At 39.5% G+C, this 288,358-nt stretch overlaps 2 protein-coding genes, 1 long non-coding RNA gene and 1 other non-coding gene across 4 annotated transcripts in view; 2 read left to right on the top strand and 2 right to left on the bottom strand.

Annotated features, from left to right (window-relative positions):
- The first annotated feature begins 53,849 nt into the window (after positions 1-53,849).
- Trnas-uga (transfer RNA serine (anticodon UGA)) lies at positions 53,850-53,923 on the top strand. The gene has a single exon. It is a non-coding gene; the product is annotated as a tRNA-Ser (tRNA).
- A 10,940-nt stretch (positions 53,924-64,863) lies between these two features.
- LOC126188523 (uncharacterized) lies at positions 64,864-71,538 on the top strand. Its single transcript, XM_049930125.1, has 3 exons — positions 64,864-66,546; positions 70,570-70,875; positions 71,464-71,538. Exons 1-3 carry the CDS (start codon positions 64,864-64,866, stop codon positions 71,536-71,538), a joined length of 2,064 nt encoding a protein of 687 aa, XP_049786082.1.
- A 13,677-nt stretch (positions 71,539-85,215) lies between these two features.
- On the bottom strand, positions 85,216-230,448 carry LOC126188522 (uncharacterized). The gene is made up of 8 exons (XM_049930124.1): positions 230,408-230,448; positions 229,985-230,086; positions 229,840-229,875; positions 229,600-229,774; positions 156,937-157,027; positions 135,909-136,057; positions 108,835-109,026; positions 85,216-85,706 (listed from the first exon to the last, which is right to left on the bottom strand). Exons 1-8 carry the CDS (start codon positions 230,446-230,448, stop codon positions 85,512-85,514), a joined length of 981 nt encoding a protein of 326 aa, XP_049786081.1. The 3' UTR covers positions 85,216-85,511.
- Positions 230,449-280,928: 50,480 nt separating this feature from the next.
- LOC126187546 (uncharacterized) overlaps positions 280,929-288,358 on the bottom strand; it is a 26,117-nt gene continuing 18,687 nt past the window's right edge. Inside the window, exons 3-4 of the long non-coding RNA XR_007537754.1 lie at positions 286,224-286,395; positions 280,929-281,041 (exon numbers count right to left, since the gene is read on the bottom strand). This is a non-coding gene — a long non-coding RNA (uncharacterized LOC126187546). The remainder of the gene's footprint in view (positions 281,042-286,223; positions 286,396-288,358) is intronic.

The raw sequence follows: 288,358 nt of genomic DNA, 5'->3' as shown, positions 1-288,358 counted from the left end.
AACTGATGCTGACGCCTAGTCAACAGCGCCTCAAGCGAACAAATGTACAACTAAATGAAACTTTATAGCTCCCTTAATTCGCCAACAGATAGTGCTTAGCTCTGCCTTTTGTCGTTGCAGAGTTTTAAATTCCTAAAGTTGTGGTATTCTTTTTGAATCACCCTGTATAAGTCATTGTGAACTGATTTATTAATTGCAACTCATACTACATTTACGTGATTTAACAGAGTGAATGTGTGAGGCAAACAGCAAAATACACAACTGAGGTGTCAAACAGCATTCAATTAAATCACAAACCTTGTTAAAAAGATTTAGTTATTTAGCAAACAATGCAGATCTAGGAAAAATATATCATTTATTATTGGTATTATCTTATTTACCTTCAGTTCCAATTCTGTAATATTTTTCATTAATATCGTTAGGAGACTGGCAAAGAATGACTCTCATAGAGGGAAAAGTAACTTTGGAAACAATAATGCAAACTAATTTCATAGCAGTCAAGACAAATTAACAAAATGGATAATAAATTAAGTAGGAGATTTTGAATCATTCGACAGAAACAAATGAAAAATTTCCTCAAATAGGTGAAAAATTTCCCTAAATACATACCAGATTCTCTCAAATAAATGAATAAAACTTTGTTTGAGATAGGTTCTCAGTTAAATGAAAGAATGGTAAATTAGAGCAAAATATATATTTAGGATAAAACAGGTAGTAGATTTCACTGAAGATTTTGATGTAGGGGAAGAAAAGACTGAAAACAATGTTAAACATACAGAGTTCGGTAGAGGCTGTCCTAGCAGATGAAGAACAAATGTTAGAAACAGAATTACTGGAAAAAGTACATAATTTAAAACAAGTTACAATTAAGAATGCAGATACCGGCAGAAGTGAAATGAAGCCACAATTGGAGAAAGTATATTTAGTGTGGAACCCTCAAGTAGGTCATATGCCACTTTCTTCAGTTAATACTGATAACTTAGTAGCTTTAGTTACCACTGAAAGATTACTAACTTCAGTTGATACTGAGGACTTAGCTTAGAATTGATAATTTAGCAGCTCCTGCTAGTACAGAATTTTACTATCATTTGATACACTGAATATTTATTACTATTATTATTATGAGATTACTACTAAAAATTTACTATCTGCTACTATAATTGATATCTTATGTTACTGAGGCACATATTAATATAGGAACCTCATTACATAGCACTGAGGACAACTGATCTACTTCACATGATCTGTAATAAGTAATTACTTTAACTTTGGAGATTTAAGACATGAGTTGAGTATACAATTAAATGATTTACATTTTGGTCCAAAGAAGTGTGTACTACAGAAGAGGAAACATTATTACTTTAGGATTCAGTATAATATTGTAAAGAAAACAGCGGTAATGTATAGCAGATGTAGGAAAGGGAGAGTATAGATAATATCTGTACTTTATATTTATTTATAACAGAAGCTCTTAGGGATTTTGTGGCTCTGGACGATGGCAGGGAGAATGGTAGGCATTTCCACTGGCATATATTTGTGTAATATACACACATATAGTGGTTTGAATTACTATACAATGTGATTCACTCATACTGACAGATCTTAATCAATATGAAATAGAAATACTTACAAACATATTAAAAAGTGTGACAGTTTATTGAGTAACCACACTAAATGAACAAACCATGTTGAAACATATGGTTCCATTGATTAACTACAAGTTTCTTAAATAGTATGTCACAGTTTCAGGCCTATTTCTCTAAACTCCAATTCATTTATTAACTGTTTTGCCTTAATCATCTTTCCATATTTGTATTATCTCGTCTAACAAAGGGCACTCAGCCCGACTGTGTCAATTCATCATTTTGCTCCTAGCATCGCTATACTTACAAAAGAAAAAAAATTAGCTTTTTATGATGGTTTTTATATTTATGTATTTTATATATTTCACTATACATCACTTGAGCCCATAATGTATCTTACATATGAATCACTTGGTCACCATTACTTTTTATCATGGCTTTTACTGTCTAATTTTCTGTTTACTCATTTGGTCTATGAACCATTGTATTGTTAGGAATTGCAGCACATATTTTTACAATCTGTGAGGTCCAGGATTATTTTTCTCCCACTCATTTAGTTGTTTCAGCTCTTAGCCATCTGTCCATATCATTATTACTTTGTATAATGTAGGGCTCTCAGAATGATCATTTTTGTTTGTTATATTGCTTCTTACATTACTACACTCACACTTTAAATTTGTGATGGTTTTCATACAATTTATTTTACATCACTCAAACCCATAATGTATCATAAATGTGACTATTTAGCATGGTCTACATTGCCATTGATCTTTATCACTATTGTTATGTTTTTATCCTTTGTTCATTCATTTTGCCTATGTCAGTGTACTTGTTGGTACACTATTAGTGCCTTCACCGCGCCATGCCTCCAGATATCTGGTGTGGCCCTCCCCTTAGTCATGGATGGTGTTCATACTGTGCGGTTGTCCAACAGCAGACAGTGAGTACAGTGTTTGTTCTCGGTTTCTGTTTCCTTCATCCCACCCACCCAGATGTTACATTTTTAAGTCAGTTAGATATTTACGCTCTCTCTTTTTTATATGTCATGATTTGGAGCTCTTAAAATGACTGGACTGTTTGTATGTTACGCTTTACCAGACACAATAACTAAGTTGACTTGTTTTAGTAGTCTGGTCGTCTTGATGCATTGTATTTTTTACCTCCTCCCTTTTGTATGTTACAGATTCACGCACCTGAAGATGGGATTTTAAAATCTGGAAACCACCTGTGATTTGAATAAATCTGAACAACTGAAGACGATCTCTCTAAATTAATTAAACAAACAGAACTCATTTGATATTTCTGATTCTATGCAGCAATACCCAGCAAAATCTTTCAGCAAGTTGGCATAAGAAAAAGATATCAAGCTTGCAACCACACAAAAAGCAGTTAGGCAAACACTGAAATTGTACCTGTGACAGCAGTGATGGAACTGAAAAATGTGGGTCTTGAAAAGCAAATCTGTTTCTGCAAATGTTTTAAATCTTTTTTTGACAGGAATACCACTGATATTTTTGATGTCATCTTCTGTACAGACAAGGCCTGGTTCCAACTCTCCAGTCATGTTAATACAAAAAACACACAATTATGGTGCTGTGCTTGAAACACCATCCTAGAATGAGAAAGCTGGAGTAGGGGTAGCAATATCCAGATGTCACATTATTTTGGAAAGAATGTACAAGATTCACAATTTCACTCAGTAGGTAATGGAAGACAAAATAAACTACCCATGGTTTCAATAAGACAGTGCTACAGTGCTCACATCAGCTGACAAAACTATGCATTTTTTTGATGAGTTTTTAGGGAATGTGTCATTCAAAAGACCTTTACCTCCTCACCAGCCCCTACTTATCCTGGTGTCACCTGCATTACTTTATTTGTCAAACACAACAGATTACATTTTCTCCAATGACTTCTTCTCTCCATATGTGCAGTTTTTAAAATTTTACCTTTCTCATGACTTTCACAATAGCTGCTTTTTCTTTTCCAATCATAATTTTTTCGTATCACAAGAGACCACTTTTCTGGTAATAAATTCTTGCCCACTCATTACCTCGTGTTAACCATTGTCTGTTCTCATGATTTCTGTTCACACTTTACCAATTTCTCTGATCTCTTTCCTTACATCATTCTAGGACCCAATCAGTGGTACACACATAACTTTGTTTGCTGATGACACAAATATTGTTGTAACAGACATAAATAGGGTATTGCCAACATCTGCAACCAGAGTTTTGGAATACATACAAAACTGGTTTGAACAGAACAGGCTAAATTTAAATATTTCAAAAACTAATTATATACATTACAGGAAAGCAAAGTCTCATTATGATGTGAACATCAAAATTCAAAATAAACAGATTGAAAGGGTAGCTGCCACAAAATTCTTAGGTGTGCAAATTGATGAAAATCTAAGCTGGAAAGCCCACATTCTCTACCTCACTAACAAGTTAAGTCTGCTTGCTTTGCATTACACATAATTAGTACTGTGTGTAGTACAGAGTGTAGCAGAACTGTCTACTTTGCTTACATCCATTCTGCTATCACCTATGGCCTAACCCTCTGGTGTCATAATAAGGCAAACATTAAAATCATCTTCACCTTACATAAACGAGCTGTTAGAATAATTTCGAACAGTAAAAGGCTGCCACCTTCCAAACAGTTATTTCAACATCTAAATATTCTACCCTTACCATGCCTCTATATAAAAAAAGTGTTGTTAATGTAAAAATGTACACTGATAACTATAAAATCAACTCAGATCTTCATTCGTACAATACAAGAATGTGAAATGACATCTGCACAAAAAGAGTAAACAAGGCTTTAACACAAAAACAAACCAACATTCAGGGTACTATTTTGTACAATTTCCAACCAGCTAAAAGAAATAAAAGCACTGTTTACATTCAAGGAAGCAATATTTAAATTCTTAATGACCAACTGCTATTACAGTATAAATGAATATCTGGAGTAACCTTGTAGCAAGTAACTACATTCATTTACTATATGTTAATAGTACCATAAATCAAATGCTTCACGCAGCCTCAGTGTTAGTTTTTCTGAACAAAAGTGTTAAATCAATTATTTACTTGTAATGTATTTCATGTAAAAGGCCCCAAACAAAAGTGATAAATCAATTATTTACTTGTAATGTATTTTATGTAAAAGATCCTTTTCATACTTCTATATTATTACAGTAATCAAAGCTCTATTGCCCAAAAATATTGTAATGGGTACAATGAACCATTTATTATGTAGGAAATTGTACACCCTTATCTTATTTTGTTATACTATGTTCTTTGACAAAATCCATAGAATGTACATTGTCACTGGATGAATAAACTACTGCTCCTACTCCTACTACTACTGCTTTTCTTCCATTTTTTTTTTCTTTTTACACCCTCTGCTTCTATTTCCTGTAATTTCACCATCTCTAACACTCCAAACCCTTCTCTCTTGCCATGATGAATCTCATCATATATTACATCCCTTCCTTTTGAAAACATGCTTTTGCACTATCAAAGCTTGGGTCCCACAGTCTGTTTCTTGAAACCTGCTTTTTCCTGGGAGTTACTCTGAATGTCCTAACATTGAGAGTCCCTGATTCTGTATGTAATCCTAAACTAGCCTCTTTTACTGTTTCTAATACAGCAACTCTGGCATTTATCTGGCTAATCTGTGACCTACAGGGTGATTATCATTAAAGTTAAACTTTCAAAATGCTGTAGAAATAACACCACTGGTCAGAATGACATCAAATTGCAATGGAATATTATCAGAGATGGGGCAAAATGTATGGCAGAAGAAAAAAAATAGGGTGAAAATTGATCAATATTGTCATAATACATAAATGAAAACACCTGTCATGCACATGACCCATTGATGTTGGTATAAACACACTGGGTACATGGCTTTTCCTCCTTTCGTATCTGCAACGTTCGTCCTGACTGTCACGATGCAGGATCGTGCTCTGCTTCTAAATCTGTATTACAAGAATGATGACTGAGCACACATCACTCTGCAGAAGTTCTGGATACTGAAGGGTTTGAAAAAAGGCGCTCATCTGATGACTGCCGTCATTCTGGAGAAAATGATCCAGAAATACGAAAACACAGGTTCTTTTGGTGTGCAACCTGGTAGAGGGAGGAAACAATTTGCTTCAACATCAGTGGAAGCAATGGCCACCCCAATGCAGGAGGAGATGAGTGGTTGTGTGCAAACATGTAGTGCATGGAGAATTGCCCGAAGATTGGACATACCCGTGAGCAAAGGGCCTAAAATCCTACAAAACATCCTTCTTTGCTATCTATTCAAAATTGCTTCCTGTTGACCTGCCAGCAAGAGAGACCTTTGCTTTAGAATTTCTTGCTGGACAACGATTGGCTGTGGAAGATTTTGTGAACAGACAAAGCCCACTTGCACCCGACAGGATTGTCAATACAAATAATTGTCCAATATGGGCAATGGAAAATCCACACACAAATTGGCCAGTACCATTCATCCTGAAAAGGTCACTGTGTGTTGTGGGTTTACAGCATCATTTATCATAGAACCATATTTTTTTGAAGAGACAGGTGCTTCCAGTCCTGTGACCTGTACCGTCACTGGTTAAGCACTGTGATTGTCTTTTGCACAATCACATCACTGCAGCTCTCCAGCAGTGTGGATCGGATCATTTTTATGCAAGATGGCGCACCTCTGCACATTGCAAATCCAGTTAAACAGCTGCTGAAATGCCATTTCAGAAATGCTAGAATTACCAGCTGCAATTTCCCTACAGCCTGGGCATACTGATCACCTGATCTGAATCTGTGTAACTTCCGGTTGTGTGGCGATCTGAAAGATGTTGTGTTCAATGTTTCAATTGCAAACTAAGCTGCACTGATTGCACGCATTGCGCTACACATTCTGCATGTGACCCCGGAAACACTTCGATCAGTTGTGGAACATGCTGTTTCTCGATTTCAACTTGTTGCAGAAAATGGAGGACAGCATATTGAACATGTTTTGCACCAGACGCACGGAAATTAATAATCCAATTTGATTTTGATTTATGCTTTTTTATGTGGTTTTTGGCCTCAGGACAATTAAAAACCAATGTGACGGATGCTTTTTATGCAGCTTTTGGCCTCAGGACAATTAAAAACCGATTTTTTCCATCTGATGTGGTATGACCTTGGCATGTTGGATGGGCTTACGTAACTAACAGTATCACACCTGTACACCCATGCACACTGAGTAGTATAGGTTGTTTAACCTCAAATGTACACCTTAGGCATTGTTGTATGATTCATTTCTCATTTGTAGTCGACCACTATCAAATTATGATGCTTCAATCGCCATCTATTACTATATTTCGTAACTATTTATTTTTCTTCTGCCGTAAGTTTTCCCCCATCTCAGATAATATTCCATTGCAATTTGACATCATTCTGACCAGTGGTGTTATTTCTACAGTGGTTTGAAAGTTTAACTTTAATTATTATCACCCTGTATATGCCTCATCTGCCAATTTCCACTCCACCAGATATCTCTCCTTCTACAGAATCCTGCAGTTACCTATATGCCTCATCCACCAGTTTCCACTCCATCATACATCTCTCCTCCTACAGAATCCTGCAGTTACCTGTCCCCCATTTTTTCTTGGAAGGTATCATTTGCCAAGGCAACTTAAAACTGCCAAAATGTGACAGACTTTACCTCAAAAACCCATCCCACCTTCTCCTAAACTACCTCCACATTGGTGTTTCCCTTCCTGTTCCACTACAGCTCTCTAAATATCCACACCATCAACCACCACTCTTCCTCAACAAACGAAGCTTGGCCAACCTCCATAACATCCTCCAGCCATCACCACTGCCCCCTGACCAATGATGGGTCAAGATCACAAGAACCAGTCACAACAGTGCAATGTTCTCAACTTCTCATCTAAGGCACTCTCCCTCCTGAATTATCTGCATTATGCTAGCATCTAACTTTCAGACCTAAACCTGCATTTCATCATGCTTTTTTGGTGCAGGACCAGCTTTCATTCACACATAATGCCAATTGGGAATATCAAACAATGGAAAATCCAGATGGAATAATGACAATTTTATAAAAAACATAGTTGCTAATCACCACATAGAAAATCTGCTGATTTGCAGATAGGCACAACAAATGACTGTCAAACAAGTAAGCATTCGGTCATAAAGGCCTTCATTGGAATTAGACAAAACACACACACAAGCACACATACATGCACAAATGCAACTCACACACACATACACATATTACCACTGCTGCTGAGACCAGACTCCACGCAGCAGGGCATGATAGGAGAACCAATCTGGGGGCCGGGCATAAGGAGGAGGCTGGGATGTGGAGGGGGAGGACTAATAGGGTAGGGGTGGGGTGGAAGACAGTAAAGTGCTGCTTGTGGGAGCATGTAGGGATGAATGGATTTTTACATGCAGGGCAAGGAGCGGGGAGGGGAGGGGGGGGGGGGGGCAGTGGTGAAGGAGAGAAGTAAAAAGACCCTGACTGCGTTGATGGAACAGAAGGCTGTGTAGTGCCAGAATGGGAACAGGGAGGGGATATAAGGGTAAAGGACAATGACTAACAAAAGTTGAGGCCAGGAGGGTTACAGAAATGTAGGATATATTGGAGGCAGAGTTCCCATCTGCACAGTTCAGAAAAGCTGGCACTGTTGGAAAGGATCCATATGGCACAGGCTATGAAGCAGTCATTGAAATGAAGAACTTTGTGTCAGACAGCATGCTCAAAAACTGGGTGGAACACCACCGTCTTGGCCACAGTTTGTCAGTGGCCATTCATGTGGACAGACAACTTATTGGTTGTCGTGCCCACGTAGAATGCACAGTGATTCCAGCTTAACTTGTAGATTACATGACTGGTTCCACAGGTAGTCCTGCCTTTGATGGGACTGGAGTAGGTGGTGGTGGTGGGATGATGTATGGGACAGGTCTTGCATGTGGGTCTATTACAGGGATGTGAGCCATGAGGCAAGGAGTTGGAAGCAGTGGGTTGTATAGTGATGGACAAGGGTATTGTATACATTCAGTGGGCAGCAGAATACCACTGTGACAGGGGTGGAAATGATAGTAAGTAGGATGTTCCTCATTTCAGGGCATGACAAGAGGTAGTCAAAATCCTGGCACAGAATATGATTCAGTTGCTCCAGTTCTGGGTGGTACTGAGTCCTGTGGGGAATGCTCCTTTGTGGTTGAATGATGGGACTTTGGGAGGTGGCGGATGACTGGAGAGAATAGGCACAGAAGATCTGTTTCTGTTCAAGGTTGGGAGGGTAATTACGATCTGTGGAGGCCTCAGTGACAAGTTAGTACATTCCAAGAGGGACTGCTCATCACTACCAATGCAACTGCCATGGGTGGTTAGGCTGCATGGAACAGACATCTCAGCACAGAATGGGTTGGAGCTGTCGAAGTGGAGATATTGCTGGTGCTTGATAGGTTTGATATGGATGGAGGTACTGATGTAGCCATGTCTGAGGTGGAGGTCAACGTCAAGGAAGGTAGCTCATTATTTGAGAAGCACCAGCTGAAATGAATAGGGGAGAAGGTGTTGAGATTCTGGAAGAATGTAGATAGTGTGTCCTAACCCTCAATACAGATCACGATGAGGCCATTAATGAAACCAGGTGAGGGGTTTGGGATTTTGGGTGGTTAGAAAGGATTCCTCTACATGGCTCATGAATAGGTTGCCATAGGATGGTGCCATGTGGGTGCCCATAGCCATACCTTGGATTGTTTGTAGGTGATGCGTTCAAACGAGAAGTAATTGTGGGTGAGGACAGAGTTGGTCATTGTGATTAGGAAGGAGGTTGTAGGTTTGTAATCATCAAGCATTGGGAAAGTAGTGTTCAATACTTGTAAGGCCGTTGGTATTAGGGATATTAGTGTAAAGGGAGGTGTTGTCAACAGTGATGAGGAGGCACCATGTGTTAAAGGAACAGGAACTGTGCAGTGTCAATGGAGGAAATGATAGATATCTTTTATATAGGAGCATAGGTTACAGGCAATAGGCTGAACACATTTGTCTATGAGTGCAGATATTCTCTCGGTGGAGTACAGTAACGAGCCACAATGGGCTGTCATGGGAGGTTTGGTTGATGGACGTTAGGAAGCAACTAGAATGCAGGAGTGTGTGGATTGGTCAGAGTTTGGGGACCAATGGACTCCGGGGAGAGGTTTTGGAATGGGCATAAGTATTTGTGGAGCGACTGGTGATCATGTCTGATTTATGGAATGAGGCCACTGTGACAGGGTTTGTAGGTGGATGAATCTGGCAGCTGGCGGTGTCCTTCTTCCAGATAATCTTTGCACTTCTAAACAATAGTTGTGGAGAATTCATCAGCAGTTGGGACTATAAGGTCAGTTTTTAAGTGGTAGATATTGGTTCTTTTTGTGGGTGCAAGGTTAGCTTGCACGCTGAGGAATTTGGGGAATGGTGGTGAGGCAAGGTTCGAGGTTAAGAAATTCTGGGAAGTTAACAAGCGGTGACTTGGGGGCAGTAAGGGTGGATCACTGTTGAATGCAGGAGTAAGGCAAGGTTCAACATTGGCCTTTGGTTGAATCTGATCAGCAGTTTTGGTGGAAAAAAAGTCTTCCCACTGTAGGGCTCAGGAGAAGGAGAGGTCTTTAAAAATTTCTGCATGACTTAAATTGGGAGTGGGGCAAAAGTTGAAACCTTTGGAAAGGAATGACATTTCTGTGAGGCAAGGCTTTCATGACTGTGTTTCATGTCTGTTTAAGTTCTGGGTTCCGTATGGTGGTGAGAGGGAGTTTTCGAGGATGGAGAAAATGTAGTAGGTTGCAAGGCAGGGTTTCTCAGGAGGTTTGGAGGTTGTTGTAGAGCTGGTGGACAGTGGTAGTCTAAGGCAGGAGTGTGAAGCATAGAGGATGGACAGTTTTTTGAGGTGACATTGTTCACCCTACTCTAGGTCCTGAAGGGCAAGAGCTTCTGAGTTTTATGGATGGAGAGGAGGTACTGCAGAAAGGTTTGGGCGTCAGTGGCATGCTTTTGCGGGACTATGTTGCTAAGGGTTAATGACTGGCAGAATCTGAACAGACAGAGGTCAATGTGGAAGCAGGGGCTGCAGCCAGAGATGGATAATTTGACAGTAAGACCATTTAGGGGTAGGGGGTCAGAATTCCATGAGCCAAGCAACAACATAGAAACAGTAAGTGAGACTCAGTTCTGGTTATGGATAAGGAAATTTTTCTCTGTTGACACAGACAGAAAGATCAAGGATACATGGTGGAGGATAAAATGCATCAAACTATGCTGCAATACTGTGCTGCATTCTATGTGGGCATGACAATTAACAAGCTGTCAGTCTGTACGAATGGCCACCAAGAAACTGTGGCCAAGAAACATCTGACCCATCCAGTTGCTGGGCATGCTATCAAACATGACATCATTTCAATGACTGTGCAATCTGGATCCTCCTCACCAACACCAGATTTTCTGAATTGTACTAAATGGAACTCTCCCTGCAATATATCCTACATTCCTGTAATCCTCCTGGCATCAACCTTCCTCCTTTAATCATGGTGCTTAACACATCTATACCCTTCCCTGTTCTCATTCCTGCACTAAACTGCCCTCTATTCCACCAACGCACCCACAGTCTTATTAATTCTCTCCTTTCCCACTGCTCTCCCCCCCCCCCCTCCCCCACCGTCTATCTATCTTCTCAACTGCACCTAGCTGTTCTATCCTCTCCCCATCTCGTCTCTGTGTGCTACACGAACAGCACTTTATTATATCCCACCTCTATCCCTACTGTCCCTCCCCCTCCCAGCCTCCTTCTTACCTCCACCATCGAGATTGTTTTTCAGCCATGTGCTGCTGGTCGCAGTCTGGCCTTGGCAGTCAGAGACAGTAGTCATGTGTGTGTGAGTTGCATCTGCGTGTGTGTGTGTGTGTGTGTGTGTGTGTGTGTGTGTGTGTGTGTGTGTGTGTGTGTTTTGCCTCATTCCAATAACAGCCTTTTTGGCTGAAAGCTTACTTATCTAACAGTCTTTTGCTGTACCTATCTGTGACTCAGCATATGCGCTGTAAGGAGAGTAGCAACTATCCTTTTCATAATACGTCAACTGTAAAACCCATTCAAACAGCAAACCAGATATTGAACTCTGCCTTGAACAGTTCTGACCATGATTCCAACTTGATCCATTTTCTGACCATGATTCCAACTTGATCCACCATCTCTATCTCAAAACCACCCCATACAAGCCCTCCAAGATTTCATCACATCCAGCACTGCTTCATAACCCTTCCTCAGGTCCCTAAAACATGACCTAACCTGTCCTCTGTAGATCTCCAGGTTCTTCCATTTCCTAAGAGCTTATGACTCCATCTTTATCCTCCCAGTGGACAAGGGATCAACCATTTTGGTACTTGAGTGATGTGTGTATGTAAGTGAAGGTCTATGCCAGTTGTCTGACACCTCTACATACTGCTGTTGAAATCAAGATCCCACCCCTGTGATTCAAAATGACCTGCAGTTCCTCCTTAAAACTTAGCCCCCTCAAAAAACTAACATCTCAGTCCATAGAACTTCTTACCCTATCTAAACCCCCCCCCCCCCCAACCTTTTCCTTTCTTCCTAAGATGCACAAACCTAATCATGCTGGCCTTCCCATATTTGCTGGCATCAAAGCAACCACCAAACATACATCTGCCTTAGTTGATCTACATCTGCAACTCACAGTAGAGAGTCTTCCCTCGTACATGAAAGACACCAACCATTTCCTAAATTGTCTGAAATCTGTGCCTGTCCCACTCCCACCACACACCTTGCTTGTCATCATTGATGTCACTGCCTCTATACGATCATCCCCTGTGTACGTAGTATGCCTGATGCTGAACATTGTCAGTGCCCACCTGATTCCAAACCTATGACATCCTTCCTGCTCACCTTAATCATATCTATACTTATCAACAACTACCTTACCTTTGAGGAGCAGAGATACAAACGTATCAGGAACGCAGCAATGGGAACCAAGTTTGCTCCTTCCTGTGCCAACCTTTTCATGGGTTGCTTGGAAAGGGCTTTCCTGGGATCCACAAACCTTCAGTCCCTGATTAGGTTTAGATATATTGATGACATCTTTGTCACATGAACATGTTGAATCGGGCATGTTAAAATTCTTGGTTTCTCGAAATACATTCTCCAAATTAAATGTCAAATAGTCCTAATGCGAATCCCAGGCCATCTTCCTTGACATTGATCACATGCTCACTGAAGGTCAGTTACACACTCCTGTTCCCATTGAATCTACCAATAAACAACAGTACTTGCATTTTGACAACTGCACTCCTTTACATATCTAATGTTCCTTCGCATAAAGCCTTGGCATTTGAGGCATTCAGATGCAGACTCTTTATAGCAATTCACCACCATTCTCACCTACACCTTTACTGTACATAATCACACCATCAGTCAGGGGCAACAGGCAGATTCTGCATTTCTAGATTTCAGGAAAGTGTTTGACACGGTGCCCCACTGCAGACTATTAAAGAAGGGACAAACAAATGTAACAGGTTTACACACATGTGAATGGCTCAAATACTGCTTAAGTTATACAACCCAGTATGTTGTCCTAAATTGCAAGTGTTCATCAGAGACAAGGATATCATCAAGAGTGCCCCACAGAAGTGTGATAGGATCGCTGTTACTTTCTGTATACGTAAATGATTTGGTGGATAGGTTGGATAGCAACCTGCAGTTATTTTCTGATGATGCTGTGGTGTATGGTAAGGTGTCAATGTTGAGTGACTGTAGTAAGATACAAGATGACTTTGACAAAATTTCTAGTTGGTATGATGAAAGGCAGCTAGCTCTAAATGTAGAAAAATGTAGGTTAATGCCAATGAATAGGAAAAACAATCCCATAATGTTTGGATACAGTGTTAGTAGTGTCCTGTTTGACACAATCACATTATTCAAATATCTTGGCATTATGTTGCAAAACTATATGAAATGGATGAGCAGGTGAGGATTATGGTAGGAAAGACAAATGAGCAACTTTTGTTTATTGGGATAATTGTAGGAAAGTGTGGTTCATCTGTAAAGGAGACCACTTATAGGACACTTGTCTGGCCTGTTCTTGAGTACTGCTCGAGCGTTTGGGGTCCGTACCTGATTGGAGTAAAAGAAGACATCAAAGCAATTCAGAGGCAGGCTGCTGGATTTGTTACTAGTAGATTCAAACCCGCACGTGTTACAGGGATGCTTTGGGAACTCAAATGGGAACCCCCAGAGGGAAGGCAACGAATAAAAGAAGACATTAAAGCAATTCAGAGACAGGCTGCTGGATTTGTTACTAGTAGAATTCAAACCCGCAAGTGTTACAAGGATGCTTTGGAAACTCAAATGGGAATGCCCAGAGGGAAGGCAACAATCTTTTCAAGGAACACCTTTAAGAAAATTTAGAGAGCCAGCATTTGATGCTGACTGCCAAACAATTCTGTGGCCTCCAACATACACTGCATGTAAGGATCACAAAGATACAAGAAATTAGGACTCATATGGAGGCATATAGATACTTGTTTTTGCCTTGTTCTATTTGTTTGTGGAACAGGGAAGGAAATGACAAGTAGTGGTATGGAGCACCCTCTGCCACACACCATGAGGAGAGTTGTGGAGTATCAATGTAGATGTACATGAAGATGAGCACCGAGCGAGGTGGCGCAGTGGTTAGCACACTGGACTCGCATTCGGGAGGACGACGGTTCAATCCCGCGTCCGGCCATCCTGATTTAGGTTTTCCGTGATTTCCCTAAATCGCTCCAGACAAATGCCGGGATGGTTCCTTTCAAAGGGCACGGCCGACTTCCTTCCCCGTCCTTCCCTAATCCGATGAGACCGATGACCTCGCTGTCTGGTCTCCTTCCCCGAAACAACCAACCAACCAACATGAAGATGTAGATGTCATTTTAAAAGCAGATTTCCCAGGCCATTTCATCCAGTTCTTGTACTGCTGATCCCTCCAAAAACAATAACATGACTTGTCGCTCAGTATCATCCTGGCCATGAATGTATTAACCAGCTACTTTGAGAAGGCTATGATTTCCTAAAATCATGCACTAAAATGAGGTCCATTCTATCTTACATTTTGCCCTCAACATTTAGAATAGCTTTTTGTCACCCTCCCAATCTTTGTAATATCCTTGTCAGGCTCTATGCTCCTTCTGCACCCATCTTCCTACCTACAGCTCCTACCCCTGCAACTGTTCCCACTGTAAGACTTATCCTATGCACCCTCCTGTCACTCCATGTACTAGCCCTGTAACTGACAAAATATATACTGCCAAGGGAGAGCCACTGTGAAATGGCACATGTCGTATACCCGTTGGTATGTAAACACTGTTCAGCCTTTTACACTGGAATGACTACTACTTAGTTGTCAGTTAGAATGAATGGGCATAGGCAGATGGTGTATACTGGCAACACACAATACCCTGTTGGACAGCACACTCTACAACATCACAGTCATTGCATGTCCTTAGTTTACATTAATTTCTATGGTCTCAGTATTTCTTCCAGTAACTATTCCTTTCAACACTCCCTTCTAATTTTCTACGCCTTTCATCTTCTGATCTGTCCATTTTACACCACCATCCTCCCAACTCTATAACATATGTTTCACTTAGCTTTTCACTCTTATTAACTCATGGATGACATTTTGGCAGTAATCTCTGTCTTGCGCATTACCCTATCTTCGACTTTTAAGATCTCAGGTTTTCAAATACTGTCGAGTGCAGTCCCCAACAATCAGTTTTTCCTTCCCATCCCATCCAGTAACTGACTGGATTTTGACAACTTTTCTGAATTCTACCACTTTTCATAAGCCTCACCAGCCCTTTTCCTTCACTCCTCTTCCTTCCACTTCAACCATTCTGCCAGACGAAGGAACCACTGACTCTGAAAGTGTGGAAACTGTAATATGTTTTACATGTGTGTTCTCCTGTCACCACTTGGTGAGTAGATATTTTATCTATCCAATTACATTAAATTTTCATTACTGATATTTTCATCACTATAGATTAAGTTGTTTACTGTTAGTAAAATCTCACCTCCAATTCTCTGATTTATTTGTTTGCCTGTATTATCACTTCCATTTCAGTTACATATGTGTTTACTTCGTCATGTGATGGGGGATCTTCACTCTGTGTACTAATCCTAACAATGAATTTTGTAGGGCAGTTTGTTGGTGATTCAATAAGGTGAAACACTGTTACCAAAGTACTTGAGAGGATGGATGTTTGATGGAGTTACAACAAAGGAGAAGGTAATAGAATAAACAGTAATGACCATGGCTGTGACTTCATAGGCTTTCACTGTATAATAAGTCTTGAAATGACCATGGCTATCTGTAAAGCAGTAGTCAGAAGAACCAAATGTGAGTCATAAAAAGAACAAAAGGATACACTTGCTGTCAATAGTTACAAATCTGATGTCTGAAAGATATTTCTTTGTTTTAAGCTTTTGTGGTACTTAAGAAAATTCATTAACCTGGCCATGCTGGTAGAATCCTGCTCACAAATTTATTGTGTGAAATTCTAGGGAGTTATTGTCATGCAATAAATACTAGTACATAATATGAAATCTGATACCCATGAACACAAACATTTCATGTGTAAATTAAATAGAAAGTTTGTAAAAAAATGATTTTTATACCTTGTAAACAACCATTTTGCTGAATACACATAAAAGATTTGTGTAGTTAAATTAATACAGAAATAAATATGCTAATTTTTATAAATTCATTTGCATGAGAGATTTACACAAACTTTTGTGGTATGTAAGTATCAGTTTATGTAAGAATAATTTAATAACTTTTGTTGAATGTCTATGTCAGTGACATTACATGTGTATTATCGTCTTTGTTCTTGATGTTTGCATTTGGTAGGAAGGGCTGTGAAAGAGAATATGGCATAGGCAGTGGAAGTTGTCAGACTTGTTTGGAATTCATAACTCTTGTGAGCAGTTACAAATAATACTGAAGCGGAAATTGTATTATTATTACTGTGATCAGTCATCACAGAAATTACAGATGCACTAAATATAATGAAGAAAATTTTTATCTGGTAGTTAGTGAACCATCAACTCGATAATCCTGGAAATAGCACCATTTACTTGAACAAGGAAATCCTGCAAACTTTTCAAACTGCTAAGGAGAGACCATGGTGCCAACTTCACATGAATCTGGTGAGTGCAAATTAAATAATTAGTATCATGTGCATGTCTTTTCAGTGTTAATAAAAAAGTGACAAACATTTGTGTAGTGGATAAGTCATTGTATAAACATTACTGAAAGAATCATGTGACAAGTCATCAACAGGCACCATAGAAAGAATTAAAACTTTGCTAGCTTTCACAATATATCCTTTAAATCCTTTGATAAAGTAGAGTACACACACACACACACACACACACACACACACACACACACACACACACACACACACACACAGCACAGACACCACTTCTGCTATGTGGAAGGCAGTCTCCTTCATATCTAAATTATTTAAATTATGAACTTGTAAGCTGAAGCCACACAGAAGGAGTGCAAAAGACACTTTGAAGCAATGTCAAAAAGCAACTATATTTTTAGTAAGACTGCAGATGGAATAATATATTTCAGTATGGCATTCAAAATTGAAAAAAATGTTTATGTATTTCAAAAACCAAAAAAATGTTATATTTTCATTTGCTTATTGAAGGAGACTGAAAATGGAGTAATATGCTTCTTCAGTATGGAACCTAAAACACAAACACATATTGGATTTCTGTTTGGCAATTGAAATAGTTGAGAAAGTAAGGACTGGATAAAATCACAGAAAGCTTGTATAAAAGAAGCAGAAATGGAGAGATGCTTTGGTGTGACAAGTATGCTGAAAATCTATGATGTAAAACTGCACTACTGATTGGAATACATGAAAGTACAAACCAGCTAAACTCTAAACAAAAAATTATGAAAACTGAAAAATATTAATGAGTAGGAAGAGTTATAGAAAAGAAAAATAATATGCTCATTGTTTGCAGTAAATGTTAGTATTTGGTAGTGATAAAATAATTGTAATTGGTATTTACTTTCCACATGTAACATGGATGCAATTAAATAAATTTCAGAACTCAGTTTTTCACTTCCAACAACAGAACATCACAGTGGGCTAAGGTTTTTCTCACTTACTACAGATTAAATATACAATAAATTAAAACCAAACAATGGAAAATCCAGGATGGAATGTAACAGTATTAGAGAAGGAAAGTTGCCACTCACCATATAGCAGGGATGCTGAATCATGATAGGCACAACAAAAAGATTCACACAATTAAAGCTTTTGGCCATTAAGGCCTTTCTCAGCAATAGACACACATACACACGCATACACACACTCACGCAAACACAACTTTCACACACGTCTGTAGCCTCAGACAACTGAAACCACACTGTGAGCAGCAGTATCAGTACATGATGGGAGTGGCGACTGGGTGGGGGTAATGAGGAGGCTGGGGCGGGGAGGGGGGGAGATAGTATGGTGGGGGGTGGCAGACAGTGAAGTGCTGCAGTTTAGACAATGGGCAGAAGAGAAGGTGGGGAGGGGATGGGGGGTAAGTAGTGCAAAGAAGAGAAATAAAAAGAAATTTAAGGACTGGGTGTGGCAGTGAAATGAAAGCTGTGTAGTGCTGGAATGGGAAAGGTAGGGGTCTGAATGGGTGAGGACAGTAACTAACGAAGATTGAGACCAGGAGGGTTACGGGAATGTAGGATATATTGCAGGGAAAGTCCCTACCTGTGCAGTTCAGAAAAGCTGGATTTGGTGGGGAGGACCCATACGGTAAAAGCTGTGAAGCAGTCATTGAAATGAAGGATGTCATGTTTCTCAGTGTGCTCAGAAACAGGGTTGTCCACTTGTTTCTCGGCCACAGTTTGTTGGTGGCGATTAATTTGGACAGACAGTTTGATGGTTGTCATGCCCACATAGAATGCAGCACAGTGGTTGCAGCTTAGCTTGTAGATCACGTGACTGGTTTCACATGTAGCACTGCCTTTGATGGGATAGGTGATGTTTGTGACCAGACTGGAGTAGGTGGTGGTGGAAGGGTGTATGGGACTGGTCTTGCATTGAGGTCTATTACAGGCAGCCATGAGGTAAGGGATTGGGGGCATGGGTTGTGTAAGGATGGATGAGTATATTGCATAGGTTCGGTGGGCAGCGGAATACCACTATGGGAGGAGTGGGAAGTATAAAGGACAGGATATTTCTCATTTCACGGCACGAAGAGAAGTAATTGAAACCCTGGCAGAGAATGTAAAAAATGGCTCTGAGAAATATGGGACTTAACAGCTGAGGTCATCAGTTCCAGCGGAGAATGTAATTCAGGTGCTCCAGTCCTGGGTGGTACTGAGTTATGTGGGGAAGGCTCCTTTATGGCTGGATGGTGCGGCTTTGGGAGGTGGTGGGAGACTGGAAAGATAAGGCACAGGAGATTTGTTTTTGTACAAGGTTGAGAGGATAATTACGGTCAGTGAAGGCTTCAGTGAGACCCTCGGTATATTTTGAGAGGGACTGTTTGTCACTGCAGATCCGACGACCGTGGGTGGCTAGGCTGTATGAAAGGGACTTCTTGGTATGGAAAGGACGACAGCTGTCGAAGTGGAGGTATTGCCGGTGGTTAGTAGGTTTGATATGGACAGAGATACTGATGTAATTATCTCTGAGGTGGAGATCAACATCTAGGAATGTGGCTTGTTGTGTTGAGTAGGACCAGGTGAAGCAAATGGGGGTGAATTTGCGGTTCTGGAGGAATATGAGTAGGGTGTCCTCACCTTCAGTCCAGATAGCAAAGATGTCATCAATGAATTTGAACCAAGTGAGAGGTTTAGGATTCTGGGTTTTTAGGAAGGATTCCTCTAGATGGCCCACAAATAGGTTGGAATGGGATGGTGCCATGCAGGTGCCCGTAACCATACCTTGTATTTGTTTGTAGGTAATGCCTTCAAAGGAGAAGTAATTGTGGGTGAGGATATAGTTGGTCATGGCAACTCGGAAGGAGGTTGCTGGAAAGGTAGTGTTCGAAAGCAGTAAGGCCATGGGCATTAGGAATGGTAGTGTACAGGGAAGTGCATCCATTTCAGTCATGTGCAACAGACAGCCTTAAGACCACGCTGATTGTTGGTGCAGCATCTTATGTCCCACATTACTCCCACAGATATAATTAATCCTATACTTTCAAACTGATCACTTTCCCTGCGTCAGTTGCCATATTTTTGCGTGTTATCTCTCGCACCTTTTTGGTGCCACATGACCTTGTATCTCTACCTATGAACCCCTCCCCACCCCCCTCACTTTCTCCATTCTATCCCTGTTTGCACCCACTAATTCCACCTGATGCAGTCACATATGCCATCCCCCTCCTTCATGCTTCTCTGCCCAAACCTATTACCCACAGTAATATGCATATATTTATTAATTATTAGTAATTCTCTACTTTGATCCTTGTGAATTCTCGCCAATTTGAGTGAGTTTTCGCCTTCCGCTATCATTGTCTTCCTCAGATTTCATCTCGTTTTTTCCCCTTGCGCATCCATTTATTTCTTCCTTTTCGTATTTTTCACACGCATTTGCATAATTTTGCCGATGCAATTTTACTTTTTACGTAATTTTTCTCATTTTTTGCACCACCATGGATCTTAGCTTCTTCCATCTGCATCAATACAGAAAAGTTCCCTTATCCCTAGCCAGACCCCATTCCCATATACTGTTCCTGCGTTATTGCTTGGCTCATGAAATCCCCACTAATGGCCTTACCATCAAATTACCCATCTCTGGCTGCCACCTCTCCTTCCACAGTGACCTCCAGCTATTCAGTTTCTGCCAATCTTTAGCCCTCACCAACATAGTCCTGCAAAACAATATCAATCAAGCCCAATCCTCCTTGCAGTATCTTCTCTCAATTCGCAAAACTCTCATGCTATGTAATCCCAAATTTCTGGAGCCCATAACACACATAGGAACTCTTGCCCTGCAGCAACTTGAGTAACATGCACAACACCACCTCAAAAAGCTCTCTATCCTGCTCACTTCCTATTCCTGCCTTGGAGTATCTCTGTCCACCACTTCTACAACCTCCAAACCTCCCCCATGTCCCCTCATAGCTGATAAACCCTGTCTCGCAGACCGACTACACTTACCCCACCCTCTAAAACTCCCTCCTGCCACCACACAGAACCCAGAACCTAAATGGACCTGCAACACAGTCATGAACTTTTCCTCCAGAAGCCTTTGCCCTGCAGAAATATCAGTCCTTTCCAAAGACCTCACTTTTGCCCCGCTCCCAAATTCAATCATGCAGGACTAGTTAAAGACCTTCCCTCCTCCCGGTCTCCACAGTGGAAACACTTTGTCGCCACCAACCCGACCAATCAGACTCAACCAAAGACCAATATTGGACCTTGCCTAACTCAGTTCACTCTTCTAGCCACCGTGATCCACCCCTACTGCCTCCAAATCAGCCCCTGTTACCTTTCCAGCATTTCTTAACCTCAAACCTTGCCTCACCATCATTCCCCAAATCCCTCAACATGCAAACTAAACTTATGTCTGCAGAAAGAACCACAGTCCACCATCTAAAAACTGAACCCAACCTTATAATCCTACCTGCAGATAAAGGTTCCACCACTGTTGTTTTGAACCGTAAGGATTACATGGCGGAAGGTCTCCATCAGCTGTCAGATACTTCCACCTAAAAATCTTGCCACAGTAACCCCATTCCAGTAATCCAGCAGCATCTCCAGTCACTACTCAAATCCTTAGGCCCATCCCAGAACCACTCTCCAGAGTCCATCTTACCATTTAACCCTACCACTCATGGCACTCCCACCATCTACACACTTCCTAAAGTCCATAAACTGATTGAATCTCTGCTCTCATAGACCAGCACCTTCAACCTATAACCCAGAACCTATCCTCCTACATAAAAGATACCAACCATTTCAACCACTGACTCTCCATAGTTCCTGTCCCTTTACCACATGGTGCCCTGCTCATCATTATTGATGCCACCTCCCTGTACACTAACATTCCTGATGCTCGTGACCAGTACTGCTCATGACCTTACTACCTTTCCAGATGTCCTATGGATTCCAAACCAACAACCTCCTTCCAACCCGCCATGACCAACTATATCCTCACCCACAATTATTTCTCCTTTGAAGGCATTACCTACAAAAAATACAAGGTATGGTTATGGGCACCCACGTGGCACCATTCTATTCCAACCTATTCATGGGCCATCTAGAGGAATCCTTCCTAAAAACACAGAATCCTAAACCCCTCACCTGGTTCAGGTTCATTGATGACATCTTTGCTATCTGGATTGAAGGCGAGGACACCCTATTCACATTTCTCCAGAACCTCAACTTCTCCCCCATTTATTTCACCTGGTCCTACTCAACACAACAAGCCACCTTCCTAGATGTTGACCTCCACCTCAGAGATAATTACATCAGTATCTCTGTCCATATCAAACCTACTAACCACCGGCAATACCTCCACTTCGACAGCTGTCGCCCTTTCCATACCAAGAAGTCCCTTCCATACAGCCTAGCCACCCACGGTCGTCGGATCTGCAGTGACACACAGTCCCTCTCAAAATATACCGAGGGTCTCACTGAAGCCTTCACTGACCGTAATTATCCTCTCAACCTTGTACAAAAACAAATCTCCCGTGCCTTATCTTTCCAGTCTCCCACCACCTCCCAAAGCCACACCATCCAGCCATAGAGGAGTATTCCCCTTGTAACTCAGTACCATCCAGGGCTGTAGCAACTGAATTACATTCTCCAGCAGGTTTTTGATTCCTTCTCTTCATGCCCTGAAATGAGAAATGTGCTGCCCACTATCCTTCCCACCCCTCCCACAGTGGTATTCTGCTGCCCACCGAACCTACGCAATATACTCATCCATCCTTACACAACCCATGCTCCCAATCCCTTACCTCATGGCTTATACCCTTGTAATAGACCTCAATGCAAGACCGTTCCTATACATCCTTTCACCACCACCTACTCCAGTTTGGTCACAAACATCACCTATCCCATCAAAGGGAGGGCTACCTGTGTAACCAGCCACGCGATCTACAAGCTAAGCTGCAACCACTGTGCTGCATCCTATGTTGGCATGACAACTAACAAGCTGTCTGTCCATATTAATGGCCACAAACAAACTGTGACCAAGAAATAAGTGGACCACACTGTTTCTGGGTGCACTGACAAACATGACATCCTTCATTTCAATGACTGCTTTACAGCTTTTACCATATGGGTCCTACCCACCAAATCCAGCTTTTCTGAACTGCGCAGGTGGGAACTTTCCCTGCAATACATCCTACATTCCCATAACCCTCCTGGCCTCAATCTTTGTTAGTCACTGTCCTCACCGATCCAGCCCCCTCCCAGTTCCCATTCCAGCACTATCAAGCTTTCATTTCACCGCCACACCCAGTCTTTTAATTTCTTTTTATTTCTCTCCTTTGCACTACTTATCCCCCACCCCCTCCCCACCTTCTCTCCTGCCCTTCATCTAAACTGCAGCACTTCACTGCCTGCCAATCCCACCATACTATCCCTCCCCCTCTCTACCCCAGCCTCTTCCTTACCCCCACCCAGTTGCCACTTCCATCATGCACTGGTGCTGCTGCTCGCAGTGTGGTTTCAGATGTCTGAGACTGCAGACATGTGTGCAAGTTGCATTTGCGGAAGTGTGTGTGTGCGTGTGTCTATTGCTGACAAAGGCCTTAATGGCTGAAAGCTTTGTGTGAATCTTTTTGTTGTGCCTATCATGACTCAGCATCTCCACTATATGATGAGTGGCAACTTCCCTTCTCTAATACTGTTACAATAAATTAAAACATATAGCTTCATAATAACACTAAATTAATCGACCTACAATGCAACATACTTTCTAAAAAGGAAAGTCATAATAAATCATATTTCAAGTGCAACTTATACACAACATTAATATCTTTATTTCTGACCTTTAACCAGATTTACTTAGGTACATACATATTATTTTATAATGTTTTCACTGAGGCTTTTCAGCAAAAGTCTACATAAATAACACAGATTCTTTCAATTGTGAAATGATATTTAATTTTGATAATGTTTACCTACTGTATTTCTTGTTGCCAAAATTGCCTTGTCTGCTAGAAGAGATAACAGCTTTGCAATATTAGGTACCAGTTCATGTAGAACATCAGTGTTGGAATCATTCAATAGGAACACCATATCTTTCAAGACCAGACACTGAACATCACGATGCAGAGATGACATTACCTGCAAAGTTTAGAAATCACTAGCAAAAACTTTTGAAATTTATTATTCTTCACTTATTTACTGCATGTATCACTTGGAAATTTAAGCTTTGCAATGTAATTTAATTGCATATGGAAGTAAACTGAACAAAAAGTATCTATATGTAACGGATGGAATCTTCATCGAACACACTCTTTTATAAATACAGACAGCCTTTTAAAAATGCATTTTATATCTTTGTCTGTTGGTCAGTGCTGAACAATGCATCAGGGTCAGGCTGTGGAGCTGGTCAGTACCAACCAGCAAACACTCGATTCTTTACAGAATTGAACTCCCATGTATAAAGCAGCTTCAAATTAATTTTAATTGTGCTTGTTTGCATCTTATTAATCATCTTTACCGTAAGTAGTAATCTGTCTTTTCCTACATTGTTGACATTCCTACCTTGAGTTTGCATTGTTTGACTACTTTACAAATGAATTACTGTGTTAAACATTTAATGTTAAGCATACAAAGAAGAAAAAGTTTGGCATCTGCTTGAAATTATGTTTGAAGTTTGTTGTAAGTCACTAAGTGCTCTCACTATCAAACACTGCATAAATATAACCTGGTAATTTGTGCTTCATTTTAAGCAGAAGTAAGTTTTTCACTCATCTCACCTCTGGCAACATGCTGCATCAGCTGCACCATTCTCACTGTCATCAGCACACACCCAGAGGAGAGTTGGAGGGGGGCTGGGATGCCATTGCAGTTTGTCACTAAGTATGTTATAGTTTGTTCTCCAATAAAATGTATGACTAATAATGATATTTCCTTGAGCAACTGTCAGTCATCATCCTGACAACAACAAGCAGCCTCAACTCACTGCGGCTACTGCAGGTGTCATCGTTCCTGGGTCTCTACATTCCCATTCAAAGATATGAAAACTTACTCCAGGGTTGCTGAAAATAATTTAAACAATGTGAAATCTCCTTCCTTGACTCCTCTTTCATTTCTAAATTTCACCATATCCTGATGAAGTCTGACGGAGGCCTACAGCATTGACATATAATGCACCGGTTGCAAATCTCACAGCAAGGTTAAAATGAAGGACTGAAATGCAAAAGTAGGGCAAAAACTAAAGATTGGTTTGTCAGTGGGGAACTTCAGACATTATATTGGAAATGATGTAGTCATAAAGTAGTAGTATTTGCCAAGAAAAACGAAATATTTGTGCTTAACACATTATACTGAGAAAAATAAATAGAAAATGGAGATGGTGAAAACCAAATGGAACTAAAACAAAAATAAATTTTATTATAAAATAAGGAAATTGTACAGCATGTGACAATTCTAAAACATTCAATTTTCATGAGTTACGGACTTGCAATATGTACAGGAAAAACATACTCAAACCTTGAAAGAAATACTTATCTGGCATTAACTCAGAAATGTCAATTATGCATCTTTGTTTAAAAACAAATGAACATTAAAACAAGCTACAAATTAAGCATCTTAAACAATCAGGATAACCTAGACATAAATGAAAGTGTAATTGTTTAACACAGCTTTTTATACTAACAGTAAAAATTTTACAGATTTCAATAAACCAAAAGAAAAGGAAGTATCACATGAAATGAGATGTCTATTAATGAGAAGGGAAGAAGAACTTAATAGAATATACTCAATGAAACAAAATCAAACAATGGAAACTCCAGGTAGGAATATCAACAATATACATAAAGATGACACCTTAAGTCACAGACAGGCACAATCAAATGACACTTACACATTTGCTTTCAGCCACAGCCTTCATGAGAAAAAGATAGACACACATCATTCACCCACACAAGAAAGCGCACCTCACGAACACATGACCACCGACTTCGGCAGCATAGAGAACCTGCCTATTCCCATTTTATTTAGGTATAGACCATGTCTAGTACATCCCCATTTTCCAATTGCTGCAATAGTAACTGTATGCATATGAGATTTCATTTCAGTCAGCAGCAGTCTTCTCAACTCTGTGTCAATATGACTCAGTTAACAAGTGGAAATTTTAAAATTAAGAGTACAAACTATTTTTAATTTATTGTGTCAGAGAAACTATGAACCGGCAAGAGAAATACACAAAGGAGTTTTGTGGCAGTTTACAGCTAATTGGAATAACTTTGGTGGTCAAACAATATTTGATGTCAAATTTATTGGAATGTTTGTTTTTGGCCTTAAATTATGTAACCAAAAGTTAATATAAGCATTAACAGGAAGAATTACTGTTGGAAGAAGGAGAATGAAGTGCAGTTGTTCGTTTAAGTTTAAACTGTAAGTTACAAAAAAAAGATAAATTTAAATATTTTACTCTGGCTTTCCTTCAAGACGAATACACCTTTTGCCTTTAAATAGTTATGGAGACAGGAAGAAGAAATTAAAAATGAGACTTGAAGTAGAAGATAAAAAGTCTCAAGTCTATATTAAGTAAAAGTAGGTAGGTGGGTCAATAGGTGCATCCTGAGATGCGCTTGAGATACAAATTTCAGTATCCGGCAAGGTGTGATTAGAAAGACGTGAAAAAAGGCTAGTCACATAAAGACTTGGAACAACCTCTGAAATATCTATAAGATGATCAGTAAAACACTATAACACAATGTGACAGGTTATAAAATTTAGAAATAACACTGAGAAAATGAGTATTATACTGAACAGACTAATTATATCAGAAGGGAATTATTTCCGTGGATTTAGTAATTAGTTACATGTATATGTTTTTGTGTATAGTGACTCTACAATACTTCTTTAAGAATATTTCATTGAAACTTATGTGTGTGAATTGTGATTTCTCTGGAAGGAATGTCTCTAACAAGATCAAGTCATAACTGTTCCAGATCTTTTTAATATTGTAGTTGAGAAGATGATGACGGATTAGTCATTATCAATAAGCACTGTGTTCTCTGTAAATAAATGTTTATGGAAAATATACATCTTAGTACTTCCAAAAATATTCTTTTTAGGTTAAAGTGGTGTAGCTGGTAATGACAAATTACTCCTCTTTTGTGTATGTTGTTTTAAACTTGTTTCAAAATGTTAACATCATCATGTTTATGGGGGAATAAAAGACAAGGTAGCTGACAGTGAACATAAGTTATGATGTGCTAACATAAACCTCAACATACCAACTACAAAAGACTTTCATAAGTAATAAAATGATCTAATAACAATGATTGCTGACTACAATAACATAAATGAGTACTTAGAAGACAGAGAAAAGATAAAAACAGGCAACAAGATGGTTTAATTATTATTTTGCATGACAGGAGTAACAGTGTGTCAACTTTAAAAAGAAAACAATGTGTATAGGTGCTAGTTTCAAATAGAATGGTGCACTCATATATGTGTAGTGTGGTAGGAGGTAGGTCAGGTTAAACAAGTAAGGAGGAGCTACATTTCTGTTTTAGGAGAAAGGCTAATTTGAACTACAAAAGAAAATGTGTCTGAAGAAGGAGGTGTGAAATTTAATTTGAATAAAGGTGTATTATTTAATATCATCAATGTTGTGAAAAATATAACTACCATGAGTTGCAGATCCTTGAGAAAAATATGTAATTACGAAAATATTAAAGATATGAGGAAGTCTGAGTCTGTACAGCAGAAAGGACAGAGACTAAAAAGAGAAAGTAACTATGACACAAAATCCATACAAAAGTTTATGATTCCTAAGTCCTCAGAATTTAATTTCACCTACATTGTCATTAATGTGAAAGTACAAACTAGTATGGAATGAAAGGTATCCAGGATCTATTGGTTTTTTCATAAAAGATGCATGTTTTAAAGATGTATGTTGTAAATATAGCATGAAAGCACATTATTACAATTGTATTTTAGTTATCATTAAGATTCAAATATTGTAATGAAAAAGCAGTGTTAAGTGCAAATGTAAATCACATTCTTGCAACTATAGCCTACTGTAGTTGGAACTGAGATTCAAATATTTGACATAATAATAAAATACTATGTGCAAATGTAGAAACACCCTCTTTTAATTATAAGAGAGCTATCATTACTTTTGTAATGATGGACATGAGAAAAAATGAGATGAGCAAAAGGAAAGACATAGATTTTTGCAATAACATGATTGTTATTAGCTTCATAAAGTTGTTATTAGTATAGTACTTCAAAATGATACAAACTAACATATGAAATGGGGAAAATAGCTATATTTACAATGAGGTCATTTGTCTAAGTTGGGGATATGTAGTGACAACTACCACTCCAGAGGAGCTATGTGTATCCCTGCAACTTTCTACCACTGCATTATACTTGCAAACTGAAACTATAAAACACAGTATCTTAGGTAAGAGCTCAGATAATGTGTGTGATTGTTATTTTGTTTGCCTGTGGCAATTCATAGTAATGGATGATGTGCACCTTCAAAATAAGACAGCAATTGTAGAACATATCTGCTTGGATGTAAATACAGGGCTATTACAAATGATTGAAGCGATTTCATAAATTCACTGTAGCTCCATTCATTGACCTATGGTCACGACACGCTACAGATACGTAGAAAAACTCATAAAGTTTTGTTCGGCTGAAGCCGTACTTCAGGTTTCTGCCGTCAGAGCGCTTGAGAGCGCAGTGAGACAAAATGGCGACAGGAGCCGAGAAAGCGTATGTCGTGCTTGAAATGCACTCACATCAGTCAGTCATAACAGTGCAACGACACTTCAGGACGAAGTTCAACAAAGATCCACCAACTACTAACTCCATTCGGCGATGGTATGCGCAGTTTAAAGCTTCTGGATGCGTCTGTAAGGGGAAATCAACGGTTCGGCCTGCAGTGAGCGGAGAAACGGTTGAATGCGTGCGGGCAAGTTTCACGCGTAGCCCGCGGAAAATTGGCTCATGCCACAACTGGAGACCGACAGCGCCGACTTCATCTTTCAGCAGGATGGTGCTCCACCCCACTTCCATCATGATGTTTGGCATTTCTTAAACAGGAGATTGGAAAACCGATCGGTCGTGGTGGAGATCACGATCAGCAATTCATGTCATGGCCTCCACGCTCTCCCGACTTAACCCCATGCGATTTCTTTCTGTGGGCTTATGTGAAAGATTCAGTGTTTAAACCTCCTCTACCAAGAAACGTGCCAGAACTGCGAGCTCGCATCAACGATGCTTTCAAACTCATTGATGGGGGCATGCTGCGCCGAGTGTGGGAGGAACTTGATTATCGGCTTGGTGTCTGCCAAATCACTAAAGGGGCACTTATCGAACATTTGTGAATGCCTAAAAAAACTTTTTGAGTTTTTGTATGTGTGTGCAAAGCATTGTGAAAATATCTCAAATAATAAAGTTATTGTAGAGCTGTGAAATCGCTTCAATCATTTTTAATAACCCTGTACATAGTTTCCAGGGATTTCCAACCTCCTTTAAAGAAGCACTGAAGTCCTATATGTAAAGAATTTTGACAATGAATATTATGTGTTGCAAAGAGGCAAATGAAATTTGCTTTTAATATTCATTCCATGTTGAGAATCTGTGATGGGACATTATAAGTAACAGAACCTGTTATTATGGTAAGTTGATAATGTACATGTTTTAATGTCAGTATATGGTTTATTACTACAAATTGACTTCCAATGTTCTTTAAAACAAGTTACAATTGTGGTACCGGTATTTATTTTCTTGGCAGTAATAACAGCACAGTTGGAGAAGAAGTCAAGTCTGTCACAGAGGTCTAAATCTACATCTATATCCTCCTCCATGTCAGCACTCTGCAAGCCACCTGACACTGCAAGACAGAGGGGACTTCTAGTATGACTAATTAATTCTCCATTCCCTATTTCATTCACGAATAGTGTATGGAAAGAAAGACTGTCGATAAGCCTCTGTATTAGCTCTAATTTATCAAATTTTCTCATTTTGCAAGATATGTTGGAGGAAGTAATATATTTTCAGACTGTTCCCAGAAAGTACTCTCTTGAAATTACAACAGTAAACCTCAAATGCTGCAAAATGTCTCTCTGCCCCTGGACCTTGATGTATACTTCTGTAATGCTCTTGCGCCAACCACATGATTCTGTGATGAAACTGCTCTCTTCGTTGGATATTCTCCATCTCTTCTATCAGTCCCACTTGGTAAGGAGCCCATATTGACGAACAATACTAAAGAATGGATCAAACAAGCATCTCGTAAGCCTCTTCTTTTGTGGATGAGTTACATTTCCTTAAGACACTTCCTATGAATCGCAGTCTCGCATCTGCTTTTCCTGCTGTTTGTTTTACTTGGTAGTTCCATTAAGATCACTCTGAGCAGTTACTTCTAGATATTTTATGGTCAAGAATATAACAAGGTAACAAAGAACTGTATTCAATCATATGATGTCCATAACAAAACCTCAAGGCAGCCAAGAAGCCACTCTGCCACGCTGCGGCCTTCAACTGGACTGGTCCTGTAAGTTGTGAGGAGGTTACAGAGGATATTCAGGCCATGTTGACATTAGTCTGAGGGTGGCTGGGTGAAAAGGATCAATGAGAATGTGTTGGATACCATTACAGGTGCAAAACTGTGTGAAGTCATAAGAATTAAATTTCATCCCATTGTCAGAAATCAAGATGCATGGGGTGCCTTCAAAGCAAAAACTTTTTATGAGACAATGAAGGTATCGGCAGGACTGACCTGCGACATGCAGAAGATGAAAGGGAATTTAGAAAAGGTATCACTCATGACCAAACATATAGAGCACAACATCAAATCAGCAAAATCCAAGCGGACACCGCTCCCATGTTCGGCAGCATCAGGCTAGGGAGAGAACTCCTGGAGAGGTGCAGCTTGAAGGACCTGAGAGACAGAACACCGGTGGACCATGTCCACAATGTTGGAGTCAGTATTTGGCCAGAACGCATGTTGTTACACCAAGCTTTTCAAGAAGGACCGCTGCAGATGGGCAGTGTGCAGAAGGCGTGACACTCTTGGCTGAATAGGATATGACATTAGGATGCAACAGTGGTCTTTGCCTAAGAATCACAACAGTACTCTGTGATTTAGGTGTAACTGATGCCAGCATAGCCAGAAGAGATGAAATTTGGGTCCATGGTATGTCCATGGCCCTCCATGTTTTACAAATGAAAACAAAATGACTTAACGTTGTGTTCTTGTGGGTGGTGGATGTAACATCAAGCAATGTTATGGTAAATGTGGAAATGGCCACATTCAAGTCTGAATCAAGCTAGAAACACATCAATTCATTCTTCAAAATATATTCTCTGAGTGTGAATTCCTGGTATGAGCTGTGTTAGATATAGATATGCTACCCCTTAGCAATATATGAAGATTTGTACCAGACTGGGACTAGTACCCAGATTTCCTGCTTATCCGAGCAGTGACCTTAACCACTTCAGCTATCCATGCACACTCCCAAGACCAAACCAAACCTCCACATGTCACACTGTCTATGCCCTTATGTCATTTTCTTATCTTTATTTTTATATGAGTTATCATCAGTCTTCTGACTGGTTTGATGCAGCTCTAGTACCATGGAAGTAATTCCCTGATTTCTTAATAGATTTTGTATCACCCTTCCCTTCTCCTTGTCAATGTTTTCCACATATTAATTTCCTCTCCGATTTTGCACAGAATATCCTCATTTCTTACTTTATCAGTCCACCTAATTTATAACACTTGTCTGTAGCACCACACCGCAAATGCGTCAATTTTCATCTGTTCCAGTTTTGTCACAGTCTATGTTTCACTACCATAAAATGATGTGCTCCAAATGTACATTCTCAGAAATTTCTTCCTCAAATTAAACCCACTGTGTGATACTGGTAGACCTCTCTTGGCCAGGAATGCCCTTTTGGCCAGTGCCAGGCTGCTTTTGAATTCCTCCCTGCTCCATCCATCATTGGTTATTTTGCTGGCTAGGTAGTAGAATTCCTTAACTTCATCTGCTTCACGACAATCAGTCCTGATATTAAGTTTCTTGCATTTCTCATTTCTACTACTTTAGTCTTTCTTCAATTCCCTCTCAATACATATTCTTTACTCATTAGATTGTTCATTCTATTCAGTAGATTATGTAGTTCTTCTTCACTTTGACTCAGGATGGCAATGAGATTAGCAAATTTTATCGTTGATATCTCCCACAAGTCCAACACATCATCCAAGTCATGGGAGATGGGCAATGGCATGAAGTAGGGTATTTCCTGTAGGAGCAAGGTAACTGTACAGTGGTGACTGTGTGTGCCCAGGGACTGCTACAGTAGCTGTGAAGGTCCTGCAGGAACCCTGAAAAGTAATGGCTAAAGGGGCTCTGATGAAGCTACAATAGGCCCAGCAAGCCAGTAGTGGATTCTGACTTCTGCTTTCAAAAATAGAATGGGCCTTGAAAAGGACAGATTTAATCAATGATGAACTGGCTATAGAGAAATCAAGGCTGAGGTGGTATAGACTCGTTAAGAGAATGGAGGAGAAGAGGATACCCAGGAGGATACACGAGATGAAACTGGAAGGAAAGAGACCAAGAGGAAGACCGAGAGACAGATGGCTGAAAGGAGTAGAGGAATGTACCCAGAAGAAAGGAGAATACTGGACCAAGGTGAAGACGGAGAAATGGTGGTAAGACTGAAGACAATGAAGAGGCCTATGTTCCATACAGACCTGGCCAGAGTCTGGAAACTGTTCAAGATGATGGTGAATGAACATCCTTTCATGTTGAATTATAATTCCACTCCTCCTAAAACTTTCTTTTATTTCCATCATTGCTTCTTAGATGTACAGATTGAAAAGTAGGGGTGAAAGATTACTTCCTTGTCTTCCACCCTTTTTAATCTGAGCACTTCATTCTTGGTCATCCACTCTTATTATTCCCTCTTGGCTCTTGTACACATTGTATATTACCCATCTCCCCTATAGCTTATCCCCATTTTTCTCAGAATTTTCGAACATCTTGCACCATTTTATATTGTCAAACATTTTTTCCAGGTCAAAAAATCCTATAAAGTGTCTTGAGTTTACTTTAGTTTTGCTTCCATTATCAACCGTAGTGTCAGAACTGCCTTTCTAGTGCCTTTACATTTCCTAAAGCCAAACTGATCATCATCCAACACATCCTCAAATTTCTTTTCCATTCTTCTGTACATTAATAAAAATAAATAAAAAAATAAAAACCTTCACAGCAACTTGGGCGCTTGAGCTGTTAAGCTGATTGTGCAATAATTCTCTCACTTGTCAGCTCTTGCAGTCTTCAGAATTGTGTTGATGATCCAAAAAATCAAATGGTACATCACCAGAGTCATACATTCTACACACCAACATGAATAGTCATTCTTTTGACAATTCCCCCAACAATTTTACAAATTCTCGTGGAATGTTATCTATCCCTTCTGCCTCATTTGATCGTAAGTCCCCCAAAGCTCTCTTAAAATCTGATTCCAATTCTGGATCCGCTATTTTTTTTTTAAACCGATTCCTGTTTCTTATTCTATCACATCAGACATATCTTCTCCCTCACAGAGGCTTTCAATGTACTCTTTCCACCCATCTGCTCTCTCCTCTCCATTTAACAGTCGCACTCCCATTGCACTCTTAATCTTATCAGTCTTAATTTTAATTTTACTGAAGGTTATTTTGACTTTCATATATGCTGAATCAGTCCTTCTGACAATCATCTTTTTTTTTATTTATTCACATTTTTCATGCAGACATTTCACCTTAGCTTCCCTGCACTTCCTATTTCTTTCATTTCTCAGTGATTTGTATTTTCATATTCCTGAACTTTCCTGAACATTTTTGTACTTCCTTCTTTCATTGTTCAACTCAAGTATTTCTTCCATTAACAATGGTTTCTTTCCAGTTATCTTCTTTGTACCTATGCTTTTCTTCCCAACTTCTGTGATTATTGCCCTCTTCAGAGATGTCCATTCCTCTTCAAGTGAACTGCCTACTGAGCTACTCCTTATTGCTGTAACTACAGAATTAAAGAACTTCAAGTGTATCTCACCATTCCTCAGTATTTCCGTATGTCACTTCTTTTCAAATTGATTCTCCCTGACTAATCTCTTAAACGTCAACCAACTCTTCATCACTATTACAATGTGATCTGAGTCTATATCTGCTCCTTGATATGCCTAACAATCCAGTATCTGATTTTGGAATCTATGTCCGACCATGATGTAATCTAGATGAAGTCTTTCTGTATCAACCAGCTTTTTCCAAGTATACCTCCACCTCTTGTGATTCTTGAACAGAATACCCACTATTCCTAGCTGAAATTTACTGCTGGCCAGAGTGACTGAGCGGTTCTAGGTGCTACAGTCTGGAACCGCACCACCGCTATGGTTGCGCAGGTTCGAATCCTGCCTCGGGCCTGGATGTGTGTGATGTCCTTAGGTTCGTTAGGTTTAAGTAGTTCTGAGTTCTAGGGGACTGATGATGTCAGAAGTTAAGTCCCATAGTGCTCAGAGCCATTTGAACCATTTGAAATTTACTACACAACTCAATTATTCTTTCTCCTCTCTCATTCCTTGTCCCAAACCCATATTCTCCTGTAACCACTTCTTCTACTCCTTCCCTACAAATGCATTCTGGTCCCCCATGACAATCAGATTTTTGTCTCTCCTTACATATTGTATTACCCTTTCAATATCCTCATATACTTTCTCTGTTTCTTCATCTTCAGCTTGTGATGTCAACCTGTGCACATGATCTATCGTTGTCAATGTCGTTTTGCTGTCAATTCTGATAAGAACAACCCTTTCACTGGACTGTTCACAGTAAAATGCTCCCCACCCTACCTTCCTACTCATAACAAATCCTACTCCTGTTATACCATTTTCTGCTGCTGTTGATATTACCCTATACTCATCAAATCATAAATCACTGTCTTCTTTCCATTTCACTCCACTGACCCCTACTATATCAAGACTGAGCCTTTGCATTTCTCTTTTTGGATTTTCTAGCTTCCCTACTATGTTCAAGCTTCTGACATCCCATGCCCCAACATGTAGAACATTATCCTTTTGTTGGTTATTCAATTTTTTTCTCATGGTCAACCAGCCTTTGGCAGTCCACTCCTGGAGATTTGAATGGTGGACTATTCTGGAATCTGTTGCCAATGGAGAGATTGTCATGACACTTTTTCAATTACAGGCCACTTGTCCTGTGAATATATGTTACATGTGTTTAAGGCAGTAGTTTCCATTGCCTTCTGCATCCTCATATTGTTGATCACACTAATTCTTCCACCTATAGGAGCAGTTTCTCACCCCAAGGAGAAGAGGGTGCCCTGAACTTCAGTTCACTCCTCCACCCTCTTTGGCAAGACCATTGGCAGAATGAGTGTGATTTCTTATGCCAGAAGTCTTCAGCTGCCAACGCTGATTATTAATCAAAATTTAAGTGGTGGTGTGCTTCGAACCCAAGATCAAGGATGCTTTGATTACTAATCAAAGACACTACCCCTAGACAATGGGTACTCTCTCCCCTTATGTCGTAGTTCACCATATTCTTCAACTAATGCTCACAACATTATCTGGACTTCTGCAACAGAAAGAACAAGACTACCAGGAATTGAGAGCAATGTTGTTACCATTTTATGCCCTTCTAGGCTTGTAATAGTTACATGCATGTCTGAAGGAACAAATTGCCTTATATAGCTAAAGGGTCTATCTATAGCTAATATAGCCGATACCAAGAACTTCGAGTCAGTGAATTTATTTCAAAGTATTTCATACAACTATTTATCATCAACATTGCCGGCCGCGGTGGTCTAGCGGTTCTGGCGCTGCAGTCCAGAACCGCGGGACTGCTACGGTCGCAGGGTTCGAATCCTGCCTCAGGCATGGGTGTGAGTGATGTCCTTAAGTTAGTTAGGTTTAAGTAGTTCTAAGTTTTAGGGGACTTATGACCTAAGTTGTTGAGTCCCATAGTGCTCAGAGCCATTTGAACCATTTGATTTTATTATCAACATTGACTATTCTTTCAGACATGTAAGTTAGTATTACAAGTCTATGCAGGCTTACGACACTAACATTGGTCTCCACTTCTTGTAGTCAGTCTGCTTGATGCGAGAATCCGAGTAATGTTGTGAGCATTAGATGATAAATATAGTGGAGTGTGACATAAGGACATAGACAGTGTGACATAAGGAGGTTTGTTTTGGTCCAGGAAGCATGCACCAATAGCAAATGCTGTGTAAGGTGACTACTCACAATAAGCAGGAAATCCAGTGTCGAGACCCCATCTGGCACAAATTTTCATATTCTCTAATAAGTAGTATACCTGTACCTAATGCAGCTGGTGCCAAAGAATTCACAATCAGTGAATATATTTTGAAGTATTTTGTATAGCTGTGGATCATCAACAATGTCTGTTCTCTCAGACACGCAAGTAATCAATTCATTTTGGTCAAATGCTGAGTGGGGTCCCGTGGAGAGTCAGGACATACACACGTAATGTCACCCCTCGATAGTGGATAGACTAATAAAAGTTAGCAAAATGCAGCACCCAACGCTAGAAGCAAGGGGCGGTACAGTCTGGTAAGATATGCTTGGGGCCAAAGATGGTGAGCAACAGGCAACGATCCATGACAAGATGAAATTCCTGTCCATAAAGAAATACATTAAATCTCTGAACTTAATAAACACTATCAAGGTCCTCCTGCTGCATTCGAGAACTGCACTGATGAATGGCAGATAAGCTCTTAGGAAAGAATTCTACAGGGTATTCACGGAGTAGGAATACACCAAGATTGTGGAGGGATGCATCAGATGTTACAACCAGAGGTCTACATCATTAAACATGGTGCATGCTTAAGGAGATCTTTTGCAGCCTGGATTAGATTAGATTAGATTAGATTCAGTGTTTGTTCCACAGACCTAAAAAAATGAGATAATTCTCGTGGGTGTGGAACATGTCAGAAAGTATAACATAAAAACATAAAACATTTCAGTATAATACTTACTACCTGGATCATTTGTCAGGAGATTGCCGAAATAGGTGAATACAATGCAGTAAACTGAAACAGCTAATATTTACAAAATTAACATGCTGTCAGAATGAAACATTGTTATGCACTATTAATAAATTTATCATACACAAAATACCTAATCTTAACTGTTGTGACCAAGTGCTGTCAAAACTGAAATCTAGCAGACATTTTTACTTAACCTGGCTTAACAGTCTCTGTTAAGAAATTCATCTATAGAGTAGAAGGAGTTGACTATCAAGAAGTCTTTCAAACTCTGTTTAAACCGTGCTTTATCTGAAACCAAGTTTTTAATGATTGCTGGCAATTTATTGAAAATCTGTGTTCCTGAATACTGGACCCATTTTTGGACCAAGACAAGTGATTTTAGGTCTTGATGTAGATTGTTCTTATTCCTAGTATTGATACTATGTATTCAGCTATTGGTTGGAAACAGAGACGTATTACTTGCAACACATTTCATTAAGGAATAAATATACTGAGAAGCAGAACTCTGTATATTCTTAGTATGTATTTTATTTATTTATCTTACCTCATACAGCCCTCTGCTGAACATGCACCTGACAGGAATATGAGGATCACGTGACAGATCACGAAAAACTCCCATCAGCACATCAACACAGTTCTCTGACTGAAAGAAGACTACAACTTTTGGAAAGCTGAAAGCCACTTCTGTGCGAATCTGCTGTGCCCACTTTATACTTTCCTGACTGTCACGTGTTACCTGTAAATATAACGCCTTGTTAAATTCTTACATTATCAATTAAAAATACTAAAGATTGAAGACTTAAATAAATTAAGCATCATATTTTGGTAAAAGCAAGCAAGGAACAGCTCTTACAGTTTGCTAATTTGAACTGCGAGTAAATAAAGAGTGAATACTGAAATCTGAATCTTCATATGATAATTATGTTCTGAACTAACAGCAAAAAATACAGTTAATGAGTTTACATTTAAGAAAGTGAACAGCAGAATAGTAGACAGTGGGAGAAGAGAATAAATGCAATCACAGAGATGAAATGTTTATGGAACATTCCACCAGTATTTGGAGGAACATAAATGCATACAAAACTTAAACACCGAGTATTGATGTTCCACAATAAGATTTATATTGTCACATAGAGAAAGGTGTAAGTAGATGAAAGACAAACACTAACTTCACTTAACAAAGATTTATTCAGCACTTGCACATACAAGAGTGAGGAGCAAACTGCCTCCAGTCATAATACATACAGTATATATACAGCTACAGATCATTCCAGTACAATAATTATTGCCATTTGTGGATACTTCTAGAATGTACTCTAACAGAATATAGAAATTAAAATTATACAGTGCAGGTGAGTTTTGAATTCATGACCTTCAATGCAACACTTTAGTATCATAACCACTACACCACGGTGCTACTCAGCCTCTTCTGTGACATTGCTCCCTCCTTAAGAGAACTGCGTGTCAGTGTTACATCATCCTACTCCAGGAACGAGTCATCGGTCCTGCATACACCGACTCACAATGACTGATGTTTGCCCTGGCGGTGATCTTCTTAGAACTTCCCTTGCCGCTACGTTCTTTGTTACCTTTCCACTTGTTGCCTGTCACTGGAGCTTCAATTTTGCCCTGGGTTGCAGGATCCTTATAGGGCTTCATTCGAAGGACCGTATCTCTGATCTTCTGCCGTCTTGTGTCAGGGTCAAAATCTCGAACTTCATTTGTGTCAGGGTCAAAATCTCGAACTTCATAAGTAACATCAGACAACTGTCTTACAACCTTATAAGTCAAAAGTAGCACCTGAGGAGCTTCTCAGAGAGACCAACCTTCTGAACAGAAGTGAAGATCCAGACGAGGTCACCAGGCTGGTAGACAACAGGACGGTGGCTCGCATCATACCTTCTGCAATTGTTTTCTTGAGCCTGCAGTGTGCGGAGTCGAGCTAACTGTCAAGCTTCCTCAGCTCCAGTTAACACCTGCCCGATGTAGTCATCACCCACGTCATCAGGATGTAATGGAAACACTGTTTCCATCGTCATCATCGCCTCATCCCCATGCACCAGGAAAAATGGTGTAAATCCTGTGGTGTCTTGTTTGGTGGTGTTGTAGGCGAACGTCACGAAAGGTAGCACCTCATCCCAGTTGCTCTGCTCAACAGTGACAAACATTGATAGCATGTCGGCCAAGGTCTTATTAAGGCATTCAGTAAGCCCATTAGTTTGCGGATGGTAGGCAGTCGTCAAGTGATGAGTAATGTTGCACCGACAGTTTATCTCTGTCACAAGATTTGATTGAAAAACTTTTCCTCAATCTGTAATTAAGAACCTTGGGGCACTGTGTTTTAATACAATGTCCCCACTACGAATTTGGCTACCTCAAATGCTTTAGCTGTTTTCACAGCTTTTGTAATGGCATAGCGCATCAGATAATCAGTGCAAACAACAACCCATCTATTGCCACTAGCAGACATTGGAAATCGTCCAAGGAGGTCAACCCCAACATGCTGGAAAGGCGTTTTCGGCTGCTGGAATTGGTATGAGTTGGCTGGGTGGTTTCTGAGGATCTGCCTTTCTCGTCTGGCACTCTCGACAGGAAAATCTCTTGCTGATCCTATCATATATCTTAATAAGTCCTAAATGTCTGGCCTCAGATGAGTCATGGAATTTCTGTAGAACATCTAAGTGCATGTGTTTAGGAATCACTGGTAGCCAACTCTTTCCAAACGGATCAAAGTTTTTCTTGCAAAGTAGCTACCTTAAATTGTCCTTTCACAACCTCTGACCAATTTAAGGCAAACATAATTTGAGATATCTTGGTGTCCTCCTGCTCAGCAGAGAGATCCTGGACTGCAGCGAGACAGTCACTGTCTTCATCAAAGTCTTGATGGTCTTGCACAGGGTTTCTTGAGAGACAGTCAGCATCTTGGTGTTTTCTTCCACTTTTGTACACTATGGTAATGTCATACTCTTGAAGACATAGCACCCACCTAGCGAATCATCCTGTTGGGTCCTTAAGACCTGTCAACCAACAAAGTGAATGATGGTCTGTAACAACTGTGAATGGCCTTCCATAGAGATACTGTCAAAATTTGCACATGGCCCAGATCACACCAAGACATTCTCTTTCTGTAGTTGAGTAGTTTCCCTCAGCTTTGGTAAGTGTCCTAGAAGCATAGCTATAACATTCTCTTTTCCATCTGAAATCTGCACCAGAACAGCACCTATCCCATACCCACTGGTATATGTGTGTAGTTCTGTAGGTGCTCTCTCATAATACAGACCAAGTACAGCGTCAGTTGTCAGAGCTCTTCACAGCACATCGAAAGAATCTTGTTGAGCACCACCCCAGGTAAATCTAGCATTGGCTTTTAACATCTCTTGGAGTGGCCTGGCTTTTATACAAAAGTCTTTGATAAAACAATGGTAATAAGAACACAATCCGAGGAAGCTTGTCACATCTCTAATACTTGGGAAATTCCATTATAGCTCTCACCTTTTCTGGGACTGGCCGCACACCTTTGTTTGACACAAGGTGCCCCAGTATTTTGATTTCTTTTGCTCCAAAGAGACACTTTCTTGGATTAAGTTTCAGTCCAGCTTCTCTCATCAAATGTCTCTGAGAACACTATAATGTCATCTAAATAACAAAGACACACCATCCACTTCAGGTGCCTCAGAAGATTATCCAGCATTCGTTCAAAAGTTGCTGGAGCATTACACAAACCAAATGGCATTACCTTAAACTCATACAGGCCCTCAGGGGTGATGAATGCAGTTTTCTCATGATCAGCCTCATCTACTTTGATTTTACAGCATCCCGAACACACATCCATGGTTGAGAAAAACTTAGCCCCCTTCAGACAATCTAGTGTATCGTCAATTCATGGAAGAGGGTAAACATCCTTTTTAGTTATCTTATTAAGCTTCCTGTAATCAACACAGAAGCAACAGTTGCCATCCTCCTTCCTGAGGAGAACCACTGGTGACGACCACTGGCTCTGCGAAGACTGAATGATGTCATTCTTCATTATTTTCTCTACTTCGTCACAAATTATTCGACGTTCCATTGCTGACACACGGTATGCTCTCTGGCTTATTGGTTGATGGTCTCCAGTGCTAATCCAGTGCTTCACCATCAATTTGTCTAATTAGCTCGCTCTTGAAGAATGGCAAGTAGCTTCATCGGTTGTTTGTTAATGAGATCTGGTGATAGCCGAGCTAGAAGATCTTGTCTCGTAGTGGTACTGCTAATTTGGCCCACAGACTTGGTTGGGATGTTTCGACGACGCTCAGCTGTTCTGCAATTAACGGCTCAGTGTTTGCTATGCACATGTGTCTTGGAAGGATCTGTGGTTCTAGGTGACAGTTAACCATCCACAATTCACCGAATCCACTCTTAAATGAGATGACAGAGGCTGGGATGACCAAGTTATTCTTCAGTGGTATGCTTCTCTTAGTTTCCACTATAAGATCCATGGGTTGATTCATGGCATGACACATGACAGCTACCTTTGTAGCGCTGACTGCAGGAATGATCACTACACCCAGCACAAGGTTTCCACACACTCGGATGCGCATCTTCCTTTCCACAGTATCTCATCTTGTTTAGCATAATCTACGAGCGACCACAACCTGTAATTGCTTGAGAAGCTTTCAAAAAATCCCATCCAAGAATGAAGTCATGACTACAATCCTGTTAGACGATGAATTCTAAGGGCTGTGTATGACCACTTACACCCACACGAATGACACATCTTCCTGTAGGTTTTACGTATTTCCCATTAGCCAGCTTCAGCAGAGATGTTTTGTTGTCGACGAAAACGGTTTTCTGCAACTGGCAACGGTACTTCTCTGAAATGACTGAATATGATGCTCCAGATTCCACAAGAGCTTGGATGGGTCTGCCATCCATGAGGATATTGACATAGTTTCCTATCATTTTTGTAGTGATCGACGGTGGAGGATTTTTCTCTTCGGCGGCCTCACCTCGAAGGAAGGTCACACCCTTTAGTTTTCCAGGTTGCAGCAGCTAGGTGGTCAGCTGGATCTTCTAAACAGCAATGGAGACCTTGATCAGCGTGTTAGCTTGCGGCGACGGTGACCTACGTCATCCTGCACCCACATCTTCTTGTTCATCTTTGTCATCCTGGAGTTGGCGTTGGCTAAGATCGGTCTGCTGTCTTCTGGCACGGGTGTCCTCAAATATCCACCACCTTTCTCAACAATAGCACACCAAATGTCCCGGTCGTCCGCAGTGGTAACATACTTGTTGGTTATCCTGGGTCCTCCAGATATCGGTCTTCTTTGGTGTCCAAACAGGTTCCTCATGCGGCATTGTAGGAATATAACTTCACCTGAGTCTCAACATTTTTACCATTTTAAAAGAAAATAAATGACGAGAGATTGGGTTCAATGTCTGTTCCACTTCCTCCCTTATGACCTCTTGAAGCATCTCGGTTTTTTGCTCGCCCATACAATCCAAGTGCCATCTGAACTTTCTCTCTCACTATCTGATGAAGAACACTTGTGAAATCAGTTTCTTCCTCCATCACAGATATCGATAGGACGTTTAGAAGCCGTTCAAACTTCTTGCATATCATTCTTTTTTGATACATTGTCTCGATATACTGGCACCATTTATTTAAGTCATCTGCTGTTGAAACCTCCTTCAGGAGTAGGGCTTCATACATGTCCTCAGCAACACCCTCCATGATATGTGCAACCTTATCTTCCTATTTCATTCGAGGATCCACTATTTTACACAGCTCCAAGACATCTTGAATGTAGGGATGCTGTTGTTTCTCCTGGACACTGTGTCCTGCACTTTAATTTATCTTCAGCCTTGCACTTCTGTCATTGCGTGTAGCCAAAATACTAGTGCAGTTCCGCCTGGAATACTTCCCAGCTTGTGAATTTCTCCTCATTGTTCTCATACCACTGCTTGGCAGTACCCTCCAAGTGGAAAAATATTTTAGCTAAACAAATGGTGTCATCCCATTTGTTAAATTTGGCTATACACTCATATACCTTCAGCCATTTGTTTGGATCTTGACCATCATCACCAGAGAACCCGGAAGGATACCTCATGTGGTGGCACATAGTTGCTGTCATCGTGATGTCCTCTTATTCTTCTGTCTCCGATAGATTGCGATTTGCGGAATATGGATTGAGTTCGGGTTTCTCACCATGTAAACGGCGGCTCTGTCATGGCCTGATTGGAGCCACTGTGTCGTTGATAATGTGCGGCATTACAAGTTCCAATACCCAGTGCCTCCACCAGAATAATGTCACACAGAGGAAGGTGTAAGTAGATGAATGACAAACACTAACTTCACTTAATGAAGGTATATTCAGCACTTGCACATACAAGAGTGTGGAGCGAACCGACTCCGGCCAGTACATATACAGTATATATACAGCTACAGAACATACCAGTACAATGATTCTTGACATTTGTGGATACTTCTAGAATGTACTCGAACCGAATATAGAAATTAAAACTGTACAGTCCAGGTGAGTTTTGAATTCACGACTTTCAATGCAACAGTTTAGTATCATAACCACAACACCATGGTGGTACTCAGCTTCTTCTGTGACAATATAATAATTGACATCTTGGATATTCAGGAATCCAGCCGGATGTTCGCGAACATCCAGCTGGATTCCTGAATATCCAAGATGTCAACAGATCGCCGGGAAAGCATGAAGAATTTCAATATAATAATTGACTGTGAATTGACTTTCAGCTCCCTAGGCCATCATGATAATGTAATACTAAACATAGTACACATAACATCAGTAAGAGTTCATAGTTATACAAAGATTGTTTTTCAAATATATGACATTTCATGACTATTTATTGATACAAAAGCACAAGCACAATTAAATTCACAAAGATGTTTTCTGAAGACAGACCAAAACTGCCTTCACAGCAAATTGAGATTTTTACCAATATCGAAGAATCCCATTTGGACTGAAAAATGCTCCAGCTACCTTCCAATGAATATTAGATGACGTACTTCATGGGTTAAAACTTAAAATCTTTTTTGGTATATCTTGACAATATAATCATCAAATCAAAATCTACAGGTCCTTTTTAACATCTGGAAGAAGTGTATTGTAGATTGAGGAGGATAACACCTCACACTAAATGTTGAGAAAAACCATTTGGTTCACACACAAGTGGGCAAGACAGAGTGAGGATGGATTCTCAACTTGCTTCTACTGTACACTATTTTCCAATGCCACAAACTTCCAAACAATTACAGTCATTCATTGGGTTATGCAATTATTATCGAAAGCTTGAGAAAGGGTTTACTGAAACTGCATGACCATTAGCTACATTGCTACAAAAATGTGTTAGTTTTCAGTAGGCATCACAATGCCAAGAAGTGTTTGAGAAACTCAAGGAAATATTAATATCAGATCCTGTGTTAATATTCCCTGACATTGAGTCAGAGTTCATAATTGCATGTAATGTGTCTTAAGTCAGAATGTTGATGGATAGGTACATCCAGTGGCAAATGCCTTCAAACACCTGAATAAGGCTGAAACTAATTACTCAACAACTGAAAAAGAAATTTTAGCAGTTATATAAAGAATCTCTTATTTTCATTGCTACTTGTACGGTGGTAAATTCAAAGTAATTACAGACCACACAATTATAAAATGGTTATTAGGGTTAAAAGATCCATCAAGTCACTAACGAGATGGGTATTATAATTGAGTTCAATTATGAGGTAATTCGTAAGCCTGGAGTCAAACTCACAAATACTTCTGTCCTCAGCAGAAAGGTAGCAGCTTTGAAAGTAATAGGTGGAAGCCGGACAGATTGGATAAAGGTACATGCAGCTGACAGCAAATGTCAATTGTTTTGAATGCAACCTCAGTCTGAAACACAAGAAGGCTTGCTAAGAGATCTACATAAGTGTGGACCTCACAATGTAGCTCCTCCAGCACTGAGACTGGAAGTATTACATCAAGCACACAACCATGAATTATCGGATCATGGAGGAAAAAGGACAAGGACAACTGATAGATGTGTAGCTGAAAGATTTTGGTGAAAGGATATCCTGGGACCTTTTAACAGGACACAAGCACATAATAAATACATACTTACAATGATTTCAACGAAATTTGGTTATGGTAGCCATTCCAGAGCAGAAGGCGAGTATGTAGCACAGGCAATGATAAACAACTGGTTATTAAAATTTGGTGAGCCAGAAACCATTATTATGGACCAAGACAGTAATTTTGTATCAGACCTAATGAAACAGCTATGTCACTTATTAAAAATTAAGAAGTTAAGTATCAGTACATCCCATCCTCAAATGAATGGACGGACAAAACAAGTCTACCATGTGTTACCCAAAATGTTAAGCCATTACATGAATTCACAGCATTCAGATTGGGATGTATATTTAAGTTTTGTCTTCTGAGCATATAAATCAAAAGTTCATACCACAATGGTCTCTCACCATATGAGGTAGTGTATGGGCGGGATAGCCATCACCTCTTAATGTAGTTCAAAGTGGATCCACATGGTGAACCAGTGAAGAATTTTGCAAAGAAGTTGAATGAAATTTGGCAAAGGGTAAAGCATTCCTATACAAAAGCTTTAGACAAGCAAGAATGTATTGGGCAACGGGCAATCAAACTGCCACAATACAGGATGGGACACTAAGTATTACTAGCTAAACCATATATCCCAATGGACAAAACATTTTTTTTTAACAAAGTACCGTTGGCTTACCAAGGTATCGAAATGACTTTGCCAGTCAGTGTCTTATTGCAGTTGGGACTTCTTGGTGGAACAGGTGGCAGCTGTCAAAGTGGAGGTATTGTTGGTGGTCAGTATATTTGATATGGACAAAGGTACTGAGGTAGCCATCTTTGAGGTGGACATCAACATCTAGGAATGTGGCTTGTTGGAATATTTTGAATATTTTCTAGAATTTTTTTTTTTAATTTGCCTTTCAGTATTTTTCATACAATTGGCTTCATCAAAGTTTACAATGGAATACAGTTAAGCACAGTAAACACTTACATACACAGAATTATTTAGCTTATTTAAGAACTGAAAACATTTCTTTATCACTTATTAAAAGCTTTTATTATAATGAATATTTCCTAGGAATTCTTCAATTGTATAGATTTCACTGCATTTTAACCAATTTTGCAATACGCTCTTGAATTAATTAAATGGGGCTGTACGAGCTGAGTATGGTAACTTATTAAAAAATTTTATGCCCCAATGTTTATAGTTATTATGGACAACAGCTAGCCTCGAGAAAGGAAGATCCAACAAGCAACTATTTCTGGTATTGTGTGTATGTACATCACATCTTGTGCTGAATTTGTCTAGATTTTCTTTAGCATGCATTAAACAGTTATATCTGTACATGCTAGATACTGTCATTACACTGAGATATTTAAAGTGGTTTCTGCAGGAATCTCTGGGTGCTAATCTTAGTATAGATCTGATGGCCTTCTTTTGCCAACTGAAAATGAACCAGGTGAAGCGAGAGGGGGGGGGGGGGGGGGGGGGAGTTGTTGAGGTTCTGGAGGAATGTCGTCACCCTTGATCCAGATATATTGAACCTACACAATATACTCATCCATCCCTTTACAACCCCTGCTCCCAACCCCTTACCTCTTGGCTCATACCCACGTAATAGACCTAGCTGCAAGATCTGTCCCATACATCTTCTCACCCCTAACTACTCCACAGTCACAAACATCTCTTATCCCCTCAGAGGCAGGGCTACCTGTGAAACCAGTCATGTGATCTACAAGCTAAGCTGCTACCATTGTGCTGCATTCTATGTGAGCATGACAACCAACAAGCTGTCTGTCTGCATGAATGGCCACCAACAAACTGTGGCCAAGAAACAAGTAGACCACCCTGTTTCTGGGCGCACTGACAAACATGACATCCTTCATTTCAATGACTGCTTCACAGACTTTACCATATGTGTCCTACCCATCAAATCCAGGTTTTCTGAATTGTGCAGGTGGGAACTTTCCCTGCAATACATCCTAAGTTCCCATAACCCTCCTGGCCTCAATCTTCGTTTGTCATTGTGCTCTCCCATCCAGCCCCTTCTCTGTTCCCATTCCAGCACTACACAGTCCTCATTCCACCATCACACCCAGTCTTTTTACTTCTCACCTTTTCAATTATCCCTCCCCCCCCCCCTCACACACACACACACACACACACACACACACACACACACACACACACACACACACACACACACACACCCTCTTCTATTGAAATAAATCCGTGGGCAACTAAGATAAGTTCATCACAGCTGGCATTTGGCTGAAACTGACCAATTAAATATGGTGCAAGCATGAGAATTAGGCTATGCTCCAGGTCAGTCTGCTGCCACAACCTATGTTTGGCATTCACATTTCTTGGCTTCCCCACATCACAACCAAATTATCACCGTTCAACCTAACATAGGCCTTGGGCTTTGCTACAGATCAATCTGTCACCACAACCAAATCAATCAGTTTAAACTTAATACCAATTGTATTGTATTTATTTAAGCTACTCATTATACAGTATATCCACCATATTTCCTTATCACATTTCAATATATTCTTCCAAATCCACATCGATAAATGACGATAAAGGACATTGTTTAATCCATTTTACTGTTGATTCTAACATTCATCCAGAGAACATTCATCCAGAGTGTGTCTACTGGATACTAACAACTCTGCAGCAGCCATGGTGGTAACTTATAGATGCTTGCTAAATGGCATGCATGCTGAATGAGAAGGCTGGGAGTATATTAGTGGCCAAGAATTCTGTGAACACTATGAAATTGTCCTAAGAAACACATCATTCGAAGTTCCTAACAAAAGTAGGTGTAATAAATGAAAATCACCAGGATGGAGTACTGGATACCAAATCGATTATATTCTAGCCAAATGAAGATACACAAACCAAAGGGCATCTAGTATTAATCAATCCCCAGGTTTTGACAATGACAGCTGTCACATAATAGTTATAGCCAAGTGTAATATTAGATTTAGAAAGTAACAAAATACAACTGCAACTCAGTGGTGTACATAAAGACTAAGGAATGAAGACAAAGCTGAGAAATTTAGAGTGGAGACAGAACATGACAGCAGGAAAATGTAACCTGGGGGGGGGGGGGGGCGGGGGACAAGAAGATATGACACTGAGGAAAGGAAGATTAGGCCTTAATGTCTTGTCAACATTGAGGTCATTACAGATGGAGCACAAGCTCAGAATATTTCATGTATAGGGAAAGAAATCAGTCAGCTATCCACCAGGATGAATGGCCACTGTCAAACTGTGGCCAAGAGCAAGACAGCATAACATGTTTGATTTTTGAAAAAAGAGACAGCATTGGTCGTATATTTTTTACTATCGCAAAATCGATTTTCTGTCACTGAGTGACCATCTTCAGTGCTATATTGTATAACTTAAATTAGGATGCACTGTTGTCAATAAGCTTACGGCTTAAGCTTATTGACAACAGTGCATCCTAATTTAAGTTATACAATATAGTACTGAAGATGGTCACTCAGTGACAGAAAATCGATTTTGCGATAGTAAAAAATATACGACCAATGCTGTCTCTTTTTTCAAGTATACCTGTTATCTGGTCGTAGTGCACAAGACAACATGGAGTCACCAATCAATGTTTGGTTTTAATGGCAGTTACACAACCCAGGCCATCTGGATCCTCACCTCCAGCACCAGCTTTCCTGAACTGTGCAGCTGGGAGCTATCCTTACAACATATTCTCTCCTCCTGAAACTATCCTGACCTCAATTTGTGATAATCTACTGTTTCCACACCTCCACCCAACCATTTCTGCCCCCTCTGTCCTATAACCTCCTCCCAATTCATGTCTCCTCATCCCCATTGTGCTTGCTCTCTGCCAGTGCATCAACCACCCCCTCTCTGTTCCTCTCCTTTTCAATTCCCTATCCCCCCCCCCCCCCAGCCATCTGAGGCTGCACCTGGCTGATTTTTCCAAAGGCCTTCTACCCCTGCATGCTTGGCAGCCTTGTCCTAAAGCCTTCTAATCCCTGTATGCTACACCAGACAGTGTTATTCTCTTCCCCTCACCAACACACTGATAGCCCTCCTCCTTCCCTGCCTCATTACTGACTGCTGCTTTCATTCAACACAACAGTTGCAGTCTGGCTCTAGTTGCCACACACAGTGGTCATGCACACATGAGCTGTGCCTACTTGTGTAAATGCATGTGTTATCCCGCATTTTTTCCTGAAGAAGGATATGGCTGCAAGCTTAGTGTCTGTAAGATTTTCATTGTACCCGTCTGCAACTCAATGTCATCTCTAGGGTGAGTATTAATCTATGCTTTTCATAATTCTTGGTATTCCAACCTGTACTTTCCATTGTCTGATTTTGTATTACGTCTTTGTACACAAATATCGTTTGTACTCTACCATTGTAACAATATGATGTTTGCAACACCCATCATTTGATGACTACAGGCAAAAAGAAATATGCATAAAAATAAAATAAACACTCATTTTCCAGTACATTACACTGGATATATGATCAGTTAGTAAAAGTAGCTGCTGATGAGTTGCTATTAACACAGCCATAATACAAAAAACTAAACAAAATTATGCAAATGTCGCCTACTTGTCTAAGACCGTGAGTGAGACCCAATTTTTTTTTTACTAACCAACCACAAAACATAAAACAAGAAATATAGTATCACTAAAGATTCAATAGAAAATTAAAATCCTGTTTTGTTAAGTCTTGGTTATTTAAATTTGAGAACTATAATGCTCTTTTCACAAAATAACAATTACCCTTGTTCTTACTTTTACAGCATGTAGATAACTCTTATCAATGTGATCATATAAACACCAAGGGGAAAAAATGCAGCACTTATGTACTATGATTAATAAGAACATTTTATCATGGTAGCACATTTTACTTTGTCCTTTTTTAGCCTGATAAGTACAAACATATCATAGTAATTTAGAGAAAGTAAATTGTTCATTAATGTATATTTCAATTCACTCTGCATAACAAAAGCTTCTGGGTCACAATGGGGTGAAGGGCCAGAGGGGGAAGGGGTGGGGGTTATGGCAGAAGAAGTGGAAAAGGTTGGGTAGTGGAAGGAAGAGTTCCAAGACATTGATTTCTACTTTTAAGGTTACAAATATATTGATACTTATTGTTAAGGTCATTGCTTATAAACAAATGCTATGCTGTATTCACGTGTCAACTGTTTCCATTAATTATCAGAATACGAAACACTCTACATAAATACACATACCAGATAATCACTATGCCGTAGGGTGTCTGCAGGTCGTGAAAGTCCCATTCGTGTCATGTTTTGATACAAAAAAATTAGCCATTTCCGTTCATCTGATGAAATGAAGGCTGTGAATGAGACAATATTGGTAAGAATAAAGAAAAATATTTTAAAGTAATGTATGTACTAAGTCACAAAACTAATCCAATCACAAACATGTACATGAAATTTTGCACCATAAGAATGGAAAATCCAGGATGGAATGTAACATTATTGTGAAAAGGAAAGTTATCACTCACGGTATAGTGGAGATGCTGCGTCACAGATAGGCACAACAAAAAGACAGTCACAAATATAGCTACTGGGAGCGGGTAAGGAGGAGGGTGGGGTGGGGAGGAGGAGGGACAGTAGGGTAGGGGTGTCAGACAGTGACGTGTTGTTGGGGAGAGTGCAGGGACGAGGTGGAAACAGGCTAGGGTAGCTATGTGCAATCTGCAGTCAGGAGCTTAAATGGTGGGCAGCGGAGAGGTGGGAAGGGGGGGGGGGGGGGGGGGGATAGTGGAAAAGGAGAGAAGTAAAAAGACATGGCTCGAAGGAGGAAAGAGGGCTCTGTAGTGCTGGAATGGGAACAGAGAAGGGGCTGGATGGGAGAGCACAATGACTAACGAAGATTGAGGCCAGGAGGGTTATGGGAACTTAGGATGTATTGTAGGGAAAGTTCCCACCTGGGCAATTCAGAAAAGCTGGTGTTGATGGGAAGGATTCATATGTCACAGTCTTTGAAAGGAAGGATGTCATGTTTGGCAGCGTGCTCAGCAAAAGTGTGGTCCACTTGTTTCTTCACCACAGTTTGTCAGTGGCCATTCATGCAGACAGACAGCTTGTTTTGGTTATCATCCCCACACAGAATACAGCACAGTGGTTGCAGCTTAGCTTGTAGATCACATGACTGGTTTCACAGGTAATGCCTTTGATGGGATAGGTGATGTTTGTGAGCAGACCGGAGTAGTTGGTGGTGGGAACATGTATGGGACAGATCTTGCATGTTGGTCTATTACAGGGGTATAAATCATGAGGTAAGTGTTTGGGAGCAGGGATTGTGTAGGGATGGACGAGTATATGGTGTAGGTTTGGTGGACTGCAGAATACCACTGTTTGAGGGCTGGGTGGGATAGTCGGCAGCACATTTCTCATTTCAGGGTGCGACGAGAGGTAGTCGAAACCCTGGCAGAGAATGTAATTCAGCTGCTTCAGTCCTGGGTGGTACTGAGTTCCGAGGGGAATGCTCCTCTGTGGTCAGACAGTGGGACTTTCTAAGGTGGTGGGACACTGGAAAGATAAGGCATGGGAGACCTGTTTTTGTACAAGGTTAGGAGGATAATTACGGTTTGTGAAGGCTTCAGTGAGATCCTTGGTATATTTTGAGAGGGACTGCTCTTCACTGCAGATGCGATGACCACAGGTGGCTAGGCTGTATAGAAGGTACTTCTTGATATGAAATTGGTGGTGCAGCTGTTTAAGTACAGGTACTGCCAATGGTTAGTAGGTTTGATATGGCCAGAGGTACTGATGTAGCCAACTTTGAGGAGGAGACCAACATCTACGAAGGTGGCTTGTTGGGTTGAGTAGGACCAGGTGAAGCAAATGGGGGAGAAGTTGTTAAGGTTCTTGAGAAATGTGGATAGGGTGTCCTTGCTCTTGATCCAAATCGCAAAGATGTCATCAATGAATCTACATCAGGTGAGGGGCTTAGAATTCTGGGTGTTTAGAAAGGATTCCTCTAAATGGCCCATGAGTAGGTTGGCATCTGATGGTGTCATGTGGGTGCTCATAGCCATACCCTGGATTTGTCTGTAGGTAATGCCTTCAAAGAAGAAATAACTGTGGATGAGGAAGTAGTTGGTCATGGTGACTAGGAGTGAGGTTGTTGGTATGGAATCTCTTGAACATTGGGAAAGGTAGTATTCAGTAGCAGTAAGGCCATGGGCATTAAGGATGTTAGTGTAAAGGCAGGTGGCATCAATAGTAATGAGCAGGGCACCATGTGGCAAAGGGACAGGAACTCTGAAGAGTTGGTGGAGGAAACTGCTGGTGTCTTTTATATAGGGGGATATTTTCTGGGTAATTGGTTGAAGGTGTTGGTCTATGAGAGCAGAGATTCTCTCAGTGGGGGCACAGTAGCTGGCCACAGTGGGGCATCCTGGGTGGTTGGGTTTATGGACCTTAGGAAGCATGTAGATGATAGGACTTAGGGTGTGGTAGAGGTGAGCAGAGAGACGGGTTTCAGGGAGAGGTTTTTGGATGGGCCTAAGGATTTGACAAGTGACTGGAGATCCTGCAAGACTTCTGGAATGGGATCACTACGGCAAGTTTGTAGGTGGATGTATCTGACAGATGGCAGAGTCCTTCTGCCAGATAATCCTTGCAGTTCAGAACAACATTGGTGGAGCTGTTTCCTGCAAGTAGGATTATAAGATTGGGATCAGAGTTTAGATGGTGGACTGTGGTTCTTTCTGTAGATATAAGGTCAGTTTGTATGTTGAGGGATTTGGGGAATAATGGTGAGGCAAGGTTCAAGGCTAAGAAATTCTGGAAAGTTAAGACAGGGTGATTTGGGGGCAGTGGGGATGGATCATGGTTGGTTGGTGGAGTGAACTGAGTTACACAGGGTTCAGCATTGGTCTTCACTATAGGGACTTGCAGAAGGAGAGAAGGTCTTTAACAAGTTCTGCATGATTGAATTTGGGAGTGGGGCAAAAGGGGAGGCCTCTGGAAAGGACTAATATTTCTGTGGGGCTAAGACTTCTGGTCGAAATGTTCATGACTGTCTGTGTGTGTGGGTGTGTGTGTGTGTGAGAGAGAGAGAGAGAGAGAGAGGGAGAGAGAGAGAGGGGGGTGAGAGGGGGAGGAGGAGGCCTTTGACAGGAAGTTAAGCAATTTTCCATCTTTTGTATGTGCCTGTCCACTGCTCAATACATCTTCTATTTAGTGAGTAGCCAGAATCAGAATTTTACTGTTGCATAACATACATGTCAAATCATTGATTTATTGTGTAGGAGATTCGTCAAGATTGTAAATGTAATAATAATTGTATGTGGAATACAAGATTTACTAAAACTAAACGACATCTGAAAATATATACTATTAATTTTTATCCTGGTCAAATGGTCAGATCATCATTAAAAAATTGATCAATAGAGTAATAGCATTTTTGTGACAGAGTGCTGTATAATTTTCTTTTTACTGAGTCAGTATCAATATTTTGCACTTAGCTTTAAAAAAATTATTGTGCATTTTCATCTTCATATATTGTGGGGTCTGTGCAAAAAGATTTAGTCAATGTGTACAATGTATGAAACTTTCTTTGTTTCTAGTTTCATATCCTTGTGAGAAGTTCCAGAATGAGATTTTCACTTGCCTGACAAAGGCAAGGGTCCCGAGTTCAAGTCTCGGTCCGGCACACAGTTTTCATCTGTCAGGAAGTTTCATATCAGCGCACACTCCACTGCAGAGTGAAAATCTCTTTCTGGAAACATCCCCTAGGCTGTGGCTAAGCCATGTCTCCACTTCCAGGAGTGCTAGTTCTACAAGGTTCACAGAAGAGCTTCTGTGAAATTTGGAAGGTAGGAGATGAGGTACTGGCAGAATTGAAGCTGTGAGGACGGGTCGTGAGTTGTGCTAGGTAGCTCAGTTGGTAGAGCACTTGCCCATGAGAGGCAAAGGTCCCGAGTTCGAGTCTCGGTCCGGCACACAGTTTTAATCTGTCAGGAAGCTTCTTGTGAGAAGTTATTTGGTGCAAACAAGTCTGGATTATTATTTGTGAAAAGAATTATTTCATATGAATACAGTGAGGAAACACTTAGTATGTTTAAGTCTCTTAATAGTGGACAACAAGATTCTCTTGGCTTTGCACTACAAATGTTCATTCCCTTTTTTTTTCTTTTGTAAAGTTAATATTTTTGTCAAATTGCTAGCATTTCTTCCAGAGGCAATGCTGCATCTTACTATTGTCTCAAAGTATCATTTATTTTCAGTATCACTTATTTATTTATTTAGTTCTTCAAATCCTAAATGTATAGAATATATACAAGGATAAAGGACATGGTTAGGTCTTTACAAGATAAAATACAGTTTGTATTGTAATCCTAAGGACTAGATATTGAAGTAATTTAGCAAAGAATCATACATACAACAAACATTAGAGGCAACATACAAAGTAGGGGTACACAATTTTTTTTCGTGTCTATGGCGGTAACAATGGCTAAGATTGACATAGCAAATGCCAAACTGTTCAGTTTACTTGTTAAATAGTCTATATTTGAGGACCATGACAGATTTCTGTCCAACTACATTCCTAAGAATTTAACACATTCTGCTTCATTTAGTTCCAGTCTTCCACGTACAATTTGAATATCATTTATTTTTGACTGCATTCTTTTAAATTGCATAAGCTGTGTTTTTTAAATATTTAGTTTTAGACCAGTTAGATGGAACTTCATATCTAGATTTTCTAGAGCTTTTTTGACATTGTCAGGAATTCCTTCTGCATTTTTATTTTCTATCAGTACTGGTATGTCATCATCAGTGAATAAAACTAAATGATGATGGATGTCTGCTTGTGTCTGTATATGTGTGGATGGATATGTGTGTGTGTGCAAGTGTGTACCCGTCCTTTTTTCCCCCTGAGGTAAGTCTTTCCGCTCCCGGGACTGGAATGACTCCTTACCCTCTCCCTTAAAACCCACATCCTTTCGTCTTTCCCTCTCCTTCCCTCTTTCCTGATGAGGCAACAGTTTGTTGCGAAAGCTTGAATTTTGTGTGTATGTTTGTGTTAGTTTGTGTGTCTGTCGACCTGCCAGCATTTTCATTTGGTAAGTCACATCATCTTTGTTTTTAGGTATAAATGATGATTTTTATTTATGAGCAAGTCATATAAGTAAAAAGGAAAAATTATTGAGCCTAGAACTCATTCTTGTGATTCCCCCTGTGAGATAGTTCTCCATTTTGAGGAGCATTTTCCTTTGTCTGATGTTATGACTATCCTTTGTTGTCTCTTTTATCAAATATGACTTACACCACTGTAAGGTACTGTCCATAATTCCATATTTTTCCACTTTATATAATAATAGTGAAGGTTCACACAGTCAAACACTTTGGATAAGTCACAGATGATTCCTGCAACTTTTTGTGATTTATCTAAGATGGCACTAACTTTATTTATGAATTTATTAATTGCATAAATTGTACTTATGCCTTTTTGGAAGCCAAATTGATTTTTTTGAGATTGCATGAAGTTTGCAACAAAAATTTTGAATCTGGATCTCAACAATCATTTCAAATATTTTAGAAAACACAGTAAGAAGGGAAATTGTACAATAATTTCATATCTTCTTTAGAGCCTTTTTTAAATAATGGTTTCACTTTCACATAGTTTAGAACTTCTGGAAAGTACTTTCTTCAAGTGTTTATTAATTACTTCAGACAGTGGGTGTGCTATTATATTTGAAGCTGCTTTGATGACTTTGGCAGGTATTTCATCCCATCCAACAGAATTTTTATTTTTTAGGTATAATATAATATGTTCTACATCTTTTACTGTTACTTTGTCAAATTTAATTACACTCTGATTCCTGCTCTGACTTGACCCAAATAAATGTACATTATCTTGATATGAGTCTACACCAACATCAACATCAAATTTTGCGACTGTTATAAAAAATTGATAAAATTTTCTGATATTTGAGCAGGATTTACAATTATTTTGTCTTGCATCTTTATTTTAGAAATTTTTTGGTGGCTAGGATTGAGTCCAAGTTCAGATTTGACAACTGCCTTGGATCTATTTCGCTGCTTGTTCATAAATTTAGTGTTTGCCATTTTCTTTGCTGCTTTTACAATCTTCCTAAATATCTTTTTTAATATGACTTAACATAGTTAATGAACTCAGGACTGTTACTGGATTTCAGCTCAGTGTGTAGCAGTCTGTTTCTATAACTAGGTATTATTATGTGAATAGTAATACATTTTACTTTGTTACTTGCCTGTCTGTGACAGACTATGGGTGGAAAAGTCTCATTGAAAATATGTAAAAAAGCTGTTTAAAAACTTATCAAAATTTTTTGAACATGAGCTTGTAATGAGAAATTTAGCTTGGTCAGTCTACAACAGAACAAGTGTACATTTTCTTCACTGAACCGTCTTTTCATGAAACATCTCCTTCCATTTTTTTATTTAGTTTCAGTAATTCAATAAGCAAAGCAGAGTGATCCAAGATACTTAGGTCTAAAGAAAATTTAGCAGTGTTATTAAATGTACAATTTGTTAAAATAATATCTATATGTGTTGCAGTTTGCTCATTTATTCTGTTGAAATCAGTAAAATTTAATCTAAAGCCATATTCTTGAATCAAGCCAACAAACTTAGTTGACAAGCTCATTTCCCTCACCATATCTATCTTAAAATCAGCCGTAATTGCTATTTTGTTCCTCTTTTCTTTTGTGAGTTTGTGTAGGGAGACTGGAATTTCTCTAAAAGTAATTTAGTCACATCACTACCTGGAATATTATATATTGAGAAAATAATAATATTGTGTTGTTCTAGCTCTACACAGAAACTTTCAAATATGAATTCTTCATTAAGGAAATTAAAAGTCTCTTTCTTCATATTCTAATGAGTTCTTAACCAGTATACAGAAGCCACCATGGGTTCTGTTTTTCCTACAAAAACTATTATCTACTGTAAAGTTTTCCAATTTGTTTAAAACTGTGACTGAATCTTTCTTAAGCCAGTCTTTGCTTAGGCAAATGACTCTGATATTTCTTCCTTCTGAAAGAATAATTTGAAGCTCGTCAATTTTTGTGATTTTATCCTGTGGATATGTTGCACTGAGGCTGCTTATGTTCCAGTGCATTAAGAATGAAGACTTACACTTACTAGCAGTGTTAAACATATCTTTCCTTGAACACTGTTCTTCTTTTTTTACTGTGTTTTTTTGTTTTTCACCCCTGTCACTGGCGGTGGGTGGGGAGCATGAAATTTTCTTTGTTTCTGGTATCATGTGAATGGAGAAAATGGTTTCCCTCAAATAAATCGTGCCTGGTGTACAAAAATATAATAATCTCATATACGTATAAGGATGACAGAGTTAATATTATAACTTTTCTAAATAATGGTCGACATGGTTCTTTGTGATTCGCAGTGCACATATTTCGTATGATTTTTTTTCTGTATTTTTAGTATACACATTATGTCGAGTTATCCCAAAAACCAATACCATACCTAATAATGGATTTGAAGTAGCTTGCATATGCTACTTTTCGTGTGTCCATGTCAGTTGCAGTTGATAATATTTGCCCTGCAAATGCAACGCTGCTCAGTTTGTTTGCTGGGTATTCAATGTGTGCCCAATCTGCTCACATTTTGACTGTTTGGTTTTGAACTGCATCACATGAGTCTTAGATATGTTTAGATTCAATCCATTTAGCTGAAACCAAGTTTCTAAGGTACTGAGGGTACTGATCACAGATTTGGGGATTTTTTCCGAATCCTGATGTTCAACTAAGACAGAAGTATCATTTTCAAACAGAACTGATGGGGAGCTGATATTTAATGGTAAGTCATTAACATAGGGCCTAATATGGAGCCTTGTAGAACACCCTGAGATGTATTTTTTCCAGTCAGAAAAATAATATGTGCCATTTGAAGAAATGCTAACAATTTGCTTTCTGTTGGATAAGTAGGATTTGAGCCATTGTAGGGCACTGCTGCTAATGTCATACTTTTCAAGTTTGTAAACAAGCAATGCATGGTTTACGGACTCAAATGCCTTTGTGAGGTCACAGAAAATTTCTGCCCCCTTATTTCTCTTGTCTAATGATGTACTTGTTTTCTCAATGAAACTATTTACTGCGTCTATGGTGTTTTCCCCTGCTGAAAACCAAACTGATTGTTTAGAATAACAGAATATTTTGCAATGAAGTTTATTGGTGCAACAGCAAGTTTTTCAAATATTTTAGATAGGACTGGGAGAATCGAGACAGGATGATAATTTCCCGTGATCTCTCTTGATCCCTTCTTGAAGAGTGGTTTGACTTCAGCATATCTCAGTACCTCCGGGGAACAGCCCCCTTCAAAATGTTGATTTATTATTTGAGCTACTGGGTTTACAATTCTGCTGTGTACCACTTTAATAACTTTGGTGGGTATTCCATCACAACCTGCAGATTTTTTGTTTCTTAATGTTAGAATAGTATTTTCTACGCCCTCCACAGAAACTTTTAAGAATTTTGTGTAGTTTTAGATTTTTCACCTAGGCCAAAGGGATTTACTTTGTTGTGATAATCTGTTACATCTACATTAGACTTTACTACATTTATAAAGAATTCATTAAGTACCCTGGTATTTGATTTGGATTTACAACAGTATTTCCTTCAATGTCAATTTTCGAAATTCTTTGTTTAGAGACTTTAACATCTAACTCAGATTTAATGACTGACCACACAGCCTTTATCTCATTTTTATGATTTAAAATTAGCTTGTTATTTGCCAGTTTTTTTTTTTTTTTTTTTTTTTTTTTCTTTTTTTTTTTTTTTTTTTTTTTTTTTTGCTGCCCTGACAACCCTTTTAAATATGGTTTTATAGAGTCTAACATATTTAATGAAATCAATATCTTTATTATATTTTAGTTCTCTGTGCGGTTGCCTTTTTCTTACACTGGAAATTTTTATGCCCTGGGTAATCCACTTTGCTTTATTTGTTATTTTATTGCTGCACAATCTAGGTGGAAAGGTTTCATTAAAGACACCAAGAAAACTATTTAGGAATTTCTCAAAGTTTTCAACACTTGAGTTACAGAGACCTAAAGGCCACGTTTTCTCTTCTAGCTTCTCGCTAAATGTTACCAAGTTTTCTTTGCTAAAGTTCCTGCTCATTTAGGTTCTCATATGTGAAATGTTCCTGTCTGCTTGTGGCAGCTCAATGAACAATGCACAATGATCTGAATACCTAGATCTATACAAACTTTATACACATCTTCATATACATAATTAGTTAGAACATTGTCAATATATGTTGCTGATTGCCCATTGTCTCTGGTAGATTGAAAGAAATTCAATTTGAAACCATATTTCTTTATTAAGTTAGTGAACCTTGAAGCATGGCTACTATCAAATGTGATATCAATATTAAAATCAGCAGCTATTACAATTTTTTTCTTTTTTTCTCTGCAAAGGTCTTGTAGCATAATTTGAAGCTTAGATAAGAATAGTTCTTTTGTTGATGTCCCTGGAAATCAGTATACTGAGATTATTATAATATTTGCTAGTGAGTCCACTGCAAAAGCTAATCTGAAGTTCCCTATTTTGTTTAGAATTTTAATTGTGTCCTCAAGTAAACCAGTGCTCATTTAAACAAATAGAAATACCAAAAGGAAACAATTGTATTTCTGGCAAATGATAAAGGTTTATATTCTATGCATGTGTTAATGCTGTGTTAGACAACTGTTACGCTATACGAGTGAATGAATGCCATTTAAAGAAGAGTGTAAAATATTTGTCAAACAGGAACAATATATATTCATAAAGTTGGACCTGGAATAAATGTACAGTGTGAGTCAAAAAGATGTTACAACTTCTGAAACAATATACAAATGTACTGAGATTGCTTACAGAATTGGTTGATGTTTCATTTTGTAGCAAACATGAAGTTTCACGTAAAAGTGTCAAGCTTCATTTTGATTTAATGTGACTACCATTTGTGATGTGGCAAACGTCCCACAGGTAATCAACTTCTTCCCACACGCATTGTAGCAAATTGGGTATAACTTGCGCAGTGGCACTGTGGATTTGATTTTTCAGGTCAGCTAAACTATTTGGTAGGTGAGGGACATAAACATGATCTTTAATGAAATGCCAGAGAAAGAAATCCATTGGTGTGGAGTCTGGGGATTGAGGTGGCCATGTGATTGGCCTTCACAGCCAATGCTGGGAAATGGTTATTGAGGAAACCTCAAACTTCTGTGAGGAAATGAGGTGATGCACCGTCTCGTTGGTAGTAAACCATCCCATCTCAGTCATCTTCATCAATCTATGGAATTAAGGACTTTTTAAGCATATCCAGATGTACAATACCAGTGACAGTTTTCTCCGTGAAGAAGAAAGGACCAAACACTTTCAATTTGCTACTAAGGGCACTTTGGGGCTGTCACGAACATGTTCCAGGTTTGCATGTGGATTTTTGCGGTCCTGTATTCTGCAGTAGTGGGTGTTCACCATGCCACTGACACGAAATGTTGACTCATCACTGTATATTATTGTGTTCAGGTATGTATTGTCATTCTCTTTTCGATTCAATATTTCTGCACCGAATTCCCTATTGGCAACCTTTTTGCATCACTAATGTGCTGTGCCATTGTCAATCTATATGGTTACCAATGTAAACATCTACACAGTACTTGCAAAACAGTATTTTGTAAAATGCTAGTCATACAAAAAGAATGACATATTGATTTTTGTGGGCTCCAAGCAAAGTTCCTGCTAACCTGTACAATACAATCATCAACACATGGTGATTTATCATGTTGCAGGGAACAATCCTTCTCAACAAAGTTCTTGTGCCAAGAGTAAATTGTAGGCCTGCTTGGAGGTTCTTTAGTGTATTTGGTGTGAAATTAACACTGAACAGTTGTTGCAGAGTTCATTTCATGAAACGAAAACACACAGAAAGCTCACTCCACTCCAGTGATGGTAGGCATTTTAACTTGCACTACACTGGAGATCTTAGTGGTGGAATGGGGTACTGATGCACTACGTGAGTCAAACCTGAGATTGTTTGCTACAAAATGACACATCTACTAATTCTGTAAGTTATCTCAATAAATTTCTATATCATTCCAAAGCAGTTTTTCTGTGTTTGTTGAGGCTATTGATTTTAAGGTTTCCACCAGCAGACAAAGCAGTTCATCATGGGCTATCAAAGCTATACATATGATTCTTAATATCCGGCAGTACACCAACATTTTAAATGCATTGAGCATTTTCATGGTTGAGGCCTTAAGTGACCTGATTTGGAGACGTACAACAGGAGAAAAACTATTGGCACTTCACGACTTGTCAGTGCATATTAAACAGAATATCACAATTACATCTAAAACAATAATGCAAATTCCTGGATGGACAATACATAACATAAGGGAAAGGCAACCACTCATCTATAGCAGATTGATGCATGGAGTACAGAAACACATTACATAAAACAGCATTCACACTAGCTTTCAAGCACTAGCTCTTTTTCTAGTAATAGTACACATGCACAACCACATAGACACCCATATGCACTCTCCTGATGCCAAGGTAAGACTAATTACTGATATTCAGTTATTGAAAGCAGTTTCCTCAGAGAGGGGGGCGGGAGGGGGGATGGGGGGCAGGGAGCACGGAGCAAGTAGAGAGAGAATGTCTGCTTGGAGAGGGAGGGGGGGGGGGGGGACGAGTTGAGTGGTGAGAGAATGGAAGGCAGTACATGATCTAGATGGAGAAGGAGTGGTGTGGACAGACAAGGGAAAGGAAAAGACAAAGTGAGGCAGTTGTGACGTCTGTACTCTTTTTGTCTTGTTGTGGGGCCATGAAGTCATTAAAGTCATCTGTCCAAAGACCTGCCACTTTCCTGCTACTCACTCTTTTCGTCCTTTTCTACCCCCTCCTCATATCCATCAGATTAAGCAACTACTTTTAATAATCGAATATCAATAACTGGTCTTGCCGTGGCCTTGGGAGTGTGGGTTTGGATGTCTTTGTGGTTGTGTGTGTGAATGTGTGTAATATTGCTAGAAAAATCGCTAGTGAATGAAATATAGTGCAAATGACATTTTCTGTTATGTGTTTCTCTGCTCCAGACATCTATCTGCTATAGGTGAGTGGTTGCCATTTATTTATTTTACATATAGCTATACCTCAGACATTTGAGATTTTTTTATATATTTTCTTTCTTTCTCACTATGATCTCACTGATTTGTTTACCTGCATCCCATATGTTTTATTCTGTTTAGTGTTTCTAAGTTAGTTTCCACTTAATATTAAAACCACATTCTTCATTCTCTAATTGCAGCTGAAAAAGCTTTCTTAAACTTATTGACAGACTGGAAATGTTTCTCTAAACACAATTCCAATGTCAGCACTTGCTTACTATTAGTGTATCTTGTGCTGACTTTACTACTCTGGCATGGGTTGTGACCCAAATTCATAGCTTGAATTCTATCACTACCTCTTTCCTACTTTACAAAATTCACAGAAGCTGTCCAGTATAGCTCACTTGACAAGCACTGCTGGAAGAAAGAATTTCAAAGACAAATGGCTTAGCCACAGCTTGGGATCTGTTTCCAGAGTGTATCTTCCACTCTGCAGTGCAATGTGCGTTACTATGAAACTTCTTGACAAATTAAGACATGAATCTGAACCTAGGCCAATTTCTAGGCCTTCTTTTCAGAAGGACTACTTCAGCATGACATACATGAGGTCTATAGATCTTTGAGTTGTATGTTATCACATCTACTGCATAGTTGATATTGTTTAAATTTTTACCCACTGCTGCTGATCTCTTTGCAAATATTACAGTTCCAAAAATGCCTTCAATATACACGCTCAGAAGCAATTGAGTATGGACCACGTACTCAGTAACAACTAGTTAACCTTTGGCACTAATAAAACAGGAACACATTGAGGTGTAACTTCCATAGGACACTAAAATCATCTTGAAGCCATCCTTATCCATGGCCACTTAACTGTCAACAAAAATCATGGAAAATGGTCAGAGTTTAGTCCAAACCAAGAACAACTCACTCACTGACATCAGTGTTTTCAACAGGATTGATGCCAGGTGACCTCAGCAGCCACACAAGCACTGTCAAGTCTGTTATGCATTTCATGAATCAACAAATTACTCTGACAAAATGCTGAAACAATAGGATGATGCACTGTCTTGCTAAAGTTTGAAGTCACCTAGAGAGTGGTGGAGGTGCACAAAAAATGTACATAATCAGATAGCAGGTTTCTATCTCATTCACCAGTGAAATACAATTACAAATGTATCAGGTGTCTCATTTGTTTCTATGTAAACATTTCATACATAATACCTAAAAAAGCAGTCTGAGCAGGCATGTTGGCAAGTGGTATGCACTAATACATTTTGTTTTTGACATACCAAAAGTTATCAAGACTAATCAATTCAAATAACATTTTCCTTGCATTGAGCATCTTGTTGTTATGTCAGTGGTCTAAAACACACAGTGAGCAGAGGTACAAATGTAGGGTGGTGTCTTTTGTGCACTTGGAAAGGTGTCCTTCTTAGTGGTATGGCTGCCCACAGCTGTTGCCAATGTTAACTAATAACTTTGCACCTTAATCAAATAAGCCTTTAATAATCAATAAACAAGAGGAGACATCCACTTGCAGCAGCCTTTTCAGTAGTTGCAAGGGCAACAGTCTGGATGATTGACTGATCTGGCCTTGTAACAATAACCAAAACGGCCTTGCTGTGCTGGTACTGCGAACGGCTGAAAGCAAAGGGAAACTATGGCCGTAATTTTTCCCGAAGGCATGCAGCTTTACTGTATGATTAAATGATGATGGCGTCCTCTTGGGTAAAATATTCCGGAGGTAAAATAGTCCCCTATTCGGATCTCCGGGCGGGGACTACTCAAGAGGATGTCGTTATCAGGAGAAAGAAAACTGGCGTTCTACGGATCGGAGCGTTGAATGTCAGATCCCTTAATCGGGCAGGTAGGTTAGAAAATTTAAAAAGGGAAATGGATAGGTTAAAGTTAGATATAGTGGGAATTAGTGAAGTTCGGTGGCAGGAGGAACAAGACTTCTGGTCAGGTAACTACAGGGTTATAAACACAAAGTCAAATAGGGGTAATGCAGGAGTAGGTTTAATAATGAATAGGAAAATAGGAATGCGGGTAAGCTACTACAAACAGCATAGTGAACGCATTATTGTGGCCAAGATAGATACGAAGCCCACACCTACTACAGTAGTACAAGTTTATATGCCAACTAGCTCTGCAGATGACGAAGAAATTGAAGAAATGTATGATGAAATAAAAGAAATTATTCAGATAGTGAAGGGAGACGAAAATTTAATAGTCATGGGTGACTGGAATTCGAGTGTAGGAAAAGGGAGAGAAGGAAACGTAGTAGGTGAATATGGATTGGGGCTAAGAAATGAAAGAGGAAGCCGCCTGGTAGGATTTTGCACAGAGCACAACTTAATCATAGCTAACACTTGGTTTAAGAATCATGATAGAAGGTTGTATACATGGAAGAACCCTGGAGATACTAAAAGGTATCAGATAGATTATATAATGGTAAGACAGAGATTTAGGAACCAGGTTTTAAATTGTAAGACATTTCCAGGGGAAGATGTGGACTCTGACCACAATCTATTGGTTATGACCTGTCGATTAAAACTGAAGAAACTGCAAAAAGCCCGTGTGGAGTTGCTAGTCTCCCATCGGGCGCCTCCCCAGGTGGCGGATAGGGGAATGCCCACCAGGTATGGAGGGTACCGGGGAAATAAAATACTCGGGGTGGACCAAAACTAGCAACTACTGCCTTGTAGCTTAGGTATTGGATTACCAAAGGCTAAAGGAAGAAAACCTTGAGCAAAAATTACCTGGTCCTCCAGGTTGGGGGTTAATGCGATGGGCCAACTCCCCATTCATTGGAAAAACCTCACTGGTTAAAAAGCCTATAAGATTACAACAGGACGGATATAATAGGAGACGAAAAAGGCTAAGAAAATGGACTGTCTTAATTGGTGTATGGAATATACAAGGATTACAAAATAAAGTAGGAGAAGTGATTAAAGAAATGGAGGCTAGAAATCAAGATATTATTATACTCCCAGAAACTAAGAAAAAAGGACGAGGTATTGAACGAATAGGATCATATACACATTTCTATAGTGGTGTCCCAAAAAATCAAAGAGCAAAACGGGGGATATCGATATTGATGAAAAACAAATTCAAAAGAATGGTCACAAACTGGGAACCTATTGATGAAAATCTGATTAAAATTAATATTGATATTCATGGATACAAAATTACTATTATAGGAGTATATGGAATAAGCGAAGATGAACCAGTTTGTAAAAAGGATGATTTCTATAATAATTTAAATGGAATCATAGAGGATATCAGGAAAACCAGGGAGATTATTATTGCAGGGTATTTTAACAGTAGAACTGGAAGTAAAATTGGAAATAAAATTATAGGACCATTTGGAGAAAATGTTATAAATGATAATGGTAATAGACTTATTGATATCTGTGAACAAAATTCATTGAAAATATTAAATGGCTTTTATCAACATAAAGAAATACATAAATACACATGGCATAAAGATACATTGAATCAAAAATCAATAATAGACTATATTATAATTAAACAGCAAACGAGGATAAAAATACATGACATAAGAGTATATAGAGGGGTAACTCTTAGCGATCATTATTTGGTAAATTTCAAATTTTTATTCCCCTTCAGAGGAAAAAGCACTGAAGAAAATCGAAATTGTCCTATAGAAAATATACAAACAGAAATCAAAATTCCTAAATATAATTTGAATAGTTTGGAGAATGAAAGCACAATATTTTTATATCAAAAGAGATTAGATGAAAAACTGGTAGAAACAGAGTTTGATAATACAGAAGATCAATATCATTATATTGTAAATAAACTACATGATGCCGCCAAGGAAGCTTTAGGAGAAACAGAAGAAACACGTACAAACCATCCATTATACTACTGGAATGAAGAAATTAAAAAGGAAGTGAAATTAAAGAAAGAAAAATATTTAAAATGGTTAAATATCAGAAATCTTCAAGATAAAATAGAGCTTAATGCACAACAAGCAAAAATCCGGAAAAAGGTTGCAGAAGCAAAAAACAAAGTTTGGGAACAGTCATGTCAAAAAATTGAATCCTATATTGGTGGTAAAAGAAACACAGAAGCATGGAAAACTATAAAAAATTTAAGAAGGAATTCCAAAGAAACAACACATATCAAATATATTACTCATGACTCTTGGGAAAAATATTTTAAAAGTTTATTAACAGAAAACAGGGAAGAATACTTGGGAAACCCTGAATATAATGAAATGATAGATCTACAAGCAGAGAATTACATCCGTTTGGAAATAGAGACAGTAAAAACTGCAATAAAATCTTTAAAGAATGGAAGGGCTACAGACATTGGAGGTATTCCTGCAGAATTATTAAAATTAGGAACAAAGAAATTAATGGAATTGTTAAGAAACCTTTTTGAAAGATGTTTAAATGGGGAAGATGTCCCAAATGATTTGAAAGTAGGATATATTTCAGTGATACATAAAAAAGGAGTGAAAGATGAGTGTAAAAATTATAGGGGAATAACAGTGACCAATACCTTCAGTAGATTATATGGAAGAATTATTAAATATTTGTTAGAACAAGAATACAAAGAAAAGGAGGTTGAAGAACAAGCAGGTTTTAGAGCTGGAAGATCAACACTTGATCATATCTTTTGCCTACAACAAATTATTGAAAAAAAAAAATGGTTCGGGCACAACCTATACATTTAGTATTCATAGATATAGAAAAAGCCTATGATAGTGTGCCTTTATCCAGTTTATGAAAAGCTTTAATATCAATAGGAATAAATCCAAGAATAATTAAAGCAATTCAAAATTTATATAAAAATTCTATTTCAAAAATAAAAATTGGTAAATATCTATCACATGGATTCCAAGTCACAAAAGGATTACGTCAAGGATGTAGCATCTCACCTACATTGTATAAAATATATACAGAAGTAACTTTACAGAATTGGAAGAAAAAATGTCACGCTATGGGAATACCAATAAATGATAGAACAATATACTCGTTACAATTTGCAGATGACCAACTGATTATAGCCCAAGACTATGAGGACATAGAGTATATGACCAGAAAATTGATTCAAGAATATAAAAAATCAGGTCTAAATGTAAACATGAATAAAACAAAGTACATGGTAATTGGTGGAGTGAATGGAGACTTAATATTAGAAGAAGGGATGGGAACAATAACAGCTACTGAGGAATATAAATATTTAGGTGTGAAAATTACAAATGATGGGAAACAGGACAAAGAAATTAGGTCAAGAATAAATTCTGGAAAGACGACAATCTCTTTATTGAATGGAATTCTCTGGGACAAACACATAACAACTGATAACAAAATAAGGATTTTTAAAACAATAGTTAGGAGCATTATTACATATGGTTCAGAAGTGTGGACAACAAAATGGCAACTGAAATCAAAATTATTAGCCACAGAAATGGATTTCTGGAGACGTTCAGCAAGAATATCAAGACGAGAAAGAATAAGAAATGAAGTAATCAGAGACAAGATGAAATGTAAAAATTCAATTATTGATTTCATCGGGCACAAACAACTTAAATGGTATGGACACATCAGACGAATGGAACAGGAAAGGCTACCAAAATGCATAATCGACTGGGTACCAATTGGAAGAAGAAAAAGGGGACAACCACCTGAAACATGGAAACAGGGAGTTCAGTCAGCAATGAGGAAGAACAACATTCCTGAAGATTTATGGACAAATAGAGAAGAGTGGAGAACAATAATTAGTGACTTACTGTAATCTAGAATAGGTGCTGGAAAATAGTACTCACATTGTAAATCCAGAATAATAATAATAATAACTGCAAAAAGGTGGGAATTTAAGGAGATGGGACCTGGATAAACTGAAAGAACCAGAGGTTGTACAGAGTTTCAGGGAGAGCATAAGGGAACAATTGACAGGAATGGGGGAAAGAAATACAGTAGAAGAAGAATGGGTAGCTTTGAGGGATGAAGTAGTGAAGGCAGCAGAGGATCAAGTAGGTAAAAAGACGAGGGCTTAGTAGAAATCCTTGGGTAACAGAAGAAATATTGAATTTAATTGATGAAAGGAGAAAATATAAAAATGCAGTAAATGAAGCAGGCAAAAAAGAATACAAACATCTCAAAAATGAGATAGACAGGAAGTGCAAAATGGCTAAGCAGGGATGGCTAGAGGACAAATGTAAGGATGTAGAGGCTTATCTCACTAGGGGTAAGATAGATACTGCCTACAGGAAAATTAAAGAGACCTTTGGAGATAAGAGAACCACTTGTTTGAACATCAAGAGCTCAGATGGAAACCCAGTTCTAAGCAAAGAAGGGAAAGCAGAAAGGTGGAAGGAGTATATAGAGGGTCTATACAAGGGCGATGCACTTGAGGACAATATTATGGAAATGGAAGAGGATGTAGATGAAGATGAAATGGGAGATACGATACTGCGTGAAGAGTTTGACAGAGCACTGAAAGACCTGAGTCGAAACAAGGCCCCCGGAGTAGACAACATTCCATTGGAACTACTGACGGCCTTGGGAGAGCCAGTCCTGACAAAACTCTACCATCTGGTGAGCAAGATGTATGAAACAGGCGAAATACCCTCAGACTTCAAGAAGAATATAATAATTCCAATCCCAAAGAAAGCAGGTGTTGACAGATGTGAAAATTACCGAACAATCAGCTTAATAAGCCACAGCTGCAAAGTACTAACACGAATTCTTTACAGACGAATGGAAAAACTAGTAGAAGCCGACCTCGGGGAAGATCAGTTTGGATTCCATAGAAATACTGGAACACGTGAGGCAATACTGACCTTACGACTAATCTTAGAAGAAAGATTAAGGAAAGGCAAACCTACGTTTCTAGCATTTGTAGACTTAGAGAAAGCTTTTGACAATGTTGACTGGAATACTCTATTTCAAATTCTAAAGGTGGCAGGGGTAAAATACAGGGAGCGAAAGGCTATATACAATTTGTACAGAAACCAGATGGCAGTTATAAGAGTCGAGGGACATGAAAGGGAAGCAGTGGTTGGGAAGGGAGTAAGACAGGGTTGTAGCCTCTCCCCGATGTTATTCAATCTGTATATTGAGCAAGCAGTAAAGGAAACAAAAGAAAAATTTGGAGTAGGTATTAAAATCCATGGAGAAGAAATAAAAACTTTGAGGTTCGCCGATGAAATTGTAATTCTGTCAGAGACAGCAAAGGACTTGGAAGAGCAGTTGAACGGAATGGATGGTGTCTTGAAGGGAGGATATAAGATGAGCATCAACAAAAGCAAAACGAGGATAATGGAATGTAGTCGAATCAAGTCGGGTGATGCTGAGGGAATTAGATTAGAAAATGAGACACTTAAAGTAGTAAAGGAGTTTTGCTATTTGGGGAGCAAAATAACTGATGATGTTCGAAGTAGAGAGGATATTAAATGTAGACTGGCAATGGCAAGGAAAGCATTTCTGAAGAAGAGAAATTTGTTAACATCGAGTATAGATTTAAGTGTCAGGAAGTCATTTCTGAAAGTATTTGTATGGACTGTAGCCATGTATGGAAGTGAAACATGGACGGTAAATAGTTTGGACAAGAAGAGAATAGAAGCTTTCGAAATGTGGTGCTACAGAAGAATGCTGAAGATTAGATGGGTAGATCACGTAACTAATGAGGAAGTATTGAATAGGATTGGGGAGAAGAGGAGTTTGTGGCACAACTTGACCAGAAGAAGGGATCGGTTGGTAGGACATGTTCTGAGGCATCAAGGGATCACCAATTTAGTATTGGAGGGCAGCGTGGAGGGTAAAAATCGTAGGGGGAGACCAAGAGATGAATACACTAAGCAGATTCAGAAGGATGTAGATTGCAGTAGGTACTGGGAGATGAAGAAGCTTGCACAGGATAGAGTAGCATGGAGAGCTGCATCAAACCAGTCTCAGGACTGAAGACCACAACAACAACAACAGGTGTCTCATTTATTTCTATGTAAACATTTCATACATAATACCTAAAAAAGCAGTCTGAGCAGGCATGTTGGCAAGTGGTATGCACTAATACATTTTGTTTCTGACATACCAAAAGTTATCAAGACTAATCAATTCAAATAACATTTTCCTTGCATTGAGCATCTTGTTGTTATGTCAGTGGTCTAAAACACACAGTGAGCAGAGGTACAAATGTAGGGTGGTGTCTTCTGTGCACTTGGAAAGGTGTCCTTCTTAGTGGTATGGCTGCCCACAGCTGTTGCCAATGTTAACTAATAACTTTGCACCTTAATCAAATAAGCCTTTAATAATCAATAAACAAGAGGAGACATCCACTTGCTGATCATGATCCTTTTGGGTCCATCCCGGTAGATAAAACGAACATGACCATTTATAAATCTAACATTTGATTCACTTTTATCTGCTTCTATTTTCCTAACACTTTCAGAACAGGGGTTTAATATTAGATTCCTTCAACAGTGTTATAAATGTGGAATTCGCCCTTCTGCAAGAATGTTCTCACATTTGTAAATGCAGCTGAACAACTTCACAAGGATTTCAGTAAGTCTGACCTGTACTTGAGAATCTGTGAATTTACTTCATCTAATCAAACAACTCTACCATGTTTTAGCTGGTTTGAGGCCTTCTTTAGTTCCTTTCCCAGAATTTTTAAATACTTTAGTTCCTTGTCAGCAAGACTGTATACTGTTCAATTGAAAGTAAAGATGCCCGTAAGTAACATAATTACTCCACACATTCACTTGGTCCTTTTTCTTTATCCAAATCAAGCTTGCTGTCCTTGCAGTCAGTATGCTGAGGTGAATGTCAGTGGGATAAGTTACTTCATGATTTGATTTGATTTGATTCATGCATCTTATCACGCAGACTGAAAACACTATGTTTAATTTGAAATCCTTGTCAAATATTTATTTTACATTAGATCTTGGTTGGCACTTATCATTCAGTCTTTTCACATATTTTTATGTCTAACTGACCTAGGGTTCTATATTTCTGATTTCTTCTTAAGCACTCAACTGCACTTTGAACGGATACTGTGTTTATACCTGAAACTGTATCAAAGACAATAGCTGAAATACTATATTTAAAATCAAAATTCTTCAGATTCAGAATGTAGGCTATCTTAACTATATGTAAAATCAACATTCTTCAGATTCAGAGTGTTGGTTCACAGGGCTTTCAGGATTTTGGATGGAGGTGATAGCACTTCCCATTATGTTTCACAAATTTTAGGATTGGTCACAATAAAGACACTCTTGTTCCTTAAGGATCACTGAAAACTTTCAATAGATGAGTATCAGTTGTGCAAGAGGTAGGTGTTGGATGTGGCAGAGGTAAGACCAAAGGGTGTATTGTGTTTGTAAGAATGAATCACTCATTTACAACAGTCAGGATTCCGAGACAGGCAGTTCCAAAGCAGCTGTTTGACTGAAATTGCTTTTATGTCAAAGTCCACATCATGAAGAAAGGTGGCCCAGTTTTCAGACATTCTGCACATGCACCTCCATTAACTACTGGCAGCCAATAAGATTCATTTTCCTTCCAAGCACTAGTCACAAGTTACAACTAGAAAGTGAAAATCTCTTTCCTGCATTCTGCACTGTTGCCGTACTTCGTGACAATAGAATTATTCATTCAACTGTTGGCATTTCTTTTCTTGTAGCAATGTGGCTGTAACTGTACATCTGTAAATGTTTTAATGTACTTAAGAAGTGCCAGGTATTGGCAATAAATGTGAATGGTGTGGCAATAAATGTGAATGGAGCTCTGGTTAGCACACTGGACTCACATTTGTGAGGACGACAGTTCAAACCCATGTCTGACCATCCGGATTTAGGTTTTCCGTGATTTCCCTAAAATGCTTCAGGAAAATTCTGGAATGGTTCCTTTGAAAGGACGTGGCTGACTTTCTTCCCAATCTTTCCTTAATCCGATGGGACTGATGAACTCACTGTTTGGTCCCCTCCCCAAATCAACCAACCAACCAACCAATAAACATGAAATGCTTCACGAGCACATGAGAGGGATTATCAACCACATTTATAACTTTTTCAAACATGAATTTCAAAGTGAGACTCCTACTACTGACATCTGAAGACACAAGAATGGACTGCAGAAACATGTGGTGTTGGCAAGAAAACTGTAAAGGAAATTGTAAATGAAAGTGTCAGAGTTGTAGAAACCATAGGAGAAGTTGGTTCTGTGTCACTTGGAAAGCATCAAAATCACAAGAAACCTGTAACATGAATGGATGGTTTTGAGAACAATGTTTTAAAGCAATCCATGTGACTGGTGAATATCCGGCATAACAAAAACTTGTTACGGTTATGCATGGCTTCAAAGGTCGTGCTTAATCAATGTAAATAATTTTAAAACACCGATCAGCCAAAACATTTTGACCACTGCCCTCCATGACATTGGATGGTGGTGCAGGCATGTAATGTGGTAACAAAAGTATGTAAGTGGAGCAGGCACAGACTGGGGATCACCCTATCAAAGATATGGGCTGAAAATGGGGAAATGCATTGAATTTTTTCCTACCTGTGAGAAGAGATGGTTGCTAATAGTAACCTGATGAAATGTGAATCACAAGCAGTATTCTCTTCACCATTCACCATAAGAATAATACGAATATAAACATTTTGCCATGTGTTCTTCCGTGTTTGTTGCTATCTCATTTAAATCCTGTCTGCCTAATAAACTACGAAACTAGAGTGAGACAACAGCAAACGCGGAAGAATACACTTATCGTGTCATGTTTATATTCGTATTATTCTTAGCCTAATAGTGATACAGTCAGAAATGAACCACGGCAACTGACTAGATTTTTAAATCTAAGATGACTCTAATTTCTGTGCAGAATTTGATGTACTAAAGAAGCGGCCGCAAAGATTTTCAAACGGAGAAAAATTTTCGCCTAACTCTCGTTCAAAACATGTTCTATCATACGCAGCCTATTATTTGGTTCTTGTTGATCATTCTCAAAGAAAGCAGCAGTGTAAGTAAACAACAAATAGCAGTCTCTTGGCATTGCTTCGCTAATTAGACGATTCGCCTCTTTTTAGCTGTAAGCGGCGGTGGCGCGCACAAAAGCAAGCCATGCCGCGAACGGCGACAGGCCGTAAACACGCACTATCAGAATGCGACAAACAATGCATGACACAGTACAGTGATGCATTTTCAGCTTAGAGTGACGTAAACACCTATATCAGAGAAAATGGCACTTATCAGATCAAACAAAATAAGCAATCGATTCAAACCAGACGAAGCACGTGAAAAAGGAAGGGTACCCGTATAAATACGGACGGAGCGCCTGACGCATAGCAATGGCTACCTGGTAAAGCTTACGACTCGAACCAAACTACTGTAGCTGTATCGTCATTCATTCGACCTAAATTGTGTCTCATATTACAATGGACCAACTTTGTTTCGATTTGGAGGTGCGGCCTAAAACTTTTCTCTCCCCTTGAATTTCGAGTCTCAAATTTCAGGTGCGGCTTAGATTCGGGAAATCTTTTTTTCCTTTGTTTCGAGTCTCATTTTTCAGGTGCGGCTTAGATTCGAGTGCGGCTTAGATTCGGGTAAATACGGTAGACATCTAATGCCTCTAATTCCACATACATCTACAAACCTACCAACAAATTGTCAGATCCCTGATATGCAGAATCAGTGATGTACTGGTATTTCATTCAAAAGATTGACAAACAAGCTATTAAGCAGGCGGATATAATGTTTTGGCTCGTCAGTGTATTACCCAACAAGTAGTTAAGCTTTGTCCAGCATGTTGTAAGTTCTAATAACTCTCAAGAATGCACCCAGATAAATTTGTAAAAAACTCTGTTATTCTCACAGGTAAACCCCTGTCATTTTCAACACATGAATTTGAAAATACCTTAAAATGACAGGAACAATTGTACCTGTCATGATATTGGTGGTTTTTGATGTTACCTGTCAGCATTACCTCTAGTTATCCATGGAAGATAGTTAGCTATTTGCTTGTTCAATGGATTATACGTGCAGTCTCTCACTGTAACGTCAAACGATTTTGTTTACAGTCAAAATGTCCATTGACAGCAAAAATTATGATAACAAACAGACCATTTTTACAATAGTCTTTTACATTAGTCTTTTCTACCAGTAATTCTCTTTTATGAAGACTGAATACACTTAACTACAGTCAAAGACATCCACATACACACCTTATACACATTTGTAAAAATTCTATGGTGTAGGAGCAGTTGTCAAGCAAATATAATCATTCTGGTTGGTGTTTGAAGTTAATTTAGCTCTCTTACATTTTTAGTTAAAATACAGTCCAAACCATAATAACTGACAATTACAGCAAACTGTCGGGAAAAATTGTTCTTGATATCTTCGGAAAGCTGTGTTAGTTGTTCTTGACTTTAGACGTCACGCACACTAAAGCTGTGGAGCAGTGGATGCAATGTTGTCAAGATGTGAAGTAAGATTTCTCTCACGACAACTGATCGAAACTGATTTTAAAATTTGTTGTTCCCCTGATAGATTTGAATGTATAATATGATGATGTGCTGTAGGCTAAGGTACCTGACTGTTGTCTGCAGGAACACAGTTAGGCATCGTGGACTTTGTTTGCCCGCCCTCTACTGTCACGCATATGCAAATCTCACCCCCTCCATGATTTCCTGCTGCTCTGCCTCAATGCCCAGAAGCGCCATGCTACATGATGTAGCTGTTGTGAGTGTGAAAATATTAGTGATTGCTTATGTTTGACATACTTATCCAATGTTCCTATAACTGGCTAGAGACTACTAAACCATCTAGCATTTTGTACTAAGTTCTTATTGCAAATGTTTCCCATACAAATCTATCTACATCCTGTCATTATCATTAAGCCAACTTGTCTGGTCAAGCAAGGCTGTCCTTTATGTAACTCTACCAATATTAAGCCTAAGAACTGTAATGGAATTGTCAGTAAAAGCAGTCTGACTAATTACTTCTGGCCAATTGAGAACTATTTATAATCAATTTAATAATAATGATAATAATAATAATAACAATAAATGCCTCTAACTGGCAACTGAGATCTGTTGTAACTTTGTCAGAGGTGTGCTGGAGAAAATTGAAGTTCATTTGACAGAGATGAAATGAAGAAATATTATGTTTTAATTTCCTGTTGATTATGATGTCATTAAAGATGAAACACAAGTTGGAAAAGGCAAGAACCAGTAAGGAAATCACCCATATCCTTTTTCAAAGACACCAAAGTATATCATGAAGTTACTGTACTACATAAGGTTGTTTGAGCAGGAATTTGACCTGGCTTCTCCTGTTTGTGAAACAAGTTGCTGTTCACTGTTTATAACTGAAGTAGAGATCAAATTAAGTGTTTCTCTCACTAACACAGAGTCGTAAACAAACCAATGTCAAACTTTTTCAGTATGTCATGGTAGAAAGTAGACAGATAATGTACAGATTAATGAATAAAGAACCAGCTATTACAGTCCTCATAAGACTGACAGCTTTTACAATCTGAGTCACTGTCAATTTTGAAGATAAGAAAACTACCTAAATTTGCTTATTTTCATTCAGACACATATTAAAAAATAAAATTCAGGGATAAAATCATTCATTAAACTGAAGGACTTCACTGCAAAAAACAGTGTAGTACGGATACTATTATATGTGTTGCTCCAGTTATTTTATACAAATGTTTAGGATGGAAATATGGGAAGCTCACTCAAAAACTAGTATAAACAAGAACACAAACAGCAGGAAAAATTGAGCAATAAAAAGTTACAAAGCCTTGCATCTGTCCCATATTTTCCTAACACACATTCTTCTATATTGTAATAAATAGCAAAAACTGGCACTGATGAATGTATGTGATAGTAAAAGAAAACAAAAAACTTAATGGGGACAAGTTTACTTTTCAAATACATCTCTATGGACTAGGACAATATATTACACTGAAGTCAGTGGTGGCTTGTAAACATACATTTGCAACTATGTCACAAATAAAATTTTGCTTTTATTATCATACACTTTCACCCATTTAATTTTCACTATTAATGGCAATACACCCTGTTTATCTTTACTTTTTACATTCATGATTTCTACGTACTGAACAACAGTAAAATTGTGCAGGAGGAGGATCTTTTTGTTTTGGGGGGGGGGGGGGGGGTGCTTTGCTTGGAGAATGGCAGCTAATGGTATTAACACATAGCCTGAAAAAGACCATATATATACAAAAGCTATCAACATATTTCATTTTGTGCTTTATTTATCATTTGGGACATTGTGTCTCTTCTCTAAGGTGTGTAGTGGTCTGCATTAGTAATAAATCTGCTCTGGACTCACAACTTACTGAATATGCTGCCACAAACTCTTAGCATGTTATAAAAGTATGTCTCACTTCATTTAAATTTACTTAGTACAGACAACATGTAACCAACAATAACTACTCTATCATTAAATTATTCAGTGGTTTGAGAACATTGTAAATTAACAATATGTGGTCAAATGCACAGATTTTTATGTAAATAGGCATGGTTTAGTTCTCGTATGTGGCTCTTCTCTTAGCAATAAGCCAATGGCCTAGATCTCTGTAGCATGTACTTCTGTTTATGGTATTATCTTTCTAGTGGCATAGCTTATGCACCCAACATTATGTGATATCTGTTACACTTTCAATGGATGTGTCATCTCTTTCCACCCCGCCAATTCTATGTCGTATACCTCCAGCATATTGTCATATTCCACATTTAGACATAAAATTCTGCTACTTTTTACTCTCTTCCACACAGAACAGTTTTCTCTTGCTATCAAACATACTTTTCCACCAGTGGAAAAATGTTCCTGCTGGAGTAAAAAAAAAACCAAGTATGTTCCTCTTTAAAAGACTCTGACAGAAAAGAGGGGAACCAGCTGCCTCAATCCTCATTCCTCCTTCCTCACAAAAAATTTTGTCAAGTGAACATGTTTGTACTCTTTTACCACAGAATATTCTAAATCATTTTACCCAATCTCTCTTCGAAGTTAAGCACTCATATCAGTAGCTCTCTCTCACTTCCACTGCTTATATATACATCTCTCTCCCACAACCTCCTTTTTCTCCCACTGATTTATAGTATATCCCACTGAATAAAATCTTCTTGGTTTTCAAGCTACATCAATTCAAATAAAATTCTCACGCTTGAAAACCGAGAAGATTTTATTCAATCCTGCTACTGCAAAAGGCTCACAAGGACAAGTATATCCTACTGTCACTGCCTACTCTCTGATTTACACTATCTGCTTTTGTCTTTCTTCCCTGCTGCCACTGTCTCCATCACACCTCAGTAGCTCAAAAATTGTGGGGGATCCAACTTATTTTTCTCTCTTATACCAAAGTCTTTAAAATTTTGGGCCTCTCACTTGTTCCCACTGCTTCTGTCACCATCTATCTCTCTTTCTCTTCTGCTGCTAGTGTCCATCTCTGACCATCAATATCTACTCTCTGTTTGATTTATAGTGCTATTGTATTCGTCCACATCTGTATCCCTTTCACTGCACTTCTTGTCTCCAAACATCAAATATCACTGCCCCCTTTCTCTTTCCCTCCCACTAGCACTGCCTTCTTTCTCTTCTATCATCATAGTCTCTTTCTCTCCCACTGGTACTGCCTTACTCTCTCTTCCACAATCACCATCATAGTCTCTCTGCTACTCTCTTTCAACACAAAAAAGTGTGGATACGTTTGCATGCCAAAATTTTTGGTGAGAAAGGCAGAACGAAAAATGAGGCAGCTGGTTCCCCACTTTGCTGTCAGAGTCTTTTAAAGAGGATCCTATCTGCCTGTTTTGTGCTCCAGCAGGAGCATTTTTACACTGCTTCCTTCTTTTCCCTGATATGGCAAAATGTGCTGCTCATATAAAACAATTCTATAAGTCAGTAAAGTTTGGACAATTTATTTCTGTACTCCAACACATTTATATACACTGACACATATAAACAGCAAATCATCATTTTCTTGGGGCTCTTGTCCCACTTCAACATGGGGTCGGCCTTGTCACTATGGATTTGGTGGTGTTAGGGTCAGAGGGTGGCCGGATGCCCTTCCTGTCACCACCCCAGACCCCCCGAGACAGAATTAGTGTACCCCAGCTGTCTGCATCTAGTGTAAGCCATGAAATAGTGCGAACGTGTTCAGATGTCTGTGAGTTGTGTAACTGAGGCAGATCATGGGGACCAGCCTGGTATTCACCTAGCATGAAGTGGAAAACCATCTAAAAACCACATCCAGCTGGCTGGCCGGCATACCGGCCCTTGTCGTTAAGCCGCTGGGCAGATTCGATCTGGGCCGGCGCATCTACCCAAGTTCAGGAAGCAGTGCATTAGCACTCTCACCTACTCTGGCAGGTCAACATAGAAACAGCAAATAAGTATGCATAATACAAGGTTAACACTAAACAGTTTATTTGAATAACTTACAGGTAAGGAGTTGGGTGACATCATCAACAACTACCGATATTTGAACAGATGCCCTCACTCTCATTTTCAAGGCAAAATTGCAGTAAGTAAGCACTGCACAAGTGAATTTAAAACCTTGGTTTGCTGATCAGTTTCAGAAATATAAAATGGGTGCACACACGCACACACACACACACACACACAGTAATCACTACTGTTACCGAATGAACCACCAAATTTGGTACATATGATTACAGAGAGAGAGTGTGTGTGTGTGTGTGTGTGTGTGTGTGTGTGTGTGTGTGTGTGTTTTATCTTTCCGAAATTGTTCTTCAGTTTTGCCTCAGAAATTACAGGGTGTTCACCTATAAAAATATCAGCAATAGTCGACTACATCACTCAGCTGCATTCCTGTTAGTTATTTGAACGTTGTATTTGCCAGGAGAAACTCATGCTTCATAAAATTGTTTGCTTTAAATTTTTTCTTGATACTCTGCTCATCAATCAAAATTCACTGAAAACATCTGGCTTGTGATTTGTAATCTTAGAGACCAAAAATTTTATCAGAAATATTTTACTAAATTTGAAAGCTTCCTGGTCTTACATAATTTTTGGCAGTCATTTTAAGTTCTTCTCAGGCATGTTAAGGCCCTTTTAGCCCATTTTTTGCCAATGCAGTACCATTTTCGTCATATCTGTACATGCATGAAGTGCTCATTATACAAAGACAGAGCATCATAAAGTTTATTTGTGAAAAAATTCTGACTAAAAACATAATCTGGTAACCTAAGAACCCTTGTGATGACCCTAGAATGCTTGCCATGTGTTCACAAAGTCAGTTAAAACAACATTTACACCTCTGACTGTATAGTATGTCCATATTTTACATGCATAAGTATTGTATCTTTGAACCTCTGGAGCTCAGGAGGAAGTGTATAATGTTTAAGTTTTAACCATGTACTATAGGATAGCTAATGTAAGCTGTTTCTTCCAACAGATATACTGATCACTAGCCCAAGGGCTATCCAAAATACTTGAACCCTCATCTCTGTAACCAACAGAATCTGAGACAGGACCCCCTGAAAAACAACATTTTCGCATGTGGCTTTTTGAAAAATGTTGGTACCATGCACTGTTGTGCTTGAATCAATTGATTAGCTATGTAAGGAGTACTGCCATCTCTGATGTTGTAACACATCGATATTGAACTATTTACTTATCACTGGTTGCTGTAACTTTCAAGTCCAAGTGCGCCTTTTCTCTAAGAGAGCACTGTCTTACTGTTCTATGCAACAAAGCCCCTGCACTGTTGGTCAGGCACTGTCTTGGTGAATCGTTCTTGGGCTTCAGCATGGAGTGGTCATATGCAGTCACATTGTGAATAAATAAGAGGGTCGCTTGGAAAGCAATGCACCACATTTTCTTTTTTTCAGCTAACAGCAATGGTACAAATGCGAAATTTGAGGTATGCATTATTTGAGGATTCCAGAGTGTGCTCACAAATTCTATGTTTCCTCCGATAGATAGCGTAGCTGCAGCAGTGTTTCAAAATTGTGTCTGTTAAACAATACACGTTACAAGCAGCATGTCATCATTGAATTTCTCATTGTGAAGAAAGAAATAGTTGGGAACATTCACAAACATTTGTGCACAGTTTATGGAGCATCTGAAGTTGACTGAAGTACGGAAGTCATTGTGTAGAGAGGGAGAGGCCATTACAAGAAGATGATTTGGCAGAGCTCCAAGCACTGCATCTCAGCAAGATGTAGCACACCTGACAAGACATAGCTTGCTGATGCACTCATTCATAATCCAAAGAGGCAGCACCTTTAATTCTAAAGCATATGTGAACACATTAACCAAACTCAAGAAGTGCTTCCAGTGACTTCAGGACCATTACAATGCAGGTGATTGATTCAAATAATGATGCTCAGCCTCATACAAGTTTGAGAACTTCAGAACACTTAACTAATCAGTGCTGGACAGTATTACCCCATCCACGCTACTGCTCTGACTTCCACTTGTTTGGGCCATTAAAGAATGCCATTGACATAAGACATTTTGAAGATGATGAAGAAGCAATTTGCACAATGAAGAAATGGCTTTGTGACCAGAACAAGGAGTGGTACCAACAAGGATACATGCCTTTATGTCTCACTGGAGGAAGGCCACAAAACAGGAAAGGGATTATATGGGAGAATAGGGAGTGTAGAAGAAACATCGTTCTTTCTTGTGTGTAACTTAATTGTGTTCAAAAATAATTGCTGAAGAAAAAAAAGTGGTGCTTTTCTGGGTGACCTTCAGAGTAAAAAGAATTTGGTAGAAAGACAATTAAAAGTTGAAAGTATTATATCGCATTTTAGAAGTAAAGTGTTTCAGTAATACAGTTATTTTGTGGAAAGACGCACTTTATTAGTTATGTGATTTAAGGTTGAAATAGTATCATTCTTTGAAATAGTATCATTCTTGTGACTAAGTAATTTTTGTGGAGAAACATACTGCTAGTTGAACGTAAATGAAAATGCTTTCAAGATCAGTGTTTAACTGTTTAGTTAGTGTGGAAACCGACTGCAGCAATGGCTACTTCAGTATGAATGTGAAACATGCTTAACTGTTAACACAAGACTGGATGTGTTTAGGCATTGTTATGGAAGTGTGTTACGGGGTAAAGTGACAATAAAAGAAGTAATTTTCCATTTTCAACTGTATGACTTCAATATTTGAAATGTATAAAAAGACACAAGTTCATTTTAGACACATGGTCAGGTTTATGACGTAACAAATAGTGTTCTCTATGTAAAGTTACCTTACACAAGTCACATACTCCAAAGGCCACAAAAATTTATCTAAAAATAAACCAGACAGACATTTCAGAACATTACAACTCCCTCCCCCCCCCCCCCCCCCCAAAAAAAAAATTGATGTACAAAGAATGTATCTTTGTGTCAAATTCTTCACACCATTTGTCCACAATGCAGCTGCATATGGAGACTCTGTGCAGAAGTCCAACAACCACTCTACTGCACACACCAAGAAGGCATCTGACCACTACCACTGGGGCACTGTTGTCATAGAACAGCAAGCCAATGCTCCCTCAGAAAAAACTCAAGTTTGGCCTAAGAAATTTCAGAACCCAGTGATAAGAAAGAAGTACACAGTACAATATCAATATATTACAACATCAAAGATAGCAGTACTCCTTCCAGTTACTGTACAAATCCAGGTTACCAGTCTTCCAAATTTTTATTGTTATATTCAAGAGCTTTCTTAAGGCAATTGGCAAACCTAGTTTTGTTGTTTGCAGTAGCTGTTCAGTGTGTGAAGCAGTTGACCAGATGATATTATGCAGGTAGTTCTGGAATACTCTTGCTTAATTAGTTCTGGAATACTTCTGCTTACTTCAGACACAGGCTTTGACCAACCACACCTCCGTAACTGCTCATCTCATCTCAGAACAGAATGCATCTCTTTCTGAGTTTTGGATTTTTCAATCTCCTTTTGCTGCACGCTGACAGTTACAGCCACATTGGCTACATCGATGAACTGTGTGTACTACCAGCTCACCAATTATTTCACATCTCATGGATCCTACCTAGTATCTGCTCATTATCCAAGACCTTTGAAAGACTGGGTCTTACCTGCCAACAGCCATTCCTGCATCAGCAATCTCCCCATGTGTACGCTAGTTTTTAATTCATTTCTATATGTCAAGTTCAAAGGGAAATATCAGCTCATTTACAGATCACCCACTCTAACCTCCACCCTTGAAATGTTCTGCGCATTTGAGAGCCATACAAAATTAGTATAAGAAGGGGGATTTCCATTCACCACTTTCCCTTCTCTTGCAGCTTTGCGATGCATTCATTCATGTTCAGCTGTGAGACTTGGAACATAGCACGAGTGAAGTGGAGGCATCAGGTTGCTGCTTTACCACTACTTTAATCCAGGACCATATGGAATATGCCTTATACTGACTACGTGTTTTACACCACCCTACCAAGCCATTGAGGTGTGATTCAGCCAGATCATCTGACCACCAGACTTACTACAGCATGAATATACTATGCTCACTTTAGAGCAAGCCTTAATCAGTCCCACTGGAGCTCAGCCCCCATCAGACCCATCATCTTTTCTATTGTGTCATAAGCCAAGCACTGCACTTATCTCCAGTATGCCAGGTGTCTGGGATGTCACAGCACAAGCACCTGGAGCACACTTTTTAGAACTCTGAGTGAAATACGATATACATGTTAATGTGCCTGTAGCTATCCCTACCTCAGTAGTATTTGGTTTCCAATAGATTGTTCCTGCAACACTGGTGTTTCACCCCACATTAGGAGTTCTTATTTCTTTTCTCCAGAAAGAGTGGGGAAAATGTTTATACCTTCTTCAATACAGGACGTTGGAGAAATAATTGGTTGGAATGATGCATTCCAGTTAAATATCACAAAACTGAAACTGATTGGAAAGGCTAGCCTGCATCAAGCAGTCACAAAGTTTAAAACATGGCCCTGGTTTCAACAGCAGGGGTGCATACATTATGGAAGAACATAGATATAAGAAGAGTGTAAGTTATTATCACGAAATGTTGCCTATACTTCAATAAGAACAGAGCAAGAGCTCAAGACCTTTGCTGAATGTATTTGGTCTGTTTTAATTAGAAGGGGAATGTACTGAGACTGAGTAGGGAAAAAAAGTATTGTTGACTGAAGTTGAGGAATGCACTGCCTATGTATTTCTGAGAGTGACTGACCACTGCACTGAAGGGAAGATTAAATATGATTCCCCTGAGACCCTGCAACAAGCAATCAGGGTTGCATTATTACACAATGAAGTGCAACAGTTCATGCCCTGTTATCAAGAGTTCAGAATACTAGATGTGCTTTTACATCAGAACATTGCTGCAATCGGTGTAGATGCACTGGATATAAAGCCCAGGAAAGTTTGGAGCCAAGTTGCAGTTACTGTAAGCATATAGGCCACGAGCACCTCAACTGTGTATTAAGCACTCAAAAAGCACAAGTTATTCCACAACGCACAATAAATGGAGGCGAAAAATCACAATGTCATCCAAATTTTGAATATGCAATTAAAACTGACCTATCCACCATTCCACACTTCCAGTAATAAAGTTAAGTAAAATATCGAAAGATAGATTAGCGCAGGTGAAAAATGTAATTCTAATCGGGAGAGTTAGTGGGAAGCCCTCAGCATTTCTTGGTGATACAGTTGTTCAAATAAGTGCGCTGTTTGCATCTTCAGTCAAGACGCAAAATTTGATGTTGCCATGCTATCCTCTGAGTGGATTAGGAAGAGAAGTTATTTACAGTATTGGTTCACAGAAAACTGAACTTAAAATAAATAATGGGAAATATGAACTCACTTTTGAAGCAGTATGGAATCAAGAGCAAGACTTCGATGCAATATTACAAAATGATTTCCTTCCACATTTACAAGCTGATGTCGATTTCCAAACACATGAAGTCCAGCTTGGTCAAATCATCCACCCTTGTGTAAGAAAGGTCAAGAAAACAAGCCAAAGTCAAACAATGTACTGAACTCCACACCAACACTGGCAACTTTTCATTGTTACCAATTGCAGTCTCCCCCATCCTACAATTTACGCTGAAAAGATTTAGGACACAGTTAATTACTGTGCTAGTTATTTTTATGATGGGCACTGATTATTTATTAACTGTCTCCTGACATACTTGGCCTCTCTATGTGACAACTGGTTAGTAAAAATTTTTAATCAGGTTCATTGAATACACTTCATATTATCCTGCTTGAGGAAGATGTGTCAAAAGCACAAAAGGATGTTGTCTTCCAGGGTCACATAATTACAGGGACACATTTTAAGCAACTACCAGTGTCTAGGTTGATCATAGCATTTGTTTCGTTTCACTTTCTTGTTACAGCCTCTTTTGTCATCTATTACCTTCTTTTCTTGTTCTCACATCCCACTGAACTACCTATTTGCTTTGCTTTTATCAGGCAATTAATAATATTATGTTTCCCATTTTACTTGTTTTGTCAGTGCATATTGTGGTACTTTATGTGTTACAACTGAGATATTTAAAAAATTCTAATTCTAATTGGAAAGCTATCACAAAACTGGGTACCTAAGAGCACCATTGCAAGCAATTTCACACAAACAATGAGCATAAGTCCACCCTTCTATTGCTCACTCCAGGTCGTGTTGATCAACTCCATGTGCTGGTAGGATACTGACTCTGCTAATATGTAGTGTCACATCATCCCGCCAGCACTTCTGACCAGCACGATCAAGGTTCGACTCCTCCCATTGCTAAATTGCACTTTTTTATCACCTTATATGCTGCATCATCACTGGAACTACAAAACTTCATTCATCTCTAAATGATTTAAATCTAGAGCTGAATTACCTCTGGTAAACCATTAAAAGAGATTTTGATTCAGAAATCAGGTAAAACAGCTCTCTTTTACTGCACTTTGCAGAAACAGGTAAACTTCCCTCTCTGTCCCTCTTTTTCTGTTGCACACTATACAATTCTTTTCACTGAAAACAAAGAAGGGGGAGAGAAAGGTGCATACTAACAGTGAAATGGCAACATGAAATATTTTGTGACAAATTTATTATAATTGGAAAATATGCAACTGAGATTTCCTTGAAAGGACATCATAAATATTTTTATACAGCTTCACTATAGCTATGCATATACATCCCTATGTAACAACTGATATCGTTACAGCCATAGCTAAAATAGACACTAGCTTTCACAGAAGCAGATTATGAAGCAACTTAACAGATTTACGCAGTCAACAAAATACAGTTCTCATCTGAAAAGTATTTCCATGTTTCTTTATCAAGTACTGTCTTATATATATTTTACAACACAAAAGAAAAACTTCAGAGGAAAATTTTATATTTTGGTTGGCTACGGCATATAAAAATAATGTGTGGACCTCTAGTACACATCTGAAATAATTCCATTTATATCAATTTAAATTATGTCAGTTATGTTTCTCAAAATTTATACATACAGTGAAGGGCAAAGCTCAGTTCTCCAAAGTGTCTGGCAACTGAAATTAACACAGACGAACATTCTCGGAGTGATTCCTTGGCTAGTGACATCACTAGTGGTGCCACTGACTGTATCACTATGTGGGCATGCTGGCCACTCAGAATTGATGCAGCTGCACTGATAACTGCAGCTCGTACCTGTAAATCAAATAAGTGTTTGTCCACTGCAGTAGCTCAAGGTACTCAGTCACATATTACCAATGCTAAGTTTTCATAGTGTCCAAGTTACAACTGTTAACTTTGATGGTCAATCTTTCAAGTTAAACTGTAATGTGGACTACAGAGACTATTTCTATTAACCAACACAAAAAAGTCAGAATATTAACAAAAGAAATCAAGTTTATGGTATTTATCAAGTAGTTGATGATGACTCCTTTTTTATTATTAAAGAATCTGTAAGAATTGGGCCTAAATTAATATTCAATGATTCTTATTTAAGTTTCACATTGTTACCACCAGCCACTGGCAGTATCTTGCCTGTGAAGTGTCTGAGGGATTGATGCACCAACATGCTTCTCACATTGTGCTGCAATCCAGGGGAGACAAAAATGTTTTCTGGGCTGTACCCTCTACTAAACCCCCCAATGTAGAAAGGAGCCTGGAAGAAGGCTGTCTTGAAACAAATGACCAATAAGATCTAACCATTTTTTAATTAGTGGGTTGTTTCCACTTCTAGATGGGATGGATGACCTCTACGACAGCAGAGTAATGTTGAGGCAGTAGGTTTCTGTTAGGATGATAATCAATGGTTGCTCTAGGAAACATCATTATTAGACACAAATTTTACTGGAGAACAAACCACACAATTGTAGTAAAGCAGCACAGTGATGTGTAAGTGCCCCCTGGACATGTGCTGATGGCAGCTAATGTGGCACTGCTAATGCAACAGGCAGCCAACAGCCTGTTTGATGCTAGCCGCTGGCAGGAATGCTGAGACAAGGAGGTCTGAAGCGGCATGTATACTTTGATCCCAACCATGTACATCATAGTAAGACCATAGCCTGGAGGTGTAGTAACTGGCCTGCTGAAGCCCCAGTTACCCTGTGTTTCTGCTGTATCAATGTTATTGAGTTGCTTGTGCCAGCTATGTGGAAATCAACTGATGGTGTTGCTGCATCTGACATAATTGTCTTTTGATAGGCTCTGCACTCACTGGCTTTCATGGGCATTTGCAACAGCCATGCAAGTATTCCTATTTTACTCCATAGCACTGAAAAATAGTGGTGGCACTACATATCATCCGCCTCTGGTGCATCTAGCCTCTGGATCTTAGCTCAGGGTAATTCTGCAATGACTCGACGTACATTCCCACACTGATACTTACTTGTGAACAGTACATTTTTCTTAAGACTAGTAAGTTTAAACCACAACGATCAATTGACTACGAACCTGACCTACAGTATTAACCCACAGAATTTTCTTTTTTACAGTAAATTCCTCAAATGATTACTTATAAACTAACAGGGCAAAGTTACCAAATTCTTCACTCTCATTTATTATCTTTTAAAAACTACTTACCAATAAATTGGCTAAATAAATTTCCTGCAAAATTAACAGAGTAGCATAAAACTGTTAACACTGACTCCTACCAGACTATTCTTCATCGTGCCATAAATTGTTACGTCCTTCATTAACCATGACACAAAATGTTGCTTAAAGGCATTATGTCATTAATTTCATTGGTGCATTTGAGCAAAAGAAAAGAACCTGCACTATGACTCATTAAACATATTAATCACTGGAAAACATATTCTTACCATTAATCACAACAAATTTTCACACAAAGTAATGAATTCTCTAATGCCACTGCCAACAAATACAGAAAAAACTAAAACTAATACTGGAAAATTCTTTTATCCCTCAAAAACTCTCTTCGACTAAGTCACCTTTAACACTAAATGGTCTGACTTCACTGATACATCATGTTTGACATCTCTTTTTGTGTATTTGGTGGTTTCTTATGCCACTGTTCTGGTACATAATCCAAAACTTTGTCTCTGCAACAATAGTTCCTCTTCTGTTTTTCTAGAAAAAACATATCTAAGACTATACTCCTATGACACCCATATACAGTATTAAGACAGACAATATGTTGACATGTAGTTCCATTTATTTCCCTCACTGTAATGTTAATTGCAGATTGTGTCCTCCCCACAATGCTAAGCTTTCCTGTAACCTCACTCACACAAAGAATTTCCTGGCACCTTATGACACTATGTCATGCAGATTAAGCATTAGTGGTTTCATCCACAGTTTAAATGGTTTTTCTCTCATGACAAATGAACCTTGCAACAGTAGTTCACTGGTGACAGTTTGCCCAAGCTGAGACATAGTCTTCCTGAATTCAACCATATGTTGCCGAAGGGCAGGTTTGGTATTATGAAACAGAAAATTTAATCTTAGTGCACCTATACTACAACTGGGCTCACATTCCTCAGAGGATTTTACATCCTTCCCACCTGCTACTTCTGAGGAGGCTAGGTCACCACAGGTGGCAAAGAATTTGTGTGCTTTGGAAATAAATGTGTCTGTACAACTTCATTACCCACAACATCTGCAACACAGTGAGCCGTATTGATGATAGCTTTCGTTGCATCATATGCAGTATCTCTAACAACATTACTCTACACTTCCACTCTTCATAGCACAAAAATCATCAGCACATGCACTTGTCATGTACATCTGGCTCGGGTTCCATGACCTCTAAACAACATCCATGATCACTCATTGGGATAGATACTACTGCACATAAACACCTATGTTCCTCTCCAAACACTTTTATACTTCAGCACAGCATACACCTACTCCACCTGGCATTACAAATGGTTCAAAATTGGCATTTTCACTAGAATATTGGAAATGATAATTTTACAAACTTCCCTTAACTTTGACAACCCTACTACTTTCTGCACCTGCACAAGCACAACCTCCTTTCCTTCTTTCAAGCTTCTCCAAAATTCTCATATTTCTTACTCCTGCAAACTCATTTTTAATCAACCAGTCATTAAATTCTTTCCATATCCTCCCAGCATACTCTGGAACAACTGTTCTGCACAAAGCTCTGTTCCTTGCCACAGCCTATATTATCTTAGACATATTTGGATTGTCTGCTTGAAACTGAGCTGCTTGGGCTGTGAAAATTTGCAATGTTTTGTCCAGTGTAGTTCCCTATGATATTTAAAATGACATGTTTGAACAATTGCATAAAACTCTAACATACAACAAGAACAAAACAGAATGATGACAAGAACACTTAAACATAAAACTATTCTAACACTCTAACTTAAGTTCTTCACCTGAGCAGCTACTCAAGACTACTACTGTACATGCTTAAACATAATGAGCCACCAGTTTAAATCCAAACACATTGTCTGTTCCAAATAGTGCAAATTAGCACACACTCTCAGACTTGTGGAAACTCTATTCACTACAACAAAACAGCAACAATAGAGAAAACAAAACCAAATAACCAGATCGACACTTATCTATAATGCTTTCATAACAATTCTTGGTAAAATTACTCCTGAGTCACTACACATGGTTGACACTTTAAACACTTCTACACAATGAGCCACATATACATTGCTGATGATAAGACAGACTTGCTCTAATGACCAAATGCAAGACAACACTTATATTTAGACATCAACATAACATTGCCTGAGTTTATCTTCCACATGCAGAACCTACAAATACCATTCAGTCCCTAGCAAAAGACCCACTGACAGGTCATGATACCTGCAGACAAATAAAAACACACACACACAATAAATACTGCATTCACACTACTGCATGTTCATGCTATGAGTTAAGTCTCGTGACGTTTCTGGTACAGCTGCAGACGTTGATACCATATCTGACACCAAAATATAGACGCCTGGAGTGGATGAACTCTATGGTGGCAGGAATGAGTTGAGGTGATGGATTGTTGTCAGAATGATGGCTTATGGTTGCTCAAGGTAACATCATTATTAGTCACATATTTTATTGAAGAACAGGCTAGAACACTTGTAGTGACACTGTGGTGTGTGCTGACTGCAGTAACTGTGGCAGCCTCTACACCTACATCTACATATACATCCACTGATGCAACAGGCAGCCAGGGGCCAATTTGATGCTGGTGGTGGGTAGAAATGCTGACACACAGAGTTCACAATGGTGTGAGTACTGTCTGCCACAGCTGTTCACCTCAAGGATGATGTGCTGGTAGGTGTGGTAACCCATTGTGATTCTTGCAGCAGAAGACAGCCTCCAGCAATGGTATTTGCCTTTGCAAGTGGAGGCATCAAGCATCAGTATGCTCACCCACGTGTAGATGGTTGAGAAGCTGCATCACTCCGGTCTTGAACTGCTGCCCTTGAAAGCAGAAGACTGTGTCTGTTGTGAGACTAGAGATGGCCCACCAACTGGAAGGAAGACTCAGTGCAAGTCATAGGCTTGCAGTTGGTGGATGCGGAATCTCATGGTGGCTGCTTGCAGAACAATGCCCCCCCCCCCCCCCCTCGACTGGAACAAATCACCCCTCGTAGATGGTGCTGCCAAACTAAGATCTGTTTGGCTGGAAATTATGGGTAATTATACTGGTTCGGTGCCTATTTGTTTTGCTGAAGCACCACATACACCAAAATATGAGTCCATACCTTGGAGATGTAGTAACTGACCTACCAAGGCTGCAGTCACTCTGCATTCTGCTGTATAGAAGTTACTGAGTTGCTGGCCACTGGCTTGGCCTAGTATGTATAAAGGGTGTTCAAAATGAAATGAACTGGAGGCATAAATACAGAAACCAGTACCTGTATGTTACAAGTACTGACTCTAGCTGTTGAGACACTTGTCCCACTGTGACACAAGGTGGTGAATGGCTGTCTCATAATGTTCCCAGTTCTCCACGTACAGCTGGATATTGTCGTCCGAGGTAAATCATTTGCCTGTCAGAGCCTTTTTAAGGGGACCAAAAATGGCTCCCTTCTGATTCACTTCCTGCAACATGAGACAGCAATGAATGCCCAATGTTACTCACAAACCTTGACCAACCTTTGCCAAGCGATCAAATCAAAACAACCAGGCAATCTCACCCATGGGGTCATTCTGCTCCATGACAATGCAAAGCCTCATGCGGCCAACACAGTCATGGCACTCCTTCAGAAGTTCAAGTGGGAGGTTCTCAGCCATTTTTTGTCCCCTTAAAAAGGCTCTGAGGGGCAAACACTTCACTTCAGATGATGACGTCCAGCTGTATGTGCAAAACTGGTTAACATCGCAGCCCTGGGAATTTTATAAGACAGCCGTTCACCACCTTATGTCACAGTGGGACAAGTGTCTCAACAGCTAGGGTCAATAATTCTAACATATGGGTGCTGGTTTCTGTAATTATGCCTCCGGCTCATTTCTTTTTGAATGCCCCTTATAGAAACTGACCAGAGATGATGCAGCATAAGACATAATGCTGTTTTGGTCAGCTTTGCACTCACTTGCTCCCGTGGCCTTTTGAAACAGCTACGGTAGTGTCGCTATTTTACTCAGTAATGGTATTACATACCCAATACCAAACACAGATCTAAGAAGTGATGGAATACCCAGGATGGAATAATGACAGTAGTATGAAAAGGATAATTGCTACTCACCATTAAGAGAAAATGTTGAGTGGCAGACAGGTAACACGAAAAGACTGCTATACATTTGAGCTTTTGGTCAAAGCATCTTCTTCTAAATTGTAAAATACACACCCATTCAAACAACCACCTCACACACACACATGACCTTCGTCAAGGTGCTTCTGTGAATGTGCGTGTGTGTTTTATATGTTAAAAGAGGGCCTTCTGCTTGAAAAATCAACTGTATTGCTGTCTTTTTGTTGTCCTTGTCACAACTCAACATTTCCTCTGTATGGTGAATAGCAATCATTCCTTTTTCATAATACTGATATAGATTTGAGAAGATAGAATCAAATATAAAGAAGTTCTGGTTGATGTACATGTCCTTCGACAATGCATATCATTTAGTGTTCCAACACTGCCTCATGGCCCTGTTCCATGCATTCTGTGAATGCGTGAGCCACTTGGTCACCTTTGCCTGGGGCACTTGGTCAGGGCAGAACAGTTTCATAGGCCATGGTTGGCTGCCCTACTGCCCAAATATCAGCTGTCTGCCCACTCGCCGTTGCCAATGGATGACTGGCTGCCTGTATGTTGGCAGTTGAGCTGGAACAGGCTGGTTTAGTACACGCAAAATACAGGAAAGTGCTAGGACTCAGAAATATTTTAACCAAAAATGTGTGTGGTAAGATATGGTTGATAAGAAGACCTCAGGAGGTCACATTTCATTCTCAAAAACATACTTGGCTAGTGACGGCGCCCCAAGTTGTAACCATGGTTGCTTCCAGTTTCCAATTTTTGAGCACTTCCCTATGTTTTTGCTGTAGTATACGTTTCACAACAGAATCCTTTTACCATTGGATTTATCATGGACAGGACAATTACATATTAAGAAGTTGTATAAAACAAGTATCTTAGGAATTTGGGGAATATGGATAAAAACAGAGGAAATAAATATCGAGTAATAAATAATAAAAGTATTAAAAGATACTGAATGAATTAAATGCTTGGGAGTTTATAATACAAAAATTGATGGATTCTGTAAGTCAGTATGAATACATAAAAGACATGATGTCTGTCTAGGAAATAGTAATTTGTAGTTCTTCTTTTTTGTGTGTATTTAGTATTAACTGATTTGAATACATCACTATTTATCAACTGGTGTATTCTTAGGAAAAACTTAAGATGATAATTTTTTAGTGTCACCCATAAATTTTGGAAACTTGCATGAAATTCTTAGTAACTTGATGTTTCTAGAGTGGGAAAGGGAACTAATTTTGGAACAATGTTTAGTATTTACAGATAAATAACATGATAGGAATGACTTTATCTGAAGCAAAAAACCCTCATTTGTTTACATAGTACACAAATTATATTTTTGTAAATATTTGCAGTGTTAATTAAACCTATCATAGAAACATTAAAATGATACATTCCATAAAAAATACATATAATAATAATTATCATGATAAGGGTCAAGGAGAAAGGCAAATTGTTGCATTATGGAGCTGAAGTTAATGTTAAATAGTGTTTTTGATCTCTCATCCCCTGCCCCCAAGAAAAGATGGAAGTGAGACTGGCCATCACTCAGGGACACTTGCACTGTTGTATGAGTGAAGGGCAGCAGAGCAGGGGCTATTCACACTTGGGAGTGTCAAGTGGTGAAAAGTGCAAGGAAAATCAAGGAACAGTGGCCAACTACGACATTTACGTCTTTTTTTTAAATATTTTCTGTCATTCCTCAGTTTGCTTCTATATTTTTGGACATGTGGTCCATCTGTGCAACCAAAGGGAAGACTGCCTGTTTTGTTTTGTGCCATCAAAGGGGAGACTGTTTGTTTTGTGCCATATAAAGCAATTATTATATACATAAAGCAAATGTGCAATATAAACCACTGGTGAGGCTTCATAAATAAAAAGAAGTGTTACACATATTACATAAAATCATAGAGCCTTTCATTTAGTTGCACAGAGGAACTACATCTCAAAGAAAATGATGTTTAGTTTGTCTTGTGTTTCAATGATTTGATTTATGTATTTGTTGCAAATTTATGTACAAAGAGAAAGAAAAACTTAGGTAAAGTTTAAGTTTGTGTTTTATATATTGGCCATATACTGTCTTCCAGGTTTTTTTTAAATCCCGTTTTGTGACTTATTGGTACTAAACAACTATTTTTATTGAACTTTTGCCACTTATTTATTACATATTCTCTAAATCCATGCTGTGAATAGATCACAGGCGTATGGAATAAGTCAATATTACAAGCTTGTTGTGGTTATTATGATATAAACATCCTATGGGATTAAATAAATACTACTAATGAATTAAATAATTAAACATCAGACAGATCACACACACACACACACACACACACACACACACACACACACACAATGATCTGATGATGAATTTAAATTTTATTGCAACATGGATGTTATACATCATTCTCAAGAATTTCCATATGGTGCACAATGTGTAATGAGCCCTGCAGCAGAAAATGTCTTAAGTTTTCTTTCACATTCAAAACATCATGAAGCGAGGGAATCAAAAACCCTGCAGCCACTGAGCTGAATCCCCTTATGCAGTGTACTAAAGTTTGTAAGTTCGGAATGAATGTCTCATTTCTTCTGTTGCCTTGAGTGTGATAAAACACTGTTTTCCTTATGAAAGACATTACGGAGAATATGTATTGAGCAGCAGATGTAATGATTTTAAGTTTCTGCATTTGGTTCTTGTGTGAACACCATTCAAGAATCACATGACTCGTTACTGTGCATATGGCACTTCCCCCATCAGCAACCAATTCCCCCAAAAGATAATTCCATAAATCATGATGGCATGAAAGTAACCAAAATATGTTAATTTAATAGGTTCCATATTCCTACAAGAATAACTAATGTGTAAAGCACAAGTTTCAGGATTCAGCTGTTAGTACAGATCTATGATGTGGCTTGATCAGTTCAGTTCACTGTCAGTACGTAAGCTCAGGTATTCTGTAGTGTCTACCCTTGCTATCCCCCCCCCCCCCCTCACCCCCGCCCGCCTGAACCATGGACCTTGCCATTGGTGGGGAGGCTTGGGTGCCTCAAGGATACAGATTGGGTGCCTCAAGAATACAGATAGCCGTACCGTAGGTGCAACCACAACAGAGGGGTATCTGTTGAGAGGCCAGACAAACGTATGGTTCCTGAAGAGGGGCAGCAGCCTTTTCAGTAGTTGCAGGGGCAACAGTTTGGATGATTGACTGATCTGGCATTGTAACACCAACCAAAATGGCCTTGCTGTGCTGGTACTGCGAACGGCTGAAAGCAAGGGGAAACTACGGCCGTAATTTATCCCAAGGGCATGCAGCTTTACTGTATGGTTAAATGATGATGGCACCCTATTAGGCAGAATATTCCAGAGGTATAATAGTCCCCCCATTCGGATCTCCAGGCAGGGACTACTCAGGAGGACGTTGTTATCAGAAGAAAGAAAACTGGCATCCTATGGGTCGGAGTGTGGAATGTCAGATCCCTTAATCAGGCAGGTAGGATAGAAAATTTAAAAGGGGAAATGGATAGGTTAAAGTCAGATATAGTGGGAATTATTGAGTTTGGTGGCAGGAGGAACAAGACTTCTGGTCAAGTGACAACAGGGTTATAAATACAAAATCAAATAGAGGTAACACAGGAGTAGGTTTAATAATGAATAAAAAAATAGGAATGCAGGTAAGCTACTACAAACAGTATAGTGAATGCATTATTGTGGCCAAGATAGATACAACTCCCACCCCTACCACAGTAGTAAAAGTTTATATGCCAACTAGCTCCACAGATGACGAAGAGATTGATGAAATGTATGATGAGATAAAAGAAATTATTCAGATAGTGAAGGGAGGCAAAAATTTAATAGTCATGGGTGACTGGAACTTGATAGTAGGAAAAGGAAGAGAGGGAAAAGTAGGAGGCGAATATGGACTGGGGGTACGGAATGAAAGAAGAAGCCACCTGGTAGAATTCTGCACAGAGCATAACCTATTCATAGCTAAGTTCAAGAATCATAAAAGAATGTTGTATACATGCAAGAAGCATGGAGATACTGACAGGTTTCAGATAGATTATATAATGGTAAGACAGAGATTTAGGAACCAGGATTTGAATTGTAAGACATTTCCAGGGGCATATGTGGACTCTGATCACAATCTATTGGTTATAAACTGTAGATTAAAACTAAAGAAACTGCAAAAAGGTGGGAATTTAAGGAGATGGGACCTGGATAAACTGACAGAACCAGAGATGGTAGAGAGTTTCAGGGAGAGCATTAGGAACGATTGACAAGAATGGGGGAAAGAAATACAGTAGAAGAAGAATGGGTAGCTTTGAGAGATGAAACAGTGAAGGCAGCACAGGATCAAGTAGGTAAAAAGATGAGGGCTAATAGGAATCCTCTGGTAACAGAAGAGATACTGCATTTAACTGATGAAAGGAGAAAATACAAAAATGCAGTAAATGAGGCATGCAGAAAGGAATACAAAAATCTCAAAAATGAGATCGACAGGAAGTGCAAAATAGCTAAGCAGGGATGTCTAGAGGACAAATGTAAGGACATAGAGGGGTATATCACTAGGGGGAAGATAGATACTGCCTACAGGAAAATTATAGAGACCTTTGGAGAAAAGGGACCCACTTGCATGAATATCAAGAGCTCAGATGGAAACCCAATTCTAAGCAAAGAAGGGAAAGCAGAAAGGTGGAAGGAGTGTATAGAGGGTCTATACAAGAGCGATGTTCTTGAGGACAATATTATGGAAATGGAAGAAGATGTAGATGAAGATGAAATGGGAGATATGATACTGCTTGAAGAGTTTGACAGAGCACTGAAAGACCTGAGTCAAAACAAGGCCCCAGGAGTAGACAACATACCATTAGAACTACTGATAGCCTTGGGAGAGCCAGTCCTGACAAAACTACCATCTGGTGAGCAAGGTGTACGAGTCAGGCGAAATACCCTCAGTCTTCAAGAAGAATATAATAATTCCACTCCCAAAGAAAGCAGGGGTTGACAGGTGTGAAAATTACCGAACTATCAGTTTAATAAGCCACAGCTGCAAAATACTAACAAGAATTCTTTACAGACGAATGAAGAAACTGGTAGAAGCCGACCTTGGGAATGATCAGTTTGGATTCTGTAGAAATGTTGGAACATGTGAGGCAATACTGACACTACAACTTATATTATAAAATAGATTATGGAAAGACAAACCTACATTTCTAGCATTTGTAGACTTAGAGAAAGCTTTTGACAATGTTGACTGGAATACTCTGTTTCAAATTTCACTTTGTATTCACCTTCTCCTTTTTACCGCAATCTGCTATACAATTTTATCCCGCCTATATATACTCAATAATACATCACCCACTTCCAAACCATAACCAAAAAATTTTTTTCCACTTTCAACACTACCGCTGCTATAAAAACCACCGTTTCTAGTTCACAAACAGTTCCTTTCACCTATTAAACAACCATTTCGGCTAGTTCTGATAACTTTCGCTTTATTTCCATTTCTGTTTTTCAAACAGCACTGATAATTTTTAGCCACTTCCCACAGGCTTTAACGTCATTATTTCTTCACCAGACAATTGTTAGCCTCATTTTCATAATCTGCCACCACAAAACCACTCCTTTTAATACACTTACACGCAGATTTTTCGAAATTTTCCCGAATTTCTCCATCCTTTAACGTGTTTTGGCGGCAACACAACCACCTAACCTTTGTGCACATCGTTGTCTACCAACCCAAGTTCACCACAGGATCAACACAACCAACACTTTTTCGCCTTTTTTCACAACAGATCTCCAGTTACTTTCTAGTTCACCTTTATCTCTCCCCATATATGCATATTTTTTTTCATTTTCATTTCAACCTCATGTTACACTTTCCACCTTCTAATACCATGTCACCCTCACAACATCCCCACAACGATCCCATAAAGTTTTATTTACATTCCCTCCGCAAACATGCCTTCACCCTAGCCAGATTACGCTTGCATATTTTATTTTCCCAGGCTTGTCTGACATTTGGCATTACCCCCAAAGGCCTCACACTTAAAGTTCCCATCTCTGGCTGCAACCCTTCTTTCCATCAGTCCCTATACCAGTTTCAAACTGAACAATCCATTGCCCTCACCCACCTAATCCTTCACCTACACATCAACTCAGCCAATTAACACACCCGTCAGCTCCTATTCTTAATAAAAGTCCTCAATCTTTCCTCTCCCACATCCACACCGGCTGTTCAGAGCATCCTCCTACAGGCCAACCGCAAATTAGAACAGCATGCCACCCTCCACCTCAAAAAACTATCCAATCTCCTGGTTTCCCACCTCCGGAAAGGCAACTCACTCACCCTTCACAACCTTTCCAGCAAACCTCAACCTCCTCTCTTTGCACACAAACTCAGTCTCTCCCATCTACTCAATCTCCCACTTCCAGCTCCACTCCCTCCAAAACCTCAAAATTCCAATCAACACAATCTGGAACCACAACACCCTAATTCAGTAGTTAACCTTTCCTCCAAACCTCTCTCCCAATCCGAAACTTCTGTCCTATCCAAAGGCCTCACCTTCAGCCCCACTCCCAGATTCAACCAAACAGCCCTTGTCAAAGATTTACTGTCCTACACTCGTACTCTCTGCTGGAAAAATCACTTTGCCACGAAGAAAAATGATCCTAATCCTACTCCTAATGATACAACTCCCCAAGACACTATCCAAATTGAACCTTGCCTGGAACAGTTCCGTCCTCCGTCACAGCGGGACCCACCTCCTCTTCCTCAAAATCACCCTCTCCAAACCTTCCAGGAATGTCTGACTTCCAGCCTTGCCTCTCAATCCTTCTTAAAAAACCTTAATCCTACTCCCAACATCACCACTGCTGAAGCCCAGGCTATCCGTGATCTGAAAGCTGACCGATCCATCGTCATCCTTCCGGCGGACAGGGGTTCCACGACCGTGGTACTTGATCGTTGCGAGTATGTGGCTGAGGGACTGCGTCAGCTTTCTGACAACACCACATACAAAGTTTGCCAAGGTAATCCCATTCCTGATGTCCAGGCGGAGCTTCAAGGAATCCTCAGAACCTTAGGCCCCCTACAAAACCTTTCACCTGACTCCACCAACCTCCTGACCCCACCAACACCCCGCACCCCTACCTTCTACCTTCTTCCCAAAATTCACAAACCCAATCATCCCAGCTGCCCCATTGTAGCTGGTTACCAAGCCCCCACAGAACGTATCTCTACCTACGTGGATCAACACCTTCAACCCATTACATGCAGTCTCCCATCCTTCATCAAAGACGCCAACCAGTTTCTCGAACGCCTGGAATCCTTACCCAATCTGTTACCCCCAGAAACTATCCTTGTAACCATTGATGCCACTTCCTTATACACAAATATCCCGCACGTCCAGGGCCTCACTGCGATGGAGCACTTCCTTTCATGCCGATCACCTGCCACCCTACCTAAAACCTCTTTCCTCATTACCTTAGCCAGCTTCATCCTGACCCACAACTTCTTCACTTTTGAAGGCCAGACATACCAATAATTAAAGGGAACAGCCATGGGTACCAGGATGACCCCCTCGTATGCCAACCTAATCATGGGTCGCTTAGAGGAAGCCTTGGTTACCCAGGCCTGCCAACCCAAAGTTTGGTACAGATTTATTGATGACATCTTCATGATCTGGACTCACAGTGAAGAAGAACTCCAGAATTTCCTCTCCAACCTCAACTCCTTTGGTTCCATCAGATTCACCTGGTCTCACTCCAAATCCCATGCCACTTTCCTTGATGGTGACCTCCACCTGCCCAATGGCCAGCTTCACACATCCGTCCACATCAAACCCACCAACAAGCAACAGTACCTCCATTATGACAGCTGCCACCCATTCCACATCAAACGGTCCCTTCCCTACAGCATAGGTCTTCGTGGCAAACGAATCTGCTCCAGTCCGGAATCCCTGAACCATTACACCAACAACCTGACAACAGCTTTCGCATCCCGCAACTACCCTCCCGACCTGGTACAGAAGCAAATAACCAGAGCCACTTCCTCATCCTCTCAAACCCAGAACCTCCCACAGAAGAACCACAAAAGTGCCCCACTTGTGACAGGATACTTTCCGGGACTGGATCAGACTCTGAATGGGGCTCTCCAGCAGGGATACGACTTCCTCAAATCCTGCCCTGAAATGAGATCCATCCTTCATGAAATCCTCCCCACTCCACCAAGAGTCTTTCCGCCGTCCACCTAACCTTCGTAACCTCTTAGTTCATCCCTATGAAATCCCCAAACCACCTTTCCTAACCTCTGGCTCCTACCCTTGTAACCGCCCCCGGTGTAAAACCTGTCCCATGCACCCTCCCACCACCACCTACTCCAGTCCTGTAACCCGGAAGGTGTACACAATCAAAGGCAGAGCCACATGTGAAAGCACCCACGTGATTTACCAACTGACCTGCCTACACTGTGACGCATTCTATGTGGGAATGACCAGCAACAAACTGTCCATTCACATGAATGGACATAGGCAGACAGTGTTTATTGGTAATGAGGTTCACCCTGTGGCTAAACATGTCTTGGTGCACGGCCAGCACATCTTGGCACAGTGTTACACCGTCTGGGTTATCTGGATACTTCCCACTAACACCAACCTATCCGAACTCCGGAGATGGGAACTTGCTCTTCAATATATCCTCTCTTCCCGTTATCCACCAGGCCACAATCTCCACTAATTTCAAGTTGCCGCTCTCATGTCTCACCTGTCATTCAACATCCTCTTTGCCTCTGCACTTCCGTCTCGACTGACATCTCTGCCCAAACTCTTTGCCTCTGTATATGTCTGCTTGTGTCTGTATATGTGTGGATGGATATGTGTGTGTGTGCGAGTGTATACCTGTCCTTTTTTCCCCCTAAGGTAAGTCTTTCCACTCCCGAGATTGGAATGACTCCTTACCCTCTCCCTTAAAACCCACATCCTTTCATCTTTCCCTCTCCTTCCCTCTTTCCTGATGAAGAAACCATTTGTTGCGAAAGCTTGAATTTTGTGTGTATGTTTGTGTTTGTTTGTGTGTCTATCGACCTGCCAGTGCTTTTGTTTGGTAAGTCTCATCATCTTTGTTTTTAGATATATTTTTCCCACGTGGAATGTTTCCCTATATATATATATATATAGTTATAATAGAAGGAAACATTCCACGAAGGAAAAATGAATGGACACAGGCAGACAGTGTTTGTTGGTAATGAGGATCACCCTGTGGCTAAACATGCCTTGGTGCACGGCCAGCACATCTTGGCACAGTGTTACACCGTCCGGGTTATCTGGATACTTCCCACTAACACCAACCTGTCAGAACTCCGGAGATGGGAACTTGCCCTTCAGCATATCCTCTCTTCTCGCTATCCGCCAGGCCTCAATCTCCGCTAATTTCTAATTTCAATCTGCCGCCACTCATACCTCACCTGTCTTTCAACATCATCTTTGCCTCTGTACTTCCGTCCCGACTGACATCTCTGCCCAAACTCTTTGCCTTTACAAATGTCTGCTTGTGTCTGTGTATGTGTGGATGGATATGTGTGTGTGTGTGAGTGTATACCTGTCCTTTTTTCCCCCTAAGGTAAGTCTTTCCGCTCCCGGGATTGGAATGACTCCTTACCCTCTCCCTTAAAACCCATATCCTTTCGTCTTTCCCTCTCCTTCCCTCTTTCCTGATGAGGCAACAGTTTGTTGCGAAAGCTTGAATTTTGTGTGTATGTTTGTGTTCGTTTGTGTGTCTGTCGACCTGCCAGCACTTTCATTTGGTAAGTCATATATATATATATATATATATATATATATATATATATATATATATATATATATAAGTAAAATATAACATCTGCACAATTTCAGTGCAGTAATGTGTTCATTGTAAATAAGTGTGTGTGTGTGTGTGTGTGTGTGTGTGTGTGTGTGTGTGTGTAAGCACAATCTAACTTCAGCACCAGTTCAGTGCAGCAATGTGTTCATTGTAAATAAGTATTTAGTAGATGTATTACACATTTATTACCTTACAAATAAATAAAAAACTTTTTTATTTTAAATTCAGTGCATTGGCATTTGTAAAATGATTCTTCCATATAGCATTCATTAAAAAATGACGACCATGCCACTTGGGACCTGTGGAATGGTACATTAGCTTGTTTGAGTTGTAAATATTTGTCATGTATTGTTGTTTTTCTGACATGTTCTATATACTGGAGGACCTCCTCACTATGGATCAATTGGAATGAAAGTAAATCTAATCTAATCTTGGCAACAAAAATATCCTCAGCAAATCACAGTTTGGGTTTCAGAAGGGTTGTTCTACTGAGAATGCCACTTACATGTTCACCCACCAGATATTACAAGCATTAAATAACAAAATAGCACCAGTAGGTATTTTCTGTGACCTATCCAATGCATCTGATTGTGTGACTCACAGTATACACCTAGATCAACTTAAGTTCACAGACACTTCATATTCATTTCTGCACCTCTAGAGGTACTGCACCAGTCATAAGTGTAAGCACATGGTGATGAAATAATACATAGAGTGGAAACTTCAAAATTCTTAGGTGTCTGTATTGATGAGAATTTACATAGGAGAAAAACACATTTTGGAACTCCTAAAACAACTTAGCTCAGCCACATTTTCACTTAGAATCAAACAAATTTTGGGGAGAGAGAGATCAGTTAGATGACAATTTTGCTTATTTTCATTCAAAATAATGCCATATGGAATAATGTTCTGGGGTAAATCATCTTTAAGAAAGAAGGTCTTCGTTGCCCAAAAATGTGCTGTAAGAATAATATGTGGTTTTCACCCACGCACATCTTGTAGACACCTGTTTAAGGAGTTGGGCATTCTGACTTCTGCTTGACAGTATATTTATTCCCTCATGAAGTTTGTTGTAAATAATCCACTACAGTTCAAAAGGAACAACGAGGTACATAATTACAATACTAGAAGAAAAATGACATTCATTACTCAACATTAAGGTTGTCTTTAGCACAGAAAGGGAAGCACAACACTGCAACAAAAATTTTTGACCATTTATCCAGTGATATAAAATGTCTAACAGACAGCAAGGTAAAAATTGAGAATAAATTGAAAAAGTTTCTCCTTAACAACTCCTTCTGTTTAGTAGAAGAATTTATATTTTTGTTATGTGTAAAAGGTGGTGGGTAGGAATTGCTAACTCAATCTGTATATCCTCTTTTAATTTTGAGGGGGTGGGGAAATTATATGATGATGGTTAGAGTACAAATAGATATACAAATTAATTTGCAATATGAATGTAAAATTACTCGTTTCACATCATGACAAGTTATCATGCAAAATGATCCATGCAAAATGAAAGTAACTAACCAAGTTCAGTATTTTTCTTTGGGCAGATATCATAAGTAGGTAAATTTTAGGAACTGTTGGCTGCACTATAACTCACAGATTAGTCTAACAATCAGTCAGTGGCAGCACAGTTAATAAACGAAATAATAACTGCCATAGAGAACAAGAAGTAAGTTACTGAAATGTTTCTTAATCTTGAAAATGCTTTTGATTGTGTAAACGTCATCATATTAGTTGACAAGCTGTAGAACCTGGGTATTAGAGGAAGTGACTATGAGTTAATAAAATTGTATATGAGCAACAACAATTTGTGCTGTGTAAAACAAACAGAAAATCTGCCAAATCCAAAATTACTGATATCAAATATGGAGTGCCGCAAAGTTCCATGTCAGAGGCATTCTTTCTTGGTTTGTGTTAGTGAAAAACTGTACTGTCTCCTAAAGCTATAAAAAATATTGTGTGCTGCTGATACATCAAATGCGTGTAGACACAAAGCCTATGATAGCCTGGAGGTGCTGTGCAACAGTGTTACAAATGAAACATTTAAGTGTATCAATGAAAATCATCTAAATATAAGTACTTCAAACGTAATGGTCCTCAGAGTCTTTTACAGCCGTATATCTGAATGAAATCTGCTGGGTTGGATGTCAAAAGGAAGCAACAACGAATGCTTCATGCTTAAAAGGAGGTAGGAATGGCAGTTTCAAACGTGATGCAAGTCCCTTACGCCACATGATGTCACTTGGTACCACGGCAGGCTGGTGCTGCTATGAGTCTCCCAATCACCTTCCGTGGATGTGTCATTTTGGCCCTCTCTGATTGGTGCCAGAGGCCACAATCATGGCTAAAAAAGTGCAAAACCATGCCCCAACAGCCAGTGATTTTACTCCTGACAATGATGGCGGAGATGGCCATTGAAAGTTCAAGAATTTTATTGGAACTGACGCAGCTTGAAAACCAAGAAGTTTTATTCATTTCAATAGAGGAATTTAACACCAGGAAACAAATAATGGAATTCAACACTAGGAAATAAATGGAACTTAGCATAAAATCCATAGGAAACAACACTGTAAAAAATGAAAAATAGAAAATATTCTTTGGGAATCACACTCGAGGACAACCCCAAGCAGGACATGCATATATAGATTCCTTACCCTGTACGCTGTCTAAAAATGATTAGCAAATATTGTAAGGATATGTGTGTGCCAAAAAGTACTTATCATTCATTATTCTCATCAAATTTAAAATACGCAGTAGACATATGGAGATGCCACAACACAAACCAACATAAGCATTTTATTAACACTGCAGAAAAAAGCTATCAGAATTATTTGTGCTGTCAAAAAAAAAAAATTATATATATATATATATATATATATATATATATATATATATATATATATATATATATATATATATATAGGGAAACATTCCACGTGGGAAAAATATATTTAAAAAGAAAGATGATGAGACTTACCAAACAAAAGCGCTGGCAGGTCGATAGACACACAAACATACACACATATATATATATACCTAAAAACAAAGATGATGTGACTTACCAAATGAAAGTGCTGGCAGGTCGACAGACACACAAACGAACACAAACATACACACAAAATTCAAGCTTTCGCAACAAACTGTTGCCTCATCAGGAAAGAGGGAAGGAGAGGGAAAGACGAAAGGATGTGGGTTTTAAGGGAGAGGGTAAGGAGTCATTCCAGTCCCGGGAGCGGAAAGACTTACCTTAGGGGGAAAAAAGGACGGGTATACACTCGCACACACACACATATCCATCCACACATATACAGACACAAGCAGACATATTTAAAGACAAAGAGTTTGGGCAGAGATGTCAGTCGAGGCAGAAGTGCAGAGGCAAAGATGTTGTTGAATGACAGGTGAGGTATGAGTGGCGGCAACTTGAACTTAGCGGAGATTGAGGCCTGGTGGATAACGGGAAGAGAGGATATATTGAAGAGCAAGTTCCCATCTCCGGAGTTCGGATAGGTTGGTGTTAGTAGGAAGTGTCCAGATAACCCGGACGGTGTAACACTGCGCCAAGATGTGCTGGTCGTGCACCAAGGCATGTTTGGCCACAGGGTGATCCTCATTACCAACAAACACTGTCTGCCTGTGTCCATTCATGCGAATGGACAGTTTGTTGCTGGTCATTCCCACATAGAATGCATCACAGTGTAGGCAGGTCAGTTGGTAGATCACGTGGGTGCTTTCACACGTGGCTCTGCCTTTGATTGTGTACACCTTCCGGGTTACAGGACTGGAGTAGGTGGTGGTGGGAGGATGCATGGGACAGGTTTTACACCGGGGGCGGTTACAAGGTTAGGAGCCAGAGGGTAGGGAAGGTGGTTTGGGGATTTCATAGGGATGAACTAAGAGGTTACGAAGGTTAGGTGGACGGCGGAAAGACACTCTTGGTGGAGTGGGGAGGATTTCATGAAGGATGGATCTCATTTCAGGGCAGGATTTGAGGAAGTCGTATCCCTGCTGGAGAGCCACATTCAGAATCTGATCCAGTCCCGGAAAGTATCCTGTCACAAGTGGGGCACTTTTGTGGTTCTTCTGTGGGAGGTTCTGGGTTTGAGAGGATGAGGAAGTGGCTCTGGTTATTTGCTTCTGTACCAGGTCGGGAGGGTAGTTGCAGGATGCGAAAGCTGTTGTCAGGTTGTTGGTGTAATGCTTCAGGGATTCTGGACTGGAGCAGATTCGTTTGCCACGAAGACCTAGGCTGTAGGGAAGGGACCGTTTGATGTGGAATGGGTGGCAGCTGTCGTAATGGAGGTACTGTTGCTTGTTGGTGGGTTTGATGTGGACGGACGTGTGAAGCTCGCCATTGGACAGGTGAAGGTCAACATCAAGGAAAGTGGCATGGGATTTGGAGTAGGACCAGGTGAATCTGATGGAACCAAAGGAGTTGAGGTCGGAGAGGAAATTCTGGAGTTCTTCTTCACTGTGAGTCCAGATCATGAAGATGTCATCAATAAATCTGTGCCAAACTTTGGGTTGGCAGGCCTGGGTAACCAAGAAGGCTTCCTCTAAGCGACCCATGAATAGGTTGGCGTACGAGGGGGCCATCCTGGTACCCATGGCTGTTCCCTTTAATTGTTGGTATGTCTGGTTTTCAAAAGTGAAGAAGTTGTGGGTCAGGATGAAGCTGGCTAAGGTAATGAGGAAAGAGGTTTTAGGTAGGGTGGCAGGTGATCGGCGTGAAAGGAAGTGCTCCATCGCAGCGAGGCCCTGGACGTGCGGGATATTTGTGTATAAGGAAGTGGCATCAATGGTTACAAGGATGGTTTCTGGGGGTAACGGATTGGGTAAGGATTCCAGGCGTTCGAGAAAGTGGTTGGTGTCTTTGATGAAGGATGGGAGACTGCATGTAATGGGTTGAAGGTGTTGATCTACGTAGGCAGAGATACGTTCTGTGGGGGCTTGGTAACCAGCTACAATGGGGCGGCCGGGATGACTGAGTTTGTGGATTTTAGGAAGAAGGTAGAAGGTAGGGGTGCGGGGTGTCGGTGGGGTCAGGAGGTTGATGGAGTCAGGTGAAAGGTTTTGTAGGGGGCCTAAGGTTCTGAGGATTCCTTGAAGCTCTGCCTGGACATCAGGAATGGGATTACCTTGGCAAACTTTGTATGTGGTGTTGTCTGAAAGCTGACTCAGTCCCTCAGCCACATACTCCCGACGATCAAGTACCACGGTCGTGGAACCCTTGTCCGCTGGAAGAATATATATATATATATATATAGAGAGAGAGAGAGAGAGAGAGAGGGGGGGGGGGGGGGACATTCCACATGGGAAAAATATATCTAAAAAGAAAGATGATGAGACTTACCAAACAAAAGCGCTGGCAGGTCGATAGACACACAAACAAACACAAACATACACACAAAATTCTAGCTTTCGCAACCAACGGTTGCCTCGTCAGGAAAGAGGGAAGGAGGCCTGATGAGGCAACCGTTGGTTGCGAAAGCTTGAATTTTGTGTGTATGTTTGTGTTTGTTTGTGTGTCTCACTAAAAATTATTTTACCTGAAAACTGATTTGATTCTGTAGATCAGTCTTTTATCTTCATGCAGATTTTTAATTTTTTTTTTTTTTTTTTTTTTTTTTGTTCCGTGGGACTAAATTAAGGAGAAGTCTCCATGGTCATGGAACGAGTCAATACATGAAATTATAACACGATATGAGAAACAGATAGAGTTTGGGCTACTGCTAAGATTTTTGAGTTCTTGTGGTAGCTTATTGAAAATGGATGCAGCAGAATACTGCACTCCTTTCTGCACAAGAGTCAAGGAAGTGCATTGTACATGCAGATTTGATTTCTGCCTAGTATTAACTGAGTGAAAACTGCTAACTCTTGGGAATAGGCTAATATTGCTAACAACAAATGACATTAAAGAAAATATATACTGTGAGGGCAATGTCAGAATTCCCAGATTTTTGAATAGGGGTCGACAAGAGGTTCTCGAACTTACACCACATACAGCTCGAACAGCCCGTTTTTGAGCCAAAAATACCCTTTTTGAATCAGAAGAATTACCCCAAAAAATAATACCATACGACATAAGCGTATGAAAATATGCGAAGTAGACTACTTTTCGTGTTGAAGTGTCACTTATTTTAGATACTGTTCTAATGGTAAATAAAGCAGCATTTAGCTTCTGAACAAGATGCTTTGTATGTATGTCTAGCTCATATTTTTAAGTAATTTACAAGCAATCTAATGATAATACAATTTTTTTGTAGCACTGTTGTTTGTACGAGGGTAAGTCAATTATTATCCGCAAAGTAGTTATAAAATTTTATTGCAATCAAATAGGAAACTTACAAGAAAATAATTTTTTGACATAGTCTCCTTGCATTTCAACGCACTTGGTCCATCATTGTACAAGCTTCCTGATGCCCCCGTAAAAGTAGGTTCTCTGTTGAGCTGCGAGCCAAGAATGCATCACTTCTTTCACTGCTTAGTCCAAGGCAAATCGACGGCCCCTTAATGCCTGTTTGAGTGGACCAAACAAGTGATTGTCAGAAGGGGCAAGATTGGGACTATATGGAGGATGATCCAGTACTTCAAATTTGAGTTTCTTGAGCGTTTCAGCGGTGTGGGCAACAGTATGTGGAGAGGCACTGTCGTGCAACAACACGATACCTTTTGACAGCAATTCTCAGCATTTGCTTTGAATCACAGGCTTAGCCCAGCAGCAAGTATCTCACTGTAATGTATACTGTTTTTGTGTCTCCCAAAAAACTGTAAGCATCAGTTTTCTTGCGGACAGTTGGATCTTTAACATTTTCTTGCATGGCGAATTTGGATGTTTCCATTCCATACTCTGCTGTTTGCTCTCTGGCTCGTAATGATGGATCCATGTTTCATCACCAGTAAAGACCCTGTCTAAGAAGTTGTCCCCTTTGTTACCACAGTGATCCAAACATTCCTTGCAGATGTCCAAGTGTGTTTGTTTATGCAACTGTGTGAGTTGTTTTGGGACCCATCTTGCACAAACTTTATTAAACCCATGTCTGTTGCGGATGATTTCGTAGGCAGAACCATGAATAATTTGCAGACAATGTGCCATGTGCCATAGTTAATAGTTTATCTAAGAGAATCATTTCACATGAATGCTCAATGGTTTCTTCATTTGTGGCGGTAAATGATCATCTGGTTCTTTCATCATGGGTAACACTTGTGCGACCATTTCAGAATTTTTCAATCCATTCATAGAGACTCCAGAGCGACAAAACACTGTTCCCGTACTGTACTGAAAGTCTTCCATGAATTTTGGCCCCTGATATGCCTTCTGGCCACAAAAAAGGGATCACTGAACATTGCTCTTCTTTGGTGCAAATAGACAGCAGAGCAGCCATGATTAACACCACGGCAGCGATAACGAAACTAATCTAGCAGCTTGAAAATTGCAAAGATATAACAACAAATAAACAAAGCATGTATCATCAATGTAAAACTACAGTACTACCAAAATAAACAAAAATATAACTAAATTGCGGATAATAATTGACTTACATTCATATATTGTCAAATATAAAATTTATAATTAAACACAAATCTTACTTCATAATTTGTAAACTGACATATCAGAAGAATAATCTGTATAATGACCTAAACCTCAGTCAATGTTGAATAAATATGGTTATCACTCAACAGATAATTCAGAAACACCGTTAAAAGCTGAATTTGAGAGCTTTGTAGTGATACGTCACATAAGATTGAACTCAACATTTACCTCTTCTGATTCATCACTACCAAGAGCCAAAAATTCTGAGATGAGTTTGGGTGATGAGGCAAAACAGTGAGTAGCATAGACAAACTGCTGGCAGGCTGCAGTCCGCACCCTCCACTCTGGATCATGACAGAGAACTATCAACTTAGGTATTACTGCGTCTCGGAGCTCACTTGTACCAGGTAGACTGCACATCTGAAAGCCATTAAAATTGACTGGCATACAGGAAGTAGGAAACATCAGTATTACTAATTATGTCCAATTTTATGACAGACAAAGTAATTAAATCTTTTTGTGTTTCTTACTGCATCAATTCACTGTGTGTTCACAATGTTTTGGAAGGCATATAGTTCCCTTCTGTCTTCCGGTAAAGTGTCAGTAGTTCATAACACATATGCAAAATACCAGCACTTCACTAGAAGATGGAAGGTTATTATACACCTTGCAAAAACTTGTGAGCCAACTGAATTAATATTACAAGCAATCTCAAAATATTTTATAGTGTTGACCAGCCACAAAAACCTTCATGTGCCTGGGTTTTAAGCATTCTCAAACATCACACAGTATTAAAGACAAGCCAGTCTTAATTGTTATAACCTTTAATGTACTAATAAACTGCGTGGATACACAAACGTAGAAACAATAGTGGGTTTCATGCTACCAACTCCGTAGCTGTCACTCAACTGCCGTGCCGTGACATGCGGCCGGCGCCGTTCATAGCCAGGTGGCGCTCCCGCGCTCAGCCGAGCTGCGGAGCGCCTCTATCGCCATGTTTGCGTACTGACGTAGCGGCACTTTTAAATCTCGTGGCACTGTCACAACACTTTTCCCCCCTTGAAAAAAAACCACTCACTTCCTTGGAGACACGGACAGTGCGGAGACATCCATGGCCTCTTGGGAGACCCCGAGAAGATCCTGCGGAGAAACACGAGAATATGGTCGAAAATGTCCAGGACGGAAGCTTGTGCGTGGAACGCGCCTCCTGGACGAGATGATGGGTGAAAACTCCGGAGCAGCATCCATAGGTGTCATGGACCTGGGGGTGTGCTCCAGCGAGATGGGTCCCGGAGAAGGCGGTGTCGCGACTGGGACCGGTTCCGGCGGACTCGGAAGCGGCAGCGACGGCAGCTGCAGCGACACGCACGGGAGACCGGCAGCAGCGACAGGACTGGCTTCTCGGGCTGGTGGAGGCGAAAGAAGGGGCGGTGGCACCGGCGTGGCCACCACTCGTGGGCGCATCTGGTCGTAATGACGAACAACCGTGCCGTCGTCCGTACGTATTTCACAAAGCCGGCGGCCGCGAAGAGCCTTGACCACCCCAGGAATCCATTTAGGGCAAGATCCATACCCTCGTGCCCACACGTCGGCGCCTACCGAGTATTTTCCCGCACTAGGGGACACAGGACTAGGCCTGACAGGGTGAAGCAGGTGCAGTAGAGTGCGCGGTTGGCGGCCATGCAAGAGTTCAGCGGGGCTGCGATCACCCAGAGGCGTGAAGCGATAAGAACTCAGAAATTGCAACAGAGCGTCATCGGTAGAAAAATCAGTAAGGAATTTTTTCATCTGGCTTTTGAAAGTGCGGACAAGGCACTCGACCTCCCCATTCGATTGGGGATGGAAAGGCGGTGCTGTAACATGATGAATCCCTTGTTTAGTACAAAAATCACGGAAGGCCCGCGAAGAGAACTGAGGGCCGTTGTCCGTGACGATCGTGGAGGGAAGACCTTCTAGCGCAAAAATTTTGGACAAAGCCAGCGTCGTTGCCGCAGTGGTGGGCGACGGACATCGAACCACAAACGGAAACTTCGAGAAGGCGTCAACCAACAGGAGCCAATAAGCGCCGAGGAAGGGGCCGGCAAAGTCAGCGTGCACCCGTTCCCATGGCTGCGCCGGATCAGGCCACGGAGAGGGCATTGCACGGGGTGCAGCCAGTTGTTGAGCACACTGACCACACGCAGCGACCATATGGGAGATGTCCGAATCGATACCGGGCCAATAAACATGCCGGCGGGCCAGGGACTTAGTCCGAGAGATCCCCCAATGGCCCTCATGCAATAGTTTGAGAACATCTTTGCGAAGAGAAGCTGGCACCACGACCCGTGGAGATGCGCCATCCGTGGCCAAAAGAACAACACCCTCACGAACAGACAGACGAAGGCGCAAGGCATGGTAGTTGCGAAGGGGATCCGACGCCCGGCCCTTGGTCCTGTCCGGCCAACCCTGTTGAACAAAACCGATCACCCGACGCAGGACCGGGTCCCGCGCAGTAGCCAACGCAACCTGCGAACCTGTAAGCGGAAAACCCTCAACCGCACGACGTTCTTCCTCATCAATGTGGAAACAGAGCAGCTCATCTCGATCGAAAACTGGGTCGGGGCCCATCGGCAAACGCGACAACGCGTCAGCGTTGGCGTGCTGGGCCGTGGGGCGATAGTGAATCTCATAGTGAAAACGAGACAAGTATAAGGCCCAACGTTGCAGGCGGTGAGCCGCCTTATCCGGAAGCGACGCCGAAGGGCTGAACAGAGAGACCAGCGGCTTGTGGTCGGTGATGAGGTGAAACTTAGAACCATACAAAAAAACGCTGAACTTTTTTAACGCATAAATGATAGCAAGCGCCTCCTTTTCGATTTGAGAGTAACGCCGTTGGGCATCGTTGAGGGTCTTTGAAGCATAGGCGATGGGTCGTTCTGACCCATCCTCATACCGATGGGCGAGAACAGCCCCTAGGCCATACTGTGACGCGTCAGTCGCCAGAACCAAGTGCTGACCCGGACGGAAGGTGGCAAGACAAGGCGCCGACTGCAAATGAGCCTTCAGGCGAACAAAAGCCTGCTCACACTCGTCGGACCAACAGAAAGGAACGTTTTTGCGTAACAGCTGATGCAGAGGATGAGCCACCACCGCCGCGGATGGAATGAATTTGTGATAATAAGCAATCTTGCCTAGAAACGCCTGAAGTTCTTTGACCGTAGACGGCCGGGGGAGAGCGGTGATGGCCGCAACGTGCTGACGTAGAGGACGTATACCTTCACGGGACAGGTGGAAACCAAGATACACAATGGAGGGTTGGAAGAACTGTGACTTGTCCAGATTGCACTTCAACCCAGCCGAATGCAGAACCCGAAATAATGAACGCAAATTGTGAAGGTGCTCCTCAGTGGAGGCCCCCGTGACAACAATGTCATCCAGGTAGTTGATGCAGCCAGGAACGGAAGCCGTGAGCTGTTCCACAAACCGCTGAAAAATGGTCGGCGCGCTAGCGACACCAAATGGTAACCGCTGGTACTGATACAACCCACAAGGAGTGTTGATGACGAGAAATTCCTTGGAAGACGCATCCAACGGCAACTGATGGTACGCCTCCGATAAGTCAAGTTTGGAAAAGAACTGGCCCCCAGCGAGCTTGGTAAATAACTCCTCAGGACGGGGAAGAGGATAAGTGTCAATGAGGCTCTGAGCGTTGACAGTGGCTTTAAAATCGCCACACAATCGCAGACTCCCGTTGGGTTTAGAAACCACCACGATGGGCGATGCCCATTCGCTGGAGGTAACAGGAAGGAGAATCCCTGAAGCTGTTAACCTGTCTATCTCAGCCTTGACAGGTGCACGCAGCGCCATCGGAATAGGGCGTGCCCGGAAAAACTTAGGGCGAGCTGCAGGTTTAAGAGTAATGTGGGCTTCAAAATCCTTGGCACGACCCAGACCAGCAGAGAACACGGACGAGAATTCAGAACACAATCCATCCAGCTGTTGATACGGAATATCCTCAGATATGAGGTGCACATCATCATCAATGGAGAACCCAAACAACTGGAAAGCATCATAACCGAACAGATTTTCAGTGCCCGCATGATCCACCACATAAAACGTGAGGGGCCGAACAACAGACTTGTAAGCAGTGGAAACATCAAACTGGCCAACGACAGGAATTTTCTGTTTATTATAAGTTCTCAGATTTCGCGTAACTGGAGACAAGGGAGGGGAGCCCAACTCCAAATACGTGCGAGAATTAATGAGAGTTACTGCAGAGCCAGTGTCCACTTGCATGCGAATGTCTTTATCCAGAACATGAACAGTAACAAACAACTTATTTGTTTGAGAAAGCACACAGTTAACATCCATGTCCGATGCCTCGTCATCGGCAACAGGAACGTGAGGGGACTGACACACAAAAGCAATGTGGCCTTTTTTCCTACATGAATTACACGTGGCCCAACGTTTTGGGCACGCGGCCCTGTCATGCTGTACGAAACAACGTGGACAAGAAGGAAGGGCGGAACAAACCTGTTTCTGTGGTTGCTGTTCTCGCTGCGAGCGTTGCGGCACAACGCGACGTTGTTTACGCGAGTGAACCGCCGCCACATCATCGTCCTCCTGGGAAACAGGCAAATTGTCCGTGTCGAAAGTTGACTGTACAGCGCCCACATCACACCACGCGTCTATTTGCGCGCCAGCAGCGTGAGACACTTCAAACGATTGGGCGATGCTTAGAACTTCCGACAACGACGGGTTTGGCAGTTGTAGGGCACGTTGCCGAACTTCTTTATCAGGAACAAGCCGTAGAATAGCATCCCTAACCATTGAATCAGCATAAGACTCATGATGAGTGTCCGTGACAAACTGACATTTCCTACTCAGACCGTGTAGTTCCGCCGCCCAAGCCCGGTAAGATTGATGGGGCTGTTTACGACACCGGTAGAACGCCACGCGGGCGGCAACGACGTGCGTGTTTTTTCGGTAATAGTTAGACAATAAGTCACACATTTCTTGGAAGGACAGAGAGGCAGGTTCCCGCAGAGGGGCTAACTGAGATAGCAGCTGATAGATCCGTGGGGAAATCCAAGATAGAAATAACGACTTACACATCGGGGCGTCGACAACGCCGAAAGCCAAGAAGTGTTGCCGCAAACGCTTCTCATAATCCTCCCAGTCCTCAGCGGCCTCGTCGTAAGGAGGGAACGGAGGCGGAGAAGAGGACGACAGACGATGAGTAAGCGACGTCGACAACGCCTGAATAGCAGCCGTCAGCTGTGTTTGTTGTTCAATGAGCGCTTGCATAAGCTGTTCCATGTCTGCCCAGACACGAACGCGCAATACTCCAACGCTGGAAAAAAAAAAAAAATATCCGACCTCGTCGCCAAAAAGTGTTATAACCTTTAATGTACTAATAAACTGCGTGGATACACAAACGTAGAAACAATAGTGGGTTTCATGCTACCAACTCCGTAGCTGTCACTCAACTGCCGTGCCGTGACATGCGGCCGGCGCCGTTCATAGCCAGGTGGCGCTCCCGCGCTCAGCCGAGCTGCGGAGCGCCTCTATCGCCATGTTTGCGTACTGACGTAGCGGCACTTTTAAATCTCGTGGCACTGTCACAACATTATTGTTATGAACTGAGATGAATGAACAACCGGTCACACATTCACCTCCATGAGCGAGATGTTCTATGTTCTAACATAATGACCCATCCGAAGCAAAATTAACCACTTCATGGCAACCACCATCAATTCTGAAACCATAAATATACTGAAACTGAAAGCTATCCCTATAGTAATGGGTGGATGTAAGCTAGTAAACTCGGAGTTTCTAGATTTTTAAAAATCTTGGTTTGTTATCTGGTGAAGTGAATATGATTATATCTTGATGGGTCTACAATTGAAGTCCTGAGAGAGAATAAACCACATTACTTTGGATGGAATCTCATCTAGACACACAGAAGTACTACAAGTGTACCCCATAGAAGTGTGATAAAACCAGTATGATGATTCCTTTCTAAGTACAGTAAAAAAAGTGCAAAGTTTTTAGTTTTTAAGATTGTGCAATTTTTCAGTGTATTCTTCTTCAATGACTATACATCTGATCCAGTGTGAGCCAAATTCTTCATCCTATTGTACAAGTAGGGTTTCACCAAATTACACACTCTTGTAGAGGTGATCATTACCTCATTTGAGGAAAATTTCTTCCCACCAGGATTGGGAATACATCATTCTGCGACAAACCAAAAGAGTATGGTTGGCTGAAGCCCGATTGAAATACCGATTGATCAACTTTCAAATTTGAATTGCTCAACATTTTTTTTTTTTTTTGCCAAGTTTGATCATTTTTTAATCATCTAATGGTTTGTGCAATCTGTTACTGAAACACAAGTGGGGTTCCTGGTAGTTATTCACTTGGCTGAGAACTATCATTAATACACACAGGCACTCCAGAAGAGTAGAGCTCATTACACTTTCATGACACAAAGATATATTGTCTTATTTGATGAATATGCATAAGCATTTATCCACTTATTTTACTAATGGGTACTCAAGATTATTGTTTCATATAAGCTTACAAATTCATACAAAAAGTTCTGCAAGTTCCCCCAAACATCCATATATTTTGTGCTGAAATCATTATTCTGTACCCTCTTATGGTCAAGAGTCAGCAATCACAGTCTAAAATGTACAAAGGACTTATTCATGTCTAGTTTTTTTAAAGAACAATGGAATGTGCCACATCAGTTAAAATGTTCAAAATATCAGTTACTTTGTGCATTTTCATTTTGTGATAATCTATTCCCTTCTGGAATGAACTTTCACTCTGCAGCAGCATGTGCACTGACCTCATATTTCTGGGATTCAGAAGAGGCCAAAAGAAGGCTTCAACAATTTTGCTGATGGCCCAGCCTTCTGTGTAGGTGTAAGAATGCATACAAGATCACCTGAATTCTAGCTTACATAGCATTTTTTTAGCATTACACTGTTCACAGACTTTATCCTGAGCATCTAAGATCCTTATGTATGCCAGCCAACTTGCTTCCTCATTCTGGCAGTGATATATTTGATGTAATCATCCTGAACAATATCAGTTTGAAACACAAACAAAGTATTTACTAACATTTCAGTCTGTCAACCATGGATCAGGATAAATAGCATGAAACCTGTAGTTTCTTGCTTTGTTGTGTTGAGCGCAAATGTCATGAGAGACTGGATGATAAGCCAGTTTCTCTGTTAGTGTCAGTGTACACTGAGAACATATCTACCAATGTCTTATACAAATCATCCATGAGACCATTCATCTACAGGTGATAGGCAGTTGTTACTCTGTAAACAATGTTGCACTGAGAAAGTATTTCTGACCCCTGTCTTGAGTGAAACGTTTTTCCATGATCTGAGATTACTGAATATCATACTCAATAATTAAAAATTATGTCTTCTACAAGACACTTGGGGACAGCTTCTGCAGGAGGTACAGCCTTGATGAATCCATAGTGAGTGAAGTAGACAATGCACACTGTTCACCATTTATTCTCATTTGCTGACTTGAGAAATCTCCCCAAGAGATCACTTCCAATCTTGGGAAATGGAGGAAAAATAGTACCAGATGTCCTGGCGGTAATGAGGAACAAGCTTTGGTCACTGAAATTTCACACAGTGGCTTACATAATGACCAATGGATCGTAAGAGACCTGACCAATCATGCATGCTTCTGATTCTATCACGGATCTTTGCAAATCTTATATGATCCGATGATGGAGTGTCATGAGAATACTTCATTCTGTTTGGCTGTAAATAAGTTTGGATGATAGGTGCCCATGTTTGCTCCACTGGGCTGTAATTAACTTCTTACAATGTTCCCTCTTTTAAATTCAGTTCTTTCACTGCTTCTTCTTTCACCAGGGCCTCTGTTGTCTACAGTACTATTAGATGTTTCCTTTGTTCAGCTGAAATGTTTGTTAGTATAGTGATGACCAGGGAATCACCAGCATGGTAATGTTTCTCCAATGGTTTCTGTGAAAGGCAGTAGGCATGCTCTTGCTTGCAATCATTTATGTCAGGGTGTATACGGGGACAAGGAAAAAAAATTCCCGGATTATTCCCGGATTTCTCCCGGATATCCCGTTTAAAAAATACGCTTTTTCCCGGGCAAAAATACACTTTTTCTGTGCTAAGTGACAGATTTTCCATAATTTTCCCTCAGAACTGTAAAACTTATCAATTATTTGAATGGTTAACGTTTTATACAATCGTGTAGAACTTCCCGAAAAAAAAAGAGAAAAAAGACGGGCAGAGAAGTTTTGGAGAGACTTTTAATAAAAAATAAAAATAAAAAAAATAAAAGGAGAGAAGCGTTGGAAAGACCTTTGATTTGCAGCAACATATACGTTGCATATTTTCGTATTACGAAAGTATAAATTCGAATTGCGCCAAACACAGCGCGTTAGTTTGCGGAGCGTTGAAACCGAGGTTGCGATGTCATTTTGTAAGCGAGTCATATCTCAAGCCACGAGATCTCGTCAGCCGATGACAGCAGATATTCAGAGCATAGGACACATGTTATAGTCAGCCAATAGCAAGATCACTGGTTACATGGCGCGAACACGCAAGAGTAAAAGTTAACGGTTTACATTAATGTAAACAGTACCGTATATCTACAATAAAAGCTAAGCTTTCACATATAATATTAGTCTCTAAGATTAACATGCTACAACAGAAGCTTAGCTTTCACATGTAATATTGATCTTTTTTGCGTGTGTTATACTTTAAGATACATCACACAAATGTGGCAGTAAATTTAATACTATGACATAAATGTCTCGGCTCGAAATTCTTGTAAGTGGCTGGTCCTCAAACTGTTCAGTTTCGAATGCTCTGTGATTTAGATATCCATCCCACTTTCTCACACGTAACATAATTCATCTTGCGTAAAAAGAAATTTACTTTGAAAGTAACGCTTTTCTAACCACCGTTCGCAATACTATCCGAAGACTGTTAGAAATAGGTTCGATTTACCAGTTTCCAGAGAGCGCCAGAAAACAGGCATTATTGTGCGTGTGCAACTGCAGTGGTGTAGAAAGCCCGTATGTTCGTGTGTATAAAGTACTAAAAGAGCTTACATTACACCATAAAAGAAACAGGGCATCAGAGAGTACCCCAAAGAGCATCGGAATTTCGTAAACCATACTAAAATGCACAATTCGGCTTGAAGTGCGAATTGGCTTTTTCCAGATTCACAATGAAGTATGTCCCATCTGATATTAAGCTTTTCAGTGTGGTTTTTGGGATGTAAATTTTCCTGGAGTACCAGTACTCTACGATCTCATTTTTGGTTCTTTATTATGGCATAATGCCATGTATGGCAGAAGATGATAACGTGCACTTGAAATTCAGCGAAAAGTTGGAACTAGCCAATACTGTAGAATGAAACACTTCGTTTAAAAAAAAAATGATTGCCTCAGCGGAAAGATTAATAAAGCCAAATTTCTTTAGCAAACTTGCAAAAATAACTTCACTATTCTGCAAGGCGATTAATGCTTGACTGCTACTAACTTGGAAATAAAATCAGAAAACTGAAATTAATAATATATTTTTGCCCTCCATAATTATGTGAATGTATTTTAATTCACTTGATAGGTCCCTGGCCACAGAAATCCATTTTGTTTTCATTTGACTTGGGAGCTGTACACGAAGAGAAGCAGCGGAATGACTTAACGTAAACACGCGTCATGTGGAGGTTAACCCCCTCCCCACTACAACTCAAACAACTCTGTGCAAGCGTGAATCTGGCAGCTATGGCGCGCGAGAAAAATTTTTCTCGTTTGCATCTGGCTGCTTGCTACTGCTACTGACACAGCTAACAGCCAAACTTCAAGTAGCGGGAGAAGGTGCTGCTTATACGCGAGTCAAATGCGCATGCGCAACAGACCGCTGGCAATTGGTCAAACGAACCTAATGTGAACAGTTGTGTCGTCATGCTCATAGCAAGCAGTTTATTGTTACGAAGAATTACAGTCTGCGCCCTATGGCCTTTGACATATTTTTGCTATTTGCAAACGCTTGTGCGTGCACGGTTTTTTGTTGTTGTAAATTGCACATTTCCTTTGACACTAAGTTTTATTTTTTTCCCCTCTCGTTTATATTTTATTGCTGCAGTATCATTCTCCAGTAGCAGGATACAATAACATTCTTTGCTAGAGAATCAATTCTGCAGCCAAAATTAAAAAAATTTAACTGAAAGCTAAAACAATGAAAAATTCCCGGAATTCCAAAAAATTCCCGGGTTTTTCCCGGATTTCCCGGTTGTCCCGGGTCGTATACACCCTGTATGTATACTGCTGTGATACTGTACTCTTGGAGCTTCAGTTTCTGTAACATCAACCATCCTGATGGATCCTTCACAAAAAATGGTGGTGTGAATGTTCCACCTACATGACTGTGAGGCACCCTCTCTGTTATAGGGTAACGCTTCTCAGACTGTGAGACTACTCTGAAGGTATAAATCATTATTCCAGCAAGTTATTTTTTTGGATTTGCATTAGAACTGCACCTATATCTTAACCACTAGTAATTGTATATAGTTCTGCCTCAGAATTCTCACCAAAAAGTGCCAAGGCCAGTGATGATAACAGCACCTCCTCGAGAATACACAAAGATCTTTCTTGGTGCACAATCCAAGAAAATTAGGCATCTGCAAGCATCACTTCTGGTAGTGATCATGCCTTGCAGCTGAAATCCTTTGTGAATCATCTATAGTAGAACAAACCCAGTTTCCATTAACTAGGTGCATCAAAATTTTTATTCTTTGGTGAATGAAGAGGCACTTTTTGAGGTTTCAGAAAAGACCTGCATTATTGCCATGCTACCTCGAAAGTATGAGGCAGCTTAAATGACTTTCAAATGTCTCATCTAGTTAGCAAAAAGACTTCATGAATTCTAGATGTCAAATTTGGTTGTCCATCATGCATTCTAAGGTAGCTGGAGCCTTGCATACACCAGACAGCACACTTCTGAACTTACAGGCCAATAGGTGTTGGGAAAGTAGTGATTTCTCTGTCAGCCTGGTCAATCTCAATCTGCTAATAGCCAGCCCACATTTTCATAGTGGAGAGATACTTCGTTATCAACATAAAGTCCAAGGTGTCATCAATTCTTATGAGAATCTGTCAAGCTACTGGTAACTGATATGGAAATGCCATGTCCCATCATTCATGGGGACTGCAGGAGAAGACTAAGAACTCTCTGACAGTAGAATGACATTTCCTCACAGCATCTTCTCCAGTTTCTTCTGAATTATCCATTGTTCAGCTTGACACACTTAATATGAGTGTTGACTGACTGTGGGATGATCCCCAATGGTGATATCATGTTTCACATTAGATCATCTACTGTGCCAAGTCTCCACTATAGACTTGAATGACCTCAAAAAGTGACAAAAAATGGCCAATACTTGTTGACTTCATTCCTCAGTTATGCTGGGACCTATCAACCACTGGATGGTAGAGTCATCTGGCAGACAGTGAGTTATGGTATCATGAAGTTATTCTTCACTGATGTCACTTAGCTAACACTCCCGACTGGTACAGTTGTCTCTAAGCACATAGGATTAGGGATGGCATGGTAACTGATGATTCAAGGTTCTCCTTGCCTTCATGGTTGTCACTGGCATACAGATTTCTTTAGTGAAACAATCAGTTTTTGCACTCAAATATAGCTTAACAATTTAAACAGATACGATGACCGATGATTAGAGCTGATCATCTTGATTTTTATGGTGGGATAAAGGTGTTCTCAAGAGCAATTGTTGTATGATGTTGTTCTGAGTAGCTTCATCAATCTGGAGCTTCAATCTCCCACAGTCCATAACTGATTGTGATGCCTGCAAGGAGTCTCATCCAAGAATAATATCATGGCTGCATTCTACTAAAACAACAAATCTAAAGAGCTATTTTCCATCACAGAGTTATTGTCACAACACAGGTTCCCGACGGCAGCATTATTTTCCATATGCAACCCTCTGCTTATGGCCTTTGATATACAGAACATAATATTCTTCAGCTGGTAATGATAAGAATATTGTAATTTAGAAAATGATGCACGCAAGAACAGGTTGATTATTGCTGATGAAGGTGATGTGATCCCGACATGACAACTTCAAAATTTTAGTTGTATCAGAGCCTACAGTCGAAATAATTTTTTTTGAATCACAATAAACTGCCACAAAGACTATTTTAACTTGGATTAGAATATCCTTTCATTTTTATTTTCCCATCTGATAGATCATAGTATGTGCACCAGAATGTGGTCACATGTCCAAAATTAAGCCGTATTGACAAAGACAAAATAAAATGATTTTCTAATTCAAGTTATGACAGCGAAATGTAGCAGACTATAGTCATTCGAAAAATCTCTGCAACTGCTGTTCATAGATGATTTTGATTTGAGGTAGCCTCACCTCCACATATGATAGCCTTGGTCAGTTTTCTTGACTTTGGTAGATGAGCAAGTGCTGGAACTGCTGTTTGGGGAACAACTGTAGTGTGTTGGAGAGAGACCTCAACTAGGATATAGTGATGCACTTTGTTCCATAGGTTGGCTGCAGTTATTTTCAGTTGTTTGGCACAATCAGAATGCCCTGTTTCTTGCTGTCTTGTAGCATAAATAGTCATAGGACATCCTTCTTCTTTCTTCAGATTAGTGCAGGTTATGCCTAGGATGTCTGCAATGGAAACAAAACTGTATGTTGTCCTCCATTCTCCAAACACGCATTTTTTTGCCTGGTGATTGAATTGGCAAGGGACATGATTGTATCTGCGTTGTTGAGAAATTTGGATGTTGTCCAATAGCTGCAGCATAAGTCTGGGGTTCTTATTCCATTCCTCAATGTTGGTATGTCTTAAAGATATTAGTGCAAATGATATGTGAGCCTCTTATTGGATTAATGATGATACCTCCAACTGACTGGATTCAACAGCAATGTTGCTACGTCAAGCCATCTGGATTCAACAGTCAATGTTGCTATGTCCAGCCATCTAGATTCGACACTGCAAGATATCACAAACCATTGTATTTCTTCTCTTACTATCCAATAACGGAAACACTAGATAGGAATATCAACAATGTAGGAAAAGACAGACTGCTGCTTATCGTAAAGAAGACACGTCACATTGCAGACACAATTGGAAGACACTTACAGAAGACTTTTGGCCAGAGCCTTCATCAGTAAAAGAGAGACATACACCACTCATGTACACAAGCAAACACACCTCACACACATACATACACACACACAGACACACACACACACACACACACACACACATACGACTGCTAACTCTAGCTTCTTGGGCCAGAATGCAACTATCACATGGGGTGCAAGCAGCATCTGGAGGGGACGGGGATGGGGATGGGGAAGGGATAATAGTGTACTGGTGGGGAGAGAGACGAACGCTGTCTGCTGGAGTGCACAGGGCCTAGGGTGCCAACAGGAACAGCATCACGAGGTTGTGTGGCAGGGAGGTGGGGAAAAAAGGAGCAAAAAAAAGAGAAGAGCAGGGAAAGAAAGGTGGATGTATCGGCATAGGGCTGCAAATAAATAGGGTGGGAGATGAGAATCAGGAAGAGATGATAGGACAGAGGCAGCAGAAACTGTTGTGTGGAGGTCCTGGTGGACAGCTGGTTGGTAGTCATAAAAAGCTATGAAATGATTGCAGTAGATGTGGTAAATGACATGGCTGCTTTCACATGTGGCCCGACCCCTGATGAGGTAGAATAAACCTGTGACAGGACTGGAATAGGAATTGCTGGGTGTGCGTATTGGACAGGTTTTGCACCTGGTTCTTCCACAGGGATATGATCCTTGTGGCAAGAGGTTACGATTCTAAATGGTGTAGAGATGGACTAGGATGTTGTGGAGGTTGAGTGGCCAAGAAAACACCACTTCAGAAGGGGTGGGAAGTATCTCAACTAGGATGTCCCTTATTTCAGGGCATGATGATAGATAATCAAAGCCCTGTCGAAGAGTGTGGTTCAGTTGTTCCAGTCTGAGGTGGTACTGTGTGATGAAGGGGTAACTCCTTTGTTGCTGGTTCTTGGGTTGGTGAGAGGATTGTGGGTGTCCAGGGAAATGGCTTGGGAGATCTGTTTGTGGACTAGGTCTAGGAGATAGTGCCTGTCTGTGAAGGCCTTGGTGAGATTGTCAGTATACTGAGAAAGGGAATTTATGTCACTGCAGGTATGCTGTCCCTGGTAGGCCACACTGTATGGTGGGGGGATTTTTTGGTGTGAAAGGGATGACAGCTGCCCAAATGCAGGTACTGTTGGTGGTTGGTGCATTTAACATTTAATGTGGACAGAGGTGCAGATGGAGCCATCACAGAGGAGGGAGTCAACTTCTAGAAGGTGGCTAGCTGGATTGTGGAGGACCATGTGAAGCAGATGGGAGAGAAGGAGTTGAGGTTGTGAAGGAATGAAGATAGGATGTCTTGGCCCCGTATCCAGGTCATGATGATATCACCAATAAACCTTAACCAGACGTGGGGTTCGGTGTTTAGGGAGGCTGTGGAGGTCTCCTCTAGCTGGCCCTTAAAAAGATAGGCATAAGAGGGTGCCATGGGATGTCCATGGCTGTGCCACAGAATTGTTTATATACTTTCCCTTCAAATGAGAAGGAGTTGAAGTTTAGGATAAAGTTAGTAAGGTGTATGAGGAAGGAGGTACTGAGTCTGGAGTCTGAAGGACATTGGGAAAATTAGTGTTAAATAGTGGTAAGACCATGGGCTCGAGGGATGTTGGTGTATGGGGTGGTGGCATCAACAGTGGCAAGTAGGGATCCAGGAGGTAAGGGCTGGTGGTGGAGGGTTGGTGAAGGAATGGTTGGTGTCTTTGATGTGGGAGGCTAGAGTATATAAAGGAAGTGGTTGGTGTCTCTGATGTGGGAGGTTAGATTACGTACCAAGCATTATCAACAAGAGCTAACACATCAAGCTGAAAGTAAGTTTATTGATCACACATGAAAGTACAAGGAGCTGAACTATCAGCTTCAGTGGAGAGTGCTCTTATTTATATACACATGCAATGTTATAAGAAAACAATTTGTTTTACAAAACCTTCTGTGAACCACCAATACTGAATTATAAATAATTTCTTGTGGTGGGAGTCAAACAGTTCAACTGCATGTTGCCATTTAGTGACAAACTGTTACACCCAGTGTATCTAATACAGTACACAGAAACAATAAACAGTCTACAGAAGTACAAAATAATGTACAGTATCATATTTTAAGGAGAAATTTCCTCAGTTTCTTTTTACATCATAAATTTTTTATGCAAGGAAAGCCATGCTCCAAATTATTTGTCAATAAAGGAATGAATGGAACCGTAATTGTGTATAGAATGTCTACTAGTCGATGCCAGCAGCAGTAGACAGTACCAAAGTCAGCTATCACTGGAAGTAAATCTGAAATATTCCACTGCAAAACTAAAGTCCCAATTGCCCTTCTATCGAAAAGCCATGTCCTGCTGGAAGACTAGATTGTAGCTAGTGGCATAATGTACTGCCATTATTGACATTATGTCTCATGGACTCATCTGATAAATTCTCTTTGGGCATTAACAACTAGGCACTGTATATCTTGGGCAGACACCCTCCTGATGGGCTCTCTACTGTGGATTTTGTGGGGCAGTTTATGGAATCAACAATCTTATACCATGGCCTCCTACTGATCACCTGGATGATTTAGTACCTTTTGGTCCCTACTACTTAAAATGTGAAGTTTTCAGCAGCTGGACTTCATTTGAATCTGCGAAGAGCCACACAACCATACTTGATTTTTAAATAGAAGTCCTCACTCCACAAGGAACAGAGTTTTTGCAGACAGTTTGTAGACTTTGTAACATATGTACAGCAGCTTGTCAGGTCACAGGCATAATATGACACACTAACTTCTGTCTTGATTTATGTAATTAACATTATGAAGTGTCTATTTCAATGGATTTCTTTTGGATACTTCTGGAGAATGGTCACTAGAGTACAAATTATTGGCCATTCCCCACTGAGCAGTGCAAGCGAGAGAAACAAAAGGTAACAAAAGATTTATGACAGAAAACAGTACTGTAGCAACATTAAAGGGCAATTGGAAAATTCATACAGTAGTGCTCAAAAGCATTTTGTAGAAAGCATTAGTTACAATTACATAATGGTAAGTGTGCAAAATTGCATTTAGTTTAAGCAAAATATCTTGCATCAAAACCGAAATAACAGCTCTCAGGCTCAAAAACAATCTGTAGGTCTGGGTACTGTAATCTAAACCTCCCTCCTTTGTTGTTGTCACTACTATTGTTGATGGTAAAGTCATTTCAAATAATTCGAGAGGAGTGAGATTTACAATAAACTTTTTACTTACTTCTTTTCTTGTAGTTGGCCCCAGTTCCCCAAGTCTAGAGGTCTAATTCTTGAAGCGGAAAGATTTTCATTTTAGGTTCCCATATTCCAATTCACATAAATAATGAATTCCTGTGCAGATATTTTTATATTTATTTGTTTCTCATTTAACTATATCACACTGTATTTTGAATTTTCACATTGACAAAAGCGAAATTAGATTGTTCTTCCAAAATACAAAAACATATCCAATTACTTCTGAGGCATGCCCACTACTACCTCCTCACTATGGATTAATAACAACATTCCAAAGGGTTTACAAATTTTCTGGACAAATGAATTTCTATTAATTTATAAATGAATCCAGAAATAAACCTAATAAACAGTATAAGATTGCATAATTAATAATAGAAGTTTTAAGTGTGCCAAATATTTCGTAATTTCAAATGTTTCTAAAAAAAAATAATATTCACTGTACATACAGAGTTAATACATATCGATTGTAACAACGAAAATAATATTAAGTCAGTTTCATGGTTTATAGCTTGAAATATAACATACTGTGTATAAAATTATATGAAATATTTACATAAAAAGTTGAGATAATACTAACCTGTCCAGAATTCGAAAATTAGTTCTGGTATCAACTACTGTTGAGGAAAAGTAATGCTAGAGGAGAGCTTCCCTTTACAATGCCCCCCTCACCAAATATGGAAACAAAGTGTTTACAATATTTTGTGACCTGCTGTAAGATTTGCCAAATGGTGTAAAAAATGATGCCAAAAGATAGAATACAGGTGTCTAGAAGTATCTGATACATATTACAGAAAACATAGGAAAAATATCTACTATGAAAGTCATAATTCATACTTATATCAGGGCATCGCATTCAGATTTTCAAATCTGTGGAACATTCCGTCACTAGACAAATGATACAAAGTCAAAACTACAATATTACAACACTTAACTACAGAAATAAGTGCAGAGACAATGCAAATTTTTATAATTACAAGTTGCGAGTTTACATCTATAGAGTCACACCTTCAAAATCTTCAAAAGAGAAGAAAAAAAATTCAAAGCCTAAGTGTACAACGAGTGAGCTGACTCGAAAAACTCACAATGACGGGTACAGGCCAGAACAATATACTCAATCAATCACGAGTATGAATATAACACAAGATCAATCAGCCACATAAACCATAGCATTTAAGGATATGTTGACTCATGAAAGGAGAAAATAATGAAAAAGGTTTAGGGCCCAAGCTTACGATGTGGGGGCTGACCCATGAATCCAAACCAAACCACACTATGTACAGACCAGAAAAAATGACTCGACAGAACAAAATGAATAAAGTTCACAATCATATACCAATAAGTTCAATCATATGTAAAGAGTAATTATAGGAAGCATCTAGCCTCAATCAATAGTTTCATGCTCTCCTTGAGTACACACACACAGTCGCAATGACCAAGGGTACCAAAAACAGAGTTAAGCATGAGTTTGCCCACAACTCATGTTCCAGTGAGATACAATATTGCAATACTCAGGATAAATATAGGTAATCAGAGTCATAAATAGCTTTGAATGAGATTGAGGACCAATATCAGTGGGTGAAATCAGAAAATGTATACATCTTGTTATACTGTCCATACACGTAAATGGCTTCCACACTAACAGCTAATTGTTCACACAAACTAACTAGAGATCTAGATGATTCATTTACAATTGGTGAAATAAATACATACTGATTTAAAGTAACATAATGTATTGGGAAGTTAATCTCCCTACTTGAAAAAACATAAATTTATGTGAAGTAACACTGTCCATGCCAGTGACGATTTTTCTAAACAAGTTCCATGACTTCTTCATATAGGATAATTTCTTCGCTAACAACTTACAAATCTCAGTCACAACACTGATGTAGTTGACAGATGCTTGAGTACATTACCCAGCACCTATGATCTCTTGTAATTGACTGGACCAGCAAGCGATACAGCCATACAGCATCATGGGAGTGGATCCACCCACATCTTTCAGTTTCGTCCCTAGATTTCTCATCACACGCTCCAATGGATAGGTTGCTTCCTGTCTAGCATTCACATCGAATCCTGCAACATTGTTCTGTGTGCTAAGTATGCTGTTTAATTCCTCCCTCACATCACACAGCATATGCTCTGCTTATTTATATTGAGGGGAAAAAAGAGAAGTGTTCACATACAAAACTTTAATAAACAGAGCTAACCGCAATGAAAAAATTAACTAGTAAGGTGATACACAAACATATACTAAGATACTATTCCTAATTTTTACAGTACAAGATGTGAAAATTTATTACTAGATATTTAAATGCATAGTCCCATAACAAAATTGTAAAAGGATCTACCATTTAGTATCGTGACATATATGTATCAAATTCTAAATCACAAATCTAAACATAATGACATAGTTGTATGAACCTGCAAGTATAGTGGGTTGTAGATTTAAACTCAGTCAAAATATAAGATAGATTTTTAGAAATCAAATAATCTTACATATTACATTCCTGACAAGCAAAACACAACTACAGTATATAGTCTCATGAATCTGCAAATATAGTGTGTCATAGATTTAAACTCAGTCAATATATAAGACAGAACTTTAGAAATCACATGATCTTACATACTACTTTTCTGAAAAACAAAACAGAATTATAGTCTTGTCAGTCTGCAAATATAGTGTATATTTTCTTACAGACTAGGGATCATTATGCATCCATGTTCAAAGGACTTGTTCTCTATACTAAAAGTTAACAGTACTTGAGAGTTTACAAATTTGCTTTGCTTACCAGTAGCTCCTCTTATCTTCGCACCTACAATGGACATTTCTACAAAATTCTTACTATACTTGAACTTGTCTCTGAACTGTCCATATACATCACAAATTGGGCTACCTGTATAAATCAAACAGTTACCTTCCCACTAATCAATCTTAATTTTACTGTAAGGACACACAAAATCTGAATCATCTCTGCTATCAGACCCTTCATGCAAAATGTCACTTTCAATTTCATAACATGCTACATCCACACCATCTTCACAGCTTTTCTGGTATCATAGCTTTACTTTGGTTACTCATGTTATCAGGTAAAGACTGAACACAATGAATGGATTCTATGGCACAACTAACAGCACTTGTTACAGAAGGAACACAAAACACATTACTGTCAAAATTACACTTCCTGCTCAGATCTTCTTCACTTCATTCCACCACTTTGGATACAAATTCTGACTAACCACAGTTAACTTACTCCACAATGCATTTTTATCTATGTTATCTTCAATCTGGTCCCAAACAAACTTCAAAAAGTTTTTACCTTTATTCTCTAGGCTCACAGATACCTCACCTTCACTGTTTGTATCATTACTCTGCATGTCATTAACGAAAAACTGTTTTGACTGGACTGGTATTCCCATGACTCTCACTTACAATATCACATACATCACTTGTATTGTCAACGTCATTCACAAATAACTCTGAAACTTCATTTTTTTAAAATCCACAAATACCAGGTACTCATCGTCAAAATATTCCTCCAAAATTACCTCATCAACAACATCATACAAATCTGAGCTCCATCAAAGTCACTTACCTCTTATTTCACAACTCTCATTCAGATCTGCATCAAAAATATCATCTAGTTCAGATCCAATAGAGTCATAGCCTGATTTACATAAATTAATAACACTGTTTTCTGACCAAAGAGAAGAAATCATTAGTGCATACTATCTCACAATTATCACTACCCTCACATTCTGGTTTGTGATTAGCACCTACATCACCATAATTAAGCATAGTATCCCAAAACTTTTGACCAAAACATAAATGAGACACCTGATATTCCTTCTGTTCAATTTCAGACACAAGTTTCATATCACTAAGACTCTTATTATTGTGTAACTGCAAGTGTAACTTGGTGGTCCTGTACTTGTTGTGTTTCCTTGCCCCAAAACTGTGGACCTTCATTGAGGCAAATTGCCATTTCCTGAGTAGTTGCTTCTATGATTGTTTCTTCGGTTAAAATGCTGATGGTTATCCCCATTATTCCTATTATGTTGATGTTCAAAATTTCTCTCTCTATTTATACTTTCATCCTGATAGAAGTTATCATTATCTTTGTTTCTCTAATTATTCCCATTGTGATTTCTATCACTATAATTATTATGGTACATACTTCTTTCTACTGCCCTATCCATCCTGTCAACACATTGTAAAAATTGTTCAAGACAATCATCAGGTCCGTGTACTAAATCCCACTGCAACCTTTCTGGTAATCTCCTTTTAAATGCATCAATCAAGATCATTTCATCAAATGGCTTGTCAAGGTTCTTACAAAACTCTTTCAAAGTACCATCTCTATTCTTATAATTAGTATCATTCAAAAATTCACTTTTGTTTCTCCCCTGTTCAGCTTCAAACCAAAATTTATTAGAAAAACTTTTCTTGAAACTTTGGAATGTTTCCTACTGACTTAAATTTAAATTTATCCATGATAGAACTAACTTTTTTTATTGTCATTCATGACTGACACAAAACTATCTCTACAGTGGTGCAGAAAATCCACTGCATGATAATTGTATGATGGAAAACATTTGATAGTAAATTTAGACCATGCAATACCCTTGCTTGCACACAGATTTTTGTGAATGCAATTTTCCAGAACTGCTGAAATTTATTGACCTAAAACAGTTACATTAATTTGCATATTGCTTTCAACATTTCAAATTTTTTGGTTTCAACTGGCGATATTTTGTTCCATTTTTTCCACTACAGCCTTCTGTTCACATCTGATGTCATTGTTCACATCTGATGTCATCAACATTCTTCAATTGTCTCGTTGACTCAACTATTAACTCATTTTCCAAAATAATAAATTTATTTTCTACAACATCAACTTTTTCATTCACACTTTTGAACCCCTCTGACAACCCATTTTTTAGCTCTGAAACTTGATTACTAAGTTGGTCCATTTGATCTTGTACTTTGTCTACTTTACTATTGTGATCTGTCTTCATTTCCTCTATTTTATCAAAATTAACTGCAAAATATCAGTTTTTGCTGTTTCTTTGCTGACTATGATTTCACTTGGCTCAGACATGTCCTGACTGGATCCTACAGTTTTCCCTTCTACCTCACTCCTACCCTCGACCCTATTCATTTTGTTAACAATCAAACGAGTCCACAAATAAATTAACTTCACAAACAGTAGTATTATCTTTCCTTTTTGACGTCCCTGGTTGCAGTTGTAAAGTCCTCTTTCATTCGATCTGATCTGTCATTGTCGGTAGTGCATCATCACTTCTGATATGATTTGCTTTGTTGGGCAGCCCTGTGTCTTCTTTCTTTGTGTTATCAGGAATTCATTCATATATAAATTGTAAATGCAATAAAGTGCTTGCTTTCCTGCAACAGACAAAACTTCATTGTTAGTCAACTGACCCCGGACGACGTCACCACTTGCAATCTACTCCTCTCTCCTTTATCACTACTATTGTCGATGGTAAAGTCATTTAAAATCATTTGAGAGTAGTAAGATATACAATAAACTTTTACTTATCTTCTTTTCATAGTTGGTTTCCAGTTCTTCAAGTCTAGGGGTCTGATTCTTGAAGCTGAAATTTTCACATTTTGGTTCCCATCTTCCAATTGACATAAATAATTTTGATGAATGCCAGTGCAGACTTTTTTATGTTTATTTGTTTCCCATTTTACTATATCACACTGTATTTTGGATTTTCACATTGACAAAGGCAAAATTACATTGTTCTTCCAAAATACAAAAACACATCCAATCACATCAGAAGCATGCCCACTGCTACCTCCTCACTCTGCAGTAATAACAATATCCCAAAGGGTTTACAAATTTTCTTGACAAATGAATTTCTATTAATTTATAAATGAATCCAGAAATAAACATAATGAACAGTATAAGATTGCATAATTAATAATAAAAGTTTTAAGTGTGCCAAATATTTTGTACTTTCAAATGTTTCTAAAAAAAAATCTTAACTGTACATAGAGAGGTAGTACACATTGATTGTAACAACCAAAATAAAGTAATTCAATTTCATTGTTTTTAGCTTGAAATATGACATATTGTGTATAAAATTATATGAAATGTTCACACAAAAAGTTGAGATAATACTAACCTGTCCAAAATTCGAAAATTAGTTCTGGTATCAACTACTTCTGTTGAGGAAAAGTAATGCTGGATGAGTGTGTCCCTTTACAGTATGCTGGGGGGCGGGGGGGAGTGTTTTTTGTATCATTGTCCTGCTGAAATATCTAATTACATGGCATATTCTTTCTCCCATGCAAAACAATGTCACTGTACAGGAAACGATCCATTTTGCCTTTTATTTGGACTAGAGGATCAACACCACATTTTGGAAAACATTCCCACAACCTGTTGCTTACTGGTTGACTGGTTGGTATCTAGTAGTTTTTATTGCCCTTTGGTCTTTTGGTCGACATATGTATTGAACTCCATCAGAAGAAAATACATTAAATTTACTTTCATCACTCCATAAGACCTTAGACCAATCTGTAGAATTCCAGGATGGATGTTTCTTTGCAAACACTACCCTGATCTTCCTATTTTTTGCATTTATGAGTGGTTTACATGATGGTCATCTACCATTTAAATGACCTGCTACTAGGTGACATTTTATGGTAGAGACATGCAGGTTCAGTCCATCATGCTACTCCAGAGCATACTAAATATGACAACCCAATTTTCTTGGATCAGTAGCTGACTTACATTCTGTCCTCCTTGCTTGTTTTTAATGACAACTTGACTTCATCTTATTGGCTACTGTTCCTTCCTGTTTTTGCTGTCAACTCCACACATTTATATGCCATAGACTCTAGCAACACTAGACTCCGACTTTCCCTTCTTCAAAGCATGCAAAACAGGTTGTCTCACATCAACCAAGTAATCATTTTAGGTGGTTTTAGTTGTCTCTACAAATAAACAAACACTGTCTGAATGCCTAAGTAACAGTAGTTAATGAATACTGTAACACCAAAGCAAATTACAAAATACTATTGAGCTAAAGGAATATGTACTTACATTGTTACTGCATGACCTAGCTTGTTTACTAGATATGTAACCAGTGGCATGAAGCTCTTGTTGGAATGGCACAGTTATACATGTTCCTTTGTTGTGGCTACATGCAAGTAGTAATGGTAACATAATACCACAACTACAAAGTACTTCTGAGCGGTACTGTAGGTTCTGAATAACTTGGTCCCTTAGACAAGTGGGTGTTAGGTACCGTAACACATTGAGTACATTTAAGGCCCTAAGCATTAGTTAAGATCTTGTAGTCTAAATCTACTTGCAGCTGTAATTAGATGCATACTGAAACTCACATGGGCAACTGGACTGTTAAAGCAATGCTTGTAGGTCATTACAAAGGGTTGGTGGCAGTTTTCATCTAATGATTTATTTTATGGTTCATCACTAACTTCTGCCAGTTTCAAGCATACAAAGGAAATTGATGTGAATCATGATGTGCACTTAATATGTGAAGGATATACATATAGTTTTAATAATCACCTCAAAATAAAAATAAAGCTGTGACCATGAAAATTCATGACAGTGTTAGTCCTTCTCTATGTATTTATACCCCATTGGAGTATATTTTTCTTAACAATAGATTACTTTGGGGAGGCCTTACATGTAGATGTCAGCACTTTGACCATTCAGGAAATGTTTCACATCGAAGATCATGTTGCTGTTCATCTGCCACTCTCTTCATCGAAAGAAATTTCCATTCTTAGCTGCCTTGTGTGGAAGTAATGCTTTGTTGTTCCTTTTTAATGGGATATATTGACGCTGCAGTGTTCGTCTGTGACAAGCTAGTGTAGAGGGTGTCCGCAAAGTGCAGCATCCATGCTTCTTGCACATTTATTCCTTGGTCCAGTACCAGGGCTCAAGACATGTACTTGAAAAAAATAAGTTATTTTTTTGAGGTGATGACTAAAAATTTATGACTACCCTTATACAAAGTCAACCTTTCTTAATATAGTCTCCAGTAAAGTCATCCTTACATGAAGGTCATAGCCCATTATCACTGATGTATCTGAATGTTTGACTTTGTCTCCTGCAAACAAAGGCACAGGTATTTTCCGTGTGTTATTAGCTTGTATTCTAACACAATGAATCCCTTACTGTTCTCCTGCAGGTAGGGAGCCACCTTAACTGTGAGCTTTTCTCTTCTTTTCCTCTTTTTTCTCATGGAGTTAGAGACCCTACAATCATTCAGAGGATACATGACAGACATTTTTGCTTCTCTCATGGGGAGTTAAGCTTCCATACATTATGTTGGAAGATTATAATTTTAACTAGCAATCAAATCTAGAATTGCTTGGTATGATAGTTTCACACATGTTCTCTTTGTTTTGCTCTTGCTTTTGAAATTGATTTTTGCTTTTCAAGATGGAAGTGTGAAGTACTGTGTGCTTTGGGTTTCAGGGTTTGTTGGCATGAATCAATAATGAATCAATAACTGGCACAGTATTCAGTTCACTGCCACATGATTATTTGCAATCAACTAATGATTTTGTATTTGATTTTCCCTTTGAACCTGCTGGTACTTTTGGCAATATTGGTGTCTGTGCCATTTATCATTGTGGTTTCAAGCCATTAACAATTTGTGCCAACTTACTGATCAACACTTTGAAATTATAGGACAATGTAGGTATTTTCATTGCTTTAAAAATTGTTTGTGCCTCTGTGTATGGTTTTCATCTACAACTCCCTACAAATTTTTCATTATTCTATGTACAATGAACATTGGCAACTCTATACTGAGTGTTTACCCAAACAATTAACACAACAAATATGCAAAGTAATCCCTTTATGGCTTCATATGCAGTCTTTCCTTATTTGCCACATGTGTTATAGCTTTTACATGTCAATATGGCATGTGCAAAGAGTTCCCATCTTAGCAATATATTGGTTTAGTGGTAATTAGCTGGGAAATGCACACTGACGACACTATGAAATTGTCAAAATTCCTTTTGTGCAATGAAAGAGCTTAACTCCAATGTTGCCAGGAGGTTCTGAAGGTGCTCAGTGCAGTTGTGCATAAAATATCTTGAGAAAATGATACATCTATATCTAAACTCTGTGAACCACTGTGAAGTGTGAGGTAGAGGGTTTGTCCCATTGTACCAGTTACTGAGGGTTTTTACTGTTCCATTCATGTGTGGAGTATGAGAGGAATGATCAAATGCCTCTGTGCATGCTGTAATTAATCTAATCTTGTCCTCAAGATCCCTATGGGAGTGATATGCAAGGAGTTGTAGTACATTCCTAGTCATCATTTAAACCAGTTCTGAAATTTTGTAAGTAGGTCATTTTGGAATAGTTTCTGTCTATCTTCAATAGTCTGCCAGTTCTGTTGTTTTAACATCTCTGTGGCACTCTCACATGAACCAAAAAACTTTTACCACCCCTCTCTGTATTCAGTCAATACCCCTGTTAGTCCTACTTGCTACAGGACCCACACACTAGAACAATAATATAAGATGGGTCTCATGAGTGATTTGTATGCAATCGCCTTTGTACACTGATTACATTTACCTAGAATTCTACCAATGAACTGAAATCTGCTACCTGCATTACACATGACTGAGCCAAAGTGATTGCTACATTTCATGTTCCTACTAACAGTTACACCAAGATATTTGTATGAGGTTACCGATTCCAACTGTGACTCATTGATATTATCAGTAACCTTGAAAAATATATTTTTACAGGCTAATGAAATAAAGAACAAGCTTTAGCATACTGAAAATACATATTACTGAAACTTCTGATAGCTTAAAACTTTGTGCTGTGCTGGGACTCAAACCTGGATAACTGTCCTTGGTTGACAATTGTATTACCAAGTGAGCTATCCAGCTTGTCCTAGCTGCTTCTGTTCTGAAGATGTGAGGGTGTTAGTCATGTTTCAATAACTCATTGTTGCCTCCAAAAGGTGTGGGACCAGGTTTGAGTCCCCATATGCCACATAATAATCAGACAGTAAGTTTTACAATGACAAAACACCCTCTGCAGAATGAGAGATTTCAGGGTGCTGATTATTACTCAAACATTATATCTGATGCTATGTTAACTATATATATTTTAGAAAACTTTTGTGAATTTGAAATTGCAAGTTATTTATGATCAGGCAATGGATAAGTGAAGTCCAAGAGGATATCGTTCAATAAAAAGAAAGGAGGAAATCGAAGATAATTAACCTATATTACTTCAGTCACCTAGTCTCAGGTGCAGGATGTTTACATAAGAACTCCCATGGGCAACAAAAAGTTGAATTTGTGGTTTCATACAATTACTGACCAAGCTTCAAATTTAAAAGGTATTATCTTAGGTTACAGATTTGTCAAAATAAGTCAAGTATTACAGTAAGAAATTGTAGAAATTGTGTTAATATCTTCAGGCGGTGTAACTCATTCATCCAGTTTTTCAGAATGAGAGCACTTAGTGCCTTCCAACAAAATTTCCACATAACTTTGAAATTTTCATGCTGTACCCATAAAAAATAATGAACGGAAAAGAGTTTATCAATATTGGATATTTGCTGTTCAAATATTTAACACATTAAGTGATGCTGAAAGTAATCAGATCAGATGTGTGTCACTGTTTTACATATAAGAGTTCAATTTGTTAAGGAATTGGGTGGAGGGGGGGGATTGCTGGTGTCCAACTAGAGCAAATATAAAGTAAGCTGTTATGTTTCATTTTCAACAGTAATAATCCATGATTTCCAGGATCTATATGGCTTCAAAACTTCTTCAAAAGAAACAAATTTCAAAACACGAGAGAAAAAGTACAGATCATATATCCTTAAATAGAGCAAATAATGCCAGGTTATGATCTTTACCTTTCCAAATATAACTGCAGCAAAAATTCGCTGTTGCTCATCATGCCAGGCAGCATTGGCAGCAGCTGGCAGGATCACTGACTGAACCACTTTCCTGGGCACACTCTCCATAACCGTAAGCAACATGTTTATCCAAATCTCAGCAATTGCTGCAGGAATGAACCAGACATTGAAAACATATTAAACACAGCTTTAAAACAAATATTTCAATTTAGTTTTTCTTGACTTTCTGAGGGAAATAACATATTTACTATGATTTACAATGAGTATATTCAGTGGCATACAAATTTTAAGTGTTCACAAAATACTTTTGTATGTAATTATTGTATGGGAATAAATTATAATGACTATGTAATGGCAAATGGAAATTTGTCCAGACTGGATCTCAAACCCAGATACATGGCTTATGTAATCACATTTAACCTTTAATGTATCTGAGCACGCCTCCTGATCTACGTCAAACTTTCATTTTTACTTATATTTGCTCCTATTACTTTATAAAGCTAAAACCACAAGTTCTCCATGGGGTATGTGACAACAGCACCATTGGGGTGTGAGAGAACAGATTTTGTGAAGAATGGTGCCTTATCCAACCTGCTGGCATGTCAGTTGGATTACATTCACTGAAATGAAATTAATAAAGTCAGTGGTGGTGAAATCAATGAAGATGCAATGATTATGAAATAATATCAGTGAAATGAATAATATTAGTGAAAACTATTCAGAAATTTCAAAAGTAGTGATCAGAGGCAAATGAAAATTTCTGCCGAACCTGAATTAAACTCATTAGTGCAGTTCCTGCTCCTTGAGAAAATCTCCTTGTTGTAGTATTCAAAGAAAATAGGAGAAAGTATGAGTTACAATAAAAGTTTGAGAAAAGCCCACAGATTTGCACATATAACCTGATGATTAACATAACTGCTCATGTTAAATAGAATTATCTGTGTTCAAGTCCCAGATTTGCACAAAATTTCATTTTTCAAGATATATACATTACAATGCACACACATTATTTATGAACAGTTTTCACTGACATCGTTTCATGTCACCACATCTTTACTGTCTTCATTCTCAATGACCCTATTCTTTTCATTTAAGTTAATGAAATTCAACTGAATAAATTCTGTTGCAAATTGTTAATCAAGATAACTGACAATCATCCTAAAACATAAAACCTCAATTTCAGGTAATTTCCACATTCTTTCTCTTCAGCAAACCAAATTACAGTAACTAGTATTAATGTAAAATACAAGAAGAGAAAATGAACTGAAATACAGCTCACACAAAGAGTTCAAGGAAGCTAAAAAAAGGCATTGCTACAGAAGAAACGGAAAATGAAAAATCCAAGTAAAAATTCAAAAGTAAAATATGATTGTGGTGGCAAAGTGAGGAGTAATGGAAATATAACAGAAAATAGATATTTTATGATTAAAGAAGAACAGCAGAAGTATTGAGTTGTCGACAGACACACACAAAGAAAGAAAACTTGCTAACTCTCGGAGGTATCTTTTGACAAGCTAGAGTAAAATACATCAACACACACAAACTGACAAACATGCATACACATGCCTATGCATGTGCTATATGGTGCTAGTTAGACTAACAGTGACAATGCTACACTCCTGGAAATTGAAATAAGAACACCGTGAATTCATTGTCCCAGGAAGGGGAAACTTTATTGACACATTCCTGGGGTCAGATACATCACATGATCACACTGACAGAACCACAGGCACATAGACACAGGCAACAGAGCATGCACAATGTCGGCACTAGTACAGTGTATATCCACCTTTCGCAGCAATGCAGGCTGCTATTCTCCCATGGAGACGATCGTAGAGATGCTGGATGTAGTCCTGTGGAACGGCTTGCCATGCCATTTCCACCTGGCACCTCAGTTGGACCAGCGTTCGTGCTGGACGTGCAGACCGCGTGAGACGACGCTTCATCCAGTCCCAAACATGCTCAATGGGGGACAGATCCGGAGATCTTGCTGGCCAGGGTAGTTGACTTACACCTTCTAGAGCACGTTGGGTGGCACGGGATACATGCGGACGTGCATTGTCCTGTTGGAACAGCAAGTTCCCTTGCCGGTCTAGGAATGGTAGAACGATGGGTTCGATGACGGTTTGGATGTACCGTGCACTATTCAGTGTCCCCTCGACGATCACCAGTGGTGTACGGCCAGTGTAGGAGATTGCTCCCCACACCATGATGCCGGGTGTTGGCCCTGTGTGCCTCGGTCGTATGCAGTCCTGATTGTGGCGCTCACCTGCACGGCGCCAAACACGCATACGACCATCATTGGCACCAAGGCAGAAGCGACTCTCATCGCTGAAGACGACACGTCTCCATTCGTCCCTCCATTCACGCCTGTCGCGACACCACTGGAGGCGGGCTGCACGATGTTGGGGCGTGAGCGGAAGACGGCCTAACGGTGTGCAGGACCGTAGCCCAGCTTCATGGAGACGGTTGCGAATGGTCCTCGCCGACACCCCAGGAGCAACAGTGTCCCTGATTTGCTGGGAAGTGGCGGTGCGGTCCCCTACGGCACTGCGTAGGATCCTACGGTCTTGGCGTGCATCCGTGCGTCGCTGCGGTCCGGTCCCAGGTCGACGGGCACGTGCACCTTCCGCCGACCACTGGCGACAACATCGATGTACTGTGGAGACCTCACGCCCCACGTGTTGAGCAATTCGGCGGTACGTCCACCCGACCTCCCGCATGCCCACTATACGCCCTCGCTCAAAGTCCGTCAACTGCACATACGGTTCACGTCCACGCTGTCGCGGCATGCTACCAGTGTTAAAGACTGCGATGGAGCTCCGTATGCCACGGCAAACTGGCTGACACTGACGGCGGTGGTGCACAAATGCTGCGCAGCTAGCGCCATTCGACGGCCAACACCGCGGTTCCTGGTGTGTCCGCTGTGCCGTGCGTGTGATCATTGCTTGTACAGCCCTCTCGCAGTGTCCGGAGCAAGTATGGTGGGTCTGACACACCGGTGTCAATGTGTTCTTTTTTCCATTTCCAGGAGTGTATTTTGCAGCATATCAACCGGTTGCGGTGAGGTGGTGCCAGGTGAGGTGAGTAGATAGAAAAGGGAGACAGGTGGTAAAGAGAGGGACTGAGGTTCAGTGGACAGCAGTTGGAGGGAGATGGCCAGTTTGCCTGCTAGTGTAATGGAACTGACAAATAGACGTCATATTATTTTATTATACACTAAAGTCGTGTTAAAAAAAGCTTTTGCTTAAGATAATACTAAGTTAGGTGTTGCGATCAATAATCGATATTGGAATTGTATGGTCTTTGTAGCTTATGACCGTGATCTTTGGTCTACAACGGTTTTTCGGCACTTGAGTGTTGGCCGTGATTGAGTGTATTTGTGTATCTAGTTGTGACAATAAAAGTGTGTTTTTGATACAAAGAAACCGTGAAATACTGTGTCATGATTTCGATAGCCCAGTGATAATTAAAAAACCAGCACCTTTTTTTTCTTGGAGCCAGAGCAGCAAAGGAATCATCGCCTAGACAACGAGAAGCCACATGGACAACGCAGACTCAGCAACATCAACAAAGATTTTGGCAGTAGAATCTAAAGTGGGAGAAGTAAAATCTAGTCTGAGTAACAAAATTCAGTCTGTAAAAAATGAACTGGTCACAGACAGAGAGAAAAATGCAAAGTGTTTTGTTGATGTTAATAGTCAAATAGATACAGTTTGTCTAAATGTAAAAGCTATGGCAGTAGATCTTGAAAGTAGAGTAGACTCGAAACTAAATGTTGTGAATGATAAAGTGAAAACAGTCAGTAACACAGTAAAACTCCACGAGATTGAAACTAAGACAGATGTTAGTGAATTAAAAAGTACAGTATCAGAGTTAAACCAAAAGTTTGAAATATTTAGCAATGATGTAGCTAACAAAATTTTTTCTATGAACACATGTAACTTATTATCCAATATTCCAGTTAAAAGCTTTTCTAATGAGTGTAGTTTGCATCCTGCTGACTTTCTGCAGAGTTGTAGAGACAATTTTTTGCCCAATATGAGTGAAAGATTGAAAATTAAGTTTGTTAAAAAATTTTTGGAGAGGGAATCTTTGTCATGGGCCAATCAAAATTTTTCTATGGACATGTCTTATGCAGAATTTGAAATTGAGTTCTTATAACGGTTCTGGTCTGAAACTGAACAAGCCAGGATAAAGAGCGAGTTCCTGAATGGGCCAAATTATTGAGAAACACAGGGGACTATGAAACAGTTTTGTAAGAATCAACTGAAGAAACTTGTACATTTCAGTAAACCCTTCGATGAGCTCACACAGATAGATGCTTTAAAGAGAAGGTTGCCAACAGATGTGCAATGGGACCTAGTGTATGGACCAGATGACGACATTGAACAATTTCTAAACTATGTGGACAAACTTGACAGGATTATAGACAAAGTGGGGAAACCAAAAAACTATTTCAATCACGCACAAAGAGGTGGGGATCATAGTTGGGTAAACACTAATTTTAACAAGAGGGAAAACAGTAGGCCCAACAACCATAGTTTTCATCATAGGGAACAAAATAGTCACAATATTAATAATAATTTCCATTCAAGGGAAAACTATAATTTCCATTCAAGAGGACAATCTGGGAACAATTGGAACAGAAGTAATTACAAGGATTCTGAAAACAGAAATTGGCGTGAACATAGTGACACCAGGAGTCAAAATGCTATGGGAAGTCATGAAGTAAAAAACTAGCATGCACTCCATTGTCGGTCCACAAGGTAGGGGCAAAAAGCATAGATAATAGATGGACCAATAACAGTGACTACGTTGCACCAAGAGATACGTCTCAAGTTATGAGTAGTTATCTTATGAATGTGTACTACCCTCTAAACACAGTACCTGTTAAGAATGAACAAATTGGTTGTAATAAAGAGCCAGAGAAAATATTTGACTTAGTTGAATTTTATGAATGGGCAGAAGCTTGTAGTTTGTCAGAGGACCAGCAGATTAACGATTTAAATGATTTAGGAATTGATGCACTGATGAGGGAACCAAGTGAGCAAATTGTTGACACTGATTTAACGAGCAAAGAATTAAAAACACTTGGGTGTGAAAGCAACGTTTTAAGTTTTCGGGAGAGAGAGAGGTTGATGATTGAAGTATTTGGGAAAATGAAGATTTAATGATACATGATGATGGTGAAAAATATTTTGTTTGCTTGAAAGAGGAAATGGAGGTATTAGGTGTTGTGGGAGATACTGACATGCATGTTGTAGATGCACCCAAGGATGTTATTAACATTTTAAATGGTGTTAATGCCAGTGTCACAACCAACAGGCTCTGTAATCCAACATCTTATGAAGGAACCTGGGAAGTTGAAAAAGATTCCCTGAACAGTAAAACTGACTGTGCAAGTAGGCTACCATTTGCAATGAACAAAGGTGAATTATTTGTTTATAATATGTGGCTAAATAGTGATGCAATTAAAAATGATAGCAATTTTAGAAAAATTATTCTTAATATGTCTCAAATTTTATATCCTGATTGGTGGCAAAACACTAAACATATTATTGTTGAACAACTGAAGGATAAATACCTTAGTGGTGAACAATGTTATATGGGTGAAAGTATTTGGATTAATGAAATTATCAATGCAAGTGACAGTGCTAATGATGTGTGTGTTAATGTAATGACCGTAGATAATAAAGGTGACAGTAATATAGGTACTTGTAAGTCAGAAAGTCATTGTTTCAGTGAAATTCAAAATGATTTATTGTATGAATACGTTCAGCCTGAAAAAGGTGATGACATAGGTAGTCCATTCATTAGAGCTAAAGTTGGTACCTGGGAAGGCAAGTGCCTTATAGACACAGGGAGTCAGGTGTCAGGAATATCTGAAATTCTAAGCAAAAAGCTGAAGTGCGAGAAAGATTACATTGAAATGCCAGTCATTGGGGTGAAAATAAGAGGGGCTACAGGAAAACATAGTAACACTGTGAAAAGACAAACTTTGTTATCTTTTACAATTGAGGGAGTCACATTTACACACGGATAACTAATTATACCAGGCCTCAATGAGGACTGTATTCTCGGGATGTCATGGATTCGGAGTGTAGATGCAAGATTTGACTGGGGAGGACAAAAACTTATCATAACAACACTAAATGGAGGGTGTATCTCCACCAAGTTTGTCAGATCAAATACAGTTTTGTGTAATGATAAATTTAACACTATAAATCTTGTAAAGGAGAAAAGATATGTTGACAAACACATAACAGAGCTAGATTTAAGTGAAGTAGATTTCAACACTCTGGTAATCACTAAGATTTCAGAAGCTAGCGGTCTAAATGATGAGCAAAAACAGGAACTAGAGTCTTTGTTATGGGAATACAGTGATGTCTTTAGCAACATTCCAGGGAAAGTTAGGGGTTACGAATGTACTTTGCTAGTAAGCACATGACCCCCATTTTTCATAAAACCATATGGTGTGCCCATAGCAAAATGTACAGCAGTTGAGAAAGAATTACATAAGATGGAAGTGTGTGGCATTATTGAAAGGAGTATCAGTGCTTATAATAACCCACTGGTAGTTGTGTCAAAGAGGGATGGGGGAGTGAGAATAGTTCTTGACTCCAGGCCTTTAAACAAGATCTTATACAGGGAAACAGACCACCCTGAAAACATTGACGAGCTGTTGCACAAGTTCAAGGACATAAAATTAATGTCAAGTCTAGACTTAACCTCAGGCTTTCACCAAGTACCCCTGGCACCCAAATCTAGGAAATACACTGCTTTTCTTTACAATGGCCGTTGCTATCAGAATTGTGTAGTCCCGTTTGGCTTGAACTCATCAGTAGCAGAATTCATTAGCGCTTTAGACCATTTGCTTGGGCAGGAACTTGTATCCAAATTAGTGATTTATGTAGATGACATTTTAGTAACTGGACAAGATTGGAATGAGCATGTTGGGCTTTTAAGACAGGCATGTGAGAAACTTAGAAGAGGGGGAATGACACTAAAACTAGAAAAGTGCAAATTTGCAGTACCTGAGTTAAAATTTTTGGGACATGTCATAACAGAAAAAGGAATTTTGGCTGATCCAGACAAAATTAAAGCTATTGCAGAGTTTCCTATACCCCGTAACAGAAAACAACTGAAATCATTTTATGGGCTCTGTGGCTTCTACAGAAAATTTGTAAGTAAACAAAGCTTAAACACACCCTGTCTAAGTAACTTGTTAAAGAAGGACACTGTTTGGATATGGAGTAAAGATTGTCAAGAGGCTTTCGACATAATAAAAAAGGAACTGAATAACCAGAACCTGTTACACAGACCAGATTTCAATTTACCTTTCTGTTTACATACTGACAGCAGTGATTATGGGCTAGGTGCTGAATTATTTCAAGTAAAAGAAGTCAATGGGGAGACAGTTCATGCTACAATTGCATTTGCAAGCAGAATGTTACTGAAGCATGAAAAGAACTATACAGTAACAGAAAAAGAGCTATTAGCCATACAGTGGTCATTTTCAAAATTCAGGACCTATTTACTTGGACATAAGGTAATAGTGTACTCTGATCATAAAGCCTTAAGCTATATACAGGAATGCAAGCTCTATCATGATAGGCTTACAAGATGGGCATTGTATTTACAGCAATTCAACTTTGAAATTAAGTATATTAAAGGCACTGACAACATAGTTGCGGATGCTCTATCAAGACTACCAGTAGGAGGGGAAACAGAAATTTTTGATCAGAAAGAAGAAAAACAGTTTAAAATGAGGTATATTAAAAGGGTCACAGATGAAAAAGTTGCTAGATCATTGTGTGATAAAATCAGGATGAACCAGAACCGTGATGCAAATTGGAAATTAGTAAAGCGCTGTTTAGGGAAAAAGAACTATGAAAAATTAGATAAGTACTATAAGGTGTTTAAAGGTACTCTGTTTAGGAGAACTGACGAAGACTCGGACAATTGGAAACTATGCTGGCCTGAGGAGGAAGCTGAGAGGTTAATTAGATATACTCATGAGAGCTATGGTCATTGTGGCATACAGAAGTGTATGCAGAAATTACAAGAAAACATATACAATATGGCCAAGAAAGTTAGAAAAGCATTGTCAACTTGTGATAAGTGCCAACGAGTCAAAGTAAGTAACAGAAAATTTCAAGATGAAATGCAAAACATTATTCCTGCACAACCTCTAGACTTAGTCGGTGTTGATTTCTATGGGCCACTTCCAAGGAGTAGGAGTGGCCACTGCTACATTTTTGTCATGGTGGATGTATTTTCTAAACTAATCAAGTTGTATCCTGTCAGAAAAGCCACAGGTAAAGAGATAGTTACAAAAGTTGAAAAAGACTATTTCTTAAATGTTGGGAAACCAAAAGCAATCTTGTCAGATAAAGGTTCTCAGTTTTTGTCAAAAGTTTGGAAAGCCTTTGTTGATAAATCGGGAATCAAACATGTTCAAATATCTGTATATAATCTATCGTCGACCCCAGCTGAGAGGTATATGCGCAAGATTGGTCATTTATGTCGTACATATTGCAGTCATGGTACGACCATGTACAAGACTTTGAAGATGTTATGAACAGCTTGCACCACACTTCCACAGGATTTTCACCTTATGAAATTATGTTTCATCTAAAACCAGACAACATTATCACTGAACTCGTAGAATTTCCACCATGCACAATGATGACTATGCATGATCGTGAAGCCATAGTCAAAGAAACAATGATAAAACAGGGGGAAATTAGAAAAAGACGACATGATGGCAAGATCAAAGCAACCAAGTTTAAAGTAGAAGATTATGTTTTAGTAAAATCACATGAGAAATCAAAAATTCTAACTTCTGAAATAAAGAAATTCTTTGATATACACTCCTGGAAATTGAAATAAGAACACCGTGAATTCATTGTCCCAGGAAGGGGAAACTTTATTGACACATTCCTGGGGTCAGATACATCACATGATCACACTGACAGAACCACAGGCACATAGACACAGGCAACAGAGCATGCACAATGTCGGCACTAGTACAGTGTATATCCACCTTTCACAGCAATGCAGGCTGCTGTTCTCCCATGGAGACGATCGTAGAGATGCTGGATGTAGTCCTGTGGAACGGCTTGCCATGCCACTTCCACCTGGCGCCTCAGTTGGACCAGCGTTCGTGCTGGACGTGCAGACCGCGTGAGACGACGCTTCATCCAGTCCCAAACATGCTCAATGGGGGACAGATCCGGAGATCTTGCTGGCCAGGGTAGTTGACTTACACCTTCTAGAGCACGTTGGGTGGCACGGGATACATGCGGACGTGCATTGTCCTGTTGGAACAGCAAGTTCCCTTGCCGGTCTAGGAATGGTAGAACGATGGGTTCGATGACGGTTTGGATGTACCGTGCACTATTCAGTGTCCCCTCGACGATCACCAGTGGTGTACGGCCAGTGTAGGAGATCGCTCCCCACACCATGATGCCGGGTGTTGGCCCTGTGTGCCTCGGTCGTATGCAGTCCTGATTGTGGCACTCACCTGCACGACGCCAAACATGCATACGACCATCATTGGCACCAAGGCAGAAGCGACTCTCATCGCTGAAGATGACACGTCTCCATTCGTCCCTCCATTCACGCCTGTCGCGACACCACTGGAGGCGGGCTGCACGATGTTGGGGCGTGAGCGGAAGACGGCCTAACGGTGTGCGTGACCGTAGCCCAGCTTCATGGAGACGGTTGCGAATGGTCCTCGCCGATACCCCAGGAGCAACAGTGTCCCTAATTTGCTGGGAAGTGGCGGTGCGGTCCCCTACGGCACTGCGTAGGATCCTACGGTCTTGGCGTGCATCCGTGTGCCGCTGCGGTCCGGTCCCAGGTTGACGGGCACGTGCACCTTCCGCCGACCACTGGCGACAACATCGATGTACTGTGGAGACCTCACGCCCCACGTGTTGAGCAATTCGGCGGTACGTCCACCCGGCCTCCCGCATGCCCACTATACGCCCTCGCTCAAAGTCCGTTAACTGCACATACGGTTCACGTCCACGCTGTCGCGGCATGCTACCAGTGTTAAAGACTGCAATGGAGCTCCGTATGCCACGGCAAACTGGCTGACACTGACGGCGGCGGTGCACAAATGCTGCGCAGCTAGCGCCATTCGACGGCCAACACCGCGGTTCCTGGTGTGTCCGCTGTGCTGTGCATGTGATCATTGCTTGTACAGCCCTCTCGCAGTGTCCGGAGCAAGTATGGTGGGTCTGACACACCGGTGTCAATGTGTTCTTTTTTCCATTTCCAGGAGTGTATACATGGGTCCATTCGAGATTGTAGAGCATCCACAACCAAATGCATACCGGTTGGTGTATCCTAAATCCAGGAAAGTTCTCGGACTAAGGAATATTGTTTCATTGAAATTGTATAAACAAAAGGGGTAAGACTATTCTGAGAAAGTTAAAAGGTGACTCAACAAAAGTTTTTAACTGGAAATTATGAAATTTTATCTATAAAAATTGTCTGATTTTGATACAGTTTTGTGCCCTTGAAAATGTTTATTATTTGTTTAATATGTATTCACTGTATGAAGTGTTTGCAATGAATTTTCTGTGTAATATGCTAGCCATGTTAGTTTTTGATATTTCTGTATGTTTATGCAACTTGATTGATGTCTCATAATTTGTGTAATTTTAGTTTAACTCACACCCCACACTTGGTGAGACATCATTTAAAATGCAAGCCACTAATCAGCACTAAATCTGTCTTGCAACAATTAAGTTTTTTTAAATTTTTTACTCTTAAAGGCAGAGTCCTAATTACTACACACTTAAGTGCTTGATATGTCCAACTCTACAAGGAGACAATCATTTTCAGTAAACCACATGAATTACTGTATATTTCTCTCTCAACCACTGCAAATGCATAATATTTTTTTTAATTTTGATAGATACATACCATTCCAATACTTTCATCCATGATTCTATCTTTGCACTTTTACTGTGAATATGAACCCTTGTAACAAGCTGCCTGTAACTTTACTTTTGAAAACAATTTAATTTTTTTATCATTGGTGTAATGTCTGTACGATAAGATATTTTACACCCAATATGTTAATGCATTTGTATTACATGTTTATTGAATTTATTAGTATTTAAAGAATCTTTTTTTGGACCAGTTCATATCTGTGTAGTATCACTCAGACAGATACTGTAAACTTCTCCCACTAGATAAACATTACCAGAAGGTTAACTATGTATCCTAACCATGTACTTAGATATAAACGTTATGTAACCAAAAGGTGATCTCTGTATGTGATTTTTAGATAACATGGCATTATAGTCAATGAAGCGATACAAACAGCTAAGCTTTGGAAACAGACGCACTGCAGGACAAGCAGAAATCAGACCTTTTAATGGAAGTCACCTATGTGCAGATGGACAATGTGGGACAGACTGTGAGTAGTGTGAAAAGTGGGCAACAAAAGAAATTAAAACAAGCCTGTAGTTAAAAGTTACAGTCTTTCAATGGTTTCATGTGAAGTGCTACAACATTATGGACTCTTCTAAGTGAAATTTGTGAATCTTCTTTCGTATTTCATTTACTGTAAGGTTAAAAATTGTGTTTTTTCCTTTACTGAGTATAACAATTTCAGTGTTAGCATAATTCAAAGGAAACAGTCCTATTAAAAATTTTAATTTATTTAAAATCATATTCTTGGCAGTTCCATTATTCTGGTGTCAGAATTTTGTTCGCATTTTCATACTTACAAAATTCTTGGGGGGCTATTGTAGTGGAACTGATGAATAGATGTCATTTTATTTTACTATACATTAAAGTCATGTTAAAAAAAGCTTTTGCTTAAGATAATACTAAGTTAGGTGTTGCGATCAATAATCGATATTGGAATTGTATGTTCTTTGTAGCTTATGACTGTGATCTTTGGTCTACAACGGTTTTTCGGCACTTGAGTGTTGGCCGTGGTTGAGTGTAGTTGTGTATCTAGTTGTGACAACAAAAGTGTGTTTTTTTTGACACAAAGAAACCGTGGAATACTGCGTCATGATTTCAATAGTCCAGTGATAATTAAAAAAAACACACCTTTTTTTTCTTGGAGCCAGAGCAGCAAAGGAATCATCGCCTAGACAACGAGAAGCCATATGGACAATGCAGACTCAGCAAGATCAACAAAGGAGACATCATGGCCAACTCTACTAAAGTACTATACAGCTATTAGCCACACCGTAACGGTGTCCTTATGGAGATAACTTTTCCTGCACAGTAGAGCGGGTTCGTGACACTAGGAATGCAGAAGGAAAGGGTGGCAGGTATATGAGCTGGCACAACTGTAGCAGCGCTGGGAAGCGGCACACACTGCAGGCCATGTGGGCACATGACTCGAGAAGGGGTGACAGGATGAAGGAAGTGGAAACTGTTGGGTGGTGGGTGTAAGGACAGTAGGTTACCTGAGATTGAGGCCAGAATGATTATAGGAATGAAGGACGTGTTTAAGGGTAGCTCCCACATGCGTGATTCAGAGGAACTGGCATGGAGGGAAGGATACAGATAGTTGGGTTGTGAAGCAGCTTTTGAAATTGAGCATGTTGCATTCAGATGCATGTTGTGCCACTTTGTTCTCAATGAAAATTTTCCAGTGGCCATTCATCTTGGTGAACAGCTAGTTTAGTGCAGACTTCCAACTACAGGAACACTGTCATTAGAGAAACCATCAAAATTCACACCAGGGATAATATTATCAATTGGGACAGCAGCTACAACCTCAGGAAGGCATGGAAATAAGCACTGGGACTAATTAAAAAACACTCACCAAACACAACAATCTGGCGACCAGGGCAGACAGACCAAATACTGCAAAGCTACCACAAACGCCGATGCAAGCATCCCTGCCACTGCTGACATGTACCCTCAGGCGTAGACCACGGAGGGAACAGCTTGTGGTGGGATGGGGTATTAGTTGGCCATTTGCCCTGAGGAGCTCAGTTTATCAATGTACCTGATTATGACAACATGACTGATTGCCAAAATATTGTGCCCAATGGACACTTCAGACTGGCAGCATACCAGTGGACTGTTTGATCAAAGCCAACCTCATCCCAAAATTCAACTCTGCTCTCCCCATTCATACCACCATCCAACCATGACCCTGACCCCCTCCCACCTTAACAATTCACTGGTCACCTTCCAGGAATTCCTAACTCAAAGTTGGCCTCACCGTCCTATGCCAGGTCCCTTCCTAAGATACCAACCTTTCAGCAGGAGAAAGGACAGCTACACGCAGCCTCAAAACAGATCCTGACATAGTCATCATATCTGTAGACAAAAGTTCCACCACTACCCATTGTGAGTAGTAGTGATTATCTGGCAGAAGGCCTCTGTCAATTGCCCAACTCCTCCACCTACAAACTTTACCAGAGTCATCCCATCCCCGAAGTGCAGCATAACTTCCAATGCTCACTTAAAGCCACACGCCCTTTCCAGAACCTCTCCCCTCAATCCATTTCTTTCCTCACCCCTATGACATCCTGCACACCCACCTTCTACATTCTCCCCAAAATACACAAACTCAGCAATCCTGGATGCCCAATTGTAGTTGGTTATTGTGTGTCACTGACAAACACCTCCAACGAATTGCCCAAAATCTAGCCTCCCACATCAAAGCTACCAACCACTACCTTCACTGACTCTACACCATTAGCCTCCCTTTACCTTCTGGGGCCCTACTTGTCACTGTTGATGCCACTTCTCTACACACCAACATCCTTCATGCCCATGGTCTTGCTGCTATTGAACACTATCTCTACCACTGCCCTTCAGACTCCAAACCCACTTCATTCCTCATACACTTACTAACTTTATCATAACACACAACTATTTTTCTTTCAAAGGGAATGTATACAAACAAATCTGTGGCACAGCTACAGACACCTGTATGACACACTCCTATGCCACCCTGTTTATGGGTCATCTAGCAGAAACTGTCCTAGCTTCCTAAAACCCAAAACCCCTGGTCTGGTTCAGGTTCATTGACAATATCTTCATGATCTGGGCTCAGGACCAAGACACCCTATCCTCGTTCCTCGTCAACCTCAACACCTTCTCTCTGTCTTGCTACACCTAGTCCTCCTCAATACTGCATGTCACTTTCCTGGATGTTGACCTCTTCCCCTTCATGGCTCCATCCACACCTCTGTCCACACCTCTGTCCCTCCAACAACCACCAACAGTACCTGCATTTTGACAGCTGTGATCCCTTCCACACCAAAATACCCCCCCCCCCCCCCTCTATATAGCCTGGCCACCCAGGGAAGGTATATCTGCAATGACAAGAACTCCCTTGTGCAGTATACTGAAGATCTAGAAAAGGCCTTCACGGACAATCTCTATCCCCCAGACCTCAACGACCACCCTCAAGAACCAGCTATTAGGGAACATCCATCCCCTTCATTGCCCAGTTCCACCCCAGAATGGAACAAATAAACTATATCATCCATCAGGGTTTTGATTATCTGTCATCATACCCTAAGATGAGGGACATCCAAGATCCTTCCCACCACACCTAAAAGGGTTTTCAATCATCCACCCAAATCTCTAAAATATACTTATGCCACTATGCTGCTTCATATTTGATGTTCTTATCTTGTCTTACAAGGAGAGGTCAGCAGGGGGTACAACGTACTTCATCACATACACTGAGGAATGTCAGAGATGAAAGGCTTAGGGCAAGCTTGAACAGGTACATGGAAGCCATAGTGCAGAGCTGCTCAGCTTACACAGAGCATCATGCTGCACTAGCCAATCTTCTGTCCCTGGTCCATCCCTTGCCATCACTGATACTGCATCCATGAGGACTATGCAGGCCTGTTTCTAAGCTCTATGTGGCTATTGATGGTGGATGACTACTCCAAATGCCAATATGTGGTAAGCATGGCAACCATCACTACAGAAATCCCAATAAATAAACTAGTCCACATTGTAGCTATTAAAAGGCTTTCCTGAACTAGATTGCCTATCAGTGAGCCCCATTCAAAGTTACAACATTCAAAGAATTCTGCACACCCTCCATAGCACCAACGCACCAACGCTGCAACAGAAAATCACAGAGCAGGGTGCTGAGATTTAAATGCTTGTACATGGTAAGCACAGCAACCACCACAATAGAAAACCACAATAAGCATACTAATCCAGATTCTAGCTATTGAAGGGCTTTCCCAAACTATACTGTCTGGCAATGGGCCCCATTCACAGCAAGTACTTTCAAAGAGTCCTGCACATGCACCTTTCTACCCATCCTCCAACAGCAAATTGCTGTGAATGCTGCAGATATTTAAGCAGCAATGTTGAAAGCAGCAGGAGCCACCCCACAATAGCAGAAATCACACTTCTCCTGAAATTGTAAAGTATCACATCCATTCCGGACAACAGTCTTGCTGAACTCTGTGTGAGGCAACTGTGAACACTGGACTCGCATTCCAGAGAGTGATGGTTCAAATCCACATCTGACCATCCTGATTTACATTCTCCATGATCTTGCTAAATCACTACAGGCAAATACTAGGATGGTTTCTTTGAAAGGAAATGGCTGATTTTCTTCCCCATCCTTTAATCATTTAGAGAGTGTGCTCCATCTATAATACGAGAGTACGCTCCATCTATAACAGTTTCAATATCAGCCCTTCTTCCTTGTGTGAACACTCCTCCATATCCTGGTCCGACATCTCCAGGTATACTGGAACCAGCAGTCAGGGTGCTAGCCACAAGAAACAGCAGTGTGCGCACATTCCTACAGAAGAAAAGAAAAGTGGACACTAGTGAGTTGTCGACACTAACAACAGTGGTGGACACCTACAGATGGTGCATCACCTCTGTCAGCAAACTGAAGAGTTTGGAACAGTGTCATACAAACCAACCCTATCCACATCTACCAAGTGCACCATCACCACCAGCAGTACACCCAGAACGAGAACATTCATACCACCCCCCACTGTCCATCTCACAGTCACAGAGATACAATGTGAATCCAAGATAACTGTTGAAATACCACCAGACACAGATATGGAGATGGAGATGTCCACACAGCCTCCACATTCAAGACCAACAATGCTCACTACACTGTGACCCTGCAAGTTTCACATGCCTGTCAGCAGGCTTGGCTTCAGTGCCAGAACACCAAATGCACCAGCAGTCCACCTCTTGAACACCGCCAGATGCACTTCCAGCCAAATGCACCAATTTAAGAGGGGTGGGATTTAATATCTCTGCCTGACGACACTGAAAGCTTGCCAGAAAGTGTGGAGGTAGATTTCATATGTTAGATACAGCCAAATACTAGTGTCACTTGTTGCAGTGCCACTGGTTAGCACAACAGCTGACCAGCACTCCCAGTGGTTGTATAAGTATGCCTGCTATGTAACACAAGAGACAACTGTTGGCAATGTTACTGTCTGAGTACACATCCAGTAAGAGATTAACAAGGCTGCCAGTGTTCCGAAAGATTGGTGTCTCACAACAACCAACAAACACAAATGGATCTCTGCCTGTATCATGGCATCATTTTGCATGTAATCTGGTATTGTCGACCATCATCTAGATGTAGATGCTTGATGCAGTTGCCTCTGGATTGGGTCTTGTTACTGGACCACAGCACAATGCATGATGCACTCCCAGCCTGTGCTGCAGCTGACTAAAAGTACATGGACACTAATTAGAAATAATATTTTTCTTCATTGGAATTGGTAACTTCCTTTTCCATAGCACTTAACGCACTGAGGGCGCCTTCAGGATTGTCCTTTCCATTATCAGACTTGATGATCAGCTGCGTGAGCCAAGAGATGGCAGACAGTACCTCAGGGGCTACATTGGCTGCACTAGCATTGGAGCCATGGCTATTTGCAGTGATCAGCATGGATATAAACACTGTAATCTTCCTAGCAGCCTTGAGCCCAACTTGCTTCTTTCCCCTGCATGACTGGATAAGGCTTAGTTGCCTGTATTGCTGAACAAGAAGTTCATTTTACAGAGCATCATCCAAACACTGAATTTTTCAGACATATGTTCCTCAAACCACCCAAATTCTGGATCCTCAGTCCAGCATGTGTTGAACAGACATTTTCAGTTCATCGAGAAGACGCTGAGTTAATATATGAATCAGACAGGATCACAGCTGAACAATACAGTGAGACATGACCAGGAGTTCACAAAGACAAAAAGTCACTAAAAAAATCTTGAGACCTGCAAATCTTCTTTCTTATGAGCCACTTCCACCCAACCCCCTCAGCTACATTTCTCCTTGGCTGGGTCCAAAGAAAGGCACTAAAATCTTCCTTACATGTCAGTAATTGAAAGTAATTTATGTTAACTAAGATCCCATCACAGCCTTTAGCTCAATGTTAACTACATAAACAACCACATACAAAAGTCGGGACTCGCATTTGGGAGGACAACGGTTCAATCCCACGCCCGGCCATCGTGATTTTGGTTTTCCATGGTTTCCCTAAATCGTTCCAGGCAACTGCCGGGATGATTCCTTTGAAAGGGCACGGCCGACTTCCTTCCCCATCCTTCCCTAATCTGATGAGACCGATGACCTCGCAGTTTGGTCTCTTCCTCCAAAACAACCCAACCCAACCAAAAGTTGAATCTCTGCTTGTTAGTGCTCCAATTACACTATTTTATGCCTACCACTAAAGATCTATAATCAATCTTATTCATAGACAACACAATCAGATGGATAGCTGTTGGCATGTACAACAATAGTTTTTCAGTGAATATTTGCCAAACAATTTACTGTATGCAAACCTGTTTCACTAGCATTCGAGGTTCAAAATAAATGTATTCAAATAGGCCACATATTCCCATAAAAGCAGACATCTTTGTGACTACATCATCTTGCAAACAAGACAGTACTTATATTTGAAAAGATGTAGGTACAGGACACACCAAGTAATCTTCATAGATCCTTGCTGGTCATATCATATCACAAAAAGCACAGAACCAAGGCACAACAGACGTTGGTAGCAAGGCTAGGCTGCAGTGATAGGCATGCAAGCCATTCACGTTAACTACAACAAACCTCCATGCAGCCCATCTGGACTCGGCCAGGCTTGGCTGGCTGACTGGCCGCTGCACTGGACTGAGTGAGGGGAGGAGTTGAGGTATAGTGAAACACCAACGGAGGCTGGTCATACAGCACAGCACTGTATTGAGCCAAGCACAATGCAAGTAAATGCCTCTGCGCAAAATCAAGTTAGGTACCATAGTTTTTTCAAAATTTTTAGGCAAAATACAAAAATTCTCTGTCTCTCCTGAGTTTTCTATAACAAAAACGTTCCCTGAGATTTTCCTCATTTTCCAGGATTTTGGACACCCTGTTCTTCTAAAACACAGTTTCAGCATTATTTGCCTGCCACATTCTTGTTTTTGGGTCTTAGTCCAACATTCAGTGTGTTGCCTCCAGTCGTGATGGCGACTGTCCGTGTCCCGCTGAGTTAATTTGTCCTTTTAGGACAATTATCTGGGCAAGCACCCACGCCAGCAAAAGGTTGGCGCGTGTAAAGTTGTCTTTTTGGAGTGACAGCCCGACACGTGCTGTTCAATAACGTAATGTATATAAAAGGTGGCAATGATTTATTTATTTTAGTCAGCAAAATGTCGTGGGTAAATCAGTACAGATTTTATCGTCTCAGTGATGGATAAGATGGGTTCAGGTCCAACGAATGGAGTTGTCACTCCTGTCCTGGCTGGCCTCTCAGCTTTTCATTACTATTAACTCCTGAGTCACCAGAGACTAACAGTAGGTTTCCCCTCTTGCTTTCCCCTACCCTCACAAGGGATTCACAGCATCCTGAAATCATCTCTGATTTTAATGCAAGAGCTGATAAGATGTGTGTGAATTAATTTAGAACCCATGATCCTTGTAGCACCTGAGTAGATTCTCCTCTACACACACTCTGATAGCAAATGTCTCCACCTAGAATACATGGCCAGCTTCCCTAGAGAGATTGTGCTCTCTATTATAGGCTGTGTCCTGTATGTACTAGCGCAGTTTCCTCAGTGTACTGCTTTGCCTATTCACTTTCAGCAATCCATTTCAATTTATTCTCATTGGGTTCTCGTGTCACATCCAACATTTTGTCATACCTTGGTCACAAAACCTCTCATGTTTTCTGTAATTCGGCCTTCACTGGGTTCCCTAATGTTTTGTGTACCTTAATAAACTGACCGTGAACAGCTAAAGTCATCAACAAAAACAGTTGTAGGCTGCCGAAACTTTTAAACAGTACACGTTCTGTTGCAGAGTGAAAGATTCATTCTGGAACAATCCACTATGTTGTGACACTATTCTTTCCTCCTGAAGTGCCAACCAAGTGAGGCATGGAAAGTTGGAGGAGGAACTGATAGAAGTGAAGCTGTGAGGGAAGGTCAGGTGTCATGCATGGATAGCTCAGTGAGAAGGCGATTTGAGACACAGTCCAGCAAACAGTTTTAATATGTCACAAAGTTTTTAGTTTTTTTCAGATAATGAAGTTCCTCATGCATGTTACTTCATAAATTCTGTTACATCATTTATGGTCAACAAAACAAAGCTGTCAATGAGATATGTATATTATCACATTACTCCTTTACGACACATGGAACATAAACTATAGTCACAACGCATGTAATCAGCATGCTTTACACAGTCACACACACATGTACATCCACATTCATAATTAGTGAATTTATTGTGAAGTGAGGGATTCAGAGGATCACCTAATCATCGCTCTGGCTTGCCTAAGAAATTAGATGATAGGGGCCACCAAACTCTAAAGCACAGTCTATGAGCTATTCATCAGTCATTCTTTCAATTTCTGCAGAGGACTTCTGTTGCAGCTGTAGCATAAAAGCCAGTTACAGAATGATCTGTTGAGAGGTAATACCACTAAGTTTTCATGATTACACTACCACACAAAAAACTCACTGGTGATGATAAAGAATATGTAACATGGCTTATGATTCTGCAATACACTGTCACTGATTAGTGGAGAAGAAGAATTAAATTTTTGTAGAACAAGAATCACATTGCCTTGGTGTGGACTTGGTACATGCCTGGAAAAGAGTATTCTGGGAGTGTTGAGGCAAAAGAGAAATTTGATATACAAGTGGTATGATGCCTGGTGCTTATTTTCCTGGTTTGGGATCAGAGCATTAGAGGTCATTGATAGAAAAATAAACACACCTGCCAGTATTTCAAAAACATTTTAGACAGTAGCACAGTTCCCACATAGGAGCAGTATGAGCTTTCTCCATATTACCATAATAATAATAGTGCCCACAAATCTGAAATCATTGCATTGTGTGTCTGAAGAAAATTGAATGCATTTACTGAATTGGCTTTCTCAAAGTTCCCAGTTGATAGCTATGAAACATCTTTGTGGTTAACTAGAGCATCAGTCAGGCATAAGATTAATTTTGCAAAATTCTGCCATCAATCTACCTTCAGTGAGTCATGTCTTACACGAATTCTTTCCCAATAAATAAACATTATACAAATTATTAGTTAAATGCACAGTGACTTTGGAATGAAAAGCAAATGGTGACAGATGGCATTTGGCCATACAGCATATACTGAAACTGTGTATTGAAGAGATATGTTTGGCAAGTGTGACTTTAAATTTTCCTTTCTGAGTGTGTATGTGTGAAATTAGCAAAGCTAAATGGACAGAGCACTTCAATGGAAAGCCGATACCTTGGATGACACAGTGATTAGGATATCAGCAGGTACTGTAATGTTACATTTTAAAAAGTTTTCCTGGTGCTTTGATATAATTTAAAAACCTTGGATATTATACTGACAATCTTTACCACGAGTATGCATTAGCATCATATAAAGAATGAACAATCAAAATATTATTTAACATAATTTTAGGTTTTAACAACTTTGCTATTCTCCTCATCAGCTGATTTTTACATTACTAGTTTCTTGACAAATTATGTGCCAGACTTGTTCTATAAAAGATGAAAAATAAGGTTAGCTTATAGTTACCCTGATCTGGATGAACAATATTTCCACCAGCAAAGTGCAATAATGTATTGAGGACACTGGGATGCACATTCCTGCCTTGCTGACAAATTACCTGGAAAGGAAAATATGTGAAAAAGTACTGATAAACTTTTGTTTGTTATGCTTAAGTATTATACCGAGATAGGGTGAAAATGTATGGCTTAGTAGCTAAGTGAATGTCAGTTTAAAAATTAAAAAGGTCCATCGATTCAACCCACAGTCAGATCCAGGAGTTTTCCTGTCACTTATTGGTACTTTCACCTCTGTCAAAGAGTTGTGTATATGAAAAATAAAGTTGCTATTTGGCTAGGAAGGTATGTTAAGCTGTAGGTCTGCTAGTAATTAGTTCAAAGGGTGGGAGGAAGGAACTGGTGTCATGACAACTTGTAAAATCTGGGAATTGTCTTTTTATTTAAAATAGTGCATTAAAGCACAAGGTTTCAAGAAAGACCAACTTCATTTATTTTTTAAATAGCAACCAGCTCATATTACCAATGTATACAGAAACAACACATACTGCACCAGCTGTGGCCTTACATTAACAGGTACATATCGCTTTTGTTTACCAAGATCATTTTCTTTACATCTCAACACACTCTCTTAAACAAAACAATATGTTACTGCCTCAAAAAATTTGTAACCATGTCTTGGAAAATATATCAATTACACAAAAACAAGATTTTAAATAGAATGAAATATCAACTTCTTTTTGAGTCTTTTAAAAGCAGTACACTGAAGAGGTTTAGCTGGAATATCAGCAAGTTGTCTTCAGTTTCACAGTATAGTATGCTGAACCAGCCATTATTCAATTCATCATTCATGAAATGATATTTTACTTTGCCTGAAGATGATAGGTACTAAACTCACTAAACATTGCAACTAGATGATACCACCATTTAACTTATCACCTCAGATTTTACCATTCATATTTCACATCAGTGTGCTTGCTTTTTCTTGACACTTGGACTGATTTTATCACTGGTATAGCATTTTCATTATTCACACAAAGCATCATTTTCACGCTTTTATTCAGCATTTCTTCTATGAAAGTCTTCACAACTTTATTGTAAGATGGCGGCCACTGAGTGACGCGCGTTTCTTTGGCTCGCGAGTTTTTCCGCTCATTGAAGGTGTTACAGAGAAGTGCGGCAGTCCACAACGTGTGCATACGACTAAACAAGTGTTACTTGCCGTGGTGTGTTGTTCTCCGTTGATTACCACAAGTGATAAGTGATAAGTGAGTCAAAAATGGGAAGAGCACGAGTAAGCAGCAGGCGAGGCTACAGGGGCGCAGGCAGCGCGGGCGCCCGGTCTCCGGCGGCAGGTGAGGCCTCGCTTCCCGACATCGGGGAGCTCGTCCGGTCCCAGGTGAGTGCGACGCTGCACAGTAAAGACACTCTAGACGTAATCGTGCAGTCCATCACGGACTCTGTGACGGCCGCGGTCATGGAAAAACTGCAAGAGTCTGTCGGGCGCAACAGCACCGAAATCCAGTCTCTTAAAAAGTCCCTGGCCACACAAGAGAAAAAAGCCGCCGACCTAGAAGCTAAACTGTCTGCGGCCACCGATGAAATTGAGCAGTATCAGCGAAGGAACAGCTTGCGCTTGTTCGGGGTAGCTGAGAACGATCGTGAAAACACCGACAACCTGGCCATTAGCCTCGTGCGTGAGAAACTTGGCGTGCAGATCGACGTGACCGACATTGACAGAAGCCACCATGTTGGGCGCAGGATACCAGGTGCCATGAAACCCAGGCCCATAATAATTAAATTTGTGTCGTACCGAAAAAGAGCTGAAGTGTTTGCCCAGAAAAGAAAACTCGCCAAGAGTGGGGTTACCCTGAGGGAAGATCTGACGCGCGAAAGACTAAAAGTTTTGAACACTGCGATCACACAGTTCGGCCTTCAAAATGTATGGACCCAGGATGGCAGGATCGTAGTCAAGACGGAAGGAGGGAGGAAAACGGTGACGAACATGTCCGAACTGAAAGTCTGAGCGAAATATCGCGAGACACAAAGTCTCATATTGTACTCTGTCTAATATAAGTTAATTTTTATTCTTTTTTTCATTTTTTTTACGTAAATATTGCTTTGTTATTTCTATAAGCACCATAAGTACTCTCTTTAAAATCAGTCAATTGTTTCACATAAATATTGCTTCTTTATTTGTCTATCATAAGTGCTCATGCATATTCATATTATCAGTCAAACGGGAATTAACATTGTCCATTAACAGGAATCTCCTTAAAACCGCCTTTCTATATCTGTCATTTTCATTCTCGTCACTACCACTACTACTACTATTATCTTTTTCGTAACCACTACTGCCACTTTCCATCTTTCTTTTTGCTCCTTTCTCCGATACCTCCAGCTTGTCTTTCACCTTTAGCTCACAGACGCTTGAGTCAGTCACGACCTTGGACACGCCTGTAAATATGTCTTCCCCCGCGAAATCCAGCTTTTGTCCCTCTTCCGGCCAGCAGGTAGACGGAGCGCGCTCGGTCCTACAGGCGGCCACAATGGGACGGACCGGTTCCGGCGACGGGCTCTTTGTGGCCCATGCGAACGCGCAGTCGCTAACGGCTCACTTCGACGAGTTCTGTGACCTGTTCTGCCAATCGCTGTTCCATGTTATCCTCGTCTCTGAAACTTGGTTGAAACCAAACATTTCTTCCGACGCTATCCGAATCAATGGTTACTCTCTCCTAAGAGCAGATCGTGAAACACAACGCGGAGGTGGTGTGGGTGCCTATGTTCGCTCTGATCTCAGACCTACTGTACTATGCACATCGGATGCAAAGGGCGAAGGAGAAGCAGAGTTCTTGTTTTTCGAAATAAACACATCAAATCAGAAACTGCTAATTGGAGTAATCTATAAACCTCCAAACGTCGGTGCTATGTCCTCCTTTCAGTCTGCCCTGTCCTCGCTTGTGACACTGTATGAACACATAATCATTATGGGCGACACAAACATCGACTTACAGTTAAAATCTCCCTCTGCAGAAAAACTAAGGAGACTGTTCCACTCCAATGATATGAGTTTAACACCGCTGGACCCAACTCATCACACGCCACACAGCCATACACTCATAGATATAATAGCAACAAAGCGACCAGATAAAATAATTCGCGCCAATCAGACATCCGCTCCAGGACTCTCTGCTCACGACGTGATATTCTTAAATTACTCAGTGCATACTACCAAAGAAAAATCTCACCTGGTAACCTACAGAAACCTAAAAAATGTTAACCATGACGCTCTTCAAAAGGATTGCTCAGACATCCCTTGGCATGATATAAGCAATGAACCGACTTTAGACGGAAAAATTCGGGAATTATGTCGCAAAATTATTACACTGTATGATAAACATGCTCCTCAACGCACTGTCAAGGTAAAGAGAGCTCCCGCTCCGTGGCTCACCACTGCATTACGCCAGTTAATGAATAAACGTGATGCTGCACATAGGGCCTTCAAGCGTAACCCAACTCCCGAGGCGTACGAAGCTTATAGGAAACTCCGAAATAGAACCAAGCAAAGCGTGAGGAATGCCAAAATCAGACATGCCCGCTCTGTCGTATGCGGTATAACAAAACCTGCTGCACTGTGGAAAAAGCTGCGCAGTTTCGGTATAGGGAAGCGAAGATCTGTCGCTGTTTATCAAGCGTCTGCAGAAGAATTCAATGATTTCTTCTCAACAGCTATAAACTGCCACGCAGCGACAAATTACCAGCCCCAAGATATCAATCTCTCGAGAGACAAGTTTTACCTAAAACATGTAACTACTGGCACAGTACACAAGGCAATTATGAGAATCTCTTCCGAGGCAGTAGGAAATGATGGAGTGAGCATTGGCATGATTAAGAACGTCGTAGACACTATTACTCCAGTTATCACAGACATCTTCAACCTGTCTCTTGTCAGTAGTACATATCCTACTGAGTGGAAGCAAAGTTTAATTCAACCTACACCCAAGACTGACAACCCTAAGTCGCCAGGTGATTACAGGCCGATTAGCATACTACCTGCAATATCTAAAGCCCTAGAATACATCGTCCATGAACAGCTGACGGATTACCTCAAAACTCATAACATCCACAACAAATATCAGTCAGGCTTTCGAAAGCACCATAGTACAGCAACTGCATTAATCAAAGTAACTGATGACATTAAACATGCTATGGACAGACGTGAAGCTACCATCCTAACACTGCTTGACTTTAGCAAGGCTTTTGATACAGTTGACTTTGATATATTACTAATTAAAATGAAACAGCTGAATTTCTCAAACAGCGCTATACACTGGTTCGACAGCTACCTCAAAAACAGAAGTCAACAAGTCATTTGTGGGTCGGAAAAGTCATCATGGAAAAACGTGCGCTCTGGAGTTCCCCAAGGCTCCGTCCTTGGTCCATTACTCTTCTCACTGTACATTAATGATATTTCTTCAGTGATTCACTCCTGCAACTACCATCTATATGCCGACGACATCCAACTGTACATAAGTGCAAGCCCCAAGAACATTGCTGACGCAGTAGCGAGTATGAACGCAGATCTTTGCTCTGTTTCTCGATGGGCACAGAACCTAGGTCTGAAACTAAACCCCAAGAAATCCCAGGTCATACTTATATCTCATCCAAAGTTAATCAGTCGGTACTTTCGCGAAACAGTCCCTCAAATACTCCTCAATGGTACCCAACTACCATACCAAAAAACAGTAAAAGACCTTGGAATAATCTTGGATGAACACCTAAACTGGGAAGAACAAACAGTCACAGCTTGCCGGAAATCGCTCTCCTCCCTACATGCAATTCAAAAATTTAGAAAAATATTTCCAACCCATGTTAAACAAAAATTAGTCCAAACACTAGTCTTGCCTAATCTTTACTACTGTGATGTAGTTCAACACGGCACAAATAGTGAAAATTCGAGATGCCTCGAGCTAGTGATGAATGCTTGCGTTAGATACGTATGCAATATACGGTTGTATGATCATATCAGTTCTTCATACTCCCAGCTAGGTTGGATACGCTCACATAAGGCACGCGATCTCCACACGATGTGCTTACTTCAACGATTTCTTAGCCACTGGTGCCCCCAATACTTATCTTCTCACATTAAACACCTATCATCATTCCACAACCGCAATACTAGATCGGATACATCTAGCATCTTGGCTGTACCTTTACATAACACAAAATCTTTCTCTGTGTCATTCTCCATCTCAGCCATACGACTATGGAACACGCTCCCCTGTGATCTGCGTCTTATCCAGAACCACTTAACATTCAAGAGGGAACTCAAGACTTACATATTAGGGACGGTATAGCCACCATTGTCGTGCCCCTCTCATCTTTTTCTTTCTCCTCTCCATCATAGCTTCGAATTTTACCATTCTATTTCTCCTCCTCTAACTTATCTACCTTTTCTATATCTCTTTCACCCCATTCTATCGTCTTATGTCTCTGCTTGATGCGAATAACTCACAAGCTGCAAGAATATAACGAGAAAATTCCCAACTAGCAATAGGACTGACATTCATAAAAGAAAAAAATATGTTCACTTTCCTATACATAGTCATTACTATTATTATTATTCTTGATTATTATAATTACTTTTTGATTGTTATAATTATCATTGTAGTACTTTTATAATCTCTAATTTTTTCTGTAACATTAATACTGTATAACATGTTATATGTCTTTAATGTTCTGTAGAAACTGAAATTTGTTGAATCTGAGTATGCCTGGTTAGGTGTAAGAGAGGGCCTGAAGGCCCTAATCTTGCCAGGTAAAATAAATGCATAAATAAATAAAATAAAAATAAATAAATAAAACTTTCACCTCTTGATAACACTACACAACAGACATATATTCCTCTTCTGATATGGCTATTGTGATCACACACTATCTCTTGCAGTACCAAGTGATTGGAGCATTATTGTTCAGAAATATACATGGTGAACATTATTAAAACTGACAAACTGCTGGGATGGATTTCTGACTGTAAGTGGATGAAAAAAGGTCCTATGAACGTGTGTCTGGAAATGCATCAGTGCCATGGTAGATGGCTCTGAGGAATGGAACTTCCTCTGACTATGTGCCATGTGTTCCTTGTGTGTTGCACGTTGTGTGATTGACTCAGCATACCGTTAGCAGCAAAATGGTCGGTATTCATGTATTCATGTCTGGTATTTATGAATTCATATCGGGAACAAGCTGAGATGGTGTTTGTGTACAGCCAAGTAGTTGGAAACAATTGAGAGACAGCATGCTTATGCCACAACAAGTACCCTCACAGACACCAACCACATCATACAACATTTCAAGCCCTTTTTGAGTGTTTGTATGATCATGGGTCATATCATGTTACCAGGCCACTTGCCTGGAGCTGTACTAGGTTTCCTCTCCATATCCTGTAGAGCAGAACTTGGATCTCCAAATCTGGTGTACGCACAGTCAGCCACCTCCCTGCACATTCATTGGTCTGAAAGGACCCATAATCACACAAATGTCCAAAAAGGGTTTGAGATGTTGTTTGATGTGGTTGGTGCCTGTGAGGGAACTTGTTTTGGTATAGCCATGCTGCCCCTCCACCACTTCCATCTGGTTGGCCATACACAAATAATCATCCCGGCTTGTTCCCGACATGAATATCAGACCATTCCGCTGCCTACAGTACACTGTACCAATGGCACAGCCTGCAACACACAAGGAACATGCAGCATGTGATCAGAGTAACTTTTACTCATCAGTGCTATCCACTGTGGCAATGATACATTTCTGGACACATCTTCATAGGACATTTTTTCGTCCATTTCCAATCAGGAATCCATCCCTGCAGTTTGTCTGTTTTACTAATGTTTACCCCGTATATCATGTGGTACTTTTTCTGTCTTTCTTATCACCTGTGAAATCTGCATTGCAGTAAGCTACTCTTTCTTGTTTTTATGATGAGTAGAATATTCCACTCCCTGCTGTTGAATTCAGGTACCTTAAACTTCTCTACAGATTTTGTGTGTCTGTAATTTGGACCATTCATTGATCTGCTTTCATAGTTCACTGCATATGCCAGCCGGCCGCAGTGGTCTAGCGGTTCTAGGCGCTCAGTCCGGAACCGCGGGACTGCTACGGTCGCAGGTTCGAATCCTGCTTCGGGCATGGATGTGTGTGATGTCCTTAGGTTAGTTAGGTTTAAATAGTTCTAAGTTCTAGGGGACTGATGACCACAGATGTTAAGTCCCATAGTGCTCAGAGCCATTTGAACCATTTGCATATGCCATGACCAATCTTGTTTTACATGTTACATACAATAAAGTGCCTATACTTTCACAAAATGGGTAGTCTGACTTTGCTGCAATAATTTCTTCAATTTCTCCTTGTGGTGAAATTGGAGTTGTTATAGTTTTTTTTATTTTCCATTCTGAAGCTATCCATGACATTTTTAGCATATTTTTCTTTATCAATATAGATACCTTCTTTTGTTCTTTTGATTTCAAGTTCAATATACACTGATGGTTCTTCATCAATTGCAATGTAAACGTCTTTCTTCAGTTTTTGCAGATTTTTCATTTTACGGAAATCTTTCTAAACAGTATTCCATCATCAACATGTGCAGTAAGGTACATTTTCTTCTCAGCATTTGATTTCAGTTGAATGAGTTCTTAATTCTTAAGAAATTTGTTCAATTTCTTATCCTATTGCAAAGGAGTTCTTTTTTCTATTCATACAGTGAGCAGACAAATTTCCCCAATGCTTTGTATCCTTCTGGAACTTCCATGAAAGCTTGTCCCTTTAGATAAGTATTACAAAAGGTTATGACATCAAATGTCATAATTATCGCATCTTCTTGTGCTGCAATTGCAAATAGGAGTCTCAGGAAATTGGTTTGCACACCAGAACTAAAAACATATTTAAAATCTAGTTTTGTTTGATCCTGTAGGCATCCTCTTGCAACTGCCTTAGCTTTGTTCTTTGCATTATCCTTTTTCTTGACAATCCATTTTCCTTTAATTATTTATTTCCCAAGAGAAATTTTTTTTTATCCACCAGAGTCCATGTTTCATTTGTCTTCAATGATACTTTAACTAATTTTCCTTGCCTTCGCTTTCTTCACATTCAATGATGCATTCCTTGTATGATAACATGATATAATCATCATATCTCTTTGGCAATTTTTTTATATCTTGGTTTCTGATATATCAATGAAAGTAATCAATTTTTGAAAATATAAGTAATTGGAGAGAGAAAAAATCTACTTACCAACTGATGGCAGGAGAACACAACATATAAAAAGCTTTCAGAGCCAGTGACTACTTCCTCAGGCAGAAAGGTTGAAAAGAAAGGAAGACATGTGAACATAAAGGGCCAGCAAGCTTTAGGAAAAGGGGTAGAGTTTGGAAAATTTGCCCAGAACAACGGGTCAGTGAAATTTGCCAGACGGGATGAGAAGGAAAGACTGATTATTGAGGACTGTCAAGATAGGCTAATAACCAAGACAGAGATTATTGCTAAAATGTCATTCATGAGTTAATAACAGTGGAAAGCTATGTGCATTGTATGTGATAGAGGTGGGAGGGGGGCAGAAAAACAGACAGTTCAGAAAATGAAAGATGTAGAAAACTAAAAGGGAGTGACGAAAGGAATAGTTATAGTGAAGACATGCTGAGACCAAAGAAACTAATGTAAATTAAGGCAGGGTGGGTAGTGAGAATCAAGAACATGTCATAGTGCCAGTTCCCACCCGTGGAGTTCTGAGAACCTGGTGCCTGGAAGAAGATGGCACATGTGGTAAAACAGGCACTGAGGTCATCACTGTTAAGTTGTAGAGCATGCTCTGCAACAAATCGTGTGTTTCCAGTATGTGCCCGCTGCCTATTCCCATTCATCCTAACTGATAACTTGATGGTAACCATGCCATTGGAAAAGGCCGAACAGTGTTTATATAACATTTGGTATATATGAAATGTGTCATTTCACAGGTGGCTCTCCGTTTGATAGTATATGTTTTGCCAATTACAGGGCTGGTATAGGTGGTGGTAGGAGGGTGCACAGGGTAAGACCTGCAGTGCGGACGGCCACAGGGGTAGTCCAGAACAATCATTCTTTCTTTCTCAGCCCATCTGGCAAGTCTCCCCTGACCCAGGGTTCTCGGTGACTTTTCCAAGCTCTACTCCTTTTCCTAAACCTCACCAGCCCTTTTCCTTCATCCCTGTTCTTCCTCTCCAACCCTTCTGCTAGAAGAAGGAGCCAGTGGCTCTGAAAGCCTGCAAACTGTAATACCTTTTTATATATGTGTTCTCCTGCTGCCAATTTTTTATCTGTCCAGTTGGTTTCTGATACATTTTTTGATCTTCTTCTGGTGTTTCTCTTCTTTCTTCTTCTGGTTCATCTTTTCTTTCTTCTTCTTCACAATCTGCCCTTCTTTTTCTTCTCCTTCTTCTTCAGTCTTTTCAGTGTCTGTTGGCCAAGGAGTGGAAGAAAACTTTGATGTTAAGTGCACCTTTGGCCTTTACCTGTGTAACAGGTTGGTGTATAGGTTTGGGAGTTCATCTGCTTCTTTTGAAAGATCTTTAAAACAGTTGATAGTAGATATTCCCCAATGTGCCAGCTAGCATGATGACACCCTAGTTACAGATGGTTGACCAAATTGCTGGCCACAGCACTGTTGGGCCTGTTTCCCCATACAATGCCACCTGCACAAGATTTGCCCAGGCTTCCTAAAACTGTTGTAGAAGAATGACAATTGTCAGATGGTTGTGTCTGCGACTCTGAAGTACTGAGTGTTACAGCACCTCAATCTGTCTCACTGGAAGACCTCCCATATTAAACACATTGCCCATCATTACACACACTGGCTGCAAAAAAAAAAAAAAAAAAATGGCTCTGAGCACTATGCGACTTAACTGCTGAGGTCATCAGTCCCCTAGAACTTAGAACTACTTAAACATAACTAACCTAAGGACATCACACACATCCATGCCCGAGACAGGATTCGAACCTGCAACCGTAGCGGTCGCGCGGTTCCAGACTGTAGCGCCTAGAACTGCTCGGCCACCCCAACCAGCCACTGGCTGAAAATGGATGACAACATCACATGGGAGGTGCATGATTGATTGGCCTCTCGAACACAAAAGCCAGCACCTGTGCAGTCATATTACCTTTGGCCAGAATCCATCCAGCTGTGGGACCTCCTGTATGTAGATTTTGCTGGACTTTTCTTGGGCATCACAAGGCTTATCAATGTTTTCCCTATGCCACTAGGTTGCAGCTCAAATTGTTACTCTAATGATATGCCTCATTACATCTAATACCAGGGCACTCAGTAAAATTTTATGGATAATGGGATACAATTTACAGTGGTTGCCTTCTGGTGATTCTGCGCTTATAATAGCATCAAACACATTGTAACCCCTATTTCATCCATCCCACCTCAACAGTCTGGAAGCAAATTTGGTCCAAACCTCTAAGACCCAAATGTCATAGGTTATGAAATCACTCATGGCCATATCTCTCAATGCTTTCCTAGCTTCTAACAGAATGGTGCTCTCCACAGATGCAATCTGGTGGAGTTGATGCATGGGTGTCATAGAACGATGCTCAGCCTTTCACTACTGCCACATGTTTGAGTCGAAAAAGAATGTGTTGGCATTACCATCTGAGTGTGTACACTTGGGTGGACCTTGGGGTGGATCTAGATGTCAATTTGAGCACAACAAAGCTATCAACTGGTTCTCATGGCGACTGTGTGGAGGTTACTCAGTAGACATCAGAATTAGTTTCAGTGCTGCATTCTGGCCTAATTTTTCTGCCATCTGACGACTACGGGAGTAGTGGCCACCTCCACGATAGAATTGTGATGTCCAGCATCTAACCAGGGAATACACTACCATCCCCTTCATGCCTGTCACTGGAGGTGTCTATGGACTTCAACTCCATTCCTTACCAGTGGAGTCACCAGTGCCTCCAGCAACTGAGACTAAGCAGCCAACTCTTACTACTTCACCTTCAGAGCATCAAAACCCCAGAGGTGTCAGCGGTAGCCCAATGCTGTCATGCCATCCTCTGCTTTGGCCAACTAGTTTTCAGCATTACACAATGATTCAATCAGAGAGGAATCTCTTAAACCTGCTGGATATATCAGTGGATGATGGCACACTATTGATATGGCTCATTAAACCTACATCTAGCGTGGTTGCTGCAAGCAAGGAGCAAACAGCATATCTGCTGTCAGGTCATGTGGGCTCATCATTAACCCAATTTAAAGCCAAACGGTGACAGACTCACTCATTTCTGTTCGCTAGCTACTGTTTTTCTCTCTAAAGCCAACTGAAATACTGACAATGACCATGACTCCTCTTTATGATCTTTGTTTCCCTTTTATCCACTATTATGCTGGTTTGGGAAATTTATAGCTATTTTTCCTTTCCCCCACCTTCCCATCATTCTTCTCCCAAAACGTTTTTTTCCCCAGTCCAGAGTCCTTCTTCTTAAATCAGTCTTGATCAAATAAATCCATTTTACTCTGGGTCTCCCCCTTTCCCTAAAATTTGGCCTCGTTTAGGTATTCTTCCATCTTCCATTCTCTTTACATGTCCAAACCATTTTAACCTACTGTTTTGAATTCTGTCATTCAACTTTTCTACTCCAGTTTTCTTCCTAACATCTTCATTTCTCACTCTGTCTCCCCTCATTCTCCTAATATGTTCTTAGGAATTACATTTCACTGGCTTGGATCCCACTCCCCTCTCCTCTGGTAATTGTCCAGGTTACCAACGCATCTACACCTACATCTATATGATTACTCTGCAGCTTACAATTAAGTGTCTGAAAAAGGATATATTCAACCATCTTTAAGCTACTTCTCTGCCATTCCACTATAAAATGGCTGCATGGAAAAAACAAACACTTAAATCTTTCTGTGAGAGTTCCAAATTCTCTTATTTCATAATGATGATCAGTTTTCTCTATGTAGATGAGCACAAACAAAATATTTTCACACTCTGGGGAGAATGTTGATGATTGAAACTCATGCGAAGGTCCTGCAGCAGTAAAAACCGCCTTTGACTGCCACCCCAATTTGTGTACCATTCCTCTCTCCCTTATTTCCCAATAATACAAAATGAGCTGCCCTTCTTTGAACTTTTTTAATGTCTTCTGTCAATCCTACCTGTTTGGATCCCACACCACACAGTAATACTCAGAAGAGGTCTACGGTTTGCTTTCCCCTCAACATTATTTATGTGATCATTCCAATTTAAGTTATTCATAATTGTATTGCCTGAATATTTAGTTACGTTTACAGTCTTCAGATTTTTGTGAGTCATTATGTAGCTGAAATTTAGTGATTATTTTTAGTGCCCATGTGGCTGCCTTCACACTTTTCATGAGTCAATTGCCAGTTTTTGCACCACACAGGCATCTTGTCTAAATCATTTTGCAATTTGTTTTAATCATCTGGTGACATTACATGAATGTAAATGACAGCATCATCTGCATACAGTCTAGGAGACCTGCCCAGATTGTCTCATAATCATTTATGCAGATCAGGAAAACCAGAGGGCCTTGTAGTGTAACATGGGTTATTGGCGAGAATGGCCTATGTTCCACTGAAGATGCTAATACTGGTAAAAGATGGTCATGTCTTTTATAAAGATTTTATATAGTGTGAAAAATATACTGTGCATGCCCCAATCAGTGATCTGTGCAGACAGTGTGTATGCAGTGAATCACAGCATGGTAAGTGCAGTAGCACTTGCTGAACATGGACATTTGTGACCCTAGAGCAGTGGTCATCAAACTGCGGCCTGCAAGCCACATGCTGCCAACCCAGATCATGTTTTCGTGCAGCCCGTGACCCTCTTCGGCTTCGCACCGGTAGCATTAGTTATCTGCTTGCCTGGCATAGCAGTGTTTTGTTTATGGAAACTGCATAGAATTGTGATTAAAGTCGGGGAAGTAATTAGGTAACTGAAAACCATCCACCACTTTCATTTAACGCGCCAAATGCCGGCGTTCCGCAGCACTAAAGGTGTGAGCAGCCTGCTAGCCAACAACGTGAGCCGTGCATCAAAAGGGCCACTTGTTTGTCAGCCGCAGGCTTGTCCCGCAGCCGCCTCATTGTTAGCTTTGTCGTGTCAGTGTGTCAGTCGTCAACTAAGTTTCGGTGCCCCTGAGCATTTGTCACTTATTGAGTGTATTTGTGCTCATATTTAGTGATATAATTATTAGTGGAATAAATAATGTCTGATGTACCCTCAAGAACAGTGACTAAGAGGAAAATATGTGAAGAGAAAAGAATTTTCCAAGAAATATGGGAAGCAGAGTTTTGCTTTATAAGTGGACACAAAGAAGGTAACACAACTTGCTTAATATGCTGGGATATGATTGTGGGACTGAAGAGATACAATTTATTTTGCCACTACACAAGTAAGTGCAATTCACTTACAGTAGCTTTTCCTTTTAATTCAAATGAAAGAAAGGAAAAAATTGCTCATTTACAATCTACCATTCATTGTCAACAAAATGTTATGTAAGCAGCAGTTGGGCAAAGTGAGGCGGTCACAAGAGCATCATACCAAATACGAAAAATTTTGGCAAAAAATAGGAAAGCTTTCACTGATGGTGAATTAGTGAAGCAATGTATGATGACTGTTTCTGAAACTTTGTTTCAAAATTCCTCCAACAGTAAACAAATATCAGCTGAAATAAATAAACTCGCACTTTCAGAATCTACCTGTCGACTTCGTATAGAAGATATTTCAAAATATATGTTTGAGGCAGTAATTAATAAAGTCAAACTATGCAAATACTTCAGTCTTTCATATGATTCCAGTACAGATTTAGCTTTGATGGCTCAGTTTTCATTATTTGTGAGTTACTCCACAAATGATGGGGTAATAGAGGAAGAGTTTTTAGCAATTATAACCATGAAAGGTCACACAGAAGGATGTGATTTTGTGGATGCAATTAAAGAATTTGAAAAAAAAAAATGACTTATCTATGAGCCAAAAAAGTTTGACGACCACTGCCCTAGAGAAAAGAGACATACTACAGTGTAGACACTCAAGACAAATGAAGACTGTAAATCTTAGATCATAACTTGAGTTTGGTGTAGTTAGACATATTGAATGATCTACTGAAGTTATGAGTTGGTGGTAACTGGACGTGTCTTCACAACTGGTTAATTAGTTAAAGCAATACAGCACAGTATCACTGAAGATGTGTTTATCATTCAGTAGATGGAAATAGTGAGACACTCTCTTACAGCATCACTGTACCTGGAGACAAAATCAAGAAGCACAAGTTCAAGTTCATGTACAGCCATGGTACAGAGTAGATGGACCACAACAACAAAACAGATAGGTGATAGTATTGAAGAAGAACAGCAAAAGGTAACTTAGACCACATCAAATTGACAGATGTGCCACACAATGTTCCCTACTCATGGCGTTACAGTCAAGTCACCATACACACCCACACAATGTTCCCTACTCATGGCGTTACAGTCAAGTCACCATACACACTCACGAAAGGGAAACATCGCAGTCTATATCACTTCCTTGGAGAATGTCAGATATTACTTTGTTTCACTCGATAACTTTCTACCAATTATTACAAACTATGACAGGAAATCATGGATCCAGTCACACAACTGAGATGATATTCCATGGGCACACAATTTAAGTAGAAGTCGCTTATGGGGTACAGTGTCAAAAGCTTCTGGAAGTCTAGAAGTAGGGAATAAATTTGACCTCTCCTGTCAATAGCACTCATTACCTTATGAGAATAAAGAACCAACTGTGCTTCACTAGAATGATATGTTCAGAAACTGTTTCAGCTATTGTGTCAATAAATAGTTTTCTTTGAGGTGATTCATAATGTTCAAGCATAGTACATCTTCTAAAATGCTATTTCAAATCGACGTTAATGATATGGATCTGTAATTCAGTGGATTACTCCTATTTCCTAACTTGGGTATTGATGTGACTTATGTAACTTTCCATTCTCTGGGTATGGATCTTCTTATGAGCAAGCGGTGCATGTAACTGCTAAGTATGTAGCTATTGTACCAGCATACCCTGAAAGGAACCTGACTGGTGTATAATCTTGACTGGAATCTTGCCTTTCTTAAGTATTTTAAGCTGCTTTGCTATGCCAAAGATATCTACTTCTACGTTACTCATGTTAGCAGTTATTCTCGTTTCAAATTCTAGAATATTTACTTCATCTTCTTTTGTGAAGGAATTACAGAAAACCGTGTTTAGTAACTCTGCTTTAGCGGTGCTGTCATCAATATCATCACCACTGTTATCGTGCAGTGAAGGTACTGATCACATCTTGCCACTGGTGTACTTTAAATACAATCAGAATCTCTTTGGGTCTTCTGTCAGATTTCAAGGCAGAGATTCTTGTGGAAACTATTAAAAGCATCTCGCACTGAAGTTTGCAGAAAATTTTTCAGCTTCTGTAAAACTCTGCCAATCTTTTTTTTTTTTTTTTGCACTATTTTTTTGTTGCTTCTGCAATAGTGTTCTGACCTGTTTTATGCACCATGGATTATCAGTACCATCTCTTATTAATTTATTTTGTGTACATTTCTCAATTGCCATTGATATACTATTTCTTTGAATTTAAACCACGTTTGGTCTACACTTACACAGTCAGATTGAAGGTGCCATCACATTTTTACCTGCATGTTTTAATAGTTGTATTTTGCATTTATTTTTGGAGGGTTTGGATATTATGGTACTCAGTGTAGCTACAATAACTTCATGATGACTAATCCCTCTATCTGTCATGATGTTCCTTATTTCGTCAGGATTATTTGTTGCTAAAAGGTCGAGTATGCTGTTTTGTCCACATACACTTCAAATTGACTCATGATAAATGCTTCTACAGCAATAAACACTCCATCAAAATAATTTCCTGAGAAGGCAACAGTACGATTCTGGCTGACGTTTTATGCCTACCTCTGACTTTAAACATGTATTATCACCAATGTACTGATGGTATATTGAAGCCATCACCAGCTATAATTGTATGAGTGAGGCACCTACTGGAAATGACACTCTAGTTTTCTTTGAACTGTTCAGCAACTGTGTCATCTGAGTCAGGAGGTCAGTAAACAAAACCAATTATTAATTTATTCCAGTTGTCAAGTATAATCTCTTACCATACTAACTCACAGGAACTATCCACTTCAATTTCACTATAAGATAAATGCTTCTCACAGCAATAAACACCCCATCACCAACTGTAATTAATCTATCCTTTCCAAACACGATTAGGTCCTTTGTAAAAATTTCAGCTGAACTTATTTATGGCTTTAGCCAGTTTTCCACAGCTATAATGATTTGCGAATCAGTGTTTCCTATTAGCACCTGGAGCTTTGGTTCTTTTCCAACAAAACTCTGTCAGTTTACAACTACAATATTGGCTGTTCCTACATCCATCCTCTTCCTATGTTTGTGATGTACCCTTTGAAGCTGAAGCCCTTTCTGCAAACCTAAACAACTGCACAGTCTCCTTCACACAGCTCTTGCTACCCATGTAGTTGCTTCTTGCCTGAAGTGGACTCCTGACCTATTTACTGTCAAGGTATCTGCAGCCTACGTGGTCACACAATTGTCTGAGCCTCTGATTCAGACCCTCCACTTGACTCTGTAGCAAAGGACCACAGTTGGTTCTGTCGACAGTGCTACAGATGGTGAAGTTCACCTTCATCTTGCAAGCAACACTGGCACTCTTTACTAGTTTGCCGACCACCTGAAACTAGCTACTTATCCATCCATCCAAAACAATACACATCATTAGTACCAACATGAGCCCCCACCAGCAGTTGGCTGCATACTGTGCTCTTCATGGCATCTGGAAGCACCTGTTTCGCACCTGGAATGACTCCTCCTGGTGTGCACACAGAGGGGCTTCATTGTGCGCTTAACATTGCAACTCCCAACTACCAGTAATCCCACCCTCTGTGAATGCCCAGACCTTGCAGGCCAAAAGGATTCCTCTGGAACAGGGCGAGCAAATTCACATGGCTCAGGGACTGCATCAGCCACAGATTGCACCTGAAACCTGTTTGTCAGACAAACCAGGGAGGCCCTCTCAGCAGCCCCTTGGAAAGTCTTTCACTGCTGGCCACACCTTGGAACGACCTCCCACTCAACCACAGGTAAGGGATTAACATCAGCGTAGGCAGTACCCAACACCATCAAGCTGGGTGACCAAGGCCAACACCACCTGGGGCTGAGAGTGAAGGGCCACCACCTCAGCTCACATCTGAACATAGCAATCACAGTTCCCATCCATACCCAAGATGGACTGATAAATACACAAATACATTTGGAATATAGGAGTTGAAGCTAAAAAACACTGACAAAATGTAAAGTAAGTCGCTTTTCCTGAGAAGTGGTGTCACCTAACAGTACTCTATTGAGCTGCTGCTAGGAGAGCTATCACTTGACTGGAGGATCTAACTAATACAACCAGATCTTGAAACACAAAAACTAGTAGATGGTATGATGCAAATAGTGGTTTTATGAACTACACAGTTAATAAATCACAGAACTGTGCCTGGTAAATAAACAAATACATGCAAGAAACAGGACTTGAAGCTAAAGAACACTGATTAAATTTAAGATAAGTTGCTTCTTATGAGAAGCTGTGTCAACTCACAGTGCTCATAAATATAATTCACACACAAAGGATGTAACAGTCTTTATCTGCAGCAGGAATGCAGATCCTTTCTCACTGACAGTCTAGCCAACACTGGTCTGAATACATGTGCGAATATGGGTGTAAAATGTCTTGTACAGCACTTCATTACACCTCACTGGCACTTCCCTTCCCCAGACTAAACCTTTCACACACTGGTAAAATTCACTGCTCTGTTTTACCCTTTTGTTCATTGCTGTCCCCTTCCCTACAATCTCCATTATCACACAACCTAAATATTTAAAGTTGTCCACAATTTCAATATTCTATAATTTAATATTAATTTGTCCTTTATGTTTTCTGTCTCCTCTGGTAACCACCACAGTCTTACTCTCCTCTACACTGTATTTCATGCCATATGTCTCGATTTATTCATTTAAGATGGCTAATTGTCCTTGTACATACTTACTGTCAATTCCCCACAAGATAATGACACTGGCAAATAGCACCAAGTTCCTCTCCCTTTTTCTATGAGTGTCTTGTGCCTCTTTCATGATTTCATTCGTTCCCACTATAAATAATAACTGTGACATTATACTTCCTTGTGTCAATCCCATAACATTCCTAAACCAAACACGCCTTCCAACTTGGCTTTGGACACACCTGAAGTTTTTGTCATGCATTGTTTTACAACTCCCTTTCTCTCCAAAGTTTCCCTTACCTTTTCTCAGGGGATACTGCCAGATTCCATCACAAAGCCAAGAAATGACATCACCAGATTTTTCCATCAACTGTCTCATACTAAAGATTGGGTCCACTGTTGGTCTACCATGTTGAAAGCCATACTGCTCCTCTTCTAACTGAGCTTCCACTTTTCCCCTAATTCTTCTTTCCAGTATCCTATCCATTATTTTTGATAAATGTGATATAAGTGTGATCTCTCAATGGTTATCATGTACCTTTTCATCTCCGTTCTGGAATTATTATTGCCTTTCACCATTTTTCAGGTCCACATTTCTGAGTAGATCCCTAAGCACCTTATCAATCTGTATAACCATTGTAGTACAGTAATCCACTGGACCAATCAAGGCCTTTTTGGTATGTTCTGGAGTTTGCCACTGATGGGACTACCCATTGGTAGGAGTATATAAAACAAGACCCGTCGTGGGTTCGAACATCAGTTTCTTACCAGTGACAAAGGGAGTACTGAAAAAGTTGTGCAGTCAGTGAATAAAAACAAACAGTGATGTGTGAGTAGTCAGAAGGCAAAGAGATACAGTGACTGAAAACAAATAAAAAATAACGTGTGAAAAGTGTGTTAAGTGTACTTAGTGTATTTGTTAGTAAAATGTTGATTTGATTTATATTTTAGACAATATCCACATGTAGAAGATGAGGAAATCTTGCCAGTTCTGAAGCAAAACAGCAAAAACAAAAAGAACAGCAAGAAAATGAAACATACGAAGAGTGTGAAGCACATTTAAGTTCGCAACAAACGAGAACGAGTACTGTGAGAAGCTGAGAAACAGAAGAACACTGAAATGAACAGATTGAAGACTCAAGAACTGTGACAAAGTCTTATAATAAGAGACTGCAAACTCAAGTCAGTCATGACAATAATACACTATGAAAAGTGCACACAAGGACAAGTAAACAGTACAACCTATCAAATGAAGCATTCCACTACAACCCAATGAAAGAATCTAACAAACACAAACACATCATAATTTATGCAATAGGAAAAAATTCAGTAGAGAAACACCAGGATTCAGTTACATGAATGAAAAAATTCGATTACTACCAGTGGAAGTACCTCTGCAGGAATTTTTACATTACATGACTGGGACAACTCCAGAATCAAAACTCTTCCTTCAAAATACAAAAGCATACAGTGCCTGCTTCCAAATGACTTCTTTTGGAGTCACTTCAATCAATGCTAACAGACATGAAATTGATTATGTTTTTTTCCATCAAAGGACAAACTTCTGATAACAAGAGATCAGTACTACCACTTCCCAATGAAGGACATACATTTTTGCAAGCATATTTCACCAGAAATGAAGAAATAGACATTGATCAACAATGTACAAATATCAGTGGATTGAGATGAGAAGTAGTGCAAGATGTACAGAGGACCTTACACAAATAAAATCAACTGATTCACATATTCAAAACAGCACTAGACAGGATGATTTCTGATGACTGTAAAGCTATAATTACACATTGCATTACATTCATATGATGCCCTCCAATAGCCATTAATATTTCTGCATGGAGGGGAAAAATATAATTTTAATGTGAAACATATTCAACCTGAAACAGGCATATTGCTTAATTATCAGAGACAATGATACATACATCCCTCGCCATTGATTCCAACAATTCCTGGTATATATATAAGCAAAAGTAGAAGTGGAACAGGTACTTTACATAAGACTGAATAATAAGAAACTACACATGGAAGAATACACCTACTTTCAAGACACAATCATAAATGCACAAATACACTCAAGATTCCATGACCTACATAAGAAGATGTGGATGACCTGACCTCTTCTTAACATTCCTGCGCAACTCATCGTGGCCGGAAATCAAAGAACAACTAAGATGTCGACAAGCCCCCATGCACTGACATGACATAATAACCTGAGTTTTCCAGCAAAAGCAAATGAGATTTATTGAAGTCATTACAAAATGACATATCTTTGTAACCATTAGATACTGGATGTATGCAATTGAATGACAAAAACAAGGACTGCCTCACTCACAAAATCTCATATGGGTACACGACAGAATTCATACCACAGATATCGACAAAATCATCCAAGCTGAATTTCCCAATCCACAAGAAGATCTGGAACTGTATGACACAGTGGCGAAAAACATGATTCATGGACCATGTGGGCCACTGAACTGCAATTTGTCATCTATTAGTGATGGAATACATAAAAAAAAAAAAAAAAAAAAAAATCAAGACCATACTTGGACGACAAACACAAACTGGAGTTAAAGGCTATCCAAAAATGGTGGCTTCAGAGCAAAAATATGAATTCCGGGTAAAAATAAGTTGGAAATAGATTATCAACGGGGTGGTACCATGTAACATACGACTTTCCAAAATGTTCCAAGCACACATAGACTTCTGCAATTCAGTGAAATCCATCAAATATGTATGTAAGTATGTGAATAAAGGCAGTGACATGGCAATATTTCAAACAGCCAAAGACAGTGAACAAGAAAACAGAAACAACAAGCTCCTCATGTGCCACATGGGAAGATACATACACAGTAATGAAGCAACATGGTGGATTTTTTGTTTTCTCACACATGAAAACAAACCAATTGTGCAACACCTAGCACTATATTTGGGGAATGGACAGAGAGTTTGTTTCACAAAAGACAATGCCAGAAAAATTGCAAGAAACCCCCTCAGCATATAACATTACCAGATTTTTACCAAATGTGCCAAATGGATCCAATCACGAAAACATTACTATATGTTGACATACCTACCTATTACATATGGAAAAAAAAGAAAAACCTTTCAACAATGAAAACAAGGAATTCCAGGAGAAGATCATCCAGGAATCACGAAAACTGGCACACTAGGCTGGGTACATCCAAACAACACCAAATGTTTCCATCTCTGGAAGCTGCTACATGAAATACAGAACCCACCAAGTTTACAGATCTCAAGACTCTTGACGGTTCCCTAAGCCAGATGTACAGATAAGCATGCCAATACTTACTGGAAAATTACAACCACTGTGGATTCAGTCAACAGGAAGCTGCACTCACAGGCTCTGCTGAACAAATGAAAGACTTATTTGCCATAATTCTAAAACCATGTAACCCATACAATCCAAAGCAGCTATGGGACTCTTTCAAAGAGAGTATGAGTGATGACATACTGTACCAAATCCACCATGCTCATCCTGAATTGACCATCGAATTCAGTGATGACATCTTCAATGAAACATTCGTTCGCCTAGAAGAGATGTTTACATTAGTACAACTTAGGATGCAAGCATCACGAAAAGATGCTATCAGTGTGCTAAACTTTGAAATTAAAAAGGAGAAAAGCTACAGCATCAATGAACTACTTCAATACATTGCTCACTACAAACCACTCCTCAATGGAACTCTAAAGGAAATTTACAACAATATCATGTACTAGGTCGACAACACTGGTGGAATTATTTACTTGGATGCACCAGGTGGCACCGGGCCAACGTTTCAAATAAATCTAATGCTGGCAGAAATACTTGCTAAACAACACATCACACTTACACTGGCATTGCAGCCACACTTATGGAAGGTGGACGAACTGTCCACTCTGCCCTACAACTACCATTGAATACAGCCGAAGAACAATTCCCGGTGCATAAAATCTCAAGAGAATCTGGGCAGGGTGAACTTCTTAAGCAAGCTAAAATTATCTAATGGGTGAATGCACAATGGCATATAAAAAAGTCACTGGAAGCCGTAGACAGAACATTGCAAGAATTGTGAAGAAACTCTGAAGTGATGGGAGGAGCTTTGCTCATACTCTCAGGAAATTTTCAACAAATACTTCCAGTTATCCCCATATCAACTCCAGCAGATGAAATCAGTACATGGTTTAAAAAATCACTTCCCTGGCCACACAAACAAATACATTGTCTAACAAAAAAATATAAGAGTTGAGCCATCAAAAGACAAAACAACAGCACATTTTGCTAAACAACTTTTACAAATAGGTGAAGGCACATATCCTACTGAGCAGACAACTGGCCTCATTAAACTCAACAGTGATTTCTGCAACACAGCCATTGCTGAAAACCAATTCATTGACCAAATTTTCCCAAACAATGTTCACAGCTGTACCAATCTCGACTGGCAATTTGAAAGAGCAATTTTGGCAACTAAAAATAATATTGCAAACAATATCAACTTTGATAATCAAAAGAAAATTCCTGGTGAAGAGAGAATATACAAATCAGTCGACACGGTGGTAAACGTTGAAGAAAGTGTGAACTTCGCTACAGAATTTCTAAACTCTTTGAACGTACCAGGAATGCCATTAAAGTGCCTTTAATTTCAAACTGGATCTCCAATCATACTACTACAAAATCTCAATTCACCAAAAATGTGTAATGGCACAAGGATAATCATCAAACACTGAAGCCGAACTTATGATTGGAAAAGTACAAAGAACACACACTATTTATCCCCAGAATAACACTGTTCTCTACTGAACAGTCATTCAAATTTAAAAGACTGCAGTTTCCAGTCAGATTAGCTTACAGTTTGACAATTAACAAAGCACAAGGACAAACTTTTAAAATATTCTAGCATCAACCTCTGACTCCTGCTTCTCTCACGGCCAACTATACATAGCTTGGCCTTGAGTAGGAAAAGTCGAAAAATTTTGTACCTATATACCCTGGATAACAAAATGAAAAATGTTGTTTATAAACAAGTATTGTAAATAGTTAGAACATGTTTTCAATAATTTCTTTTACCTCTTATACTTTAACAAGTATTGCCAATAGTTAGCCAGATATCCTAGCTAGTAGGAAATAAAGGGAAAAGGACTCTAATTGTTGAGAACACATTCCTTTGGAAGAATTGTGTTCTTATTAGAATTTTACTTTTCATTGCCTTCCTTTGAGAGCAGAAAACTCACGGATAATGTTATTGAAGTCAAAATTAGCAGCTGTGTAATATTCCTTTATCAAGATACCTTTATTTGACAGTCTACTTCACCTATGCTCCACTATAAGTAGTTTTTTTATCATTTTTAATTTGCTGAAACTTTGTTGAAATTATCATAAATATCCTCACATTTATTTCAATATTTGGATAAGCATCTTGCAACCCATACATCAAAAACAAAATATTCAAAATCGAAAACAAAACATTCAAAATATCTGGGAATCTGTGTTTGTGCTCTTCATCTGCTCTTTCTACCGGAATTTTCAAGCATTTATTTATTTAAATAGGTCTGCTGTATCGACATTTCCGTTATATTTGGCCTCAAAATCTGCTGAATATTTTTGAATAAGAAACCCAGTGTTCACTGAACACTTTCCTGGCAGAAAATTAAAATGAGATGAAATGTTGTGTTTTATGTCAGATATGTTTCCCATTCCACTGATTATTCTGTCAAATATTTTGAAACACTCTATTTTAAGAGTTTCATTCCAGTCCTCAGTTGGCTGAAATCGGCAAAAATAGGGAGCCTACCTTTAAACAGCATATTATTTGCTTCAACATCCAGTGGCCAACCTTCGAGACTGTACAACACCGTAGTGATGTACCAACAAAAACTCCACATTCAAATGGGATAACTGTGTAGGTAGCAGCTGTATGAACTAAGGGCACTGTTGACACATAACCGAAATGATGCATGTTCGGTCCTGCATTCCAAACCCCTCCCCCACCCTTACTGACATTCATCAACAAGAAATGTTACAAACAGCAAACGGGTCCATCTCTTAGTAGTGTTCCATATTCTGGAGCTGTGTGGTTGAAATTCTAGTATTCTTACAGTGATTTTAAAATGAATAAAGCAGATTCTTTGCTGAAAACGCCCTTTAATTTATTTAATATGGAAGAGCAGCTATAATTCAAGCATTTAGATGCACATCAACCAACTGAAATATTACACATACAAAATAAAAAAACAAAAACGAAAATTGAGTTCACTTCTGTATGCACTTTATTATTAGCTACAGTATTTCTTGAATTATGCCTGTACTTATAGCTGTATAATTGCCATATTTACTATTTTTTAGTGTTTTTAAGCAGTATAATATAAATGAAAGTTATATAACAAACAGTTTGTAACAATTCTGTCATAAAGTTTATTGAGTTTTTTCTGGGCCCCACCAATGAAAATGAGTACCAACACCACGAATGTATCACCAACTTCTCCTACTGAAAATCAGAAAATTACTCATTCTCTCAAAAACAAAGGGTCATCCAGTTTCATGGTGTTTCTAATACAGTACTAAAGATTTGTTCCCAAATCACAAACCCAATATGTAATGCATCACTAACTCAAGACATTTTTCCACAGAGACAGAAATATGCTGTTGGTAAACATCTCTTTGACAAAGATGATAAGAGAGATGTCAATAATTACTGACCTGTTACACTGCTGAGACCATTTTCTAAAATTTTTGAGAAGGTGATGTATTCTAGAACAATATCTCCCCTTAGCAACAATAATAGTCTCAGCAAATTACAGTTTGGGTTTCAGAAGGGTTGCTCCACTGACAATGCCATTTACAGATTCACTCACCAGATTTTACAATCACTAAATAATAAAACAGGGCTGGTTGGTAATTTCTGCAACCTATCTAAGGCATTTGACTACATGAATTGCCCTATTCTCCTAGATAAATTTATGTTTTATGGGACTCATGGCATAGCCAACCAATAGATAATGTCATATAAAACCAAAATAATGTAGAAATTTATACTTCGTAATTCAACCAATATAGTCTGGGGACCTTCTGTCTAACATACAAGCAGAGTTAGTTCTATTGCAGATGACACTTTTATTGTAATCAATCTGAGCAAACAAGCAGAAGAAATGACAAACAAAGTTCTTAAATAAATAAAAGTACCATTGACTGGTTTTCTGCAAATGGTCTTACTCTCAATTTTAAAAAGGCACAACATATTCAGATTTGCACATCTATGGGTACTACACCAACGATAATGGTAACACTTGGTGAAGAAGTAATAAACAGAGCAGAAACTTCAAAATTCTTAGGTGTCAATATCAATGAGAATTTAAATTCTACGCAATATAATTTGTAACTCCCAAAACAATTTAGTTCAGCCATACTTGCACTTAGCATCACTGGAAATCTTGGGGAAATACAAATCAGTAAGCTGACATATTTTGCATATTTTCATTCAATAATATCACATATAATAATGTCCAGGGATAACTTATCTTTAAGAAGGACAGTCTTCATTGCCCAAATATGTGGTGCTCACCGGTGATCAGCTAGTACACATCTGTTTAATCAGTTGAGCATGCTGACTACTGCTTTACAGTATATTTCTTCTCTCATGAAGTTTGTTGTAAATAATCCACTTAAGTTCAAAAGGAGCAATGATGAACATAACTACAATAGCAGAAGGAAAAACGACATTCATTACCCCACATTAAGGTTGTCTTTAGCACTAAAAGGGGTGCACATTTCTGCAACAAAAATTTTTGATCACTCACCCAGTGATATAAAATGCCTGACAGACACAGCAAAGTAAAATTTGAAAATAAACTGAGAAAGTTTCTGCTTGACAATTCCTTCTATTCCACACAAGATTTTCTATTATTATAATGTGTAAAAGGTGGTGGGTAGGAATTAGTAACTCACATCTGTATATCTTTTCTCTTTATGTAAAAATTAATTTGCGATGGGAATTTAAAATGACTCATTCCACATCTTTACAATCTATCATGCAAAATGATCCATGGAACAAATTACTAACTAACCAATCACACTTTCCAATAATAAGTATAGAAATCAATATCACAACAGAATGAAACAGGGATGCATAAATGGCTCCCTCTTTGATCACAATAGTTGCTGGAAACATACTTTATCTAGTAACAGATTGCAAACTAATCTGTAGAGAGATTATTATGCTCCAATATGCAGACTGATGGAATGAGTTGTTCACTCATGCAAACAGCATCTGGTAATGTGATTCTTCAGTTTCTCCCGGCGTATTTCTTGCTCAAACAGTCCACGGGTGTACTGCCAGTCCATAGTGTCCAACGGGACCAATATTTTGCTGATCAGACATGTCGCCATTGTCAGGTGCACTGACGAACTGAGCTCCTGATGGCGGACAGCCGTATTAAATCCCTTCCCCTCACGCCCACGGGTCAGTGGTCACTGAGACGCTGGCGTCAGCATCTGTGGTGACCTCGGTGTAATTGCCACATCCACCCTAGTTGCCCGTTCATTTCCTTTGCTGAGCGTCTTTTTAATTAGACTCATTGTTGGTTCCAATGCCCTGCTAAGGTTGTAGCCACAATCTCAGTTGATGAGTCCGTCCCTGGTACAAATTTTGATAGCCTCTCTGACAACGCTGTCCCAGTATTTAGATGTATGTACCAAGACCCTGGTATGTTGGTAGTCCATTTAGTGATTTTCGATGGTGCGCACTGCCTGTCCAATATAAGTCTTCCCACATTGACATGGAATCTGGTGTATGCCGGACTTCCAGTGGCTATCTCTTTCTCCGTGACTTCTTCCGTCTCCACACGCTGTACTGTAGAGGTGGGGCAGAGAGGGCATCTAATCCGCCATTCTGAATAACCATTTTTCCAGAATACAGTTTTGAGGTGTCCCAGCTCTTGGGGCAGATTCTCTGCATCAGAGATGGAGCGCGCTCTGTGCACCAGTGTTTTTAAGACCCCATTCCTCAGTGCAGGGCGGTGGCAGCTATCCACATGCAAATACAGGTCAGTGTGTGCTTTCTTCCTGTATACCCCGTAGCCCAGGGTGCCATCTGCTCTTCTTGTGACCATGACATCCAGGAATGGTAATCTTCCTTCTGCTTCGGTCTCCATAGTGAGTTTGATGTTTGGATGTATGGAGTTCAGGCGTGTAAGGAAGTCTAGGAGCTTGTCCCTTTCATGGGGCCAGATCACAAATGAGTCATCCACATAACATAGAAAACAAGTAGGTTTCCATATAGATGATGCCAAAGCTTCCTCCTCGAAGAACTCCATATAGAAATTCATGACCATAGGCGAGAGTGGGCTCCCCATTGCGACTCCTGTTTATACATAGTATGCTCTATTAAAGAGAAAATACGTGGAGAACAGACTGTGCTTGAAAAGGTCAGTTGTCTTCTCGTCAAATTTCTGTGCAATAAGCTCAACTGACTCTCGAAGAGGCACCCTGGTGAATAAAGAAACAACATCAAAACTCACCAGGATATCTTAGTCTTTCAGCTTGAAGTTGTCAAGACATTTTACAAAATCCACAAAATGACGAACGTGATGAGGGCATTTACCCACATAAGGGCTTAGTAATTCTGCCAGGTATTTGGCCAGCAAATATGTAGGTGGCCTAATGTTTCTGACAATTGGGCATAATGGCTCCCCTTCTTTGTGGACTTTTGGGAGTCTATAAAATCTTGGCATCCTTAAAAGGTCAATTTCTTGTTGAAACCCTATGCTTAATCTGCATCCTTGAGAAGAGCTCTAGTCTTGTTCTCCATCTTCTTTGTGGGGTCGACGTTGATCTTCCTGTAAGATTCATCATTTGGCAGGCTCTGCATCTTCTCAATGTAGTCCTTATGGGAAAGAACAACCATAGCATTGCCTCTGTCAGCCAGTAAGACAACAATCTCAGGGCTCTGTCTCAGGTCTCGAATGGCTGCCCACTCCCAAGTATTCGACTTGATCGGTTTAGTTCTCGTCAGAGCGTGGCAGGTTTCCCAGCGTACTTCTTCAGCTGCTTCAGGTGGTAGTTGCGCAGCAACCTGTTCAACTGCACTGACAGTGTCCGCTACCGGTGTGAACCTAGGTGTGGGACCAAAATTAAGTCCCTTCTCCAAAACAGAAACTGCATCCCCAGTCAGCTCAATGTCCACGATTTGATGACCGTATTGCACGGGGCCTCCAGCGATTGTTTGTCAGAGAGACGATTCTGCACATAAGAAGACCTCAGGACGTCAGATGTCTAAATTCTCTCATCTCTCTGACAACTTCAAGCTGAAAGACTCAGATGATATCCTGGTGAGTTTTGACGTTGATTCATTACTCATGAGGGTGCCTCTTCAAGAGTCAGTTGAGCTTATTGCACAGAAATTTGACGAGAAAACGACCGACCTTTCCAAGCACATTTTGACCTCTACATATTTTCTCTTTAATGGAGAATACTATGTATAAACAGGAGTCACAATGGGGAGCCCACTCTCGCCTATGGTTATGAATTTCTATAGGGATTACTTTGAGGAGGAAGCTTTGGTATCATCCAAATGGAAACCTACTTGTTTTCTACGTTGTGTGGAAGACATGTTCGTGATCTGGCCCCATGGAAGGGGCAAGCTCCTAGACTTCCTTACGAACCTGAACTCCATACATCCGAACATCAAATTCACTATGGAGACTGAAGCAGAAGGAAGATTACCATTCCTGGATGTCATGGTCAAAAGAAAAGCAGATGGCACCCTGGGCCATGGGGTATACAGGAAGAAAACATACACTGACCTGTATTTGCATGCGGATAGCTGCCACCACCCTGCACAGAGGAATGGGGTGTTAAAAACACTGGTGCACAGGGCATGCACCATCTCTGATGCAGAGAGTCTGCCCCAAGAGCTGGGACACCTCAAAATTGTATTCTGGAAAAACGGGTACTGGAATGGCACCTATACAGTGCAGCGTGTGGAGGCAGAAGAAGTCACGGAGAAAGAGATAGCCACTGCCTATATACCATATACTGGCACACTATCAGGGAAAATAGGACAAATATTGAGGAAACACCGAGTAGGAACTGTCTTTTGCCCACCAAATAAAACACAAGCATTATTGGGAAGTCTCAAAGATGATCTGGGTTTGTGGAAGGCAGGCGTATACCAGATTTCATGTCAATGTGGGAAGACTTATATGGGACCGACAGTGAACACCATCAAATACCGTTTCCGAGAACATCAGAGGCACACTCAACTTGGGTACCCCAACAAGTCGGCGGTCGCAGAGCACTGTTTGTCTGAAAATCACAAAATGGACTACCAACATACCAAGGTCTTGGCACAGACATCTAAATACTGGGACACCGTCGTCAGAGAGGCTATGAAATTTCATACCAGGGATGGACTCATCAACTGAGATTGTGGCTACAATCTCAGCATGGCATAGGAACCAGCATTGAGTCTAATTAAAAAGATGCTCACCTAAGGAAACAAACGGGCGACTAGGGCGGACGAGGCAATTACACCAACGCCACCACAGGCACCAATGCCAGCGTCTCAGCGACCGCTGGTGCACGGGCGTGGTCCGCAAAGAGAACACCTTGCGAGGGGAGGGGATTTAATACGGCCACCTGCCATCAGGAACTCAGTTCATCAGCACACCTGACGATGGTGACATGTCTGATCGCCAAAATATTGTGCCCGTTGGACACTATGGACCAGCAGTACACACGTGGAATATTCAAGCATCTGATAATAATCCCAATCAATTACTTGTTTGTGGAAACATGGCAAAGTACTGTTTGTAATTGTATGTGTTTGTGAAGTGTTTGCCACGATAATGTTGGTATAATAGCACTAGTATTCTCTGGAATGCAAAAAAAGATTGTTAATCCTCGGTTATTGAATTCACATTTCAGTGTGTGCACAATAAGAAAATAAAATAAATGGTAAAACGTAAGTTATATTGAGTTCATACTGAACACAGAGTGCAACAAATTAGTGATCATGATACGATTGGCGAGATGATGGCATTTGGAAGGTAATTTGCCACGAAATTTTCAACGTAATTTTTTTTAACATGAGTTCATGGTATACCCTGATTGAAAAATACAAAAGTTATCAACAGCAAATGGACATGAAGGGAATAAGACTGAATGTAAGCTGAAGATTGAAAACATAAGCATTAAAGTACCACCGTTTTGAACAGAGAAGCCAAAGTGCAATTTACGGTTACTGGTGTAGCTATGGAGGCCACTAAATTTAATGTCTGCTCACTCAGATGGAGCCAAAATACGTGGGATCTAGCTAAAAGTGCTGAAAACAATATATATTCTCTTACAAAAGAATTACTTTTTTCCCATCTTTAAAGAAAGTGAAGAGCACCAAATTAAAAAACTCTGGAGTGTTTTAGAACTGGGCGATATGTAGGTAGCCTAGCCAATTATTAAGAAAAATCTGGGGCTGTGCTGGTTCTAGTGTCTCAGACAAGATCTTGAAAATGCTTTGGCTTGGCAAACTGTGTTTTAGTTACTTCTGATGAAACAGTCTATAAGATTGCTCAAATGGCAGATCATATGGTCGAAATGCACTCTGTTCAGTGAGGTTCAAATTGCATCAGTACAGTCCACTCCATTGACATTTTCACCAATGTCAGTCTAAGGTCTTCTCTTAAAAATTGAAGAATTAGAAAATGATATTAAGATGCTCTAAAAGTCCAGTAGACAAAAATCATGCAGTAAAAGTAGAAGCAGAGCAAAATTTCATAAAAATGGTAAATACTGATATTATCATTTTAAATTTGGCACATGATGTAAGCCTGGAAAATGTGTTCAGCCTCGTCAGTGGCCAAATAAGGAAATCTAGAAAGGGTATACACCCCAGTACCTGCATCAAGCAACCGATATCACCTGATTATTAAAGATTCAAATGGTGGAAGAGTTTTCTGGTAGGTAGACATGCAGATTTGTCAGTTATATCAGTTTTGAAAGGCAAGAATGTTAAACCTCTGATTTCAATCTTTATGCTGCAAATGGGTCAGAAACAAAAACTTACAATTCAAAGCTTTTAATCATTGGTTTAGGTCTCAAAAATATTTGAATGGCCATTCCTTGTAGCAGATGTCTCAAAATGCATATTGCAGGCTGATTTCCTTCATCGTTACGGTTTACTCTTTGATCTCAAAAATAAAAAGCTGACAGACAACATCACCAAATTAAACATTTGAGCAGGGGTAACCACTGTGAATGCTAAAGACTCAGTAAGCTCATTCTATGCAGAATGCCAATTTTCCAAACTTTTGGAGAAATCTCCTGAACTGACATAACCAACATAATACCAAAGGTGTTGGAGTATAAAGTGGAGTACTACATCTCATCTAGTGGTCTGTCAGTACACAGTAAGGCTCATAGACTGGACCCGTATAAATTGCAAATTGCTAAAAAAAGAATTTCAGTTTCTGTTAAATAATGGTATTATACGTCAATCACAATCACAATGGGCTGGTCCACTACACCTTGTTATGAAGCCAAATGGTCAGTGGCAAGGTTGTGCAGATTATCGTCATCTGAATGACAGGACTCGCCTAGACTGATATCAAATTCCGTGAGCTGATTTAAATTTTATGCAACAAAATAAAAAAAATGCTCAAAGATTGATCTACTAACAGCATATTACCAAATTCCATTAGCTGAAGAAGATAAGCCAAAATCATCTATTAGTACACATTTTGGTCTTTATGAATTTAATTATATGCCCTTTGGACTTCATAATGCACCTAGCACATTTCAGAGGTTTATACAGGAAGTTGTAAGACATCTTCATTTGTGTTTCCTCTATTTGGATGATATTTAAATAGCACCTGAATTCCGGAGCAACATTTCGAGCATCTAAATTCATTCTTTAAGCAGCTGAATGAGTATGGTCTTGTAATAAAGTTGCAAAGAGTAAAAAATTTTCTAGATATTTTGTAGCTAAAATCTGGAGATAAATAATATCGTTGAGTCAAAGTGAAATCTCGTACTAATTTTGAATATAAATGAACAGGCTTTATTAACAGAATTATATGCATTTTTGTTATCCAGGTTAATCATTCAGGATGTAAAGTTTTAGTTATTATTTAAGAAGATTTGTTAGTGGACAAGTCCTGTTTTGTGTATTTTATTATTTGCATAAGGAATTATATGCATTTTTGTTATCCAGGTTAATCATTCAGGATATAAAGTTTTAGCTATTATTTAAGAAGATTTGTTAGTGGACAAGTCCTGTTTTGTGTATTTTATTATTTGCATAAGGCATTCAAAGACAGTTGAGGACAATATGGAGTCTTGACAGGCAAAGTAGTCAAAGGTGGAAAAGAGTCTTCTGTGCCAGCCATGCTGTCAAGGAATATCAATGACCAGAAGTTTATATCAATAATGTATGCATGTATCTACTGCAAAAAAAGAAACACATGTTATTCATTACCCTGAAGGTATCCTGTAATAAGAGACTTATCATCTAATACGTGTTGCATTTAAAGGCACAATAAAAGCCTTAAAAGATATGAGTTGCCAAGTCCTAGTTTTTAGTAAAAATTACGTTATTCTACAGATAAGAAGGACATTTAACAAGTCAGGGGTTTGCAGACTACTCCAAGCTGAAAATCACAATGGGGTAACTTAAAATATAAACAAACCCTCACACGTGGTGACACTGGCGTGAAAAGAACTGGAAGACGATTACGTAATATCGGTACATAAAACCAAAAGCTGGGTAGCAAGATTTAATGTCAGTAAGGTAAGACTGGGCATGAAAGTTAAAGTGCTGATACAAGAACCCACTATTTAACAGGTAGTATGGAAATATTCAAAATTTAGGTTCTTTTTTCAGAAATAACAATTTTGACAAATTAACAGGAGCTGGTAACACACAATACTAACCAATACTAAAGTTACTGTTCAAGAGTCAATAGAAATAACTGAATTACTGTATGACACTGAAACATCAGGAATCAGTACAACCAAAAGCACAATAAGTGGAATTCAACAAATCTGAACAATGTAACTGATTTTTCCATATACTGTAATTTCAGTTCATGAATGATTATACACTCCTGGAAATTGAAATAAGAACACCGTGAATTCATTGTCCCAGGAAGGGGAAACTTTATTGACACATTCCTGGGGTCAGATACATCACATGATCACACTGACAGAACCACATTCACATAGACACAGGCAACAGAGCATGCACAATGTCGGCACTAGTACAGTGTATATCCACCTTTCGCAGCAATGCAGGCTGCTATTCTCCCATGGAGACGATCGTAGAGATGCTGGATGTAGTCCTGTGGAATGGCTTGCCATGCCATTTCCACCTGGCGCCTCAGTTGGACCAGCGTTCGTGCTGGACGTGCAGACCGCGTGAGACGACGCTTCATCCAGTCCCAAACATGCTCAATGGGGGACAGATCCGGAGATCTTGCTGGCCAGGGTAGTTGACTTACACCTTCTAGAGCACGTTGGGTGGCACGGGATACATGCGGACGTGCACTGTCCTGTTGGAACAGCAAGTTCCCTTGCCGGTCTAGGAATGGTAGAACGATGGGTTCGATGACGGTTTGGATGTACCGTGCACTATTCAGTGTCCCCTCGACGATCACCAGTGGTGTACGGCCAGTGTAGGAGATAGCTCCCCACACCATGATACCGGGTGTTGGCCCTGTGTGCCTCGGTCGTATGCAGTCCTGATTGTGGCGCTCACCTGCACGGCGCCAAACACGCATACGACCATCATTGGCACCAAGGCAGAAGCGACTCTCATCGCTGAAGATGACACGTCTCCATTCGTCCCTCCATTCATGCCTGTTGCGACACCACTGGAGGTGGGCTGCACGATGTTGGGGCATGAGCGGAAGACGGCCTAACAGTGTGCGGGACCATAGCCCAGCTTCATGGAGACGGTTGCGAATGGTCCTCGCTGATACCCCAGGAGCAACAGTGTCCCTAATTTACTTGGAAGTGGCAGTGCGGTCCCCTACGGCACTGCGTAGGATCCTACGGTCTTGGCGTGCATCCGTGCGTCGCTGCGGTCCGGTCCCAGGTCGACGGGCACGTGCACCTTCCGCCGACCACTGGCGACAACATCGATGTACTGTGGAGACCTCACGCCCCACGTGTTGAGCAATTCGGCGGTACGTCCACCCGGCCTCCCGCATGCCCACTATACGCCCTCGCTCAAAGTCCATCAACTGCACATACGGTTCACGTCCACGCTGTCGCGGCATGCTACCAGTGTTAAAGACTGCGATGGAGCTCCGTATGCCACGGCAAACTGGCTGACACTGACGGCGGCGGTGCACAAATGCTGCGCAGCTAGCGCCATTCGACGGCCAACACCGCGGTTCCTGGTGTGTCCGCTGTGCCGTGCGTGTGATCATTGCTTGTACAGCCCTCTTGCAGTGTCCGGAGCAAGTATGGTGGGTCTGACACACCGGTGTCAATGTGTTCTTTTTTCCATTTCCAGGAGTTATTTATAACATTACGACTGGAACTCAGTTGCTAAGCAACTAAAAACCATGAAATTATGACTACATCGACTATACCTACCCATATAAGAACAGGGTGTATATGTGAACAAGGAAAGAAAATTCCCGGATTTGTCCCGGATTTCCTGGTTAAAAATACACTTTCTCCCGGGTGCAAAAATACTTTTTCCCTGTGAACTGACAGTATATTTTCTCTCGGAACTGTATAAGTCCTTTGAATGATTATGGTTTTATACAGGGGAGTAGAATTTTCTGGCACTTTATAAAACTACACACAGGGAAAAGAACGCGTTTTGGACAGATCTTTGATATGCAGAACATGTACGCTGCATATTTTCGTATTATGAAAGTATAAATGCGAATTCCACCGAACACCTCATGTTACTTTCCGAAGCATTGAAATCGAGAATTGTGATGCGCTTTTGTAAGTCAGTCATAGGTCATGTCACATGATCTTGACAGCCGATGACAGCGAGTATTCAGAGCTTAGGACTTGTGATGTAGTCACCCAATAGCAACATCACTGTTAAGTAGTGCGAACGCACAAACAGAAAAAGTTAATGGTTTGGGCTACACAAAACGCAAAGCTTTCACACATAATATTGGTCTGTAAGATTAATACGTTGCAAGAGAAGCTAAGCTTTCACATACAATGTTGGTCTTTTATGCACGTATTACAATTTAAGATATATTACACAAATGTGCTCGTAAAAATTTTAATAACAACTTATATGTCTGATCTTCTGGGCTCGAAATTTATCTAAATGGCTTGTCATCAAAGAGTTGATTTTTAAATGAGAGTCAAACGCTCTGAGATTTAAGAAATTCATCATACATTATCGCACATAGTTCCATTGTAACTGCCAGAATGGTACTTTGATGATAACACTTTTCAAACCACCATTCGGAATATTTTGCCATGACCTGTTAGAAATAGGTTCATTTCCGCAGTTGCCAGAGAGCGCCAGATGACAGGCGTCACCATGCTTGCGCAGCTACAATGTCGCAGGGAGCCCATATCTTCATACGTGTAAAGCATTAAAAGATCGTACATTATGTCATAGAAGAAACAAGACATCAGAGGATACTCTAAGACCCATACTAACACGTGCACATTTAAAGTGCACATTTGTATGTCCATAATCCCTATTAAGTGGACCATGACCTGATATTAAGCTTTTCAATGTGGTTTTCGGGATGTAAATGTTCTTGGAGTACCAGTACTGTGTTATCTCATGTTTGGTTCTCTATTATGGCATAATGCCCAATGTGCTAGAAGTTGAAAATGTGCACTTGAAATGCAGCGAAGAGTAGGTGGAATTAAAAAGAAAATTTCTTTAGGAAACCGACAAAAATAACTTCATTGTTCTGCAAGGCAATTAATGCTTGACTGTCAGAAAGGTGGAAATCAGAAAACTGTTTTGTTTTCATTTGACGTAAGAGCAATAAACGAAGAGGAAAGAGCAAAATCACTAAATTTAAACACGGGTCATGTGGAGGCTACCCACTACCCCACTGTAACACAGACTGCTCTGCGCATCAGCCCCGGATCTACGATATTTCCGAAGCGGTGCAATACCCCACCCTCGAGCGTTTGAGATAGGATGTCAAAAATTTTTAAAAAATCGAATTTTCAAATCTATGTTCCATTTTGCAGTGCACATCTTTCTGAAGAGTGTGATGCATGAAACGTGCGTTCAAGGAAATGTAAGACATGTTATTTGATCGTAAGTGTGCCAAAGTGCAGTGCCTCGCCTCCTCACACAGCATTCTTCTATTGCACGTCACTGTATTTCGCTCTGTGGAATTGAAATGTGTATATTTTGTAATGAATGACATCAAACCATATTCAGGACAATGGAAATTAAAATATCCTGTGGTGCCTCTCCTGCTTACAATTGGCTGGTTTGACATCCTGTCCTTCTTTTTTTTCCCCTTCTTAAAAAAAAAAAAAAAAAAAAAAAAAAAAAAAAAAAAAATTGGAACTCTTCAGAAAACTTGCACTCTTTATTCCCTTTCAGCTAACAACTTGCTGCTTTGTGTGACATAAAATTAAACATAGGATACATAAATCCAGTAAAGACATGAGACAAGCAAGAAAGTATACATTTCTTCAATCCTTAGCTCCTGGAACTTTTTCTCTCTAATCTTGCTACAGTTTTACATGGCATGCTTTCCTTTCTGTGAAAGAATCTATTACCTCATCAAAGTTCGGCAAATGTTTTGCTACATGAAAAGTTGAAATGTCGTTGTCTAATACTGAAAAAGCTGTTAATGCAAATAGGACCCAAAACGGTGTGGTTTCCCGATCTGATTACGTCTATTTTGTCACTCTCTGCTAGATAAAACAAATTAGGCCTTTCTAATACTGCAACAATTGTAATACACACTGAATAAACGAGACTGTTTTGGCACAAATGGTCTTTTTTGTAACGACAGAATATAATTCACAAAGTACCAATATCAAATGCCTATTAGGCCTACTACAAGCAAAAAGACTTACGTTAGGAAATAGTTTCATAATTCATTCATATGCTCCAGTTTCTCAAGTATGAGATTGAAAAGTAGTAGTACGAAATTTTTATACAAACTTGAATCGTCATATTGTTCCGTAATTTATGTGATGTCCCCGTTTCTTCTACTTCCTCGTCCTAACAAACAGTCAGGTTATCACTAATTCTGTAACTATTCCTGCCAATGTCAAAGCTTATTCGCACATTAACTCCACTAACTCTGCCAGAATCACCGGTTTATTTATCCCGCGATTATTCACCGGTTAGGCGTTGCTACATTTTCGTACAATGGATTTTCCATGCTTCTTCCAGAATAGAATTTAAAGCAGCTGCTAGCCGGGGACTGTACAACTGGTTCTTACTAGTATAGCGATCTGGCCAAAAATTTTCTGTCAAAATTTCATTTTCTTAGATACACCGAGAAGGTAATACAAAATCTTTCTTACCTGTTATTCGTTTATTTCCACTCCTGTAGTCTGAATCTATGGATTTAGCTAGTAATTATAACAATGCTCATCATTTGCAAACCCAATCAACCACACAATCAGACAGCAGTTGGCATTCATCCATTTGGCCTTATTCCTCTCAGCTCGTATAGCCCCTTTTGTATGTAGGAAAGTTTGTTTCTACATGCAATGAGGATTCCCCTGACAGAGACATCATGTACACTATGCACGCATTCACAAATCAACTTACGATTCATTCAGAAATCAACTTAGAATGTGTTCAAAAACTGACAGGGATGCATTTCAAAGTCATATGAATAATCTGGTTATAATAGAAGGAAACATTCCATGAAGGAAAAATATACCTAAAAACAAAGATGATGTGACTTACCAAATGAAAGTGCTGGCAGGTCGACAGATACACAAACGAACACAAACATACACACAAAATTCAAGCTTTCGCAACAAACTGTTGCCTCATCAGGAAAGAGGGAAGGAGAGGGAAAGACGAAAGGATGTGGGTTTTAAGGGAGAGGGTAAGGAGTCATTCCAGTCCCGGGAGCGGAAAGACTTACCTTATGGGGAAAAAAGGACGGGTATACACTCGCACACACACACATATCCATCCACACATATACAGACACAAGCAGACATATTTAAATATGTCTGCTTGTGTCTGTATATGTGTGGATGGATATGTGTGTGTGTGCGAGTGTATACCCGTCCTTTTTTCCCCATAAGGTAAGTCTTTCCGCTCCCGGGACTGGAATGACTCCTTACCCTCTCCCTTAAAACCCACATCCTTTCGTCTTTCCCTCTCCTTCCCTCTTTCCTGATGAGGCAACAGTTTGTTGCGAAAGCTTGAATTTTGTGTGTATGTTTGTGTTCGTTTGTGTGTCTGTCGACCTGCCAGCACTTTCATTTGGTAAGTCACATCATCTTTGTTTTTAGGTATATCATATGAATAATCGATAGACTAACGTGCACTGGATGCTAGTCACTTTGTGAAACAAGGTTTTTTCCCTCAATACTATGAATTCCCCCCCCCCCCCCCCTCCTCCTACAACTGGGTGTGCTGCCCATGCAAGAATCTGGCAGCTTGGACGCTCCAGTAAAATTTTCCCGGTAGCATCTAGCTGCTTGCTGTGACTGCTTCCACAGCCAACAGCCACATTTCTTTATCCAAAAGCGGAAGAAGGTACTACTCAACTGTGCATGTGCATGATCCCGCTCGTAACTGCTAAAATGAATCTAATGTAAACAGTTGTGACGTCATGCTCATAGGAGGCAATTTGTTGTTACGGAACATTGCATAGTCTCCCTAAAGTCTTTGACACATTTTGCTGTTGGCAGACGCTTGTATGAGCACTTGTTTTGTTGCTGTATATGGCGCATTTCCTTTGCAATTTAAGTTTTATTTTTGTTTTTTCTCTCGTTCATATTTTCTTGTTGCAGTACTATTCTGAAATAGTGGCGTACAGTAATAGCCTTTGTTAGAGTATCGGTTCTTGCCAGTCAAAATTACAAAAATGTAATTGAAAACAAAAACAATGAAAACTTTCCGGAATTCCAAAAAATTCCCGGGTTTATCCCAGTTTTCTCCTGGATGAAAAAATTCCCGGGTTTTTCCCGGATCTCCCGGTTGTCCCGCGTCATATACACCCTGAAGAATAAACGAAGCACCTATGATGAACAGCTACACATGTTGTTCAGAGCATAGAAGGTTGGCAACTGTCTGTCAGGTCACAGTTTGACGAACTGCCACGAGACAGCTGATATCGACAGTAGCAGATGATACCAATCACTTCTTTGCAGCCACCTATGATTTGCAAAATGTTGTAACTTGGAGGGTTCTGATTTTTTTTCTTCTTATTTTCAAACTGCAGTGGTGTGATCATGAGAAAAATCAAGATTAAAGTAATGTACTAGTATAGAAATTTGGTTGTGAAAACTTCTGTGAATATAGCTGCTTACATTCATGTCACTGTGACATTCAAATGTTCTATAATTACAGGTACCGTACTACTACATATCCTTCTGAATACCCTTGCTGTACAACCAACAACAACAACAACATTCATCTCTTAGCCTCCCTCTATGATTTTGACCCCCCCCCCCCAACACACACACACACACACACACACACACACACACACACACACACACACACACACACACTTCCCTCCAGTTCTAAATTGGTGACCCCTTGATGCTTCAGAATTTGTCCTACCAGCCAATCCCTTCTTCTACTCTGGTTCTGTCACAAATCTCTCTTCTCCCCAATTCTATTCATACTTCCTAATTAGTTACATGATCTACCCATCTGATCTTGTGTGTTCTTCTGTAGCACCACATTTCAAAAACTCTGTTCTCTTCTTGTCTAAACTATTTATTGTCCATGTTTCACTTCCATATATGGCTGCCTACCATATAAATACTTTCAGGAAGGATTTCCTGACACTTAAATCTATACTCGATGTTAACAAATTTCTCTTCTTCAGAAATGCTTTTCTTGCCATTGCCAGTCTATTACATATAGTAAATAAGAAAACCAGACAAGTACAGTACAGTGAATACACATACACCCATTCCATGGCTAAGACATCTTATGTTATATATAGTTCGGTACAACTACAGTAATAGATGAGATAGGTATAAATTTGTTTTAGTTTGTAAATAACATGATGACACACATAAATAACAGCATGGCCATGGAAGAGTTAATGCAATGGGTTTTGCAACAGTTGGCTCAGTTAAATACTACAGTTATGCATGTGGGTGACAAGTTCACACAAGTAGAAAGCAGAATGAAGCAAAGTGACAACAGACTCACGAATTTAGAAACATGATTGATGTGTTTACTACCAAACTTAACAATAGGAGAGATACATTGGAAACAAGACTGAACATGGGTTTTGATCATGTTTCCGAAATAGATAGGTGCTTAGAAACAGTGGAAACTAAACAAGATGGTACCTTAGAGTACATACATACTATCAAAGCATAAAATGACATATTAGTGTGGCGAACTGAAATATCAGAAAAAAACTGGCAAATACTAAAGCAATGTTACATACTTACACTAACAAAAATATTTATGCTTTTTTTCTGTAATAATTAAAAAATTATAACCAAGGATACAAAAATTCGAATTTAGTAAGGATGTATGTAGTACAGAATTGGTAGACAATAAATCTAACTCTACAAAGACTACACCAACAATTCACAATAGTGATATTTTAAGCTCAGACACAACTGCACTGATACATAATAACTCTTTGAGTGTGGAGGAGACAAAGAAAGAACTAAGGAAAAAGGCAGAAGACTTTTTATTATAGAACACAGCAGTATCTAATAACTGTGATGACTTTACCACAATACTAAGCACAGGATTACATCACAAACTCCCCATTTTTACACCTTCGTGTGATATTCAGCCTGTACTATTTCTAAGGTCATTTAAGCGCATGTTACATGATTCCTGGTCATATTTTTATGAGATATGATTTATGATAAGTCATTTGATGGGTGATACTGCACAGCTAGAAGAATTAACAACTTCCAATGATTTTAAAACAGCATTTAAGTCTGAGTAGAGGAGTGAAGGAGCACAAAAGAAACTGAGATTAGAACTTTTAAGACTGAAACCATACAACAGTAGTTCATGGAACAGGTATAGAGATTTTGTGGAATGCGTCTTAACAAAGCAAAATATCTAGATGATTCTGTAAGAGAGGAACATTGATCAGAAATTGTCATTAGCTGATTACCATGTTGTGTACAGGACAAAGTGTTAGGGGAGAACTGGAAAAAAGTGAACAATTTATTGGAATATCTAGATCAATTGGACACAATGGGAAGGAAATCAGAAAGATGGCACACAGGCAGCAATACAGAACAATAATAGTCAACAGAGTAATGTTAACAGACGACCTCATGCCACTAGAGGGAGAGCTATTAATGGAGAAAACATGGCACACAATAGACATGATTATAACCATTCATGGAATAGATACCAAAACAGAAACAATAAGGGAAATTATCTCAATAATACATTTAACAAAACAAGTATGACAACTAATACACTTCCAGGAGAGGCTGGGTCCCCTGAAGCAATAGAAAACAAGCTACAACAAATCTGTTCTAGCTTAGCTAGGTATGATATGAGCAGAGTTTAACAGATGTTTTACTACATGAAGGAAATACCCAAGCAAAAGAATATATGAAACCAAAACAGACATGCATTGTAAATAACATAACTGTGCAAGTTATTTTAGACTCTGATAGTGACATATCAGCATTGGATCACTGTTTCTTAGAGCAAAATTATTTGTTAAATGCATTCCCATGGCTACCAATCACCGCAATAAAGATAATCAGGGAAACAGGTATGACAAGCAAACCAGTACATACAGAACTGTTTACTGAATTTACAGTAAACACACACACTTTTCAACAATCAATGTTTGTAGTGAAAGATTTACATGCACCTATGATTTTTGGTACAGACTGGTTGTTATCCAACAACAACATATCGTTAAACTTCCAACAGGGGACAGCAATATTCCCATACGGGCAACAAGATGACTTGGCTATCATTCACTTTGAGCAAAGCAACACAGGCAGATTAGGGCTCACTTTGTTGACAGAAGCTACATTAAAACAGAATGACAGGCACCAATTAGGAGCAGACATGATACAATAACATTAACAAATGAAAGAACCTAAGCATTAAGGAAAGGAAGATATGATTTCTTTATCATGTAGACATATAAAGCCATTAGCACAAAAAGAAATTGAAAGACTGTTACAATGGAATATTATAAAAATGTCCGAGAGCTGTTATAACAATCCATTAGTTGTTGTTAAAAAACCAGATGGTTATGCATGAATGGTAAATAGAATAACAGAGCCAGAGAGAGAGAGACCACCTATAACAGAGGAACTGCTTGTAAGGTTTGAAGGAGTAAGATACATCAGCACAATGGATCTGATGTCAGGGTATTGTCAGACTGCCCTGCACAAAGAGCTGCAAAAGTATATGGCATTCCTGTTTGAAGGAAGGTCATATTAATTCCAAGTGCTACCATCTGGCCTTAATGTATCAGTGTCAGTTTTCATAAGAGCTTTTGATAAAGCATCAGGAAATGAGTTAAGAAGTAAAGTGTTTTTATATGCTTATAATGTAGTTGCAATATCCACAACATAGGAAGAACACCTGCAAACACAGAATGAATTTTTTATGAAATTAGGCTCCCAAGGTGTCACCATTAAATTTTCAAAATCACCACTTGGTAGAAAAGAGGTTAAATTCTTGGGAAACATTTTAAATACTATGGGTATACAGCCACATCCACACAAATAGGATGCAATCACAAAGTCCCAGAACCTACTAATAAAAACCAACTCAAATCATTTTCAGGCATAGTAGGATTCTACAGAAAATTCACTGCTAATTCAGTGTTTCACGCATCAAGTTTGATGAGGTTATTAAAACAGAACACAATGTGGCGATGGGATATAAACTGTTCAATGTTCAAAAATAATTGGCAACATGTCAACTATTGGCTCACCCAAATTTTGCAATTACATTTCATAATGTGGTGGATGCATCAGATTAAGGGTTGGGCTATCACATATTTCAAGAATATGTGACTGATCACACACTGGAGCAAAAACCAATACCTTTCACCAATACAATGCTCATATTATACGAACGGAATTATAGCATTAAGGAAAGTAAACACTGTCAGTAGTGTAGGCCTTGTCGGTTACTGCTGTACACATGTACACATACACCATAATTATTCCACCACGCAAACATTTTGGGTTACACTCATCTGGTATGAGACGTTCCTGGGGAGGAGGGGAGGGGGTCCACTGGGGGCCAAACTGCACAATAACCCTGGGTTCCATGTGGGGCAGTGGTGGGTGGGTGGACTGCTGTGGCCTATTGTGGGGATGTGAACCACCACTGAGGGCTACAGGGGGGTGCAGCCTCTCCACTGTTTGTAGGTCCCCTGTTTAATACGTCATACATACATACAGTGTAGGCCTTCAAGAAATTTAAATACCTACTAGCGAGATATGAGACTGTAATACATACAGGCCATAGTGCGTTAACACATTTCTATTGAAGACCAAACTTCAAAACAGCATGATAACATGATGGGCTCTCTTTCCACAGGAATTTTGTTCTACTATTAAATACACAAAGAGGTAAGATAATATAATACCCGATGCACTGTTCTGACTAGCTATAGGCCACCAATCAAAACAAGATGTAAAGGAAAGGGGCAAATTTTCTGTTTATTTTCCAACAGGAAATGCATACAAAAAGGACATAAAAAATTCCTGTAAAAACATATAAAATGAACAATGCAAGGACAGTCACTTACCGTTATACACTGAAGGGCCAAAGAAACTGTAGGGCCCCCACGAGCACACAGAACTGCCACAACACAACATGGCATGCACTCAACTAATGTCTGAAGTAGTGCTGGAGGGAATTGACACCATGAACCCTGCAGGGCTGTCAATAAATCAGTAAGAGTATGAGGGGGTGGAGATCTCTTCTGAACAGCATGTCGCAAGGCGTCTCAGATATGCTCAATAATGTTCATGTCTGGATAGTTTGGTGGCCAGCGGAAGTGTTTAAAATCAGAACAGTGTTCCTGTTCTGGACATTTGGGGTGATGCATTGTACTGCTGAAATTGCCCAAGTCCGTCAGAATGCAAAATGGATACGAGTGTATGCAGGTGATCAGAAAGAATGCTTCCATACATGTCACATGTCAGAGTTATATCTAAAAGTGTCAGGGGTCCCATATCACTTCAACTACACATGCCCCACACCATCACAGAGCCTCCACCAGCTTGAACAGTCCCCTTCTCACATGCAGGGTTCATGGATCAATGAGGTTGTCTCCTTACCCATCTATGTCCGTCTGCCCAATACTTTTTGAAACTGCTCTGCTTATCAGCCCCAGATCTACGATATTTGCAAACCGGGTCAATACTAAGAAAATTCGGATTTTCAAAAATAAGTTCATCTTGTAGCACATATCTTTCTCAAAAGTCTGAAACATAAAACATATGTGTTCCAGGAAATGTAAGACATGTTATTTGGTCTTAAGTGTACCAAAGTGCAGTGCCACACCTCTTCATACAGTGTTCTTCTAATCGCACGTCATTGTATTTCGCTCTGTGGAATTGAAATGTGTATATTTTGTAATGGATGCCATCAAACTACATTCAGGACAGTGGAAATTGAAATGTCCTGTGGTGCCTCTCCTGCTCCCAGTAGGCCGGTATGCTATCTTGTCCCTCTTTTAAAAAAATCTCGCAATTAATAGACAATTGGATTATTTTAATTGGCAGAACAAGAAAACGTCAGAAAATTTGCATTCTTTAATGCCTATCAGCTAATAACTTGCTGTTTTGTGTGACATAAAATTAAATACAGGATACATAAAACCAATAAAGACAAGAGACAAGCAAGAAAGTACACATTTCTTCAATCCTTAGCTCCTAGCATTTTTTCTCTCTTATCTTGCTACAGCTTTACATGACATGCTTCCTTCCTGTGAAAGAATCTATTACCTTATCAAAGTCTGTCCAACGTTTTGCTACATGAAAAATCAAAATGTCATTATCTAATACTGAAAAAGCTGTTAATACAAATAATATCCAAGACTGGTGTGGTTTCACGACCTGATTACATCTATTTTGTCACTGTCGGCTAGATAAAACAAAATAGGCCTTTCTAATACTGTAGCAATTTTGTAACACACAACGAATAAACAAGACTGTTTTGGCACAAATGGTCATTTTTATAACATGACAGAATATAATTCACGAAGTACCAATATCAAATGCCTATTAGGCCTACTACAAGCAAAAAGCTTTATGTTAGGAGATAGTTTCATATTTTGTTCATATGTACCAGTTTCTCAAGCAAGTAGTATTACGAATTTTTTATATAAGTTTGGAATCGTCTTATTCTTCCATAATTTGTGTGATGTCCCCGCTTCTTCTCCTTGCTCATTCTAACAAACAATCTTGTCATCACCAATTTGTAGTTATTCCTGCCATTGTCAAAATTTGTTCGCCAATTAACTTCACTAACCCTGCCAGAATCACTTAGTTATCCCATGATCATTCTTCGGTTAGGCGTTGTTACATGTTCGTACAATACGTTTTCCGTGTTACTTCCAGAATAGAACTTAAGCAACTGCTAGCCAGGGACTGTACAACTGGTTCTTACTAGTGTAGCGATCTGGCCAAAAATTTTCTGTTAATGTTTTTTTTCTTGGATACACCGAGAAGATAACACGTAATCTTTCTCACCTGTTAGTCCTGTTAGTCGTTTATTTCCATCCTGGTAGTCTGAATCTATGGATTTTAGTAGTAATTAGAACAACACTGATCATTCGCCAACTCAATCAACCACATAATCAGACAGCGATTGGCATTCATCCATTCGGCTTTACTCCACTCAGCTCGTATAGCTCCGCCCCCTATTGTCTGCGGAAAGTTATTTTTAGATGCAACAAGGATTCTCCTGACAGAGGCATCATGTACACTATGCACACATTCAGAAATCAACTTAAAATGTGTTCAAAAATGTTCAAAAACCAACAGGGATGCACTTCAAAACAGTATGAAAAATCGATTTGTGAAACAAGTTTTTTTTCCTCAAGAATATGAATTTGGTGCCCCCTTTTCCCGGTAGCATCTAGCTGCTTGCTGCGACTGCTTGCACCACCAACAGCCACATTCCTGTAGCAAGAAGCGGGAGAATCTACTACTCAAACACGACTCAACTGCGCATGCACATAAGGCCACTCGTAACTGCTAAAACGAATCTATAGTAAACAGTTGTGACTTCATGGTCAGCAGAGGCAATTTGTTGTTATGAAGCATTACATTGTCTTCCTAAAGCCTTTGACACATTTTGCTGTTGGCAAACACTTGGATGAGCACCGTGTGTCGTCGCTCTATATGGCGGATTCCTTTGCAAGTTAAGTTACTTTTGTTTTTTTCTCTCGTTTATGTTTTATTGTTGAAGTATTATTCTACAGTGGTATCCTTTGATAGGTTATATCCTTTGTTAGAGTACCAGTTATTACCAGTCAAAATTACAAAAATTTAACAGTGAACTAAAACAACGAAAAATTCCTGGTATTCTAAGAAATTCCCGGGTTTTTCCTGGTTTTCTCCCGGATGAAAAATTTCCCAGATCTCCCAGTTGTCCCGAGTCGTATACACCCTGTAGCAGTAGTAACCAATCTAACAACTGCGCCAGACACTTGTTGTCTTATATATGCACTGCCGATCACAGAGCCATATTCTGCCTGTTTACGTATCTCTGTATTTGAATATACGTGCCTATATCGGTTTCATTGGCAGTTCAGTGTATACCGATGTCTTACACCAAAGTCATACTGATACAAAAGGTAACTGGCCATGTGGTCTAACACACTGCTTTCAGGGTGGGAAGGCATGCTGGTCCCCGACACGAATACACCCGGCAGATTAGTGTCAAGGTCTGGTGTGCCGGCCAGTCTGTGGATGGTTTTTAAGGTGGTTTTCCATCTGCCTCCACAAATGTGGGCTGGTTCCCCATATTCCACCCCAGTTACACTATGTCGGTGATTGCTGCGCAAACACTGTCTCCAAATACGCGTACACCATAGTTACTCTACCATGCAAACATTTGGGGTTACACTCATCTGGTGTGGGACCGAACCGCACAAAAACCCTGGGTTTGGTGAGGGGCAGCGGTGGGGTGAGTGGACTGCTGTAGCCTGTTGTGGGGTTGTGAATCACTGAGGGCTACGGCGGGGACGAAGCCTCTCCATCATTTTTAGGTCCCCAGTTCAAATACAATACAATATAAAAGTAACTGAGAGTTCTACAAAGGAATATTGTTTCATTGAAAACACAATGCACATAGATGGTTACTATGCATCCCACAAAATAGCATTAATTTAATAACTTGGTATGTACACATAGGATAGGCTCATTTTGGCCCAAAAAAGTGTGTAATGAATATGAACAAACGTTACTACTTAAGAATAAGAAACACATAGTAAGAAAAATTCTGAGTTCGTGTGAGAGATATCAGAAAGTTAGGGTACAAATTATTGGTGTCTCCACTGCATTGTAGGCCATCATTCCATGTAATTTGTGGAACTTACCAGCTGAGGATTTTTACAGTCTACTGCCTAGAGGCTGGGAAGGAATGACTTAATGACGTATATATTTGTGGTGTTGAAATGCTGGTCTAAACTAATAACATTATACTCGTTAAGAGAGCAACATCTCATAAAAGAGAGCATTTCAGAAATGTGGATAAACCAAAAAATTTGCAGTTGGATAATGGAACACAGTTTTCTGGCAAGCAGTTTAAAGAATATTAGTCATGAGAAGGCGTGAACCGCACATTAATTTCTAAATACCATTTGCAAAGTAACCCAGCAGAAAGGGTCACGCGCAAGTTGGACAAGTTTTGTCAGACTTATTCTGTGGGCAGACATTCAAAATCGACAGGTGAGAGAATTTTAAAAGGTACTAAATGAGTCACCACATTCAGTTACAAAGGTTTCCCCAATGGAAATAGTAGAACAAACAGAACGTGAATCCCTCCTAAAGTGGGTTGAATGGCCACCGAAGGCTGTTGGTAACATGAGTCATGGAGCAATAATGTGAATGATGTGGTAATGAGAGAGGCTGAGAGAAGGAAAAAGAGATAGGGGAAAGGTACACCTATACAATACAAGGAGGGCAAATTGGTTTTAGTCAGGCACCACAAAAAGAGTGAAAAAAGTGAAAAAATTTTAAGCAAATTTCACCATTTATATGAGGGGCCATTCTTAATGACTACGATGTCATGCCCAAAAACAGTTATTTTAACTGACCTATGAGACAGGGAAGGTTAAAGGTGTTACTACGTACAAGACTTAAAATCATTCATCAATGAATAATAGAAGGATAATAACAAGACAAATGGTCTCAAAATTGTCTAGTGTAATTAGTAGGTTGTATAACCTCAAATTTGTTAATTATGGGAGAATGTATTCACTATTTAGCTGAGTCTATAGACTGGGAAAGATCATAAATATTAGCTGGTTGTACACAATGGAAGCTTTGTAGGGCTGTGTAGTAGCAGCAGGTTTTGAAAGGAGGCTCCGAAAAATGGGCAGCACAAGGAAAGTGCTTGCAATATTAAAGCTGTTAATGTGGATGTTTAGAAGCATCTTTCAAATGTCTTCTTGTGTTGTGCTGTGAGGAGTGAACAAATCAAATTGGCTTTACAGTCTGGTTTAAAAGGGTAGGTGAATCCAATAGGTATTGATCGGGTATAGGTTGAAATATACATGGAGATAGCAAAATTTGAGAAAGGAGCTGCCTGTGATGTAGAAAATGTTTAAATTGTCATACTTACCTGAAGAGTATTAAAGATGTGTATAGTATGGATCTTGGTTACATGGAATGCCAAAGGAATTGTAAGAATTGTGAGTGGATAAAATTTTAGCCTTTCTATGGCTTCTGATCTATAGAAGTCTTTATGACGTAGAATGGATTATTTTACTCTTTCTCAAATGCTTTCTAACTTTTTTAAGGAAAAGTAGATGTAGCTTGAATAATTATTGTGTGGAAAAAGCATTATACCTTGTGCTTTTTTTTATGAAATGGTATGGGTTGTATGAGTTTTTGTTTGGTAAGGGTAGTTGTGCTTCGTTATTAAGTTGAATTCATTCACAGTCTACAGAGAAGACAAATAGTCTCTGAAACCTTTGAATAAGTAGGTGTAAGATTTCATACAATAGTCTCAAGTTTCATTATTCTCTCGTTTCTGTCTGGAAATGTAACTGTTCTATACTTTCTGTCGGCATCCTATAATGGGACATTGGAACCACTTTTTGGGGCATGGGGTGGTGAAGCTGATGGTGTCCATCCTGTAGAATCGATGAATACCACTATTCTCTGGCCCACCAGTGAAGAACCTCACCAGGATGGTAGTCTGGGGTAGAGGTTGGGAAGGTTACAGTCTTTGGGTACATCTTCTGTCCTTATTCAATCCTTACACTCCTAGTTCTTCCCTTCTCCTTTCTTTCTTCCCCTACTGGGGTAGAGGTTCTATCCTCCCTCTGTCCACATGCAATAGCTCCATCATGTGAAGCCTTCTTTATAAACAGTCGATTAAACTTGTTATAACAAGATTAGCCCAAGGTAGTGTAGCCCCAGAGAGTTTCCGGCCCCAGTACTGTAAATGTTAGTCGATAACTGTTGGGAATTACTCAGTACCATTATAAGATTTGAAAGACACATTTTCATCAATTGTGTTCAATGACAAATTTGAACAATATATTACCAAACTTCCTGGCAGTTTAAAACTGTGTGCTGGACTGAAACTCAAACTCGAGACCTTTGCCCTTCGTGGGCAAGTGTCCTATCATCTGAGCTACCCTAGCATGAATCATGGCCCATCCTCACAGCTTTAATTCTGCCAGTACCTCATCTCCTAGTTTGTTACCAAACAATACAGTGTATGGAATTGCATGTTTCAAGGGAAAAACGAGCATCAATTTTATTAATTACATACCTGCTATCTAATTTCAACATGTGATGGTAGATGGACATACAGACTAATATACATATAATTGTATGTGGAACATATATACTAAAAAAAGGGTTATATAAAAACTACTTAGTAATGACACTCAACAGGGAAAGAATGGTGGAACCAAGTCATACTGCGGTCTTACAATGCACATAGACGAACAAATGCTAATGGGAAACACTTAATTGATTGTGTAGGTTGTATCAGTTGAAGATCATGTCCACAGTATTCCCTAGAAAGGCAAGATACCAGACCACTTGGCAGTCACCAAATGCTGCTATTGGATCATTTCAAATTGATCATGTTGCAATCAGCATAAAGAGTAGGAAAGAGATCATGAATGTCAGAGTATGCAAAGGTTGGAATGTTGACTCTGACCATTTCTTCACACAAATAAGACAAGACTACTACCTAACCGAAAGTTACCTCCTCCCACAATTTGACCAGGATTGATCCACAATTCTTTAAAGAGAATGAAAAACACTTTAAAACTGACATTATGCAAAAAGAAATGGAAGACTGACATCAACTGAGGTCCATTGTAAGTGAGGCAACCAATAACCTCGGACAACTTCGAAGGAAGCGACGTCATAGATGGTGGAATCCTGAATGTGACCTTGCAGTTTATGAGGGTGCCACAGCCTGGAGGAAGTGGAACTCAACTAAACGACAAGAAGACTGGGAGAATATCACAATGGTGTGGAAACTAACAAGAAAGACCATCAGGTGTGTGAAGAGATCTTACAATCGACCAAGGCTGCAAAATTTGGATGAAGAATTTAAAATGTGCAACACCAGAAACATTTATCAGGCCTTCAAAGAGGAACTCTCAGGGCATAAACCACAATGCCTTCACTTTAAGAATATGGCAGGGAGCTGGTCACTAATAACCGCAAGAAGTGGAATTTTTGGCAAACTATTTTGAGCAACTGCTTAATTGTGAAGAGCCCACAGAAAGACTGCCCGTTGAACATCTTGAAAAGATATACCTACCATCTAACCCAAAAACTATACAGCAAGCTGCTAATGCCAACAATCATCTTAAGAATTGCAAGGCACCCAGGGAAGATGGCAACATTGCAGAAGCTCTGAAAGCAGGTGTAAATATGGTTACAGAGGCCCTACACCAGCTCTTGTCTACTGTTGGGAGACTGGCAGGATTCCTGATGACTGGAAGTCAGCTATCTTACACCCTTTACATAAGAAAGGCGATTGCAGCAATGTCAACAACTACCGGGGTATTTCTCTGCTGCCAACAGGATACAAAGTACTCTCCACGATTTTACAGGACAATGTAGGAAGTCAATGTGCTCAAACAGTTGGTGAATATCAATGAGGATTTCAATGTGGAAGGTCCTGTACCAAGCAGATCTTCAATCTGAAAGCCATTCTCCAACTAAAACAAAAAAGGAGTGCGAACATCACCGTGGTTTTTGTTGACTTTACGAAAGCTTATGATTCCATCGACCGCCAAACACTCTTCTTAACTTCAAGGACGAAGTGTGAATTACAACACATGCACCCTCATCAAACAGACTCTCATGGATACAGCCTCTAAAGTAAAGTTCAGTGGAGAACTATCTCAGAGTTTCAATATCTAAATGGGAGTATGACAGGGTGATCATCTTTCACCCATTCTGTTTAATCTGGTACTTGATGAAGTCATCAAAACCTGGGAATGTACGCTGAGAAACCCAAGTATCAAACCAGTTACCATTGGAGCTGGGACCCAAAGAATCAAGATAAGGTACCTTACTTTCACAGATGACATTGCAATCTTGACCGACAACTCTAAGGTTGCTGTAATTGCTGTCCAAGCACTGCATGAGATAGTGGTGAAGTCAGGGTTACAAATGTCGTATGACAAGACCAAATACTTTGAGAACTGGCACTCCAGTAATACCCTTTTGATGACTATACATGGGACGATTCGGAGGGTCAATCACTTTCATTATCTTGATGAATGGGTCCACCTCAATGGTAGAGACGGCACCTCCAGCTTAGGAAGGCGTAACAAACTCAACGCAACTTACAGTATGTCCCACAACCTGTACAACAAGAAGTGCATTTTGAAGAATGCTAAGGTCTGTCATTACAGAACTGCTATCAGACCACAGTTTCGTATGCTGCAGAGACCCTCTTGATGAACAGAAAAGTAACGATGCATGACCTGGAGAAAGCCGAAAGACATATTCTCAAAAAAATTCATGGCCCAAGATTGCTCACAGATGGAACCTAACTCTGAACAGTATCAACAGTTAGAATTGGCTAACACCAGTATGCAATGTGGAGGCTCAAGTTCTATAGGCACCTACAGTGAATGAACAACAATAAGCTTACCAAGAAGGTTAAAAGCTACAAGACTGGAAACCTGTGGCTTAATGAAGTACTAAAGGACTTGGATTCAGCTGGGATCTCTGACATTGAGGTAGAAGATTGTTCCAAATTTTGTGCTGTGGTAGATTCTTGGACCACACCACCTAAAGTCCCTAAACGTCGGAAGCACCTTTCACAGGAGAGGAAGGAGAAATTATCAGCAGGGCTCAAGAGATATTGGGAATGGAAGAGAGCATCAAAGAAGAACTAGTCATAAGCACTCCTCAATGGGCTTAAATCAATAATAACTTAGTAATTACGAACCTGTTCATTTATAAGGGGTGGCAGGTGTAAGGGTACGAGATTTTCTAGATATTTTGTAGCTAAAGCTTGGAAATAAATAATTTTGTTGAGTGGAAGTGAAATCTCACACTAATTTTGAATATAAATGAACAAGCTTTATAAGTAGAATAATATGCATTTTTGTTATGCTGGATAATCATTCAGAATATAAAGTTTTAATTATTATATAAAATGATTTATTATGGGGCGGTTCCTGTCTTGTTTATTTTATTATTTGCATGAGATATCCCACCTGATCTCCATGCTGTTCCAAGAGACTTGAAGATGTACTTGGAGTCTTGATGGGCAAAGTAGTCAAAGACAGCAAAGCATCTTCTGTGCCAGCCACAGCTGCCAAGGAATACCAGTGACCAGAAGTTTATCAATAATGTATATACACACATCAAAAAAAGTTTTGCATAGCTCAGTTCTGAGAGTTTCAGAACTTGTACAGAAAATTGGAATAGAGATGAACATAAATATCATTTCTTCTCTTTTTATTGCTCATGAAAACCATACATTGCATGTTGTACTACAATACAACGAGACCTTCAGAAGTAGTGGTCCAGATTGCTGAACACACCGGTACCTCCAATACCCAGCAGCATGTCCTCTTGCATTGATGCATGCCTGTATTCGTTGTGGCATACTGTCCACAAGTTCATCAAGGCACTGTTGGTCCACTCCTCAACAGCGATTTGGCGTGGACCCCTCAGAGTGGCTGGTGGGGAACATTGTCTGTAAACAGCCCTTTTCAATCTATCCCAGGCACATTTGACAGGGTTCATGTCTGGAGAACATGCTGGCCACTCTAGTTGAGTGATGTCATTATTCTGAAGGAAGCCATTCACAAGATGTGCATGATGGGGGCATGAATTGTCATCGATGAAGACGAATGCCTTGCCAATATGCTGAAGATATGGTTGCACTATCAGTCGGAGAATGGCATTCATTTATCGTCCAGCCATTATGGCGCCTTCCATGACCACCAGCGGCATACGTTGGCCCCACATAATGGCACCCCAAACCAGCAGGGAATCTCCACCTTGCTGCATTTGCTGGACAATGTGTCTAGGGCATTCAGCCTTACTGGGTTGCCTCCAAACACATCTGTGATGATTGTCTGGTTGAAGGCATATGCAACACTCATCAGTGAAGAGAATGTGAAGCCAATCCTGAGCGGTCCATTCAGTTTGTTGTTGGGCTCATCTGTACCACATTGTATGGTGTCACGGTTGCAAAGATGGACCTCGTCATGAATGCTGGGAGTGAAGTTGCACATCAAACAGCCTACTGCGCACAGTTTGAGTCATGACACGACATCCTGTGGCTGCACGAAAAGCATTATTCAACATAGTGGCATTGCTGTCAGGGATCCTCCGAGCCATAATCCATAGATAGCGGTCATCCACTGCACTAGTAGCCCTTGGGCGGTCTGAGCAAGGCATGTCATTGACAGTTCCTGTCTCTCTGTATCTCCTCTGTGTCTGAACAACATCGCTTTGTTTCACTCCGAGACGCATGGACACTTCCCTTGTTGAGAGCCCTCCCAGGCACAAAGTAATGATGCGGATATGACTGAACCGCAGTATTGACCATTTAGGCATGGTTGAGCTACAGACAACACGAGCCGTGTACCTCCTTCCTGCTGGAATGACTGGAACTGATCGGCTGTCAAACCCCCTGTGTCTGATAGGTACTACTCATGCATGGTTGTTTACAGCTTTGGGCAGGTTTCATGACATCTCAGAACAGTCAAAGGGACTGTGTCTATGATACATTATCCACAGTCAACATCTATATTCAGTAGTTCTGCAAACCAGGGTGATGCAAAACATTTTTTTGATGTGTGTATGTATGTAGTATTTAAAGGCACAATAAGAGCCTTGAAAGATAGGACTTGCCAAGTCTTGGTTTTTAGTGAAAATGAAGTTACTCTACAGATAAGAAGAATATTTATCAAGTCAGGGATGTTCAGACTACTCTGAGTTGAAGAGCACAAGGTAACTTAAATATAAACAATCTCAAAAGCTGAAACAGTTCGTGAATTTGGAGCATTCTTAGGGATCATCAGTTTCTATCATCAGCATTTGGAACATGCTGCTGAAAACCAAGTTTTGTTGAATCATTATTTAAAAAGTACAATTAAAGATGACCATAGACATATTGCCTGGGCAGAAGAAGCAACTGCTCATTTCAAAAATGCAAAGAAGATCTCATAAATGCTATGCTTTTGACATTTCTTGGTTTGTACAATAAATTTGCATTATTTGTGGAGCATCAGATTTTGCAGCATGTGCAGCACTACAACAGTTGCAAGAAAGTCTGGGAGATCGACTGGATTTGTTTAAAAAAAAGTTCACAACGGCACAGAAGAAGTATACTACATATGACAGAGAGTTGCTTAATATATGCAGATTAAAATATCTGTTAGAAGGAAGAGATTCCATTATTTACACCAACCTTGCATTCAAGTAAAAGAATGAGAAATCAACACCAATCTAATTACATTATCTCCAGCATATTTTGCAATTTGCTACAGATCTGTGACATATATTTGGTAAAGGAAATATTGTTGCTGACAGGTTATCAATTAACTACAAAGATGTAGCTCAAGGATAAGATGATGATGAAGAACTTATCAGCTACAATCCAACAGTCATACATCACTTCAATTAAAATATCATTAGAAACATGGAGAAAAACAATTATGGTGTGATGTGTCAACACAAATTATTCCGCCTTTATATTTCTGAAGCATTTTCATATCCTGCTTACCAGCACTATCACTATTTGGCTCATCCAGGCATTAAGATGGCATCATCACATCAAGGTTTGTTTGGATCAACTTAAAAAAGGATATCAAATGCTTCAAAATAATTCATCTTGACTTGATAGGACAAATAAATATGTCCTTCTGATGAATGCAATTATTGTTTAACATGCATCAATAGAGTTACAAATTGGACAGAGGTAGTACTTAGTACCTCTTCGAGATGTACAAGCGGAAGCAGTAACATGAGCATTTTTCAATTGGTCGATCACTAAATTTGTAACACCATACCAAATAGTGATCAATCTCGAAGACAGTTTAAATCTGAGCTATACCAAGCTCTATCAAAAATAATTAGCTGTAATTAAACTCAAACTACAGCACACCACCCTCAGTCAAATGGAAAGCTGAAAGATTTCATCAGACACTTAAAGGAGCCATCTGTGGCCATGCAACTGGTAAATGGACTCAAATAATACCTGTAATCCTTCTTGGTCTCTAAAGCTCGATTAGAGAAAACACTAATGCTATAATTGCAGGAATGTTTTATCGATCACCCATCAGGATACCAGGTGATTCTCTCTCTCTCTCTCTCTCTCTCTCTCTCTCTCTCTCCCTCCCTCTCTTTTTCCCAAGAGTATTGCACAAAATGGGATGCAGTCTTACCTCAATTTGTATCACACATGAAGCAGTATATGAATGGTCTGAAACCTGTACAATATCCCCCAAAGCAAAAGAAACACCATTCATACATAAGGACCTCAGCAATTTAACACATATGCTTATAAGGGTGATTGAGTGATGAAGGCATTAGAGTCTCCAAATGAAGGCCCATACAAAGGAATTGAAAGGAACCCAATTCTTGAAGACACTCCAGTTGAACCAACAACCCATGACCAACAGGCATCAAAGATCAAGTGGAAACAATCATTCATCCCATAATTCTGTGTGCATTCATTGGACTTTGAGAGCTTGAATAGCATGTATGCACTCAGTGAGTGTTTATCACTGCCTAACACCTACATGGTATGCTCGATATAAGTCTGTGGTATCCATTCCCATTCATCAATGATGAACCATGACAATTATCAGAGGGTCTGTAGTGGAACAGGACAACCACAAACATGTCTATCAAGCATGTCCTACATATGCACGATGGGGTTTAGGTCAGGACTCACTGCCAGCTACTTCATTACTTCAATGTCCAGGGCTTGCAAAAATCCCTACTGACACCTGCCACATAGGCCCTTGCGTTATAAGGAATTCAGGGCCACCACTATATACAGCAGCCACCACCAGGATCTGTTCAATGCATTTCCTGATGCTAAGGTGATCATGGACACTGTCAAGACCAGTATGAATATCAAGACCAAAGCTTTCCTAAAACATCACAGAATCTTGGAAATCTGTCAATTTCCTGGACAATATTTGCCAGGTACCATTCACCATGGGTCTCCGCACACAACTATAGCCATCACCTAGCGTCAGTGTATATGTGGACTTGCCAGTGACGAATTCGTCAGTTGACATGGGAACAGAAAAACTGAAGGCGAGATGCTTGATACTGCCATGTCAGGCAGGGTACTCCAACAGGATGAGTGGGTCATTAGGCCCTTTCTCATAATGTGTTTATTACAATCTGATCAGACACAGGGGCTTCAATGGCCCTTATGAGATTGTCTTTTTGTGCTCTCATTGTATCCAAATGATGCTGCAACACAGAGATGGCCTGATAGCAATCTTCAGATGGGGTTGTAAAGTGTCAGCAACTTTGTCCAAGTCTCCTTGTGTAGTGACCTGTTTCCCTGTAGTGTGTCCATGAACTATGGATAACATATGGAGAGTCATTGGCATTCTGCAGGAATATGTCCAAAAGTCCACCCTTTTTGGATCAAAGAGACCACCTTTGCAACTAGCACTGCATTAAGATTTTACATTGCATGTGCTTGGTTGATTATAACTTCCACAAATGACAACTGGCATCTGTATACCTTATGAGGAAACATTGGGTCACAGGTATTCCTTCCTTCTGAGGGGTCACCTGACAATATAATGCACCACAGCCAATAGATGGTGAATGATTTCAATTGTTGCCTACACTGAAAGCAAAAATCTCAAGCCATACAAGACCACAGGTACTGTCACTATTAAAATAGATTTAACATACCGGATGTTGATACATGTGTCCCTAATGCTTTTGAACAGTGTATTAATATTTAAGAAATCTCCTACTGGCTCAACAGTAATCTTAAATTCATCTCGTATTTCTCTTGGGAAAATTTCAATGTCCTTCTCACTTGCAGATACTAAACCAACATCGACATACAGAACTACCATGAACTTGTTGCAGTCTTCTCGATAGAACAGGCATGGATCTGCTTTACTTTCCACAAGCTCAAGATTCATTAGGAAGTCCTTAAACCATTGGTCCCAGCACCGTATAAACTTTTATGAAGCTTCCACATCCAATCAGGCCCATCATTATACTGCTCTGGCTGCTCCATATGTAACTCTGCTCCATGTGTAACTCTTCTTTTAAGAAGCCAATCAAAATAGTAGATTTTCCAATGAAATGTGCCAATTCAAGATGCTCACTAACAGCAACACTCAAAATTTCTCTAATTGTACTGTATCTTGCAACATGACTAAACTTTTCATTACAGCCAATACTCCCTCATTGACTAAATCCACAAACAACTAGTCTTGCTTCATAATGATCAATTTTTTACCATCAGCTTTACGCTTAACTCTATAAATCCGACAGTTTGTAATGGACTTACGATCTGGTGGCAGAGGTTCAAAAGTCCACTTAGCGTTTTCCATTTTCCTTCAATGAAGCCATTTCTTCCTCCAATGCTCTCCTTCAGTGTTCATGATCTAGAGGATTATTTATTTTAGCCAGCATCATTTCAATAAGATGCTCTGGTTTCTTCAGCTGTTGCCATTTCCTCAATTCTCTTTTACTGGAAACTGCTTCATATTCATGAAGAATCTCCAATTCTTTATAGTGCATTTTACTTGGAAATAATATCTTTGTCCTTCCAATTTTCTCAGGTTCAAAAACGATATCCTCACGCCAAATAATACATTTTTCTGATTCAATCCATTCTCAAAAACCATCAGTGCCATCAGAATAACCAACAAAGATTGCTGGTTTGTAACAATTCCAGAGAAGGAAAGTTGCTACTCACCATATAGCGGAGATGCTGAGTCGCGATAGGCACAACAAAAAGATTCACACAATCAAAGCTTTTAGCCATTAAGGACTTTGTCAGCAGTAGACACACACACACACACACACACACACACACACACACACACACACACACATAAACGCAACTTGCACACACGTCTGCAGTCTCAGAGAGCTGAGTGTGGTTTCAGCTCTCTGAGACTCCAGACATGTGTGCAAGTTGCATTTACGTGTGTGTGTGTGTGTGTGTGTGTGTGTGTGTGTGTGTGTGTGTCTGCTGCTGACAAAGGCCTTAATGGCCGAAAGCTATAATTGTGTGAATCTTTTTGTTGTACCTATCGCAAATCAGCATCTCCGCTACACGGTGAGTAGCAACTTTCCTTCTCTGGTATTGTTACATTCCGTTCTGGATTTTTCATTGTTTGAAAGATTCCTTGTTTCCCTTTTTGATCCCATTTCTTTCACTTTTCCTTTGGAATATGAACAAAACACTTTGCCCCAAAAATATGAAGTTTATTTAGCTGCATCATCTTTCCAGTTAATACTTCATAGGGTGTTCTGTCATCACATGACTTGTACCAGTTCTGTTTAACATGTAAACAGACATGTTTATTGCTTCTGCCCACAAAAACGTAGGCCAGCCCCAAGCAAGCAACACAGTTTGCGCTAGCTCCACAACAGTTATGTCGGTATGCTCAGCACATATATTCTGGTCTATCGTGTAAGGGTTTGTGATGAAGAATTGTATTCCATTTAATTTCATCAGATCTTTATCAAATTCTCATATGCCATCACGAAGAAATGCTTTTGGTAGCTGACCACAAAAAGACTTCAGACTGCTCACCATTTTTGCAATCTTCTCTGCACTCTCAGACTTCTGCTTGAGGAAATACACCATGAATAATCTTGAAAAATCATAGTAAAGCTGAGAAAACATTCAGCTCCACCCAGCAATTTACAATCCAAAGCCCACACATATCAGCATGAATCACTTCTCCTGTTTGTATGGCACACTGCTGTATGAGTGGAAACTGCTCCAACACTGCTTCCTCCTACACATGCCTCAAAATTCTTTGCCAAAATCTTCAGCTTCAACACCAAGTTACATCAAGAATTGTTGGGCATGGTATTTGTTCTGATGACTCAAGCATTCATGGTGAGTTTGCAGAGATTCCCTTTAAGAGCAGATTTATCACAGAATTACAAGGATGAATTTGTTTTGTTGCTCGAATCAATATCTTCAGTACATTGCAACTGCAATGCTACACACTTTTACAATGCCATTGTTTCAGAACTCACACATCTTCTGATGAACAGGAGTGTAATCCCTTATCCATAGCAGATTATAGAGGAAAGATTTCTTCTCCCTTCAGAGTATACACAACATTATCCATATGGCATAACTTCCATTCTCCATCAACAACTTCTTCAAAATAGATAGCCCCTTTTCCTAGGGCATTCATAATGAGACTATTACCCATATTTATCTGCAGTCATTTCTTAAACTTAGTGAACAATGTATACCACTCAATTTTCTTAGACATGTGATTCATTGCTCCACAATCGGTGATCGATGAATTTTCACCTAATTCTGCAGTCATTACTTCACCAGTGAAAGCCTGGTCAGGTATTCACTGTTATTTTGGTTATGGATAGTTTTTTTTGGTTGTGTTTGACATTTGGCCCCTTTTTTTTAGTATGGGAAAATGCACCACAACCAAAACACTTCACCTTCTTTTTGTTTGTCAACTTTTCATATTTATTTGATGAAGTTACATTCCTGTCAGTGGTGCCAACTGCACTGTTTTCTTTTTAAATGTTTGCATTGGCAGTGAGGCAAGCAACAAACTTGTCCTGTTTCTCCATCTGAGAAGCATGACAACTTTCATCAGATGTTATGATGTCCATTAAATATTTCAGTATCCACTGATCTTCACATTTTGCCCATGACAACTGCTGCACACTTTCATAACTGTCAGGCACTGTGTCAAGTATTCACATGATTAATGATGATTAATCAGATTTCATACTGAGTTCCTGCATTCTAAGAACCAAGTTTTCAAAATGAGCAAGATGAGCAAGATGGACCATGTCATTGCCTAACTTATGCGAAATTGAAGGATTCTGAATGAAGGAATGTGCAGCTTGCTTTGTATTCTGCTCAAACACGGCATATCTCGCACACTCTCACACCAACCAACAACACCGTCACTTTTGCTTCGACACTTCTGACAATGATCTGGCTCACTACACGATCAGCTTTGAACTATGTTTTTAGTGCAGCATTATAGGCATCTATATGTGCTGATGTTGCATCCACTGGAAAAGCTGCCAGCTCTTCTATGTCACCAATACACACTTCGTATGTGCCATTTGATGTGCCTGACAAATTTCTTACTGCAAACTTCAATATGGTCCAATTTTCAGTCCCTCGCAGTTTCTCAATAACATGTAAATCCATTGCAGCCCCTTGAAACAGTTCAGATTTAAGGCTGCAATATGGACCACTTGTATTGCGTAACACCTGGTAACACATTTCTGGCATCACAAAATGCATAATTACAATATCCAATTTCTTTCTTGAACTGAGGACTGGGCCCATAACCTGTTGCAGGAACTTCAAGAAAAAAAGGGTACAATATAAAGTACACACACAGTGTGGTTGCTAGAACATATACTATCTGGAAAATAGAAGGCAAATGGTATCAGTCCAAGGAGCACTATCATGTGAATAGAAGTCGGAGTGCAGCATGTCACAGGGATCGATAATGGCCCCCTCCTGTTCCTAGTTTTTGTAAATGATTTACGCTCTCACAGACAGTTGTTGCAATTTGCAGATGACACAATTTTATACTCAAAAGGTATTACTTCCAGCAAGGTTCAAGAAGAAGCAGATGCTTCGTCTGATGTGACAAACGACTAGTTTGATTTACACAAAATGAAAATCAATGAAGAAAAAAACACAAGAATTGGTGGGTAGCCTCAGTGACAAAGGATACCTAAACTGTGGAGGGGTTGTGAACTTATGGGGTAGACAGCAAACTAACTCTACAAGAACACATAGCGTAAGTGTGTGATAAACTGCCACAATCACATACCTGTTGAGAAAATTGATACACATGATAACTGATCAGTACCTCCTGATAGCATAGTAATCATTGTTTCCGACCCGTAATAGCTTAGCCTGGTGAAGTCAGTCTACAGGCCCCAAGAAAGCACTATTGCTCCAAAAACATGAATGAAGGTCATAACACCAAGTAATAGCACTGCTTGTTATTATTCAAGAATTTGGGAGTAATGAATGTTTATAGTAATTGTGCATTTTTGCAGCTCCTTCACGTTAAGGAAAATCTAGATTCCTTCAGCAAGAGGCTTGACATACATTACCACAACATCCACAACAGAGAGAAAAATCGTCCCAACCTGTAGACTGTCCAAAACAAGAGATAGCTTTCTGGACATTGCCCTGAGAATGTTCAAATCACCGCCCATGGAAATGTATGTCCTGCCACTATTGGTTCGAGAACAAAATTTCAAGAGACTTAAAACTACATTTGTATAATCCATCCACACACTTGGTAATAAATGATTAAGTAAAAATAGTACCATAAAACGAGACATGTATATTGTAGGACAGCAACCAAAGACACAGATATGCAACAATGCATCAAGATTATTATAAATATTTCCTTCATTCCAACAGTCAGCAACCTCTCCCTAAATGTAACTATTGAAACTAAAATTAACACTAGCTTAAATGAGTAGGGCATATTGCTAAGATGCTTCTCACCTTCCAGAGCAAATCAAATTTTCATAACTACAGGTTGGCCAAAGGAGAAAGAGAAGGCAACAGAATTGCTCTTTTGAGAAATGCCAAGTTGGAATTGGCAGTTTAAGAAAATATTGCTTCTATTCACCCAAGATAATTCTAACTTTTTTTCCATGAAGACATGAAGCCAAACAGTGTCAAAAACATGAATCAGACAAGGTGTACTGAAAGGATGCATAGTCAGTGGAATGAATCTCTTAAAATACTACAGGGTACTCAAATGTGCCACCAATGTGCAGTTCAATAAGTGGATTCAACAGTTAAATAATGAGGGATAATCATAAAAAGAAAATAGAACAATTACCACACTCACTAACAAGTGATGATGTGTGTTGATGATGGTGGTAATAGATACAGAGGACAACAGCTTTGGGCTAAATTACTCATTGTATTGTTATATTTGGAGACATTAGAAAGCAGGGTCATACCATGTCAAATCAACCAACTGTACTACATGATTTGAACCATGACCTCTCAGATTTGAATGAATTTTTTCAGGTAATGTACCCACAAACACTAGTTTAAATTTGAAAGTTCAAATTTTTCTGACCTTTGGTTTTTAAGTTTCAAGGGTTTAAAAATATTTAAAAAGACCTCTGTTTTTGATCAATCGATGATTGTTTTAAAATGCTGTAGCTCAAAAACTACACAACCTACAGAGCTCAAACTTGCACCATTGTTTTCCTCTAAAAAGTCCCTTCAATTTGATATGTAACATGACTATGCTACCTAAATCTGAAAATTTTAAACTATTCCATAAAAAACGTTTTTTGAAAATTCCAAAATAAGTACCCTTGGATTTTTTATAAAAATTATATGTGTTGTCCAGTCTAACTGACTACATGCATGCAAAATTTTAAGATGGGTTCTCAATGGGTTCTTGTATAAAATAATATTTTACTACCGCAATACACACTAGTGAGGTGAAAAGCAGATTATTTCTGGGCTATGAATACTAAGGTAGGCCTATGTAATTCCAACAAACTTAAATTATTATGTTAGCCTTTTTATGCAACATTACCATCTTATTGTTTGTTAATTCATTAATTGATATAGTGTTGTTTTAATTTAATGTTCATGATTCTTTTAACTATGCATCAGAAGGAAGTGCACACATTTTAATTGGTAATAGATGTGCTACAAGTTAAAATTTTGAATAAAGTCACTCGCCTTCATCCTTAGTTGTAAATGGCAGAGATTATCTTTTTCTTGGTTTTCCAGTGTTATTTCTAATCATTTACAACAAGTTCCTTATATTAGAAATTGACATATAAATAATTTCACTTAGGGCAAAGATTAACTTGTTGATATTTGCGTGGATAGAACTATATTTCTAATACTAATTGGTATTTACAAAGTTCATACACATGGTATTTACACAACTTAGTGTTTAGTGAGGGTAGGTGTAACATAATTTAAGTGTGCTTCTTTTGTGATCTTTTAAGATATTTTTCCAAAGCAAAAGAAGACAACTTCATTTCTTTAGCACTTAAAATGTAGGTTCTTCCCGTAGCTCTTATTGGATTCGCTGTTTGTAAAAAAGTATTTCCTGGGATATCTAATATATCCCTTGGTTGTGGATAGTAAAAAGACTGGGCTGGACCCTTTGGGTGTAAAAAATTTATTCGGTACATGTCATTGTATTTTTCTTCATTGCATCCCAGCCACCAAGAGTCATCATATGCTACTGTCACAAAAACAGAAGCAATATTTTCCATATGTGATGGTGTTATGTGGTTCAGTGTTGTCACATATACAAGAGACTCATCCAGACTAAAATGATATGGCTTGACAGTAATTTGACTCTCTGTGCAGGGTTTATATGAGTGAAACTTTTGTGTTCCCACAATCGCTTTTCATTCACTAAACCGAGGAAGTAAGTATTCTTGGGTCAGTTCATAGTCCTCTGTTGTGCAATATTCAAAGTCAAAGTCAAAGGCCAGACAAACGTGTGGTTCCTGAAGAGGGGCAGCAGCCTTTTCAGTAGCTGCAGGGGCAGCAGACTGGATGATTGACTGATCTGGCCTTGTAACACTAACCAAAACGGCCTTGCTTTTATATGCCAACTAGCTCAGCAGATGACGAAGAGATTGATGAAATGTATGATGACACAAAAGAAATTATTCAGACAGTGAAGGGAGATGAAAATTTAATTGTCATGGGTGACTGGAACTTGATAGTAGGAAAAGGAAGAGAAGGAAACATAGCAGGTGGATATGGAATGGGATTAAGGAATGAAAGAGGAAGCTGCCTGGTAGAATTTTGCACACAGCTTAACTTAATCATAGCGAACACTTGGTTCAAGAATCATAAAAGAAGGTTGTATACATGGAAGAAGCCTGGAGATACTGCCAGGTTTCAGATAGATTAAATAATGGTCAGACAGAGATTTAGGAAACAGGTTTTAAATTGTAAGACATTTCCAGGGGGAGATGTGGACTCTGACCACAATCTATTTGTTATGAACAGTAGATTAAAACTAAAGAAACTGCAAAAAGGTGGGAATTTAACGAGATGGGACCTGGATAAACTGACAGAACCAGAGATTGTAGTGTGTTTCAGGGAGAGCTTTAGGGAACGATTGACAAGAATGGGGGAAAGAAATACAGTAGAAGAAGAATGGGTAGCTTTGAGAGATGAAATAGTGAAGGCAGCAGAGGATCAAGTAGGTAAAAAGACGTGGGCTGATAGAAATCCTTGGGTAACAGAAGAGATACTGAATTTAATTGATGAAAGGAGAAAATACAAAAATGCAGTAAATGAAGCAGGCAAAAAGGAATACAAACATCTCAAAAATGAGATCAACAGGAAGTGCAAAATGGCTAAGCAGGGATGGCTAGAGGACAAATGTAAAGATGTAGAGGCATATATAACTAGGGGTAAGATAGATACTGCCTACAGGAAAATTAAAGAGACCTTTGGAGAAAAGAGAACCACTTGCATGAACATCAAGAGCTCAGATGGAAACCCAGTTCCAAGCAAAGGCGGAAAAGCAGAAAGGTGGAAGGAGTATATAGAGGGTCTATACAAGGGTGATGTTCTTGAGGACAATATTATGAAAATGGAAGAGGATGTAGATGAAGATGAAATGGCAGATATGGTACTGCGAGAAGAGTTTGACAGAGCACTGAAAGACCTAAGTCGAAACAAGGCTCTGGGAGTAGACAGCATTCCATTAGAACTACTGATAGTCTTGGGAGAGGCAGCCCTGACAAAACTCTGCCATCTGGTGAGCAAGATGTATGAGACAGACGAAATACCCTCAGACTTCAAAAAGAATGTAATAATTCCACTCCCAAAGAAAGCAGGTGTTGACAGATGTGAAAATTACTCAACTATCAGTTTAATAAGCCACAGTTGCAAAATACTAACACGAATTCTTTACAGATGAATGGAAAAACTGGTAGAAGCTGACCTCGGGAAAGATCAGATTGGATTCCGTAGAAATGTTGGAACACGTGAAGCAATACTGACCTTATGACTTATTTTAGAAAATAGATTAAGGAATGGCACACCTACGTTTCTAGCATTTGTAGACTTAGAGTAAGCTTTTGACAATGTTGACTGGAATACTCTCTTTCAAATTCTGAAGGTGGCAGAGGTAAAACACAGAGAGCAAAAGGCTATTTACAATTTGTACAGAAACCAGATGGCAGTTATGATTCGAGGGACATGAAAGAGAAGCAGTGGTTGGGAAGGGAGTGAGACACAGTTGTAGCTTCTCCCCGATATTATTCAATCTGTATATTGAGCAAGCAAGTATTGAATAGGATTGGGGAGAAGAGAAGTTTGTGGCACAACTTGACCAGAAGAAGGGATCGGTTGGTAGGACATGTGCTGAGGCATCAAGGGATCACCAATTTAGTACTGGAGGGCAGCGTGGAGGGTAAAAATCGTAGGGGGAGACCAAGAGATGAATACACTAAGCAGATTCTGAAGGATGTAGGTTGCAGTAGGTACTGGGAGATGAAGAAGCTTGCACAGGATAGAGTAGCATGGAGAGCTGCATCAAACCAGTCTCAGGACTGAAGACCACAACAACAACAACATTGAGCAAGCAGTAAAGGAAACAAAAGAAAAATTTGGAGTAGGAATTAAAATCCATGGAGAAGAAATTAAAACTTTGGGGTTCACCGATGACATTGTAATTCTGTCAGAGACAGCAAAGGACCTGGAAGAGCAGCTGAACAGAATGGACAGTGTCTTGAAAGGAGGATATAAGATGAACATCAACAAAAGCAAAATGAGGATAATGGAATGTAGGCAAATTAAGTCGGGTGATGCTGAGGGAGTTAGATTGGGAAATGAGACACTTAAAAGTAGTTAAGGAGTTTTGCTATTTGGGGAGCCAAATATCTGATGATGGTCGAAGTAGAGAGGACATAAAACATAGACTGGCAATGGCAAGGAAAGTGTTTCTGAAGATGAGAAATTTGTTAACATCGAGTATAGATTTAAGTATTAGGAAGTCGTTTCTGAAAGTATTTGTATGGAGTGTAGCCATGTATGGAAGTGAAACATGGATGATAAATAGTTTCGACATGAAGAGAATAGAAGCTTTGGAAATGTGGTGTTACAGAGGAATGCTGTAGGTTAGATGGGTAGAACACATAACTAATGATGAGGTATTGAATAGAATTGGGGAGAAGAGAAGTTTGTGGTACAACTTGACTAGAAGAAGGGATCGCTTGGTAGGACATGTTCTGAGCCATCAAGGGATCACCAAATTAGTATTGGAGGGCAGCGCGGAGGGTAAAAATCGTAGAGGGAGACCAAGAGATGAATACACTAAACAGATTCAGAAGGATGTAGGTTGCAGTAGGTACTGGGAGATGAAGAAGCTTGCACAGGATAGAGTAGTGTGGAGAGCTGCATCAAACCAGTCTCTGGACTGAAGACCACAACAACAACAACACTGTTTTTTGTGTTTTCCCTGGCAAATATATAAAGTGATTTGGGTGTTAAGATTTGTTGGTCATATGGCCTTTGTCAGTTGGCTTTAGCAGCTAGCCCCTTAACAGTTCCGCCAAGGCCATCGCATGCTCTCTTGCCATGGGATGTTACAAAGAACTCCCACTCTGCCTCAACTTCAAAATCAGTTTTATGCAAACACAAACTAAGGAAGTTTTTCTTATTTTTATTTTGTGCATCTCGACCATCAGAAAAGTAATTAATCTTTTTAAGTGCAAAAGGCAAGGTTTGCTTTATGATTTCTAGCAGTTTTTTCTGGAATACATAGAAAGCGACTGTATTATGTTTCAGGCAATCTGATATGAAGACATACTGCAGATGTTTTAGTTTTCTCTCCCATTTACAATATATGATGAAAGAATGCAGTGTAGCTTGGGCGGTTGTCCAGTGGAATGATTGTATTTCATCTCGTATTACGGAAGAGTAGTTTTCTGCAAGATCACAGTTGACTGCTACATGGCCTTCAGTTAAATTGTCCTTGATTTCGCTGTAGTATTCTTTCTGCTGACTAGCTATAAATGAATGAGCTTTTACCTCCATTAGAGTGTCCAAAAACTCATCCATAAAGTCATCATCAGTACTTTTTACTACACTTTCCATCAAACACCTATCTACAGTTACCCACTTTTTGTAGGTAACTTTATCAATCATATCATCAGTGAACTTTGCATTCAATAGATCTTTAAGTCTAGAGACACCAGGACATTCTTCACAAATATTGTCTTTACAAACATTGTTGCGATGGTGGATTGCACATCATCTTGACTATACTCCATTCACCGAAACAAGAGACGTACTATTAACACGGCAAGGCGCGTGACTACTGTGCTGCCGTCGAGGGGTGTACAAGGCAGGGGCGTCAGAAATTTAAAAAATGAAAGTTGTGTTTTTTTTAATTTGGCACCTGAACATGACAAAATGATCCGAGAACTACCTTCTGACACATTTTTTTTTACATTACATTAAAATTTATTGTCACTGAAAAAGAGAAATATTCAAGCTTTCAGGAAAAGTTGTTTTTTCGTGTTACTCTATATTCATCACGCCATATCTCCTAAACTGTGTGTCGCACAGCAAAATATTTTTATATTGCCTTCAGTACTATATGTTGATGACGTCCGCAAATTTTCTGCACAATAGAGTCAGTAATAGTGAAATAATAAATTAAAACCTCACATCTGATGCAGAACTTTTACCAAATCATCATCCGCTACAAACTTTTCCCCTTTAAATTTTTTTGTGGGGGTGTAAGCGAGAAAAGTTTCAGAAAGGTTTTAATTTAATTTTGTAGTTTTTTTTTAATGTGATGGGTGCAACTGTTTGTCCTTTATGAGTGGAAACTCAAATGTGGAAATTAAGACTGCATTATAGAGGAGAGAGAGGACTGGTTTGTTATAAAACTCAATGAAAACAGTTCAAGTTCGACAGAGTGAACCTTGTTTCGTCCTTTATCATTATTATTACTGGTATTGTTATTAAAATTAACAATTATTTGTGTTTGAATGGAGCATTTTGTTAGCAACCAGAATGAAAATAAATCTGCTTCGACAGAATGAACTCAGTTTAACATTATTTTAACATTATTGTTAAATTTATTTCGTACATTGCTGCCCAGGTTTCTCACGGTCCGCTCTGACAGCTCGGCAGTCAGCTGAACGCCGCCAGCCACAAAGCGTGCGCCAAGGGTTTTCCACACCCCTACGTATCATGTGAACACCGAATGCTTTCTCTGGAAACGAGCGTAGTCGCTCACGTGACGCTGTTTATGTTTTGTCCCAGCTCTCGGTGAATAGACTGTAGGCAGGATTGATAAGATTTCAAAGCAGTTTTATCTCCATCCAAGCAAAATTTTGCATCTTAGCACCATTCATTATTAGCTTAATATTTTGGTGTAAGGTACACACACAAACAGTGTGTGTGCCACTTCTTCCAGCCAGGATACAGTTCCTTGGTCTTAATTCGCAAAACTTGGAAAACCCAATTTTGTTTGCAGGGATCTTTTGCTTAAATAATTTGTATATTTCTTGCAAATTTGCCAACACTAGACTCTTTTGAACCTGGATCTTTCCATTTTTATTTCTTATGGTCACACAATCTTTTTTCCCAGGCATCATTCTACTAACTTCATCAGAATTGTAGAAGACTTTTACACAGTCAACAATATTCTCATTTAGAGTTCTTCCAGGTTTAGGATTAGGATTTGACAAAATTTCTTTTTCTTTTACTAACAGTTTTACTGCACGAGCCATGTAGTTTGTCACTCCAAATTCTTCTTCTATTTTCAACAGCTCCCACTCATAGGTAAGATAGACAAAATCATCATGTTTTCACTTCTTTTTGTTGTCTGAGCAAACTTTTCTTTTAACTGTTGAATAATCTCCGATTCATCTTCTGAATGTTCAGTAATAACTTCTTCAGGGCTGATTCTAGTAGTAAGTTCTTTTCTAAGCTATACTTTATTTTATCAAGTTTTTTTCTTTGCGTAGGTAGGCACAGCAAACTTTTTCTTCTTTGGTGGTGACTCACCAATGAGTTCCAGTGACTTGTTCAAATAGTCTACAGAAAATTGAGGATCAATAAAAGAATCATTTATATTTTTGCTACTGCAAGGTAAAACTTCTTCTTCTGTTTTGTGTTTGTCACTAACCTTTTTCCTACATACATCACATATTTTCATGCTACTAATGATTTCTAAGTCTAGAGAGCACATGCAGCCTGTTACATTTCTTAGTGATTGTACATGGACTTTCTTATGTTGCTCTACTTTAAAAGGGTTACAACATTTAGCAGCAATAATTGCCCAATTCTTCTGAGATGCCATGTCTGTAAGGTAACAAATTCTATTATCAAAAAGTAAATACGTGTATACAACTTAAATAACTACATTTCTATTATTTGGAACATTCTAGAAAAAATAAATATAGCAAATAATCGTATTTTATGATGTTTGATATATTACCACATACATGGCATACACTAAGACCACACCGCTCAATAGTAGATCACTTGGACAACTCAACACTAAAACACAGTACAATATAGAGCACTCATAAGTTTTTTTGCTATGATTATTTCATACACATTTTAATGTAGGGTTGAGGCCCCACTTATAGCCACATTAATGACATGATTTTAGGTTTTATCATGTTTAACTTGTAGGAAATGAAAATATAATACTTAATCTTACCTCTCAATAAATTTAGTTTCTTCTGATGCTTTGTACAACATGTAGAATACAAAAAAACAGACTGTATGTTGCTTAAAGAAAAACACTACATAACTCAACTTCTGCAACACAGATCCTTTCATCAAATGGTGACTTCAAAAAAGACCATACAAAGAAATATTTCTATAGACAATTGAATAGCACATTTCATATTGCTTCTTATAATCTATGGTAGGACTGGCTGGTATTCCAAAGGAGCTTAAAATTGCACCTGTTACATCAAGGTGACCATAAATGGGGTAGTGGCCAAAACTAGAGCCTTGACCCTATATGAAAATCTCACGCTTTTTTATAATAAAAAGTGAATGTCGTATAAAATCATAAGATTCTTAAGTTATTATTTTTTTATATATTTTATTCTCGCTTTAAAATATCATTTAATGAATTAACAAACAATAAGATGGTAATGTTGCATAAACAGGCTAACATAATAATTTAAGTTTGCTAGAATTACATAGGCCTACCTTAGTATTCGTAGCCTAGAAATAGTCTGCTTTTTACCTCACTAGTGTGTATTGCGGTAGTTCTTTTATACAAGAACCCATTAAGATCCTGTCTTGAAATTTTGTATGCATGTAGTCAGTTAGATTGGACAACACATACAATTTTTATAAAAAAATCTGAGGCTATGTATTTTGGAAATTTCAAAAAATGTTTTTTGGAATAGTTTAAAATTTTTAGATTTAGGTAGCATAGTCATGTTACATATCAAATTGAAGGGAAGTTTTAGAGGAAAACATTGGTGCAAGTTTGAGCTCTCTAGGTTGTATAGTTTTTGAGCTACAGCATTTTAAAACGATCATCGATTAATCAAAAACAGAGGTTTTTTTTTTTTAAAGCTCTTGAAACTCAAAAAACAAAGGTCAGAAAAATGTGAAATTTCAAATTTAAACTATTGTTAGTGGGTAAACTACCTGAAAAAAAATTCATCCAAATCTGAGACATCAACGTTCAGACTGTTAGTTGATTTGAGAAGGAATGACCCCTGCATATAAAAGTTCAAAAAGTATATGTATAAAAGCATACAGGGTTGTGTGTTACCTGATTTGCCATTATGATTTGGAATGTCCATGCTTTGCCCAAATTATTGTACTAGGTGTCTGTAACAATATTATTGGAAGGAAAGTTGCTACTCATCATATAGCAGAGAACCTGAGTCGCAGATAGGCACAACAAAAAGACTCTCACAATTAAAGCTCTCAGCCATTAAGGCCTTCTTCAAACACACACACACACACACACACACACACACACACACACACAATTGCAGTCTCAGTCTGTGGTTGATATAATATTGTTTCCCTGCCAATGTCTGAAAGCTATTAAACATAGACTGTTATGCTGTATTTTACTCTTATTAATGTTAATAATTATTATTATTAGTTTCATTATTGTTTTTACCATTATTTTCATTTTGCAATTTCGTAACACAATGTTTCATTAATCTGATTGCTTTTATTTTTTCAAGTTTTTATCATGTACGGCATAGTACACGGTTATAACTTAATTTCATTGACACCAAGGTCTAATTGAATACAAATAAAAATAGTTAATTTTGAGTTTAAAGATGAAAAGTTGAGCACTACTGAAAATTTTTTTTAAGGAAAATTAAAAAAAAAGGACACGTCTCATTTTCATTAGAATGCTTCCAAATTTTTCTCAGATTTGTATGTTAGGGAGTAACTGAGTGAACCAACCTGTTATACTAACAGACATGTGAGTCAGTCATCCTTCAACAGAGGTAAAAAAAGAAAAGAGGTAATAATAAGAAAGAAAGAAAAATGTACAAACCTGTGAAATATTATCACTGGCAGCCTGGTGGAATATTTTGGACCTTCCTGCACTTCCTCTTGCAAGTTCAATAATGCATGGTACGAGTTCTCGAGAAATTCTTTCTGTGTCAGGTGATAAAAGTAACTGGGGTAAAGTATGTAGTACACTCACTCTTTGGGCATCACTACCTTTCCTGAACAAAAAAGGATACACATTAAGAGTGGTGGAATAAGTAATATGTTCAGCATCATCATTTACCTAATATCTATTTGTACAGGTATATTAAATTCTAAACTATTTCATGATGATAATGATGATTACTGTGGTTGTAAAATTATTTGCGCAGAGCTCAGAGATGAAGACAGTAAAATACTACAGCAGATACATGTGGGATTCTGATCACTAAACTGGATCTCCAATTTCATAAAATTTTAGCACTTGTACCACACTTGTCTCTTTGTCAACAGACACAGGGGGCATATCCTCACTTGAAGTTACTGCTGTCCTTTTATCAGAATGCTGAATTTGCTTTCTACAATCTTGTAGGTCCACACAGTAAAGCGTATTTTCTATAGATTTTATAATGCTTCATATCTTCTTGTTGTTTAATCTTTCAGACATGCGTACCTTGCTCTAATGGTAAGCAAATATTCTCTTTATTGCTTGCCTGAGACAAGTGATTACAGTTCCAGGATCTTGCGAGTTATCTTCTGTTCTTCACTAGTGTTTTTTTGTACATGTGTTATATAGAATTTTCAAAACTTTGTACCCATATACTTCTAATTCAGAAAAAAATGATAACACAATCACATATCTAAAATGTTACTTTAAGTATAAAATGCTGAACATCTTCATTTCAACCCCCATTTATGGGAATATTCTGCAGTCATTGCATGAGTGAAGATAAAAAATGAGGTTCAAGTAAACTTGTTACACCAAAAAATTCCAAATAAAAATTAAAATCAATCAACTTCTGATATGAAACTAGGCTCAACAAATGAAGTAGATATAACACATATTTCTACTCTTTTGACAATCATAAAAGGAACTCAGAAAAAAAACATACTGTGAGCAAATTTCAGGTACGCATTGCAGATTTTTAGTGAAAACTTCGGGATAAAATCAGAACACGTATTTTGTATAAATATGTAATTTTCATTATCAGTCTTTTTAATACAATGTAATGTAATTGGATAGATAAAATAATCCACCCACCAAATGGTGGCAGGAGAAAACATACATAAAGACTGAGTAAATGTGCAAGCTTTTGGAGCCAGTGGCTCCTTCATCTAACAGAATGGTTGGAGGGGAAGGAAGAGAGATGAAGGAAAAGGACTGGTGAGGTTTAGGGAACAGAGAGAGTTCAGAAAAACTGCCCAGAATTCAAGGTCAAGGGAGACTTACCATATGGGATGATATGGAAAGACTGATAGTTGAGGACTACATCAGATGGGATTTGAAAACTGGAGAGCTTAGAGGTGGAAGATGAGGTAATAAACAAGACAGACATTACTGACAAAACATCATGCACAAATTAATAAAAGCAGAAAGCTAAGTGCATTGCATGTGATACAGGTGGAGAACAGGAGAAAATAGACAGGTCAAAAAGTGAAAGACACAGAAAAATAGAGGGAAGTGAAGAAATGAATAGTTAAATTAAGAGCAGGTGGGTGGCAAAACTAAGGACATGTTGTAATGCCAGTACCCAATCGTGGAGTTCTGAAAAACTGGAGTCTGGGGGAAGAATTCAGAGGGAACTTGTCTTGAAACAGGCACCAAGGTCATAACTGTCATGTTGCAGAGAATGCCCTACAACAGGATATTATGTGTTGCCAGTATACACCCTATGTCTGTCTGCTCTTATTAATTCTTACACAATATTTTGTCAACAATCTCTGTCTTGCTTATCACCCTATCATCCACCTCAAGGTCCCACATTTTCAAATTTCGTCCAGTGCAGTCCCCAAATATCAGTCTTTCCATCCCAACCCATCTGGTAACTCTCCCCTGACCCAGGGTTCTGGGCAACTTTTCCAAAATCTCCCCATCTCTTAAACCTCACCAATCCTACACCTGTTCCTTCACCTTCAACCCTTCTGTCTGAGGAAGGAGCCACAGACTCCAAAAGTTTGCATATTTATTTAACCTTTATAGATGTTTCTCCTGCTGTTGTTTGGTGAGTAGATTTTTCAGCTATCCAATTACATTATATTTTCAAAAACTGATTAGTCTCGTTTTTAATACAATGGTTACACAGAGTAGTCTAATGATTACAGACAGATTCCAGTTCTGTTTAGAAAAGTCCTGTAAAATTTGTAAGTGCTTTAAAATGTTCTGGATATTTCAGGAAAGTTCTTGAATGCTTTAGTAATAATATGACTGTTCTTAAATATTCTTGAGTGTTCTGGAATAAGAAATGTTTTAGAATTATATCAAATGTTCCTAAATGATCTCTAATGTTCTGGAACTGGAAACATTCAATGCTACTTTCTGTAACTTTCAGTCTCTGGCACTGTAAATAGCAAAATTCAGCTTAAATTCATTAGTCAACAAAACAAGAAATAGTAAGTCAGCCTGAAGCAAAAGGCTAAGGTACAGTAGAACAAAAAAATAAACAGAAGTAAGCTATGTTACAGACGTTTCAGTCTCCGAGTTTATAGAAGGCAAAGTTTGTCTTGATTATGTTAATTTGGTAAAAACTCAGAAAGTGAATTATTTAAGTGAGAATTTCTGTGGAAATTACAGAAACAATATCTAGTGATTTTTATTACAAGGAGAATTTACACGGATCAGAGTGAAAGAGAGACAAGGTGGCAAGAAGAAATAAAAGGGAGATGATTGAGAAAATGACATCTATCAGAACGGAAATATAGTAAATAAGAGAGAAAGAAATAATGACAAATATGTGAAAAATTTCATGGAATTACACAATTTTTTCCTATTGGCAGACAATTTGTCAAGAAAAAATTGTTTTCTATATGCACACAAAAAGTTATTAGTTTTGGTAAATGGTTCTCATTGCATGCTTCCCACTGGACATAAAAACGAAGCAGAACCTGACTGAGTTAAACAAATGAAATCAAGCTACTAAACAAACTGACAAGAGAGTTACAGTTATTTAGTGATATCATATAAAAATCAGAGCATAAAGATCAAAATATATATTGTACAATCCATTCAGATCTGACACAATAATGCAATCGAGTGGTTCCCACATTTCCTGCGAACTTTAATGTTGTAATCAACATGAAATAATGAAAATGGTACAAAGATCCTAACTCTTGAGTAGGCATACAGATAAAGACATAACTGGAAAAACAACAAAGTGCACTTACAAAAACTGTAAGATCAGCGACTTTCACTATAGGAAAAACTGTGAACTTGGAAGACATCTGTTAACATATTTCTCAACCACGAGAAGGTAGGTCACTGTGTGAGGTTGGCCACATAAAATATAAATGTGCTGCTATTATTGTGTAGTATTTTATTTGGCTATGATAACTGACACGCTGTCTACTTGACCACCATCAAATTGTGGCTGCTCTTATGACATACTGGACACATGAACATCCATCTCCCCTCCCCACTCCCATCCTACAGCAGCTCTGTAGAAGTGTACAGGTGGAAATAATCCCTCCAGCACAGTCTACATTCTTGCAAACATCTTATACTAAGCCTGTCTCTTTGTGTGTGTCTATATTGAAGTTGTAGGAGGCAAAGAGGGTCACGTATTTCTACCAACAGCCATAACCTCAAATGTGATTTTCGAAGTGATTTGGAGGTTACTATGAATTTTCTAAAATGGGAACCCTAATATTTAACTTGTAATTTGAGAATAGGGGCAAATTATTCATGTAAAATGATATATTTTTCAAGGTCATGGCAATATCAAATATGCAAATATATTTTTAGTCCTGGTATGGATGAATTCTGAAAACAGAAGGAATACAGCAAAATACAAAGGTACGTGCAAATTGGAAGGAGCATCCTGAGGATTGAGAGATGAGGGCACCCACTCTGAGCAATTTGCAAATCAATGATCTACATTTTATTTGTATTCATTCCATGTCGCAAATTTAAAAATAACATTTATACCTTGTAAAGTTTTTATTTCACCAATAAACACGTTCCAGATTGGGAAGGAATGCCTGGTCCCTGGCATGGATCCGCCAAGCAGACTTGTGTCGATGTCCGGTGAGCTGGCTAGTTTGTGGATGGTTTTTAAGCGGTTTTCCACCTGCCTCGGTGAATACGGGCTCATTCCCCTTATTCTGCCTCAGCTACACTATGTCGGTGATTGCTGCCCAAATAAGTCTCCACATATGCGTACAGTCTGGTGTGTGATGTTTGCTGACGGAGGAGGAGAGGGGAGGGGGGGGCCTCCACCGGGGGCTGAACCACACAATAACCTGGAAAGAATGGTTCGGTGTGGGGCGGCAAAGAGGTGAAGTGGACTGCGGTAGTCGTCGTGGAGTTATGGAACACTGCGGCTGTGGCAGGGATGGATCCTCTCCATCATTTCTAGGCCCCCGGTTAACATACAATACAATATAATAAACACGTTGTAGTGCCTCGAGAATTTTGGTGTAAGTTCTAGAGACATTCGACTTTCCACCATCTCAAACATCCAATATTTTAAGTCCAATATTTTAAGTACGAGGGTGAGAGAGTGGAGATGTGTCTACCTCGCTGCCTGTTTCTGTATGTGCCGGATGGACATGTATCGGGAGAATACTGCAATAGTGATGGTCGATCGGTGTGGTCAAGTGTTTTCCACTCATGCCATAGAGTGTGTTTCTAAAGATTGAAGTATGAGTGAAATACAAGAAGACGGAGATATTTATGTCTAAGAAGAGAATTTTATTGTGTATAAATACATCGTGAATTGCCTATTTATTTAACAAGGACAGCAATCCGACTTTACACGTTCCATTGTCAAAAACGTTAGAATGTGGCGACCTAAGTGACAGGACCTGAAGAAAACGGGAATTTTAAGACAGAAACGGGAAGAAGATATTATGAGTTGCCATAGCAACCAGGCCTAACAAGATGTGAGAACTGTTTCCAGTAATTGTATTGAGCCCAAGAAACCAATGGAAGGAAGTTGCAAGTGCAACGCGGTAAAAGCCGTGAGAAAGTAATAGCGGGGGAAAAAGAAAAAAAGAGAGAAAAGAAAAATAGAAAGCAACAGAGAGAAGACCCCAACTATTCGATTAAGAAGATTGGGTGTGGAGAGTAAGCAGTTTTCACACACATACATCGTGCTGACGCTGATGCAGTAACCAGCCACCAACGTCGGCTGCACCAGCTGCTACTCACCAGTGCTGACTCCGCATCCGCTCGCCACCAACAACGCTGAAGCCAACATTCGATGCGGCCAGCGCCAGTGCTGTCCACCAGTGGTGATTACACATTCACTCACCAATGCAGCTAGAACTCTATGCCGGGTGAGTGAAAAACAATAATTGTTTGGTAAAGTTGAAGGAACTGTTGAATGATAAACTGTTAGTGTAGTTATTGTACTCAGTGGTAAATTTTCTTTTAGATGATTACTAGGTAATAATCAATAAAGTTCTGCATCAAGAACAGCAACTAGCAGAACCATACATGACTATGACAGAGAATAAGGAAACACCAGACTGGGCTGTAGTAGCAAATGTAATCAAAGAACTAAGTCTAATGTTAGACTCAGTAAGAACAGAGTCAGATGCACAAATTACTACTCTAAGTAAAAATTTAAATGCTCGAAATGCTTCCTTGTGAGATGAACTGAGTGCGAATTTAAGTGAAAAACTAAATGCACAATGTGTAATGCTAAGTGAAAAATTAGATGCTCAGAGTGAAATTTTAAGTAATCAAAGTGGAAACTTGAACAGTCAAGCAGCAAATATAGTTTTACTAAAGACTGAATTTGACTATTTAAATAATAAGGTAGAAAACCTGAAGTTAGATTTAAAGGGTGAACTCACTAGTTCTTTGAATACTAACATTAATCAACTATTTACTGAATTTAACCAGAGACAGGATGAGCAACTTCAAGATTTAACTAAAAAATTAGAAGTTGACATTGAAGATAAATGTAATAATGTAGAAACAGAACTTAGCAAAAAACTAGGATGATTTCAAAGCATCTGTAATGTTACATTTGAGGCTGTAAAACATAGATTACACACCTTAAAGGAGAGTGTTGAGAAAAAGGACAAATTATTACCAATAGTTCAATCGCAAATTACAGGTGTCAGTAGACGAGTTGTCGGTTCACAAGTAGATAATATAGGACAAAGTTTTAAAGGAAAAATAGTCAACTTTGACATTATACATGTAAGTAGTTTGGTGGAACCATTTGAACTAATTAAAAATCGAGAAGTTACTGAGGGTATAATCTCCAGAAACATATTGACGGTTGCTTTTTCCAAACTTAAAGATGCAAGCAAGGCTATGGACAACTTGTATGAAGAATTCAAACTTGTCCATGACAAAGTAGAAAATGGAATAACTTTACCTAAAGTTGTGTTTCCTAGTAAAGTGGTAATTATTTTGTTGTGTGGACACTTTCACACTAAATATAACAAGAAGTATTGGTCCATAAGTAATTGAGTGAGGTTAATGTCCGATCTATGGGATCTGGGCGGAGTCACATCTGTCTCCCAGGGACATTAACGTTCTGTGTTAACAGGCAAAGTGACGACCGTCAGATCCCTAGTTGTTTTTGGTGTATCTTCTGTACTATTTTTCCTGCATCGAATTCCCTTCAAATCTTAAACTATTCTGTAATTTATTCTTGAATTCTTAAACTATCCTACAATTTTAGTAAGTAGGAAAAACGGATATGACCAAAAGATTGAGACCAATTTAAGAGCATCGTGGAGGAACAGTGATCTATAGCCATGAAGTGAAACAAACAGAATGTTATATTAGTGGAAATTATAATATGATGGTACTATTTAAACTGAGTGACGTCAAGACAACATAAACTGAATAGAGGATTTTATGTGTGTGTAACAGTATAGTATAAACTGAATGACAAAACAACTATGTAATCGTAGTGTATAATTTTCTATTTTTTATAGAACATTTTATACCTTTTATGAGAAGGGATGTATACGGGAGGGTTTATATTAGTTTTGGAAGGGGTGGATAGTGTTAGTACAAGCATGACTAACACTACACACATGCACCACACCTTTCAGACAGCTCTCGCAGACAAGTGTGACAATCACCATTTGCCATTCCATAGGGGTTGCTAAGATTTTTCTTCGGGGACTTCAAAGAGAAAGTACATTCTGTAGGAGATGTTTAACATACCTCTTCTGGTTTCTCACTCAAGTACCGGTGAAGTAGGGATTCTGGGGAAGGGGGATGGGAAGGGTTTCCTGTTTTTGGGGCTATCTTCTTTCTCTTCTTCGACCTTAGCAACAATTTCTACTTTTTCCTTTCTTACTTCTCACCTGAATACCTACCCATCTTTCCCTCTTTTCAGATTTATATACTTCTATCGCAGAAGTCCTTCTCTTTTTCTATGGTTACAAAGAACCTATAACTTATTTCACATAAGCAGGCTGAATAATCATACTGCACAAACAACCATAGACATACACACAAAGAGAAACTTACACACAAGGGGAGTAGGGGAATAAAGACATATGTACATCTGAGTAGATGCACATATTACATTGTTGATATGTGATGGTTCTGCATCTTTATTTTCTTTATCGCTCTCATATATATTTACATGCATATAAAGACAGGAGAATGACAATCAACACATGTGCCTAGAGAAGCAGGAGCAGGAGAAGTGGGACAATAAGTAGAAAACAGGGATAAGTTAATTGGAGTTAGTTGTGCTAGTCTTTTGAGAAAAGGCATAGTATCTATTGGGAATTGGGAAATACAGGTAGATATAGCATCTACTATGTGCAGGCATGATATTTGTTCATATAGTAGGAGTGAAGAGTAAAAGAGGACTCTAGGGTCTTAGATGGAGTTTTGGAAAGTCTAGTTGAGTTGTAAAGTAGATTTGTAATTTTACCAGAGGATATTTAAGAATAGTATTCATAAAGACGTATGCTAGGGCAATGAACCAGAAGGCCTACTCAAGAAGGATACAGAGGGTGCACTCGGCATTTACTGGATGAGAAAAAGGGCGGATAGGCAGACCTATGAAAGGCTGACCTATACTGCATGGACAGGGTCACCAAGAAGGGGATTGACCTGTACCGTAGAAGGATAGGAATAATAAAGGGGCATACCTACCCGGAAGGAGAAAGGGTACTCCTAGGATCAACCCATGTAAGGTATAGGTACTGTTCCGAAAGGGAAAAAGGGCAGTATCGTGACAAACGTCACATGTTTAAAGGGATGAGTCCAGTGGGTTTGAATTCTATGCAGCACTAGCATTTTTATGTTTTAGATTTACAAGTGCCAGAAGAAGGGAACACTTTTATTTTACCCAGAGTTACTCCAGATTACAATAAGTAATGAATAAGTATGTACTTAGGAAAAGTAGTATGGGAAATAAGAGCAAAGCAGTCGAGTAGTTATGAGTTATGTACACCTGGAATTTATGAATGGAAAAAGGCTGAAAACAAAAATTTGGTATGCATGAATTGTCGGAGAATTGAAAAGAGCTAACTCCAACAGGGATTGAAAGATTCATGTCCTAATTGAAGCAAAAAAGTAGGAATAAGTAATGAGAACAGGCATATTCACTGTTATTGATAGAAAAGATATATTGTTGAAAGATGAAGTGTTATCCTGTGGGTCCTTACTGGACATGATAATTATGTACAAAATATTGCATGTTCAAGCTAAGGGGAGGGATATGTAGTGCCTCGAGAATTTCAGTGTAAGTTCTAGAGACAAGCGGCTTTCCACAGTCTCGAACACCCGATATTTTAAGTACGAGGGTGAGAGGGTGTAGATGTGTGTACCTCGCTGCCCGTTTCTGTATGTGCAGGATGGAACGTGTATTGGGAGAATACTGCAATAGTGATGGTCGATCGGCATTGACAAGTGTTTGCCGCTCATGCCATAGAAGCTATATGTCCAGTACTAGGGGCAAGCATGCTTTATTCCTTGTGGGTTAATGACTGTATTTGTTGTGAACAAATGAATTATGTGTTGAACTAAAGACACTTACATTTTTTTCTGGTGTTGGACTTGCTAGAAGTAAGGACTGGTTTTATAGTGGTTATTAGACCAAACATATTGTAACTGTATCTGTTAGTATCTAATGGTCCAAGACGGGGTTGATTTGCGAGAGTTGAATGATTATGTGAAACCTGTGAAGTTGTTTTATTGTGTAGATGAAAATATAACAGAGTTGAACAAAAAGTATCCTGAGAGTACAGAATCATTTCAAGAGTAGAAAAGAAGTCTATTTTGAAATTCCTTCAACCAGCTATAGTCTTCGGAGAAGAAGAGTTTGTGAAGATCGACACAGCTGTCTGACCCGAGAAGAAGATCGGCTGCACGCAATACGTAAGTCAACTGTGAGAGACGTGTGAGTCTTGCACCCCAGTACCACGCTGTCTCATGTCGTCAGAAACTGTTAGAACATGAATTAAAACCTAATGCTTAAATCTCTCTTTCAAAACTGATGTCACAAATAGGGGATTCTCATTTGTATCTAACATTGCATTTTGCTCTATCCCTCCTATATTCCAATTTTATACCTCCTAGAACTGAAATATTATTTGCTTATTTGACCTTCATTGAACCTTGTCTTGACTTTGAATAACATGTGATTTTATATGTAAAATTTGCTGCTCTTTCAAATCTTAAATCAAATACTAGAGCTCCCATTTAAAAAGTCACTTTAATCTCCAAATCACCTTGAAAATCATGTTCAAGGTCATGTCCATTAATAGCAATGCATGACCCTCTTTGCCACCTACAACTTTTTGCCAAAGCATTCTGCTGTATTTATCGCCATCCTGAGTTATTCTCTATTATGGATTAAGATGGGATTTACCCTGTATGTGTGTGTGTGTGTGTGTGAGAGAGAGAGAGATAAGATGATGATGTTTGGTTTGTGGGGCACTCAACTGCGTGGTTATCAGCGCCCGTACAATTACCCAATCTTTGCTCAGTCCAATTTCGCCACTTTCCTGGATGATGATGAAATGATGAGGACAACACAAACACCCAGTCATCTCGAGGCAGGTGAAAATCCCTGACCCCACCGGGAATCAAACCCAGGACCCCGTGCTCGGGAAGCGAGAACGCTACCGCGAGACCACGAGCGGCGGACATGTGAGAGAGAGAGAGAGAGAGAGAGAGAGAGAGAGAGAGAGGGAGGGAGAGAGAGAGAGAGAGAGAGAGAGAGATAGATTCCTCCCCCCCCCCTCCCATGAACACCACTTCACACTGTCGCTGGATATGAAAGGCGAGATGGTCCGAGCAGTGGCAGCACAATGTCCAGATATGACTACTTTGGCCAATTCATCAAAGAGATGAATGACAACAACACAACACTAGCCACAGCATGCTGGGAAGATTTGCCAACAGAGGGTGAACCACTGGTGATCTCAATGCAAATCTCACTTTCAGCCACCACCGCGTTCACACAGGTGCAAACACTATGTGCAGCTTTATATAAATGACTACACAGGCCGCTACAACCAGATCATCTCACTTTGCTGGACTACACTGTTATCTGCACCATCAATCGTGAGTTGCAACCATGCTCCGAATTCTGCACTAGCATTTTGTTATAGTCTATCATTCCCTGTCTATGTTTGGCCAGACTAACTGGGCACTGTTTATTGGAGAAGGCTTTGGCTTGTGAACTGTACTTGGTAGATGCAGCCATGGCTCTTTCCTTTGTATGATGAAGCCATTGAGGAACGGAGTTCATATTAAAAATGTACTCACCAGCACTTCACAGTTTTTAAGGTAGGAGATCCTGACACTATCAAATCCCTTTTTCTCTTATATATAAACTGTTGGGCAAATCAGCAATGTTGACACAGACTACAGCATTAACTTTTGATGAAATGTGTCCATTGCTCAGTGCATATAACTAGCAGCACTATATGAAGTTTTGGCACAGGTAGAATTTTATATGGGTAAAAAACTTCCTAACTAGTCGTATAGGGCATGGGTAGCCGAACTCCAAGGGCTTAGTAGAAAATGTCATTTTGTGATGGCCAAAAAAAGGATTTATGCAGACAATAAGGTGCCAGAAGCGGTCATTCAATATGCCCTGGGTAAACAATTCCAACATGATGCCATGCAGTAGCTAAGCCCATATTAGAAGAGGTGCTCACACTTGCCCAGTTACATGAGGTTTCAAATGCAGCCAGGAAATGGTCAGAAACATGGGCAGATATAGTAGCAGTCAACCACGGCCTAGAAAATCTTTATATGCGGGACCAGGACAATGATACAGCTATAATTCAATCATGCTGGCAACAGCAGGTTGCTAAACATTGCAATTACGAATAAGATAATCCAGCTTCAGGTGGACACTGGTGCTGTGGTCAGCTTGATCAATTAGCCAACATATGTCCAATCGGGATCACCAAAGTTGATTCCCACATGGAGGCAAACTGCCAGCTACAACAAACAGGGAATTCCATTAAAGGGCCAGGAACACAACCTGGCAAATAACTTTTTTGGTAGTAACTAGCAACATCACAAGTTAACTTATACAACTCATTAACATCACAGATCCAAATTTTGCCTTCTCTATCCAAGATTTTGTAAACCTGATGTCAGATGATGTCCCACTTTACAAAAAAAGAGATGCATTGCGCGAGGCTTACCATCAAATTTTCGCTCCTGGACTGGGAAAAACCAAACTGTATGAAGCTCACATTATCATTCAAGCATACAGCGAAGGCACAATTCCTTAGAGCTCCCCAGGTGACAATGTCACTTCAGGCATGGGTAAAGGAGGAACTTGACCATTTGGCCAAGTTAGACATTACTGAACCAGTTGCATCCAATGAGTGGGCCAAGCCACTTGAATGTATTCCAGTCTCTGTCTTCCTCTACTGTTTTTATTCTCTACCACTCCCTCTAGTACAACAGAAGTTATTCCCTGATATCGTAATGGATGTCCTATTATCCTCTCCCTTCTTCTGGTCAGTGTTTCTCCATACATTCCTTTCCTCATTGATTCTGCGGAGAACCTCCTCATTCCTTACCTTATCAGTCCACATAATTTACAACTTTCTTCTGTAGCATAACATTTCAAACACTTCGATTCGCTTCTGTTACAGTTTTCCCACAGTCCATGTTTCACTACCATACAATGCCATGCTCCAAACATACATTCTCAGAAATTTTTTCCACAAATTAAGGCTTATGTTAGATATTAGTAGACTGCTCTTGGCCAGGAATGCCCTTTTTGCCAGTGCTAGTCTGCTTTTTTTATGTCCTCCTTGCTCCGTCAGTCATGATGTCTCATCTACATCGTGATCCTCAATTCTGATGTTAAGTTTCTCATTATTCTCATTTCTGCTACTTTTCATTGCTTTCATCTTTCTGCTATTTACTCTCAGTCCACATTCTGTAATCATTACACTGTTCATTCCAGTCAGCAGGTCCTGTAATTCTTCTTCACTTTCATTCAGAATAGCAATGTCATCAGCAAATTTGATCACTGACATGCTTACACACTGAATTTTTACTCCATTCTTAAACCTTTCTTTTATATCCATCATTGCTTCTTCAACATACAGATTGGACAGTAGTGGTGATCAGCTACATCCCTGTCTTACCCCATTTTTAATCACAGTACTTTGTTCTTGGTCTTCCAGTCTTACTGTTCCCTCTTGGTTCTTGTACATACTGTATATTATCCATCTGTCCTCATAGATCACCCCCCTTTTTCTCAGGAGTTTGTGCATCTCACACAATTTTACACTGATAAATGCTTTTACCAAGTCGACAAATCCTATGCATGTGTCTTGGTTTTTCTTGATTCTTGCTTCCATTATCAACCTCAATGTCAGAGCTGTCTCTCTGGTGCCTCTCCTTTCCTAAAGCCAAACTGATCTTCATTTAACAGATCCTCAGTTTTATTTTCCATTCTCCTGTGTATTATTACTGTCATAATCTTGGATGCATGAGCTGTTAAACTGATTGTGGTATAATTCTGACACTTCTTGAATCTTTAAATCATCAGAATTGTGTGGGTGATATTTTTCCAAAAGTCTGATTGTATATCGCCAGACTCATTCGTGAATAGTCGTTTTGTTGCCACTTCCCCCATTTACAGTAGAAATTCCAATGGAATACGGTGGACACCACACAGTATGGAATGGGATATATCCTGTCTTATTTGACTTTAATTCATCCAAAGCTCCTTTAAATTCTGCTAATAATACTGGATCCCCTATCTGTTCCCTGTCAACTCCTGTTTTGTCTTCTATAACATCATCAGACAAGTGTTCCCCCTCTTAGAGGCCTTTAAAGTCCTCTTTCCATCTGTCTGCTCCCTCCTCTGAATTTAACAGTAGAATTCCCATTGCGCTCTTATTGCTATGCCATTGCTTTTAGTTTCACCAAATGTTGTTTTGACTTTTCTATATGCTTGGTCAGTCTTTCCAACAAGCATTTCTTTTTCGATTTCTTCACATTTTTAATGCAGCCATTTTGCCTTAGCTTTCCTGCACTTCCTATTTATTTTGTTCCTAAATAACTTGTATTTCTGCATTCCTAAAATCCCCAGCACATTTTTGTACTTTTGTTGATCAACTGAAGTATTGAAACTGCCTGGCAGATTAAAACGGTGTGCCGGACTGAGACTCGAACTCGGGTCTCGGTCGAGTCTCGGTCCGGCACACAGTTTTAATCTGCCAGGAAGTTTCATATCAATGCACACTCCTCTGCAGAGTGAAAATCTCATTCTGGAAACATCCCTCAGGACGTGGCTAAGCCATGTCTCTGCAATATCCTTTCTTTCAGGAGTGCTAGTTCTGCAAGGTTCGCAGGAGAGCTTCTGTTAAGCCTGGAAGGTAGGAGACGAGGTACTGGCAGAAGTAATGCTGTGAGGGCAGGCCGTGAGTCATGCTTGGGTAGCTCAGTTGCTAGAGCACTTGCCCGCGGAAGGCAAAGGTCCCGAGTTCAAGTCTCGGTCTGGCACACCGTTTTAATCTGCCAGGAAGTTTCATATCAGCGCACACTCCGCTGCAGAGTGAAAATCTTATTCTGGAAACTGAAGTATTTCTTCTATTACCCAAGGTTTGTTTGTGGTTACCTTCCTTATTTGTATTTTTTCCTTCCAACTTCTCTGATTGCCCTTTTTTGAGATGTCCCTTCCACTTCAACTGAACTGCCTACTGCACTTCTCATTATTGCAGTATCAATAGCCTCAGAGAACTTCAAGAATTTCTCTTCATTCCTTAATACTTCCGTATCCCACTTCTTTCCACACAGATTCTTCCTGACTAGTCTCTTAAACTTCAGCCTACTCTTCATCATTACTAAATTGTGCTCTGAGTCTATATCTGCTGCTGGTTGTGCCTTACAATCCAATACCAGATTTCAGAATCTCTGCCTGACCATGATGTAATCTAAATGGACTCTTCCCAAATCTCCCAGCCTTTTCCGTATACCTCCCTCTCTTGTGATTTTTGACTAGCTGAGAAGGTACTCCCCTAAAATCGACCTGGCTGAGAAGTATCTACAGCTCCCCTTAGACCAGGCCCCACAGCCTCTTTAAGTTTAAAAGATTGGTCTTTGGCATTGCCAGCGCACCAGCAATCTGTCAATGGGTTTTGGAGCACCTGGTTCAGATCATGCTGTCATGCATAAATATTTAGAATGACATCATTAAGACTGTATTTAAGGAACCTTGAAACATTGTTCCAAGTACTGCAGGAAGTTGGGTTAAAGTGCAACTTTTTCAAACCACAAATCAAATACTTCAGCCACATTATTTCTGACGTGGGGGTGCAACAAACCAATTAAGGGATAGAAGCTATAGTAGCATTCCCCTGGCCAGTAAACATTAAGCAGTTGCAATCCTTCTTAGGGAAAGTATCACATTAATGGAAGTTCTCACGTGCTGTGGTGGAGACCACATTGCAACTGCATCACCTGCATAAAAAAATGCACCCCATTCATCTGGACCGATCAATATGAATATGTGTTCCCGACGGTGAAGCTACTGTTATGGTCCTCACCATACTTGGCTCTTTATCAGCTTGTGAAATCGCTTGTGATAGTCGCCAATGCCTCAGGCCATGGATGGTGGGCACTGCTTGTCCACAAAAATGCTGACAGGTCAGGTGGCTTGGGGGCACTACTTGTCCACAAAAAAGTTGACAGGTCAGAACAGCTCATCACTTCAGCATCAACGTCATTGAACACAGCACAAAAAGCATATTCACAAATACAGAAAGCAGCACTGGCAATTGTGTTTGCACTTTAAAAAATGTATGTTTACCTCTAAGGAAATACCTTTCAGCTCATCACTGACTATGAGCCACTGGTCACACTGTTCAACCTGGCCATCAGCTTCCATACAAAATCACTCATACCACCATAGTGGGGCATTGTTCTTAATCCTGACATCAGTATGACATACAATTTCAGAATACCTCCTCCCATGCCAATACTGATGGTTTATCACAACTGCTCGTGGCTCCTGACCCTGGATTAGCTAATGATTTTTCATCCATATGACAACTTTCAGACAACCTTAGACAGCTTTCAACTCACCAATGAGTTAATTACTAAGGAAACTGGATCACACCCACTACTCCTGGTAGCGCAAAAACACATCTTACGTGGCTGGCTGGAGTTGATGCTGTGAAGAGGCAACAAACAACTTGTAATGGGACATCCTCCTCTAGCATTACTTTTCCTCAATGGTAGTAGTCAATACCAGTAATATTTTTCGAATTTTGCACAGGTCAACATTATCTCAGCTGTTTTTCTGAAATATTTCATATATTTTTATGCATAATATGTTATACTTCAAACCAAAATTTATGAACAGGAATTATTATTTTGGCTGTTATAATCGAAAAATACTAGTTCCGAATCTACAGATAAAATTATTTTTTTTTAGAAACATTTGAAATTACAAACTATATGGCACATTTAAAATTTCTATTATTAATTACGCAATCTAGTACTGTTTATTGTGTTTATTTCTGGATTCATTTATGAAATAATAACCGAAATTAATAGAAATTTATTTGCCAAGAAAAACTGTAAACCCTCTGGAATACTGTTGTCACCACAGTATGAGGTAGGAGTAAACACGCCTCAGATGTAGTAAGACATATTTTTGTATTTTGGGCAAACAATGTAATTTTGGCTTTGTTAGTGTGGAAATTCAAAAGACTGTGTGATATACTAAAATGTGACAAAATAAATTAACATAAAAACAAAAATTCTGCAACAACGATCTTCAAAATTGTTTAGATCAATTCAATCATGAGGGCCTAAAATGTGAGAATTTCAACTTCAAGAATCAGACCCCTAGAAAAGAAGAACTGGAGCCAACTTTACAAGAAAAGATAAGTAAACAAAAAAGTTCATTGTAATCTTACTCCTCTCCAATCTTCAGAAAAGACTTTGCTTATGTGGACAACAGCTACAATTAGGAAGGACGGGGGAGATTACAAACTGCATCATTATTTCTCAAGCGGCTCTTGTTAGTGAATATCAGCCTCGAGTCATGGTCCACCCAACACTTCACCAGCACATGCTGGAATTGGTGCTTGATGGGGAATTGCCAGAATGAAATTCTTCGCCCACCATTTTACCTACCGGCCAGGAATCAGTCAGGACATTGTATGATGCAAATATGCTGTCACTATGCAGTGCTTCAAGTGGATCCACAGCAGACGTTTGACCCCTGGCCAGAAGTCATGTCACTGTAGGAATGAGCCCACATAGGTCTATCAGGGCCACTTCTCAACACTGTGTGACTCATCATCACTCTTGACACATATTACCTATTATCAGTTCCCTTACTGGGCCTCCTTCATACTCTAGTTTCTGACAATGGGCCCAGGCTTTCAGACATTTCTGTTACCATAGCAGAATCTGACATATTCAGTCTCCCCCCTTCCATACCCAATCAAGAGAGAGATTGCAGGGTGTATAAGCAGACAAGAAAGAAAATCCCACATTTTTCCTAGATTTCCCAGTTGAAAATACACTTTTTCCCTAGTGAACATACACTTTTTCTGTCTTAAGTGACAGTATACTTTCCCTCAGAACTGTAAAACTTATCAATCGTTTGAATGGTTAATGTTTTATACACCAGTGTAGAACTTCCCATCACTTAGGAAACAAAACCCAGAAAAAGAAAGAAAGAAAAAAAACATGTTTTAGAAAGATCTTTGATATGCAGCAATATGTACACTGCATATTTCATTATTACATTACACTGCATACTTTGTATTACGAAAGTATAAATATGAATTCCACCAAACACAGCTTGTTAGTTTCCAAAGCAGTGAACTTGAGATAGAGATATGTTTTTGTAAGCCAATCACAGCTCACATCACATCATCTTGCCAGGCGATGACAACAGATATTCAAAGCATAGGACACATGATGTAGTTGGGCAATAGCAACACGCAAATAGGAATAGTTAAGGCTTAAATTAATATACCTCATGCAGTTACAAGAAAAGCTAAGCTTTCACATATAATACTGGTCTTGAAGATTAATAAGCTACAAGAATAGCTAAGCTTTCAGTTATAATGTTGGTCATTTCTTGCACGTTTTACACTTTTAAGGTACGTCGTACAAATGTGCTAGTAAAATTTTAAATGATGACCTATATATCTGGTCTTCTGAGCACAAAATTCTTCTAAGTGGCTGCTCCTTGGAGCATCAGTGCTGTATTGTATCATGTTTGGTTCTTTATTATGGCATAATGCCATACATCCACTTGAATGCAGCGAACAGCTGAAACTAGCCAGTACTGTGGAATTAAACATTTTGTTTCAAATACATTGACTGCCTCTGTGGAAAAGTTAATAAAAGTCAAATTTATTTAGCAAATAGACACAAATAACAAAATTGTTCTGCAAGGTGATTAACACTTGACTTTCTGAAACCTGAAAATATAATAAAATCTAAAACTAAAAACATATGTTAGCCTTCTGTGCTTATGTGAATGTATTATAATTCACTTGATAGCTCCCGGCCACAGATATCCATTTTGTTTTCATTTGACATGAGAGTGAACGAAGGGTAAACAGTAAAATCACAAAATGTAAACACAGGTCACATGGAGACTACCCACTATAACTCAAGACTGCTCTGCGCATAAGCCCCGAAACTACGATATTTGCTAACCGGGTCAATGCAAAAAAAAAAAAAAAAGCCCAATTTTCTGAAATATGTTCATCTTGTAGCACACATCTTTCTGAAAAGTCTAAAACATATGTGTTCGAGGAAATGTAGGACATGTTATTTGTTCTTAAGTGTGCCAAAGTGCAGTGCCACGCCTCTTCAGACAGCATTTTTCTATCGCACATCACTATATTTCGCTCTGTGGAATTGAATTGTGTATATTTTGTAAAGTATGCCATCAAACTATATTCAGGACAGTGGAAATTGTAATGTCCTGTGGTGCCTCTCCTGTTCCCAGTCGGCTGGTTTAATAGTGGATGGGATTATTTCTAATTGGGAGAACAAGAACTCTTCAGAAAATGTGCACTCTTTATTGCCTATTAGCTAATAACTTGCTGTTTTGTAGCATAAAATTAAATATAGGATACATAAAACCAATAAAGTTTATTGGAATGGACCTGCATTTTTGCGGTGTGTGTAACAAACGTGTGTCTGTGACAGAGTCTGTGTTCTTTCATTCGTAAAATATAATGAGGAACATAAAGTGTTGGAATAGATTGTAACTGTGTGTGGTGCATTTAGTAATGTTCTTTATGTCCTAATTCCATTTTCATGTTATTACAACTTTTAAAACTATCAAAAAAATACTGTTATCACTAGCCTACAGAAGAAAATTTTGTAACTTAACATTAATAAATGTATTATCCTACATATTAATTAAAATTTCATAACAAAGTGGGATATTATTTTTTCATATGAAATAAAGGGTGCTGAGGCTTGGTTAAAAAATAAGTCAAACCTACGAGACTGGTGGTTTGCCTGCAATTGCGGCGGTTATCGGTGCCTCAGTTTATTACCCCACAGGGACATTAATATTAAGTAAGCAAGATAAAGATTTTTGTATTAGGTTAGTTTATTTTACCCCTTTCTGAACTAGGGAAAAATTCTTCTCCTCACTGTGTAGATCACATTTACTTTTTGTACTGTATCAATTAGTTCATGGTGAGGAACATTGTAAATTATGAAGGTCATGAATGAATAGATGTGTAAAGAGGCAGTGGTCAGTGTCCCCACTTGCAAGAAGTTCTACGAAACCCTCAACAAATAATTTTCACAACCTCCTCCTGCATAGTACATACTTTTCTGTGGTGCTGAGTTGTCCCAGAAGATGCTTCTGTAGCACATAAGGGACCGGAAACAGCCAAAATGGGAAAATTCAAGATACTGATTTCTCTTAGATTAGAATCATGCTGATGGTACATATTGTTGAGTACAGCCTTTCCAAGATTTGGGATGAGAAATAGTATAACACTTACAGACATGTAACACAGTGTTAAAAACAATGATTATAAACGATTCTAAATGACTGGTGCCAGAGACATAGTCGAGCCTTGTCCATGTCAATCAGTTTGAAACACAACAGGAATTACTGCTGTCAGTAAATGAATATCCCTCTCAAGTAGTTTGCAAGGAAGGAAACTAGATGCAATACACATTTGGAGTCAGGTACCTCACAAAATACTTATACTTACAGTACCATCTTTGTACATATTAAAAAGCGTACTGCATACAAGAACACACTTGAGTAATTTACATGTAAATTCAGATCTTCATGACTACAATACATGTATCTGTAAGAATCTGCATGTAGAAAGAACAAGAAAAACGAAAAGTCAAAAACATGTGAGCCACTATGGAATAAAGCTTTATAATACTCTGCCACTCTGCATCAGGGGAACAGAAGATGAAGGAAAATTTAAGTCAGAATTAAAAAAGTTTATGATAAATAAATGTTTTATAGCAAAGAGAAATATTTTGAATCCTTAAATCACTAACTGATAGTTTTATTGTTAATATCATGTTCTCATTGTCAGTTCTATGTCTCATGTATACTCTTTTTAACTCTAAAATTATGTGTAATATGTGTTTTCCAAAATGTACTAAATATATATAAATCCATCACATACCGTGCATGTTAAAGGAGCCTGTAAAAGAACAACACATTAATCAATGTTTTAATTTTCAACATATTATATAATGTTAATTTTATGTGTTTTAATTCAATGTTTTAATTTTCAACATAATGTTAATTTTGGGTGTTTGATAGAAATTTGTAATAGCCTATTCTGCTCTGCATATTCTGGACAGTATTACAACAATTCCTATATCATGTAAATGATGAAAAGGATGATAATAAATGAAATGAAATGAAATTATCTACTCACAGCAGCACATAAAACTGTTTGTCTTCAGGTGAGTCACACAACACAGAAACTGGAAAGTACCTAACTCGAAGCCTGTAGTATAGTCCACTGAGTTGCAATTTTGCCTATTTTCAAATTTTGCAAGGCATAAAGTGGACTAATGGTCCAATGAGGCATTTAACTCACAGTTCGTGGATGGTGTAGTACAGCTAGAGTTGGGTCTGTGATGTATTGGGAATGTTTTTCATGCCATGACTAAGGCTCACTCATTAAGGTTACTATGATCTAAACAAAACACTTTTTTGCCTTTTTTCACATACTTTATTATTATTATTGTACAACCTAAGTTTTTGGTTATAAAACAATTTTCTAGTACACAAGAGAACCTGAAGACGGCAACCAAGTAAACACATCAACTTCTTAACCTACAGATTCTTGATTTTTATTCTGCACATTCATAATGACAGCATTTAGAAAACCTCTGGATAAACACACAATGGAGTAGAACTAAGTGCACAGGAATATACATTTGTGTCAGCTTTTTACCAATGAAGGCACCAAGGTTCTCCTCCTATGTACCGGACTAATAGGGGTGAATAACTGAACTGAGTTTGCTCATCCAATTGCAAATGCAGGTTTTTTTAAATTTCTAATATTTCTAACTTAGTGAGCTTTACATACTTTTCGTTCGCATGTAGGGCTTCGGTGTCCACATATTACATATTTATGATTTTAGTTTTTAAGCAACCTTCTGCAAAGGGTAAATCTGGCTTTAATAACTAGCCACCATGTTGTTCTGAAAAACTAGTACAGATTGATCGCCAAGCCCGATACACGATACCCAATGATCTTAGCAGATGATCTTAAAAACCCCAATTTTATGATGGCCACTTGTTTATCTTTCGAACTGAAGTAACATCTGCCTAATATCTGTGGAATATAGCAAAACACAGAGAAACCCTTCACCTTTAAAATTTTGCATAGCTTATTAGAAATTTTACCTATGAAAATATACCATTTTCTTTTCGCTCGTGTGCATTGTTTACTGGCTACAGTAATTATGTGGCTTGCTTTTTCAGTTGTTTATCGAGAATTCCGGCAATGTTATTGGATTGAAATTCATTATTTGTGAAAATGTCTCAGGGAGTTTACTTCTAAATTCTCAGTGACCTACTCTTACATTTCCGTCTATACATTCATGATGAATATGATGTAGACATAACAATCTTCCACACTGACAATAGCTGTGTACAACAGCTGTGCATGCATGTCTGTCAGTACTCATTCCTGAATTAATGAACACTTGGGAATCCTCAATTGGACCACTAAATCATCCTACATTAATCCCATAGAAAATATTTGAAATTATACGGAATAGCAAGTGATTATATGGAATAGCAAGTGAAACACAGCAATCAACATCCCCATAACTTGGGAATTCTATTGAATCTAATCATCAATGAGTGACTTCAGATGAATAAGGCGTAACTGATGAAACTTGTCGGATCTATTCCCCATTGAATTAAAATCATTATCATAAAAAGTACTAGCATGATGTCTCCTTGGGATGTCTAATTTTGTGTGTGATGGGGTTATGAATTCTGACTAAATACACCATGTTAGTACTTCCAAAGAAGTAAAATTTTATTGACGTAGGGGACAATATACTGGACAGCAGAATTTTTAGCACCAAAAGTACAACCTTCCTTGACCCAGAGGTATCAAAATCGGACATTACCATTAACTCCAATTCAATTACATAAGATCAAACAATCGAAATGGGCACCCTTGATTCCAACCTAATAAACAACACGGGCTGTGATACAGCCATCTGTCACCACGATCAAGGAATCAAGGGTGAGGTGACACTGCCACACTTATAGTATGATAAAGAGTACGAATATTTCTACGGGAAAGGTGAGCGGGTAAAGTGAAAATGGACGCTATGGTATTGAGAAATAGAACCATATGAGAAAAATTTAAAAAAAAAGTTTTGTGCGTGAAAAGAGTCCGTCCAAACAAATAACCAAGTTTGCAGATGCATCTACTGTAATTCATATGACAGGTTGCATTACACGTCTGAATAGTGTCAGGATGTGATTCGTCTGCCGCACCACAGAAACAAACGGACGTATGTTACGAAGGCAATTAGCAAACCATACCATGTGCGTTGGTTAATATCTTGCTCCGTGCCCCATTTAGTTACCAACGGCCGAGTGAAACTATTGTCCACCCTCAAGAGATTCCAGAGAATGCGGCCAAAATTCACGAGAATTTTTCTATTTCTTTCCAAAGCAACGGAAGGTAGCAATAGTCGACAACCCACAACTGTAACGATTACTGCTACGACTTTTTTTTTTTTTTTTAAATAGCGTATTGTAACCCTCGAGAAATAAACGATCACTTGACATACCTTATTAGATGCAATGCCCTGTCCATAGGTCCTAAGGATTCGTCCACTTCATGTTGTTTTATTGCTTCTAAATCCTGTCGTGATAGGGATAATATATAATTATTAAATTTCAAATATTTCTTTCAGTTTCACTTTAAGATAGCAACATCAGATTACATACCACTTTTACGTTGGCCTCATTGTAATCAAACTCTGTGTATTTTGCTCCCATATTAAGACGGTAATTCTATGATGTGGCCTAACAAATTTGTTTTATTCAATAAATGATTAGAAGCGCTCTTTTCAGTTTTGAACATAAAAAATAATATAAAACAAAATCAATCAAAATACGTCAAAACGACGACATTGACAGTTGTGTTCGCCGGTTCGGGTCTAGAACACAACCACCCTTATTGTATAAATGCTGTTCATTGTTGGAACAAAAGAAGAGCGGTACCGGCACAAATCTACTAACGCGGTGACTGCCGAATTACATACAGCAATTAATTGCCGGAGTGGGAAGCAATCGAAACAAAATACGTAAACGAACAACCAAATACATTCATTGTTTTTAATCTTAATATAATAAACCCAACAATGCAGTCGACTGCTTGTAGGCAAAGTTCTATGATGTCAGATAAATAGTCACACTAGAAAACAGAAGAAAAGAATAAACACGTACTTTATGCAACAATCGCAGTTAAAGTGGTGCAAGTTTATCAATGACGGGTAGTTGTATTCAGTAATTTGCCGAGCTTAATTTTCCAATATTGTATCGCGTATGCCCTTTAATTCATACGGAAAGTGCACCCGAGTAGGCCTATCTGATAACACAAATACGGAAAAACGTCTCGCCATGAAGTAGCATGTAAATAATTGTAAGTATAGTATACTAATACTTTAAAACTTCTTCCTGAAAGATTCACTTATTAAATTAAAGGTTAAGCAATTTAGTTATTCCTATTTTGCGTATTAGTTACCTACATGTTAACGAACCTACTAAAATGTAGATATCTCGATTTAATTAGTACGTCGTTCATAAACAGTTATTATGCAGAAGATAATACGGTAATTTAGATAATGGGAGAAGAACATTTAACCACTAAATGTAAATAAACAGTTATTATGCAGAAGATAATACGTTGATTTAGATAATGAGACAAGTCCATTTAACCACGAAACGTTTATTTTTAAGGTGACTATACTGCCAGTGCCTTGTAATTAGGGGGACTGATGACCTTAGTTGTTTAGTCCCCCTTAAACATCCCAACAACCACCACCACCTTGTATTTACATTGATGAAACAGATTGTTTTATTCAAGACAATTTACATATTTTCACAAAAAATAGACATACAGCTTCATCAGTACATTCAATTTAATAAGGCACCAGTATCAGTAATAAATCATTGGCTGTGTAAAGAATTCAGCAGTGCAAGGCAAATGGGAGCAGTTCTGTAAAACAAGCCACCCAAAAGCTTCAAGTCGAAGAGAGAAGTAGTAAAAGTAAAAACGATACTCAAGAAAAAATGCTTTTATACAGCATAGGAATTTATGAATGACAGTCTGGAATAATTAAGTTAGGCCTAAATATTTGCTTATAGGCCTGTACTATAAGTTTACAGCTCATTTAGATCATTTTGCAGATGCAACTGTTATTTTTCTTATTGTCAATCTAAATAGTAGATGTCCTTCCTAATCTCTTCAGTGCTAAGGTCTGAGCTTTGCGCCGACATCCGGGACAGCTCCAACCTATGATGTGATTGCTGGAATTGAACAGGTAATCTTAAAACTTTCTAGTGAGGATACTGAAGAGATTAGAGAGACACCTGCCAAATGTTAACCCAAAACTCTGTCTATAAAGAAGTTCCATATTACTTCAGCAGAAAGGAAAGCTCTGCAGGACTTGAGAGCAAACAAGAACTTCATCATTTCACAGGCAACATGGAAAATGCCACTGCCCTATCACAAACTGAGTACAACAGCAAGGTAAACCCTCCATATTGCAGAGAGGATCCAACTTGTAAGATTCCGGGGAAAAAATTCTTAAGATGTCCTCATAAGGAGCTCTATTCTGGTTAACATCATCAAGGGCCTGTGCCAGCAGGCTGTGGTTCCTTAAGACTATAAGGGCTATCAGAGTTTCACAAAGATAGGTCCCCTCTTCCACCTATTATGAGTAATATTCGAGTGCCTACTTACATTTTTGCTAAATAACTTACTTTGCTGTTGGAACCTCTCATAGGCAAAAGTGGCCAACACAGTCAGAATTCAGAGGATTTTAGGGTTGCCTGAAGATATTAAAACTACAACCATGTGATCATTTGGTTAGCTTTATGTTGTATCCTTATTTAGGAGAGTGCTTCTACAGCATTCATTAGACTTTGTTAGCAGCATTTTTGAGAATGACATTGTGGCATTGTTTGAACATGGCTTACCTCAGTGTGTTTCTTATTTAACAACCAGTATTTTGAGCAATTGAGCAGCATTGCCATTGGAAGTCCCTTGTCTCCCAGGATGGCTAACTAATTATGAAAAACTGAGGGGAAAGTTGTGCAGTCAGCAACTCCCCAACCTTCCTATTTCTGGCAGTAGGTTGACGACTGATTTGTATGGTGCCCACATGGAACAGAAACAATACCTATGTGTCGCCAGCATTTGAACTCTCTCCACTCAAATATTCAGTTCACCACACAACTGGCAGCTCACCATTTCTGGATGTCATGGTTAGTAGAAAAGTTGATAGAATACTGAGACAAAGTGTCTGCTGCAAACCAAACCAGATAAGATTTATATTTGTAGGCCAGAAGCTGTCATCACCTTGTACAATGTGGTAGTGTCTTACACTCCTTCGTACATAGAGCACATGTGGTCTGAATCCTGACTGCTTGCCAAGTGAGCTGTACACCAAAGAATGGTGTTCCAACAGAAGTTTTTTAATAAACAGATATGTGATGCATTCTGTTCAAAGCAAGTAAAATGTAGGCATGTAAATGAAGGTATAGAGGAATCCACTGCAAAAGCCATCCTGCTGTTTACAGCATGTTATCACATCCTCTTTGCCAGTGTGGGCTACCTCATATTCGGCAAACACATCACACTGTGCAAATACGTTGTTCTGAACACCATCAGCTTATAAGCTTTGGCCAACCTGATAAATCAGTAGTAACAGCACGGCTTGAACATGGGACACTGCATGTCTTATTAGAAGAGCGATATTTTATCTGGTCTGTGTTATCAAGGAGGCAATACGTACCGTATGGCAGACAATCTTATCGAGAGGGATACAGGATTTCAATGAAGCATCTTTCAGCAGTGAGGACTGAGGACAATAACTACTGTGGAACCTGCACAGTATTATCTGGCAGCACGGCAACAAACCTGAGAAGGGTATTCAGAGCACTGCACTAATGCTATCAGTCCAGTCAAAGAAGGAAAATAAGGAGGGGGAAGGGGGAATTGTGTGGTCACAAATTTTTTCATGACGAATGGGATATGAGTATACAGGAGGGGGGATTAAAGGTAAAATTTTTATATTTTTATGATTAGTGAAAATGTTTCACAATACAAACTTGAATTACATTAACTGTACTAAAAAAAAAAAATCTTATCAGTCCCATTCCATTAGATATATTTACACCCACATTGCAAGATGTACTGTAGATGTGCATTAAATTGCTCCACTCAGTACAGCCCACTCTATATGGCCAGAAATTCTTGGCTGTAGAGATTTATGCAGTCTGCCAGTAATACTGTAAATGGTGAGAGAGGGCAGTAACTTTTTGGCCATTCATTAATGCACCACCAAGGGGTTACATGGCCTTACAATACACTGTCAACAATAGGTGCCATATTTAACAATAAAGCCATTTGACGCCAACACTACATAGGACACTGTTAACTGGGTCATTCAATGTCAAGTCAGCCAGGCCATCATACCCTCCATCTAGTTGAGAATTGAAATTTTGTGTACTGCTGTTGTACTGAATTTCATGAACTTATGCCGATTTTTATTGCTCATATACTTTCCAATGATAATAATTGCAGAAAGTTTGATATGTTGTGTTACTTCAAAGCAAACTGTGAAAATTTGATAATTGGTTGCAGTTTTTAAATGACAAAAAGTAGGCTCACAGTTTTTTTTCTGAATATCATTTCTCTGACATACAGTTATTAAAACATGAAAGAATTGGCAATATAAAATTTTGTAGATTGGTTTTATTTCATTTCTTTGTTAAGTTTAAAATATTGAACACTTGCCTCCTCTGAAAATCATTTAAAAAATTTGAATGAGATCTACAAACAGCAAAGTTTCAGTAAAAAAAAAAGGTTTTGAGAAATGAATGGCACTCACAAAAAAGAAAAATGTGGTGAATTTTGAGAACATTTCTGTTATGTCATTAACATTCCCACAATATCCTTGAGAAAAGTACTGCTAACTACCCAAAAAACATTGACTACATAAGTGAACATAAATGATATGGTTATAATAGAAGGAAAAATTCCACGAAGGAAAAATATATACCTAAAAACAAAGATGATGTGACTTACCAAATGTAAGTGCTGGCAGGTCGACAGACACACAAACTAACACAAACATACACACAAAATTCAAGCTTTCGCAACAAACTGTTGCCTCATCAGGAAAGAGGGAAGGAGAGGGAAAGACGAAAGGATGTGGGTTTTAAGGGAGAGGGTAAGGAGTCATTCCAGTCCCGGGAGCGGAAAGACTTACCTTTGGGGGAAAAAAGGACGGGTATACACTCGCACACACACACATATCCATCCACAAGCAGACATATTTAAAGACTCTTTGTCTTTAAATATGTCTGCTTGTGGATGGATATGTGTGTGTGTGTGCGAGTGTATACCCGTCCTTTTTCCCCCCAAAGGTAAGTCTTTCCGCTCCCGGGACTGGAATGACTCCTTACCCTCTCCCTTAAAACCCACATCCTTTCGTCTTTCCCTCTCCTTCCCTCTTTCCTGATGAGGCAACAGTTTGTTGCGAAAGCTTGAATTTTGTGTGTATGTTTGTGTTAGTTTGTGTGTCTGTCGACCTGCCAGCACTTTCATTTGGTAAGTCACATCATCTTTGTTTTTAGGTATATAAGTGAGCATAAATATATACAAATGCAAAAAATTGCAATATAAAACAAATACTTTTTGCCATTGGATTTATTTCACTACCCAATTGCAGCTGATGTTGGAATCTACCTTTTGACATGTGCATACAGCTTCAGAATCATGAATGGTGTCTTTTCATTTGAACATGTGCATAAATATATACAACTTGATGGCAGATAGTAACACCTTCAATCTGGATGCACTCTTCGTTCAACCTCTTAAGGGAATCAGGAGAGGCTCTGTGCAGTGAGGATAACGCACAGAGGACACTACGTATGTAATGAGCGACATCTGAGAATTTTGGTTGGATGGGAAGCATGATCAGATAGCCAAAGTGGTTAGGATGTCCACTTGTGGTAAGTGGAAAATCCAGGTTTGAGTCCCTACTGGTGATGGGAGAAGTCACCTTTCCTGCAAGAGTGCTACCACTGCGCTGCAGTGTGGCTAAGAATCATTTTCCTTCTGTTATTGTAGAACAGTGTGTAGAGATTTATGTAGATTATGTTCTTATGCATTTGTATTATTAGTAATTTATATCTGTGTTCCATGTAGTTTTGATGAACTTTATGGAAAATTAACAGCATGTTCATGTATGCACACTGTGTTGCCATTGATCCATAAGTCGAGCTGCAGAAGGATTGGTATAACTTTGTGAAATACCCTGTGATTGCTGTTTGTTATGTAATACAGTAGAGAGGATTGTGAATGAAGACTGCACGCTCTTCATTTTGCATGCCTATGAAAGAGGGAAGTGCATGACAACAATCCAGCAACCTGCTTTCCCTTACGCTTCTAAACTTTCATCCTATTACACCCCAAGAACATAATTTATGCCTCAATACGGTCATACTGCACTTAGATGTGGTACAAACCTTTAATATTTGCTCTTAACACACCTTATTTAACAACATACCTTAATTGTATATAATTTAAAACTATTTTAATAATGTGTGATTTTTTCAGCACTTGCAATGCAGAAACTGTTAGTTCTAAAGCAAAACATAAGTAGGACCTTTTTTGTAGGAAATTTAATGTAGTTTGGTTTTGTACCAGAAAACATTTTTGTTAGTAGCTGCAGTTTTTGAGATAGTCAAGAAAAACACAGAAAAATAACCTCTAAACACCTCCCACCCCAACCCTGTGGTCATGCAGTGAGAATTTTTAGTATGTTTATTACGCTTCCCCCTGCGACTGTAAAAAAATTGTGAATACACGATTTATTTTTTTTTTTACTGGATTACACCATTTTTTTCTACCTTAGGTTTGATTACTTCTTATGTTCAAGTGGGTATGAATTCCTAAGGGACAAAAACTGCTGATGTCATTGGTCCCTAGTTTTACGCACTACTTAAACTAACTTATGCTAAGAACAACACACTCACTCATGCTCAAGGGAGAACCTAAATCTCCGGTGGGAGAGGCCGTGCAGCCCGTGACATAGCACCTCTAATTACGCGGCCACTCTGCATGGCCTACTGCTAATGGTGATGACATTTTCCACACATACACCAACTCATATGGCAATAAACATGTACTTTCTTAAGTTTTGGAATTATAAGCTGCTATCTCATACAGCAATAAAGTGTCCCTGTCATTGTAATTGCTGTTCACATAGTGACTTAGAATTTTCCCTATTGTTTGATGAACACCCCATTCTTTCATTAGGCTGTGAATATAAAGGCCTCTTTCTCAGCCTGTGATTATGCAATAAACGGCACAACAGCTTCATCATTCCTGACTTGAAGTTGGAGCCCTGACACATGATTATCATTTATGGAATACTGATCTCCAGTAATCAATTTTTTACCATTGCATGTGCTACTGTGTCAGCTTGCTAATTCGGGATCACACCATTCTCACATAGTAAAAGAGGTTATCCATTATGGTCAGAATATAGCGGTTCCCCACTGGTATGTGCCTGAAAGGTCCTGAAATGTACAGCCTAATCACTTCAAGAGGTTTATTGGCTTCCAGATTCTCTACAGCAGAACACATTGATGGCTTAATTTTGCCCAAGGTGCATGTGCCACACAGTTTTTAACATACTGCTCCACATCTTGTCTATGCATACGTTCTGCTACTCGTCGATATGTTGTTCTCTGCCCCCCCCCCTCCCCCAACTGGATAACACATGGCAATATACTTGTTTTAACATATCATCTCACAGCTGGTACCACAGTGCAAGCTTTGTTGTCTTGCACAACGCGCCTTCATGTATGACAAACTGTGGTCTCATTAAAGTAGTGTGCAATCCACTTCAGCAGGTTGATCTCTCTTGCACTCTGCAGTGCTATGACCTACTTTCTGTACTACAGCAATCTCCCTGCTAAGGCCATCCACATTACCGTGTTTATGAACTACTTTGGAATCAGACTCACTCAGTTTCAGCGCCAGATGCATAGGTCTATTTGACAGATCTTGTCATCTCAATAACCAATTGATGCTGTATGATCATTGTCATGTTAGATGTTTTCTCATACAGGTAACGAGTACATCATGCCACACATCAGGCTTAGCATCTTCTTTACTGTGGTAAAATAGTTTCTCTCTGAGTTCAATTGTCATGATATGTAGGCAACTGGATATTCCTTACCCTCTACTTCTTGACTTAAAACAACCTGCTGCATGATTGCTAGCATTACACAATAATATGAACTCTTTCTCATAATTTGGAACAACTAATATTGAACTATCAGTAATTCCTTCAATTTTTCAAATGCACTTCCATCTTCTGACATCTGATGGAAGTTCATGCCTTTCTTTATTAAGCGTGTAAGAGATCTTCTATTTCTGCAAATCCTGGGACACATTTACTATATAGTAATTTGCTAACTCTAAAAACAACTGCATTTCCTTGCCTCTCTCTGAGGTATAGGAAAGCTCTATACAGTGTTCACGTATCTTGCATCTGTTCTTACTTAATCATGTCTCATTACATATCCTAAGTAATTCACTTCTTGTAGCACAAAGTTACTCTTCTCTGCACTAAGAGTTAGATTTGCTGAGTGTAATCTCTTAAAAACCTCCCTCAATTGTCGAATGTGCTTTCTCATGTCCTTCACAAACACAACAATATCATCTAGGTACACCATGCATTGTTTTGGCTTCAGTCCCCTCAAAGGTCTAACCAACAACCATGAAATTTCAAATCAAACACCATTCACTGATAACTGGTAATGATGATAGTCCCTCCACAGATCTATAGTGGAAAGATACCTACATAGCCCCAAGTTGTCAAAAGTTTCCATTCTATTCGGTATTTAATAAGTCTGTGATCGGATGACTATTGAGGTACCTGTAGTCACAACAGAATCGATACTTCCTTGTTTCGCAGCGGAATCGATACTTCTTTGTTCGGTCTGAACATTTTTCAGTATGTGTCCACCCTATGAGCTAGTACTCTCCTCAAAAATACCATCTTGGAATTTTTTTGTTAATGAATTCCTCCATGACCATGATACGGTGGTGACTGATTCCCTGTTGGGATCTTGTGTTGTGTCACTGGGGTTGCTCGTAATGTCCACAAGAATGAAACTGGTCCTCAAATTCTAACAGACACTTCTCCATTGCTGCTCTTCCCATTCCTTTCAAATGAATCATCTTTATCCAGAACATCTGAATTGACAATCCTTTAGACTAATCCATGTCTTTGATCCCAAAATCATCAATATTGATAGGCACTACATGCTCACCTTTGTTCCCTGTACATGTACGATACTCCCGCACACAAAACAATGTGCTTTATTGTACTTATAATTTTCTACCAGTGGTTTCACCACACATAGTACATTTTCTGCTTCCATGTTCATCCACATTTTCCCTGTACCTTATGGTACAATATCACACGAATTGATCCTTACTGCTCTTGCACAGAGTTTAACTGATTCATCTCTCATGAGAGATGAACCTTGCGATAGTATGCCACTGACAACTACTTCCCTAAGATGAAATGGTGTTCCCCCCAAGTTCTACCATGTGTTGCTCAAAGCCAGTCTTACCATGATGCTTATACAGGAAATCTAGCACTAGGATTGTGCAGTATCCTTTGCCCATACGAGGCAAAACTTCCATATTTTCTCGGAATTGATGTGCTCCCACCTAAAAACTCAACATCACTGAGTGTACCATCAACTCCACATATCCTATACTGTGGAGGATTTAATTGCTTCTTCACCCTGGGGTCAAAACCTGCCACAGACACTTGACCACCTGTGTCTCACAAAAACATATCTTCCTTACTGTTCACTATACCAATTAAACACTATTCCGCCTCTGCAAACATTTTTACAGCATAAAAATGTACCGGGAGTGCCACCCAGTGGGCCTGTGGCTCTCATTGTTGTTCAGCAGTTGATTGTTCATACATTATGGCCTTTACTTCTGCAGTCTAGTTTTCGATGTCCAACACTGCCACATTTCTTACACTGTGGCTGAAGACTAACTATTCATATGTGACCTGAACAGCCACAATAGTAGCATTTTACATCCATGTCTTTGGCACCAATCTAGTCCCTCAGAAATTCTGCATGCACTTTTCTCAACACATTGGGTGGCAAACGCTGTAAAAGTGAATCAAACAAACTTTGCTCAACTTCCTGCAGAAATATGCTATTTTTGTCATCACTATACATTAATTAGTAGATATTACCATTAATTTTTGACAGATAGCAGAGAAGATGAGTTGGAGATAGGTGCAACAAAAGATATTCAAACAAAGCTCTTGGCAAACAAGCCTTCATCAGAATTAGACAAATACACACACACGACTTCGGTCTCTGGGTGCCAAGGCCGCAGACTGTGGTCAGTTGTGTGAGTTGTGTTTTTGTGAGTGTATGTGTATGTTGTCTAATTCTGATGAAGGCCTGTTTGGTATTAACTATCCTTTTCGTGATATTGTCGTTATTCCATCCTGTATTTTCCACTATTTGATTAAACCTTCAACATAATCATTCTATTTCTGTAATACACTGTTTAACTGCCTGTGATAGTCTCTATGTCTATTCCCTCTCCTATGTCACTTTACTAGACCTCTTCTTTGTTAATCAAATGCCTGTCACTTTTTGTGGTACTTTAAATGAGTTCCCGTGCCCTCCCATCAAACATAATTTGGTCATTTTCAACAATTGCTTATGTGTCCAACAACCCAGCTTTGCAGCTGTCAACAGGATATCTATAAACACTGATACATTGTGACCTGCCTTGCCTCAAAATGGATCAACTATGCTAGTGGTGGGTGAACCTAGGATGGGAGCACCAAAACTAGATGAAGCTGTTTGCTCTTTCACAGCATCTAACTGCTTATGCAGGTCTGTATTATCCACTCTCAGTTGAACTACCTGATTTGAAAGATTGAACCACTTCCTGAGTAGTAACTTGCTGTGCTTTGACTCACTCATTGTGAAGCCTTCATTAACACACTAGGACAAACAAAAGGAAAAACATGATGGGGTCAACAGATGGATATGCACTTGAAGTAGCACTGTTGCAATGCAATTCAATCTTTTTGCCTAATATATCACACATGTGCACTCATCTCTCTCTCTGGCGTAATGTCCGCATCTTTCACCTGTGAAGCATATCACTAGGGATGATTCCATACAGAGGCCACTTTGTTCTAATGAATTATGCTGCATGCAACTAACCAGACACATGCTGGCATAGTCATCTTTCATATATCCCCTGAACTCATCAAAGTTTATTCCCACATTACTTTTCACAAAATTCACTTTCGGATGACTCCACCAGTCCATCTAGGGCCTTCTATTGCATGATACTTGAAGGAACACAACAGGAAAGATAGTTTTTCTGCACTCACCCTTCTGTTCTGATGATCCTGTATACTGATCCACATCATTATTTGATGTTGCTAATCACTTCTGACACCAGTTGTAGCAGGGTCAGGATGATGCTGAGTATTGTTGACATCATTGCAGGCCAGAATGTTGGTGCAGGATGGGAGACAGGGCAGCAGGTATGATGAACCAGCTCCTCAGTCATCTTAAGAATCTAATAGGCAGTGAGAATGACAAGTTTATTTAACAGAGTTCATACATCAGCCGAAGGCATCATACCATTGGTGTGCCATGTCTTCAGGCAGCCAGGGCCACATCAGCACTACACCAGTGGCATGATGTGTGTTGCAGCTGTGCCCATATGGCCAACACAGCACCAGAGGCTGATCATCACCAATGGCTGATGACAATAGGTCAGGAGTGAGCATCCTTAGGTATGGTCGATGAACCATAGACGCTGTGGCATCCTGGAATCTACTAAGTCAGCTAGCAGCAGGTCCCCAGCAAGAGGGCACTTCTTCATCTCCTAACAGAATCAGAACTAGGTCCAGCCAGTAAACCCGTGGCTAACAGAGCCAGTATCTAGTAGTATTTGAGGCTGGATAACACTCATCAAATCAAGAACTAGTGTGGAGTACTTTTCAGGATAGACCATGATGAATAACAGATACTGCATGACTTGAGTGGCTTGACGTAGCCCTGTTGCGACAGGACATCACTTTTGACCGAATAGACCATGGAAGTGGTGCAGCACCAATCCCAGACATAGCGTAGTCCAACTCACTACTGCAGCATCCTGGCCCTGGTATTATGCTGCATCAACAATATTCTAGCGCTGACTGCAGCAGCAGAGCTAGACATCTGGTATTCGGCTTGCTTCAGTGACAGAATGCAGACTTTCGTCATTTCGGCTCAGCACCATTCCAATTTTTGAAATGATAATTACCTAGAAAAGGATGACCTGTGTGTGTGTGTGTGTGTGTGTGTGTGTGTGTGTGTCAACCTTGCATCTGATTTTCCAGAACTAGTTTTACATGACCATTGCAAGTTATGTCACTCTTGCTGTTACATTTATTTATGTTTGGTCGGATGTCAATCCTTGCACCAATTCACAATCTTCTGTAGGTATTTCTGTCTACTAGCTAGCCCTGAATCCAGTCACAAAGGTGACCCAATTACTTGAAAGCTTGTATGTTCACTAAGCAGCATTGTGGAACTATACCAAATGCCGTGCACAAAGTCAAGATACATGGAGGATGTTGTATATGGTGCTCTGGCTCTTCAACCAACAGAATGAGCTAAATTTCACACAACCCATTTTGATATATGTGGAGGAGATTTTTGGGCAGCTGAAATGAATGCCTCCATGGGATGATGTAGTGAGAGGGGAATCAGTCCTGCCGTTTACCCCATGCTATTTAGTATGCTCGCCAATATTGGCTATCCCTACAATATTGCTTCACAAGTAGAATTTACTGTCGGCTTTGTTGTGTTTCATTGTTTGCCATATAGGTTCTGTCAGTTTCTTTTATTATATTCTAGCACCAGTGAGAAAGATGAAAATTGTAGTGAAACATGCCATCAAACATCTTATCCGCATTTAGGCAAGAAACAGATGAGAAAACTCTACATTCTATTATGTTTAATAGAACAAATTGCATTGTGCAAGATGATGAAATACAACCCAGTTCTGTACCAGTGCACTGAAGAGGAGAGACAAATCTATTACCATCACTTGAACCTCTTTACGTTAGTCACAGTTACAATGTTGACATGTACTAAGGTGGTAACAGTTATGGGATAGTGATATGTACAGGGTTATTATAAATGATTGAAGCGATTTCATAAATTCACTGTAGCTCCATTCATTGACATGTGGTCACGACACACTACAGATACGTAGAAAAACTCATGAAGTTTTGTTCGGCTGAAGCCGCACTTCAGGTTTCTGCTGTCAGAGCGCTCGAGAGCGCAGTGAGACAAAATAGCGACAGGAGCCGAGAAAGCGTATGTCGTGCTTGAAATGCACTCACATCAGTCAGTCATAACAGTGCAACGACACTTCAGGATGAAGTTCAACAAAGATCCACCATCTGCTAACTCCATTCGGCGATGGTATGCGCAGTTTAAAGCTTCTGGATGCCTCTAAGGGGAAATCAACGGGTCGACCTGCAGTGAGCAAAGAAACGGTTGAACGCGTGCGGGCAAGTTTCACGCGTAGCCCGCGGAAAATTGGCTCATGCCAGAACTGGAGACCGACAGCGCCGACTTCATCTTTCAACAGGATGGTGCTCCACCGCACTTCCATCATGATGTTCGGCATTTCTTAAACAGGAGATTGGAAAACCAATGGATCGGTCGTGGTGGAGATCATGATCAACAATTCATGTCATGGCCTCCACGCTCTCCCAACTTAACCCCATGCGATTTCTTTCTGTGGGATTATGTGAAAGATTCAGTGTTTAAACCTCCTCTACCAAGAAATGTGCCAGAACTGCGAGCTCGCATCAACAATACTTTCGAACTCATTGATGGGGAGATGCTGCGCCGAGTGTGGGAGGAACTTGATTATCGGCTAGATGTCTGCCGAATCACTAAAGGGGCACATATCGAACTTTTGTGAATGCCTAAAAAAACTTTTTGAGTTTTTGTATGTGTGCGCAAAGCATTGTGAAAATATCTCAAATAATAAAGTCATTGTAGAGCTGTGAAATCGCTTCAATCATTTGTAATAACCCTGTACATATACAGATTGTGGTAGTATCACATACACAAGGTATAAAAGATTAGTGCATTCGTGGAGCTGTCATTTATGCTCAGGTGATTCATGTGAAAAGGTTTCTGATGTTATTACGGCTGCTCAACAGGAGTTAACAGACTTTGAAGACAGAATGGTAGTTGGACCTAGGCACAAGGAACATTCCATTTTGAAAATTGTTAGGGAATTCAGTATTCCGAAATCCATAGTGTCAAGAATGTGCTGAGAACACCAAATTTCAGGCATGTGTCTCACCAAGGCCATTTCAGTGGCTCACAGACTTCACTTAACTACAAAGAGCAGCAGTGTTTGCGTAGAGTTGTTAGTGCTAACAGACAAGCAACACTTTTAGAAATAACCATGGAAATCAATGTGGGGCTCACAATAAATATATCCATTAGAACAGTGCAGCAAAATATGGCATTAATGGACTGTGGCAGCAGACAACTGATGCAAGTGTCTTTTAACACACATCACCTGCAGCACCCCTCCTTGGCTCATGATCACCATGGTTGGACCCTATATGACTGGAAAATGGTGGCCTGGTCAGATGAGTCCCAATTTCAGCCCTAATTCAGCTGATGAGTATGGTGCTGCCCTATGAAGCCATGGACCCAAGCCACACAGTCTGACATGTCTTCCCACACTTTGCACGGCTCCCCAGTCAGAAGTTCCGAGTCCTCCCTTGGGCATGGATGTGTGTTTCATCCTTAGTGTAAGTTAGTTAAATTAGATTAAGTAGTGTGTAAGCCTAGGAACCGATGACCTCAGTGGTTTGGTCCCAAAAGAACTTACCAAAATTTCAATTGACCCAAGTTGTCAACAAGGCACAGTACAAGTTGTGGTGGCTCCTTAATAATGTGGGCTGTGTTTACATGGAATGGACTGTGTCCTCTTGTCCAACAGAACCAATCATTAACTGGAAATGGTTAAGTTCAGCTATTTGGAGACCCTTTGCAGCCATTCATGGACTTAGTGTTCCCCAACATGTCACCAGCCACAATTGTTTGTGATTGGTTTTAAGAACATTCTAGACAGTTCCAGTGAATAATTTGGCCACCCACATCACCTGATATGAATCCCATCAAATATTTATGGGACATCCAAGAGCTCAGTTCATGCACAAAATCCTGTACCAGCAAAACTTTAGCAATTATGGATGGCTATAGAGGCAGGATGGTTCAGTATTTGTGCTGGAGACATCCACATCAAAAGTTGCTGCAATACACCAGGCAAAAATTGCATTCATGGAAAATATTTCTAGAATGGCACACACCAAGAAATTTGCTCTAGTGCACGCATACTCACTGCTACATTTCTGTCTCAGCACTGGACAGCACTACAAACAGATCAAATGTGTGGGTATGAAATACACTGACAGAAGTGGAAAGCATTACAGCATAAAGCACTAACCCAATTTTTATCAATCTTTGCATAGATGTTCTTATCATAGTAAGGAATAAATGATTCAACGTTCGTACCATTTGGAACTGATATTCATCATCAGCACTAGTATGAGGTGGGGCCCTCACAGGCACAAAAAACAATCCTGTATTCATTGTGACATGGAAGCAAACCATCTCTGAATGTCATTTTGATCAACATTGGAGACCCAGGTTTAGAACTAATGTCATCTGTCCATATGTTTGAATGGTGAAGCCATTGGTGGTAAAAGGTGACAATTGTCACAATTACGGCAAAGTAGGCATTTGGCCAGGTAAACTGACACATCTACTCCAGTGTCTACCAAGAACTGCTGTTTCGTGTATTGCTCGGTGGCAAAAAGGCGACTCAGTTACCATCATCACTGAACTGTTGTCATTGCTTCCCATTTGCAGGTTACACTTCTTGCCCTTTGTACTGAATTGTCTGTGGTACCAACATATACTCATTGCTGATGGTGAGCGGCTACGACCCCGTGTTGAGCTACAGCGCCAAATTCGGTTGGTACTTGCATGTAGAGCTGCAGCCTGTGCTGTAAGCTCTGCCCATTGTACCTGTAGTGATGCAAAGCTTGCTGTGGTGGGACTCTCTGATTGTGGTGCAACAGCTGCCACACTTGCAGACAGATACATTTCCACTGTATGGTCGGCCATCTGCTTGAGTACGTCTAAATCTCCTGTACACACCATAAGTATCTTTCATGCATCCGTGGGCAGGCATGACATCCAGATGCTCCTCTGTATGTCATTACTGGCTGCACTATTTGCCAAATCTTGCAGATGACAAAATAATTGTGACGACTTGTGATCACCGAGCTCTACTGTGTGCAGCAATTTCTCCAGTCTGTTGGTCTCTCGTTGTGATAGGTTTTCGATTAGTGTGCTTTTAATTGATACGTACTGTGCCATGGCTGGGGGCATGACTAGGACATCCTGTACTTTGCTGGCCATTTCTTCATTTAGTGCTGCAACAATGTAGCTGTACTTCATCTCATTAGTGGTGACATGCACCAACACAAATGGTTTCTTCAATTGAGCAAACCAAAGCATTAGGCTTTGTTGCCAAAAGCGAGGAGGTTTCACAGATATCCGACCGACTGTGAGAATCACTGGCATCTCTCTTGTGGCTGCTGGTTCTGACATGAGTATGGTCTAGGCTCCTCTGCAAGTTGCATGACAAGTGTGCAGCGCAGCTGGCATGGTTGTTATGCATGTATGTCATGGCACAGAAGGTTTTTGCATATGCTGTAGCCGACGTGGTTGTATAACTCATCAGGTGGCATGATAACATTGGGGTCACAACTAAATTCGGGTGTTTGACAAGGTTTATTCTGACATTTCCAAAGGCAACTACAGAGACAATGCGTAAAATACATCTGGTTATGCATAGCAACCGAAAGTATAAACAAAGAATAAATAACACTATGACTACCTAATCTCATAAACTTCTTCGACAAGCAACACTTTGCAGCAAGAAATTTTCCACTGTCACTACAAGCTAATCATTATAAGGTGGCAATAAAGATGAATTTGAGGAGAACTACTAATCAGGAGCTCATCCTGGTCATAGTGATGGTCTGTATTCAAACTGTAGTTTTGGGATGCTATCATGCTAATGCCTTGAGGACAAAAAATTTGATCGGAACCTAGATTAGTCAGGTTAGTATGTCTGTTTTCGTAGCAAATTGTATACGGCTTCACATTAAAAGTGGTTGGGTAGTTTATGTCCTTATGTTTAATGTAATGTCTTTGTGGTTTTGGGTAGGTTTCAGGACACTCCAGCTCATCCTTCGCACAATGTTGCAAGCCCTCAGAATCTGAATGTTTAGATTTCATTTCCTTATAAATCAAGAATTGGTTACATTGTGGGGTAGACTCTCTTTCAGGGTGTATCACCATGTTGACTGCTTGATGTGTTAGAGGAACAGGCCCTCTAAGGATACATCTTGAGGCTGTTACCTTCAAGGGGTAGGAAAATTTCTGCCACATTTCGGGTGAACAGACACTAACCATTTGCTGACTGCTACAAGTTAGATGCAAAATGGATTTAGCAAACTATCTCTTCTGCCAATTCTGCCACACTGATTGTCTTGATATCTGATTTCTGTGACATTGAATGTCCCATCTGATTTGATTTGATTTATATTTTTCTTTATTTCTTGTAAGAGACCTCACAAAACTGCTAAACATTTAAAAAGGAAGGAAGATAGGATTTAATGGCCCATTGATGAAAAGGTAATTTTAGATGGAGCACATGAATATATTTGGGAAGGAACTATTCCTGCATTCACTGTAATCAATTTAAGGAATCATAGGAAACTTAAATCTGGGTCAGGTGGGAATTTGAACCAGTGTTCTCTCAAGCACAAGGGCAATGTCTTACCACTGCGCCAGGTCACTTGGTTTAACAGTGAAATGATGTACACTCCTGGAAATTGAAATAAGAACACCGTGAATTCATTGTCCCAGGAAGGGGAAACTTTATTGACACATTCCTGGGGTCACATACATCACATGATCACACTGACAGAACCACAGGCACATAGACACAGGCAACAGAGCATGCACAATGTCGGCACTAGTACAGTGTATATCTACCTTTCGCAGCAATGCAGGCTGCTATTCTCCCATGGAGACGATCGTAGAGATGCTGGATGTAGTCCTGTGGAATGGCTTGCCATGCCATTTCCACCTGGCGCCTCAGTTGGACCAGCGTTCGTGCTGGACGTGCAGACCGCGTGAGACGACGCTTCATCCAGTCCCAAACATGCTCAATGGGGGACAGATCCGGAGATCTTGCTGGCCAGGATAGTTGACTTACACCTTCTAGAGCACGTTGGGTGGCACAGGATACATGCGGACGTGCATTGTCCTGTTGGAACAGCAAGTTCCCTTGCCTGTCTAGGAATGGTAGAACGATGGGTTCGATGACGGTTTGGATGTACCGTGCACTATTCAGTGTCCCCTCGACGATCACCAATGGTGTACGGCCAGTGTAGGAGATCGCTCCCCACACCATGATGCCGGGTGTTGGCCCTGTGTGCCTCGGTCGTATGCAGTCCTGATTGTGGCGCTCACCTGCACGGCGCCAAACACGCATACGACCATCATTGACACCAAGGCAGAAGCGACTCTCATCGCTGAAGACGACACGTCTCCATTCGTCCCTCCATTCACACCTGTCGCGACACCACTGGAGGCGGGCTGCACGATGTTGGGGCGTGAGCGGAAGACGGCCTAACGGTGTGCGGGACCGTAGCCCAGCTTCATGGAGACGGTTGCGAATGGTCCTCGCCGATACCCCAGGAGCAACAGTGTCCCTAATTTGCTGGGAAGTGGCGGTGCGGTCCCCTACGGCACTGCGTAGGATCCTACGGTCTTGGCGTGCATCCGTGCGTCGCCGCGGTCCGGTCCCAGGTCGACGGGCACGTGCACCTTCCGCCGACCACTGGCGACAACATCGATGTACTGTGGAGACCTCACGCCCCACGTGTTGAGCAATTCGGCGGTACGTCCACCCGGCCTCCCGCATGCCCACTATACGCCCTCGCTCAAAGTCCGTCAACTGCACATACGGTTCACGTCCACGCTGTCGCGGCATGCTACTAGTGTTAAAGACTGCCATGGAGCTCCGTATGCCACGGCAAACTGGCTGACACTGACGGCGGCGGTGCACAAATGCTGCGCAGCTAGCGCCATTCGACGGCCAACACCGCGGTTCCTGGTGTGTCTGCTGTGCCGTGCGTGTGATCATTGCTTGTACAGCCCTCTCGCAGTGTCCGGAGCAAGTATGGTGGGTCTGACACACCGGTGTCAATGTGTTCTTTTTTCCATTTCCAGGAGTGTATATGGTGATGCAACATCGTATTCATAAAATAATGCAGTCATTAATAATGTGTAGTTTTTGTACTACAATATTGTGTTCTGCCATTTTTATTGACATGTACTGCCTTTTATTCCAGTTTTTGGTTCGGTTGAAGTAAATATGCTTTAGTATTTTGCATTCCAATTTACCATAGGAAAGAGTCATATTGTGTAGCCATGTCATTACTAAGTGTTTAATAGAGATTAATTTGAGGAGAACTAATAATCAGAAGGTGATGCGGCTCATGATATGTGCATTCTGTATAAGCTTCCCTGTAGACTGAATAAATTAAATACCGAATTTGAAATGGGACTTATATCAGCCCCATTAATTACAGAGTGTACAATTTATCATTAAAGTTTAGAAAAACTGTTTATTCATTATTAGTCAGGAACACTGAAACTTCCTAGTAGATTTAAATTGTGCTAGATGACAAGAACTGGGAACTTTGCCATCCACAATCAGTACTCATACCAACTGAGGTGTCCATCCAAGTCCTGGTTTAGCACAAATTTGTAACTTACTAGTACTTCAAGAAACAAGATTTCAGATTATCCAAGCAGTCAACATCAAACACTCATTTCTGAGACTGTAAGTTCTAGGTAAATGGCAAATGTTCTAGAGTATTGTACAATGCTCCATAGACAAATATGTTTCAAGCAGAGCTGTGAGAGAAGGAAAAGACCAGCTGTGGTGCAACAGCTGTGTTAGCTCACTCTCAAAGAAGGAGAACATTACAACAGATTGTTAAAATAAATCAAGCTAAAATGTGTGTAAGGAGTGCAGTGCATGATACATTACACAGATGTGAGGGTAAAATTCTATCTACTGATTTGAGAGAAAATCCTAAGAAATTTTAATATTTTGTTAAGTCAATAAATTGATTAAGACCATCTATTCATGCACTCAGTGACCTTACATACACCATATTGAAGGATGATAAAGAAAAGGTTACAATAGGAAGTACCATTACCCGAAACTGTGGCACAAAGAAAAATCATATACAAAAGAACTTGTTCCTGCAATGTAAGGGTTGGAGAACAAAGTATTCAATATGATTGTAAAAATGAGCAGATCATTTTTATTTGCAAGAAGACTCAACAAATAAATGCACAAAAGTGTAGGTGTATATCCATGAAGTTCATTTGTTGTATAATTTCAGAAACATTTTATGGTTGCATATTATGACTGTTCTGAAGACAAAATCTCCTCTGTGGGAAACAACATGGATTCCATAAACAATAATCTCTTGAAATTCAGCTGTCTTCATTAATCTGTGAGACCAGAAAGCAGTAAATAAGGGCACCCAAATTAATGCCATTTTCCTTAAGCTCAGGATACCAGAGTAGCTTTTGATTGGATTGGAGAGTAGCTTTTGATTGGATTGGAGAGTTGCCAGTAAACAGAACATAGCATATGACACTTAGTGAAGATAAATGTTCTGACATAAAAGTATCTCAAGGTAAACTCCAAGAGACTATTAATGGACTGTTCTCAATACGTATTCATGGTCTAGTGGATAGTGTCCAAGCTGCTTGAGGCCCTTCATGGACCATGTTGTTTTTTACAAGTTGTTCACTAGAAAAATGCAGCAAGAAGACCTCCAAAGAACTGACAATTGGTGTGGGGTTTGTCTGTTCATCCTCAACATAAAAAATGCACCATCCATGACTGGAGCGGAACAGGGGGCAAGTGACAGTGATACACGAAGCATACACACACAAGCGCAACATAAGATGACTTGTGGGGTATAGGTGTGTGTGTAAAGCCTGTGGGTTTGGGACTTCAGGTGAAGATATTCCTAGACATAGGCCCAAGCTGCCGTAGTTGGCAGTCATGTGTGTAACATGTGCTTGCATGTGTGAATGAATAGTGTGTGTTTCTCTTTTTCTGATGAAGGCTGTGGCTAAAAGCTTTTTGTAAGTGTCTTTGGATAGGTGTCTGTCTATCACTTACCAAATCATCTTTATGATAATTAGCAATCTATCTTTTTGTACATTGTTGATATTCCTACTTGGAGTTTCCATTTTGTTACAATGAAATTTTGTTTTTCAATCATAAAAGAAATGATAGCTACAAACTGTCAAAAGAAGAAGAGATCCAAACTTGCTCCTACACCCTGACATAATGAGCAAAGATGACTTTGAAACCTGTAAACCGAATGTGCATATTGATCATGTGTTACTCTTTTCATGGAAGTTTTCTAAAGCTAATCAAATTTTCTTTAGGCAGGAGGAAGTTTTTTTTTAATACAGTCATTTTCAGAAATTTATGAAAAAGCACAAAACAAAATTGTATGTATGTTTAATATGATGAAACATGAAAACGGAGCACATTGCACAACATACATAAAAGATAAAATCACAATTATAAATAAAGAATGTATATTTCAACTAAGAACATGTTTCAGTCGTGTACTGTATCATATTAAACCATGCATGCATTGAATTGTTTGCCCTTGAAGAGATTTGTCAATGAAGGGACACTGTGTGCCCAAATGTGATCTCAGAGGTTGGAACTATCACTGGTTGCACTGGTGTGAGGAGTATGCATATATATTAATTATCTACATCTATACTCAGTGAACTGCTGTGAAGGGCATGGTAGAGTTTACAACCCATTTTATGAGTTATTAGGACTTTTTTCCATCCTGTTCATATATTGAGTGTGGGAAAAATAATTATTTAAATGCCTCTCTGTGTGCTGTAATTAATCTAACCTTGTCCTCATGATCCCTAAGGAAGCAATATATAGGCATTTTAGTATATTCCTAGAGTCATAATTGAAAGCCATTTCTTGAAACGTTTTTAGTAGACTTTTCTCAGGATAGTTCCTATCTTCAGGAGTCTGCGAATTCTGTTTCTTCAGCATCTGTGGCATTCTCTGATGGGAGAAACAAACCTGTGGCCATTCATGCTGTCCTTTCTGTATGCATTTAGTATCTCTTGTTAGCCTTATTTGGTATGGGTCCCCCACACTTCAGCAATAGTATAGGATGAATCAATCAAATTATTTGTAAGCAGTCTCTTTCATAAACTGACTGAGTTTCCTTGTATTCAACCAATAAACTGAAGTCTGCTACCTGCTTTGACCATGAATGAGCCGATGCAATTGCTCTATTTCATGTTCCTACTAAGTGTTACAACCAGATATTTGTATGAGTTTACCAGTTCCATCAGTGACTTACTGATAATATATCCATAGGATACTATGTTTTTTTCATTTTATGAAGTGAAAATTTTATGTAACTAAACATTTAAAGCAAGTTACCAATATTTGCATCACTTTGAAATCTTATCAGGGTCTGACCGAATATTTGTGCAGCTTTGTTTTATCTGCAATTCACTGCAAAAAGTCTGAGGTTATTATTAATCTTGTCCACAAGGTCACTAACATACAACACGAACAGCCAGGGTCACAACTACCTCGGATACACCTGAAATTTCCTCTGCATCTCCCAGTGATGCTCCATCCAAGGCAACACGTTGCATTAACTGTATCAAGAAATCCTCAATCCAGTTACAAATTATGTCATCTTTGTAGATCTGAAAAGTCAATTCCACATTGAAAAGACATGGAGATATGTGCATTCACCTGAACATAAATCTTTGCACACACAGACAGAGCTTAGGTTTAGTGCATTTGATTGATGATAAAAGGATCCAGTCTTTTGGCAAAACAACCTGCTTATTATCACTTGTTAGGTGAATCAACGCCAACATGTAAAGCAAACAGTCTTTCATTGAACTGCAGTCTAGTGTACATGATGTTGTACCCACTGTAAATGTCACCTCCAGTGATGAGTAGCGAGCAGTAGAAACATTACTGGTAATGTCATGTAACAAAAATATCACCTACATGAAGCTTTTTTTTTTTTCATTGATTGCAGTAAGTTTGAACCATAGTTCAGGTGAGGTCACAGCCCTTGTTCTTCAAATGCATAACAGACAATATTGATTATTAGTATGTGTACTAATTTTATGTGTAATAATTGATTATTAGTATATGTACTTCTCTGTATGTCACTACTTGTCTGACTGGGAGCCACACCTGACAGTGCTCTTTCATTGTAGTTAGTGTGATGAATGATGCCCTGACATCAGTCGATCAATCTTAATCTCTCAGTACCAACTGCTTTCCACTTGCAAACATGTAGTTGCCCGCTACACACAGAATATGCAAAAGAGTGCAGTATCACTGGTTTGTTTACAGTAGTTTTGTGCAACACTACATAGTAGTATCAGTTGCTCTGTTATTTTCTAAGACATAAATGATAAGTCTTCTTCTCGTAAAGAAAATTTTATAATAATGTTCTCATAATTCCTTGTCTGTATACCTCTCAAATATTTCTGCATTAAGTCATGTGTTTATACAAATGTAACTCTATGACTGATAAATGTTCCCTGGATCAGGTCAAGTAAAATTCAAATTAATTTTGAACATAACAATGATGATATGATGGTGTATGTTACTGAGTGCAACCTGTCTTGGTCTTAAGTGCCCTTAAAACAATCTTCCAGAGACAGACATGCTTAAAGCAAATCAGTTAGAGTTTCAAAATGAATTAAAACATACAATTTCCATAAAAATCAAAACCACAACCCCCTCCCCCTCCTACATACACATACAAAAATAGTAGTACAGTAATCCATTGTAAAACTATTAAGTAAGAAAAAAATAGATGCAATTAAAAATATAAAACAAAATACAATAGTTTACACTGGAGTTTGGAAAATTCACAAAATTTTAAACACATATTACATTCACCTCAGCATCTGTTAAAATACAGGGCAAATTCCCATACAAATTTACTGCTGCTCTCTCATCATAATATAAAATATATGTAATAATGTCTTTTAAAAAGGTTTAGTGACATGTTTATGCCATAGGCATCACAAATGGGTGGCTCTTCCTGTTAGAGCAAGAGGCTATCCTATATAGAAATGAATGAGCAAGACTTGGCCCACCTCTATGATTGGAAGGAGGATTGCTGCAAACGTGTAGTTAGTTTCATAGCCCACAGCTTGTTGCCTTTCATCTCTAACCAATCTTACTCCCATTGATGCATGATCTTGCGACTTAACAGTGAGTTCAGATTGTTTAGGGGAATGGCACATTGTTCAACTCTTTCTCTCCTATATGCCTTCTTGATTGCACTTAATTCTAAAATAATTGTTCATTTCCATTTAGTCCCATGTACCAAAGTACTCAGCTGAGCAGGACCACTTTTCCATGCTGTTACAGTGAGAGGAGAGCATATTGTACTCTGTGTAACTTCTTTTGACTGGGTACATTTGTTGAAAGGCGTGTAGATCAGTAAGGAAATTGCAGCAAATTAGAAACATGTTTCTGTGGTCTTTTCTCATTGGCTCCTGTGCTTTCAGAATCAGATACGGCATAACTTGATAGACTATAAACATATTTGGTAGGCATATCCAGATCAGATAGGGAAAAATATTGCACAGCTGAGTGAATTTCCGTTTTACTGCCCTCTCTATATATACCCTTAACATTTTAGTGCTCATCTAAAAATTATCAAACATACCTAAAAGTCAGTTTCAGGGTACTTTCTTTTCTAAACTTAGCTAAATTTAAATTAATTCTGGATCTTTAAAGAAGCCAAGATGATGACTTACTGCACCCTTGTAATATAACATTGATATTTGCCACACTTATTTCTAAAAAAATGGCCTCGTTGTTCACAGACTACCATTGAAAAATTGCTCCATAAGAATTTTTATTCACCATTGATCATTTTACAGTGAAATAGGCTACATCATTAGAGTTCAATACAGGGTGTAATAATACAAATATAATACTAAAATAATGTCAATAAACATAGTATAGCCTACATATTAATCACAGCAGTAATAAAATACACTACAGGAAAATTTCTAAGAGCTAAAGTCAATAAGTTCCATAGTACAGTGTGGTATCAACCCTGTGCATAATAATTAGATAAAGTATACAGAACATAATTGTACAAGACCCAGCTACAGCACATAATAATATAGTAAAACTTCAGTTAAATGCTAATATCATCCTCGAGCATCTCAAAGAATGCTTTAATATAGTAAAATGGGTGCATTGATAGCCAGCCGTACCATTTAATTTTAAAGGTTTTTGGACGCATAGATCAATTATAGATTGGTAATTTGTTGAAAATTTTGAGTGGGTTCAGTTTGTGAGAATTTCCAGGTGCTGCTAACATGTGCCTTAGTATATATGAATAAACCTGAGCTCTGGTGTTGCATTCATGAATGCCCCCACCCCACCCCTCTAGCTGCAAATTCTAAAATATTATTATTATTGCAATTGTTTCATTATTATTGTTATTATATATTTATTAGCTGCAATATAGAGAACCAGACATAGATGCACAAATTTATAGTTGTAAGTATTCTGAGCCTGGCGAAAACAGGACAATAGTGCTCCATGTGACCTACTTTAAGCGTTATTCATAATACTTGTGGTGTCTGGCCCACTTGTCTCTTATAGAGTGCCTAAAGGATGCTGCTTTCTCGGATAGCAATATAACAGTTCAAGCAAATCACATTAATGGTTTTTATTACTACAGGGTGTATACGACCCGGGACAACCGGGAAATCCGGGAAAAACCCGGGAATTTTTTCATCCGGGAGAAAACCGGCAAAAACCCGGGAATTTTTTGGAATTCCGGGAATTTTTCATTGTTTTAGCTTTCAGTTAAATTTTTTAAATTTTGGCTGCAGAATTGATTCTCTAGCAAAGAATGTTATTGTATCCTGCTGCTGGAGAATGATACTGCAGCAATAAAATATAAACGAGAGGGGAAAAAAATAAAACTTTAGTGACAAAGGAAATGTGCAATTTACAACAACAAAAAACCGTGCACACACAAGCGTTTGCAAATAGCAAAAATATGTCAAAGGCCGTAGGGCGCAGACTAATTCTTCGTAACAATAAACTGCATGCTATGAGAATGACGTCACAACTATTCACATTAGGTTCGTTTGACCAATTGCCAGCGGTCTGTTGCGCATGCGCATTTGACTCGCGTCTTAGCAGTACCTTCTCCCGCTACTTGAAGTTTGGCTGTTAGCTGTATCGGTAGCAGCAGCAAGCAGCCAGATGCAAACGAGAAAATTTTTTCTCGCGCGCCCTAGCTGCCAGATTCACGCTTGCACAGAGATGTAGTGGGGAGGGGGTTAACCTCCACGTGACACGTGTTTACGTTAGTGATTTCGCTGCTTCTCTTTGTATACAGCTCCCAAGTCAAATGAAAACAAAACGGATTTCTGTGGCCGGGAGCTATCAAGTGAATTAAAATACATTCACATAATTACGGAGGGCAGAAATGTATTATTAATTTCAGTTTTCTGATTTTATTTTATTTCCAAGTTAGTAGCAGTCAAGCATTAATCGCCTTGCAGAACAGTGAAGTTATTTTTGCAAGTTTGCTAAAGAAATTTAGCTTTATTAATCTTTCCGCTGAGGCAATTATTTTATTTGAAACGAAGTGTTTCATTCTACAGTATTGGCTAGTTCCAACTTTTCGCTGAATTTCAAGTGCACGTTATCATCTTCTGCCATATATGGCATTATGCCGTAATAAAGAACCAAAAATGAGATCGTAGAGTACTGGTACTCCAAGAAAATTTACATCCCAAAAACCACACTGAGAAGCTTAATATCAGTTGGGACCTACTTCATTGTGAATCTGGAAAAAGCCAATTCACACTTCAAGCCGAATTATGCATTTTAGTATGGTTTACGAAATTCCGATGCTCTTTGGAGCACCCTCTGATGCCCTGTTTCTTTTATGGTGTAATGTAAGCTCTTTTAGTGCTTTATACAAAAGAACATACGGGCTTCCTACACCACTGCAGTTGCACACGCACAATAATGCCTGTTTTCTGGCACTCTCTGGAAACATAAATCGAACCTATTTCTAAGTCTTCGGATAGTATTGCGAACGGTGGTTAGAAAAGCATTACTTTCAAAGTAAATTTCTTTTTACGCAAGATGAATTATGTTACGTGTGAGAAAGTGGGATGGATATCTAAATCACAGAGTGTTCGAAACTGAACAGTTTGAGGACCAGCCACTTACAAGAATTTCGAGCCGAGACATTTATGTCATAGTTTTAAATTTACTGGCACATTTGTGTGATGTATCTTAAAATATAACACACGCAAAAAAGAACAATATTACATGTGAAAGCTTAGCTTCTGTTGTAGCGTGTTAATCTTAGAGACTAATATTATATGTGAAAGCTTAGATTTTCTTGTCGATATAAGGTACTGTGTACATTAATGTAAACCGTTAACTTTTCCTCTTGCGTGTTCGCGCTATGTAATCAGTGATATTGCTATTGGCTGACTATAACACGTGTCCTATGCTCTGAATAGCTGCTGCCATCGGCTGACGAGATCTCGTGCCTTGAGATATGACCCGCTTACAAAAGGACATCGCAACCTCGGTTTCAACGCTCCGCAAACTAACGCGCTGTGTTTGGTGTAATTCGAATTTATACTTTCGTAATACGAAAATGTGGAACATATATGTTGCTGCAAATCTTTCCAACACTTCTCTCCTTCTTTTTAAATTAAAAGTCTCTCCAAAACTTCTCTGCCCGTCTTTTCTTTTTTTTTCCGGGAAGTTCTACGCGATTGTATAAAACGTTAACCATTCAAAGAATTGATAAGTTTTACAGTTCTGAGGGAAAATCTACGGAAAACCTACTGTCATTTAGCACAGAAAAAGCGTATTTGCGCCCGGGAAAAAGCCTATTTTTCAAAGGGGATATCCGGGAGAAATCCGGGAATAATCCGGGAATTTTTTTTCCTTGTCCCCGTATACACCCTGTACTATAAAGTAGATTGATAATACTTAACTTTGGGTCATAAGCATTTGGCGACATGCAAATAATCAATGTTCTTTGCTATAGACAATGTCCGTTCAAGTAATTCACACAAGTTACTATGGATCACTAATAACAGCTGTTCTAGTGCTTCTCTTCTAGTGCATGGTTTCTAGTCTGGATCTGCTAGTGCACATCTTCTGCTGTCTGACTGAGGTTGGCAGGAGTGGCACTTATATTCTCTTCAGATAGAGACTGCTCCTGTTGTGGTACAGTCCTAGTCAGCGTACTATTGGCTGACATTGTCTCACAGTCTTCTCTGCAGTTACATTCTTGATCTTCGTGACGGCGCCTGCCGTTATGCCTGAACACCCCCCCCCCCCCCCCCCCCAAAGTGATGGACTGTCATCACATAGGGAGTACAACTATGGAGGGGGAGGCAGGAGTGTGGGCGCATTGCTGGACCAGAAGTTCTGGCTGCAGTGGATGTCTAGCTTCTGGTCATACCTCTCCATCCTTTCTTCGCTCTGACGGAAACGTTCCCTGGAAAACGACCAGAAGGGTATGTGTCCACCTCCTGATGCCATGCACCATATGAAGGCAGTGACTGCGGCTGTGTGGGCGGGTCCAGCTCCATCTGTAGGATGAGAGGAGATGAGAGGAGATGGAGGAGGCGAAGACTCCGTCTCCATGGGGTCGTCCCACAGTGTCATGATGACACCCTCTTGTGGCTGCTGTGGCCGCGCTGTCCTCTGGATCTGTGAATCTGGGGGAGGAGACAGCCACTCAAAACCCTGTAAAAGACAATATCACGCAGTGCAAAGTGATACTAACGGCCTTCCTCCAGTGCCAGATGCTGAGGAGGGTGGAGCAGTGTCTGATGACGGCAGCCATGAAGCAATTCCGCCAGCAATGGTCCATTTCGTGGGTGTGAACAATAGGAGGCAAGAAATAGTTGCAGTGCTTGATCCCTGGTGTGTGTGGAGTGACGTTTGGCCATCTGCTGCTTGAAGGTTCTGACAAAACGTTCCGCTTTGCTGTTTGACTGTGGATGGAACGGTGCACTACCGTATTTACTCAAATGTAAGCCGCACTTTTTTTCCGGTTTCTGCAATCCAAAAACCTGCCTGTGGCTTAGAATCGAGTGCAAACTGCAAAGTAAGTGGCAGTTCTGAAAAATTTTGTAGGTACCGCCACAACTAACTTCTGCCGTCGAATTATGTAGCGCTACACAGGCATGCTTTGCAGGCACAAAGATAAATACTGGCGACATAACATCCTTCACCTCGAGTTTCGACCACTGCATTTTCATACATTATCCAATTAAGTAAATACAAATTCCTTACTGTTCATCTTCGAATGTAGCAGCATTTCAACATACTACGAAAATCCGACTGACAAAACTGTTTGGGATGTTTGTCAATATGGCCAACTCTACGTTCCAAATTTTTTGCTACCTGTGACAAGAGATGGTTGCTAATAGGAACTTCTATGAATTGTGAATCACATGCAGTATTCTCTTCACCATAAGAATAATACGAATATAAACATTTTGCCATGTATTCTTTCGTGTTTGCTGCTATCAACTAGAGTGAGACAACAGCAAACGCGGAATAATACACATATCATGTCATGTTTATATTCGTATTATTCTTATTCCTAATAGTGATACAGTCAGAAATGAAGCACGGCAATTGACAAGATTTTTAAATCTAAGATGATTAATTTCTGTGTTGAATGTAATGTACTACACAGGCGTCTGCAAAGATTTTCAAACGAAGAAAAATTTTCGCTAAACTCTCATTCAGAACATCTTCTATCATACGCAGTCTATTATTTGGTTGTTGTTGATCATTATCAAAGAAAGCAGCAGTGTAAGTAACAACAAATAGCAGTCTCTTGCCATTGTTTTGCCAATCAGACAATTCCTCTCTCTCTCTCTCTCTCCCTCTTTATATATATATATATATATGTGTGTGTGTGTGTGTGTGTGTGTGTGTATATATGTGTATATATATATATGTGTGTGTGTGTGTGTGTTAGCACGCACAAAAGCAAGTCATGCCACAAGCAGTGACAGGCTGTAAACACTCATTATCAGAATGCGACAAACAATGCCTGACACAGTACAGTAATGCATTTTCAGCTTAGAGTGACGTAAACACCTATAACAAAGAGAACGGCACTTATCAGATCAAAGAAAAATAAGCAATCAATTCAAACCAGAAGAAGCACGTGAAAAAGGAATGGTACCCATATAAATACGGACGGAGCACCTGCCGCATAGCAATGGCTACATGGTAAAGCTTAACTGCTAAGCTTAAGAGTTGAACCAAACTACTGTAGCTGTATCATCATTCACTCTACCTAATTGTGTCTCTTTTTACAGTGGACCAACTTTGTTTCGATTTGGAGGTCGCCCGAAAACTTTTCTCTCCCCTTTAATTTCGAGTATCATATGTCAGGTGCGGCTTAGATTCGGGAAAAAAAATTTTTTCCTTGATTTCGAGTCTCATTTTTCAGGTGCGACTTTGATTCGAGTGCGGCTTAGATTCGAGTAAATATGGTAGTTTGACTGTGGATGGAACAGTGCACTACTTAGGTGCTGTACGCCATTGCATTCACAGAATGTTTCAAATTCATTTCACATGAACTGAGGGCCATTGTCTGACACTCTAATCTCAGGTAAACTTTCGAAGCAAAAAATAGAGCACGACACCTGAATGGTGCTACATGACATTGTCGAGTTCATGGGCACAGCAAAAAGAAACTTGCTATATGAGTCAACCACAATCAACCAATGGGGGTTCCAAAAAGGTCCTGCAAAGTCTATGTGCATACATTGCCATGGTGATTGTGAGTTAGGTCAAGCAGAGAATTTTTGTGGTGGAGGGGACAGATTTTCCGCATATGCATGACACTGTTCTATTTGGGTGTCCATACCATGCTAAGTACAGCATCAACACGCTAAGCATTTCGTACGAACAATCCCCTCAGTGTTCTTGGTGAAATAATTGCAACACTTATTTCTGCAGAGCTGTAGGGATCAACACATGTGACTGTCCACTGTCATTTTGAACAAGAATCACACCTTTCTGTACAGCGAAGCTATGCTGATGTGCAAAGCATCAGCACACTACAGAGTTCTTTATGTTATGCATAAGTGAGGCCAAGATGTACGAATGTATTTTAGCAAAATGTTAAAATCTGAATCAGCTTCCATGGCCTGCACAATTTTCCTGTATTTCAGTGAAATGATTGAAACAATTCAGAATTCTGAACATCAATGTGACAACAATATGCAGCAGAAGTGTCAAAGTCGCTATCAGGGCCAATCGGAAGAGATGAAAGTGTGTCCACATTACCATGTTGAGCTGTCAGATGATACACAATCTTGTACTGGTATTGAGACAACATCAACACTCATCTTTGCAATTTTTGGGCAGTTAATACAGGAACCACTTTCATTGCATGTAATAGGGACTGCAAAGGTTTGTGATCTGTTACTAAGTAGAATTTTCTGCCATACATATACACAATAGCCAAAGCCTCTTTCTCAGTTTGTGAATAGTTACACTGAGCTTTGGACAACACTTCTGATGAGTAAGCAATAGGCCTGTCTTTATCACCAATTCTGTGTGAAAGCACTGCACTGAAGCATCAACTTGCAATACAACTGGTTGGTCAGCATCAAAGTGAACTAAGCATCAATCATTGAGCAATGCATTTTTAAGTTTCTGAAAAGCTACTCAGCACTCATCTGTCCAAAGAAAGGGGATGTTCTTTCGATGCAAGTGATGCAATGGAGCCGCTATTTGTGCAGCATTCGGTATGAACCAAATATAATAGTTCATTTTCTGTAAGACTGCCTGCAATTCGGTGACATTGCAAGGAACTGGCAAATCTCGTATCGCCAACAAATGCAACTGAAGAAGATGTACACATTGACTGTTTATGACATGACCAAGATACTGCAACTCAGGCTTAAAAAAATCGCACTTGTGCAGTCTACACATTAGTCCAGCCTCAGATAACACATGAAACAAAGCATGTAAATTTGCAATATGGTCTTGAGGTGTACGACCTGCTACAACAATATTGTCCAAATAGTTTGAACAGTTTGGTACTGTGCAGTCAACTATTCCAAATATCGCTGGAAAATGGTGGGTGCAGAAGCACCGCCAAAAGGCAAATGCAAATATTTAAACAAGCCCAAATGATTATTCAATACACACACTTTTTGAGATTCTTCATCAAGCGGTATTTGAATACATGCGCCGTGCATATAAATTTTTGAAAAGTAGCGACCAGTGCCTAATCTGTCCATGAGATCCTCTGGGCATGGCAAGGGGTAAGTATCAGACACAGTTTGTGGGTTGACTGTAGACTTAAAGTCAACACAGAGGCAAATGCGACCTGAAAGTTTGGGGAGCAAAACCGGTGGACTACCCATTGACTAGCTTGTATGGGCTCCGCTATCCTGCAATTCTCTAAGTTCAGCTGCGACTGTTTCCCATAATGCAATGGGAACAGTTGTGGCCCGGCAAAATTTTGGCTGAGCATTGCCTTTCAGAGTAATATGTGAAACAAATTTGTTAGCCTTGCCTTAAACTTCAGAAAAGAGTTCCAGGAATTCTTGTAGCAAGCTAGCTACACTGCCTTTGGCATTTAGTGCAGACACTGATAACACATTGTCCTTAATGTTAAAGCCATAACAAATCAAAAGAATCAAGACCAAATACGTTCTCACAATCGCGTGATTGTAGCACTGTGGAAGTTACTGTTGGCGTATGCGAGTGATACATGTCAGGCAATGTACATTTTCCGCAAACGGGAATGTCTTGTCCACTATAAGCCATCAGTTACATGCTAGTTTTAGACAGGAATGGAGAGCCTAACAGTTCATTCATATGTGTGATGATTTAGCAATCTGACAGAGGCACCCGTGTCCAAATGAAATTTCACACGTTTCCTACAAAGAATTAAATGAACAAAAAGTTTGTTTGACTGAAGTATGGCTGAATAAAAGTGTGGAGAGCCTAACAGTTCATATGTGTGATGATTTAGCAATATGACAGAGGCACCCGTGTCCAAATGAAATTTCACACATTTCCCACAACGAAGTAAATGAACAAAAAGTTTGTTTGACTGAAGTATGACTGAAGAGACTGCACGCTTGCTAGTTTTGTGAATGCCTGTTGCAGACTTTGAATATACTGCATTAATGACATGGGCCTTGTGACTAGATTTCTGTGAGTGGACTGAATTCTTATGTTTCTTCTGTTGCAAACATATGGATTGTACATGTCCTTTCCTACCACAAGCATAACATTGAGATTGTCGGGAGGGGCAATCTTAACATTGGTGCCATGTATAACAATGAAGGCAAGTCTTATTTCTTTTTGCCTGTTTAGCGAACTACTTACACGGTGTGAATCATTGTTTATTTGGTGTGGCTAGTGTAAGCTGCCATTGCAGAATGGGCTGATACAAACAAGGAACTCAACCTGACAAATAGCTGCTGCTCAAATTTATCAGCCGACAGTGCACCTGAATCGAACTGGTCTAGTATTTGCACTCCCTGCTGAAATGATGGATCGGACTGTTTCAAAACCTGTTCTCTGAGTTTGACTTCAGGTACATTGTACCCGATCACATCACGCAACATAAAATCTGAATATAAAGTACCACAAGCACATTTGAATTTGCATTTCCTTGTCATGCCCTGCAAATCTGCTACCCACTCATTATAAGTTTGTTCTAACTGTTTTTTTGCAATTAAAGAATTGATACCTAGCTGCTACCACATTCACTTGCTGGTCATAAAAGTTAGTTAGTGAGTTAGTTAGTTCATAAGACAAGTCTCTCAGAGTGGCGTTAGGAAAGAGTTTGTTGATGAGACACAACACTGCACCCCATGGAGAAGAAGTAATGGCTTTGCACAGTACCTGGTATGTTGTAAGTGAGGATGTCTGCTTCAAATTGTTGCAGCCACACGAGCAATTCCTCTTCCTGTTCACGAAACTGTCAAAAAGGTGGTGCTTGTTCTGTCAGGCATGCAATGTTGGCCAGTAGCTGCTGCACCATGTGTAGTAGTGTAGATATCTGCTGCATCTGGAACTGAAACATCTGCATTAGTTGTGTGGCATCTGACACTTGTGGCTGTGATGCCTGAGCAGGAGGCAGGATAGGTGGGTTGGGCATGTTGGAAGAGCGAAATGCAAGACACAGACAAGGCAAGAAAGAAAAATAATTACTAAAAAAAAAAAAATAATAATAATAATACTGCAACACCCACCTGAAAACACTGATTAGCAAAAGAGACTGTTAAAGCAAGTAAATTCCCCTGCAAAGAATAGACAAGAGAGAATTAGGGCGCCAGCAAAACATAGAACAAAATTCCGTGGCTATCAGGCAATGGGTTTGTCATATAACTCGGCACCAATGTGGTATCCTTCACTGTATACAGTGTCCATACAAGTAATTCCCACAAGTTCCTATGGATCACTAATAACAGCTGTACCAGTGTCTCTCTTCTAGTGCATGGTTTCTAGTCCTAAGAGTGTGCATCTTCTACTGTCTGGCCCAGGCCGCCAGGAGAGTGCTTATATTCTCTTCAGATAGAGGCCATTCCTGTCGTGGTGCAGTCCTAGTCAGAGTACTGTTGACTGATGTCGTCTCACAGCCTTCTCTGCAGTTACTTTCTTGATCTTCATGCCAGTGCCTGTCGTTAGGCCAGAACAATATTCCCATATAATGAGACCATATGACATATGTGGCTGAAATAGCTGAAAGTATATCACCCTAAGGTAATGTGAGCTCACTTTATCCCTAAGTTTCAAAATAAGGCATGACACAAGCTATTTTTTCACGTACATGATTGATGTGTTCCTCCCAATGGAGTTTGGAGTTGATGTAAATACATAATAATTTTACTGACTTATTTTGTACATTATGACAGCCTCATTAGGAGTTGTTGTTTTTTTTTGGGATTACACAGGAATTTATTAACTGCAAACCATTCAAAGACCATATCAAGAGTTTTCTTTCCTATCCGATTCAGATCTGAAATTCTCTGGGATGTGGTAAGTAGTGTTATACCATTAGCGTAATATACGACCAAGTCAACTATATTATTAGGCAAATCATTGATTGCTGTAGGCATAATCCGTATCACTTCAGGCAAGGGGTTACCTCCGTAGTCTCGAATGTTATTGAATTTAGCATATGTTAAAATTCAGGAGTGAGTAAGAAACACATATCATTTTGTTTTCTACAAGAAAATTTCCTGCCCAAGATATAGGCCTCCAAAGATGACACTGCGAACACCATTTTGAAGGCGAATTTTGGAAAAATTTTTAAAATGTTTTATCTCTGTAACAGTTCTAGATAGTTTGTTAAGAGTTTTTTTTTTTTATTTGAAAGATAATTGCTTTATGATTACAATGGTATCCTCCATTTGGACATAATCTGTCAAAGTTCTTTTACTGTCACCTTTTGAAATTTTTTATAATTTACAGATTTTTTTTTTCCTTCAAAAATACCAATCCAGAAAATTAGATTTTTTTCTGTTCATTAGTATCACGCAGTACTATATTCTCTGTAAAGGATAGCTTCCAATTTTAAGTTGAACAGATTTTATTTAAAAAAATATTTTTTTTTAACTATCTACATCTACATCCATACTCCTCAAGCCACTTGACGGTGTGTGGCAGAGGGCACCTTGAGTACCTCTATTGATTCTCCCTTCTATTCCAGTCTCGTATTGTTTGTGGAAAGAAAGATTTTTGGTATGCCTCTGTGTGGGCTCTAATCTCTGATTTTATCCTCATGGTCTCTTCGCGAGATATACGTAGGAGGGAGCAATATACTGCTTGACTCCTCGGTGAAGCTATGTTCTCAAACTTCAACAAAAGCCCGTATCGAGCTTCTGAGCATCTCTCCTGCAGAGTCTTCCACTGGAGTTTATCTATCATCTCTGTAATGCTTTCGTGATTACCCTATCTGGTACGGATCCCACACTGGTGAACAGTATTCAACCAGCGGGCGAACAAGTGTACTGTAACCTACTTCCTTTGTTTTC

Source organism: Schistocerca cancellata, chromosome 5 (assembly GCF_023864275.1).
Source record: "Schistocerca cancellata isolate TAMUIC-IGC-003103 chromosome 5, iqSchCanc2.1, whole genome shotgun sequence".
NCBI lineage: Eukaryota > Metazoa > Arthropoda > Insecta > Orthoptera > Acrididae > Schistocerca > Schistocerca cancellata.
Note: the sequence above shows the minus strand (reverse complement) of the source record. Positions and strands in the feature narration are given on the sequence as shown.

Coding starts and splice junctions, on each gene's coding strand:
- LOC126188523 (XM_049930125.1), top strand. CDS start 64,864: ATGCGATGGGCCAACTCCCCATTCATTGGAAAAACCTCACTGGTTAAA. Junction 66,547..70,569: donor TGAAAGTAGGATATATTTCA/GTGATACATAAA, acceptor CCCTTCTGCAAG/AATGTTCTCACATTTGTAAA. Junction 70,876..71,463: donor CTTGCAGTCAGTATGCTGAG/GTGAATGTCAGT, acceptor CATTTACAACAG/TCAGGATTCCGAGACAGGCA.
- LOC126188522 (XM_049930124.1), bottom strand. CDS start 230,448: ATGGGGGTTGAAATGAAGATGTTCAGCATTTTATACTTAAA. Junction 229,775..229,839: donor CCTGTACAAATAGATATTAG/GTAAATGATGAT, acceptor TTTTTTGTTCAG/GAAAGGTAGTGATGCCCAAA. Junction 157,028..229,599: donor CCAGTGATAATATTTCACAG/GTTTGTACATTT, acceptor TTTCCTTTCCAG/GTAATTTGTCAGCAAGGCAG.